Source organism: Hemiscyllium ocellatum, chromosome 4, assembly GCF_020745735.1.
Source record: "Hemiscyllium ocellatum isolate sHemOce1 chromosome 4, sHemOce1.pat.X.cur, whole genome shotgun sequence".
Taxonomy (NCBI): Eukaryota; Metazoa; Chordata; class Chondrichthyes; order Orectolobiformes; family Hemiscylliidae; genus Hemiscyllium; species Hemiscyllium ocellatum.
In genome coordinates, this window is record NC_083404.1 from 40300806 (window position 1) to 40503730 (window position 202925).

At 45.8% G+C, this 202925-nt stretch overlaps 1 protein-coding gene across 1 annotated transcript; it reads left to right on the forward strand.

Annotated features, from left to right (window-relative positions):
• The first annotated feature begins 2038 nt into the window (after positions 1–2038).
• Positions 2039–121420, forward strand: emc2 (ER membrane protein complex subunit 2). Its single transcript, XM_060824232.1, has 11 exons — positions 2039–2129; positions 21747–21860; positions 51904–51968; positions 57416–57501; positions 57832–57889; positions 85195–85280; positions 85418–85477; positions 90126–90207; positions 92093–92203; positions 93158–93262; positions 121046–121420. Exons 1-11 carry the CDS (start codon positions 2090–2092, stop codon positions 121130–121132), a joined length of 894 nt encoding a protein of 297 aa, XP_060680215.1. The 5' UTR covers positions 2039–2089; the 3' UTR covers positions 121133–121420.
• Positions 121421–202925: the final 81505 nt, after the last annotated feature.

Genomic DNA, 202925 nt, shown 5'->3' on the forward strand with positions numbered 1-202925 from the left:
AGAACAAGAGGTGATAGTTTTTGGATAAGGGATGGCAAATTTAAAACAGAGATGAAGAGAACTTACTTTCCTCAAAGTGTCACGATCTGTGGAATTCACTAACCCAGAGCATGGCAGATGCCGGAATAGTGAGTAAATTTAAGGAGGAGGTAAAGAGATTTTTAATTATTAATGGATTGGAGGATCATGGAGAGTGAGGATGAAAGTAGAGTTGAGGTTGAGATAAAATCAGCAATGATTCTGTTTAACGATGGAGCAGGTTCAAGGGGTTAAATTGCTCACTCCTGCTCCTAATTCTTTATGCTTTTTTGACCAAGCTCTTTTTAATACCTACTTCTTTGGCTTGATGTCAATTTTAGACTGTTAATTGTTTTTGGAAAATTTTAGAATATTTAATACAGTCTCCAAAGAAAGGTCATACTTGAAATGTTAATTCTGTTTCTCTCGCCACAGATAATGCTAGACCCACTGAGTTTCTTCAGCACTTTCAATTATTTACTGCATAAGCTTCATGTGTATAGGTCTCTGTGTGAAGTGGCCAACCAGTATGAAGTCGGCCCAAAGTGAAATTTAAAATTTTAATTATTCACTGTGGCAACAAAAACAAAAAAAGCAGAGTATTTTGTAAAGGGTAAGAGATTGTTAAGAGTTGATATCCAAAATGGAACTGTGTATGTTGCTCATAAGTCACTGAAAACTAACATGCTGTATAGCAAAGAGTAATATGTTACTACAGCTGTACAGAGTTTTGGTGAAACCATACCTGGAGTATTGTGTGCAGTTTTGGTCTCCTTACTTTCCATTCAGGAAGCACAACAAAGATTCAACAGACTGATCCCTGGGATGGAATGATTGTCTATAAAGAGACTCATGATTTGTTGTGGTTCTGTTCGCCGAGCTGGGAGTTTTTCCGCATCCATGAACATCCCGCATCCATGAACACCAACTAGCCATGAAACGACACGACCAGCTATCCTTGGTAGCCATACACTCAGATGACAAACAACATGAATTCGATTGGGACAACACCACTATTATAGGGTAAGCCAAACAGAGAACAGCCAGGGAATTCCTAGAGGCATGGCACTCATCCACAAATTCTATCAACAGACGCATCGACCTAGACCCTATATACCGGCCACTGCAGCGGACAGCAACCGACAACCAGAAGCAGCAGATTCAAACCAGTATAAATGCCGGAGGAATCAGCACAGAAGCACTTCACAGGAGGCTCCCAAGCACTGAGGATGTCACCTAAAAAGGGGACGGAACGTTTGCAACAAAAACTCCCAGCTCGGCGAACAGAACCACAACAACGAGCACCCGAGCTACAAATCTTCTCACAAACTTTAGACTCATGATTTAGAGACGCCATTGTTGGACTGGGGTGTACCAAGTTAAAAATGATGAAGCAGCAGTGGTCCAAAAGCTAGTGCTTCCAAATAAACCTGTTGGACTATAACCTGGTGTTGTGTGATTTTTAACTTTATAAAGAGACTGGCTCTGTATTCTATAGAGTTTTGACTGAGGATTATCTGATTAAAACATAAAAAAAAGTTTAAGCATGAAAGAGACGCATACGGTAAGGGAGGTCTCCCCCAGTTGGATAGTCAAAAGTGTAAGTTGGTCATTTAGGCCAGAGATAAGGAGGAATTTCTTGAAGCTTTGTAAATCTTGATATCAGAGGACTTGAGGATCACTCATGGAGTACCTCCAAACAGATTGATAGATATTAAAGATATCAAAGGAATGTGGAGATACTGAAGGGAAGTAAAGTTGAGGCAGATCACCAGCCCTGTAACTGAAACAACAAGCAGATTCATGACCACATTCAGGTGAGATGGGCTGAGCTGCCAGTGACAATGTCACATGGTATGATTGTTGACATCACTATCGGCCAACTGCACCAATCAACTGCAGGTTTTGTGATACCTTGTCTGTCACTCACACGAAGACCCCGCCCCTGGCCCCGCCCCCGCCCAGGCGGATTGCGCAGTCTGGTCCAGCCTGGTCTCCTCTGATTGTACGGGGCCTGGTGGGCGTGTCCATGACGTAACAGACGGGGGGGTCAGCTGACCGTGGAGTCAAGATGGCGTCTGTGGCTGAGATGTACGATGTGACTTGGGAGGGTGAGTGGGCGGCCTGCGGGCAATGGAGCAAGTGGATCGTGGTGATCCGACATCCAGACCTGGGTTTGGGAGGCCTTTCGCTTGAGTGGAGGGAGAACTTCCCGGGTGTTGGTTAGAGGAGTCGGATTGAGTGGGGAAGGGGGCATGGAGTGTGTGTAACGTTAAGCTGGAAGTATGATACCGCTGGGAAACAGGCACACAGGTCCGATGCGAAGAGACTGAGGGGAGAAAAATACTGCAGATATTGGGAGTCTGACTTGAAAGCAGTAAATACCAAAGTCCAGGAATTAGACAATATCTGTGTTCGTCCCATTCTGTTGTTGTGCTTCTTTTTCCATAGATATGTGGGTATTGGCGAAGAGATTAGCTGCTTGTAAATGACAACTCCAAGTAGGAATTGGGCAAGGGCTGTAAAGACCGAAAAATGGTATTCCGATAGCCTGCGGGATTAAGACCTCTGATTGGATGATCAGAGGGTGTAAACTTAATCAATTTGTGCACTTAGGTTTTAAACATCAACTCTAATTAATCGAACGATTTGGTGATGGGTTGTGAGGTAGATTTTTTCTCTTTATATTAGCCTTGTTGACCATTCTGTTGTGGCATTTAAGTTTAAGAAGTTTATTTTGCATAAAAGCTTCTTCCTTCAGTTGACAATATAAATAACAGTAGGGATGCACCAGTAGGCCCTCAATTGCTCAAATTCCATGCAGTTATGGCTAATACTTTGCCTTAATCTTCCTTTCTTGTCTGCTCCCTGTTTCCCTCAATTATGCTACCAAATAACTGCCTAGCTTTAAAAATTATCTATCCATGAAATGCTTATAAGACCATAACAAACAGTAATCCCTTGAGCCTATTCTCCTACTCGATAGGAACATGGCTGATTTGATGTTTCTTAGGTCTACTTTCCTGCCTTTTACCTGTAACTTTGATTTTCCCCTACTGATCAAGAGCCTCTTTATCTCAGCCTTAAATATACACAAAGACTCTGTACCTGCTGCTCTCTCAGCAAGGAGTTCTAAAGCATTCAACCCTCTGAGAAGAAAATGCTCCTTATGTCAGCTTTAAATTGGCACTTCTTTATTTTGAGACCACCTTCTCTAGTCCGAGATACTTTCATCCTCTCACCGTTTGCTTTATGAAGCCTCTTTAATATTCTATGTGTTTCAATAAGATCACCTCATTCTTCTAAATTTGTGAGCGAGTCCAAACCTGTTTGGCTTTTCTTAATAAGACTGTCCTTCCATTGAACCATCTCAAATGAGAGGACTAAAACTGCTCCAAATATGGTCTAACTTTGGACGGTTGTAGTTAGACTTCTCTACTCTTGTATTTTTGAGAGGTACCTTGTTGAATGCCTTCTGGAAATCCAGATGCAACTTATCTACTGGTTCCACTCTATCCATTCTAGTTGAAGCTTCCTCAAAAAGTCTGTTTGATTAATTTATGATCTTCCAAATGTTCTCCTGGTACTTCCCTAATTAACTGATTCCAACATTTTTCAAATAATAGATAGGCTAATTGGCCTTTAGTTACCTATTTCTTGGCTCCATCTCTTTTTGAATAGGGGTCTCTCATTGACAGCTTTTGAATCCTCTGGTACTTCTCCAGAATCTAAGGATTTGTGGAAAATTACAACCAAAGCATCCAACATCTTTGTAGCTAACACGTTTAGAGTCATGAATTTCAAACATTTAATGCCTTGAATGAAGAAAACCCTATATTCACTTATTTTGATCCTAAGTGGCCTCCCAAGTGGCACTGTTCTTGGAATACAAAACAGCAGTCACATTGTTAACTGTTTTAATCCTGGGGTAAAGAGAAAACGTGGTTGAGTCATCTGGTAAGCTTGTCCACTATTTGAACCATAATATTAGGGGTGATGCACAGTTGATAATGAGCAGTTTATTTAAGTTATGATTTTGAGGGATAAGTATTGACTCAGAGCATGATTTACTAGAGTGGGTTATTTTCTAGCCATCCAAATGGGGCCTTCACTTAATGTTTTATCTGAAAGATGTTAATCTGTTAATGCAGCATTCTATCAGTGCTGCATTGGAGTGTCAACCTTGATTTTATGCACAAGTGGCTTGATTGCAACATCTCCCTTGATAAACCGTGTCATAACCATATGATTAATACAGTTGCTGAATGAGCAGAGTTGCTGCTGCTCGGTGTACTCAAAATAAGTATTTCTAACATGGAATATTGCAAAAGGCTGGTTACAAATACAACTACAGATGCTCAGATTTGCGATCCCAATGCGTGAACCAAGCTGACAATGGGAGGTTTGACTGAGTTATTAGTTATGGTGTATATCGTCCTCATTTCTGCAGATTAGTTGTGCTAACAATCCAATACACTGTGCTGTGGAAATAATGCCAGAACAGTATAGTGTTTGGTGTGAAATTTTGGAATAAATTATGATTACACCTGCTTAGTGTGCAGTGGGAGTGATGAGAACATCACATTGTTGTGTTGATTTGAAGATGACTTCATTTTGAATATGTCATTGTGTAACTGACATTAACTGGCAAGTCCCTTGCTGACTGCTCTTTTTGCTTAAAAGAGGATTGTAGTTACTGATATTTGTACCGTGGATGGTATGCCATCATCTTAGTGAAAGCAAAATCAGTCTGTAGAAATAAATATATTCCTGTGCAACCTGAAAAGCCTTAACTTGATAAGTGCTAGTATGTCTGGAATTATTTCTGCTGTCCCTTTCTACACATGTCATAGACTGCTGTGTTTCAAGACCTCACCAGTGATATCAATACTTAAGGAGCTGATTTAATGGAATACAGCATCAAGTAACTGTAATTCGTCAGGATGCCTGCAAAAAAAAATCTCTAATTTGTTCTCAAGGTTGGTTCTTCAAAAGGGCATATTTAAGGATGTCAGACATGGGTACTGCAGTCACATAGGCATTATCTCAAATCCATCAATGGCCAAAGCAGTTGGTGATGAGCTGCTTGGAATAGTTGGATAAAAGTGTCTCACTAGGCCAGTTGGAGTCTGTTAAAATGTAAAATGTCCACCAGACTTGACCAGGATAGCAGGACCTTGCATTCAGTGTGATAGAGAATGTAAGCAAGTGAAAGCTTTTAAGGCTCACACCATCTCCGAGGGACATGAGGAAGGTGCAAGCCTCTGACCCCCACCATTAGACTTTCATTGAGCTTGTGAATGGTGGATTAAGGGCGATGTAAGTGATTGTTGAGAGATTGAGCAGATAATTTTCAGAGGAGGAAGAGTTGAAAATGAAAGGATGGTGATGATTGTTGTTTGAAAGATGAGAGGTTATGGATGTGATGGGAGTGAGTGGTTTGGAGGTGCAATCAGATAAAATGACCGATACTTGATTAAAATAGAAAGCAGAAACTAACGAATGCAGCTATCTTCAGACTCAGATGATGTCAGGAACTTGTGTCTGCCCAGGGGACTGGGTTCATTTTAGTAGGAGGTGTTGTAAAGTGAAAGCGCCATTATCATCATAACATCACCCCACACACTACCTGGGTGGTTGAGGGGATTTCCTGGCTGTTCTCTTGACCAGTGTCCCATCTGCAAGTTAAACTTTTCAAACATGAGCAGGAAGAACAGACAAAGAAGCAGAAAGTATTGGAGAAATGGTAGACACACAGCAATTGCATATATTTATGTTATATTTTTAAACACCACAGAACCAATTATCAAACCAAATTTGACACCAGCTATATGAGATATTCAGACAGATAGCCAAAAGCTTGGTCAATGAAGTTGATTTCAAGGAGAGCCTTAAATGAGTAAAATAGAGAAGTGTAGCAAGAGTATCCCAGAGTAACCTTTGTGACTGAGACACAGACATTGGTGGAACAGATAAAATTTACCAAGCTGCTAGAAATCAAGAGCCCAAGATATACTGTTGGGTTGGAGGCAATTATATAGATAAGGATGAGACCAGGTAATGATTTGAAAACGGACAAAATTTTGAAAAGCAAGGCATTTCTGGATCAAGAGTCAGTGTAGGTCACCAAGTATGGTTGATGTATGAACAAGACTTGGTTCAAATTCAGGTGATTTTTGAAATTTACACAGCAATGGAAAGACAGTAGATATCATATCTTGACTAAGTACAGTATGATAAGAGATCTCCCAGACTACACTTGTAAAACATAAAAAATCCAGTTTTGCAGTGAGAAGTCACAAAAGTTACTAATCCCAGTTTTTGATTAATCCAGCCACAGTTCCATGGAATAACCTCTCCTCTCAGAGGACTGTCATTTGCCTTTGCTTTGCTGCCAGACATTTTGTCCTTGCATAAGTTTTTAGAGGAAAAAGTGAGATCTGCAGATGCTGGAGATCAAAGCTGAAAAATGTGTTGCTGGAAAAGCACAGCAGGTCAGGCAGCATCCAAGGTGCAGGAGAATCAACTTTTTGGGCATATGCCCTTCTGAAGAAATGTCGATTCTCCTGTTCCTTGGATGCTGCCTGACCTGCGCTTTTCCAGCAATAAGTTTTTAGAAACAAGATGACCAATTCTATTAATATGATTTTTCGGGCTCTTTGAGCTATTGAATTAGTCACACTCACCTGGGCTTTCCCGATAGATTTTTAAATGTTTCCCCTTCAAGTATTTATCTAATTCTCTCTTTGAAAGTTACTATTGAATGTGCTTCCACCTCTCTTTCAGTTGGTACATTCCAGGTCTCAATCTGCTGCAAAAGAAGAAATTCCCAACTTGCATTACTTTGTGTCTCCCTGTATGTGCTTGTGTTAATCATTTCCAGGACACATGCTGTCACCACCAAGACCAGCATCCACTGTCCATTTCTAATTTCTCTTGAGAACATTTCCTTGAACCACTGCAGTCTGTGTGATGTAAATCTGCATAGAGTGCTGTTAATGCAAGATTGTTACAAAGATGTAATGAAATTCAGGGAGATTTTAATCTATATATAAACTGGAAAAGATGGACAGAAGTAGCCTAAAAATAATGTTTTCAGGCTAGATTTTTCTTAGATTAGCAACTTCTGATGCCAGCCAGAAAGCAGAGTATACTAGACTTGGTATTATGAACATGACAGGATTAATTAATAACCTCAGTGAAAGTGCCCTTAGATAGCAACAATTAAAGTATGATTGAGGTTTAAATTCAATTTGAGGAACAGAAGAATAGGTCCAACATGATATTTTAATTCTAAATAAGAGCAATTATGAGGACATGAAAGCAGAGATAGCTAAAGTAACCTCGCAAACAAGATTGAGATATTTCAGTGAGAAGCAGTGGAAGGTATTTATGGGAATATTTCAGAATAGATGCATTCTAACAAGAAAGAAAAAGTCCAAGGGGAAGACCCACTATCTGTGATTAAAATCAAGTGTTATATTTAGTTTGTATTATCTTTAATTAAAAGATAAAATATAGCTACGTCAAGATTGACAGCAGGCAACAAGATTGGAGAGAATATACAATAAAACAAAGAATGACTAAAAGATTAATAAGGTGGGGAAAAATTAGACTGAGAGAAAGCCAGTGGTATGTCTGGAAATGAAAGGGAGTGAAGAACTCAAAATTGCAATCACCAGGGAAGTGGTACCTGATCAAACTGTTGGACCAGAGGGCTGTCTAGACCCAAGCCCTGAAGGATCTCCTGATCTGGTTTGAAGAGAAATGACAAGTCAGATAGTTGATGCATTGGTTTTAATTTTCCAGAATTCCTTATTTTTGGAAAGTTCCAGTGGATTGGAATATAATAAATAATGATTTTGTTCGAAAACATCAGAGACAGAAGCAAGAAAACACAGGCCAGTGACTTTAACATCTGTTAGAAGGAAAATGTTAGAAGCTATCGTTACAGATCTTACAGCAGGGCAGAAAAGATCAAGGTAATCAGGGAGAGTCAGCATGGTTTTGTGAAAGGGAAATCATGTTTAATTAATTTTTGGAATCTTGGATGAAGTAATTTGTTCCATGGATAAAAGGGAACTGATGGATGTACTGTACTTGTATTTCCAGAAAACATTTGTTGAGTTGTCACTTCAAATGTTATTGTGGAAAGTGAGCGATCATGGTGTAGAGAGAAGATTGACTATCTAACAAGAAACAGAGTATCTATAAGTGGGTCATGAAGTCATAGAGTCAGAGGTGTACAGCGCGGAAATAGACCCTTTGGTCCAATTCATCCATGCTGACCAGATATCCTAATCTAGTCCCATTTGCCAGCACTTGGCCCATATCCCTCTAAACTCTTCTGATTCATATACCCATCCAGCTGCCTTTTAAATGCTACAATTGTACCTACCTCCACCATATCCTCTGGCACCTCATTCCATATACGCACCACCTTCTGCATGAAAATGTTGCCTTTTGGATCCCTTTTAAATATTTCCCCTCTCACCCTAAACCTATGCCCTCTAATTCTGGACCCTCCTACCCCAATGAAAACACTTTGCCTATTTACCCTATCCATGCCCCTCGTGATTTTATCAACCTCTATAAGGTGACCCCTCAGCCGCCGACCCCTCTCCTAGCCAGCCTCCCTATAATTCAAATCCTGCAACCCTGGCAACATCCTTGTAAATCTTTTCTGAACCCTTTCAAGTTTTACAACATCTTTCCAATACAAAGGAGACCAGAATTGCACACACAATTCTAAAAGTGGCCTAACCAGTCTCCTGTACAGCTGCAACATGACCTCCCAATTCCGATACTCAATGCTCTGACCAATGAAGGAAAGCATACCAAAAGCCGCCTTCACTACCCTATCTACCTGCGAATCCACTTTCAGGGAACTATGAACCTGCACTCCAAGGTCTTTGTTCAGCAACACTTGCCAGGACTTTAAGTGTACAAGTCATACTCTGATTTGCTTTTCCAAAATGCTGTACCTCGCATTTATCTAAATTAAACTCCATCTGCAACTCCTCAACCCATTAGCCCATCTGATCAAGATCCCGTTGTCCTCTGATGTCACCACCTTCGCTGTCCACTATACCTCCAATTTTGGTGTTGTTATCTGCAAACTTACTTACTACACTTCCTATCCAAATCATTTATATAAATGGCCAAAAGCAGTGGACTCAACACTGATCCTTGTGGCATGCCACTGGTCACAGGCCTCCAGTCTGAAAAGCAACCCTTCAGCATCACCTCCTTCTACCTTTGAGTCAGTTTTGTATCCAAATGGCAAGTTCTCCCTGTATTCCATGAGAGCCAACCTTGCTAAACAGTCTACCATGAGGAACCTTGTCGAATGCCTTACTGAAGTCCACATAGGTCACGAGCACTGCTCTGCCCTCATCAATCCTCTTGGTTACTTCTTAAAAAACTCTATCAAGTTTGTGAGACATGATTTCCCATGCACAAAGCCATGTTGACTATCCCTAATCAGTCCTTGCCTTTCCAAATACATTTAAAGTCCTGTTCCTCAGGATTCTCTCCAACATGTTTCCCCCCACCAATGTCAGGCTCACCGGCCTATAGTTCCCTGGCTTTTCCTTACCACCTTTCTTAAATATTGGCACCACATTAGCCAACCTCCAGTCTTCCAGCACCTCACCTGTGACTATCGATGATACAAATATCTCAGCAAGGGGCCCAGGAATCACTTCTTTAGCTTCCCACAGAGTTCTCGGGCATTGATTAGGTGCTGGAGATTTATCCACCTTGATTCATTTTAAAACATCCAGCCCACCACCTCTTTCATATGGACATTTATCAAGATGTCACCATCTATTTTCCCACTTTCTATATCTTCCATGTCCTTCACAGTAAACATTGTTGCAAATTACTCGTTTCGTATCTCCCCCGTCTCCTGCATTCTATGTCGGCTGCCTTTATGTTCTTTGAGCGGCCCTATTCTCTCCCTAGTTACCCTTTTGACCATAATATATTTATAGAATCCCTTTGGATTCTCCTTCAGCCTATTTGCCAAATTAGCTTTCCCTCTTAAGTATCCTCAGATTGCCCTTATAGTCTAAGGATTCATTTGATCTCTGCTGTTTATACCTAATGTGTGCTTCCTTCTTTTAAACCAAAACATCAATTTCTCTAATCATCCAGCATTCACCTACGAGTCTTGCCTTTCACCCTAACAGGAATACACTGTCTCTGGATTTCCGTTATTTCATTATTGAAGGCTTCTCATTTTCCAGCTATGCCTTTACTGGCTAACATCTGCCCCCAATCAATTTTTCAAAGTTCTTGCCTAATACTGTCAAGATTGGCCTTCCAATTTAGAACTTCTGGTCTATCTATTGTCATCCCATTTCCCCCTTCAGTCAAAGCAAAACACTCAGAGATACAGAGTAGTTTTACCTCCTTCATTTTTGTTCCAGGCCCTGGAGGGAGAGAGACTGATCACCTATGTGCACAGGGACATGAGTTCGCAATCTTCTCTGGAATAACAATTTCTCAGTGAATTATATAGTCATTTTACAAGGAGGAGCATCCAGATAAGGCAACATACATATTGATTGGGTGATTGCTACAATCAACAAGCATGAACATTTGAAGATTATATCATCTGCTGTTACACAATAAATGATCTTAATCTTTTTAAATGGTATCACATAATGAATACATTTCACATTGTTAACTGATGTTACATACTGAATGCAACCTCATATTGTTAAACAGCTCTACATAATGAATGCTTTTACACCTTGTTAACCCATTACCCTTGCCTTCAGTACCCTATTGTTAACTGTAAGTTGGTATCTGGTCTGAGTCATGCTCAGCTGAACTTCTTGTTTCACAAAACTCAGAGCTTAACTCTTTCCATGCTAGCTTATACCCTTTACATGTTCTCATATCCTTTTCCATCACTATTTTAAAACTAATAGAATTATGGTCGCTGGCCCCAAAATGTTCCCTCACTGACACCTCAGTCACCTGCCCTGCCTTATGGCCAAGTTTTGCACCTTCTCCAGGTACATCCACATTCCGAATCACACAAGTTTCTGATGCACACTTAACAAATTCCTCTCCATCTAAATCCTTAACACTTTGGCAGTCCCAGTCTATGTTTGGAAATTAAAATCTCTTATCATAACCACCCTATTATTCTTACAGATAACTGAGATCTCCTAGTTTCTGAATTTCCTGCTGACATGGGGGTCTACAATACAATCCAAATACGATGATGGTCACTCTTATTTGTCAGTTCCACCCAAATAACTTTCTTCAATGTATTCCCAGGAATATGCTCCCTAAGTACAGCTGTAATGTAATCCCTCATGAAAAAATGCCACCCCACCCTTCCACACCCCCTTTCTAGCCTTCCTAAAGCGTTTTTATCCTGGAAGTTGCAAGTCCTGTCCTTCCCTGAGCTCTATTACTGTAATTGCTATGATATCCCAGTTCCATGTTCCTAACCATGCCCTGAGTTCATCTGCCTTCCCTGTTTGGTTTCCTGAATTGAAATAAATGCAGTTTAGTTTATCAGTCCAACCTTGTTCTCTGCTTTGTTCTTGCCTGCCCTGACTGTTTGACTCGCTCCTTTTCCCAACACAACCAGTCTCAGATTGATCTCTTTCCTCACTATTTCCTTGGTGTCCCCTCCCCCCGGCCACAATTGCTAGTTTAAATCCTCCTCCACAGCTCAAGCAAACCTCCCTGCCAGCATATTAGCCCCCTTCCAATTCTGGTGCAATCCATCCTTCTTGTGCAGGTTACTTCTACCCCAGAAGAGATTCCAATGATCCAAAAATGTGAACCTTCTCCCCTCACCAGCTCCACAGCCAGACATTCATCTGCTCTATCCTCTTGTTCCTATCCTTACTAGCTTGTAGCACCAGAGTAATCCAGATATTACTACCCTCGAGGGCACATTTTTTAAAATTCCTGCCTAACTACTTGTATTCTCCCTTCAGAATCTCATCCTTTTCCGTTCATATGTCATTAGTTCCAATGTGTACAATGACCTCCTGCTAGTTCCTCCCCCGCTTTGAGAACATTCTGCACCCTCTCTGAGACATCATTGATCCTAGCACCAGGGAGGCAATACACCATTCTGACTTTTTGCTGCTGGCCCCAGAAACATCTATCTGTGCCTCTTGACTTGAGAGTCCCCTATCACAATTGATCACTTGGAACCGACATACCCATCACTACATTAGACTAGAAACTTGTCTGTTGGTGCTACGTTCCCCTGAGAGTCCATCACCCCCTACTTTTTCTAAAGCAGCATACTTGTTTGAGATGAGATAGCCACAGAAGACTCCTGCACGACTTGCCAACCCCATCTACCTGACTGTATCTGCGTCTATTCTCCCTTCCGATAGCACCCATCCATCACATCCCTTAGCACCTGTAAATTCCTTATTCCCTCTAACTGCCAGTCCAACTGCTGCATGCAAGCTAATGGGATTCGCAGTCAAAGACACTTCCTGCAGACATAATCACCAGTAATATGGAAACTCTCTCAAAACTCCTACATCCCACTGAAAAGCACATCTCTATATAAAGGCTATCCTTCACAACCTACAGACCAAGAAAATAGCACCATCTTATTGCTCGAAAACAAAACGCTTGTCCAGTGTTACATCTTTAAAAATTAATCAAGAGACAGCTCTCAATAAAACATAAAATCAAGAAAGAATCCACTGTGCTCACTATTGTAGATTTTCAGTAAGGCTACACTTAAAAGCTATGCACTTATCCGTTCCTATGCTGTGAATGCTCCCACACAAGTTTCTCCAAGGTTAGCTGTGAATTTGGCTGGTTGTTAATTTTTCCCAGACGCACTCTGATGCCCAGAGATGCTTGAACTCAACCAGCAAAGGCAGTAACTATGCAGATTCATTGCTGTGATCAGAAAGTAGCCCAGGTTTCTTTCTCTGACCATGTGCCTTGTCTGTTTTGCTTTTTTCAAGTGCTGTTGTTTTGATCTTTTCTCCCCCAAAGTTCCAAAACAATGCAACAGCACATAAGACAGTAATTGCTGCTCCTACAATTCAAGGAATTCACTTGCAACACCCAAAATACCTCATAAAAGGAGCAGCTCTTTTCCCGTCCTCTATCTTGGATTACCCAGAATCCTCTGATCGACATTATCTAATTCATGGTGTGCCACAGGGACCACTGCTGGGGCTTTGACTGTTTTGCACTTGATATCAGTGACTTGAATGAAGAGACACAGAATGGTTGCTACATTTACTGTTATTGTGAAGATAGGTGGAAAACTAAGTTGTGAAGAGGACATGAAGCATACTATGGAGAGATATAAACGAGTTGCGGACGAAGATCTGGCAAATGGAGTACAGTGTGGGAAAACATGAAGCGACCCATTTTGGCAGGAGGAATTAAAAAAAGGTTTATTTAGATAATGAAAAATTGCAGAAGGTCCAGATGTCCTTATGCATGAATTGCAAAACATTGCTATACAAGAAAAGTAAGTGACTTTTTGTTTGTTTTTGCTATCCAAATTAGCAAAAAAAAATTTTAATTCCATTTTAATCTGTACAGGGCGTGCTGGACTTAATGATTATGCCTACAAATGTGATCTCGTTTAGGGGTGTCATTCCAAAGATCTGATGTACAAATATTTCCTGTACTTATGAATTGCTTTTTTAACAAAAATGGAAATTGCTAGAAAAGCTCGGCAGGTCTGGCAGCACCTGTGGAGAGAAATCTGTTAACGTTTCGTGTTGAGTGACCCTTCCTTAGTTTCACAAGTGCTGCCAGACCTACTGAGTATTTTTCAGCAATTTCCATTTCAGCTTCTGATTTGCAGTGTCTGCGGCTGTTTCACGTTTTCACTAGATCTTTTTTTTTAAATATTGTCCTGTATTGTGCGATCAAATGGACTCCAGAACAGAACCTGTTCACAACCTGCTGACTGCCTAACGTAGTGTTTAAAGTGTATAAATGCTGTGGTCTACGTTATAACATTTAGTGTATGAAATGTCAGTTGAATGCTAAACGAAAATTATTTGATACTTTGAACATAACCAGTTGAAATGTGCAATAATGATTCAATGATGCCCAATTGTAAACTTTTTGTTTTTAATAAGATCATTTAGTCCCACTTGCCTGTCCTTTTTCTGCAAGATGTCTTTTCAGCTCCTTTTTTCAAACATATATTCAGCTCTCTTCTTGAAATGCATCTGCTTCCACCACTTTAAGCTGTGCATTCCAGATCAACATACTTCAAAACAAAGTCAGCTTGGCTCTTTTCCAGCGCTTTTCCCAATGAGCTTCACACTGTGTCATGTGGTGACTGGCCCTTCTGCCAGTGGATCATAGAGTCATAGAGATGTACAGCATAGAAACACACCCTTCGGTCCAACCCGTCCATGCCGACCAGATATCCCAACCCAATCTAGTCCCACCTGCCAGCACCCGGCCCATATCCCTCCAGACCCTTTCTATTCGTATACCCATCCAAGTGCCTCTTAAATGTTGCAATTGTACCAGCCTCCTCCACACCCTCTTGCAGCTCATTCCATACACGTACCACCCTCTGCATGAAAAGGTTGCCCCTGAGGTCTCTCTTATATCTTTCCCCTCTCATCCTAAACCTATGCCCTCTAGTTCTGGACTCCCCCAGCACAGGGAAAAGACTTTGTCTATTTTTCCAATCCATGCCCCTCATAATTTTTTAAACCTCTATAAGGTCACCCCTCAGCTTCCGATGCTCCAGGGAAAACAGCCCCAGCCTGTTCAGCCTCTCCCTATAGCTAAAATCCTCCAACCCTGACAACATCCTTGTAAATCTTTTCTGAACACTTTCAAGTTTCACAACATCTTTCTGATAGACGGAGACCATAATTGCGTGCAATATTCCAATTTTGGGCTAAAACCTGTAGTCCAACAGGTTTATTTGGAATCACTCGCTTTCGGAGCGCTGCTCCTTCATCAGGTGGTGTCCTGTAACATTATACTCCATAACCAGCTGACAAAGAAGCAGTGCTTCCAAGTAAACCTGTTGGACTATAACCTATTATTGTGTGATTTTTTTTAACATTGTTCACTCCAGTCCAACATCGGCTCCTCTAAATCATGACTTATTTTGGGCAATTATGTAATTTTCTCTATTCCCACTGGTGGTAATGAGACCCTATCAAAACATCCATCACATCATGACAGAAGCTCTGGTGGAAGGCTAAAGGACAAATGGAAGGAAGGCATGGTGTGTACAGCTGCTGTGGATGCTGAAAGCTGGCCTGTGGTGTCACAATGTACTCTGCTGCTCATACCTCTGAGGTGTCGAGCATCACCAAGCAATAATGTAGTCACTTAGAAAGTGGTTGATTTAATGGGAAAGGAAGCTAGGCAGTGTGATATAACCCCTCAATATTACGCTGCAAACACCATCAGTGAAGTACATCATCACGGTGGTGGCATGGTGGCTCAGTGGTTAGCACAGCATCAGGGTCTCAGGTTCAATTCCAGCCTTGGGTGACTGTCTGTGTGGAGTTTGCACATTCTCCCCATGTCTACATGGGTATCCTCCGGGTGCTCTGGTTTCCTCTCACAATCCAAAGATGTGCAGGTCAGGTGAATTGGCCATGCTAAATTGCCCATAGTGTTAGGTGCATTAGTCAGAGGAAAATGGGACTGGGTGGGTTACTCTTCGGAGTGTTGGTGTGGACTTGCTGGTCCGAAGGACCTATTTACACACTGTAGGGAATCTAATCTTATCAAAGTACAGTGACTAATTAGGGAAGCTATTAGATTTTTTTTGCAAGGGCATTGAATACAAACATAGGGAGATTATGTTTCAGTTACCAGGTATGCCAAATTTTTAGCATTCTGTACAGTATTGGTGGCTTTATTTAAGGACGGATATAAAAGTGTTGGAAGCAGTTCAGAGACAGGACTAATACCTGGAATGGGTGAGTTGTCTTCAGAGCAAATGTTGGCCAGGCTAGCTTTGTACCTTCGGGCATCAGCCCTTCCTTCTCCTGCTCCTCGGATGCTGACTGACCTGTGCTTTTCCAGTGCCACACGTTTTGACTCTATCTTCAGCATCCGCAGTCCTCACTTTCTCTTAGGCTTGTATCTGCTGGATTTCAAAAGAGTAGGAGACTACTTGATTAAAATATACAACATCCAGATGGATTTTGACAGTGCATGTGAAAGGATGTTTTCACTTTTGGGAAAATCTATAACTAGGGATCATCATGTAAAAATCAGTAGTTGTCCATTTAAGACTGTGATTAAGAAATCATCTGTCTCTGAGTCCTGAATCTTCAACAATCGCTTTCTCAACTGGTGGTGGAAACGGAGTCTTTGACTAGTTAAAAGATATATGTAAATATATTCTTGATTAGCAAAGGGGTGAGCGTTATTAAGGATAGGTGAGAATCGCATCAGGTCAACCATGATCTTATTGAATGATGGAGCAGACTTGAGGGGTGAAATGGCCAACATTTCCGAAATTGTGTGTTCATATGTGAAGGATTGAGTTCTAGAATTTTGACCCATTGACCGTATAGAGGCATCGCCATAGTTCCAAATCAGTTTAGTGTGAGCCTTGAAGGGGAACTTGCAAGTGGTGTTCCCAAGTATTTCCTGACCTTGTTCTTCAAGGTAGTAGAGGTTACACATATGAAAGATACTATCAAAAGAGGCCTTGTGAGTTGTCACAATGCATCATGTAGATTGACATATTGCTGCTAATTTACATTTGTGGATGGAGCGAATGTTTAGATGGTTTGATTGCTTGAACATATAAAGTGGGTTGTTTTGCCATGGATGCTGTTGAGCTTCTTGACTGTTGTTAGAACCGCACTCATCCAAGTACTCCATTATATCCTGAGCCTTGTGGATAGTGGGCATACTTTTTGGACCCAGGATACCACGCAGTGCTACTCCATTTTCTGCACTTCAGTCATGCACATCTATGATTTTAGCTTTTCCATGTGTATTTAATCTCTGCCCGAGAGAGATTGCTTGGAAGATGACTGAGAAAACTGTAAGTTCACTTTCTGGACAATGTAAGGTCAGTTCAGTGTCCAAGTTGAAGCACAGGAGAATAAGTTAATGGAAGGACTATAAGATGCAAAAAGGAAGCAAACAGTTAAGGCAAATAGAGATATAAAACATAATGAGGATGAGGCAGATTTGGCAGGAACATAAAGAGGGAAATAATCTTAACTTCTTAACAAGAGAGGTACAACAGAGTATGAATTGGTCCTGTCCTGATTTACATGAAATATGCAGCCTGAAAATTGGTCATTTGCCCCACAGTCTGTGCTAGGTATTCTGCTCCATTCAAGCTTATTGAGATCGGCAGCCTAAGCATATTTACCTTTAGCTAGTGAAAGCTGGGTGCCGCATAGTTTTATTATTGGAGGCATGGAAGTGACTGGATGTCTTGAAACAGCATCAGTGAGGATTTACAAAGGGTTGACTTGCAAGGTTGGTTGTAATGTATTGTATTTATATAGCACCTGCAATGGAGTAAATTGCTCACTTCACAGAAATTTGGCAGAGGTATTGGGTTAAGTGTCCAAAGACTTGATCAAAGAGAGAGATTTTTTTCTTTAGTTTTTTTTAGTTGATTTATAAGGAACATCTTAAAGCAGGAGAAGTAAAGGTGGAGAGCTTCAGGGAGAGAATTCCAGAGCTTGAGATCCAGGCGGCTGAAGGCATGGCTGCCAATTTTGGAGTAAAGAAAATTGGAGATAGCAAAGAGGCTAGGATTAATTGAGTGAGTTGTGAAAGTGGTGAGTGGGAAGCATTGGAGGACAGTCATAGCGGGTTGTTTTTTGGACTGGAGGCCTGAGACCAGAGTGTTCCTCCGGGATCAGTCCTGGGGTCCACTAGTGTTTGTCAGTTATGTAAATGGTTTGGATGAGAATATAGGAGGCATGGTTAGTAAGTTTGCGAATGACACTAAAATCAGTGGTATAGTAGACAGTGAAGAAGATTATCTAAGATTACAAAGTAATCTTGATCGTTTGGTTCAGTGATCTGAGGAGTGGCAAATAGAATTTAATTTGGAAAAATGCGAGGTATTGCATTTTGATAAAACGAACAAGGGCAGGACTTAGATAATTAATGGAAGAGCCCTGAGTTGTATTGTAGAACAGAAAGATCCAGGGGTTCAGGTACATAATTCTTTGAAATTTGAGTCACAGGTACACGGGGTACTTAAGAAGATGTTTAGCAAGCTTGCTTTCATTGCTTAGACCTTTTGAGTATAGGAGTTAGAACGTCATGTTGAAGTTGTGCAGTATATTGGTGAGGCCTCTTTTGGAGTACTGTGTGCAGTTCTGGTTAGCCTGCTGTAGGACGGATATTATTAAATTGGAGAGGGTTCAGAAAAGATTTACCAAGATGTTGGTGGGAATGGAGGATTTCAGTTAAGCTGGATAGGCTGGGACTTTGCTCACTGAAGTGAAGGAGGTTGCAGGGTTTATAACATCATGAGGGGCATAGATAGGTGAATAGCAAGGGGTTTTTTTCCCTAGTGTGAGGGAATTCAAAACTATGGGGCATATGTTTTAGAGTGAGAGGAGAAAATTTTAAAAAGGACATGAATGGCAACCGTTTTTACACAGAGGGGCTTATGTGTGCAATTCTGGTCTCCCTCCGACAGGAAGGATGTTGTGAAACTTGAAAGGGTTCAGAAAAGACTGACAAGAATGTTGCCAGGGTTGGAGGATTTGAGCTATAGGGAGAGACTGAACAGGTTGGAGGCTGAGAGTTGACCTTATCGAGGTTTATAAAATCATGAGGGGCATGAATAGGATAAATAGACCAAGTCTTTTCCCTGCGGAGGAGGAGTCCAGAACTAGAGGGCATTGGTTTAGGATGCAAGGGGAAAGATATAAAAGGGACCTAAGGAGCAACTTTTTTTACACAGGGTAGTGCTTCTATGGAATGAGGTGCCAGAGGAAGTGGTGAAGACTGGTACAATTGCAATATTTGAAAGGCATCTGGAGGGGTATGTGAATGGGACAGGTTTAGGGGAATATGGGCCAAGTGCTGGCAAATGGGATTAAATTAATTTTGGATATGTGGTTGGCATGGACGAGTTGGACCGAAGGGCCTGTTTCCGTCCTGTATGTCTCTAGACTCTGTGTGTGGAATGAACTGCCAGAGAAAATGGTGTTTGCAGGTACAGTTACAATATTTAAAACACATTTGGATAAGTACATGAATAAGAAAGATTTAGGAATATACATCAACCACAGACGAGTGGGACTTGATTAGTTTGGGAACATGGTCAACGTGGACTAGTTGGACTGAAGGGCCTGTTTCTATGCAGTATGATTCTATGACGGTCAATCTTAGAATGAAACCTGGAACTCTGAATGTTGTGATCGTTTTGCTTGCACTGCCATTTTTATTTTTGTTTCTCTTAAACTGGTATTCAATTGTGACTAATCTCTTCCTTCTGTGCTTTTTTTTAGAAGGTATTTTTAAAGTGTATTTTTTGTATGGTGCTAGTATCATTTTCAAGAGAAGTTTTAAAATCTGTTTCACAAGCCAGATTTTGCAAACCGTATACAATGGTTGATCTTTTAATCATTTTCATGTCAAGCAAGGTGGAAGTTCCTGCAGATTGGTCTTCAATGTCCACATTGTTCATACATTCTTTGTGTTTGAAACTGTAATTGTTTCTGCAAACGTCTCATCAGTGCGCTGAGTTACGGTTCAGCGCTCCAAATTTTTTTTGTCTGAAGATCTCCCATAGTCATTCCATTACTTATTACTCTTTATGTAATTACAAAGCACGATATCATCACAAGCTATTCTCTTTTATGATTTTGAACATCTTGCAAAAGTTAAACAATTTATTGGGAAGCTTGTTGATTCTGCACTAAAATGAATTTGATCAGATGACGTTAGATTAGATTCCCTACAGTGTGGAAACAGGCCCTTTGGCCCAACCAGTCCACACCGACCCTCCGAAGAGTAACTCACCCAGACCCATTTCCCTCTGACTAATGCACCTAACACTTCGGGCAATTTAGCATGGCCAATTCACCTGACCTGCACATCTTTGGGCTGTGGGAGGAAACCGGAGCACCCGGAGGAAACCTATGCAGACACGGGGAAAACATGCAAAGGGATGGAATATTATACGTGTTTGAGCCTAGCCAAACACTTGTTGGATTGAAGCTTAGGCATTGGGTGTGAGGCAAATGGTTTCTTATGCATGTGACACACATGATGCAATTCATCTTTTAGGTCTTGCATGAGAGACAGCACACTAAGGTAATGACTTCCATGTCTACAGTTCCTCTCACAACTTCATGACACTGTGAAGTATTTTTCAGCCAGATAAATATTTTTGAATTTTACTTTGAATTGTAACTTAGAAATCTCACCCATCAATGGGGTAGCACAGTGGTTACTACTGTTGCCTCACAATGCCAGAGACCCAGGTTCGATTCTAACCTCAGGTGACTGTCTGTGTGGACTTTGCACATTCTCCCAGTGTCTGTGTGGGTTTCCTCCGGGTGCTCTGGTTTCCTCCCACAGTCCAAAGATGTGTGGGTTAGGTGAATTGGTCATGCTAAACAGGAACATTAGTAGGGAGTAGGTGAATCGCTCTGGGTGGGTTACTCTTCGGAGGGTCGGTGTGGACTTCGAACATAGAACATAGAAAGGTACAGCACAGAACAGGCCCTTTGGCCCACGATGTTGTGCTGAGGTTTAATCCTAATGTAAAATATAGTAACTTAACCTATGCACCCCTCAACCCACTTCTATCCATGTGCATGTCCAGCAGTCGCTTAAATGTCCCCAGTGACTCTGCTTCCACCATCACAGCTGGCAACGCATTTCATGCATGCACAACTCTGAGTTGTTGGGCCAAAGGGCCTATTTCCGCACTGTAGGGAATCTAATAAAATCTCATCAAATCTCCACAAACAGCAATGAGATAAATAATCAAATAATCATTGTTTTGGGTGCATGTAAGTAGAAGATGAACTTTGAGGAGAAAGTGAGGTCTGCAGATGCTGGAGATCAGAGCTGAAAATGTGTTGCTGAAAAAGCGCAGCAGGTCAGGCAGCATCAAAGGAACTGGAAATTCGACGTTTCGGGCACAAGCCCTTCAAACAGCTGCGGACTTAGCACTGATCCATGCAGAACTTCACTAGTTACAGCCTGCCATCCTGAGAATGATCCATTTTGTCATATTCTCAGCTGTCTGTCTGTTAACCATCCTGAAATTAATTTTTAAAAATGTAATCCCAATTCTGAGCATTATTGCTGTTCAATCAGTCATTAGACACATACAGTGACAAAAGAATTCCTTTTTTGATTGGGAGTCTTCTTGTTTGGAAATTTCTGCTGAAGCATTTGTGGCAGCTTTAAGACTCTTTATTTCAATGCCATGTCCCCAAACATGTCCATTTTTGGAAAGTTGTCTCTGACCATGTCTCTGTTGAGCCTGTGGTGTCTCTGTGGTATCTGTTACTTCGATGTGCAAAATGGCGACTGTAGTTCATGAGAAGGATCAGCTATACCTTGTGGAGATGCTTGTTCAAGTGGGCAATTTGACATTCCTTATGTCTTTAACTGATCTCCACGATGTTTTAATTTATGTTAATAAGAAGCTATCCTCATATTTCACACATCATTAATTCTCCAAATGTTTGATTATATTTGTTTACAAGTTTTTTTCTGTTTCTGTTTATTCAAAAATCCTTTTTCTACTTTTTCAGATATGCGCGACAAGCTGAGGAAATGGCGAGATGAGAACTACCGCAACAGTGAACAGATAGTGGAAGTTGGAGAAGAGCTAATAAGTGACTATGCATCAAAACTTGGAGATGACAGTGAGTATGGAATTACAGGAGAGAGGATAGGAATAGTGCTTCCCTGATTACAGTGATTGAGCACATTCCACACTTGACATTTAAATTACATTAGATTGTAAGGAAAAAGAAAAGACTAATTCTTCTCGAGGCTGGTTGTATGCTTGATGTACATCTGCTTAGTGATCTGTATGTCATATCACGTAAAGTGGCCTGTGTTTGAAAAGCAGATCAGCATTGAAAAATCAACTTGGAGAAGTTTAAATTTACAAATTTATTGACAATTTTCATAACAAATTTTAATTGTGTTTGCAATTCTGAAGGATATTAACAGAGTACGTAAGAAGCTGTCAGATTGGAGTGCAGGCGAGTTTATGACCACAGAGCACCAATAATTGGCTAAAGAACTAAAGGGAAGAAGTGAATTTGTTTTGGAGATCTGGAATGCAGTGCTTAAAGGGGCAAGTGAAAGCAGTTTTAATAATAACTTTCAAAAGGAATTGGATGTCGAGTTGAAAAGGAAAAATGTACAGGACTATGGGCTAACAGAAGGGCCATGGTGCTACTTGGTAGCTTTTTCAAAGAGCAGGCACAGGCCCAATGGGCTGAATGTGCTGCGTGATTCAAGATAAATGCCCAACTTCAAAATTGAATTTTTTTGTCAAGGGTCAAAGTCACATGAATTTGAAGATGGTGACATAATTTTCTCTGTCACTCCTTTTATCTCTCTTGCTCTCGCACACGTTTCTGAGTGACTACTGTGGCATGTTTCTTTATTGAAAAGGAAAAAGGAATGACAAAATGTGACAGAAACGTGACAAGAAGGCAAGGAGTAGCACAGGCAAGTGCGATGTATGGGCATAGGAGTTTTATGTTCTGTGGATGTTCAATGATAAATTCCCTGTAACAGTGAGAACTGATCAATTGTTGGACCACTTTGTAAACTTACTTTCACTTCAGGGAGATCGCCCTTCTCCATTTGCTATCTGTAACAGGTGAATAAGAGCTGCAATTGGCCCTGAGATAACATCTGTATTTAGCCTCTCCCTTAGTAAAATTGTTCTAGTTAGAAATCTCTCAGTTTAAACTAAATTTCTGTAGTACTGCCTGCTTGGAACTTTAAATATATTCATCAATTACAAAGATTTGCATTGAATTACAGCATAGAAACTGGCTATTCAACACAATTGGACCATTCTTTTTATGGTTTATTTATGCTTTGTCTTTTCCACCCCGTTCATCTTACCTGTTTAGTACATTTTCCCCACAAATATTTATTTAACTTCACTTTAACTGAATCTGTATTATTGGCCTCAATTACTCCATACGTGAGCAAGCTCCAATCTCTTGGCATAAAGTGGAGTTTTCTGCATTCCCTGCTGGATTGATTCATAACTGTCTTTTAATTCTAGCCCCTAGTTTTGACTATCCCATTAGTGGAAGCAATTTCACCACATCCTCCTCATTGGAAGGTGAAGTCTTCACTTAGATTACTGTTGTGTCAAAAATTGTGAATGTCAGTTCCTGACTCGGTGACTGGGATTCGGGGATACTTTCATCCAAAAGACAAAGATTTCACCTTTTAAGAGTTAGACGTATTAATTGTGAATTAAAGATAGCCATTCACGGAGAAGCCAGAGTTAGTCACATAATAAAGAGAGAATGGAGAAAGAGTATATTGTTGATATGTACTTATTACTCCAGATAATTTGACTTGTGCAAGGTCATAATGAACTTATTGAGCACTCTCCCCTTTTTTATGGATTAATAGCACATATCTTAAAAGTATTTTTTTAAACTTTTATTTCCTTTTTCACCCAAGAGTATGTCGTTTACCTACTTTAAAAAAAACATTACACTTATAAAGCACCTTCAACCTAGTGAAATATTCCAAGATACTTCACAGAAACATAATTAAACAAATTTAACAGAGCCATGTAAAGAGGTAGTGGGATATGTGACCAAAAGGTTGAGGTTGCTTTGAAAGAGTGCTGTGAGGAGCAGAGAGAGAGAGAGACAATTTATTGTAAAATATTTGGGAGATAAATTAATAGTTTGGATGTTTTCTTGTGTTATTGTGCGGTAGCCAGGCAGGAGTTTCCCCTCAGAATTGTTATTCCCTAAATTGACTTTGTGATAGTGGCTGCTAGTGGGTTTTGGTGTCTCAGGGGATTGTAAGTTGTGGGGCACATTGAGTTGTGTATGATAAGTCTTTTGTCAGGGGAATACAACAGGGCAGATGGAGTGGCTGGTCACCATCCTCTGGCACTTAATTTTTGTTTCTACAAACGTTTGTAATTTTATTCCTTTTCAGAGTCTTTCAAGACTCCAGGATATCCTAAAATGCTTACAATCAATTAACTACTTCTAAACTGCAGCTATTACTGTAGAAAATACAAAAAAAAATTGAGAGTAGCAAACTCCTACAAACAGTGATGGGATCTTGCCAAAACATCTGTTTTGTTTTATGGATGTTGGTTGAGGGGTAAGTATTGGTGAGCACAGTGAAGAGAACTCTGCTCTTGGAAATAGTTACAACAATATACTTTCATGTTCACCTGAGAGGACAAACTGGTCTTGCTTGGCATCTCCTCTGGAATAAACAGCAACTAGAATATTGTAAATGAGAGGGTACAGTGTGATTAAGAACGTGAACCAATTAATTGTGTGGGACAATGGTCTATTTGGCTGTAGTCAAAAATCTCTCAGTACCAGATTACAGTCAAACAGGATTATTTGAAACCACATGCTTTCAGAGCTCCCACGTTTTGCTCAGGCAACAAGAGGAGAGAATACAACGGACACAATTTATGAGTAAAAGATTAAAGGGTCAACCAAATTATGTGAATGTATTGAACAAACCTAGATGGCTATTAGGTCTTTAATCAATTAGAATGGAGATGTGGGTTTTGATTGATTAATATGCAAATCCCAGAATTTCTTTCAAGTCACTGCCCTGAGATAACTTCAGGTTTTATCAGAATAAAGGTGACACCTCTGGTCAGACAATGTATTTTAAGTGCGAGGCCATGTTTCAAGTCTGTTGGTATCTGTCAGACTGATTTTATTTCCAAAGCAGGAATTTGTAAAGTATCACATTGATTAACTGTCTACAGATCACATACTTCTTGAACAAAATAGAATGTATCTGCAAATAAAAATCTGAAAATGCAAATTCACTCCATAGATTTATATACATGGTGGGGGTGGTGTGTGGAGTACATACGTGTAAGAGGATGTGCATGAAGGAGTGTGTGTGTGGGTGTGTGTGTGTGTTTGCTTGAGATGAGAGCATGAGGGAGTACATGCGTATGAGTGTGTGTGCTTGAGAGAGTGTGTGAGGGAGTATATTTCTGTGAGAATGTGTGTGTGTGTGTGTGTGTGTGTGTATGAGAGATGGTCTGCATGAGTGTGTATGTGTCTGTGTGTGTGTGTACACAGTGTGGTGGGGTCACCTATACTGTGACTGAACCCAAAATCCCAGTTGAGGCTGTTCTCCTGAGTACCAAACATGACCATCAGCCTCTATTCGGCAACTCTGCGTTGATTGTTGATCAGTTTATGGGCGGCACAGTGGTTAGCACTGCTGCCTCACAGCGCCAGAGACCCAGGTTCAATTCCAGCGTCAGGCAACTGTCTGTGTGGAGTTTGCACATTCTCCCCGTGTCTGCGTGGGTTTCCTCCCACAGTCCAAAGGTGTGCAGTTTCGGTGAATTGGCCATGCTAAATTGTCCGTAGTGTTAGGTGAAGGGGTGAATGTAGGGGAATGTGTCTGGGTGTGTCAGTGTGGACTTGTAGGGCTGAAGGGCCTGTTTCCACACTGTAAGTATCTAATCTAATCAGTCTGTTGAGATCACAGTTGTGTTCTTTAGTCAGATCAGCCAGTAGTTGCCTGCATTATTTGGGTTGTTCAGTTGTTGGAATACTACTTTGCAGTAGTCCGTTCTATTTTGTATAATAATGGCTCCTCCTTTATCTGCTGGTTTGATACTGGTGGTTGCTCCACCACAGATCTCTCTGTCGACTGTTTCAGTTTATCAGTTGTATCATTGGGCTTGTTGCTGACGTCTTGGAAGAATTCCTAGATACTCAATCGCCTGATGAAGTCCTCTGTGTCTGCCACAAGACCAATGGGGACTATTTTGGTGGTGAGACAAGAATTGAGCCCTCGTCTGAGAATGTGATCTCGTCCTGTTGCAGGGTGTGGTTAGATAAGTTGACGATCGATTTCCCTGTGGTAGTACCGTTTTCCGTTGTCGTGGCTGGGGAGGCTTAGTTACTGCTGGTGGTGAACAGTTTTTTTTGTTCTTGCGGTGCATGTTGGTGGTGTAGTTCCATTGCCATGTCCACTTGGCAGTGTATCATAACTGTACTGCTATATCTTGTGCGCAAGCTGATAAGATGGACTCTATCTCCATTTCAAGGTTATGGTGCCTGCTGAAAAGTTGGTGGATGAGACGATTGAGTTTGCAAGAGGTGTGACGGCAAAGTCTCTCAACGTAATCTGTGGTGTACGTTGACTTTAGTGTTTGTGACCTGTAGTCCTTTTGGCATCTTGTCTGCTTTCTTGCACCTCTGCAGAAACTTGATGTCTGTGCCAATATGCACGATCTTCTTGGAGGTCCTCTCCACTTTGAGCCGGCAGTTGGTAGTGTCAATGCTAGCCGCAATTCAGAGGTGCCGGGGGTGGGCAAAGTCAGAAATGACAATACATCGGGTTATAGTCCAACAGGTTTATTTGAAACCGCAAGCATTTGGAGCCCCTGCTCTGTCGGAAAGCTTGCGGTTTCAATAAACCTGTTGGACTATAATCCGGTGTTATGTTATGTTTGGCTGTAGTTTTTGTTTTTCTTATTTTATGGAGATAAAGTACAGGCAAATGAAAAAACATGAGTTAGCTAAAGCATGAACTGTGAACTCATAAAAGGGTAAACACTGAGTTTCCAAATCCTTTTGTTTCAGTTATGACCCACAGGAAATCCCTGGAAGCGGACATTCCTTTCCATAATTACATTACCTCATCATCTGAATCTTAATTTCAGACTTATAGTCTTTTATAGATGAAATAATTGTTTTCTAATGATTTTTATGTCTACATGAGCAAGCTAAACATCTGGAAGCGAATTTTCTTTTTGGGTTTGTGGGATGACGTTAGGTTAAAACATTATAATTAAATTATACGAGGTAGCTGTACTCTCCCGAGGATAATGGCATAATTTTTGGTGCTGTACTACATTAGAGCACGATCTATGTTATCCTACATATAGGGAAATTAATCTCTGAAAAGATGTGTTCGCATTGCATAAAATAACATATTTTACAGGTGTATACTTTACAAGGAATGGCAGCTGCATTCCGCTTAATACAGTAGTTTCAAATTTATCAAACTTAAAGCTAATGTTTGTGTTGTTTACTGGTTCCAGTAGGAAGCAAATGCACACAACTCATGTTAACTACAACTCTTTCTATTTTATGAATTAAATAGAGTCATAGAGATGTACAGCATGGAAACAGACCCTTCGGTCCAACCCATTCATGCCAACCAGATATCCCAACCCAATCTAGTCCCACCTGCCAGCTCCTGGCCCATATCCCTCCAACCCTTCCTATTCATATACACATCCAAATGCCTCTTAAATGTTGCAATTCTACAAGCCTCCACCACATCCTCTGGCAGCTTATTCCATACACGTACCACCATCTGTGTGAAAAAGTTGCCCCTTAAGTCTCTTTTATACCTTTCCCCCCTCACCCTAAACCTACGCCCTCTACTTATGGACTCCCAACCCCAGGAAAAAGATTTTGCCTATTTATCCTATCCATGCCCCTCATAATTTTGTAAACTTCTATAAGGTCACCCCTCAGCCTCCGACGCTTCAGGGAAAACAGCCCCAGCCTGTTCAGCATCTTCCTGTAACTCAGATCCTCCAACACTGGCAGCATCCTTGTAAATCTTTTCTGAACCCTTTCAAGATTCGCAACATCTTTCCGATAGGAAGGAGACCAGAGTTGCACGCAATATTCCAACAGTGGCCTAACCAATGTCCTGTACAGCTGCAACTCCTGTACTCAGTACTCTGAACAATAAAGGAAAACATAACTTCACTATCCTATCTACCTGTGACTTCACTCTCAAGGAGCTATGAACTTGCACTCCGTCTATTTGTTTAGCATCACTCCCTAGGACCTTACCATTAAGTGTATACGTCCTGCAAAGATTTGCTTTCCCAAAATGCAGCACCTTGCATTTATCTGAATTAAACTCCATCTACTTCTCAGCCCATTGGCCCAGATCCTGTTGTAATCTGAGGTAACCCTCTTCGCTGTCCACTACACCTCCAACTTTGGTGTCATCTGCAAACTTACTAACTGTACCTCTTATGCTCGCATCCAAATCATTTATGTAAGTGACAAAAAATAGAGGGCCCAGCACCGATCCTTGTGGCACTCCACTGGTCACAGGCCTCCAGTCTGAAAAACAACCCTCCACCACCTTCTGTCTTCTACCTTTGAGCCAGTTCTGTATCCAAATGGCTAGTTCTCCCTGTATTCCATGAGATCTAACCTTGCTAATCAGTCTCCCATGGGGAACCTTTTGAACGCCTTACTGAAGTCCATATAAGATCACATCTACCACTCTGCCCTCATCAATCTTCTTTGTTACTTCTTCAAAAAACTCAATCAAGTTTGTGAGACATGATTTCCCAAGCACAAAGCCATGTTGACTATCCCGAATCAGTTCTGGCTTTTCCAAATACATGTACGTCCTGTCCCTCAGGATTCCCTCCAACAACTTGCCCACCACCGAGGTCAGGCTCACCGGTCTATAGTTCCCTGGTTTGTCTTTGCCACCTTTCTCAAACAGTGGCACCACGTTTGCCAACCTCCAGTCTTCCGGCACCTCACCTGTGACTATCGATGATACAAATATCTCAGCAAGAGGTCCAGCAATCACTTCTCTCGCTTCCCACAGAGTTCTCGGGTACACCCGATCAGGTCCTGGGGATTTATCCACTTTTAACTGTTTCACGACATCCAGCACTCCTCTGTAATCTGGACATTTTGCAAGATGTCACCATCTATTTCCGTACAGTCTATATCTTCCATATCCCTTTCCACAGTAAATACTGATGCAAAATATTCATTTAGTATCTTCCCCATTTTCTGAGGCTCCACACAAAGGCCGCCTTGCTGATCTTTGCCAACGCTATCTCATGTCCCCATTTTGCCCTCCTGATTTCCCTCTTACGTATAGTCCTCCTTCCTTTATACTCTTCTAAGGATTCACTCGATCTATCCTGTCTATACCTGACATATGCTTCCTTCTTTTTCTTAACTAAACCCTCAATTTTTTAGTTGAAAAACGTGGTGCTGGAAAAAGACAGCGGGCAGGCAGCATCCAAGGAGCAGGAGAATTGATGTTTCAGGCATCAGCCCTTCTTCAGAAATTCCTGAAGAAGGGCTTATGCCCAAAATGTCGATTCTCCAGCTCCTCGGATGCTGCCTGGCCTGCTGTGTTTTTCCAGCACCACATTTTTCAACTCTGGTCTCCAGCATCTGCAGTCCTCACTTTCTCCTCAATTTCTTTAGTCATCCAGCATTCCCTATACCTACCAGCCTTCCCTTTCACTCTGACAGGATTATACTTTGTCTGGATTCTTGTTATCTCATTTCTGAAGGCTTCCCATTTTCCAGCCGTCCCTTTACCTGCGAACATCTGCCTCCAATCAGCTTTCGAAAGTTCTTGCCTAATATTGTCAAAATTGACCTTTCTCCAGTTTAGAACTTCAACTTTTAGATCCGGTCTATCCTTTTCCAGCACAATTTTAAATTTAATAGAATTATGGTCGCTGGCCCCAAAGTGCTCCCCCACTGACACCTCAGTCACCTGCCCTGCCTTATTTCCCAAGAGTAGGTCAAGTTTTGCACCTTCTTTAGTAGGTCCATCCACACACTGAATCAGAGGATTGTCTTGTACACACTTAACAAATTCCTCTCCATCTAAACCTTTAACACTATGGCAATCCCAGTTGATGTTTGGAAAGTTAAAATCCCCTACCATAACTACCCCATTATTCTTACAGATAGCTGAGATCTCCTTACAAGTTTGTTTCTCAATTTCCCTCTGACTGTTGTGGGGTCTATAATACAAACCCAATAAGGTGATCATCCCTTTCTTATTTCTCAGTTCCACCCAAATAACTTCCCTGGATGTATTTCTGGGAATATCCTCCCTCAGCACAGCTGTAATGCTATCCCTTATCAAAAATGCCACTCCCCCTCTCTCTTGCCTCCCTTCCTGTAGCATTTGTGTCCTGGAACATTAAGCTACCAATTCTGCGCATCCCTGAGCCATGTTTCCATAATTGCTATGATATCCCAGTCCCATGTTCCTAACCATGCCGAGTTCATCTGCCTTCGCTGTTAGGCCCCTTGCATTGAAATAAATGCAGTTTAATTTATTAGTCCTACCTTGTCCCTGCCTGCCCTGACTATATGACTCACTTCTGTTCTCAGTTGTACCCGTCTCAGATTGATCTCTTTCCTCACTATCTCCCTTGGTCCCACACCCCACCTTAATAGTTTAAATCCTCCCAAGCAGTTCTAGCAAATTTCCCTGCCAGTATGTTAGTCCCCTTCCAATTTAGGTGCAATCTGTCCTTCTTGTACAGGTCACTTCTACCCCCAAAGAGATTCCAATGATCCAAAAATGTGAATCCTTTTCCCATACACCAGCTCCTCAGCCATGCATTCATCTGCTCTATTTTCCTATTCCTGCCCTCAGTAGCTTTAGAGCTGAAAATGTGTTGCTGGAAAAGTGCAGCAGGTCAGGCAGCATCCAAGGAACAGGAGATTCGATATTTCGGGCATGAAGAATAGCTTATGCCCGAAACGTCGAATCTCCTGTTCCTTGGATGCTGCCTGACCTGCTGCGCTTTTCAAGCAACACATTTTCAGCTCTGATCTCCAGCATCTGCTCTCCTCACTTTCTCCTCATAGTTTTAGCACTGGGAGTAATCCAGATATTACTACCCTTGAGGACCTCTTTTTAAATTTCTGCCTAACTCTCTGTAATCTCCCTTCAGAGTCTCAACCTTTTCCCTTCCAATGTCATTGGTTCCAATGTGGACAATGACCTCGTGCTGGCCCCTCTCCCCCGTGAGAACATTCTGCACCCTCTCTGAGACATCCTTGATCTTGGCACCAGGGAAACAACACACCATTCTGCTTTTTCTCTGCTAGCCACAGAAACGTCTGTTTGTACCTCTGACTACAGAATCCCCGAACACAATTGATCTCTTAGAAGCCGACGTACCCCTCGGTGGATTAGAGCCAGTCTCAATCCCAGAAACGTGGCTGTTTGTGCTACATTCCCCATAGAATCCATCACGCCATACATTTTCCAAAACAGCAAACCTGTTTGAAATGGGTATATCCACAAAAGACTCCTGCCCTAGGTGCTGACCCCTCTCATCCTTCCTGGAGTTAACCCACCTCTGTGACTGTATCTGAGACTTTCCCCCCTTCCTATAACTGCCGTCCATTACATACTGTTGCTGTTGCAAATTCCTCATCGCCTCTATCTGTTTCTCCAACCGATCCACTCGATCTGATAAGATTCGCATCCAACAGCATTTATGGCAGATATAATCCACAGTAACCCTTAAACTCTCTTTAAACTCCCACATCTGAAAAAGAAGTGCATATCACTGCAAAGGCCATTTTTGCTCCTTCACAATCTACAGACCCAGAAAATAACACCGTCTTATTCCTGTACAAACACTGCCCCAGATTAAATTAATAGCTATGGCTTATATTTTAAGTTTAATCAAGAGACTTATTCCCAAAAACATATAATCAAGAAAGAATCCACTATACCCACTACTGCAGCCTTTCTCTTGGACTGATTTAAAACAACAATTAACTTATTCTGTGCTGTGAACTTCGCCCAACTGTTCCTCCAAGATTAGTTGTGAATTTTACTGTTTGTTAATTTGCCCAGATGCACTCCGATGTCCAGTGATTCATGAATTCAAACAGCAAAGGCGGTAACTGTGCAGGTTTTCTTTCTCTCTCTCCTGCACTGTCTTCACCATGTGCTTCCTTTGTCTGCTCTTCTCCCTTTTAACCTGCTGTTGTTGATGAGTTACTTGCCTGTTTTTTTTCCCTGAAGAATTTAAATGGATGGCATAGTGCTGTCAATGTTTGTTTCATCTGATGTTTATTATTCTTGTTTGTTCTTCAAGGTGAAGATTATGCTCGTCATTGGGACTAAAAGCAGAAAGTGCTTGAAACACTCATTCTCCAGCTACATTGGTGGAAAGAAAAAGCATTTTAGATCTGTGGGGTTAGACATATAAAAAGTGAGTGTGACAAAAGATGTTTTATAGATTTCAGGAGTATTTTGGTAACTGCTGAGGCTGTTGTGCACTTGGAAGGTTCTGCTGCAAATGGAAGTAGGATACCACAGACAGTTGTATTTCGGATGAGTTGCTAGCTTGGAATTTGCCTTATGGTGCTTTCTCTCTGCCTCTAACATGCATTTACTTTCAAAGTGTGCTGCTCCATTTATTATTTTCACATGTCAAGTGCAATGATCCTGGGGAGCTTCTCCCAGGACTCAAAAGTGGATATCAAAATTTTGGAGCCTTCAGAGTGGCCTTGTGGTACTTAAATTTACTGTTCGGGTATCACAGTCAGAGCAGTTTAGTAGGCTGAAGCTCTTCATAAAAGATTCACTTTGATAAGCAAATGCTGGGTACTCTTGAGTACACGACCAGCCTACCTCATAAAATCATAGAATCCTCATAACAGGATAAATCCTGAACTTCCAAATCTTTTTGTTTCAATTATGACCCACAGGAAATCCCTGGAAGTGGAAATTCCTTTGCATATTTACATTTGTCCCAACATGTCCACACCAACCATCTGAAAAGCATCCTACCCAGATCCATCCCCATCCACCTATCCTGTAACCCTGCATTTTCCGTGGCTAATGCCCCTAACCTACACATCCCTGAACACTAGGGCAATTTAGCATGGCCAGTCCACCTTTCTTGTGCATCTTCAGACTATTGGAGAAAACCAGAGCACCCAGAGAAACCCAGGCAGATCTGGGGAAAAGGTGCAAACTCCACGAGCAGTCACCTAAGGTTGGAATTGAACCCGGGTCCCTGGCACTGAGGCAGCAGTGCTAACCACTGAGCTACCATGCTGCATTCAGAGCAGAATTAAGAATCTGCCATCCTGCTCTCGGTCTGGAGTCACATGTAGGTCAGACCAAGTAAGAATGACAGATTCCCTTCCCTAAAGGATAGTTGTGAACTTGATTAGTTTTTAGAATAGGATGAAGGGCTTATGCCCGAAATGTCAAATTTCCTGTTCCTTGGATGCTGCCTGACCTGCTGCGCTTTTCCAGCAACACATTTTCAGGTCTAGTTATTAGAATAGTCAACTGAGGTTACATGGTTGCTATTAGGGAGGCTAGCTTTTGAAAAAGGAAGTTCCTGATTTCTCTTGAAGTCAACCATTTGCCGTGATTGAATTCAAAGCTCCACTCCAGAGCACTAGCCTGGGCTCTGGGTACCAGTGAAATTGCTACTTTTCCTCCACCACCTCTCAGATTTGTGTGGTCGACTTAAACTAATGGATGAAGAGACCGACCCATGAGATGCAGAGTCTGTCACAAATGTAGTATTTAAAGTGGCTTTTATGTTCTGTTGAATTGTTTTGGTTTTGGTATGTGTTGCAATGGCCTTGAAGCCACTGATCAACATGGTGGTACATACTTGCCCAAAGATGATGTACACATTTTCCTTTGTCATGAACTTGTGTCACCCAGATGTGAAAATTGATTATAAGGCCTTCATGTCATGCTTGCAAGCATCTTTGAAGCTGAGCTTTGCATGTTCTATTTGCCTTCCAGCTGTGAATATCTTACTATATGGAAATGTATCCATCTTTCATTTGTGCAAATGTCTGAGTCAGTGAAGTCATTCCTGCTAGATATTTAAATGCTGGTATACTTGGGAGGTTTGTCTTTGAAGACTTGTATCTGAGATTTTGTCCATTCATGTGATGCTGAGAATGTATTTCACACAAGGATGAAAATGTTTGTATTTCCTTAATGGCTGTAAGCCATCCCTATTTCACAATTGTACAAGAAGGTGCTGAGACACAATGTCATAAATCAGCATCCAAATCCTAAGAGTAGGCTTTCTATAATTTTATACAACATCATGTCATGATTGTGACAAAGCTGGTAGCTACTTTCCTTATGACTGTATCAAACCTTGCATCAAGAGAGAGATTGCATGTCATCATTTACCTAAGGAAGCAGAATTTGCTAGGCTGTTGCTGAGTGTAACAAAAGATAGAGACGTGACACATTGTCTGATTATGACAATTTCCTTAATGCTTCTGGCAAAGGAGAACATGGATTGGGAGAGACAAAAAAGCAGGAAAGTGGAGCGGGGGCCATAATTGAATTAACCATAATTTTGTTAAATTGCAAACTAGACTTGAAGGGCTGAATGGCTTACTCTGGCAGCGAATATTTGCGTTCTTAATCCGTGAATCTTTGGAGCTGAATTGATGTGTGACTGACTACATGCTTTGATTCTCATTTATCATGTTTGCTCCTTCACATGGTCTCAACTTGGATGGTCAGCATTGTGACCTGCCCATCAACCTGGTTACGTGTTACATCACTTAGCTGTCAGGTGTCATACCTCAGGGACAATGGCTTCTGACAGTTTCACGACCAAAATTAGATTAGATTGAGATAGTTGGAATGAGCCAGCATTGTGTTTATGATGAGCAGTCAGTCCCAATATTGCATTAGATTTCTACAGAAATAAGAGAACAGTGTTGAAATTCTGCATTCCTGGAACTAACGTTGCCTTTGTTTGCTCTTGCTGACAGTATGAGGCAGAGAAACTGCAAATGGAATATATTAGTTGGATATTCCATTGTAGGGAAGTACATTTCTGACTCTCGCTTAGTCACACTTTGATGTTAGTTGTGTATGCCATGTAGGTTCGTGTGTCACGTTTGAATATGGATGGATAACACTTTGCTAGCAAAGTGATCTCTTATATTTCACATGGAGTACTAAGATCAAACATTTCCTTAAGGTGAACCAGGGGTTAGAAGACAGAGTCTACAATCCAGAGAAGCAGATATAATTGTGCTGTCACCTTTGCTATGATATGCTGGTGAACTCCTCTTTTAATTAAACCAAACACCCAGAAAAGCTCACCTCGTGTCGTAATATGTTAAATTATGAGTGACAAAGTACTCCCAAATTCCAGTATTTAAAGAAAATACATCAATTTATTTTTTAATTCTAAAAGTGAACGTCAAACAACAACTATTCACATCTCTCAGCCTCCACTTTCCCTTAACTGCTGATTGCCTTCCTCCAACTCTATGACAATATGCTGTTCCAATAAGACACTTGTTAAAATTAGATCAACTTAATTTCAAAACCATGTAACAGCTGTCATGTTTGGTGTCTGACGTCTTCCAGTTGAAGATCTCTCTGGGTCATTTTTCTGCAGATGTGTTTCATAAATGATTATTTTGCATCATTATTTACTGTGGAAAAGGATATAGGAGATGTAGACTGTAGGGAAATAGATGGTGACACCTTGCAAAATGTTCAAATTACAAAGAAGGAAGTGCTGGATATCTTGAAACACATAAAGATGGATAAGTCCCCAGGACCTATCAGGTGTACCCTAGAACTCTATGGGAAGCTAGAGAAGTGATTGCTGGGCCTCTTGCTGAGATATTTGTATCACCGATAGTCACCGGTGAGGTGCCAGAAGACTGGAGGTTGGCTAATGTAGTGCCACTGTTTAAGAAAGGTGGTAAGGACAAGCCAGGCAATTATAGACCAGTGAGCCTGACCTCGGTGGTAGGCAAGTTGTCGGAGGGAATCCTGAGGGACAGGATGTACATGTATTTGGAAAGGCAAGGACTGATTCGGGATTGTCAACATGGCTTTGAGCGTGGAAAATCATATCTCTCAAACTTGATTGAGTTTTTTGAAGAAGTAACAAAGAAGATTGATGTGGGCATCCCGGTAGATGTGATCGATATGGACTTCAATAAGGCATTCAACAAGGTTCCCAATGGGAGACTGGTTAGCAAGGTTAGACCTCACGGAATACAGGGAGAATTAGCCATCTGGATACAGATCTGGCTCAAAAGTAGAAGACAGACTGGTGGTATAGGAGGCCTGTGACCAGTGGAGTGCCACAAGGATCGGTGTTGGGTCCTATACTTAACATAAATGATTTGGATGCGAGCATAAGAGGTACAGTTAGTAAGTTTGCAAATGACATCAAAATTGGAGGTGTAGTGGACAGCAAAGAAGGTTACCTCAGATTACAACAGGATCTTGATTAGATGGGCCATTGGGCAGAGAAGTGGCAGATGGAATTTAATTTAGATAAATGCGAGGTGCTGCATTTTGGGAAAGCAAATCTTCGCAGGACTTATACACTTAATGGTAAGGTCCTAGGGAGTGTTGCCGAAGAAGGGAACCTTAGAGTGCAAGTTCATAGCTCCTTGAAAGTGGAATCACAGGTAGATCGGATAGTGAAGAAGGCGTTTGGTATGCTTTCCTTTATTGGTCAGAGTATTGAGTACAGGAGGTGGGAGGTCATGTTGCGGCTGTACAGGACATTGGTTAGGCCACTGTTGGAATATTGCGTGCAATTCTGGTCTCCGATCTATTGGAAAGATGTTGTGAAACTTGAAAGGGTTCAAAAAAAAATTTACAAGCATGTTGCCAGGGTTGAAGGATTTGAGCTATCGGGAGAGGCTGAACAGGCTGGGATGTTTTCCGTGGAGCGTCGGAGGCTGAGGGATGACCTTATAAAAGATGAACAGAATGTGAGCATAAGTTGATATTTTAAGAAAATGAAGGACGTGGATTCATATTACACCATGGACAATTTTAAGCCGTCCAAATCTGTTCACATCCAATGAAGTACTTTTGAAGTGTTGTCATTGTTTTTTTTTGTAGATATTTTTATTGAAATTTAACATTTTTGCAAATTTACAAAAATAAACAAAACTCTCAAATACAAACATTGATGTACAATTAAATCATATATACAATAGTCATAATTTAACAAAGAAAAGAGAAAGAAAGAAAACAAAAAAAGAAAAAAAAGAAACGAAAAAAGAAAGAAAAAAAAACTCAACTTTCTACTAATCTAACCTATAACTAACCAGAGTGTATACCTAAGTCTCTTACATGCTCGGAATGTATAAACATCAAATATAATAAAACCCATATTCGCGCAGGATTCCTCTCCCAAGGGGCCCCGGAGCAGCCCGGTCTGAAATCTTCACTAAATAAAAGCCCTTGTTAGGATAGCCGAAATATCTGCATTTATATAATTCAAAAAGGGCTGCCATATTTTATAAAATAATTCAGTCTTTCGGTGCACCATATTTGTGAGGAAGTCAAGGGGGATATATTCCATAATTAATCTGTGCCAATTTGAAAGTCCAGGGGGGCCCTCAGCCACCCAGTTCACCAAAATATTTTTCCTTGCACAGAAAGAGAGAATAGAAAATAGTCTCTTCCCATGCATATCCAGAGATGAGAGGTTCGAAAAGCCCAAAAGGAGAGATACAGGGTCCACCCTAATTTCCGTTAGGGTATTTGCCACTTTAGTCCAGTATCTGCGGATTTTCTGACAAGTCCACAGACAATGTACAAGAGTACCCACCTCTATTTTGCATTTGGGACACATTGGAGATGCTCCTGCCTTAAATTTTGCCAGTCGAGCCGGAGCTATATGGGCCCTATGAAGTATCTTTAGTTGGATAGCCTGAGTTCTGTTACAGATAGCAATTCTTCTAGCATTTTCCCAAATGTCATTCCACATATCCTCAGAGATTTCTAGCCCCAAGTCCTGCTCCCATGTTTTAAGCAGGTCATCCATGTCTCCTGAGACTCCATCATGTAGCAAATGGTATATAGTACTAACGGAGGATGCCCCCGCTGGTCGTAAGACATTACGTTCTCTGTCTGATTTATAAAGACTATCTATTAATGTAGTCTTCCTCTGTATATAATCTCGAACTTGGAAGTATCGAAAGAGATCCCCATTAGGTATTCCGAATTTCAGACGCAGCTGCTCAAAGGACATCAGGATCCCATCTTTAAATAGGTCCCCTAAGCATGAGATGCCCCTGGATCTCCAGAGTTTAAAGGTGGCATCTGTAATCCCCGGTTGGAATCCCCATGCGCCTACTATTGGTGCATGGGGGGATGTTTTATGTGAGTTACCCTCATTTTGCCGCATTATATTCCAGGCCTTAATTGTGTTTAATATTATGGGATTTTTACAGTGGTCTGTAATGATTTTCCTCTTATCTGAAAATAAAAGGTTAATAAGTGGGTACTTTACTTGGGAGGCTTCGATATCCAGCCAAATTGATTGTGGATCAGATGAAACCCAATCAGCTATGTAACTTAGTAGGGAGCTTAACTGATATTTCCTAAAGTCTGGGAAGTCCAGTCCTCCCCTTGCCTGTGGAAGCTGTAGCTGCTTCAGCTTAATAAGGGGCCGTCTATGGTTCCAAATAAAGGAGCCCAACCAGCCATATAATTTACGTAGGGCTAGCCTTGGCAGCATCAGCGGGAGCATTCTCATAGGATATAAGAGACGGGGCAGAACATTCATTTTAATTAATGCTATTCTCCCTAGCCAGGAAATCGGAAGGTCTCTCCATCGCTGGAGGTCCTGCCTTATCCTTTCCATTAATTGTACAAAATTAGCCCTATACAGCTGATCAAATACTGGCGTGATAAAAATACCTAAATATAAGAAGCCCTCCAGGGACCAACAGAAGGGAAAAGGGGATCCGTCCATTAAGTGGGGTATCATAGCCAGACCACCCATTGGCATGGCTTCCGATTTTGAAAAATTAATTTTATAGCCTGAGAATGCACTAAATGTATTAATAACTTGAATTAGACGAGGCACTGACATTAAAGGATTACTGAGGAATAAGAGAACATCATCTGCATAGAGGGTAATTTTGTGTTTACCTGTACCAATCCTCGGGGCCATTATATTAGGATCAGTCCGGATGGCTTCTGCTAATGGTTCGATTATCAGTGTAAACAACAATGGTGAGAGAGGACATCCTTGACGGCAGCCCCTACCCACACTGAAGCCATCCGATCTTAACCCATTAGTAATAACAGCTGCTTTGGGGTCATTATACAATGTTGAAACCCATTTGGTAAACACCTGTCCAACGCCAAACCTTTCCAATGTGTAAAATAAATATGACCATTCAACCCTATCAAATGCCTTTTCCGCATCCAATGAAATTACTACTCCTGCTATCTATCCCTGATGACAGGCTTGGATCATATTCAAGACCCTTCTGATATTATTGGATGATCTGCGGCTCTTAATAAATCCCGTCTGGTCCTCCTTTATAATATATGGCAGTACCCTTTCTAGTCTTAGTGCTAACATTTTTGAGAGAATTTTAAAGTCTACATTTAGTAAGGATATTGGTCTGTAAGATGCACAATCTTCTGGGTCTTTTCCTTTTTTAAGGATAAGAGAAATATTTGCTTCTTTCAGCGTGGGCGGGAGACAGACCTGACTATGCGCAAAATTATACATATCCATAAGTGGGTCAACCAATATTCCTGTAAATTCTTTATAGAATTCAGCTTGAAAACCATCCGGGCCCGGTGCTTTTCCGCTCTGAAGTTGCCTAATTGCCTCAAGTATTTCTTGGACTGTTAAAGGGGTATTTAGGGCCGACACCTGTTCCGGAGTCAGGCCCGGGAAGGTCAAATTTTTAAAAAATGACTGCATCCTCCTAATCCTATCTTCACAATCCTGCGATCTATATAGTTCAGAATAAAATTCTTTAAAGGTCGCATTGATCTTTTTATGATCATGAGTCAGGGTACCTGTACTTTCCTTGATGGTCGGAATAGTTTGAGGGGCTTTCTTTTTCTTTGCAAGAAATGCTAAGTATCTACCCGGTTTGTCGCCATATTCATATAATCTTTGTTTCGCAAATAATATTTCCCTTTTAGCCGTTTGAGTAAGCGCGGTGTTTAAAGCTGTCCTAAGAGCTGTAATCCTCTGCAATTTTGTGATAGAAGGTCTATCAGCATATGCTGTTTCGGCTGCTTTTAGGCGAGCTTCGAGCAGACGCTGTTGCTCTCCCTTCATTTTCCTCTGGGTCGCTGAATAGGAGATGATCAAACCTCGTGCATAAGCTTTGATGGTCTCCCACATCATTGACGGATTGCTAGCCGTACCAGTATTAATTTCTAAAAAAGTTTTAAGTTCTTGGGAGAAGTACTTTAAAAATTTGCTATCTTTTATCAGGAAGGGGTCCATACGCCAATGCCGAGCAGATGTCCCATTGTTCTTTACCTTAGTTTCCATGTATACAGCGGCATGGTCAGAGATTGCTATAGTACCTATTTTACAGGTTGCTATAGAGTTTAGAAAAATCGATGGGGCAAAAAACATATCAATTCTTGTGTGACATTTATGTGGATTAGAGTAGAAAGAAAAATCTCTACCCTGTGGATGGAGACATCTCCATACATCTACCAATCCTAATTCTTTATTCAGGTCCGCCAGTTGTCTAGATCTGGGAGATACTCCAGCGGCACTCTTGGGAATCCTGTCTATTTCCGGATCCATAATACAATTAAAGTCTCCCCCTATAATTGTATGACGGGCACCAAAGGCCATCAGTTTTGAAAAAGCTTCCGTTATGAATTTAAAGGGGTGTGCCGGGGGGCAGTATACATTTAAGATCCCATATTCCTCTCCATTTATGAGGGCTTTAATCAAAATATATCGTCCAGATTCGTCTTTTATCTGATTTAGAATTTTCAAAGGGAAGTTCTTCCGGACAAGGATAACGACTCCCCTGCTTTTTGAATTAAAAGAGGAAAAAAGGCCTGATCAAATCCGCCCTGTCGTAATTTTAAGTGTTCTTTATCCGACAGGTGTGTCTCCTGTAGGAGAGCTATATCAACTCTCTCCTTCTTAAGATTTGATAATATTTTCTTCCTTTTAACTGGCGAATTACTCCCCCTGACATTCCAGGTGCACCACTTAACCGACTGTTCAGCCATAATCATCTGGACAGATCCAAGACCCCTCGGGAGGGGAAACCCTATCTAGAACATCCCGAGCATGGAGCATACAAGATTTACAAAAGTAAAGATTCTCTGATACACTCAAAACAATATAACAAAAAACTCTTTCTAAGTATAAAAAATATAAAACATTCCGAATTGGAGATTTTCTCCCTTGTTCCCAGGGAGCGTCACTTCCTCTCCCACAGTCCATCTTACCCTCTTCCAACCAGTGCCCCACCCTTGACCCAGGTGTTCCTCAATAAAATGAGGAGAATTCAAATATAATATAAAGCTAGAGTTAACAGTGAACACCCCACCCCCACCCACACCCACATCTAAATATATTTGGGAATATTAATACCATATATAACTATAAGATTACAATCTCAACACGTAATACTTAAATATAATACCACAAAATAACAGGGGAAAGAAAAACAACCCCGCTCCTAAAAACAGAAGTAAAATAGAATAAGGTAACCACCTCCCCCCATCAACATTAACCAAACGCCCCAACATATATATATATATAGACATACACACATAGGGGGAAAGATAAGAAAAGATGAAGGGATGTAAACCAAAATAATGGGAAAGGCAGACCAGCGTCCACAATCTCTTACAGTTTATTTAAGAGAGTCCAAGAATTCCTTAGCCTTCTCCGGTGATCCGAAGTTATATATGGATCCTTCGTGGCTAAGGCGTAGCGTCGCTGGATATCGTAAGGAGTACTGGATATTTAAGTCCCTTAAACGCTTCTTCGCCTCATCGAATGCCTTCCTCTTTCAGACCAAAGCTGGGGAGAAGTCCTGGAACAGCATGATCCTGAATCCTTTGTGGGTCATAGCTTGGGGATCTTTTCCCAGATTTCTTGAGGCTTCCAGGAGCATCTGCCTCTCCCTATAGCTCTGCAGCTGGAACAGGACCGGGCGTGGGCGCTGGGTTGAGCCGGGCCCACGTACTGTGACCCGGTAGGCCCATTCCACCCTTACCTGGCCTGATCCATTATGCAGATTTAAAAGTTATGGCAGCCAATGCTCTAAGAATGCTGTCAGCTGGCCTCCCTCTTCCTGCTCGGGAAGGCCCAACAACCGAATATTTTTTCTACGACATCGATTTTCGAGGTCATCAATGTGGTTTTCTAGGTTCTGGACTCGATTCTCGAGAAAACGGATGTGGTCGGCTGTTGATTTTATCGCAGTCTCTGAGGCTGCGGCCTTCGACTCCACCTCTCTGACTCGGCACTCCAATTCCTGTATGTCTCTGCCCTGCTTCTGCAGCTCGGCTGATAGTGCTTCTCTGCTCTGCCGAGACTCATCGATAAAAGCATCAATCTTCGCCACCCACCTGGCAAACATCTCCTCAAAGCTCATCTTCATTGGTAAATCTCCTGAAGTAGCTGAAGACACCTTTGTTGCAGCTGAAGAGGGAGAGGGTGGGGGAGGGGTCCCTGCTTTCTTAGAGCCGCCTGTTCCCTTCCCTTTACTCATTTTCCAGCTAGTATTAGACTATTTAAATGTACTAATAGGTAACTATTTAAGGTTAACAACTATTATAAATGGTTTAGTGAGTGTGGTGGGGGTGGATAGCCCACTTTTCCCAAGTTTTGGGTAGAGCACTGTGGACTCAGTCTTGCTGGGTCGCCGCCATCTTGGATCCCCCGTTGTCATTGTTATAATAGAAGTGATGTGGCAGCCAATTTTGCGTGTTAAGGTCACCGACAGAAGTACTTTGATTTGATTTAAATGGAAGTATTGGTCAGGATACCTGGAGAACTCAACCTACTGTTCTTCAAATAGTACAGAGGGATTCTTTATATCACCTGGGAGGGCAAACAGTGCTGTGGTTTGATGTCTCAACTTAAAAACCTGCACCTCTGATGTGTACCAATGCTCAGGAGAATCAGAATAGTTAATGTACTCATGTTTTTGGAGTGGGACTTGTAATTTAACCATTGAGTTCGAGTTTGCATCCACACTGAGTCCAGACTGACTGCTAAGTTTGGGCTTTAATCATGGAACAATCTCAAATCCATTCAGTCTGATTGATAAGAGGGGTATTTGAAACGAGAGTTGGTTTCTAAATTGGTTGCGATGGGTTAGCAGGTTTTCTAAACTGTTACATTGTAGGTATTGTTTAAATTATCTAAACATGTGGTCATATTTAATAAATTGCTGATAAGTTACATGTGTTCACAGTCAGTGTTATAAACGGCTTTTTTATATATACATTTATAGTATGTAAAACCACTTAAATGTTGGGTGTGTGACCTGAGGTTAAACTAAATTATTTTCACCGTTACTATAATGAATAACAATTCTGTCCTACTATTGTGATTCTTCTCGCAAAAGGGCAAGATTCTTTCCTCTGATTTTATTGTTTTATGAAGTTACTTTGGCTGATGGCTAAGTAAGATTAATTAACATTGACACAAAATATTATGATGGGAATTTCTTGTAAAGCTCCATCATTGCATAGATAGATGTCATGCAAGTCAAGCCAGTGGTAAGTTGATAGAAGTGTCATTGACATGAAACATAACTCAGTTTTTCTGTTCACTGAAGCTGCACAGACCTGCTGAATATTTCCAGTACTTTTTATTTACTCCTTTTTAGTGCCCAGGATTAAATCAAATTGATAATGAATGTCTGTTGATGACAGTGTAGTGGACATCAAGTTACCCTTTATTAACTGATGAATTGGAGGAAAGGCAGATTTTAGCAACAGAATTGTAGCAATTAGTCTGTTTTAGGGCAAAGTATATTTACTCAACAAATGGAGTCTCAAAACAAATGCACCAATATCGCCTGATTCAATCAAGTTCATTTCTCCAGCAAAATGTAATGAGTGGAGGATAGATGTGTGATGATATACACAGTGTTCTACACAAAATAATCCAAGGCATTTGCAGTGATAAAGCCTCCAGGCGTAACTGGGATATTACCTTGACTCATTTGAATAGATCAGATCAATTAGCTGTAGAATTTAGAATAATCTGGCTCTTGTGACTAACTGAAGCTTGAAACACGCACCATTTACACGGAAATTGATAAACATGTCTACTGTCCATATTTTGTTTCTAACCCACATTCACGCACTTACAGTTGTTCTAAATTAACAACGTTTCAACGTTTAAAATTCTCATTCTCAGGTTTGAATTCTTCCAAGGTCTCATAACTTTCCATCACTGCAATCTGCAGTGCACTCGTCCAGTTCCAGTCTGTTGTGTATTTTTTCACCATTGATCATCATTGAGAGAGCAACAGCACAGCCATTTATTTTTTGCAGTTTTTGGTGTCACCTGCTGAAACCAGTACTGTTTTATTTGTTAAGTGTCGACCAGATTATTAACTTTGCTTTTAGTCTTAAAGCCGGTCTTAATCTTAAATCCAGACTGCTTCAAAATACCCGTCCAAGTGGTCATGTCTCTTGCCTGGTGGCATCTTCAAACTGTAGTTTCATAATTCTATTCTCATTGGATAAAATGCAGTTGCCACCTGAACTTTTAACAGAGCTTTACATTTTAAATTTATCTTGCTGAAGGTCAGTCTTCATTAGATAAAGCCTCGATAATTATGATTTGTGCCCCTCTCAAAATATTGGGCTGGGTGAATCTGTTGGTATGGAACAGCTCCTAAATCTCTCAGGTTAATTTTAATACTCATGATAAACTACAGAATCGTACAAATCCTTTCACAATTTTAGCACATCCCAAAGTGTTTTAAAGCAAATGAAGTACTTTTCAAACATATCACTGTAAGGATCACATAACATCAGGCTATAGTCAACATGTTTATTTGGAAGCACTAGGTTTCAGAGTGCTGCTCCTTCATCAGGTGGTTGTGGAGTATAGGATTATAAGACACAGAATTTATGGCAAACATTTACAGTGTGATGCAACTGAATTGATTTATTTGAAAATACCTGGATTGTTTGTTCAGTCTCTCATATTTTAGAATGACCATGTTGGTTTCAGTTCTTTCATATGTAAATCCCAGAACTTTTTAAAAAAGTTACATTCTCAAGTAAACTTTAACAATAGGTGCAATGTCGTCTCAGATAATGTATTGAAGATGAGAAGTGCACTGTGTGAGGCTGTCCATGCCCCAGTGTTTAAACTGATTCTATTTCTAAAAAAGGCATTTACAGAATCTTGCATGGCTTAATGCAATTTTTGAGCAAAGTAAAATGTAATTCTGCAAGTACAAGTTCACCTACAAACTTATATGTGTGTGTGTATGTGTGTGTGTGCGCGCGCGCGGTCGGGGTATGTGTGTCTGTGACAGTATGTGTATGTGAGTGTAAAGTGGTATAAGTCTGTGAGAAGATGCATGTGGGGGTGCGTGTATGTGTGAGTGTATGAGAAAGAGTCAGTGTGTGTATGTGTCTGCGCGTGTGTATGAGAGGGAGTGTGCATTGGGGTCACCTGAAGTGTACATGAACCCAAGGTTCTGGTTGAGGCCATGCCGATGGGTACTGAACTTGGCTATCAGCCTCTGCTCAGCCGCTTTGTATTGTTGCACATCCCAACGTCAGCATTGGAGGATGGTCACCCAAAGGTCTGAGGTCGAATGTCCCGGACCGCTGAAGTGTTCCCTGACTGGGAGGGAACACTCCTGTCTGTTGATTGTTGTGCAGTGTCCATTCATCCATTGTCATAGCATCTGCTTGGTCTTGCCAATGTACCATGCTAGCGGCTTTTGAGAAGATTTGTAGCTCGGGTTGAGGTTCTGGATGTAGGTTTGCTCACTGAGCGGAAGATTCATTTTCAGACTTTTCTTTACCATACTAGGTAACATGTTCAGAGAGCCTGAGGATGAAGCCCGGATGATGTACCATTCCTCAGAGCATCCTTGCCTACAGCATATGAGAGAGAGAACATTGGCCGAGTCACATGAGTACCTGCCATGTACATGGTGTGTAGTGTCCCCACGTGTAACGTGGTATCCGTGTCGGCACTCTGACACATCTTGCAGTGTCTACCATGACAGGTGTTGTCCCGAAGGCTGGGAAGTTTGTTGCGAACAATGATCTGTTTGAGGTTTGGTAGTTGTTTAAAGATGAGAAGTGGAGGGGTGGCTGCAAATGTGTTGCTGGTCAAAGCACAGCAGGTTAGGCAGCATCTCAGGAATAGAGAATTCGACGTTTCGAGCATAAGCCCTTCATCAGGAATAAGAGAGAGAGCCAAGCAGGCTGAGATAAAAGGTAGGGAGGAGGGACTGGGGGAGGGGCGATGGAGGTGGGATAGGTGGAAGGAGGTCAAGGTGAGGGTGATAGGCCGGAGTGGGGTGGGGGCGGAGAGGTCAGGAAGAGGATTGCAGGTTAGGAGGGCGGTGCTGAGTTGAGGGAACCGACTGAGACAAGGTGGGGGGAGGGGAAATGAGGAAGCTGGAGAAATCTGAATTCATACCTTGTGGTTGGAGGGTTCCCAGGCGGAAGATGAGGCGCTCCTCCTCCAGCCGTCGTGTAGTTGTGTTCTGCCGGTGGAGGAGTCCAAGGACCTGCATGTCCTCGGTGGAGTGGGAGGGGGAGTTAAAGTGTTGAGCCACGGGGTGATTGGGTTGGTTGGTTCGGGCGGCCCAGAGGTGTTCTCTGAAGCGTTCCGCAAGTAAGCGGCCTGTCTCCCCAATATAGAGGAGGCCACATCGGGTGCAGCGGATGCAATAGATGATGTGTGTGGAGGTACAGGTGAACTTGTGGCGGATATGGAAGGATCCCTTGGGGCCTTGGAGGGAAGTGAGTGTGGAGGTGTGGGCGCAAGTTTTACATTTCCTGCGGTTGCAGGGGAAGGTGCTGGGGGTGGAGGTTGGGTTGGTGGGGGGTGTGGATCTGACAAGGGAGTCACGAAGGGAGTGGTCCTTGCGGAACGCTGATAGGGGAGGGGAGGGAAATATATCCTTGGTGGTGGGGTCCGTTTGGAGGTGGCGGAAATGGCGGCGGATAATACGTTGTATGCGCAGGTTGGTGGGGTGGTAGGTGAGAACCAGTGGGGTTCTGTCTTGGTGGCGGTTGGAGGAGCGGGGCTCAAGGGCGGAGGAGCGGGAAGTGGAGGAGCAGTGACCCTCTCGTGGGGTCCAAGTTGACTTCTCCTTTGGTCACCCGTCTACGGATCCCTGTGATGACTGGTCCGGCTCCTCAGTGGGCTCATTGGGATCACTGCTGGCATCTTGAAAGAATTCCTGGAGTCTCATTCGTCTGATGAATTCCTCCGTGTCTGCTGCATTTGGTGGTGGGGCAGAAATTGAGACCCCAGCTAAGAACTTCAATCTCTTCGGGTTGAAGGGTGTGGCCCAATAAGTTAACAATTGACTTCCACGTGGTGGTGATGTTTTCCACTGTGGTGCTTGGGTGGCCTTGGCTACTGCTGGTGATGATGCCAAGCTTCTCCAGTTTCTTGTTCTTGTGCATGTACGTGGTGTAGTTTTGTCACCTTGCCTGTTTGGTAATGTCCCGTAATTGTACTGTTGCATCCTGCGTGTGGACTCCATCTTGGTTTAAAGGTTATGGTGCCTGCTTTAGAGTTGGTGCATGAGATGATTGAGGAGCTTGCGAGAGGTGTGGCACAATCTCTCCGCGTAATCTGTGTTGTAAGTCTGTAATCCTTTTGGGATCTTTCCTGCTTTCCTGCATTTCTGTGGAAACTTGACATCTATGTCGATATGTGAGATCTTCTTGGAGATCCTCTCCACTTTGAGCTGGCAGTTAGTGGTGTCGATGGTAATCATGATTTGGAGGTGCCGGTGTTGGACTGGGGTGTACAAAGTTAAAAATTACACAACACCAGGTTGTAATCCAACAGGTTTATTTGTCTTACAGTCTTATACTCCACAACCACCTGTTGAAGGAGCAGTGCTCCGAAAGCTAGTGCTTCTAAATAAACCTGTTGGACTATAACCCTGATGTGTGATTTTTAACCTTTCAGATGTGTTTCATTGGGCCTAAGACACATTTGGACACTTGAGTTCCTGATAGTTGCTGCATAAGTACAAGGTTTTTTTTCTTTGAATGCTTTGTTCGGTTAATTGCTGGTAAGCCACTTCATTCTTTGATTAATAGGCACTTGGAAGTTTTTCACTTGTTCATGTCATGTTTACAACAATGTTTCCAGGCCTCATCTGTCACAATTGATTGTCACTATCCATTGTTTAACTTAATATTTCATGTAAAGAATTAAAATATATTGAGAACATAAGCAGGGATGATATTGTCAGTGCAAGGTGGTAATTTACTCTCTTGTATTGTGAAGATTTCCATAACCATTTGAAGATACCTTTCAATGGTTTATGATGTCCTCTGAATTCCCAGGGCAAAGCCTTATCACTCACTCACCATCTATAACTCTGTTCCTAGTGTACTTAAGAAATAATGAGCAAGTTGCTGCCCATTTCTGGAGAATTGATGATAAACAGATCAGCCTGAAGGATGAACCTGCCAGCTGAGACTTTCCACTCTCAAAGCCATGACCTTGTCTTTTCAGTATTCTTCAATAATTATTGACTGCTATCAACTGTAGCAGAAATTTTACCTTTCTTCGCATGCATTGAGTCAGTTGACATTCTATCATCTGTTAATCTATCTCAGCAGAATATCTTCAACCAGCCTGAAGCTGCAAGTCTTATGTGGAATCCACAGCAACAGCTGAAATACTTAGTCATATCCTCCCTCACTCTCTACATCCCTCAATTTTCTCAGGCACACTGCAGTCAAGCTAAGAGTCCTGAAAAGTTACTGTTGTGTATGGTGTTGAGAGTATTTTTTTGTGAATTCATTAACAGTTTGAGAGCCTCATTGGCTAGGCCAGATTTATTTCCCATCCCAGAGGGATTGCTGGATGTCTGGAATCAGATATAATCCAGACCAGCGAAGAATAGCAGTTCCTTCCCTCAAGGATATTAATGAACCAGATGAGTTTTTCTGACAATCGACAATGATTTCATGATCATCATTAGAGTCTTAATTCAACTTTTTTATTGAATTCATCATCTGCCGTGGGAGAATTCGAACCCAGTTCCCTGGAACATTTCCTGGGCCTATGGATTAATAGTCTAACAATACTACCCACTAGTCTATTGCTTCCTCATTATGCAGTGGAGTTTATTCAGTGCCACCTAACGTGATAATGTCCTAATTACTTGGATGAGGAAAACAGCTTTATATTTTAAAGAAAGTATCCTCCTAACCTTAGGAGCTATCATCCCAATATAATCTGTACCTGATCTCTATCATGTGATAAACTCCTTCTTGTTTAAGAGTAGAGCTTCTTCTCATTAATATATGTAGTGGTTTTCCTTTACTACAACAGGCAAAGGACAAAGCAGAACCCAAAAGAAGGATGGTGTCAGCAAATCTATTTTATGTTCTATGAACACTTAAGTCATAGTGAGCAATGCGAAGCGTCAATGTGAATTAGGAGCAGGGATCGGTCACTCGTCCCTAGAATCCTGTTCCACCATATAATAAGGTCATGGGAGATCTGCTAGTATTTTGATTTCCACATTCCACATTCCAATCGACGCCAACAGTCTTTGATTCCATAGCCTAACAGGAATTTATCCCTCTTAAAGGTAATCAGTGACCTCACCCACCCATTGTGTTGCTTTGTCTTCACTGGCAGGTCAGTCTCCTATTCTGCCTGCTATTGCTGTCTGCCTCTGTGTCCCTCACTTTTCCTTCTCACCACATCTAATTGCTTCTGTTTTGGCTTCCATTCTGTTTGTTGTGAAATACCCTGCTTTCCCCCCCCCCAGCACCCATGCTGTGTGTGTGTAAGTGAGAGACACAGTGAAAGACACAAGGTGCACAAATCTTTATTCAATTTCCACCACCAGGAAGAAAGGAAACACCCAAGTGGCCAGTGACAAGCAGTGCCTTTCACATTAAAGGGTAATGCTGTGTGATCAAACAGTGAAGGGGAGGGCAGGGATTAAATCAAAATCGAGTTGGAGGGAGAAATGATACACTCCACTCCCTGCAGCGCTCACCTCTCCCTGAACAACTCCAGGGTGTGAGTGGACACTGCGTGCTCCTTCCCCAGAGACACCCGGGCTCTTACGTAACCACGGAAGAGGGGCAGACAATCGGCTTAATGACCCCCACCACGGTCCGCTGCTTGGACCTGTTTATGGCCAATTTGGCTAATATCCTGCCTTTACTGTGATAAATGACTAGCTGTACAAAAAATAATTAATTAATTGTCTGATCATGATTGTCAGTCAGAATTACAAATTGAGGACCCCTGAGTTAAGAACACTTGAGATTAGATTAAAAAGCTAGCTTCCTTTAAATGATACTTATTTCATCACTAGAACCAATTTTGTAATAATCAATTACTTGTGTTTCAGTGAAAATAAAACTTAAGAATTTTTTTTCAAATATTCATGTTTAACCTATGTTTAAAAAAACATTTGCCTGATTTCTTTATCTAATTAATTATGTTGTGTCATCTGGAGTTTCCTAACACTTGTGATTTTGTTACATAGTGTATTTAACTATATTCCACAAGTGGATTGTATGCCTATTCTGTATGTGTGATGATTGTAAAATAAAGTCCAGATTCCAGGAGAAGGCATGCAGCTCTCGGCATGAATGTTCAAACCGCACTTTGATGTTGCATCTGTAAGTGATGTTGGCAATGTTGGTTGAATATGAGAGTAGCAGGTTAATTGACAAACAAAACTAAAGGTCTTGGGGTCCTGGTGCACTCAATTAGATTCCTCATTATTGTTAATTCCAAACATTATGTGTTTTAAAGTAACCCTTTTCATCTGTTTTCTGTCTGCCTCTGAGATTAGGGACTAAAAGTGGGCAGCGAGCACATTTTATTCTTGGCTGTAGAGCATATGGGTTACACAACAGGAAAGGAGGATTGTCAACTTGTGAATTGGTTACAGTGATCCAGTGTGTTTCAGCATACAAGATTGTTTTTCATAATCCACACCCTCCTCTAAGGTCCGGCTTTTTCTAAGAATTTATTGTCTTCAATTTGTTTTAAATATTGAACCAGTAAGTCGACTTGACACGACATAGAGAAACTGTGGTGAATGCTGTTTCCCTTTTCACACTGGCAAATACTGCAGTCTTTACAAGACTAACAATGTAAAGCAGCTCCCATTGCCTCTGGTGTAAACAATGGTTCCACAGTAACCACAGAATTTGAGTGAATTTTATGCACTGTGCTCTCAGCAAAGGTAGTGCTCTGATATCATTACTAATATGGTAATTATTCCAAGGTGAAGGTTGAACAAAGACCCACTGTCGTGATAAAATCTTATTGTGGAGCACCCTTGTTTTCTACTCTGTCACAGTAACTCTTCTCTGCACAGTAGCAGTCTTGTTTGATCTGTGGCCACTGTTAAATTATCTTAAATTTTAGAAATATTGTACGTTTAAGACATTTGCTGAAAATATTTCAAAGGAGAAGTAATAGTTTTAGCTGTACCAACATGGAGCAAAAAATAATTGTTTCTGCACTTATGAATTGTCTGGGAAGTATTTGCGACACACAGTTACTCCCAGATGGATCGTCATAATAGGCCTGCCTGCCTTCCTTTTCTCATCTTTCTGAATTTCCTCTTTCTCTCACTTCATATATTTTTCTTTCTTCTCTCTTGCTTTCTCCTTTCCCATTCTCTCTTCTGATGTTTCTCTTCCTTCCTCCTTCCTCATCCTCCCTCCCTCCTGATCGTCCACTCACCCTCCTCCCCCCCTTTCCGTTTCCTCCCCCCTTTCCGTTTCCTCCCCTCCCCCCCCCCCCCCCCCCCCCCCCCCCCCTTCCATTGTATGGTTTTACACCGATAATAAATGACTTTTTTTGAATTTAAAATGTGATTTCATTGAGAAGATACAACATTTTAATTGCTGTCATAATTTTTTTCTCCTTTCAATTTCTGTTGCATTTAGTTTGGATAATTTACGAACAAGTGATGATTGCTGCCCTTGACTGCAGCCGTGATGACTTGGCAGTGGTAGGTAATTATAACAGATACATTTTTATAGTTTCTTACGTTGTTTTAGCTGTGAATTTAACATGCATACTGTCATTAAATTCATTGAAATGCGTTTTGCTTAAGAATTGAAGAAAATGCTTCGATTCATATAATTAATAATGTTTTCTCACTATTTCATGCCTAGCCAAATTATGACTAAGTATTTTAGAGAGATAATTCAGTACAAAATAGGTCTGAATAGACCACCTGCAAAGCATTTTCAGCATCTCCTGCATGTATTTCAGATTTCTAGCATAGATAATATTTTGTTTTAGAATAAAGCATACTGGAATAAAGAATCTGAGGTTTAAAGTTACTCGTAGTCCGAAATTGACTGAAGTGATAAAAAATTGTGGGCTTTCCCAGAAAGAAGCCACACAGTTCCTTTAAAGATCGTGTTGTATTCACTTTCCTTTGTTGAGTTGCTGCTTTTGCTTTCCCCCAAGTTACTTTATTCACTATTCATGCAGTTTTGTTGGTCATGTCCAAGCTATAGCCAGTCAGGCATACCTAAGAGTGAACCTAGTACTTGTTTAATTCCTCCTACTCACCTTCCTTCCTAATTGGTCTGTACTGTCTATATCTCAGTAATCTGACAACTCAACAGGGTGACAGGTTTCAAGTACTAGCCCACCCGTTGACACACTACTGTGTTTGACAGCTTTAACCATATGAGCATTTTGTCAACTTGTACTCATCTGATGATTCTAATCCACATCTTAATCGCCAAGAGCACCAATTTCAACTTGAATTGATATCATCCATCTTTGTCCTACCTTATTCCATTTCCTGTTCAAATCCTCATCTATACATGCAGACTTGGCTGTTTAGATACAACATCTGACCATCTGCTATAACGAGCAAGTAATTTTTCTTGTGCTGTTGATTGAGGGATACTGGCTAGAGCTCCCCTGCTTCCTTCAAATGTGCTCTGGGCAGTAGATGAGACCTTAGGTTAATTTCTTATCCAAAAAACGAGTCATTCGATACTGCAGCATTCGGTCAGGGCTACAGTGGAGTGTCAGTCTTGATTTCTGTGTTTAAGCCACAGCGTGAGAATTGAACCCACCATTTTGTGATTCAGAGCGTACATGCGACCACTTGATCAGAGCCTGCAAGCAATTAAGTGCACTATTTCTGCTGACCAAAACAGATTCCTCTTAGAGTCATAAAGATGTATAGCATGGAAACAGACCCTTCGGTCCAACCCGTCCATGCCGACCAGATATTCCAATCTAGTCCCACCTGCCAGCACCCAGCCCATATCCCTCCAAACCCTTATATACCGATCCAAATGCCTTTTAAATGTTGCAATTGTACCAGCCTCCACCACTTCCTCTGGCAGCTCATTCCATACTCGTCTTCTATCAGCATCTTTAAGGTGCTCCATGTTTTTCTCCAAATCTTTCTATAGCCTTCTTCCACCTTTGTCACCACCTCCTCCAGGTCTCCATAATCGCTGCACTCTTCCAAATCTGTCCTCTTGAGCATTCTGGTATCTTTTACTCTTTGGTTGTTGTGCCTTCAACTGTCTGGTTTCCAAGTGCTTGAACTACTTCAACCTCTCGCCTTTTTTTAATCCTTCTGTTTGGCCATGCTTAAAATTACCTCTTTGACCAACCTAATATCTCCTGCATTGATTTGATCATAAATTTTGTTCGATATTCCTGTGATGCACTGTGGGACATTGTACTGCATTAAGGGTATCATATAAATGAGAGTTATTGTTGTATAGCTATGCACTTTGCTTTATTTTGCAGGAGATCATTTTTCATGATCTGAGATAGCTTGAATAAATATGGATCAAAGTAAGATTGAAACTCATCTTTTGTGATATATTGTGAATGAGTCATCAGTGAAGTGCACAAATCAGTCTAATGATTTTAGTTATGAATTTCAGCACAGTTGGCTGGACATGTGAAGTCCACTGAATATCAATTGGTTGTTATCCGTCTGAATTGCACTTTGAAAAAAAAACTATGATCAGGAGACCCAGGATCAAGTCCCACTTAGATTCATGGAGTTATAAAGCACGGACTGAGACCCTTTGGTGCAACTTGTCCGTGCTAACCATGCTAGCCTAAACTGATCTAGTCTCATTGGCCAGCATTTGGCCCATATATCTCTAACCCCTTAGTATTCATGTATCCCCACACAGATGCTTTTTAAATGTTGTAATTATACCTGCCTCCAGCATCTCTTCTGGCAGCTCCTTCCATTCAAATACCACTCTGTGTGAAAAAGTTGCCTGTCAAGTCCCTTTTAAATCTTTCCCCACTCACTTTAAACCAATACCCACTCGTTTTGAACTCCCATATCCTAGGAAAAAGACCTTGGCTGTTCACCCTATCCATGCCTGTAATGATTTTATAAATCTCTGCAAGGTCACCCCTCAACCTTTTCTTCTCCAGGGAAAATCGCCTAAGCCTACTCAGCCTTTCGCGAGAACTCAAACCCTCCAAATCCCAGCCATGTCCTTATCAATCTTGTCTGAACTCTTTCAGTTTAATAACATCATTCCTATAGCAGGGAGACGAGATTGAATGCTGTATTGTAAAAGTGGCCTCATCAATGTTGTGTGCAGCTTGTGCCAGAGGTACAAATTTAAACCAGAGCCCATCCAATTTCTTTTCCAAGTCATTCGTCATCTCCACTTATTCCTAGATTGTGAGGTCCAGAACAATACTATTTGCTGCCTTAAAAAAAAATTCATCCTGACGGTTCCCCCCTCAGAACTTAGGCTTGAATTCTTGAATTTGCACGCCTGGTTGTTGTATCATCAGCTAAAGTTTTCTTTTTCCCTCCTATTCAGCAGAACATTTTGGAGCGTACCTAGTTTTTACGTAAAACGGAATGGAAATGCGCAAACTCATCACTAACAGTGTTAACGGACCAGAGCCCCAAATCTAGTCCGAGTGGTCAATTTCTAAGAGTTTTGAATTAATAAAAGTCAATAAAACACCTAACATGGTTCTTGTGTGATTGTGCCAAAACTAGTGGCACAGACCTCAACACAGCTTTGCAGGAGATGGGCATGCTCACGCTCATTCATTCCTTGGATTTAGGTAATAAATAAGAGCAATTTTAAATTGGAAGTGAACAGTGCTTGCCAAGTGGTTCTGATTTGCAACATACTTGCAGTGCATAATGTTCTATCCATTATGTACTCTGAAATGGATCAGTATTAGAATGCTACCTTGTTACACTGCTTCAAGTTTAACAAGAAGCACCTGGACATTTTAATACTAAATGTCAAGTCAAAGAAGCACTGAGAAGAAAATTCCCTTTGCTTGGATCAGATTGTTTTAACAGATGGAGGTTTGCGTTTCCCTATTCAAAACAGCAATCCATTCCAAAGCACCACACTGATTTTAAGTTGGTTTACATTACTGATTGCTCTTCAGCTCAAAATGCTGTTTGGGCATTTTTAAGAAATTTATGATAGAAATCTAAGCTATTTTTCATTGGTACTTATATTAAAGTACAGATATCAAAGGACAAATTAAGAGCGAATGCATGTAATTTGGCTCTGACAGTTGTTCTATCTGGCCCCACTTGACAGCGTTTTTAACATTTCTCTCATCCTTCATCTTCCATCTTACCTGGCAACTTACTCCAAAAACTGAAACTTCTTTTTAGGAACAAGAGACCACTCAGCATCTCAAACCTGTTATGGCTTTGATGGCTGATTCATACCATGACTCTATTCATCTGTCTGTGCTCTTTGGCTTTATATCCTTGTCCAATAAAAGTCCATTGATCACCGATTTGAAAGTTTCAGATGGCCCCCACCATTGATCGCCTTCTCATCTTGAGAATTCTAGCATCTACTCTCCTTTTCATGTAGATGTGGTCTCCAGTCTTGCTTCCAAATGGCCTGTCTTGAATTTTAAGATTTTTGTCTTTGTTCTTGATTCCCTCCCATCAGAGGAACTAATTTTCCTATACCAATTGTACCAAATCCTGCTAACATTTAAAGTACAATTATGAGATAATGACTCAATTTGTATACTCTAGAAAATGCAAATCAAACAAAGTTCCCTCCATTTAACTCACTAAGCCCCATTATCAGTATAATGAATCTGTGCGACATCTCCCATGTTCTTAATGTGGGAACTCATGAAAGGATTTCTGAAAATTTATGGAGTATACCTTTGTAAGATAGTAGTCTCTAGGGCTGTGGGACTAACATCAATAAATGCGACATGGTCTAATGAAATGGCAAAACAGCCTAAAAAGGCTGCAGGCACTTTTCCAAGTCTGACAGGTAACAATCACAAATTGAAGTTAAAAGTTTCAAGGCTCTTGCCCATTTGACATTTTCTCTGTCTGATCCTTGTCAATGTTTTCAGTACTTTACATAGATTGATGTTAATTTTCACAAGCTGATTTTGTGTCCCTTTTAGACTAAAAATCTGTTAATTTCAATGCCCTTGTGCAGCTGAAAGGCCTGAACAAATGGAAAATAACTCATGCAAACGCAAAATACTGCAGATATTGAAAATCTGGAATAAAATCATAAATTGTCAATATTCATCAGGTCTTGATAGCATCTATGTAGAAGGAAATTGTTAACATTTCAGGTTAATCAACTTTTGGTTTGAACTGATTTGGTGTAACTTATTTCAGTGGCAATTTTAACAGCTCTGACATGGTCAGCAGGTCATTTACAACTGTGTGATTCAATATGAATCACATGATGTTTGTTCATTTGTTCAGAAACAAAGCAGCCTGTCTAATGTTCATATGTTAATATAGCATTGACATATTGCTAGAACCATGTTGAGTCTCCCAAGAAGGTTTTCAAAATTAGGAAATACTTGCAGCCTGCACTGGATTAATGGTAGAGGAACTAGGTAAGGAAATATACTGGCTTATCTTTGACCAGAAACTCTCAGTTGGATTTCACACTGTTGGTTTTAAGTGCAGCACTTTACCATCACATTTTTATAAACCAGTGATATATTATATCATTATACTGTAAGTAATGAATGGAAAAGCATAGTGTAATGATGCGACTTTATTCACCTACATGATAAATGTGCATGTATGGGACATTTAAGTGTCAAGACTTCATCCATGCAGCTGCACAAATTAGAAATTTATGCATTTTGCTTATTTGGAAGAAATTGCCAAGCATTATTGGACTTTGTTCACAAAGCAAACTTACTGGCTTTATTTGTGAAATGAAAATCTGTGTTTTTGGAATGTTGTGTTTCCATTTTCAAACCTAGTTACATTGTGCCATGAAATTATTACAGTGATTTGAATTGACGTGGTCATAGGGTGATTTGATCCAAGTTTTCAAAGTATTAATGCAAATATATTCTGCAATACTTGTTAGTTGACTATCAGTATGTTGTAAGTAGAATGAAAGTGTGAATGAGAGGCATATAAAACTTACACTAATGTTACTCCATCCATAGCTGTGTCTGCACGAACTACGTAAACAATTTCCAGGCAGCCACCGAGTGAAGCGATTGACTGGGATGCGATTTGAATCCCTCGAAAGGTATGTGAGAACGTGTTTATTTTGCTCCAGGAAGATAAGAGTAGAAATTATGAAAGGCGTATTGAAGGTGTACAGATCATTTTCAAAATATGTTTGCATGCCTTGTCCTACCATAACATTTACTATTTAATGGTGCTATTATTGGTTTTCAACACTTTAAAGCAGGTAATTGGCAAATGAAAGGAATGGTGTTGCACATTTGTCATCTCATGCATTTTCATGTATTGATACATGACAGGAGCCTGCCATTTGATAATGAAAGAACATTTATTGCCCTTAAGCACTTGATCATATAAAAGTCAACTATTCCATGCTTTGTTCTTCCACAAGGTATGAAGATGCCAACAGGATGTATGATGCAATTTTGCAGGAAGATGCAACAAACACAGTAAGTAAAAATGTTTTCAGTGCATTTTGATTCAAAGGGTCCTGATATGGTCAGCAGCTGATGTCAGCAGCTGAATAAATGGTTAATGGAAATGAGAAACACCTCTGTTAATTGAGACCTATTCTGTTCAACTAATGTTTGTTTCTACAAGACTGGAATAATTAAATAACTTGAGGTTAGATTCAGCCTTCATTAATATTTTTGTGGTTTTGTTTGATCAATTGATGTTGAAAGTGAGAGCTTTTAATGAAGCTCCTGCCCAAAGCCTGACCACTCATAATAGCATTCAGTGACATTAATGAAGGTTCATACAGTTGTAGCTGGAATAAGAACATGGGGCAAGATTAATTTTATGATCAAAAGAACTTGATTCACAATACAATTACTCAAAAAAAAATTGAAATACATTTGATTCCTCATGTGTTTATAACATATGGCGCAAAGTCTGTTCCTAACCAGAACACCTTGGAAGTCAGGATTCCCCCCTTCTAGCCTCTCACGTTCACGTTGTTGGGTTAAAACTGCTGGAAAATAGAAAGAATCTTATTCTATAACAGAAATAAGGGTTTGTTTCTCCCCTCTCACTTCCTGAGATTGCAATAATACATGATTGCTGATTCATATACTGTTTGCGTAATTTGTGTTCATGTTGTTATCTCTTTCAAGTAATTAAAATTCAGCTTACTTGAGTGAATTTGGGTTCGAGAAAGAGGGCAGTCATGTTGTTTGCAAGTGAACAGTTCATTTTTTAGTCATCATTTGTGTCTCATTGGAGAGGGTCAGGAAGTGATTGTGCTTTGCATTCTTGGATCAGCTTGCTTACCTGTCGGATTTGTGGAGTGTAGACTGATTGAATAGATGCGAAAAGATGTAGAGATCAAACCAACTGTCAAGTAAGACATAGTACTTCAAAAGTGGCATGAAATGCATGTTATCAGCCAGGAATTATATGAAGATGGATTGTGTCTTTGTATTCTTTCTGATCTGCAGTTGGGCAACATCTGTTGTAATAGTGTGTCAACTACCTTGTGGATGTACAGCAGACAAAATGATCCCTTATTTATTCGGTCTTGTCATTATAACCTGTAAAATCACAGTCTTGTGTATTGGAAATTGTTGAGATGTTAGGTACCTGCTCGTAATCATTTCCATCAGGGCCGTGAAGCCGTTGCAGGAGTATAACATAGTGCATGATTTTAAACAGAGATCTTTTGCCTTGTTTGCTTTGGCACAGTGAGGAATTTGTAATGGTTTCTTTTGATGAGTCAGTTTGCCAGTTCATGGTGTTGCCTCAGAATATATTAAGTTTCCATGTTGGCAGCTGCTGCAAGGTAAACAGACAGATTTGAGAGGGAATAAAAAAAAGAGCTGTGCTCCAGGAAACGAGCAAAATGTCACTAATAAAAGCCATTTGCAGGCTGCACTCTTAATTATATTTCGGCAAGCCACCTGCCAAAAACAAGGAGTCTGTAGATGTGTTAATGCAGCTACTTTTTGGAGTTCAGCAAATTTTAATCTCACCAGAGGTCAATAAATCTGTTGGAAACTCCGAGTTGATAGGAAGTTTTCCCTTTTAATGTAATTTTGCACACAGTGAAGAGCTGCCTTACACAGGCTGCTTGAGACCGGTATCTTGAGCTGAGGTTGTCATTTCTTTCACTGTGCACTTTGAAGCATTAGCATTATTAGTACTAAGTCCTGAAGTAATTTCAACTTAAAATCCCCCGATCTTGCTGTATCCGAGTAGTGGTATAAATAAAAGGAGAAAGCTTGTTTCTGATCATGGTAATGATTCTGTAACTTATGATTTGAGCAAAAAGTAATGTTTTTGTACAAGGAACAAATGAGAAAATACACGAAGTTAAGGGTGTGCAATAGAGGTTCACCAAATTGATCACTGGGATTGCAAGATTTTCCATGGAGGAAAGGTTGAGGAGACTAGGTCTGTACTCCTTAGAGTTAAGAAAAATAGTGACCTCATAAAAACTTACAGAATTCTTGCAGGGCATGACAGAATGGATGTAGATTAGGTGTTTTCCATGGTTAAAACAAGGACTGCAGATGCTGGAAACCAGAGTCTAGATTAGAGTGGTGCTGGAAAAGCACAGCAGGATGCTGCCTGACCTGCTGTGCTTTTCCAGCACGACTCTAATCTAGACTCTGTTTTCCTTAGTTGATGAGTCTAAAATAAGGAATCATAATATCAGGATAAGGTTAGGTCAGTTCTGAATAAGAGGAGAAGGGATTTCTGCTCAGAGGGTGGTCAGGCTTCAGAATTCTGTGCCCCAGAGAAGCTCAATAATGAATAGGTTCAAGACACAAATTGATAGAGTAGGCAAAAGTGAGGATTGCAGATGCTGGAAACCAGAGTCTAGATTAGAGTAGTGCTGGAAAAGCACAGCAGGTCAGGCAACATCCGAGGAGCAGGAAAAGCGACGTTTCTGGCAAAAGCCCTTCATTGGGACTGAAGGCAGGGAGCCTCCAGGGTGGAGAGATAAATGGGAGGGAGGTGGGGAGAAGGTAGCAAAGAGCACAATAGGTGGATGGTCATAAGGGTCATCTGTCCTACCTGCAAATCTTTCTTCCTAGCTAACCGCTCCACCCTCCTCTCTGACCTACCACCTTCATCCCCACCCCCATCCACCTGTTGTACTCTTTGCTACCTTCTCCCCACCCCCCACCCCTCCCGTTTATCTCTCTACTCTGGAGGCTCCCTGCCTTCAGTCCTGATGAAGAGCTTTTGCCCAAAACGTCAATTTGCCTGCTTCTTGCAGGCTGCCTGACCTGCTGTGCTTTTCCAGCACCACTCTAATCTAGACACAGAAATTGATAGACACTATTGTCATCATGGGATATGAAGGAAGTGTAGAAAAGTGCTATAGAATTAGATGATCTGTGATTTTACTGAAAGGTGGTGCTATCTTGATGGACTGAGTAACTTCTCCTGTTCTTGTATTCTGAATATTCAGCAGGTCGATTATAATTAATGGAGAGAAGCAGAATTTTGTCAGAGCTGGGAAATGTTACAGGCAAGAGGACGGTGGGGAAAATAACAAATTATAAGGTTGTGATGGGGAGTAATGCAGGACAGATGAATTACGATACCAATACAATAACAATGCCAAAGAAAATGTAATAATCAAATAAAAGATACTCAAGAAAATTCCATCAAAATATGCGGTTATAAGCGTAACTTCTTTGAGGGAAATGGCTGACTTAGAACTGATTGCCAAAGTTGTCATCCACAGGTATTTTCCTCACCAAACCTTCATCTCCCAGACCATACAGAACCTCAACACCTCAGGCGATCTCCCACCCACAGCTTCCAACCTCATAGTCCGGGAACCCTGCACTGTCCGGTTCTACCTCCTTCCCAAGATCCACAAGCCTGGCCGACCCATTGTCTCAGCATGCTCATGCCCCACTGAACTCATCTCTACCTACCTTGACACTGTCTTATCCCCCCAGTCCAAGAATTCTCCACGTAGGTTCGAGACACCACCCATGCCCTCCACCTCCTCCAAGACTTCCGTTTCCCTGGCCCCCAACGCCTCATCTTCATCATGGATGCCCAATCCCTCTACACCTCCATCCACCATGACCAGGGCCTCCAAGCCCTCCTTTTTCCTCTCCAGATGTCCCCAACAGTACCCTTCCACCCATACTCTCATTCATTTGGCCGAACTGGTCCTCGCCCTTAACAATTTCTCCTTCGAATCCTCTCACTTCCTCCAAACCAAAGGAGTAGCCATGGGCACAGTGTGGGCCCCAGCTATGCCTGTCTCTTTGTTGGCTATGTAGAACAGTTGATCTTCCGTAATTACACCGGCACCACTCCCCACCTCTTCCTCCACTACATTGATGACTGCATTGGCGCCACCTCGTGCTCCCGTGAGGAGGTTGAGCAATTCATCAACTTCACCAACACTTTCCACCCTGACCTTAAATTTACCTGGACCATCTCTGACACCTCCCTCCCCTTCCTGGACCTCTCCATCTCCATTAATGACGACAGACTTGATACTGACATTTTTTTACAAACCCACCGACTCCCGCAGCTACCTGGATTACACCTCTTCCCACCCTGACTCTTGCAAAAATGCCATCCCGTATTCCCAATTCCTCCACCTCCGCCGTATCTGCCCCCAGGAGGACCAGTTCCACCATAGAGCACACCAGATGGCCTCCTTCTTTAGAGACCACAATTTCCCTTCCCAAGTGGTTAAAGATGCCCTCCAATGCATCTTGTCCACATCCCGCACCTCCGCCCTCAGACCCCACCCCTCCAACCGTAATAAGGACAGAACGCCCCTGGTGCTCACCTTCTACCCTACCAACCTTCGCATAAACCAAATCATCCACCAACATTTCTGCCACCTCCAAAAAGACCCCACCACCAGGGATATATTTCCCTCCCCACCCCTCTCCTGCTTCCACAAAGACCGTTCCCTCCGTGACTACCTGGTCAAGTCCACGCCCCCCTACAACCCATCCTCCCATCCTGGCACTTTCCCCTGCTACCGCAGGAACTGTAAAACCTGCACCCACACCTTCTCCCTCACTTCTATCCAAGGCCTTAAAGGAGCCTTCCACATTCATCAAAGATTTACTTGCACATCCACTAATATCATTTATTGTATCCGTTGCTCCCGATGCGGTCTCCTCTACATTGGGGAGACTGGGTGCCTCCTAGCAGAGCGCTTTAGGGAACATCTCCGGGACACCCGCACCAATCAACCACACCGTCCCATGGCCCAACATTTCAACTCCCCCTCCCACTCTGCCGAGGGCATGGAGGTCCTGGACCTCCTTCATTACTGCTCCCTCACCACCAAACGCCTGGAGGAAGCACGCCTCATCTTCCGCCTCGGAACACTTCAACCCCAGGGAATCAATGTGGTCTTCAACAGTTTCCTCATTTCCCCTTCCCCCACCTCACCCTAGTTCCAAACTTCCAGCTCAGCACTGTCCCCATGACTTGTCCGAACTTGTCCTACCTGCCTATCTCCTTTTTCACCTATCCACTCCACACTCTCCTCCCTGACCTATCACCTTCATCCCCTCCCCCACTCACCTATTGTACTCTATGCTACTTTCTCCACACCTCTACCCTCCTCTACCTTATCTCTCCACGCTTCAGACTCACTGCCTTTAATTCCTGATGAAAGGCTTTTGCCCGAAACGTTGATTTCGCTGCTCCTTGACTGCTGCCTGAACTGCTGTGCTCTTCCCGCACCACTAATCCAGAATCTAATTTATTGAGGTTGATGGTTGTGACTTGTCAACAACTCCAGTGTCTTTGCAACATGAATTGTTACACTGGTTGAAGGTAATCTAGGTAGGACCTTGAACTACTCTTGTCTCAATTCCTGTTTTACTGTGGATGCAGTTTGTCATGGCACAGAGTATTGGAGATCCAAGAGCTGATTTCCATGTCTGTCAGGCTGATGTGCAGTTTGTCTCACTGTTTTTTTTCCCTACCACAGTTCAAAATATTTGTCCATGCAGATCACAGAATCTTCGATTCTCCTTTCTATGTTATAACTTGTCCAAGTGCAGAGTTCTTGTTTTCTGAGGACACCGAATTACGTTCTCTGACAGGAGTAGATTTAGAGCTGCTGGTGATTTAATTGCTTGCACAATTAACTGTGAAAACAGTTAAATCATTACCACTACAGAAAGAAAGAATGTTTGCTCCTTGCATATGTCTCCATTTCTGTGTGTTGAGTGCTCGTGATCTCTCTTGGATATTCCCTGACCCTCTGGCATCCTGCACATACAGCTGTTTGATAAAATTTTGGTGGGTGATGTCTCGTGTTCACTCTTAATTTTCATTTGCTGTATGTAGCAGGCTTGCTGTACAATCTGGTCGCGTTAAAGTTGGTGCACATCTGTGCATGGGTTTATCTTAAGCAGAATGTCGCTATACACCACTTTGTCCTTTACTTGGCAGATGTCTTTTTCTGTGCAACCACATCGTTTGGAAGCAGCATTGGAGATGCCTCCTTTGCATTGACTGATGGCAGTGGATAATAAAGGCCTACTATATACTTCATGTTCACAAATCAAAAGCCTTTTTCCTTATCATTCTTTGTTTCAACTTGAGATGATTTTCAGGGTACAATGGCCTGGAAAGACCACATATTTCTCCTTTGCAGTCTGGGATCTACCAAGTCTCTTTATGCAAGCAACCTTCTCTTTAAAATGCTTGCTTGCATGTTGAGAGTCTGTCTTAAAACACAGCATAAAAATTAAAGGAAATATTTGGCATTGCCATCCCCAAATGCCATTGAAAAGGTGGTTGTGAGATTCCTTGAAATACTTCAGACCCCTATGCTATAGGTACATCTACACTATTCCTTTTAGAATTCGTAGCAGTTTGATGCACTCAGAGGTATGCTATGCCATTTTAGTGGCTACTTAAGCTTAATTGCATTGCTGTACATTGGAAATCACACGTAGGCCAGACCAGTTGAGCATGTCGGATTTCCTACCCGAAAGGACATTGGTAAACCAGATGAGTTATTGTAATGATTGATGATTACTGAGTGTAGCTTTTATTTCATATTTGTTAATTGAATATAAATTCCATTATCTGCTATAGTTGGATTTGAACCCATTTTCTCAGAGCATTAGCTGCATTGAAAATAGGAGCATGAGTAGGCAATTTAGCTCATCAACGCAATTTTCCACACTATTGCCGTATCCCTTGATATCTTGAAATCTATTGATTATCATTCTGAGACTGAGCAATGAATTCTAGAACCACCAGCCATGGAAGTATCTTTCCTGCATCTACCCTTCCGCCATCCTGAGATCCAGTCAAGTAAACCTTTGTTGCACACACTAACACAAGTATATCCTTACTTAAAGACATCAGAACTAAGCATAATATTCCAGTTGTGGTCTCACCAAAAGTCTGCACAATTGCAGCAAATTATCTTCACTCCTGTAAAATTGTTATGGACTTCTCGATTCCTTATCTTGTGAAATTACTGGTCTGCCATCTTCACCTCATACAAGATGAGAGTTTGAAGGATGCTGAATATTTTTATTTGTTCATGGGATATGGACGTTGCTTCCTGTGCCAACATTTATTGCCCAACCCTAGTTGCCTTTGAGAGGTGGTGGTGGTAGTGAGCTGCCTTCCTGACTCAATATCTTTGATTTAGATACACCCTCAATGCTGTGAGGAAGAGAGTTCAAGGATTTTAACCCAGTGACACTTAAAGAATGGTAAAATATTTCCAAGTCAGGATGGTGAGTGGCTTGGAGGGGAACTTGCAGTTAGCGGTGTTCCCATGTATCTGCTGTTCTTGTCCTTCTTTTGTCATGGATTCAAAAGGTGTTGTCCAAGAAGTGATTTTTTTTTTCAGTGCATCTTGTAGATACTGGTGGAGGGAGTAGGTGTTTATGGATGTAGCGCCAACCAAGTCGGATGCTTTATCCTGGATAGTATCAAGCTTCTTGGAACTGCATTCATTTGGGCCAGTGGAGAATAATACATCACTTTGAGGAGTCAAGAGGTGGGTTATTCTCCGCCTCTGACAAGACCTTTATATGGCCAGCCCATTCCAGTTTCTGGTCAGCGTTAACCCCAGGGATGCTAATAGTGGGGATTCAATTATTATAATGTGTTGAATGTCGAGGGGCAATCTTTAGATTCTCCTTTGTTCAATGCGGTCACTGCCTAGCACTTAATTTCTATGAGTGTAGCTTGCCACTTATCCACCCAAGTCTGGATATTGCTCAGGTCTTGCTACATTTGTACATGGTCTTCTTCGATATATGAAGATATCTCTGTGAATGGTGCTGAATATTCTGTAAGCATCATAGAACATCACCATTTTTGACCTTAAAATGGAAGCAAAGTCACTGAAGCAACTGACTATAGTTGGACCGAAGACACTCCTCTGTGGAACTCCTGCAAAGTTGTTTTGGAGCTAAGATGACTGATCTCGACTGTTTTCCTTTGTGCCAAATATAACATCAACCAACATAAAGCTTTTCCCCTGATTCCAGTTCTGCTAGGCCACCTTGATGCCACATGTGCAAATGTAACCTCAATGTCAAGGCCAATCACACCTCACCACAGAATTTGAATATTTTGTCCATGTTTGAACTAAGGCTGTATTGTGGTCTGGGGATGAGAGGCCCTGACTAAAAACCACACTGATCGACAGAGAACAGGTCATTGGTCAGAAAGTGCTGCTTGATAGCACTGTTGATGACACCTTCCATCACTTTACTGATGATTGGTAGGGTTGATGGGCGACTACTGAATAGATTCCATTGTTGTAACTATACTGGAGGCTTGGGTTAAGGCAAAATCTGGACTACATAACCAGGACAACTGCTGGATTGTTTCTGGGCTTGTGGCCTTTGCAGTACTAGGTTCATTGTTGCTTGAAGGTAGACAGGGTAGAGGAGATGGCTTTTGGTACACTTGCCTTCATTTGACAGAGTCTAAGAATTGAGAAGACATGGTGTGGCTGTACAGGACTTTAGTTAGGTCATATTTGGAATACTGTGTTCAATTCTGATCTTCCTGCTATAGTTGTGAAACTGTTGGGCATAGACATGTTTCTCTTGCCATGAGACTTTCTGGAGTTGGGAGTTGATGTTAAGGACTCTTAGGGCAACTCAGTACTGTATATACCACTGTGCTGCCATCTCTGTTTGGTTTGCATATCCCTCTAACAACATGCAGATTAACAATATAATTTTTGTTGTTGTCAGGGACGTTGTGTGTAAGCTTTGATTCCATGGGTATGACTCTGTCAGGTTATTGTCTGACCAGTCTGAGAGACGATGCTCCCAATTTTGGCACGAGCTCCCAGATGTTGGTAGGGAGGACTGTGCAGAGTTGACAGTATTCTATTTACCGCTGTTGTTTTGGTGCTGGAATCATAGAGATGTACAGCACGGAAACAGACCCTTCGGTCCAACCCATCCGTGCCGACCAGATAACCCAATCCAATTTAGTCCTACCTGCCAGCACCCGGCCCATATCCCTCCAAACCCTTCCTATTCATATACCCATCCAAATGCCTTTTAAATGTTGCAATTATACCAGCCTCCACCACTTCCTCTGGCAGCTCATTCCATACACGTACTACCCTCTGTGTGAGAAAGTTGTCTTGTAGGTCTCTTTTATTATCTTTCCCCACTCATCCTAAACCTATACCGTCTAGTTCTGGACTCTCCGACCCCAGGGAAAAGACTTTGTCTATTTATCCTATCCATGATCTTCATGATTTTGTAAATATTTATAAGGTCACCCTTCAGCCTCCAACGCTCCAGGGAAAATAGCCCCAGCCTGCTCAGCCTCTCCTGATAGCTCAAATCCTCCAACCCTGGCAACATCCTTGTAAATCTTTTCTGAACCCTTTCAAGTTTCACAACATCTTTCCAACAGGGAGGAGTTCAGAATTGCATGGAATATTCCAACAGTGGCCTAACAAATGTCCTATACAGCTGCAACATGACCTCCCAACTCCTGTACTCAATACTCTGACCTCAATGCCACGTTGTCTGTCATTCCTTTCTTCAGACTTTGTAGAGGTTGACAACTTAGTGGCTTGCTAAGTCCATTTCAGAGAGCAATTGAAAACCATTTAAATTACTGTGGGTCTGGTGTCACACCTAGGTAGACCACGAAAAGATGGCAGTTTCCTTCCCTGAATAAAATGAATGAATCAGGTTTTGATGACAATTGACAATGAATTTCACAGATGTAAGGAGATTTTTCATACCAGATTTTTAATAAATTCTGCAATGATGCGATTCGAAGCTGTGTCCCCCTAAGACATTACCTGGATGTTTAGCACCAATACCACTAGACCATTGCCTCCCCCAATGTATCTGCGCCACAACAGAGAATCTCAAGTAGTCCATTCACTATGAATGAGGTTGGTTAGTTCTCTTGTCATTTACTAATTTTCCCATCCCGGGGCAGGATGTTAGTTAGTGCACAACTCATTCAGGAAGCACACAAACTATAATCTCTCTACCAACATACACATTGACCACATGGGCATAATGGTTTTCTTTGCTCATGTACATACTTACTACAGTACCACCAGCTTGTAAACAGTTCCATTTTACCAGTACACAGCAGGACTTGAGCTTTCATGAAGTCTGTTAAGTCAGCTACTCAGTTGGTTAAACTTGCTAAAAACTGGCGTAAACTTTGAAGATGATGAAACTGCCTTTAAATGATAAGTATGACAGTCCAGATAATATTCCAAGATAATTATTATTGCATTTCTCTCCACTAGTAATGTATTTTCAGTATCCATTTTGTAAAATATGTTTTGCAGTAATGAAAACATTAATAAAACCACATGTCTTGCCTTGGCAAATATATTAAACTGTTATACCGCAGAATGGAATAAAATGTAAAAACTGATAACATTTGTTTTATTGCATGAATATATTAAATATGTAATAAATTAATATTTGTCTAGACATCTTGGAATACAAGCACAATGGTGCATCTTCACGGAATAGTGAAAGTGTTGTGTTTTCTTCAGTTAGCCAAACCACCGATAAACGTGTGGGGAGAAAAATGTGCTTAAAATGTGGAGTTTGCAGTTTCCAGTGTATGGGAAAATTGTTGGCAAAGTTCAAGAATTTCTGCTTCACTGGAATATGTAAGGGATGCCAGCTTCAAAAGATCTAAATGTTGGTTTTATCAGTGGGAAAGTATTGAAAGTGTGATTGGAATACTGTCTTGTTTTAGGTGGGCAAATTGAGTGCTGCCTTCATTGGACTCTTGTCTCATAAAGGGTATGAGACAAGAGATCCAAAGTCAGAGAGCTTGAGCTTGGGCTCATTTGACTTATTTCTGTGAGCTTGAAATTGAACTTTTTTTTTTGCTAAATAGCTATTTAACAGTGTTTTAACACAAATTATGTACTGCTTCACATGACTGAAATGCACCCTTGTGTGAAGAAATATTCCTTTGAAAGTGCTATGAATTAACTATGTTTCAGTCAAAACAGGATGAGTTGCAGGAGGTAGATAAATGCTCTCAAATGAATGTAGAAACCTAAGAGAGTGTAGGGCATAAGAGGTTACAAAAATATTAAAAAGACAGAACAAAAGGCTCTGTGTCTGAGTTGCACAGTATTTTCAACAAAATTAATTAATTGAAAACTCAAATAGGAATAGGTAGCCGTTGCAGATGTGACACCTGAATTTTCAAATGTACAGTTCGGAAGGGCAAGAAGCTAGCAAAAGGTGAAGGATTACCTCTGTTAATTCAGGATGACATTGATATAATAAAAAGAGATGACCCTGCTTCAGAAACTCAAGATGTAGAATCGGTTTGGGTAAGATGAGCATTCGCCAAGGTGAGAAGTCACTTGTATGAATGGTTACTGCCACACTGAAACATAGGTATACAGGGAGAAATATTGGGAACTTGTACAAAAGGTTTGACAACAGTCATGGATGTTCATCTATGTATAGCCTTCACAAAGATGATTAGCAAAGTATGCTTAGATTGAGAGTTGATGGACTGTTTTTCAGACAGTCTCTTGGTCAGTAGTGTGTTCTAGAATCGACCAGAGAACTATTGTTATAGATCTGTAATGTACACTGGGATAGGTCTCTATTAGTTACCTCATAGTGAAGACAGCCCTCCGTTACAATGAATACGTCCTATCTCAGATTGCGCTCAAAATCAAACTCCATTATTTCATGAGTCATTTCAAGTATTAGCCATGAACAACTTAATCACAAGTAGGTAATATGTGTCTGCAACCACTTCTAATGTAAAAGAAACTCTCTCAAGGTTTCCTCAATTAACAAGAAGTATAATTGATTTATTGATAACCTGTTTTTCTAGCATATGTTGAAAGGATTATTTATTCCTCATGTGCAAACTTCAGCTATACTCCATTTAAATCCAAATGTGTACAGATGAATTCACAAATAATATGGACAGGACAAATGAGACAAAGTCTGTGGATTAACCTTTCACCTTTTAAATTTTTGGCAATGACATCACATTGTAAATTGCAATGATCCTCAATTTGGTAGCCTGTCACTTGGGCTCTTGTTAGCTAGAGTAGAAGTTTTCTTTCTTTGCAGTGTTTTTGAATATTGTTTCTTCCAGGGAGAGTGTAAGACCTGGCTCATTGGTGAGCTTCTGAAGGTCTGAGTCCATTTGCTGTCACTGCTTTCAGTTCTATGTTAAGATGCCACTTGAAACCAGTTCAAAAAATGTTGGTTCTTCCTTTTGCTTCAACCCAACAACACCTAGTACCAGTGTTCTCACAAAAAAGTATCAAATCAGGTTTTAAAAAAAAAGACTGCTCAGGATGGCTTTTCCTTTGAGATGTAATTTTTAAAAAAAGGTTTTATTCTCTGAGCATCTAAACTATCATTTTCCTGTTTACGTTTCAATTTAAAATGATGTAGTGCTTATACAAGTGGATCAAACACACTTGTTTAAAACTTAAATGATGGTATGAAAACACACCTTGGTAAAGTGAACTGTTTGGCTAGCTTATGGGTAGGTCAATCGAGATGCAGTGGCAAAATTATTTTGCAATATTCAGTAAAGATGCATTGAAGTGAGAAAGAAAGACTCCAAAGGTAGAATGTCACCGTGGGTAACTAAAGAAGTTAAAGATATTATTTAATTGAAAATGTATAATTCTGCAAAGATTATTAGCAGGTTTAAAGATTCATCAGGTAGCTACTAGGATTGTAACCTGGTGTGTGATTTTTTTTAAACATTTATATAAGACACGGGTAATACTGTTGGAGTACGATGTGCAGTTTTGATCCACTTTATTAAGAAAAGATATGTGTATTTGAAGCATATTTTAAAAAAGGTTCAGTTGACTAATATGTGTGGTTGACTGGGTGAAGTGGGGGAAGCAGGATGAAGAGCTTACCCTGTGAGGAAAAGTTGGATAGGTAGGTCCTGTATTAATTTGAGTTGAGAGAAACAAGAGGTGATCTTACTGAGTTGTAGAAGATTCTGGGTGGATTTGACAGAGTACATTCTGAGTGTGCGCTTCCCTTTGGTGAGGAATCGAGGATGCACTGTCTAAAATTAAGGGCCTCCCATTTTAGTTTGAAATGAGAAATTTTCTTTCAGAGGGTTGAGAGTCTTTAGAACTTTTCTCTGAGTGCAGTGGAGGCCAGGTCATGAATATTTACAAGGCAGAGGTAGATAGGTTCTTGGTTGACAAGGCAGTGAAAGATTTTGGGAGGAAAGTGGAAATGTGAAGTTGAAATCCCAATCAGACCTGCCATGGTTGTGGAGCAAGTTTGAGGGATTGAAAGGCTGATACTTGCTCCTTATTTTTATTTCATAAATGCAGTAGTTGTTGTTTCCTTTTCTGGAACAGATACACGTGTCCTTCCTTTTATGAAGCTACGTCTCTTTCACTTACATTGTTTTAAGGCAACTAATTTCTGAGTGTTGTCATTAGTGCTCCTCAAATGGTCTGTTTTGGATCCATGGCGTAGAATTGCTTGGTCGAGTTTATAGTTGAAATTTACTTGACAACAGTGGCCTGCTAGACCATTTCAATAATTAGTTAGGAGTTAGCAACATTATTATATCTCTGATGTCGCATGTGGGCCAGATTGGGTAAGGATGGCAGAGTCTGTTCCCTAAAAGATGCTAGTGAACTAGTTGGGTTTTTACCACAATCCAGTAGTTGATTCCTGAGATTATGTTTTTATTTCAGATTTATTTAATTTGTAATAAGGACATTCTCTCATTTTGTGAAGATTTAAACTCCTGTCTCAGGATAATTTATCCAGCCCTGACTGTCTATAATTGGGAACAACTCACTGTATACTAGGCTTTAAACTTGAGTATTTTAAATAGAAGATCAGTGTTTAGCTTAGTATCCATGGAGAAGAGAAGTGCATTGACCAGCATGTTCCTGTGAAGATGAAAGATAAAGCTGGCAAGGTTCAGGAATCCCGGGTAACGAATATTGGAAGTTCAAAAGAAAAAAGAACCATATGTAAGGTCTAAGAAATTGAAATCAGACAAGGCCCTTGAAGAACATAACAGTAGCAGAAAATAATTTACACAGGCTAAAAGGGGCCAGTACAATTAAAAGCATTTTATACATACATCAGGGAAAGGGTAGGTACACTGGAGGACACAAGAGAGAACTTTTGTGTGGAATCCGAGAAAATCGGTGAGATTTTTCATGTGTACTTAGCAACTATACTCAGGAAGGAGAAGGACGTGGATGATGGGAAGATTAGGGAAGGGTATGTTGATATTTTAGGGCATGTTAGTATTAAGAGGATGAGGTGTTGGATGTCTTGAAAAATACAAAATCGAAAAGTCCCCAGAGCCTATTGGGCTCTATACCAGGATACTGAGGGAAGTAAGGGAGGAGGCTGTTCAGATCCTCTGTCACAGGGTGGTCCCAGAAATCTTGAATAGCCAGAGTTGTCTGTTTGTTTTAGATGGGCAACAAGAATAATCCAGGACATTATTCAGCCGGTGGCCCTTAGATCAGTGATAGGTAAATTATTGGAGAAGATTTTTAGGAACAGGACATACTAGCATTTGGAAAAGAATGGACTTATTAGAGATTGTCAGCATGGCTTTGTGTAAATTATATTAGGTTTCCTTAATGTCATTTAGAAAATACCTAGCAAGAACTGTAACATACACTACACTGGACAACCGGGCAGAAAACTAGCCACCAGGATACATGAACATCATCTAGCCACAAAAGAACATGACCCACTCTCGCTCCTATCTTTACATACAGATGAGGAAGGACACCACTTCGACTGGGATGGCACATCCATCCTAGGACCAGCTGAACAGAGACATGCATGAGAATTCTTAGAAGCATGGCACACAAACCCCTGAGAAAAAGAACAGGAAACAACATCACAGGAATTTACATCACCGATCCAAGGAAACCTAAACACACAAATAAAAAGCAAGCCATACCACCAATGCATCACCGGAGGCTCATTGATGATATTACCTAATATGGTGACAAAACGTCTGAAATTGAACCTTCCAGCTCAGTGAGCAAACTTATATCCGCAGTATCTTACTTCTGTTTTGTACTCTTATACCATGGATGTAACATATTGTAACCAAAGGACAATATTATAATAAGGAATCAAAATATCCCAGCATTTGCACCCAGATGAGGTTGGAATTGATATTGTCTCGTCTGGACTGGCAAGATTAAAAGTAGATAAATCTCTAGGGCCAATGAAATGTATTTCCGTTTGAGTGAGGCAAGGGGGGAAACAGCAAGAGTGGCTTGCAAAATTTTCAATCCCTGTCTGGCCTCAGAGATGCTAGAGGACAGTCAATGTGGTTCCGTCATTCATGAAAGGAGCAAAGTATAAACCAGGCGATACAGGCCTGTCCGTCTAACCTCACTGTTGGGGAAACTATTGGAAGCAATTCTGAAGGACTGAATTAATCTGCATTTGGAGAGGCAGGGATTAATCAAAAACAGTCAGCATGGTTTTTTTAAGGGGGAGATCATGTCTGAAACCCGATTGAATTTTTCAGAGAGGTGGCCAGTCTGTGGGTGGTGATAGTGTTTTTGATGTAGTCTACTTGGACTTCACCATGGGATTCAATGATTATATGACGGCTTTTGCTGAGGTCCTGCATGAGGGTTTGCTATGAAAGGGAAGAGCTCATTGGATCCGAGGAAATTTGGCAAATAGGGATCAACAATTGGCTGAGAGGCAGAAAGTGGAGGGTAACAGTTCAGGGGTATTTTTCTGACTGGAAGTCTGTGTCCAGTGGCATCCAACAGCGGTCATAGAAACATAGAAGATCGGAGCGAGAGTAGGCCATTTAAACCCACAAGCTCGCTCCACCATTCATTTTGATCATGGCTGATCAGCGAACTCGATACCCATGCCCGAAACGTCGATTCTCCTGCTCCTTGGCAGCTGCCTGACCTGCGCTTTTCCAGCAACACATTCTCAGCTCTGATCTCCAGCATCTGCAGTCCTCACTTTCTCCTCCAATCTTACTAATCCACCCATTTTCATTTTCATCCAAGTCATTTGTAAATATCACAAACTGCAATAATTCTGCCTTCTGTCTCTCCCTCCTATTTTGAAATCACAGTCCCATTCGCTATCCTCCAACTTGTACAATGTTCCAGAGTCTAAAGAATCTTGGAAGATGACTACTAATACATTCAGTATTTCGAGGACCACAGGATTACCAGGCTCTGATGTTTTATCAACCTTCAGTCTCATCAATTTCTTCATGACTATTTCTCTTTTAATACACATGTGTTTCAGTTCCTCCCTCCCACTAACCCCTTGCTCCCTGTCATTTCTTGTACATTTTTCATGTCCTCCTTTGTGAAGGCAGAAATGAAGCACAAATATAGTTTGCTAGCAGTTTCTTTGTTCCCCATTATAAATTCTTCCATTTCTGATTGTGAGGGACCTACATTAGTTTTCACTAATTATTTTCTCTCCACACAGCGAGAGAAACTTTTGCAGTCACCTTTTCTGTTCTGCAAGCTTACTTTTATACTCCTTATTCAATGCCTTGGTTCTCCTTTATTAATTTCTCAACTGTTCACAATACTCAGGTCTTTTTTTCTTGCCAATTTTTATGCATCTTTTTTGCAAATTGTCTCCAAAGTCCCTCATAAGTAATGGTTTAGCTACTGTTCTCTTTGTGTTCATGCCAGACAGAAATAAGTAATTTTTGTAGTTCACCCATTCGCTCTTTGAATATTTGCCATTGCCTTTCCACTGTTATTTCTTTCAATAACATTTCCTAATCTGCCACAGCCAACTGTCATCTAATGCCATCACAGTTTCCCTTATTAAGTGTCAGTGTCGGGCTCTTGCTGTTTATGGTTTATAGGAATAATTTAGATTTGACTGCAGGAGGGTTGTTCAGTAAGTTCACATATGATACAAAAATTGGGGTTGGAAATAATGAGAAGGATTTCCTTAGATTAAAGGATGATTATAGGCAGCTGGTGTTTTGTGCCGATCAGTGGCAAATGCAGTTTGGTCCACGTATAATTCACTTGGGCAGGACAAGCAAGGCAGGGGAATACAAATTGAAAGGTATGACCCTGGAAACACCGAGGAACACCAGTATGCACTCTGGTTCCTCAAGGTAGCAGGACAAGTAGATAAAGTGGTTAAAAAGACATTGAATATACTTACCATTATTAGCTGAGGCATAGAGTTTAAGAGCAGGAACATTTTGCTGGAACTGAATCCAAAGTTGGTTAGGCCACAGCTAGAGTATTGTGTGCAGTTTTGGAATCCACATTACAGGAAGGATGTGCTAGCACTGGAAAGGTTGGAGAGATTTACTCGTATGTTGCCTGGGCTGGAGAGTTTCAGTTATGAAGAGAGATCGGACAGGCTGAAGTTGTTTTTTCTCAGAGCAAAGGAGATTAGGAGGGGACATGATTGATATGTATAAAATTGAGAGGCATGGATAGATTAGACAGGAAGAGACCTCTCCCCTTTATCAAGTGATCAATAACCAGTGGATACAGATTTGAGGTAAATGGCAGAAGGTTTAGAAGAGATGTTAGGAACATTCTTTTCACCCAGAGGATGGTGGGAATCTGGAACTCGCTGGAGGCAGAAGCCCTCCTAACGTACAAGATGTATTTAGATATGCATGCACGCCAAGGCAGACAAGGCTATGGGCCAAGTGCTGGGAAATGGGATTAAAATAGATGGTTGTTTTAATCAGTGTAGACACAATGGGCCTTTTTCTTTGCTGTAGATCTCTCTCACTCACTGCCTGTGCTGATGCATTTTTTATAATCTGACTGATTGTGATGTGTGAGAAGAAATATTCGAGAAGAGCACTTCAAACATGGTCATTAAGGATTGTCAATTTCTGAAACTGCTCATCACTGATGTTTGTGGACAGACTTGCAGATTTTTCAGGTGCAAAATATGAAATAGGAGCAACTGAATGTGGCCTGAAATATAAATATAGATGTATAGTAGGAAACCGGTTGGAGAGCGTGAATTCAGAAAATTAATTCATATTAAACCACTCAGTGAAGGTAGGTCAAAAGGGCACAAACCTCACAGTATCAAAATTGCAACAATTTATGATCCATGTGGCTAAAGTACTAATACCACGCTGGCTACTCTTAGAAACCTAAAGAAACCTCATTCCTAGTACTATCTCTCTAGCCATTTCTCTCTCATTTCTGCATTTCATGGGTCTGCTTAGGAAAAGTAAAATTGAGGACTGTTGTGAGAAGAAGTTTTCTCACAAACTGGCACACAGGCTGGGATGATCAGTGAGGCAAATACCCTGTAACTGTTTAAGAAATAATTAGACGCATGATCAAGTAAGGAACTATTGGATCTATCTGCATAACAGGAGCTAAAATATCCGAAGAATCTTCCTTATCAGAACTGGTAAAAGAAGAGATTTGGGAAACTTGATAAAATTAACAGAATTGCTGGGAAAAGAGGGAATTGAAAGCTCCCATCACTTGTAGCTATATCTGTTTAATTTAAGAAAAGTAAAGGAGGTGAAAATATTTTGACAATAAAGGATTAATGCTGAAGGTAAATATTTGATGAGCTCCCAAAAGAATTGTTTTGTATAAGTGTACAGTGCTATAGTATTATTTATCGTATAAGTGTACAGTGCTATAGTATTATTTATCGTAAAAGTAATCGGTGGTGAGAGGAAATTGATATTCCGATGCTTAACAGTTCCTTCTTTCCTCATTTCCGTTATTATTTTATTGTGCCACATATCCAGTGTGCTTTTTAAAAAAAAAGGTTAATACTGTTGTTGCAGCCTTGTGCAAGTTTTATTTTGACCTTGCTGTGCTGTATGTCATTACTTAACTGTCCATTAATTTCTGAACCCTTAAACAGATTGTCACCATGTATATTTCCATTAACGTTAGAGACTTTGGAACAATTATCTCTGTTGAGAAGAGCTTTTTAACCTGAACGACTTGAGGTTATTGCCTTGCATGGATTAATATACATCTACATAAATTTGGCTTGTGTTTAATGTGCACTAACGTAAAAGTCTTATCCCACACACTTTGTTCACAGTCCATTGTTGAAAAACAATTTATCATCTGACTCACTGAGCACTGTTATTGGAGGGGTGCCAGAATGAGAATTAAAGTGGTATATAAGTTTACATTTCATGCCAATCACATTTGTATTATTGTCACATTTATTCTAATCCATATTTCTTCCAGATAAATGACATCCATGCAAATTCCTTTCATCTTTTCTAATAAAGGAAAATACAAAATCTTTGGACTGACACCAACTGATGCTCCTTAACTCATGAGTCTACTTGTTTAGTCTTTGACTCGTTAAATGCTTGTAATTCTTCTAAGAAAAGAAAATGAAAGTTGAATGTTTTCTTTTCAGGATTTTTATTTGTGTTATGAAGTGCAGTTAAACCAAAGTGATTTGGAATTGTTGCCATGTCAAACAAATATGTTTGAATGTAAGACGTACATAATAGAACTGCAATTAAACTTCGCACAAAGTGTCTCGGTTTCAACTTTACTGCAGAATACATCCTCTTGAGAGTTTTTTTATATACAGCATGTTGTAGCAGCTAGGCGTTAAGCTATTGTTCCTCCCAATGCTCCAATCTTTTCAAAGGTGAGTTCTTTATTTTCTCTGTTGGTTAGAACTCCGCTTCTGTATTCAGTGGTCGTTTACAGCAAGTTATATGTGATGAAGCGCTAATGCATGACAGGTTTCAAAATTCACAAAGTGCCACGGAACATCATAAATCAGCGAATAGCAAAAATGAAGGAAAACTGCTAGTTACACAGCTCAGGAGAAAAGTGGTTATCAGTAGTTGGCAAACAGCTATCAACTTTATACTCAAAAGGAAACCGATCAAATCCTTCTAGGTGGAATGTCATCTCTAACACAAAAGCACTTTACATTTTGAAAACGTATTTTGAAATGTTTCACATTTTGTCAGAGGTGCATCCACTTTGAGAACAAAACCTAGAAGCAAGATACACTTCTCCAGTGTGTACCTGTGTACTCTGCTTTCTTGTCAATAAGACTGACCATTCAAATAGCATGCCCTGGACAAGCCTCTTGTAAATGCTGGCCCTTTGACTAAATGTTTGAAAATTATATCTTCCAAAGCAATTTTAGATTTTTATTTGCCTGTCTTTCATTCCTTCCTAGAATTAGCTTCAAACAGTTAGAATAGCTTTCCCTCACTGAATTCACCCCAAGTTGTTCACGGGGATGGTGTGCTGAAAAACTGGCTGATCTAATAGTTTGAAATTTTTTCTGTGGGCTTGAGAGAGGCCCATTTAGTGCCAATATTTAAAAAGAACTCAAAGCCAGAAACAGGAAACTTAACCACATTAAGCAACTTGTCCATATTCAAAGTCAAACTAAAGTGGAAATGCTTGAAAGAGAGAGATTAAGAGTTACAGTTCATAAGTTTGCAGATGACAACAAAATTGGAGGTGTAGTGGACAGCAAAGAGGGTTACTTCAGATTACAATAGGATCTGGACCAGATGGGCAAATGGACTGAGAAGTGGCAGATGGAGTTTAATTCGGATAAACGTGAGGTTCTGCATTTTGGGAAAGCAAATCTTAGCAGGACTTATACACTTAATGGTAAGGTCCTAGGGAGTGTTGCTGAACAAAGAGACCTTGGAATGCAGGTTCATAGCTCCTTGAAAGTGGAGTCACAGGTAGTTAGGATAGTGAAGAAGGCGTTTGGTATGCTTTTCTTTATTGTTCAGAGTATTGAGTATAGGAGTTTGGCCACATTGGAATATAGCGTGCAATTCTGGTCTCCTTCCTTTCGGAAAGATGTTGTGAAACTTGAAAGGGTTCAGAAAAGATTTACAAGGATGTTGCCAGGGTTGGAGGATTTGAGCTATAAGAAGAGGCTGAACAGGCTGGGGCTGTTTTCCCTGGAATGTCGGAGGCTGAGGGGTGACCTTATAGACATTTACAAAATCATGAGGGGCATGGATAGGAGAAATAAAGTCTTTTCCCTGGGATCGGGGAGTCCAGAAGTAGAGAGCATAGTTTTAGGGTGAGAGGGGAAAGATATAAAAGAAACCTAAGGGGCAACTTTTTCACGCAGAGGGTGTATGGAATGAGCTGCCAGAGGATGTGGTGGAGGCTGGTACAATTGCAACATTTAAGAGGCGTTTGGATGGATATATGAATAGGAAGGGTTTGGAGGGATATGGGTCGGGTGCTGGCAGGTGGGACTAGATTGGGTTGGGATATCTGGGCGGCATGGACAGGTTGGACTGAAGGGTCTGTTTCCATGCTGTACATCTGAGATTATTTGGGAATCGTGGCAGGTTTTCTGGAGCAGAGGGTCCTGTTTAGCCAGGTCGATTGACATAGTTGTTGTAGTTGCAATTTTGGTTGACATTGCGTATCTAAACATTCAAAGGCAGTTTGACAAGCTCCTATAAGAAAGCTAACAAAGCATTTCATTTCTCACCTCGATGACCTCCCTTAATCAGAGGCTGTGTACCCTAGTTATAAGCGCCCCAGCCTGGAGAAATATCCCTTCTGCGTTTTTCCTCCCTATCCCTGGCAGAACTTTATATGCTTTCATGACAACACTTCTCATTTTTCTAAGTTCTAGAGAATAAAGGCTCAGTATCCTCATTGAACAATCCCACTATCCCTGGAGATCAGCCTGGTGAAGATGTTTTTGCACACCCTCTCCCCATGGCAAATACATCTTTCCTTGGGGAAAATTGCTAAAAATATACACAATGCTTATGGTGCAGTCTCAGCAATGTTCTATGCAATTTCACCAAGACATCTTTATTCCTGCAGTCAAATCCTGTTGCAGTAAAGGCTAAGAACTTATGTGCCTTCACAATTGCTTTCTGTACCTATATGTTGGCTTTCAGTGATTTGTGAATAAAAACACCCAAGTCCCTTTGAAAATTGACACTTCCTCATCTTTCTTCATGCATTTTTCCTACCAAAGTGGATAACTGCACATTTTTTGTATTATATTATTTATCGTAATGTTCTTGCCCGAGCAGTTAGTCTGTTTAATTTCCTCTGAATCCTCCTCCGAGCCCTCACTTCCACGTAGTTTTGTAACATCAGCAAACATGGAAACATTGTTTGGTTCCTGCCTCCCAAATTATTGATGTGGATTGCGAATAACTGGGACACCAAGCTCTGTAGTGGTTCTGTTCGCCGAGCTGGAAGTTTTTGTTGCATGTGTTTGTTGATGGAATTTGTGGATCGACCTGGACCCAATATACCAATCACTACAGCGGACAGCTGAAACTGACACCCAGAAGCGGCAAGGACAGACCACTATAAATACCGGAAGAAACATCAAAGAAGCGCTTCGCAGGAGACTCCAGAGCACTGATGATGTCTCCTAGCCAGGGGACGAAACGTTTGCAACAAAAACTTCCAGCTCGGCGAACAGAACCACTACAACAAGCACCCGAGCTACAAATCTTCGCACAAACTTTGAACATCAAGCTCTGATTCTTGGACACACTACTGGTCACTGGCTATCAACCTGCGAATAACACCTTTATTCCTGTTCTCTTCTGAAACGATTAGATTATAAAACCATGCTAAGATCTTTACCTTCAAACCTATGTGCTGTAATTTTGTTTGCTAACCTCTTATGTGCATCCTTATTAAAACTCCTACTGAAAATCCAATGCACATTCTGCGAGTTACATCTAAAGAAAAATGACAACAGATTTGTCAAACATGATTTCCTTTTCATGAATACAGCTGACTCTGCCCAATCCCACCACTATTCTACAGGTCTCCAGTTATCACAACCTTTATAATAAATTCCAGAATATTTTCTTCTACAGGCTAACAGATCTAGAATTCCCTGTTTCCTCTTTAAAGAGTGAGGTAATGTTTTCAGTCTCCCAATCTGCGTCTGTTACAGCATCTGTAGAATTTTGGAAAATAGTAATCGATGCATCCACTATTTCCAAAGACCTTTCAATTAACTAGGATGTAGATAATCAGAAACAAGGGATTAACCGCACTGTTCCATTAAATTCTCGAGCACTCTTTACTGTGACCAATTTCTTTCAGTTCTCCATACTTACTAATCCCTTGGTTCTCTGGTATTTTTACAAGTTACTTTGTTATTTCCTCAGAGAAATCAGACACAAATCTTTGCACAGTTTTTATTGCTTTTTCTTATTTTCCTTGATAAAGTCTCCTGCCTGTGCCTGTAATTGACCTGTATTTATTTGCTAATCTTTCCTTTTTTTAACATAGCTCTAGAAACTTTCATAGTTTGTGTTTTTGACGAGTTAATTTTCATATATTGTTTTCCTTTTCTTTATTAGATGCTTGTTCCACCTCTTCAGGATTCTAAAATGCTTCCAGTTGTTAGGCTTGCCTTTTTTTTTGGCAAATTTGTCAGCCCTCTCCTTAGATTTAATACAATCTTAAACGTGTGTTGTTAACCATGGTTGGCTCACTATTTCTCTTGGTTTTTTTAATGCCTCAAAGGAATGTTTATTTGTTCTAAACTAACTGTTCTGTAAATACTGCAATGTAGCAGTAATTTAAAGTAGTTACTCAATCTGTTATAGCTAACTTGCTCTTATAGGTTCATAGATTGTTTTGTTTAGGTTTTGACCCAAGCTTCAGATCGATTTACTGCATTTTCAAGCTTAATCTAAAATTTCGTAATATTATGATTACTCTTTCCTAGAGGCTCTTTTGCAACAAGATTAATTTCCCCTTAATGCTCAATGCTAGATCTAAAATCCTACATTGTGGAGTTAGTTCCTCAACGTACTGTTCTAGAAAACCATGTCATTTGTGTATGTGTCAGGAGTTTGTCCTCCAGAGCATTAGTGCCACTTGGATGTGCTCATCCTCAACATAGATTGAAGTGCTGCATGTTACTCTGTTACTCTTACACATGCACTTCCAATTTTCTGATTTGTACTCTGCTCTACATCAACACTACTTTTTGGTGGCTTGTAAAGAAGTCACACCAGAGTCTGTGGTTCCTTGCTGTTTCTTAGTTCTATCTAAACTGATTCCACAGCTCTTATTAAAAACACCACCTCACATTCCCAGATTTGGTCACCTTACTGTCTCCAAGTGGCATTTATTTCATACCTATATATTGTATCTCTATTTGTGCTGTCAGTTCATCGACATTATGAATGCTGTCTGAATTTAAATAGTGCCTTCATTTTTGCCAATTCAATATTTTTCCAGAATTTGACTCTGATGGTGAGCCTTTGTTTCTGCTGCCTTCCAATTATTTGAAATGTTTATTTTGAGCATTGCCAACTTGGATTTCTTCCTAAATGAATTTTCTGCCAAGCTTCCAATCCCTGCCAAAATTTTAGATAAGAAATTGGCTCTTTAAAGGTAGTTATTCATGATGGAGGCTGTGGGGGGACTGGTCACTCATCGGGCCCTGCGAGCATCAATGTTCAGCTGTTTCTCTTCACTTTGATCAATGATCTAGATGTTGCAGGCATTTCTTTTCACAGAGAACTGTAGGCCTTTGGGTCAACTTGCAGGCTTGCATAGTGACTATATCTTCATAGGGGAGCTTCCAGTGAGGCATACGATGTGCAAAAGATAGTTTGGTGACAGTGTTGGTACCCTTTCACTTCCTGAATCTTGATTATCTGTGTGTGTTGGCTGTGGGGATAGCAGGAAATATAAAGAGGACTATCTCAGTACTGGGTAAGATTGAGTGAACCAACACTTTTTTGTTCCCTTGTTCTTTTCAAGGACAATCGCGGTAATGGGCAATTAACGTCAATGTTGTCAGTGATGCTCACATAAGGAAGATGAATGTAAAATGTTGAAATCAAAAAATTCCAATTAATACTTGAGTGCAATTGATTGTGTTTATTGAAAGGTATATTTTTAATCACCTAATTGGCTGAGGATTTTTGTTTTAGATCCTTCAGTTAGATTATAAATAAATTATTTCAGTTTTTTGGGTTAAGTTTAGAAATGTTATGGCCAAGGTTGGAGCTGTCTGTATGGACACAATTAATTTAAATATAGTCAGGTATTTTTCGAATCTCTTGGAACAAGTGCATTGTAAGTAAAGTAGATAATGTTCAAAAGGTTCCAGGCACTAAATAGCTAAGGAAGAGCTTTTGAGCAATTTATAATGGAGTAATTTATTTTAAATAACTTGCATCTGAATCTTTTATTTTTATGTTTTTAATCTTGTCATTCTCTCATCACTGTCCCATTTCTGAGTTGTTGCAACATTTCCTGTCGAAGGCTTCCATTTACCCCGCTGTAATTTTAAAGTTAGCACTTAGTCAGAGACGAAAACATCTGTGTAAGTTTTTCTCAGGCAAACAAAATCAACCAGACTTTTAAAGTGTAGTTAGGAACACTTACGGCCAAGGAAACCGCAGCTTGAATGGCTGTAATACAAACTTGGAGCATAAACTGGGATGGAAGTGTTTGTGTTTGTTTATTGCAAGGATGGAACACAATTGAGATAATTTAAGTTATATCTGTCTGAGTAAGTCTGAACTCCTGTGAGGACAAAGAAAGTGTAAGCCTGCTTTGCTGAGGCCCTGAGCTCATGACCCACTAAGAGAAGATACGTCAGTCGCAACATATTAAGAATGCTTAATGAAACCTACAAATCTTTTTCTCATACAACAGCTTTATTACATAAGTCATTTAAATGTCATGATGGACAATACTTGTTCCTTCTGTTATATATTTTACAATAGAACTAGGAAGAATCCTGAATGATTTTAGACACCGAAAGGTGCCATGATAGCTATTGTTGGAGAGAAGGCAAGTTTGTGGTTGACCTTATAAATATCAGCTGTGTGGGAAAGGATTAGCAATATAATTAAGCTCTGTTAGTCCTTTTTTTTTCAAAAATGCTAAGATACGGCACTACAGATTGAAGTTACACTTAAAAAGGGAACCTTGGTGCACTTTTTGCAGAAAACAGGCATGTAGAAATATAACTTAACAGCCCTGTCCTGGAAAAGAATGTCATTAGCTGTTGGCCTCAAACTTCCTTGTGGTTTAGGAGACTTTCCAGAGGTGTGAGACCTCCAGAAAGTCCACTGCTAGTAATGGAACTTGCAGTTAGTGAGTTGACCCAACGGGGAAATGCTAGATCTTAGAATTTCACACAAAGACGCCATGAATTGGAATCTTGTAAATATATAGCATGGTATATACTTCCTCTTGATTTGAATCTCCTTCAAGTGTTGCTTTGTCTACTTAATCAGGAAGAGATTTCACTGCTCCAGATAATGTTGTCTCATCCTAGCGTTTAGCTCCATGGTTGCTACCTTGCTTTTGGTCTGGTGCCATGAGTGAAGCTTTATCCATGGGCCTTGTTCTGTCTGTTGCCTCACATTGGTTGCTGTTACACCCTTGGGGTCTTGCCATTAAACCTTGTTCCATGGGTTCTGGTAGGTTTCTGATTCTTTGAGCAAGTATCATTCTTGCATGATCCTAGGTGGTGAGTGTGCAAAGGTAAATTGCCGTGGACAGTGTTGCAGTCTCTGTCATATTCACTCTCGTGCACTGTTAATGGGCAACGACTATACATGCCCTCCAACTCCACTCCTCCACAGCCACCATTCCACGCTTGACTCCATCTAAAATTGACTAACATTTGACTGACAAATAGTTAAATCTGAGACCTTATGGTCCAGCTAGCTTTACACTACATTGGTTAAATGCCTTCAAGTATTGACTACCATTGCGCCCTAAAGAATAGCTTTTAAGCATCATTTTAACTTTACATATGCTCATTTGGAGTTGGCACGCTATGTTCCTGACCCTCCTTTAGTGAAGGTGTGTGTTGTTATACCTGTAAAGAGTCTCTTATTTACTGCTGTGTCTTATGCCAAGAAAACCATGGCAAAAGAAAATCCATCTGAACTGCTGTTAGAAAGATTGTTTAGCTAACAAGGAGGTAACGCAGTAGGTGCTTTAATCCTTCATTACGGTTTATCCTTAAAAAGACAAATCCTGTGAATGACAGTAAACATCTGATGGGTACAGATTCAGGGATCCTGCTATTCTTCCCTTATGGAAAGCAGTAAAATCATTTATCAGAATGAAATGATGCATGCATTGTTTGCACCAGAAGCAAAGCGCAGTATGAATGTACTGGCAGGTTTTGAATTCACAGGGGGATGTAGATAAACTCTAGTCATGCAATCACTCTGCAATGGAATTTTCTGGCTTTGAGATAATAATTTGCACAGTCAAATTACCTTCTTTGCAAACACTTGAGGAATTATGAGACCATAATCCTCCATTAATGTCAATCCACAGGCAGCACGGAAGCGCAAGATTGCCATTCTTAAAGCCCTCGGGAAAACCACTGAAGCCATCAGAGAACTGAATGAGTATCTGGAACAGTGAGTGTTTTACAAGGGGATTGAGCTATGCCCTGTGATAAACCATTTTTAATTAAAAGGGAATTTGCATTCTAATTCAAACCACCCCTCTTTCCCTCATACACTCGTTCAAAAACTACCTGTTCTCTTATCTTCAGGTTTGTTGGAGACCAAGAGGCTTGGCACGAACTAGCAGAGCTTTACATCAACGAGCATGAGTAAGTATGTTATCTGTTTGAAATGTGCTGTGTTTCTTTTACAAGTTACTGCGCTTCATTTTATCACAAGAGTAGACAGCATGACCTATTGAGGTTCCAAGAGGATCACAATGGTTCACAAAATGCCAAGGTCTCCTGGGGCAAGATTGAACATTGCTGTTGTTTGTTTCGTGGAATCAGACTTTAATAGGATTTAACTGTAAGCCCCCCTCACTTGTGGGAGAAGAAAGCACTTCCATATCCTCGCCGGTGGCTATGTTGCTAGGAGAATAGGCTGTGGCGCGAGGGTGATGGAAAAATCATTTGGTTTCTGTCACATCCATGCCATATTATTGTTAAGGGATGAGAATTAGGAGTTCAGACTCTGCAGTCTGTTGTCAGGGTGAAAAAGCAGCTGGCCTAGGAATCCCAGTCATAGCACAAAAACTGTTTATTGGATATTTATGGTTTTGTTAGCTGCATTTGTTGTGGCAGTGGAAAAAGGAAATCCCAATGTGAGAGGATTAGGTTCAAGCTTAATAAGTCTTTTAATATCACGGCATTTTCCACCCCTTTCTAAAAAGCTCATGTCACTTTTGTCACAATTTTTTTTCTATACAGACTCCTAGATTCTGTCACCTCGTTCCTTCCCTTTCACACTATAGCCAAGAAACAAACTATGCCAAACTCAAATACCCATTAGATGGTGATGAGTTAGCAAGTCGAATGGGTTTCTTCAGCATCTGTGTGAGGAAAAGAAAAGAGAAAAAGAAAGAAAAGGTTATTTCTAAATTGTAGTAGTGGCAAATGTTGCATGCGGTTGTTTTGTCATATCCCTTTACACTAACTTTTAAACAATATTTTCGAGGTCTGATCAAAATTGCCATCCTTTCCAAAACAATTTCTTTTTGATCATGAAAGTGTTCTTTTGACAAGTTTCTCAGCAAAACAGTTGTATAAACATGAAAGAAATTAGAGGCCAGTATTTCCTTTCCTATGGTGCATCTGCCAAACTCTAACCATGCTATAATTGAATATTTACCAATGATTGTGATGAATGCTCCATATCTTTGATGACATCTAATATAGTGCAGTGGATGTCGACGAATGCTTTCAACCTGGCTTAATTGGAAGTGAATTTTACTACTGAGCTAAGTTGGAACGTTCTGGACCATTTAAATCCACGACCAACTAAATGGATTTTTAGATGTTATATTCCATATGATGTTAGATCACATTTTAAGATAGCACTGGGATTGTTGCAGAATCTCTTTGTGACTTGGATGATGTGGAGCTGAAGAGCAGACACATGGTCCAGCTGTTGCTGTATGGCATGCTCTCCCATGTGACTGCTCCCGGATTTTCCTTTCACCAGCGTCATGGATTCGTCAATGACACAACCATGTTAATTTATCTGACATATTTCCAGACTGGTGTGCAGTCTGGCATTGCCAGGAGTGAATATTTTTGCCTAAAGGCAAAACAGAATTTGACGTCACACCTCTGTGGGTCAGCTGCTGTATGATTGAAGTCACATAGCACCTTCAAGGAATTTGTTACACGGTTGTTAAAGCCTTCTCACCAAAATAAACTGATGAATGGGAACAACATTCTTAGACTTTCATAAGCTTCAATTTAAGAATGTACAAAATCTTATGTTTGTGCAGCTGATGGCAATTTTGATTCGTATTATTTGACACCAGATTTGAATTTCAGTTTAAGTTAACTTTCAAGACCATAGCGCAGTCCAAATATTGCTAGGTTTCTATGAGATTCCAATAATCCTTACATTTTGATCAGCCTTCAAGAGCAAGAGGTGTCAATGTAGCCAAACCACCTCATTATGAAATCTGAAAGGAGCAGTTAGAGTAATTCTTTAGATTTGAGCCCCTATGCTCATGAAAGTGCCACTGTAGGGCATGAGAGAGATCTGCCTCTGAGAAATGTCTGGTAATTATTTAATTTTAGGATGAAACAAGTGAAGAATACGTGGCCATTTATTAACCATGTTTGGATTATTAAGTAAAATAACCTTATTAACGTTTCTGGATATGAGAAATGATACCGGAATCTTTAATTTAGTACGTGGCATTTGAACCCCCCTCCTCCCCCCCCCATTATTCCTGGCAGAAATATTTCAAACGGTAGTTTTATTTGGAAAAACTGTTTGTCTCGACACATGATTCCCTGTTTGCAATTAGTGCGAGTGTTAACCTTATTTTGGCCTCACAGGCAGAACTTGCACAAAGGATTACTTGTAGGTCAGTGCTCTGTTGGATTTGGTCTCCTTGGAGAAACTGTAATATGTAGGGTTTTGGAAGAGAAATTAATACAACAATTTGTCAAGCTGTAATTTGAATAAGAGTTCATAGCATTGGCTTTCCACTGGGGAAAAAAAAATCTCCTCTTACCCTTCCACCCACTGCACCAAAAGTCAAGGTGGAGTAGACATTGCATATTTGAAAAAAAAGGATGCCAACTGCACACGTGATGTAGGAAGTATTTTAGATTTATTTATGTTTATTTCTGAAAAGGGCAAATCAATCTTGAAGGAACTGTTTATCATGTACAGGTGTTATACTCTACTTATATTCAAGTACCTCAAATATCAAACTCAGTGACCTTAATGTAGGGTTGTTTGCCAGCTTTTGATTGAATGACATAATTCCAAGCAATGAACTACTTAATGACCTACAATAAAGCCATTTAATCTGCTTTTTTAAAAAAAACAGGGTATATTTTGTTACTTACACATATTTAAACAGGAAAAAAATAACCAGACATCGTAAAATTTGCAATTGTGAATGAAGTTTTCACATAACAAGGGACTGTGGTTAACTCACCTTTTGTAAAATTTGCTTCTTGAAATAATTCATTCGAGAGTTTGGTTAGAGACTGAATAATTAAAGCTTCAACAAGCTGAATAGACTGGCTCTGATTTTACGATTATCTCCCCATGTTTTAGACACCCTCACCATGGGAAAGGTTTCTACCCTGTCCTGCAGTACAGATCCATTAATTGCTGCTTCACTCGCTATAATCCTGGAATTCACTCCTTAACTGCATTGTGGGTACTCCTACACACTATAGACTGCAGAAGTTCAAGAAACAGCTGTTGTAATGGTCTCTGAGTGATGCTAGCATCCCATGAAAGAACATTTTTAAAATGTCCTGTTGCCCTTGCTCTTGATTGAGGCTGGTGTCTCCTCTCCGATGCTGCAGTTTGTTGCTGGTTCACTTTTACTTCAGGCACCATAGGAACTTGACTTTTTTTTACCTATTTGTTCCGTTATCTAGTTGAAAAATTACTAGGGCAATAATTAATATTTTAATAAACTCAGTATTAATTACAGTATAAAGGAAAAGGTGCATAATTTGCAAACAGGTCACTGACTTCATGGAGTACAAAGTTGAATTTAATTAGAAGTAACTAAACATTACAGAGCAAGAGAAAACATTACAGTGCAACAGAAGGTATCATAAAGGATAATTATATTGAACGCACAAATTAAATGAAGATTGCAAGCCAGTATTCCAAACGTTTTTTTAACATGTCTGGAGATCAAATAAGTAATTAGGGGCTTGATTTTAAAGTTAAGTTGTGAAATTATATTTAGTTTTCTGTCAATGCTCAGCCATGAGTTGATCATTAAAGCATTTCTTCCTTCATCTGTTGTGGTGTGCTTTGTATGTTGTTTCCTACTGCTGTAGCTCAGTGATTTGCAGTGTGCACAGTTTATTTCAGCAGACTGACAGAAATGTTGGAGATGACCTAGTTAGCCAGTGGGCTAATGAAATGATTAGCCAAACAATTGGCTTCCAGCATTTTATGACTGGTCGTTTTCAGTGGTGAGCACTTTCCATGTTGAGATCTGAGGCGGGCAACAGCTGATGAGTCTTAAAAGGTTTGTGATTTTAACCATTGCATTGATATGGTGAAATTAACTTACGTTGTTTAAACAATCTCATGGCTGTCATTACTCGCAGAGGCATGAAAGAACAGAAATGGGCAAGAGTGCCCAGGTGCTCCGATTTACCCTGCCATTGAACTAAATCATGGCTGATTGGTAGCTGAAATTCAGTATTATACTTTTACTCCATTTTCTTGTATGTCCCTAACTGATGAGAAGCTATTAACTTCTTAGTTTTTAATTTTTCTTTTTGTTTTGGAGGAATGGAAAAGGCTTAAAGTTGTTTTAGACCAAAGTCACATTGCAAATTATAAATGACAGGCTTATAGCCCTTTCACTCCTAAATAGAGAGTAGCATACAATTTGATGGATCCATCAAGTTAATGGTCCAGGAGTGTTGTAAACAGTTGAAAGGTGCTGTGTGATTGGTAATGAATATAGCACAAAACTTCCTTTAAGACTACAGCATAACTTAATTTTCCAATATACCAGTAAACACTAGATTTTATTAAATGTTGTATCGTATAAGGCATTATGGTGTTGCAGTCTAGTAAGTCTGTTCAAAACACATTGCTGTTCACAATCTCAGCAGATGGAAACTTCATTATTTTACAAGCCTTTTGAATTACAGTGAATTTCAAAACCACAATGTAAATTTGTGGAAATATCCAGAACATAAACATAACTGGCACAAACTGGTTGTAATGTGAACTAGATTCGAAATGAAATTGACTCTTGTTTTTGTCTTCTTTACACAGTTATGGAAAAGCAGCATTTTGCTTAGAGGAACTTATGATGACTAACCCTCATAATCATTTGTACTGTCAACACTATGCAGAGGTAGGAGAGGAAGAGAAGCATGGAATGTTATGGGATAAATCTGAGCTCTTTCTGTTTCACAACCTTGACAAATTTAAGAGGGATATGTGTTAGCTGCGGCTAAGATTGCACTCTTATTCTGAGTCAGAAACTTGAGAGTCAAATTCCACACAAAATACTTGAGCAGATAATCCAGTCTGCCACTTCAGTGTTGTACTGAGGGAGCACTGTGCTATTAGAGGCGCTGACTTTCAAATGAGACATTCATCCCAGGCTGCATATGTGCTCTGAAGTAATTGTAAAAGATCCTATGGTAACAATACAGTGAATGCTGGAGAAACTCAGCAGGCATGGCAGCATCTGTGATGAGAGAAACAATTAATACTTCCAGTCCAGAATTATCTTCAGAATTGAAAGATGCTGAAAGTTTTTTATATACTTTTGACAGAGGCAGAGGAGGGGTGAAAGAAACAGATGGTGTTGGGGCCTAGTACAAAGGTAAAGGGGTTGTTAATGATGGTGAAAGAGAAAAAAAGGTATAAAATGGCTATAAATTGATCTGTGAAAGGGAGAGTATGGGACTTCATGACAATTTTACAAAAGTGCAGGATTTCTCCACAGTGTTCTGGCAAATATTATTCCCTCAAACAACATCACAAAACAAAGATTATATGGTTAAGATCACATTGATGTTTACTGAAGCTTGCAGTGTATAAATTATCTCATGTGTTTCCTAAACTAAAACATCACAATCGTAATGAGCATTAGGATATCCTGATGTCACGAATGGTGTTATAGCAATACAGTGTTTTTCCCCAATAGAAGGGAAGACTGGCGTGCATTTAGATTAGATTCCTTCCAGTATGGAAACAGACCCTTTGGCTCAACAAGTCCACACCGACCCTCCGAAGAGTAAGCCACCCAGACCCATTCCCTTACCCTATATTTATCCCTAATGCACCTAACACAATGGGCAATTTCGCATGGCCAATTCATCTGACCTGCACGTCTTTGGATTGTGGGAAGAAACTGGAGCACCCGGAGGAAACCCACACAGATACACTTATAAAGTGCTTTTCATGCTTTCAGTGCATCCCGTGACACTTTGCAGCCATTAAGAACTTATGGAATGCAATCATTGTTGTAATGTAGGAAATGCTACAGGAAATTTGCACTTAACAAAATTCCTTCAAACAGCATGTGGTAATAACTAGTTAATGTTTTTGTCGAGTTTTGCCACACACAAGTCGCCTGTCACATTTAAGCATCAGAACTTGCTGGTAACATGAACCTCGGAATTGACGTAAACGACGAGGAGGGTAGTAACTAATTTTAGAAAGATTTTTTAAAAATGGTAATTCTCAAAATACTTGTGGCCCAGATGCATTTGTGGAGAGAGAAGCATTTAATGTTTCATTTTGATGATCTGTATCATAATTAGAAAGCTTTAGAGATATATCAGATTGATTGTGTGTTTTTTCTTTCTATGATTGTATCAAAATATGGGACTTATGCTGTGCTTTGTGAGGCTATAGTTATGTGGATTTTTGGGTTGAGAAAGTAGCCAACTCATAATGTGAAAGACAAAGAAATGCTAAGACTGAGTATGAAAAAAATACAAAAACTTCAGCTGTCAGCAATAACATCCATACTTTAGATTAGATAGTCACTACTAATTCCAATAAGAAATTCATGAGTGATTTATTTAGATGATGGTGTGATTACAATATGGAACTTGTTACCATATGGCCTTGTTAAGAGAACATTAGCTAAACATATGCGAGAGAATGTGATCGAAGGTTATATGCATAAGATGAGATGAAGTAAGGTGGAATGAAATGTAAAACAAGAATACTGCATGAAATCCAGCATTTACTCTATTCTTATAAACCTCTGTGTCTTACAGGTGAAATATACCCAAGGTGGACTGGAAAACCTGGAAATCTCTCGGAAGTATTTTTCTCAGTCCCTGAAACTAAACAACAGAAACATGCGTTCTTTGTTTGGGCTTTACATGGTAAGCTGAGGGAATTTCTGCCAATAATATCATGTAATTAACTCACTGAAGATAGTTAAAAATCATACAACACCAGGTTATAGTCCAGCAGATTTATTTGGAAGCACTAGCTTTCAAAGCGCTGCTTCTTCATGTGGTTGTGACAAAAGCTTTGAAAGCTAGTGCTTCCAAATAAACCTGTTGGATTATAACCTGGTATTGTGTGATTTTTAACTTTGTCCTGTCCAGTCGAGTTCAACACCGGCTCCTCCAAATCATGGCTCACTGTAGAAGTTAGATCACTATTTATTTATCGTCATTGTAACTCTGACTCATGAATGATAGTGATGCAGAATAGTAGGAACTACTTGACCCATTATATCTGTGCTAGCGTTTTGAACAGGCTATCTGATTAGCTCCATTCCCCAGCTCTTTCCCCATAGCTGTGCAATGTTTTTTCCCTTTTTTAAACTAATCATCAAATCTTGGGCATTACTGTTGAATGCTTCCATTATGCTTTCAGGCAGTTAATCCCAAATCACAATGATTTATTGTAAAGGAAAAAAAGACCTCTCCTCTTGTCTCAAATCCGTGTCCTGTAGTTAGCAAACTCCTGCTGATGATAACATTTGCTAAATATTCTCTAATTTTAAACATGTTAAACTCCCTTTAATCTTGTGATTACCTGATCTGAAGAGCAATCTATCATGATGTGCCACCTTCATTTATTTCTCTAGGCTAATGCACATTTTGTTTTCGTTCAGCTGATGCTGTTCAATACAGTAGATTCTTCATGCTGCTGTTTTATGTTGTTTCTGTTTGCCAGTGAAAGTTTGAGGTTCTCAGAGGTAAACTCCATGCAAATCCTTACCTTGTTCTAAGATGTACCCTAATACAGTAAGAATGGAATATACTATTTTGTATGGTTAGCACCCCATTGGAAGTTGATTTTTCTTCCTTTGCATTTTCCTTCAGTCTGCAAGTCATATTGCGTCTAACCCTAAAGCTAATGCTAAAATGAAAAAGGACAACATAAAGTATGCATCTTGGGCAGCTACACAGATCAACAAAGCTTATCAGGTGAGTAAGAAAATAGTGCTGCACATGAATTGTATAAGGTTCGTTCCTAGTTCCATTTTCAGTTAACTGGTTAGGCTACTTCTACACTCTCGAATAGGCTATGAATCTTTGGCTGTCTGGAATGTGCATAATCAAGGGGTCTTCACTGAAGCATCAAAGCTTCAGCGGTTTGCAGTCTTTCACTAGGGCATCGCTTGTTTGCATGAAACAAAGAACTGCAAATGCTGAAGATTTGAAACAAAAACTGAAAATTGCTGGAGAAACACAGTCGGTTAGGCAGCATCTGGAGAGCGAAAATATTTAAAGTTTCAAGACTAGTGATCCTTCTTCAGAATTGAGTTGTCTTCTGAAGAGTTCAGAACCGGTTGTGAAGAATCGTGATCAGTTGTTTACAATTGAGCTCTGTAAACCACAACTAGTCAGCCTGTATTCTTGTTAAATTCTCCAGCTTTATTGGGATGGCTAGGCACTCTGCATCGCACTGCAGTGTGTGATTGCTGGAAATTTCAATTTATTAGCAAACCTTTCCAAAATGTACATTGCCACTTTTTCTCACACAAGTGGGATCATAACCCAAGTTTTAGAGGTTAATCCACATCTGAGTACAAATTATGACATCGCATGAACTCTCAAATGGACAGTCTGGTTTGCTGTGTTTGTGGCATCTCTTCTTGTGATTAAATTTTAATCATAATTATTTCTAAATTTTATCCTCAGATCTCAAATCGATTTGTGAATTTCTGAACATTTGTTTATATCCGTATTATTGACAAGCTTGATAGACTTATCAGCATTTAATTTCTAAACACTCAATTCCACTTTTATTACTAACTGCCACTAGTTTCTGCAAATAATGCAAGAGAACGGCTGTTAAATAGAATTGCAATTGTCATGGCCAGATTTACTAGATATCTTGAATCTGTTTCACAACTTGCGTATTTGGACTTGAGTTTACAACTTCTGAAGTGTTAACAGGTCTAGTACGAGAACCTCGAGATTGCTGTTCATATAAATGCTTGCAAGCAGATTTACTGAAAAGAGAAGGTTCGGTTCATACTAAAGTCTTGACATTAAGTGCTGACATTCAACTCTTATGAAGTTAATCGGATAGTTTTGTGACTTGGATTGCACCTTGAGTAGCGGAGAATGCATTGCAATTTTAATTTCTTTTCAACAGTTCTCCCAGAAATCCGATATGATCTGTCTTACTTTGCCATTGATCTTTTAGGATTACGGCATTTAGTGAGGTTACCAAAAAAAAGACTGCAGGATTATTTTGAAATGTAAACAGAAAATACTGGAAATGCATAGTAAGCCAGGCCCCTCTGTATACGGAGAAACAGTTAATATTTAGATCAATGATTTTTCACCTCCACGGACGCTGTCAAACTTGTTGATTGTTTCCAGCATTTTTTGTTTTCATTTCTGATTTCCAATATCTACATCATTTGGCTGTTGTATTAGATTCTTTGGTCTTTGTCTTTTATGTTTTGTCCAGATATCCTGTCGTTTTCTGAAAGCAAACACATGGAAACTATACATACAAGCTTCTAGTAAAGTACTCCAAGTTTGGGAGTGTGTTTGTGTGTTTTGGCGGAAAATATATTTTGACATGGTATAATAAGATCACTGTCAATTGCTCATTCTCAGTTCTGAATAATTGTACAATTGCCAACCAGAATTGTTCTTAACGTCTGGAGGTCTGATGAACTGAAAAATGTAACTTCTCCTGAAATTTTTAATACACAAAATTTTGGCATGTTGTCCTTGAGCAGCATTCCACTTTGCAAACTCATCACATAGATATGCAACCTGAGATCAAAGTGAAGAGAGCTGATACATCCAACACACGCTTCTTTGAACAAATACTAAGCTTCAGTTCGCCTTAATCCATCACAGCCACACAAGTTTGTGTACCACTATATAATTTGTATGAAAAACTTTTTGTGTAGTCGATAAATTGTTGTTTATGAACAGTTTTGTTCATTTGTGGGATTTGCTTTTGCTGATATTTGTTAGCTATTGTTAATTTCTCCTCAAAAGGTGGTGGTGAGCCATCATCTCGAACTGCTGCAGCTTGTGTGATGACGCGAGCCCCACAATGATAAAGGGGAGGGAGGTGCCAGGATTTTAATCCAGCATAGATGAAACAATGGTATTTTTCAGAATCGTTTATGATTTGGAGCTGGTGGTATTCCTGTATCCCTGCTGCTCTTGGCCCCTAGATAGTAGCAGTCACAAGTCTGACTTGAGTTGAATTATTGCATTATATCCTGTTGATGGTACACACACTAAGCATTGCATCCAAGAGTGAATGCTCAAGTTGGTGGATGGAGTGCCAATCAATAAGGATGCTTTATGCTGGTTGGCATTATGCTACTTCAATATTATTTGGAGCTGCACTCAACAGGCAAATGGTGTATATCCCATCGTATGCCTGAAGGCAGTGAAAAGACTTCTTGTGATTCAGGAGTTAGTTATTCATCACAGATTTCCAGCCTCTGACCTGCACTTGTATCCACAGTAAATGTGATTGATTCAGTTCTGTCTCGGCATTTTTTTCACACACAAAGATTTTAGGAAATTTGTTTTTATCAGTTGCTGGCCTGCTGCTAGCCCATCAGGTTTATCCGTGACTGTCAGATTCACCCACAGTCAGTAACAATGAAAGGATAATCTAGAGTGTACATGATTACAGTACAGGACATGCTATTCACTCCATACAGAGAGGCTGTGAGGACTACAGTTTGATACATTTGGAGCTTGGTGCCTGGTTCAAGGCTGTGGTTATTCCAAACTAGCTTGTCGAGATTGCTAAATGTGCTGTTTAATGTTGAAACCCTATTACCCACTTCCTTTCCTGTGGTGGTATCAAATGAGATTACTTTCCCAAATAGTAAAATTCCTTGACAACATTTTGCTCAGTTCCCTTGATGACAACAGTGGCTGGAGGGTCAGTCACAGGAGGGCATATATTTAAGATCATTGACAAGGCAATCACACTGAAAGGAAATGTTTATCTGTAGTACAATGCCAGAAGGGAAAGTAGAAGCTCATTGAAAAGTAATATTCGAAAAGGAATTGGATAATAATTGAAAACCAAACATTTTCTCATACCAAGCATTTTCTCAAACCAAGTATTTGTAGTATTATCAGAACAGACCAGGAGAGCTCTTCCAAAGAAGTATAAATAGCTTGAAAACAGAAAGAACTGTGGATGCTGTAAATCAGAAACCAAAACACAAATCACTGGGCAAACCCAGCAGCGTCTATGAAGAGAAATCAAGAGTTAATGTTTTGTGTCCAGTCTTTCCTTAGTTAAGTGATTAAATCTGAATTCAAGTCTGGAATTAAGAGTCTCATGGTGACCAGGAATTTATTGTCTATTATTGGGAAAAACCCATCTGCTTCACAGATGTCTTTTAGGGATGGAAAACTGCCATCTTTACCTGGCCTAGCTTACTTGTGACTGCAGACCCACAGAAATGTGGTTGACTCTTAACTGCCGTCTGGCCAATTAGGGGTGGACAACAATTGCTGGCCTAGCTAACACAGCTCTCAACCTATGAATGAATAAGAAAAAGAGAGATTTCAGGACTCAAGGTGGAAGCAGCAGAAGGCATTGGCACCAGAGTGGAGCTGACAAAAGACGTGAATTAGTGAAACCTATTAAAATCATATTTGGATTGTCCTCTGATCATGATTTTTGACACTTGTCAGCTTTATGAAGACTGGCTGTTCAATTCATATTATGTGAAGATATGTTTCATTTATCTTTGATGGTTAATAATTAATTTAATTATGAAGTTGAGCTTGCTTTGGCAGCAGTAAGATAATTACTGTGACAGATGTTTATTGCTTAAATTGACTGCTCCAAAGAAACTTAAATTCTTCAAGAAATAAACACAAAGCTTTTGTCTTTTTGACCATTCATACTAGAGTCCACAAGGTAGCTCAGAATTTCATTGTTTGCAATTATTTCCTCTTTCCAGTTGCAGTGAAAAATTTACAGAAGGAGACACTTCCACTGAGTGTTATAGATCAATTTGAGGGTATTAGTGTCAGTATTGTTCAAGATGATCTTAAAGGTGAGCATTGCAAATGCCCTTAATTTTGTAATATCAGCCACTTTTAAGGAGCTTTTGATTTGTTTGGATTGTGGCACTAAGGATATCATTTCTTGAGGGAATGTTTGCATTCTACCACATTGTGATTTATTGCCAAATTCAATGTCACATTTCTCCATGTGATCACATGAGTATTTGATCCCCTTTTCACTCACTCCAGGGAATGAAGGGACTGTGAAATGGTATCGTGTTGTTTAATGTAAGGTCAACCAGATAAATTATAATGTAGTGGTGTGTGTGCAGCTACCTGGAAAATACAAAATCTTTTTCTACTCTTCACACTAGAATGAGGAAGAAACAAACCACTGGACAGTAGTTTAACCAATTTCTTTTATTCACTCATGGGACATGGGTGTCACTTGCTTATTTTTTCTGTACCTAGTTGCTCTTAAAGTGCTTTTGAGTTACCTTCTTGAACTGCTAAAGCCTATGTGTTGTAGTTTAGCCTACAATGCCCTTTGGAAGGGAATTCCAGGATTTTGACCCGGCAACTGTGAATTTAATTTTGATTTGATTTATTATTGCCGTATGTACTGAGGTACAGTGTAAAGTATTTTTTTGTTTGGCATACAGTACAGACAGATCATACCATGCAGAGTGCATAAGGATAATAGAACAGGCGAGGAATACAATATTGAGGCTGCAGAGAAGGTGCACAAAGAGTGAGGTCAACATTAAGTTTAAAATTTGAGAGGTCAATTAAGAAGTCTCACAACAGCGGGGGAAGTAGGTGGTCTTAAATCTATTGGCACGTGTTTAAGCTTTTGTATCTTCTGCTGGATGGAAGAGGTTGGAAGAGATTATAACTGGAATGGAAGAGGATCTTTTGATTATGTTGGCTGCCTTTCCAAGGCAATTAACGATATAGATGGAGTCAATGGATGGAAGGTTGACTTACTTGATGGACTAGGCTGTGTTTGCAATTCTCTGCACTGTCAGTCCTACTATAACGTGATGGTTGTGTTCTTATGCAACTTCATATTATAGAAGAAATGCACTTTAGAAACAGTGCTTAAAGTGTTGGTGCTATGATCAAATTACAGCCAACACACATTTTAAAAGTTTGCACTGTTGGAACAGTGTCCCCAATTCATCAGTCATGTTACAGCAAACTTGTGTTGACAAAACACACGTTATAACAGCATGACCAGTAGATTCTTGAGGTCCTGGGCAGAGCAATTGCTATACCAAGCAAGGATGCATCCCGATAGAATACTTTGTATGGTGCATCTATAAAAGTTGGTATCTTCACGGCCATGCTGAATTTCCTTAGCCTCCTGAGGAAGTAGAGGCGTTGTTATGTTTTTTAAATCATCATATCAACATAGGTGAATCAGGACACGTTGGTGATTTCACTCCTAGGAATATGACACTGTGAACCATCTCCACTTTAGCTCCATTGATGTAGATACTGGCATATTCTTTACCTTGCTTCCTGAAGTCATTGAGCTGTTTTGTTCTGCTCATGTTGAAGGAGAGGTTATTGTCTTTACAACATGCTAACAAGCACGCTATCTCTCTTCTGTCTCATATTTTTCTGAGATCCGTCCTACTACCATGGTATTGTCAGCAAACCTTTAGGTGGAAGGAGGATGAAATTTGGCCATACAGTCATGTTGCTGTTGCTTGTTCTCACTGATTGTGGTCTGTGGGTCAGGATGGCTTGGAGGGCAACTTGGTGTTCCCAAATATCTGCTATCCCTGTCCTTTTGGATTCACGTCATCATGCTTTGGAAGGTGCTGTCTGAGGATCTTTCAATTTTTGTAGTGCATCTTGTAGCTGGTACATACTGCAGCTACTGATTGTCAGTGGTAGAGGAAGTGGGCTGCTTTGTCCTGGATTGTATCAAGCTTGTTGAAAGTTGTTGGAGCTGCAGCCATCCAAGCAAGTGGGGGAGTAATCTGTCACACACCTGAGTTGTGCCTCGTACATGGTGAACAGGCTTTAAGGAGTCAGGCAGTGAGTTATCCGCTGCAGTATTTCTAGCTTCTGACCAGCTCTTGTAGCTAGTGATTTTATGTGGAGAGTGCAGTTTCTGATCAGTGGTAACCCCTGGATGGTGATATTGGAGACAGTCATTGCCTGGTATTGTGTGGTGCAAATGTTACTTGCCATATGTCATCTGAGTCTGGACATTGTCCAAGTTTTGCTGCATTTAAACATAGACTGTTTTAGTCTCTGAGGAGTCACGAATGGTGCTAAACATTGTGCAATCATCGGCAGACAACCCCATTTCCAACGATATAATGGACGGAAGGTATTGATGAAGCTGTTAGAGATGGTTAGGCCTCAGACACTACACTGAGGAACTCGTACAGAGATTTCCTGGAGCTGAGATAACTGATCTCCAACAACCAAACCATTTTCCAACGTGCCAGGTATAATTCCAGCCATTCAGGGGTTTGCCCCTGCTACGCATTGATTCTAGTTTTTCTAGGGCTCTTTGTTGTCACATTTGGTCAAATGCAGCCTTGATGTCAAGGGTTATCACTTCCATCTCACCTCTGGAGTTCACCTCTATTGTCCATGTCTGAGTCAAGGCTGTGATGAGGTCGGGTGCTGAGAGACGCTGGCAGAACTCAAACTGGGCATCACCAAGCAGGTTCTGTTTGGTAACACTGTTGATAATATCTTCCATTTCATTACTGATGACCGAGTGTAGACTAATGGGGTGGTAATTGGCCAGGTTGGATTTGTTTTGCTTTTTGCGTAATGGTCAAAGCTGGGCAAATATCCACGCTTTCAGGTAGATGCCGGCATTGCATCAACTGGAAGAGTTTGACAAGGGCAGCGGCAAGTTTTGGAGCACAAGTCTTCAGTACTGTTGCTGAATGTAGTCAGGGTCTGTAATCTTTGTAATATCCAGTGCCTTTGACCATTTCTTCATATCAGGTGGCGTGAATTGACTTAGCTGAATACTGGCGGCAGTAATGCTGGAGACCACTTGGAGGAACGAGCTGGATCATTCACGTGCCCTGGCTGAAGATTGCTGCAAATGTTTTACCTTTTGTATGCATGTGTTGGCAACTTCCATCATCAATTTGTTTCATCCACATTCTACTTTAAAGAATGTAAAAATGTTTGTATTTTCCAGGTAATTGCATGAATCAAGATAGATCATTTAAAATACACATGGTGCGTTAAGTGCTGCAAAGTCTATGTCAGTCGTTGTGTAGTTGCATTCAGTTGAACTCACTGTAAACTAGTCTGTTCTATCAACTTCATTATTACTGATGTTATGGTAACTTCCATCCATGCTTATGTCTGTAAATCAAGAGTCCCATGAAGAATGAAGATATGCTACAGGTAACAACTCACAGGATTGTGATAGTTTTCAAAAGGGTCTTAGATGTAGACAGATCAGATCTTGTTTTACTGCTACTGGTGTTTTCAGGATGACCTGGTGAGCAACTATTTAGTTGAAGTAGTCATACATTTCTGTATTGTTAGCATTGTTTTGTTTTGAAGAATGTTAGGAAATATATAGAATCATTGTGTTACACAGCGCGGAAGAAGACCCTTCGGGTCAACTCATCTGCGTTGATTAGATATCCAAAACTGATCTCGATCCATTTGCCAGCAGTTGACCCATATCTCTCTAAACCATATAGTGTGGAAAGCCAAGTGTCCCCATTAAAAATTATTTTTTTCACATGGTCAGTTTTTAAAAAAATATGCAGTAGCATGAAACTATTTGCACAGCTATGGAATAGGGTGTTCAACCATGAGCAAGGTCTGTGTGTGACCTTCCAGGCTGTTGGAAAACCAAGCAAACCATATTCCCCCTAGCAGTTTTGTGGGAACATTGATAAACCTTTGAAATTTATGAACCTGAGTCTCCAGCCCATATCAAGAATTTCTTCACGTCAAAAATAATAGCTGAAAATCTAACATCAAATACTTGTGTTATTGAGAGAATTTGTGAGATTTTACTAGTGGGTTATCCACTTGGCTCCTAAGAAATGTGGCCCAGTTGTTTGTAGTTTCCAGAGCTTAAGTTAATCTTTATGTCACGTGTTCATAGTTAGGAGCAGATTGTTATTTTTATCTGTAAATAAATAGTAAAAAAAAAAATTGATGAATGGCGCTGTGTTGGGAACATGGCAAGGACAGTGTGTTGCTGCTACAATAAGAAGACAATGTGAGCAAATTTATGAGCTTTTTCATTGAATTGTTGAGTAACTCCTCATTGGTGACTGGTGGCCAGCCTGCACTCTCCTTCCCACCCCACGCTCAGATGTAAGAATGTTCTCTCTCTTCCTCTTCTGTGGAGTGTTGGCCTAGCCCCTTCTTGTTCTTGTGCTTTTACCAGCAGATGAGCTGAGGTAGGGTGCGGGTTAAGATGACGGGAGGGTTATACCGGAAAAATGGGATGAGGCAGTCTGGCAATGGCAAAGATATGGAATTCAAATCTCATTTGTGGGTTAAATAAGACATTCAAGTTGAGAATAGTCTAGTTCTTCCAGTGTTAGTGATGGGTGGATTGCTGGGTTGGAATCGGTGGTTATGCGACGGAATTCATCACTTAGATCGAAGGCACTGGCTTTAATCCTCCCAATATTTAATAGGTGGAAATTGCAGCTCATGATGGATTGAATATCTTGACATGCAGTGTATCATCACAAAAGCATTCGAGCAGTCGAGACAAAGGATGAGATTGGAGCCTGATGTGCTTTCAGATCATTGCGATGAAGGCCAACATCAAATGGGTTGGAAGGAGCCAAAGACTGATCACTGAGGATTTATCAATGCCTTTGAGAGGCGTCACTCTGTAGCACGTTAGGTTTTGTAATATAACTGGTATTATTCTTTTCTTCCTTTCCCTGCTTTCAGATCCTTTCCAGTGTTTTCAGATGTTGGCATCAATTCAAATATGAAATTAACTTGGCTGCACAGTATGTCATAATGTCTTCAGTTATGTGGGAGACTGTGATATTATCAAAGAGGATTTGACGATCTAGCTCATCCGAAATAAATAGTTTTCAACAGAATGTCATGACTCAACGGTTGGGAAGTTAAATACATTTTTAATATCTTGTTAACTAATAGCACATAACTTCGCAACTCATGAGAAACTGTCATGCCCAAGAAACTGGAGAGCTGAGATTTAGGGTAGTGACTGAAAGACACAAGATCAGTGGTCCATGGGCTGCACAGTAATCATGCTCCACTGCCAGGAACACTGCTGATAGGTAAGTAGTTAAACTCTGCCATTAGATTGAAGAACTTCCTCCACCTGAATTACGGTGGTGTTTTACAATATATATCATATATGCAATGGTTGGATTGAATGGTGGAGGGGGAATATTAGTATGTGTATATCATTTCACGGGTTTTGCAATTGTTTCCTGTCCAGACATAGTTGCATCTGATTTCTTTGATGAGTTATTAGGAGAGGCATGGTCGGGTTTGATAGGCTAGATGTACAGTTGATGTTTCAATGTGTGATCTGACACCAAAACTACAGGCCATATTTCTAACATAATAACCGATAAACTGAAGAATGATTTCAGGAGAAACTGCTTGACCCTGCAAGTAGTGAGATTGAGAAATCTGTGATAATATGAAATGGTTGATGAAATTATTTTAAATGCATTTAAGGAGAAACTCGATCAATACTTGAAGTAGAATGAAATCAAAGGTTATACTGTCGTAGTGAGATATAGTGTGTCTAGAGTATAAGCTAGTATTGACCAGTTGGACCAAATGCCTGGTTTCTGTGCTGTAGATACTGTGAAATTCTTTTTTCCCCTCCTTGAGATTGTTCTGTCCGTGCCAGGATATACTGCTCCATTATCTTGCCCAAGCAGCACCTCCTAATATGAACTGTAAAGCTGATGGACCATCCAACCATGGAAGTTAGATAATTGTAACTGGCTTTCTCCTCTCTTGAAGAGTTTAAGATAACTGAGTTAACATTTGAGTTTGATAACCATTTGCTTCTGAAATGTTAGCCTGCCCCCTCCATTCTCCACAAGCACTGTCGAAACTTGTGATTGTTTATCCCATCTTTTGGGATTTTTAAAAATCTCAAAATGCTGTATATTTCTTTCTGGTTCTAGCCTATCCTGACCTGCCTGTCAAATTGTAGCAGGAGTTTGCTAGGAACGTCACAGTTTTTGCCACGATGCTTTGACATCCCTGCTCCTGGCATGCCAATTATTGAGCATCCATCACTTGCTTGGCTGTGATCAGTGGACTTGGCTAGGGACTGGAAATCAAATATTTAGCATGACTATAAATTGGCAAGAACCATCTGAGAGTAGTTTTCTTTTGAGAAAAGGCTGACAGGATTTGTTTCTTCAGGTTTCTCTTCAACATAAGACAGCATTCAAAATGTGGGTAAACAATCTGGCAAGTATTTGCTAAAGCATAACAAATAATTATCATGAGCTTAAGGGTAGTAGAGGGGTGTCTTTTGAACAGCGAATGAATTTTTATGTAGACTCTTCAAATGTTCAACAGTGATATGAAGTGCATGTGCTTTGGCTGATCCACTTGTCATTCTGTTCTTTTGAAATAATTGAATCTCACAGCGCAAAAGGAAGTCCATTGTGCCTATGCTGGCTTTTTGGTAGAGCAATTCGCCTCATTCTGTAATCTTTCCTTGTCCAATATTTATCTAACTCACTTTTGAACGTTGTTCTGAAAAAAGTTGAGTGTTTTCCCGATAGCGAACTGCAGTATATTTCAATCATAAGGATGTACCTAAACTATGAGGACATATTAAAACTAATCAATTAAAATGGATCTTATAATAAATGTTGGAAATGAGAAATGGAAATCAAATGCAGGTGGATTTAGTTTAAGACCAGAAGAGAGCATTTCAGGTTCTCTTAAAACCCTCATCTCTTTTAGAAGCTAAAAAGACTTGCTGTGCATCTAGGATTTCATGTGTTTTACACAGATTAAATGCTGGCAGTTGGGTGAACCTTTTTAGGACTTTATGGCAGGCCACAAGCTGAATGGGTGTTCAGAATTCAAGCAATGTCAGAAATATAACTCCTCTTTCAGTTGCTGTCTAGACAGCTATCAAACCTGAGTATGGTTAAAAGAAAAAGATGTGCCATCAAAGCTTTTTGTATTTGTGGCCATTCCTGATGAAACCTTCAAATTTATGTTGTGATCTGAATAGGGATCAGCAGTGTTTTTGTTTAATGTTTGGAGAGAGATGACATCACATTAATGTCCCTGAAATAGTAAACCAGGCACCCAGATTAATGTACTGTGGCCGTGTGTTCAAATCTTATTATTGAAGCTGAAAGAACTTAATTCTGATAATAAATCTGAAGTTGAAAGCTAGCTTCAATAATGGTTGCAAAAGCCAGCCTGGTTTGCTGATGTCCTTTGAGATGGAAATCTGCTGTCGTTACCCAGTCTTGTCTACCTGTGACCTCCAGATTCACATTTTGATTGACTCCTAACTTTCCTCTGAACTAGCCTTTAAGCTAGTCAGTTCAATAGCAGTTAGGGACATGAAACAAATTCTAGCCTCACCAGTGATGCCCAAATCCCATTTAAAAAAACAGTCAAGAGAAATGAAGCATTTCAAATTTCAGGTACTGAGAGAGAATGATGACTCAAGATTCCATGGTTTTGCAAAATGAAATACTCCTTACCGTGTTAAAACAATAGCTTCTGTCTCTCTTCCACTCGCTCACTCTTTCACATTCACTCACTCACACTCACTCTCTCTCTCTCTCTCTCTCTCTCATACACACACATGCACAGAGAGAGCAAGCACTTACTCCCTTAACATATGTTCTTCATGTTCAGAATTCACATGAGGGAAATATGATTTAACAAATCAATGTGGTCTCACACCACAGAGCACATCAAATAGCAGATGCAGTCATGACAGATCCCCTGATTACTCAGTAACCTATCCAGATGTTAGTGACGTTGTGAGCTACCAAATCTTGCTAAACATCACCTATTTTGCAGGGGATATCAAGGTTTCATTTTCAAAAATCTCGACTCTGAGTATACTCAGAAACACCTGCTCACATCCTGATAGCTTAATCTCTCTCCCAAGAAGGCATTTCTCTGGATTTCTGAGGCTGCATGTAAATTACCAGCATCATTTCAGCTTTTTACCAAACAGCTAACTTCAAGCTGGTTCTGATTTTGAATTTCCCTGTTCGCTTGCGCACAGCCTAATAGGTGGACTTGCCTGCTGGACTAGCCAATTGCTGAGGCTGTCTCTCACTGGACTTTTAAAGGCTAAATTCCAGCATCTAATCTCTATCACCGTTCAGCTCTGTATCTGCTCTGACCAGAACCCTACTGCTCACAGGTCAACTTTTTCGCCAGTGCAAGGAGCCAAAAACATTTCAGCAACCTTCTCTGATTGATTCTTCTCACTAACATTTCTGCTCAGTGACCCTTGAGCTAATTTGAATAACTTATTGAAAACCTTGCACCAGACACATGAATAGGAGTGGACCATTGAGCCTGTTCCACCATTCAATGAGATCATGGTTGATCTGGGAGCCAAACTCCACAGAATTGCCTTTGACTCATATCCCTTTGCTTAACAAAATAAAACTGTCTTCGAATTAGAATTAATAACTGATCATCTGCCATTGTTTCAAGAGCAGTTTCCTAACATTGGGGCGGCATGGTGGGTGAGTGGTTAGCACTGCTGCCTCACAGCATCAGGATCTCTGATTCGATTCCAGCCTCGGACAACTGACTTTGGGGAGGTTGCACATTCTCCCTGTGTCCGCGTGGGTTTCTGCCGGGCGCTCCAGTTTCCTGCCACAGTCCAAAGATTTGCAGGTACGGTGGATTGGTCGTGCTGAATTGCCCATAATCTACCCATAATCTGGGTAGATTAGTCATGGGAAAGGGTTAATGTAGGGGGTTGGATCTGTGTGGGCTGCTCTTTGGAGGGTCAGTGTGGAATCAATAGGCTGAATAGCCTGCTTCTGTAGTGTAACGATTCTATGATTCTGTTTCCTGAATGGTCTGGCTCCAATTGTTTAGGCAGTGCCTCCTAGTTCTAGAGTCCTAAATCAGTGGAAATAGGTTATCTACTCTTTTCTCTTAATACCTTGAAGACTTCAATCAGACCATCCCTTAACCTTCTAAACTCTAGAGAAAACATGGCTAATTTGTATAATTTATCCTCAGCTTAACCCCTAAACTTCAGGTAAATCATTGTAAATCTACATTCTACTCCTTCTAAGGCCAAAATGTCCTCCTTAAGGTGTAGTGCCCAGATCCGCATATAGTACTCTAATTGGGGTTAGATTTTACCCTCTCACTCTTGTTCCCAGGTAAGATCAAATGTAATTGGCATTGGAACCCCAAGTGTTTAAATGTTAGTTTTGGCAAGGTGCAAGTCCACACAACTCAGTTAGGTACAGAAGATGTATTTCCTCGCATTTTCTACTTCATGAAGAATAGTCAAGTTTTGTACTATCAAATGACTACTAATCAACTCTAAATTATTCTTAAGTTCCTTGTTTCTATAAACCCTGCAGAAAGATTCAGACTTTGGTAAGCTGAATTGGTTTGGGTGAATGCTGAATTGCAAATCCTAATCTCAAGTAAAAGAGGAAAGTGCAGGGTAAATGCCTCCCTGTCCATGAGCAGACTTGTTATAGATGTTGATAATTCGGTCATTCTGCTGCTGGCCACTCCAAGACCATTTGCAGCAGAATGCATTTACAAGTAAATTGGATGTCCATTCAACAGAGACCAAATTAACTGACCAAATATACCTCGTAATAATACAGCAAATGTTTTCATATGTACGTGGTAGAGCATTGCATGATGTTTCAAAGGAGTATCTTCAAATAAAATCTGATTGTTATAAAGGTCATATCAGAGCACTGAAATTATATTCGCAACTTGTTTGCGGAACAATATTTGATTTCAAGTCTTAAATCCCACTGGAGGGACAAGCCTTTAGTTGATGGCTAAAAAATCTTGCTATGTTTTTGTTTTTAAAAGCTTGGATTTTAATCAATTAAATTATTCCATAACCTTGTATTTTATCCAATGTTGCAACAATGGGTTTCCTTCATAATCGTTGTAATAATCACTCAAATTATTATTTTGCACGCTCTGGGTTATCTTTGAATTCAAGTATTTCACTGTTCAGTGAACATGTTGTATACCTTAGACACTGAATGCAGGCTTCTGATGTAGCTTTCTTCATAATCACTTCCGTCAAGTACAGAAATCTGCATAATTCTTTGTGTATTGTTGAGATATACAGATGTGAAATTGTTTATTGAAAGTTTTCAACAGCAGCTTGTGTCTTTCTCATATCTTTAATGTAATAAAATGCCCCAATATGCAGTTTGGAAATCTTTTCAATAGCTTCCCCATAAGTGTTAAGGAAATATATATACATTGCCAGTGGGAGCACTGCCGTCTACTTAAAACTTGCAGTCGTTTTGCATTGTCTTCGGTTTTTGTGTGGTTTGACTATCAGTTATTCTGATGTGCTTTCAGCTGAGGGTGTTATGAATAGCCTGAAATGTAAGACACCATAGTTAAATATGTTTCATGCCGTTGTGCTAGTGAGAATGCTGCTATTTATTATTTACTTCAGAGGATCTTTCACCAATAATTTATCACAATGCAATCTGCAGTGTGCTGTAATAAAAATATGATCATCAGTGAAAATTGGTTTGATAGTTTGACATCAATACAATCATGTTAAACCTAGTTTATTCAGCACTGAAGTGAACCATATATGATAATTTCTGTTCTTTTTTTACGTTGCAAGTTATTTGTTCACAGTATTTAAACTGCATGCATATATTCAATCTCATATTTATTTGAACTATTATCTAGTATTAATGAAGCTGTTGGATTGATGGTTTGCTCACCTTTCATTGCCAATTGGCAGTTTGATGGGACAGATCACTAACTACAACTGTAGGTTTATATTCTACTTGAACACACAACTACATAGTCAGAAAACATCTTCTAATGTTAGATGGAGTTGTCACAAGTTCAACAAAGTCATCCTGCATTCACCAAGTAAATGGAGTAAAATGGCATCTTATTAGCTGGAACTCAAGAAATATTGATTGTGGTTTTTATGAGCAACAACATAAAAACTAATTGCTGCTATGGTATTAGCAGCCATTATTGATAAGTCCCTTTGAAGAAGCTTAAATGGCAACCACAATTTTCTTGTTAAATAACCACATTGGATGGCCTGGGATTCAGGTAATCGTCCTGAGATTCACACTTCCATGATCCACCTGCTGTTTGTAGCTGTAGTGTCATTCAGTTACATTGAATAACTTTTACTCGGCGTCTTGGTTTGATTGGTCGGAAGATGACCCAGGCAGAAAAAGGGAAATTTCACTGGTGTATTTTCTATATCATTGTAGTAGGGTAACCTTCACCTTCCTGACTGGACACACTTATTCTGGCTGTTGCAGACATGATTAGCTCCATCTGGAAACTTTGTTTCTTTCAATACAAACTTTGTCCATTGCTTTGTTGTGTTCCTTTCCATCATCATCTCCATTTACAAATATTGAAACTGTCTTTCTGATTTGGTGTGTGTTTGTATCAGAAGGTCCCCTCCAAACTTTCAAGTATCCAACTCTGAGTGGCATTGGAGTGTAATCCTGAAGGAATATTTTCAGAGCAAATATTAAAATGATGTTCCCAACTCCCCTCTCAGGTTATCATCTCACGGTGTTACTTCTCAAAAAAGTGGGAGAGCTGTCCTGTAGTTGTTCTTGGGCAGTATTTATTTCTCAACCACCACCATCATAAAAAATATATTTGATCATTATCAGAGTGTTTGTTGTGGGAGTGTGTTGATTGTAAGTTGGTTTGTTTGTTTTTCCTATATTACAATAGTGACTAACCCTTGAAAAGTATTTAAAATGCTTTGGAATGACCTGGTCTTTGTTGAAATTTAAAACATACCTGATTTTAAAAAAGTAAGCAGCTACACAGTAAAGTGACAGAATGGTACCAATTGCAATAAAAAGTCATTCTCAATGATATCACCACTAGTTTCCTGCCCCCTGAGGTCTGTGGCAGGAACCAAATTGCCAAAGACAACTTAAGGAGACAAGACAAAGAGTGTTCGGACTATCTGCTTGCTGAGCTTCATATCAGGTCTGAACCCTGGCAGATGTACAACCCTCTGGCAATCCTGACTAGTCCTTTTTGCTCCTTTGTGGGTTGGTGGAAGGAGTGGGTTCCAACATGGGCAGAATGGCATGTGGTTACTTCTCTGATCCCTTTAAGTTCCAGGCTATACTAAATGTGTTTAATTGTTGCCTCATGGTTGGCATATGTTGCTATCTGCTGCCTGTTGGTTGATGAGTATGTACTTTATTCCCTGTATGGAAGGTGACATTAATGCTTCAAGTTCAGAAGCTGTCCATGTATTTGACTCAGCTGCATTGTTCCAAACATTGGAGTTTACAAATTGCACAATGTGGCTTCTATCCCATGGCAAAACTGCTAACAGTATTCATTATCAGTAACTCGGCAACCTTTAGGTTTAGGAACCTAATTTAATTTGTTTATTTCAGAGAACTTGACAGAATTGAGCTGCATTCTGGATGGATATGCCTGTTGTAAAGGGATAAATTATAATAGCCATCTGTTTAGCATTAAGGGCATCACGCAGTCATCATGCACCATTCTATAGAATTGCTTACACTTTGGATCTGCTGCTTTGCTTGTTTGTCTAACGCTGCTAAATTGTATTTCTCAATATTAAACTTCACCTCTTCAATTAAACTTGATTCAAGGACATCCTTCTCTAAGTCAGAATTTTGTTGTGGTATTTGGATGTTGAATATCATTTAATGTCCCGATCATCCAAAATATTGTTCAAGTTCATTTAGTAGTCAATGAATTAATGATCATTCTGAAAGTTAGCTGCCTTACATAATGTTAAAAACTCTGACGTTGCGTTCCTCGCCATGCAATTTCTGCTTCATTGCAGTTCTTTTCACTTCTAATGCTGGTTTTGTAAGTCAGCAATTCTAGTTATGTTCTAGTTTGCCTGATGGTTATCTCTGGGTTCCCAAGAGCTGACATCTGCAGCCAAGTTAAAATGCACTCTGCATCAAAGCTGTTCCTTGAGGGACTGGGACTCCCCTGGCATCTGATTAGGATTGTTTTGGCTTGCACAGGAATGGGAGGCTAGTGAAGAAAGGGCTTCTGTTCTCCTCGAACACAAATGTAACTTTTTTTTTATCAGCCAGGGAAAGGAAGTAACAAGTAACCTCCTCGACTGCTTCTAACCCCACTTGAAAGCTTTTATCACTCTCACCAGTTGTGGGAACTGTGTGTGAGAAAGGTGCCTACACCTACCGGCAAATGGAAATTAAAGGACATTTTTTTTGCCCTTTAGGCTCACCCTAATGTTCCATTTCTTTGAAACCACCATCATCTTTGGCTGAAATACACTGCTGGACAGGGCGTGCTGATTGATTGACTGTGACAAAGGGTTACCTCCTTTGCAGGATTTGGTCATTAGAACATCAGTGCCATTGCTACCTGGTGATTATCATCAGTATTCTGCGGAGGTGTACACTTAGAAGATATTCAGGCATATGTCATTGGGGGCTGGGGTGGGGAGGGGGGGGAAGGATCCGCGGCCTGGGTGGATCAAGAGTCAGAGCTGAACTGAGAGTTCAGCTGCAGGCCAACAGCTGGTATTTGTGTACCCACATGGGCCATTACTGAAAAATACCTCCAAGGTACTGTCACATTAATCAAGTCAGGAAATGATAGTTTTAAACTGACTGCAGAAGAGCACAGCTACAGAAATTAATTTCAAAGCATGCCAATAATACCACACGGAACTTTAAAAACCTTTCTTATCCAATGTATCCGTATTCAGCTAATAGGAATTGGATTACTCGTTTTAAAAAAAAATGACCAAGTCTTTCTTGTGAAGGGAAGGAAACAATTACAGAAAGCATAATAAGATGGTAGTTAAGGAGCCATGATTTGAATAGTCTTAGAATGTTTACTTAAATGTTTTTGAAAGAGAACTCATTCCGTTTTTGTTAATCTGATTAGGATTGAAGAGAGGCATGACTTTGCTCTCACTCAAAACTGGTATTAAAAATTGGCACTGCTTATTCAGGAAATAGACTCTGCATAGTTAGTCCATAAAAATAAGTAGTTAACTAGCAAAGTGCTGCTTCTGTCATATAGCCTACTTTAATTAAGCTAAATGAGAATGATTCCAATTGGGCTATGGATTTGGAAGAAGTGATCATCTCTTATTTAAACACACACTCATGTCTTGAACTGTATCAGTTCTGGTTTTATTGAGAAGTGCAGAACATTGGGTGATGTTTGAACCTGAGGGCCACCACGTATTAGGCAAAGGGAAAGGTTGGCAAGGTTGATGGTAACCTCAGCTGTTACGGGATATTGACCCATGCTATTGACATCACTCTGCATTGCAAATCAACCGTCCAGCCAGCTGAACTGAATGACTTTTGAACCCAGCAGATACTGGGTACTTGTCTGTATTGCCTTGTATTTGCAAATATCAACTGATGTTGATCCAAAGACAATCCCTAACCAATTATCCACTATTTCATCCTGGAAATGGCGCAAAAAACAAGACATAAACTTTAAAGAGGGGAACTAAGTTTTACTATTACTGCCAAAACCAGTTTTTAAAAACAGCTGTGAAAGTAAGTACACTATTTGGGGCACTATGGTAAATGCACTATCTGTATCATGCAGATCAGATAGATAGCTGATTCCTTTGAAATAACACACAGGGATGCATCACCCATCTCAAAATGGCTGAAGTGTTTTACAAGAAATGTAGCTGTTTTTGAAATGTGCCATCTTTGTAATGTCAAAAACATTGCAGTCAACTCGTACAAAGCAAGCACCCACAAACAGCAATATGACAATCATCAAATAGTTGTCTTTTGGGTGTTCAAATAAACATTTGGTTAGAGAGGACATTTCTATTTTACTCTGATATAATGCTATGGAATGTTTTCCACCAATATATGAAAGCTGACGGCATCAATTTACTGAAAGACCACATTTTTAACTGGGCAGCTGTCCCTTCAACATTGTAGTAGAGTGTCAGCTCAAGACCCAGGAAGTGAAGGCTCAAATGAGACTTCTCCAAGAAAGAGAACTTCAACTCTTAATTGTGATGCTTCCATTGATTGCTTCAGTGAGGTGGCAAACTCCTTCCCTGAAGTTCATTAAGTGGATCAGATGAGTTTTCACAACCGTCAGTGATATTCGTCAGTCACCATTACTGAGATTCAATGCCACATTTTCTTTAAATATTGTTTGGGATGTGGGTGTCAGCATTTATTGCCCATCCCTAGTTGCCCTCGAGAAGGTGGTGGTGGTGAGCTGCCTTCTTTAACTGCTGCAGTCCTTGGAGTGTAGGGAGACCCACAATAATGTTAGGAAGGGAGTTCCAGGATGTGACCCAGTGACATTGAAGAAACAATTGTATATTTCCAAGCCAGGATGGGGTGTAACCAGAAGGGAAACATGCAAGTGGGAACGTTCCCATGCACATGCTGCCCTTGCCCTTTTCGATGATGGAGGCTGTGGGTTTCAAATCACTGTTGAAGGAACCTTTGTGAATTACAACAGTATATCCTTGTATTTGGAGCATGCTCTTGCTGTTGGCAGTAGTGGAGGGAGTGAATGTTGAAGGTAGTCGACATTGTGCCAGTCAAACGGGTTGCTTTGACCTGGATCATGTCACGCTCCTTGAATGTTATAGAGTCATAAAGATGGACAACACAGAAAAAGATCCTTTGGTCCAACTTGTCCATGCTGACCAGATATTCTAACTTACTCTAGTCCCATTTGCCAGCACTTGGCCCATACCCCTGTTAAACCCTTTCCATTCATATACCAATCCAGATACCTATTAAATGTTGTAATTGTACCAACCTCCACCACTTCCTGTGGCAGCTCATTCCATTCATGCACCACCCTCTGCATGAAAAAGTTGCCTCTTAGGTCCCTTTTAAATTTATCCCATCTCACCCTAAACGTATGACCTCTAGTTCTGGATTCCCCACCCCAAGAAAAAGGCCTTGCCTCATCCATGCCCCTCATGACTTCATAAACCTCTATATGGCCACTCCTCAGCCTCTGACGCTCCAGGGAAGACAGCCCCAACCTATTCAACCTCTCCCTATAGCTCAAATCCTCCAACCCTAGCAACATCCTTGTAAATCTTTTCTGAACCCTTTCAAGTTTCACAACATCCTTCTAATAGAAAGGAGACCAGAATTGCACATAATATTCTAAAAGTGGCCTAACCAATGTCCTGTACAGCCACAACATGACCTCCTGACTCCTATACTCAATGCTCTGACCAATAAGGGAAAACATACCAAACGCCGCCTTCACTATCCTACCTGCCTCAACTCCACTTTCAAAGAACTATTAACCTGCACTCCAATGTCTCTTTGTTCAGCAACACTCTCCAGGACCTTACCATTAAGTGTAAAAGCCCTGTTCTGATTGGCCTTTGCAAAATGCAGCACCTCACATTTGTCTAAATTAAATTCCATCTACCATTCTTCAGCCCATTAGCCCATCTGCTCAAGATCCCATTGTACTCTGAGGTAACGTTTTCGTTGTCCACTGCACTACCAGTTTTGGTGTCATGTGCAAACTTGCTAACTATGCCTCCTAGGTTCACACCCAAAACATTTATATAAGAATGCAGTGGACCCAGCACTGATCCACTGGTCACAGGCCTCCAGTCTGAAAGGCCGCCCTCCACCACTACCCTTTGTTTTCTGCCTTCAAGCTAGTTCCGTCACCAAATGGCTAGTTCTTCCTGTATTCCATGAGACTTAGGAGAAGATGAGGACTGCAGGTGCTGGAGATCAGTGTCAAAGAGTGTGGCGCTGGAAAAGTACAGCTGGTCAGGCAGCATCCGAGGAGCAGGAGAGTCGAAGTTTTGGGCATATTCCTGATGAAGGGCTTATGCCCAAAACATCGACTCTCCAGCTCCTTAAATGCTGCCCGACTGGCTGTGCTTTTCCAACACCACACTCTTTGACTTCCATGAGATTTAACCTTGCTAACTAGTCTACCATGAGGAACCTTGTCGAACACCCTACTGAAGTCCATATAGATCATGTCCACCCCTCTGACCTCATCAATCCCCATCAGGATACACCTGATCAGGTCCTGGGGTTTTACCTATTTTTATGTATTTTAAGACATCCAGTACCACTACCTCAGTAATGTGGACATTTTTCAAGATGTCACCATCTATTTCCTCACATTCTATATCGTCTGTCTCCTCCACAGTAAACACTGATGCAAAATACTTGTTTAGATTCTCCCCCATATCCTGCGGCTCCACACACAGGCTGCCTTGCTGATCTTTGAGAGGTCCTATTCCCTCCCGAGCTACCTTTTTGACTTTAATGTATTTATAGAATCCCTTTGGATTCTCCTTAACTCTATTTGCCAAAGCTAACTCATGTCCCCTTTTTGCCCTGCTGATTTCCCTCTTAGGTATACTCCTACTACCTTTATACTCTTCCAAGGATTCACTCGATCTCTGTTCTTCTATACCTGACGTATGTTTCCTTCTTTTTCTTAACCAACACCTCAATTTCTCCAGTCATCCAGCATTCCCTACACGTATCAGTTTTTCCTTTCACCCTGACAGGAATATACTGTCTCTGGACTCTTGCTATCTCATTTCTGAAGGCTTCCCATTTTCCAGCCGTCCCTTTACCTGCAAACATCTGCCCCAATCAACTTTTGAAAGTTCTTGCCTAATACCATCAAAATTGGCTTCCTCCAATTTAGTATTTCAACTTTTAGATCTGGTCTATCCTCTTCCATCACTACTTTAAAACGAATAGAATTATGGTTTCTGGCCCCAAAGTGCTCCCCCGGTGACACCTCAGTCACTTGCCCTGCCTTATTTCCCAACAGTAAGTCAAGTTTACACCTCTAGTAGGTACATCTACATACTGCATCAGAAAATTTTCTTGTACATTCTTAACAAATTCCTCTCCATCTAAACCCTTAACACTATGGCAGTCCCAGCCTATGTTTGGAAGTTAAAATCCCCTACCATAACCACCCTATTATTTTTCCCGATAACTGGGATTGCCTTACAAAGTTGTTTCTCAATTTCCCGCTGACTATTAGGGGGTATATAATACAATTCAAATAAATTAATTATCCCTTTCTTATTTCTCAGTTCCACCCAATCAACTTCCCTGGATGTAATTCTTGGAATACCTTTGTAAGTCCAGCTACAATGCTATCCCTTATCAAAAACGCCATTCCCTGTCCTGCCTTGCATGCCCCCCGCCCCCAATCTTTCTATTCTTCCTGTAGCAGTTGTATCTTGGAATATTGAGCTACCAGTCCTGACTATCTCTGAGCCATGTTTCTGTAATTGCTTTGATATCCTAGCCCCATGTTTCTAACCATACCCTGAGTTCATCTGCCTTCCCTTTAGGCCTCTTGCATTGAAATGCAGTTTAATTTGTCAGTCCTACTTCTTTAGTGATGTTGGGTTTGCACTCATTCGGACAAGTGGTGAGGATTCCATCACAGTCCTAACTTTATTCATTAAACTTAATTGAACCAAAGGCTGCCACGGTACAGGTGCACTCTCATGCAGACACACAAAGACTGTACAGTTGGATCTGCGACCACTGAACTTTCATGCTGAAATTTGTATAGCATCATACGTCAATAATGTTTCCCTTTGCAAATTGTTTTCAGTTAGAGGGGGCAAAAAAGCCCATGTTCCGTAGTGTTTCCACATAATGATACAAACTTTCTTGCTCTGTCCGCACCCCCCTCACCCCAGCTTGCTTTCTTTTTGCTGTTTTAAGCTTCCTTTCAGCCTCTGCATTCACTAATTGGTACTGGCAATTTCAGAGGATTTGCATGTTTTATTTCAAAATTGCTGGTCTTACTCGGTCTTTACAGGTCTAGAGTGTGAGGCACAGGTAGGAATGTTTCTTGAACCACACCTTGGTTAACTGCCTTAGTTGACAGCAATGTGGACATACCTTCTTGCTTGGACCAGATGTTCTGGCTGTTTATCGCTGATCCAGGATGGGACTTTCACTGGCTAGCTTGTGAGTTTAATCTTGCAAGGAATTAAGAGAGACAGGGAGAGTGTGGGTAAACAGTGTTGAAATGCCCATTAGCCATGATTGAATGATGGAGTGGACTCAGTGGGCTGAATGGCCTTACTTCTACTCCTGTGTCTTATGATCTTCATCACCTTTGGATTGCCAGACCCGTGTTACGATTAATTTGGGGCACAGTGCACCAAAAATATTCAGTCTTTCTGTTCCCCAGCCCGGAAAGGTGGCTGGATGTATATTACAGTGAACCTGTTGATTCTGCCTCAACATTTGACATTAAATGCTAGGACAAGGACTTGACCAATATCTGTCCCTCCAGCTACATCAATAAAATAAATTATCTGGTCGTTGTCACATTGCTGTTTGTGAAATCTTGTTTTGTGAAGTTTGGTTGGTGCATTTATATTATAACAGTGACTACACTTCAAAAGTATTCCTTTGGCTATAAAGCTTGCTGGGATGACCTGAAATTGTTAAAGATGCTTTAAAAATGTAAGGTAATTTCTTTTTCTCTAAGGAGCAGCTCTTCCGTGCTTTAATACTTTAATTTTAGTCCTCAGTGAGGAAAAGGTCACCTTGAATGATTGCCAGCCCAGTTTCATGTAGCTTTGTTCTTTTATTTGGTCCTACTTGGCCTATGCTACTGAAGCTATAAATTAATTCACCCTTGTCTGTAAAATCCATGTAAGGAATTGCTCAATCAAAGTTGTTTAGATGGAGAAGATTTGGTCGTCAGATGGAATGATGTCAGGAATACACATAAATGTTGCTTGCCGCCTTGTCCTGTTGAATTCAGCCCTTCACTCCATGGGCTGACCCTGTGGCTGTAGGATTTACCTATCATAAAACAGCCAGTGCTCATTCAACAACTGGTGAATGTCTATTGTGGAAGATTCGTGAACAAAGAGGAATGTGAGTCAGATGATCAAGGTGCATACTACATTCGAAAGATCTGCTTACTTTTTGCATAAAACTCTGAAGTTCGCATGTGTGTTGCAGGGAGTTGAAGATCTAAAGTAATGTTCAGGTGGAGCAGGGTGAGAGGTGGAGAGTAATTGTGCTAAGTCAATTTGGTTTCTTTTTTGTGTCTTCTTTGCTATTTTTTCTAATTTTATTATAAACCTGTATCTACATTAAAAATAGTAACTGCCTGTAATGCCTGTAAGGAGTGTGTATAGTTACAGAATTGCCAGTTTTTAACAGGCAGATCCCATTTTACATAGTCAACGAAGTGCTTTTTGAAGCATAGTCAATATTTATTGCAGGAAATGCAGTTGTCAGTTTACAAAAACACCAATGAATAATACCCAAATAATCTGTTTTTATGTTTTGGTTCAGGGATAGCTTTTGGCCCCAGCATCCCTGACATAACCCTTTGAAATGATTCTGTGGGATCTTTTCCATGTACCTGAGGGTGCAGGCAGGGCTTAGCATCTCTTCTGAGAAAAGGCACCTCTAGCAATGCTGCATTTGAGCATCAGTGTGGATTTTTTTATGCTCAAGTCTGTAGAGTTGGGGTCATACTCTCAGCTTTCTCTCACTCAGTAGCAAGAGTGCTTTCAACTGAGCCACAGTTCCCAAGTAAAACTTGAAGTCAATTGCATACAGACTTGGAACTTGATTGTTAAGATATGGATATTGGGATTCAGGTGACCTTAATAAGTTGCTTCATCTTACCCACGTGCTTATAATATTCTACTGAGCTCATAAATTATGATGCACTCTTCTAAATTAGACAAATTTCAGACTTCTTCAAGAATAGAAGAACTCACTGTTTCTGGTTGCAAATTAAGAGCTTTGCAACCAGGCAACGGTGGTATAAGAGGTCTTGTAAATTGTGAAATGCTTTATACTGTATGATGTAATTTTCCTAACTTTAATAAATGTCTAAAGTCATATATGTCTCTGGTAGTAGGGCTTAGTATTGTAACCTGCAGGTAGAATTGTATTTTATCAGATCTTTATTTCAGTTGCATCAAGGTTTAAGTACACGGAATACTTCTCACAGTTGTAAGGAAGTAAAATAATGCCTAACATACTTAATTATGTAAAATGATTTGATAAAATGTGCTGCAGGATTTAATTCCAGCATTCCATTTTAAGTGCCAGAGAAATTATTGAACATTTGCCCTTTTAGTACAAGAAGTAATGCTCTGTCTCGAAAAAAATAATTATCACCCATTCTTCTCCAACTGATGAATCAGAATCTTAAGCACAAAACGATGCCATACAACCCATTTGTTCTTGTGTTGGCATTTTGCCTTTAGCCCCATTTCATGTGTCTTTCTCTGTTGTCCTGCAAAACATTTCTTTACAGATATTTTTCTCATTCCATTTGAAATATATATGATTGCATCTCCTTCCAGTACCTTCTCATAACTCAGTAAGTGGGAAAAGAAATTCTCCTCACCTCCCTTTTAGATCTTTTGCCAGCTACCATAAATCTATTTCCTCTGATTACCAACACTGGCTGCAGTGGAAACCATTTCTCCTTATTTACAGAAGATAAAGTATTGCTGATTTTGAAACTATCATATAAACATAAAAAGCCAGAGATATTCTGAAGCTTGGCAGAATCTCTAGACAAAGACAGACCTCATGTTTTAGGTCTCTGACATTCTTTCAGAATTTGTCTCCATGTTTCCTCTCCCTTGTTAAATAAGGAGAAGAGTATTGAATCTTTGTGGGTTGTGATTTTTTTTTTGAATAATGGTTTCCATGTGAAGAAAGAGTTCCATTGAATTTAAGGGTAGGGGTGCAAGTCGTGGGCAGATGTCAGCATGAAATGCCTGATGCCCTTTTAATGCAGAAAATTGTGTGGAGTGAAAGCCTTAATTGCTCATCCTACCAGATACTCTTGGAAAGGAGTATTCCTGATTGAGCCACAGTGAAAGCCAGCAACATCACCTTCAGTACTAGTTTGTCATCATTATGCCACAGCATTAAACAGTCCTTCCTTAAATGCCCTGGATGGTTTTCACAGTCGTTTTCAATCACTTTAACAGCTTTGAAGAGTAATTTTCTGTAAAGGTATTTACTGCATTTTCATTCATTGCTGTGATATTGATACCACTGCCTGTTCTGGTATTTGTCACGCACCTTCTCCTTGAACTACTGATGCTCGCAGTTTGATACAACCAAATGGATGGCTTGAAATTTCAGAGGGTAGTTAAGAATCAAACTTGTTAGTCTGGGTCTTTGGTCTCAGGCTCAGACCAGATGAGCATGACAGGTTTCCTGGATGCGAATGAATCTTTGAAAATGAATTGTCAAGAAAAAGAAACAATTGATGGAAAATGTTTTTTTTTGTAAGTGTTACCTAAATAAACATTTAGAATGGGACATATGCAGAAAATACTAGCTTCTGTGAACAGAAAAACATTTTTAATATTCTTCGTTTTTTTCTGCACCTCATGAGTTTGTGGTAAGTCAGTTGTAATTATGCATATTTTAGATAATGAATGTAAATACAAGAAAAAGTAACACATTCTGGAAGTTCTTCCTTAGCTGTGAATTTTGTTTTAATATAATGTGTTTTCTATTAAATCACATTATTGAGAGCTTTTTTAAAACTGCTCAGTCCACCATTCTCTCTGCAAAAAAAAGAAAAGAAATCATACACAAAATGTCAATATCTATGTCAACACAGACATTTAATAGCAATGGATTAAGTTTAGGAATGCAGCCAAGATTATTTTTTTCAAACTGATGGCAGAGCAAGCTTGCTGTCTAAGTCAGCTACAGTCTTCTCTCACTCTGTTACTGCCTCTCCAGTGCTTTCCCAAGCTTGAGAGTATTGAGTCAGCCTGGATATTCGAATGCCTGTGATTTTGGGCACAGCTATCTGAACAGTGTTTAAACCCAGTGACCAATTTAGACAGCAGGAGTGTAATCGAAGTGCTTGATAGTCTCACTTCATCCATCCAAAGAGCAGTGAAACTTTTGAAATTTAATTAAAATCCACTCCTGTGGTCCATGGGTACTTAACATTCGAATACAATTTGGAATTAAATTTGATGACACATTGATGGATGGCAAGTGCTTCAGACAAAGTGATGAGCTTTACTGAGCTCATAGCCTTTTCCTTTACCCTTCGTTTCTGCTTCTGTTCAGTAGGGCAGTGAAACCCAGCTAGAGTGAGTGCAAATTATTGGATGATTGCCATCAGAAGTGTCAAAGAGTTCCTCTTCACCATATTATTAGAATACTCGAACATTTTAGGAATTAACATTAACCTTTTCCATTCCTCCCACCAAATCTCAATTAAATATTTCCTTTCTCACGTGGATAGAAACCAGTTGCTTAAAATTTTGAGTGCAAAGTGAGGACACATTTACATTGAAGTTTGTGGGAAAAGCGTTGTATTGAAAAGATGTCAAGTCTCTTGGATTCAAGTAAAGTCTCTGTAGTTTAATTGTCTTTTGAAAGCTGCATTAGAAGTCATTTCAGCTGTCAAATTTGAGTGATTCTGATGCTTAATGGCTCAACATCATAAACTAAAGCAATGCGCTGGCTAAAGGTATATCTAATTCTTCCTCCCCTCAATTTTCAGCTTGCAGGTCGCAGCAGAAAGGAGACCAAGTACTCGCTAAAGGTTGTGGAAGATATGCTGGAAGCGTTGCAGATCACACAGTCGTGAAGCCATTGTGTTTGTGTGGATCTGTCGCATTCGACCCTGCAACTTCGCGCTCTCTTGGGATCTGGCTTCAGCACACCTCCTCTGTCCTCTTCAATGCTGGCACAGCTGCAAACTTTATTTTGTGAACTTAATACAGAGATTGACTACCAATGTGACTGCTACTTCACATCAGGGGCAATTAACCAATGTTTAATTAGAGACCGGTTGATAGCTTGTAATGTTGGAGTTATTAAATATTTATAATTCTATGGAAAAGCATATTCACCAATAAAGTAAGTGTTTTACCAATCACTAGTGAACTCTGTGATCTCTGACTTGCAAACCTTCCTTATACAGTGTTTAGATACCTTTGTGATAAAAGATACAATGATTATGTTACCCCCTTACCTAAAATATAAACAATACGCCACGCCAATATTGTCCTATCCAGTTAGTGTAGTTGTCTAAACTGAGGCCACATTCATCAAGAGTTGGTGATGTGTACCTCACTGGCGTATATCAGATGTCACCCACACCAGCCCAGTTACTGTAACAAGGTCACTAATGCCGCTTGTTGTGCATATCAAGACCCCAATGTTTAAGTGTCTGATCACTGCTTGATAAAAGACCTTTCTTTAACTTTCGCATTGGCTTGGGCATAAATCCTAATACACTCCAATAATGATGCTGTTGCAAATTTACAGTTTGTAAAGTTTCTGGATTTTGCATTAGTTCTGTAAATAAGCCTTTGCTTATTGTACCTATTTTCACACGTGGGCAATGACTATAAGTCTGATCTGTTGTAATTGTAACTTTGTAACAAAAACTTGCAGTGGTACATATTGATCAGCAAGATTACTTGTGCTTAATCTGAGATCCGTGCCCACATTGGCAATGTCTGCCTTTACATGAAAGCAGTTGTGGAACATGGTCGGATTGTGGCTCAGGTTCAGAGCAGTGTGAGGTGTGATTTCCTGCCTCTCATTTAGTGATATGTACTGTGGTAAACTTTCAAACATCTGGCTGCATTGCAGAAGTAAATGTCCATGGGGCTTCTCTGGACTATTGCCATTCTCTTATCTTGTGATACTTCACACTTTTAAAAACATTGGGATGAAGAAAATGGTGTTGAAATAATGTTAAATTCCCTTGTTCCTCCAGAGAGGTCACCAGGGTTTGAGAAAGTATTTTGGCACAGTCTGTGCTATAAGCAAATAAGATTAAAGGAATACTTAAATGGTCTGGTAGAAATGTGGAGATTATTTCACTAGGTTTCAGTGCATTTTGAAGAATTGAAACTATTTGCCTCCACTAAAATAATCTACTGTGCTAAAACCGGTGCAGAGAATAAGAGTAAAAAGCAATGGAGCTATCTAGCAGCGCCATCTACTGCATGCTGATTTTAAAAGCTGCCAATATTATTTATTCTTGGATACACCAGTCATTAAAAAAGAAAGCTCATTGATCAGCTCAGTTATAAGAAGAAAAATGAGAAAATTATGTTTTGCTGATACTGAAGACAGACACATTGAGAACGTGCAATGAAATGTATCTGTCTCTAACATTTTCCACAATGATGTAACTGTTAACCAATATAAAGTGTACCGAACTTTTCAATGACAAATTTCAAAATCCAGAATATCGGTATGAGGTTGTCCTATTTGAATTAAAATTTGAGCTTTTCAGATATCTGCTATTAATTGACCTGCTTTTTAGACCCTCTGCTCTGATCTCTCTCTTTCGCCATCTGTCGTTATGCACTCCACTGGTTGAAGTTGTACCTAGCACAAAGAGAAGATAGTTGTGATTATTGGAGATCATTCATCTCAACTCCAGCTTATCAATATAAGAGGACTTCCTAAGGGTAGTGTCCTTGGCCCCACCAACTTCAGCTGCTTCATCAATCACTTCCCATCATGATGTCAGAAGTAGGGATGTTCGTTGGTGATAGAACAATGTTCTGTACCATTTGCAACAAAGCAGTCTGCTTGATCTGCACACCATCCACCAACTTAAACTTCCACTCTTTCTCTTTCCTTCACTGTTGGCAAAGAGCAGCAGCAATGTGTACTCTCTCCAAGATTCACGACAGAAACCACACCAAAACTCTCTTGGCAGACACTTCAAAACCTTCAAACTCTACTGCCTAGAAAGAAAAAGGGAGCAAAGCTTTGAAACAATAATTTCTTTTCAAGCCGCACATCACTCTGAATTATAACTACATCACTATTCCTTCACTGGGTCAAAATCTAGAAGCCTGCCACTAGCACAGTGTGTCTCTGTACCAACTGATCTGCAGTGGTTCAGGAAGGTGATTCAACCAGCACCTTTCCAAGGACAATAGGATGGGAAGTCAATGGTGTTCTTACCAAAGACACCCTAATTCTTTGAAATAATTTAACTTTTGTAATGATGCAGTGCTAACCAGGCATGAAATAACTTTTGCAATACACTGCCTATTCATGTAGGCTAGTAGCAATGAGGGTGGGCTATACAGGTCATGTCACCACCCAACGCACCTTGTGCCAGTTAAGTATATGCGTAGAGTCATGAACTGTGCCTGCATGGATTGCTTTTTCCAAGCCTTTATCATCAGCTCTTTGCCACTGAGAATAGATGATGGGGCTGCAGCAGAAGTTGAAATGTGACTTACTCTACAGCCTCTAATACACAAAACCGTTAAGGGTCCAATTCGCAGGAACGTAACTGGGCATAGAAAACTGAAATTACAACAGGTAATAAAAGCTTAAGCAATAAAAACGGTTTCAAGGAGTGTCAATGTTGAGGGAGTTCTAGAACTTCAGGCCCAGCCATCAATAATGGAATCAAGGGATTGGAGATGTTCAAAGAGGTCGTGATTGATGCAGCTGAAGCCAAGGACACTACCCTTAGGAAGAGGTTACAAAGGTAGGGAAAGGGCAAAGCCATGAGTGGGATTTGGGTAGATGGTGGAGAATTTTTAAATTATGGTGTCAATGAATGTGACTGGATGGCAGGACATGGGTAGCAATGTTTTGGTTGAGTTTACATTTATGGATCACAACAAAAATACTTGGTACTAAGGCCAGATTTAAAATGTTTGAGGCATCTTGAACACCTATTTATAAATATGATTGTCCACCTTTGTTGCAATGCATTGCTAACACACAAATATAGCATACAGTCTAAATCTAGCATCCTTCCTCAGTACTTTCAGAATTGAGACACCTTAGCTCCTGATATAGGGAACAGCAGAGTGCTTTATAAATTGTGTTGTGAAAATCTGCATGCAATGTATATTCTCTGTTCACTCGGTGTGTATCACTGAATCAGCTGTGTTGGTGTCCTGTGGATTCCTGATTTTGTCACCTGAACAGTGAAAGTTGTTTCATTCATATGAGGTAGGGTGTGATCCGGGTACGCAGACCCTTTTGAGAAGGCTTAGTTCTGAGATTCTGATGACGAGCCAATGCAATGAGCTAAAAGTGGGAATCCGATTTAGAAGAATGCCTGTGGGTCAGCTTCAGTGAGGACATGATTTACTCAGAATTGGGAAGCAATTATCTGTAAGTTCAAGGTAATTAGGAGCGATAACACTTCTGTATTCTGAGTAAGTTTCAAAACTGATGTATTAAAGTTAGACATCCTTAGACAATAATCTAACCCGTATAACCTAATGTTAAAATGTTTTTCAGGGTATTTTGGATTTGAAATGTTAACTCTGTTGCTGACTCCACAGCTGCTGTCAGACCCCTCAGTTCGTCCAGCGAGTTCTGTTTTTATTTTCGATATCCAGCATCCAACTGATTTTGAATATGCTGTGATGACAGATGATTGCAAAGTGGGAGAGATGATGGAATGGTTACATCTTTCAACTTGTTGCTAATGGAGTGCTGGGATTTGAGCATGTTTTAATGGGTTTTTTTCAGAATTTCAGCACTCGATGTGTGCTTGATTAGCAACATGCTACAGTGCACTGTGCTCACATTCAGAATGAATTGCCCAGGTTTACTAAAAAAAAAATTAACAAGTAAAGAAAGTGGAGGAGAACAAAACTGGAGAGCCATAAATAGTTTACAGCACAGAGGGAAGATCTTTCAGCTCTTAAGTCCATTCTGGTTCTCTGTGGCTCTGAATGTTTATTTCCCTCAAGTGCCCATCCAATTTCCTTTTGAAATAACTGATTTTCTCCCCTTGCACCCCCCTCCCAGGCAAATCCAAAATATTAACACATATTGTGTAAAAGAAGTTCTTCCTCAAATTCCTCTGCATTTCTGGTGCCCATGAACCTGAATCTCTGCCCCCTTGTCTGCTCAGCTAATGGACGGCATGCTCCTTTATCTTCCTTCTCTAAACCTATTGTTATCTTGACAGCCTCTATTAAATTTCCTCCAGAAAGCCTGAAACTTACAGGCCAGTTATCCAGACAATTGTTGGAGGCGAAATGCTTGAATCTGTTATTAAGGATGTTAAAGTAGGGCACTTAGAAAATCTTAATGCAATTGCACCTTTGAAAAGGTGTCACATCAAAGTTTGAAATAAGCAGAAAAGGAGATTTTTTTTTGTGACTATACTGAGGATGAGGAACATCAGTTATGTGGAGAGGCCAGAGAAGTTCTGATTCTTCTCCAAATAGTGTGTTTAAGGTGAAATTTGACAGAACTTAACAGAAATTAGTAATATTAAGTGACTACTGTGTTGCCAGCTTGTTGTGACGCACACATCAGCAGATGGGAAGGGGATTTGAGTTGACTTGAGAATTTAATCCCTCCAGACCTCCCCAAATATTGTAGGCAGTTAAATGAAAGCTTAAATTATTGCAAAACTCAAAAGATTTGTTAATCACAGATAAAAATCATAATTTTTGCTTCAAAAAGCAAGTTTTAAGTGAGCTGTTTAATGTTATACATCCTATAATTTATTGAGACAATTATCAATTACTCCTTTACACACTTCCTCAGATGCACCAGGCATGCAGCATTATTACAGTAACAATATGCTTTAATCTCTAACGTAGAGTACTTGCATGCAATGTGGCAGTTTTATCACTCATTTGAAAGAGAATAGAGATGTGACGTTGATTTTGTTTCTAAAAATGCATTTTATATGGATTTTCAGCAGGACTTTGACTTACACACATGCAGATTAATTGTTACAATCTGTGAGGAAGTTTACATCTGCTTCTGTGGTATTGTGTAGGTGTGTAGATGATGAGGTGAATGGGTATATAGGGGAAATGAATCAACCACAACACCAGTGGAAGTCAAGGTTCTAACACATCTGGAATAAATGACCTGTGCTTGCCAAAGTGATTGAATTAATATTGAAGGGAGAAACATTCATGTTAATAGGCCAGGCCATTTGACTTCATACCTAAAGTATGAAAGCTGTTTAGCTGCTCTATGCTTTAATAAAGTACATATTGTAGGCAACGGATTTTTTTCTAATAAAACATAGGGTTGCCAATTCTGCAGGAGTGACCTGGAGTCTGCCCAGAGTTTAAGATTAATCTTCAAGCAGGTGAAAACCTAAGAGAAAAGTCACAAATGCATTTAAAAATATGATTACTTTTCATTTACTGTGCAGTCTTTTTGATTTGAGTCAAAGATGTGACAAATCTGTTTGACAGGTAAGAGTCAACATGTTTGATTTCTGGATCACTGAGTATGAGGTGGGCATGTTAAGTGACTAACAGCTGAGGGTCTGAAGAAAGAATAGTTCAAGTCTAAGTGGGGGGGGCATTGTGTGTGCATGTTGGTATGGCAGTGAGACAGCAAGCAGAGTGCACAGAAAGTTTTTCATCATTGAGAACACTTTGTTTCTTTACTCACAGACAGTCGGGGGGAGGTGGGAGATACCAGTACGTATCCACAATTGAAGTACTGTGGCTCAGTGGTTAACACTATTGCTTCACAGTGCCAAGGACTCAGGTTTGATTCCAGCCTCAGGCAACTGTCTGCGTGGAGTCTGCACGTTCTCCCTGTGTCTGCATGAGTTTGCCCCGGTTACCTCCCTAGTCCAAAGGTGAGCCAGTTAGGTGGACTGGGCATACTACCTTGCCCCATAATGTCCAGGGATATGCAGGCTTGGTGAATTAACCAAGGGAAATGTAGGGATAAGGTGGGAGTGATGTGGTGGGTTTGTGCGGGTGTTCTTTGGGTGGTCTTGATGGGCCGAATGGCCTCTTTACGCACTGTAGGGATTCTAAGATTTAGATTTACCTGCTCTGTGTGAGTGCATTACAATATAATGTATGCATTTATACTGTTTCTTTCACAAGCTCAGCTCACCCTAATATGCTTTGCAACCAATGAAGTCTTTTTTAAGGGGGTGATTGCTGTTGTGATATAGGATGTATAGCCAGACAGTCACTACTTCAATGTAAGGTGGGTTTGTACAAGGGGACTCTGCAGAATCCCCATTGTAGCATACCCTGAAGCAATTGCCTGGGAAATTGACGATTCTGCTGGTCAATTCTCCTGTGCCTGGAACCCTCCAAAAGTATCTGTTTAAATCAGAGAATTCAGAGGGTTCTGCTACACTTCTGTAAATAATGAGGAGAAAGTGAGGACTGCAGATGCTGGAGATCAGAGCTGAAAATGTGTTGCTGGAAAAGCGCAGCAGGTCAGGCAGCATCCAAGGAGGAGGAGAATTGACATTTCGGGCATAAGCCCTTGCTGCCTGACCTGCTGCGCTTTTCCAGCAACACATTTTCAGCTCTGTAAATAATGACTCAAGATAGTTAGAAAATTAAAAACCACACAGAATTCCTGAGCCCTAACTTACCTATACCTTTCTCAGACCTCTCATGCCCCACAGATCCTAACCTTATCAATCCTCCAAGGACCCAACCTCCCTGCCCTGCCGCTGATGCCCCACAATGCTGTGGTGTAGATCTCCTAATAATCCCGATCCCTTCATTCCAAATCCATCAGTGCCAGACCCTATGACAGCCATACCCCACCCTGCCCTAAACCTAGCAACCCCTTGAATACTCCAGAACTGACTCCCTCCCCCAAGCCCTCCTCCAACCACAAAACAGCACTCCCATTCTCCCTCTCCCTCACCCTGTTGGGCCGAAAGGCCTGTATTTGTGCAAGAAATTCTCTTAATTGAAGAGGCTTAAGTTGTTCCATCCACTGGGATACGAGTTGGGCATCAGTGTAAATGTCCAAAAGTGCCATCTGAGAGGCCTGGTCACACCCACCTGACCTCCACTAAGCATTCCACTTACCTGCCCCATTGCCACCTTACACCCTGGCACCCTATGCTGTACCCTCTTGGTGTCATAACTTCACACCTTAAGTACTTACTGTTTGACAACAGCTGTCAAAGTGACTGCCTGGGATTCAGGATCTTTTAATGTCAGAATTCAGCAGCTGACTGCCATGTTAAGTTTTACACTATGGGACACTTGTTAGAATAGAAGCACAGCTCTGCGTTTCTGAAGGATGCCTGATTGGAATTTCCTCTCAGTGAGAATTGCAGAGCTCTTTTGCTGCACAAAGAAAGAGTGGAGTGGCGATCTGTGTGAGGGTTGGATGAGCTCCATTATATAAAAGGTGCATGGTAGGAGGCTGGTTAAGTGAGCATTGAAATGGTTCGTGACCAGCCAGTGGGTTGAGTCTTGGGGCAGCATTTGAGCTGAGAAAGGACCCAGACAGGCAACATTGCAGAAGGTTATGGAAAGGGTTGAATGCTCAGCTTGAGTCCAAAGGTGAGCTGTGGTCGTCAACCTCCTGGCAGAGCCTGGGGGAATGGCCAAGGAGAGAGTTGGGCATCAGTGTAAATGTCCAATCACTCATGAAAGAATAAGCTCTGTGGTGGGGACAAAATTAGTTACCTATCAGGTATTTCAGAATTGAATGTTGGGCAACTAGTATGGGTAAAAAATGAGGTCTGCAGATGCTGGAGATCACAGCTGCAAATGTGTTGCTGGTCAAAGCACAGCAGGTTAGGCAGCATCTCAGGAATAGAGAATTCGACGTTTCGAGCATAAGCCCTTCATCAGGAATAAGAGAGAGAGAGCCAAGCAGGCTGAGATAAAAGGTAGGGAGGAGGGACTAGGGGGAGGGGCGATGGAGGTGGGATAGGTGGAAGGAGGTCAAGGTGAGGGTGATAGGCCGGTGTGGGGTGGGGGCGGAGAGGTCAGGAAGAGGACTGCAGGTTAGGAGGGCGGTGCTGAGTTGAGGGAACCGACTGAGACAAGGTGGGGGGAGGGGAAATGAGGAAGCTGGAGAAATCTGAATTCATACCTTGTGGTTGGAGGGTTCCCAGGCGGAAGATGAGGCGCTCCTCCTCCAGCCGTCGTGTAGTTGTGTTCTGCCGGTGGAGGAGTCCAAGGACCTGCATGTCCTCGGTGGAGTGGGAGGGGGAGTTAAAGTGTTGAGCCACGGTGATTGGGTTGGTTGGTTCGGGCGGCCCAGAGGTGTTCTCTAAGCGTTCCGCAAGTAAGCGGCCTGTCTCACCAATATAGAGGAGGCCACTCGGGTGCAGCGGATGCAATAGATGATGTGTGTGGAGGTACAGGTGAACTTGTGACGGATATGGAAGGATCCCTTGGGGCCTTGGAGGGAAGTGAGTGTGGAGGTGTTACAGACAATTGAGAGAGGTGATGATAATGATGCAGAACTGGATCTCACTGAGGTGCATGTGAAATCTGACAGTTACCTCATTTAGACCATCAGAATGTTTACAGGTAAGTACAATTGAACTTGTGTATTATTTGTGAATCCACCATCAGACCAGTAGGCAGTAACTATATTTAAATTCAGTATATCACATACCAAAATGGTTAGAATCCCACCACAGCAGATGATAAAATCTGAATCCAATATCTTACACCAAACTGAGCAATACAAATCCTGGCCCCCTTCCTTCCACAGATGTTCTCATCTTATCAATTATCTATTGATAATTATTATCAATAATTACTGGTGGCATAATTGATTTAGATTTCCTCCATGGCCTCTCGAACTCTCAACCTCTGTGACTTCTTCAGATTTCTACAATCAATTCAGAGCATTCACATATTTCTCTCTCCATGGATGCAGTCTGACCTGCTGAGTTTCTTGAGCACTTTGTTTTCAGATTTCTAGCACCCACAATATTTTTGCTTTATTTCACCATCTCTGTAACCATCTTTAGACGTACCACTCTCTGTGCTCCTCCAGCTCTGCGTTCTCACAGGTTGAGGGTGGAGTGGATGGAGAAAATTGTTCCCATCAGTGAAAGGACCAAGAAGCAGTGGTCACTACTTTAAGGTGACGGCTCGAAGAGCAATCGTAACACGAGCAGAAAACATTTTCACATCGTGAGTGATTATGATCTGGATGTGTTGCCTGCAAATGTGAAGGAGGTAGATTTGACACTGGCTTTCAAAGGGAAATTAGATAAGCACCTGAAAAGAAAAAGGAATGCGAGGCTATAGGAAAAATGTGCGAGACTAGGCTTAGCAGAATTTCTCTTGCAAAGAGCACGCCAGAACTGAATGAGCACTTGTGCCATAACCATTCTGTGATTTTATTTACAATCCCTGATTGTCTTTACCCTGCCCTGCCATCAGCGCTCCCTGAGGAAATTCTCCCCCTAAGTCCCCTCACCGCTCCTGCTTTCAGGTGCTCCTTAAAATCTGCCACTTTGATAAAGATTGCTTTCACTTGTTCTCATAATTTTTTTACGTGACTTGGTGTCAAATTTTGTCAGATTGCTGCAGTGATGTGCCTTTCGAGACATTTTACCATGTGACAGGCACCATGAAATGTAAGTTATTTTTTAGAATCACAACTTGTTTGACTTAATAAGAATTCACCATTTGGTCAACATATCTTCTCTTTAAATAAATAAGACAGGAAAACAACATCAAATGGAGAAACAGGGTTGACTTCAAATCCATGAGAGAAACTGATATGTTTTTTTTAACATCATGGTGATTGATAGCAGAATCTTTTCCATATTTTAGACTGATTGTTTTTGAAGAGTTGAAATTCTGTAATTTAATGAAAATCCTTAACTTGTAAAGGCTTATTATAAGCTAATATTTCAAGCTATCATGTCAGAGAAGACAGACCTGGATTAAAAAGTTAATATTGAACTAATTTAAATCTAAATAAGCAGCTGCACTGTACTTCTCTGTGTTAATTGAATGTCTGTCTTATATATTTGAGGTATATTTTTTCATTTTACTTTAATAAGTTTCAGACGCTTTGAATGACAAGAAAGGATCTTTCTGTAATTGTAGAAGTTCTATTCAATAATTGTAATTGCAGAGGGTTTCTTAGATTGGCTGTTATGAAAATGGAAGTTATGAGCTATAATTCCCTAGTCATTGATCTTATTGTCTGGAATTTTGTTAGTTCCAGCAGATTTACTTCTCATATCAAAGCAGGAGAATGTAGTTGCACCTCAGTTTGTGGCTTATTTCGGTCAAGACTATTACAACCCATGACTTGATGTTCTATCTGCTCATAAATGAGGATTTTCTGGTTTCCATATCCCTTGGTTAAACTGCAGTTGGTGAACTGTACAAAGCTCTGGTCTCCATATTCCAAGAAGGATACAGAGGCATTGGAGCGGATGCAAAGAAGAGTTATAAAGACGATACCAGAACTGAGAGGTTACATCTAGGGTCCTCTTTTCCAGGAAAGAGGAGGCTGAGGAGTCACTTTATAAAAGTCCTTAAAATTGGTAGGGGGTCAGCAGGGTAGATTCAGAGAAACCATTGCTAATTCTGGCGAAACCAAAACCAGGGCCCATAAATAAAAGTTGGCCTTTAGGAAATCCAATAGAACCCCAAAAGAAGTTACAATTTGAATCTCACTCCCACAGGAGTAGCTGAGGGTCATAACATTTATTGGAAAGGAATTGGCAGGACAGCAAAATAAGCTTATGCTGACGGGGTGAAGTGATGTGTGGTTTGAAAACGCTCATCTGGCACATGGATGGCAGATAGATGTTGGGCCGAAAGGCCTGTTTCTGTGCAAGAAATTCTCTTAATCGAGGAGGCTTAAGTTGTCCCATCCAGTGGGATGCATCAGTGCAAATGTCCAAAAGTGAAGGCTGGTGGAGGAGACTGGGCTTTAACTCAGTAAAACTAATCCGCATTCAAATCAGCCTGTCATTTACTTCACTGGATATTAAAACATAAGCAAGTAGTCTAAATCCGAGACAATATAATTAATTGCCAAACTTCTTGCAGATCTCCTTTAGGGTGGTTGGCTTTAATGGATCAGCCCCCAGTTTTCCTCTGTAACTGGATTATTGTAAGCTGCTTGTTTATCCCCTCACAGTGGCCACGCATCGAATTGAAAGCAGCTGACACCAAACAATATCTTGGAATTCATCTGTGAGGTGGTGTTCAAATGCATTTAGGTTTTCCAACAGTTTGCCTGCGAGTCATAACCAGTCAACCGATTCCTGCAATTTATGATTGTTGCTTGTCTTTCCTTTAGAAAAAAGGGTCCAACTTTTTATTAGCCTCTTCACCTTGTCAAATCTCAAGTGAAGCAACTTCAAATGACGAGGCAGCAGGAAAAGGAATATCTGTCAGAAAGCAGAAACAGGTGAGCTAGATTATTGTCTCATAGCCTTGGGTGGGAAAGCTTTCGAGTATCCTGTCTGATATCATGACAAAGCCAAGAGCTGATGGATTCATCGTGAGAAACCCTCATTGACAGATGAAAACTCAACATCAGCCTACATGTTTATAACCATGGTGCATTTCAGGATATGAGAAAGTCAACTTTAATGATCCGTTCCCTAGTTGCCCCTTGAGAAAAGGGTTGTAAACCTTCTTCATCAACTGCTTTCAGCCCAAATAGTATCATTTAAAACTAGGCCCAATTGCATGAAGTATCAAATTCTTATTGGCTTTGCAGGGTAGATGCTCTAGATTAGATTAGATTAGATTACTTACAGTGTGGAAACAGGCCCTTCGGCCCAACAAGTCCACACCGACCCGCCGAAGCGCAACCCACCCATACCCATACCCTTATATTTACCCCTTACCTAACACTACGGGCAATTTAGCATGGCCAATTCACCTGACCCGCACATCTTTGGACTGTGGGAGGAAACCGGAGCACCCGGAGGAAACCCACGCAGACACGGGGAGAATGTGCAAACTCCACACAGTCAGTCGCCTGAGTCGGGAATTGAACCCGGGTCTTCAGGCGCTGTGAGGCAGCAGTGCTAACCACTGTGCCACCGTGCCGCCCACTGCTATTTCCTCTGAATAAGGGTCTGATCCTTTACTCTAAGATGAGGAGAAATTTCTTCACGTAATGAGCTGAGATTCTTTGGAATTCTCTCCGTGGATGTTCAGTATTTGGGTACATTCGAGGATGGAGTTTTGAGCACAAAGGTGATTGGAAGATGGGAATAGTGCAGGAAAGTGGTGTTGAGATTGAAGATCAGCCAAGATCTTTGCTTCTTAAATTCATTTGTGTAATGAGCCGTGGAGAAAGTGAATGCCTTTGACATCAAAGCAGCATTTGACATAGTTTGGCATCAATGAGCCTGAGCAAACCTGAAGTCAGTGAGGATTGCGAATAGTTTCAGTAGTTACAGTTAGCAGATAGTGTGGCTGTTGGAGGTAAATTAATTCAATCCAAGAAATTGCTACAGGACTCCCCCAGGGTTGTGTCCTCTGCCCAGCTCCTTCATCGGTCTCCTAACCTTCAGCATAAGGTCAATGCAGGATGTTCAGTCCCATCCATAAAACTCTTCAGGTACTGAAGCAGCCTGTGTCCATTTGGAATAAGACCTGGAAAATATTCTGGTGCGGGCCGATGGGGGGGAAGTAGCACTTGTGCTTCACACGTGCCAGATAATGACAATCCCTAAAAGAGAAAACATAATCCTGTTCCCTTGATATTTAGTGGCAATACCATCACTGAATCGTCCACTGTCAACAGCCTGGGGAATACCATTGTCAGAATCTGCTTGACCAGCCACACACACACACATGTTGACTGTGAGAATGGGTCAAAGTCTGGAAATTCCAGGGAGAATAACTCACCTCCCTACTTGCCAAAGACCATTCACCATCTACAAAATGCATGTCAGAAATATGAATGAATACACTCCATTCACTTGGATGAATGCAGCTCCAACAATATTCATGAAGTTCAATACCATCCCTCATTGCCGTTTAGCAATTGGGGTTGAGCTGCTTTCTTCAAACACTACAGTTCAGTTGGTGCTAGTGCATCTTTAATGCTGTAAAGGAGGGAATTCTGGGCTTTTGATCCATAGAAAAGCAGCTTGTTTGATTGTCACTCAATCCTTCAGTATTTATTCTCTTCACTCCAATATACTCCGGTAGCAGTGTGCACCATTTACAGTATGCAATACAGCAATTTGCCTTGACTCCTTTGACAGCATACTTCAAACCTGTGACCTCTTATCCCTCAAAGGGCAAGGATAGCAAATGCATGGGAACACCCAAGCATTCCCCTCCAAGCCATACACTATTCTGACTAAAACTATATCATTATCCTTCAATATCACGAGGTCAAAAGCATGGAGTTTCTTCCTTAACAGCATCGCAGATGTACAAGAATCAAATGGACTGCAGGGTTTGAAGAAAACTTCTGATTGGCAATGAAGGATTGACAGAAAATAGCCAATGATACTCACATCACAAAAGGAAACCAAAGAGCCTCACTAGCAAGGCCAGCATTTGTTGCCCGTTCATAATTGCCTTTTAGAAGGTGATAGGGAAGCGGTTTCTTGAATATATCTGAGTGGTTTGCTCGGCCACTTATGACAACAGTTGAAAGTCAACGTATTGCTATAGCCTGGAATCACACCGAGACCAGAACAAATGAGCATGGCAGATATTTCCCCCTAAAGGTCATGAGTGAACCAGGTGATTTTTTATGATAATTGGGCACCTTCATGATCACTATTACCAAGATAACTTTTTTATTCTCAACTTTATGCAATGTAAAATTTATAGTTGGTCTGGATTGGTTATTTGCAGCCTCAGTCTCGAATCGATGTTGTGGTATAAGATGCCCATTCTACAAATTGCAGCAAGGATGTACATCACACCAACCTGTTCACAGGAACAGTACATTGTATAATGGGATTCCTCAGCATTCCTGAAACTTACTCACACTAAAAGAGGCTAATAGGACACTAGCAATAGACCTACAATTAGTGAAAGATGAATAGTTGTGCTTGGAATGTCAATTGATGTATTATTAGCACAAAGTAAGGCGAAAGAGTAAATAGTTATTTGTAACTGTTCATACTCTGTAGTCAATACTTTATGGTTGTGCCTCCCGCCCCCATTCCAACACACCTGGGACATGTATAATTAGTGTCCTGGGATCAATGTATCAGACCAGCAGCTATCTCAGTCACAGTTATCTACCCTACAATTAAATATTTCATTGTACTGTTACAATAGATGATCCCTGACATTAGGTGCCTTACCTGACCATTATTCAAAGCACAGCACTACAATCAGAACTTCCATCGTTGGACCAATATTAATTGGCAGTTCCCCTTTACAAGGTGGATACCTGAAACTTCTGGCCAGAGTGTAACAATAGCTGGAATTGTGGTCTGCACCTGGTATGTTATTCATTGCCAATGTCCAAGTGCTATTTGCCCACCCTTTTGTCTTTTACTCACTTTTATCTCTTTTGCTGTAGTCTGGTTGGGTATGTAGGAGCCTGGAAATATTTTTGGGAGTTAAATTAATCTATTTGAGTCAGAATACAATTCTCTCATAAGATCATAACAGACAAAGTAGGCACAAGATGGATACAGACTGACTTGGTTATAGAAGACAAACATTAGTGATAGAAGGTGTTTTTCTGACTGGAGATATGTGAGCAGTGGTGTTCCACAGGGATTCGTGCTAGGGCTCCTGTTGTTTGTAAAATATATATAAATATATTGAAGGAGAATGTAGAGAGTCTGATTAGTAAGTTTGCACGTGAGACAAAAATAAGGGAAACTGCAGCTAGTAGGAAGGATTGTCAGAGAATACCAAAGGGTATAGATAGACTGGAGACTTGGGTGAATAACTAGCAGATGGGCATTTAATCTGGACATTGCGTTTGGGCGGTCTGATGCTAGTGGGGATTATACAGTAAATGGCATAACCCTTAGAAGAATTGACATGCAGAGAGATCTCAGCATACATGTCCACAGTTCCCTAAAAATAGCAACTCTAATGGATAAGGTGGTCAAGAAGGCATACGCCATGCTTCCCTTCATTGATCAGGGCATACAGTATTGACAAGTTTTAGTCAGGCCACATTTGGATTATTGTGTTCAGTTCTGCTCATCATACTGTCAGAAAGATGTGAAGGTTTTGGAGATGGCAGAGAAAAGGTTTACCAAGATGTTGCCTGGTTTTGATTAGCTATGAGGAGAGATTGGACAAACTCAGTTTGCTTTCACTTGGCCATTGGAGGCTCAGGGGCAAGCTGAAAGGTTTACAAAATTATGAGAGACATGATAGAATGGATTGTTGGAGTCAATTTCCCAGGGTAGAAATGTCAATTACTTTGGGGTCATGGGTTTAAGGTAAAAGGGAGAAAGTTTAAAGGAGATCAACTTTTTTACAAAGAGGGTGATAAGTGCCTGGAATGCACTGCCAGAGGAGGTGGTAATATCAGATACAATAGCAAAGTTTAAGAGGCATCTTGACAGATACACGAAAAGGCAGGGGATAGAGGGATATGGACTGTGTCAAGGCAAAAGATTTTAGTTTCAGAAGGCATCATGTGTTGGTGCCTACTTGGTGGGCCAAAGGGCCTGTTCCTGGGCTGTACTTGTCTTTGTTCTTTATTCAAGTAGGTAATTCAACCTCCCAAGTGAGGACTGCAGATGCTGGAGGTCAGAGTCAAGATTAGGGTAGAACCATTCCTGATGAAGGAAACATCGATTTTCCTGCTCCTTGGATGTTGCCTGACCTGCTGTGCTTTTCCAGCATCACTCTAATCCTGAATGCAACCTCCCAGGTTACCATTCAATAAGATCATGGCTGATCTGATTGTTGCCTTAACTCCACTTTTCTGCCATCTACCCATATTACCCATATTTGTAGATCAAAAATATACCTAATAGCTTTCAATATATTCAATGACCCTGCCTTCACTATCTCTGGGTATTGAATTCCAAAGATTAAAGTCCCTCTGAAAGATGAAATGCCTTCTCATCCAAATCTTAAATCAAAGATCCCTTGTAGCTGCGCCCCCTAATTCTCTGACTGTAGGGTATGTATTAAGAAAGGACTTTAAACCCTACGATAATCTTGGTTCGAACAGGTGCCCTTGGGTTTCACTGCTGTTCAGATTTTAAAAATTCAGTTGAAATGCTAGGACTTAGTATCACATTGAGATTGAGTTCCTAACACATTATCTCTAGGAACAAGTGGACATTATCCAGTCCCTTGAGTCTTTTCCAGGATTTCTGTGCCTCTAATCTTTTTTGCAGTGTAAGTAATTCTGTTAGATCACCCCATCCACAGTCCTCTCAATGGAAGAGAATATTCAGGGTGATATGTTGTGGTTTTGTGGGTCAAACTCTGCCTGTGAGTCAGGGGTTTCCCCGAGATCCATCCCAGGACTTGATGACCAAGAAAGGTGCATTCATTACATTGCCAAATAGGGTGATTGTCAACTTTTTTAAGTTCTTGCAGCACATGCCAATGGCTGGCATTAAGACTGGGTGAGATTCCTGGTCAATCATGTGATAGGAAGAGTGTTGAGCCTTCACGGTCACCCTCCAAAGCTCCAGAACACCCCATACATGAAAATAGTGCATATTGCTGCAGCAACTGGGACTCCCTGCTGTTACGTCACCACTTAGGGATCGTAGAAGAGAAGACCTTGCTGTGTGAACAGATGGATCTCAGAAGCATGTAAAGGATAAGGGGTTGGATGCTTAGTTCAAGGCTCAGACCTCTCACTGAAGCTTTTCATTCATTCGTGGGACAATGGTGTCACTGGCTAGGCCAGCATTTATTTCCATCCCTAGTTGCCCTTTGAGAAGGTGGTGGTGAACATGCCTTTTTGAACTACAGCAGTCCATTTGGTGTAGGTAGGCTGACAATGTTGTTGGGGAATTGCAGGATTTTGACTCAATGGCATTGAAGGAATGGCAGTACATTTCTAAATCAGGATGGTGTGCAACTTAGAGGCGAACTTAGACAGTGATATTCCCAATGATTTCCTGCCCTTGTCCTTCTAGATGGAAGTCCCTGAGGGTTTGAAGGTGTTGTCTAAGAAGCCTTGGTGAATTTCTGCAGTGCGTATTGTAAATGAGACAACCTGTGATGATTCCATGCTACTTGACTAGTATTTGAGACTGCTGTCCTAATTTTGGCGTGAGACTCCAAGTATTAGTAAGGAAGGATTTGCAGGGTGGACAGGGCTGAGTTTTACAGTGCCTAGGTCGATGCCAGTTTCATCCATCAATTTTCATTCCTTTGGGACTTTTTGGCAATTTGTTACAACTGAGTATTTTGCCAGGCCATTTCGGAGTGCAGTTAAGAGTCAATCACATTGCTATGGGTGAGAGGTCAAATGCAGCCTATAAGAGGTAAGGATGGCAGATTCCCTTCCTAAAGGCCATTGGTAACCAGTTGTTTCTATAGCAATTGTGGAAAGCAAAACTCAACAAGAGATAGTGGCCATGGATTTTGTGGCAAGAGTAAAGAGTTTACAATGGGGGCGAAAGCTTTGATCATCCCTGTGGTTTCCTGAGTTAAACAAAATGACTTCCACAAATACTGCATCCCAGTCAAGTCAGTTATGTGGAGAGATTGGAGGAATGAGACTGTTCTCAGAAGAGAAAGGCTAAGGAGATATTTAATAAAGGAGGTTTCAGTGGAACAGCTGGGAGAAATTGTTTTCTCGAAGGATTGGTTTGATAACTAGAGTTCCTAGATTTATGACAATTGGCAAAAGAATAGGAAGTGAGAGATTTTCACACAGTAAATTGTTATGATTCGGAACACACGACTTGTCTGAAAAGGTGTTGGAAGCAGATTTAATAATAAGTGGCTTGTTAAAAGGAGTGGTTAAGTGATGTGGCCGTGGAGTGGAGATGAGTTTTCTCAGCCAACTCTGCGCCAGTAGGCCATAGATTGTTGGAGGTGTGAAATTCATGCGAATGTCAGAGACCTTGGTTCACCTCCCCTCCCCAACCCCCCCCCCCACCCCACGCCCCCCCCCCCCCCCCCCCCCCCCCCACTACATGGGGCCATTTGCAAAGCAAGCACTGCCTGGGCTATTAAATCATTACCACGTGGAGATGGGGAAGAGAATCCCAATAACAAATCTAGGCAAGAAGTCAAAGCTAATTCTGCAGAAGCAGAGTAAGAAGCCATTATTGGAACTGCTGTTGCTATGATTGAATGAGCATGAATGTGAGTGGGTGAGGGCAGTCTCACAGGACTAGATGATAGAGAGAAGCATTGAGGGTGGGATCAATTCTGTGGAAGGCTGTAGAGAAGGTGAAGAGGGAACACATTTACAGAGGATGTCATCTGTGACTCCTTGTAAGCACCTAATGCCATGGTTGGAGATACAATTTGAATGTGAAGTCAAACAGACTTGAATGTGCAGTTGGGAGACGAACAACATGTATAATGGACCTAAGAGAGGAAAATATAGGGATGATTGGCTGAGATGATAAGGTCAGTAGGAGAGGGCCCAAGGGTGCATTTTCTTTTGATAGTGACCATGATATAAAGGGCAGGCAGGATGCCTGAGGAAAGGGTATCATTTACAATGTCAGCTAAGAGAGTTTGAGGCGAGGGCAGAAGTATCGTGGAATTGGTTCTGGGAAGGTTGAGGGATGCATGAGTGTGAATCTTGGGTGAACGGTTTGGAGAAGGAGGTGGTTGGGACAGAAACTAACTTGTCTGATTTCTCAGGGCTAAATAGAAGGGATTCCGGGTGGGACATGTTTGATTTGTTGGGAAGTAAAGGAACAATCAAAAGAACTTGGAATCCCTAGAGGTTTGAGCTGGGGCTCTTGTCCTGAACCCAGTTTCAAGGAAGATAAGGCAAAGGGCTTTTCATCCCATTAGAACTCAGCAAAATCTGAACCCATGACCCAGAGGTGTGAGAATGGTAGACTAATCTCCCCTGCCTTTCAAGCAACCACCACTTTTTTTGTGTGTGTTTCACAACTGAAGTTACATTTCACTGTCTTCATGTCTAGATGTCTTCAATTTCTTTTTTTAAAATCAAAAGTGTCTTGGCAAGGCTCTCGCAGCTCTGTAAATGGTTTCCAGTTTGTTTTACTTGTAGCAGCAGGTCATGAAGAATTGAGCTGTCACTTTTCAGAATGCACACATGCTTCCAATCACCTTCCTGGTTTGGCCAATTGATGGCGGGCTGATGCCCCTCTGTTTACTGCACTGGAAATATTTTCTTTGCAATGGTCTGACCGAAAAGAAATGAATGACAAAATTGTCAGAAATCTTGGAGCTGCTGGCAGAACTGTACGGTAAACCCGTATCATTCCTGATGATCAGCACACAGCACCTTCTGAGCTGAACCAGATGTGGAGTGGTTCCCACTGCTCTTGGCATCCAGTGAGATACTGAGGACAAGATTTCAAACATCAGTTGCAGAAAAGAATTTAAAAGCAATAAAGTTTATTTTCCTCCATGGAATCCATACCACCTGTTATATCTGCAAGGAGGAGAGGAAGTGTGCAGGACGGAGCTATGCGATCTAATACATCTTTATTTAAAAAAGGAGACAGCTTGGTATTTACTTCAAATCAAAATATTATTAAATTCTTTATTGGGACAATGGGTACCAGCTGAAAGAAACAGCAAGTACATTTTAGCAAGCTGCTATGCCAAGTAAGAGACTTGTACTGATTTGTGTGAAATAGCAGGGATCATGCCTCAGAGTCGTGTGGGAATGACTGAGGCAGCTGTGAGGGAGCAGTGCGAGGTCACACATTCTCCTGTGAAATCCAAAAGGGCCACAAAATCCAAACTGCCGTTGCAGAGTTCCAATTCTGAACTAGCTCATGATTGAGTGGGAGCCATTTGCTGGGGCACTGAAACTTTTGAAAAAAAGGAGATGCATTTGTTTGCTTAAGGCCTTTCACAAGCTCAGGATTTCTCAAAGCCTTTTACAACCAATGAAGGACCTTATAAAGGAAGGACCTTATAAAGTGTATTCACTGTTGAAATGTAGGGGACTGTGACTATGCATTTATATACAACACACTCCTGCAAATAACAGTATGTGGTGACTAGCCAATCTATTTCAGTGGTGATTGTTAGTGGCTAAATATTGGCCAGGACACAAGAGACTACTCAAATAAGAGCAAAATCCTGCAGATGCTGAAAATCTGTAATGAATTGACTTGATCCCAGAGAAACTCAGCACGTCTGGCAGCCGTGGCTAACAAATTCGACTCCCGCTCTCATGCCCGTAAGGACATGCAAGTCCTGGGCTACCTCCACCACCAAATCCAAGCCATCCGACAACGAGAGGAAGAACACCTCATCTTCTGTCTTGCGATTTTCAACCTCATAGCCTTGACTTCACCTCCCCTTCCCCCACCTCATCCCAGATCCAACCCTCCAACTTGGCACCATCTCTTGACCTGCCTGATCTGTTCATCTTCCTTCCCTCCTATCCACCTCACCCTCCCCACCAACCTATCACCATCACCCTCCACCCGCATCTACCTATAGCCTTCCCAGCTGGCTTCCCCTCAGTCCCACCATTACCCCCCTATTTATCTCTCCCTCCACAATCTTGATGAAGGGCTTATGCCCGAAATGTTGACTCTCCTGCTCCTCGGATGCTGCCTGACTGGCTGCGCTTTACCAGAGCCATCCTTTTCAACTCAGCATCTGTGGAGAGAAAAGCAGAGTTTTGAGTCCTATAATACTCTTCTTCATAGCTAGAGTCAGACAGTCAAACATTATGGAAACAGACCCTTCAGTCCAAACTCAGCATTGCCAACCAGGTTTCTCAAACCGTACTAGTTCCACCTGCATACATTTGGCCAATATCCTTCTAAACCTTTCCTATCCATGTACATGTCTAAATGTCCTTTAAAGGTGATAATGTAAATGCATCTACCATTTCCTTTGGCAGTTCATTCCATTTGCGCACCACCATCTGTGTGAAAAAGTTGCCCCATAGCTCCTATTTAGATCTTTCCCCTCTCACCTTAAAAACATGCCCCCTTGTTTTGAATTCCCCTACCCTAGGGAAAAGGCCTTCACTATTCACCTTATCTATGAGTGATGATTTTTATAAACCTCGATAAGGTCACCCCACAGCCTCCTACACGCCAATGAAAGAAGTCTCAGGCTATCCAGCCTCTCCTTGTAACTCAAACCTTCCAGGTTCAGTAAATCTTTTTTGCAGCCTTTCCAATTTAATCCTTGCTGTAACAGGGCAACTAGAGCTGCATGCAGCATTTCAAAAGAGGCCTCACCAACATCCTGTACTAACGTAACTTGACGTCCCACCTCCTGTACTCATTGCTCTGACCAATGAAGGTAAGCTTTCTTCATCACTCTGTCTACCTGTGACGCCACTTTCAAGGAACTGTCCACCTGAATGTTAAGTCTCTTCATTCGTTAACACTCTCAGGGCCCTACTATTAACTGTGTAAGTCCTGCCCTGGTTTGTCTGACCAAAATGTAACACCTTGCGTGTATCTAAATTAAACTCCATCTGCCACTCCTTGATCCATTGGCCCGACTGTTTAAGATCCTGTTGCACTCTTAGATAAGTTTCCTCACTGTCCACTTTATCACCAATTTCTCCAGATGTTGCCTGATCTGTTCAATTTCTCCAGCATTTTCTCTTTTTATATCAAACATTGACTGCCCTGTTTCTCTTTGAAATCGTGCAATATATTGACCAAAGAGGCAACGGTTTAACATCTTGTCCGTGGATACAGTGCCTCAGACACTGCAGCACTCTCTCAGTATTGCACTGAGATAGTCAGTCCCTGTGTTTAAGTCTCTGGAGCGAGATTTGATTTCACAACCTTCTAACTCAGAAAACAGATTCTGAGTTCACAGAATTCCATTGCACAACCCATGAAGTTAAGATACTGAGTAAAGCAGAAAATGTCTTAAATTTAATAAGACCTGGAGTGTAGGTTCATAATTTCTTGAAAAGGGACTCCCAGGTAGATAGGATAGTGAAGAAGATGTTTGGTATGCTTTCCTTTATTGGTCAGAGTATTGAGTACAGGAGTTGGGAGGTCATATACAGGACATTGGTTCGGCCACTTTTGGAATATTGCGTGCAATTCTGGTCTCCTTCCTATCGGAAAAATATTGTGAAACTTGAAAGGGTTCAGAAAAGATTTACAAGCATGTTGCCAGGGTTGGAGGATTTGAGCTATAGAGAGAAGTTGAATAGAACATAGAAAAGTATAGCACAGAACAGGCCCTTAGGCCCACAATGTTGTGCCAAGGATTAATCCTAATTAAAATAAAATAACTTAACCTACACACCCCTTAATTCACTGCTATCCATGTTCATGTCCAGCAGTCACTTAAATGTCTCTAATGACTCTGCTTCCACCACCACCGCTGGCAACACATTCCTTGCATTCACAATTCTCTGACGTCTCCTCTATACCTTCCTCCTAATATCTTAAAACTATGACCCCTCGTGACAGTCAATCCTGCCCTGGGAAAAAATTTCTGGCTATTGACTCTGTCCATGCCTCTCATTACCTTGTACACCTCGTTTGGTCACCTCTCTTCCTTCTCCTCTCAGAGAGAAAAGTCTGAGCTTAGTCAACCTCTCTTCATTAGACAAGGCCTCCAGTCCAGGCAGCATCCTGGTAAACCTTCTTTGCACCCTCTCCAAAGCCTCTGTATCAGCCCAGCTCTGCACCCTGTCTATGTCGCGCTGCAGCCTGCAATAGCCCTTGATACTATCAACGCCACCTCCAGCCTTTGAAGATGACACAAATTTACTAACCCACCCCTCAACCTCCTCATCCAAGTCATTTATAAAAGCTACAAAGAGCAGAGGCCCAAGAACAGAGCCCTGTGGGATATCACTCAACTCTGACTTCCAAGAAGAATGTTTTCCATTTACAACTACTCTCTACCTTCAGTCAGCCAACCAAATCTGAATCCAGATAGCCAAATCTCTGCGTATCCCATACCTCCCGACTTTATGAATGAGCCTATCATGGGGAACTTTATCAAATGCCTTGCTGAAGTCCATATACACCACATCCACTGCTCGGCCTTCGTTGACCTGTCTTGTCACCTCCTCAAAGAACTCAATAAGATTAGTTCGGCATGACCTGCCCTTCACAAAGCCATTCTGACTGCCTTTAATCACGCTATTTTTCCAAATACTCTTAAATCCTATCCATCAGAATTCTTTCCAAAACCTTGCTGACCACACACATAAGACTTACTGGCCTGTAATTGCCAGGGATTTCCCTATTACCTTTCTTGAAAAGAGGAACAACACTTGCCTCTTTCCAATCCTCCAGTACAACTCCCGTGGAGAGTGAGGAAGCAAAGATCTTCACCAACGGTTTAGCAACCTCCTTTCTCACTTCCCAGAGTAACCTAAGATAAATCTGTTCTGGCCCTGAGGACTTATGAATTTTAATGTTTGCCAAAATTTCCAGCACATCAACTTCATCAATCTTGATCTGGTCATGCCTGTTTCCCGGTCCCTCAAAGTTCTCATTCACAACAAGGTTCCTTTCCTTAGTGAAAACTGAAGCAAAAAACTCATTTAGGGCTTCCCCTATCTGCTCAGACTCCATGCACAAGTTCCCTCAGCTATCCCTGATCGGCCCTACCTTCTTCCTGATCATTCTCTGATTCCTCATGTATGAGTAAAATGCCTTTGGGTTCTCCCTAATCCTTCCTGCCAAGCCTTTCTCGTAACCCCTCCTGGCTCTCCTCAGTCCATTTTGGAGCTCCTTTCTAACAAGCCCATAATCCTCTAAAGCTATACTAAATCTTTGTTTCCTCCACCTTACGTAAGCTGCCTTCTTCCTTCTGATGAGAAGCTGCTCTGTTCTCATCAGCCAAGGCTCCTTACTCTTTCCCCTTCTTACAAATTCTTGCATCACTCGCAACAACTGCTCCTTAAACAATCTCCACATGTCTGCTGTGCCCTTCCTGTGGAACAATTGCTCCCAGTCTGTAATACCCAATGCCTGTCTGATAGCGTCATAGTTTTCTTTTCCCCAATTAAATATCTTCCCATGGTAACTGCTCCTTTCCCTCTCCAAGGCTATGGTAAATGTAAGGCAGTTGTGGTCACTGTCACCAAAGTGTTCTCCCACAGTGAGATATGACACCTGTCTTGGCTCATTGCCGAGCAGCAGATCCAAAATTACCTGTGCCCTTGTCGGCCTGTCTACGTACTGGGTAAGGAAACCCTCCTGAACACACCTGGCACTGCGTTCCCATGAGCATCGAAGGCTGAGTAATGACCTTATAGAGGTTTATAAAATCATGTGGGGCATGGATAGGGTAAATAGACAAAGTCTGTTCCCTGGGGGAGTCCAGAATTAGAGGGCATAGGTTTAGGGTGACAGGGGAAAGATATAAAAGAGACCTTAGGGGCAACGTTTTCATGCAGAGGGTGGTACGTGTATGGAATGAGCTGCCAGAGGATGTGGTGGAGGCTGGTAGAATTGCAACATTTAAAAGGCATTTGGATAGGTATATGAATAGGAAGGGTTTGGAGGGATATGGGCCGGGTGCTGGCAGGTGGGACTAGATTGTGTTGGGATATCTGATTGGCATGGACGGGTTGCACTGAAGGGTCTGTTTCCGTGCTGTATACCTTTATGACTACTGCGCATAATAAAAAGGAAAGTTGCTTTTGTTGATTTTCTTTTCGAGCATCCTGCACCTTTGACATTTGTAAATCTCTAGCCAAGGAATTGAACCTTCATGACTCTGTCTCATACAGGAAGACTACAGAAACTAGCAAATCCAAGAATTCAACTTTTAAGTGAAGATTCCAGCTCCAGAAGAGAGAGAAGGATTATGTGGGGGACCCTTTGTAAATATTTGATGCATCGAAGCCAATTGTATAAGCAATTTGACTTCTTGGAATTATTCATTTCTCCCCAACAATGCAATGTCAAGCTTTACAGACAATGATGATCCAAACATCACCATTGGAATCTGATCGATCATGTGGGAAATTAACCATGCTCAGTTTGGGTTCCACAAGGGCTGCTGACTACATTGCAACCTCGGTCCAAACATGGACAAAATAGCTGCGCATCCGAGATATCGTGATAGTGACTATTGTTGATACTCTGGGCCAAATATGGCATCAAGATGTTGTAGCAAGACCCAAGTTAATGGGAATCAGGGGAATCTGCAAAACTCATTCTATCTTCTTTGACCAAGCCACTTTTGTATCCAACTCACCATGCATCCCACGCTTGATGTTGACATTGCAATTTTCTGACGGTGAAAGTTGTCCAATGGGTTTTAGAATCCAGGGCAGAGGAAATGACCTGGGGGTTGCAGTGAGAGAGAGACTCGCCGAGATTCTTGTAGAGAGGCCTGAAGATACACTTGGCTACCTTCTCCCCAGCCCTAAACCACCCCCCCCCCCCCACCCCCATTTATCTCTCCACCCCGGAGGCTCCCTGCCTTTATTCCTGATGAAGGGCCTTTGCCCGAAACGTCAAGTTTCCTGCTCCTCGGATGCTGCCTGACCTGTTGTGCTTTTCCAGCACCACTCTAATCTAGACTTTGATTTCCAGCATCTGCCTTGTTGAATCCTCTGGCAAGGATGCCTACCTTGAAGAAGTCCTTCTCCTCTCTCTCCAAGAATCTCAGTGAGTCTCTCTCTCTCTCTCACTGCAACCCCCAGGTCATCTCCTCTGCCCTGAAGCTACTCTTGGCTACCTTCTCCCCCTGCAGTCCTCAACTTTAGCCTAGATTTGAGGTCTTGATAAACTGCGGGATGAAATGTTATTAGGAATAGATGGGAATGTGGAGTTAGCATATCTTATTGAAACATGGACCAGCTTGATCGACCAAATGCTCTATTTCAGTTTTTGGTTCCTATACTTGTATTTCCACGAGTTGATTCGAATGTGTTGTTTTACTGATTTTTTTGCATATATACATCAGTATTTCCTTTTGTTATATTTCTTAACACAGAGCATAGATCACAGAATATAGAACAGTTTGGCACAGTCCTTCAGCCCTCAATGTTGTGTTGACCTTTTATTCCACTCTCAGATCAAACTAACCTACATACCCTTCATTTTTTTAAGGATATGTATTTATTGACAAAAAATTATTCTTTTACAAAAAAAAGTCACATAAGTACAAAACTACAGTGTAGGAGTAATAATATCACATGATTGTATTACAGTATTATTAACAATAAATTACCTACTATTCTTTGGGATACAATCATCTCATTTTAACTTAACCCAAGTTAAAATAAACCCGAATTAAATGAAATAGAATTAAATTAAATTACAATTGAATTAAATTAAATTAAATTAAATTAAATTATGTTACATTACACTGCTCCTCTCACTGCACCTCCACTGAAACCCCCGTCCATGGGAGCAACAGTTATTTGTACCCAAGAGCTCTGTGGGAAGCTAGGGAAGTGATTGCTGGGCCTCTTGCTGAGATATTTGTATTATCAATAGTCACAGGTGAGGTGCCGGAAGACTGGAGGTTGGCTAACATGATGCCATTATTTAGGAAGGGGAAAAGGACAAGCCAGGGAACTATAGACCAGTGAATCTGCCGTCGGTGGTGAGCAAGTTGTTGGAGGGAATCCTGAGGGACAGGATATACATGTATTTGGAAAGGTAAGGAATGATTAGGGATAGTCAACATGGCTTTGTGCATGGGAAATCATGTCTCACAAACTTGATTGAGTTTTTTGAAGAAGTAACAAAGAGGATTGATGAGGGCAGAGCGGTAGACGTGATCTATATGGACTTGGGTAAGGCGTTTGACAAGGTTCCCCATGGGATATTGGTTAGCGAGGTTAGATCTCACGGAATACAGGGAGTACTCGCCATTTGGATACAGAACTGGCTCAAAGATAGAAAACAGAGGGTGGTGTTGGAGAGTTGTTTTTCAGACTGGAGGCCTACGACCAGTGGAATGCCACAAGGATCGGTGCTTGGTCCACTACTTTTCGTCATTTAAATATGAGATTTGGATGTGAGCATAAGAGGTACAGTTAGTAATTTTGCAGATGACATCAAAATTGGAGGTGTAGTGGACAGCAAAGATGGTTACCTCAGATTACAACAGGATCTGGACCAGATGGGCCAATGGGCTGAGAAGTGACGGAGTTTAATTCAGATAAATGTGAGGTGCTGCATTTTGGGAAAGCAAATCTTAGCAGAATATATACACTTAATGGTAAGGTCCTAGGGAGTGTTGCTGAGCAAAGAGACCTTGGAGTGCAGGTTCATAGCTCCTTGAAAGTGGAGTCACAGGTAGATGGGATAGTGAAGAAGGCGTTTGGTATGCTTTCCTTTATTGGTCGGAGTATTGAGTACAGGAGTTGGGAGGCCACTGTTGGAATATTGCGTGCATTTCTGATCTCCTTCCTGTCGGAAAGATGTTGTGAAACTCGAAAGGGTTCAGACAAGATTTACAAGGATGTTGCCAGGGTTGGAGGATTTGAGCTATAGGGAGAGGCTGAACAGGCTGGGGCTGTTTTCCCTGGAGTGTCAGAGGCTAAGGGGTAACCTTATAGAGATTTGCAAAATTATGAGGGGCATGGATAGGGTAAATAGGCAAAGTCTTTTCCCTGATGTTGGGGAGTCCAGAACTAGAGGGCATAGGTTTAGGGTGAGAGGGGAAAGATATAAAAGAGACCTAAGGGGCAACTTTTTCACACAGAGGGTGGTACGTGTATGGAATGAGCTGCCAGAGGATGTGGTGGAGGCTGGTATAATTGCAACATTTAAAAGGCATTTGGATGGGTATATGAATAGGAAGGGTTTGGAGGGATATGGGCCGGGTGCTGGCAGGTGGGACTAGATTGGGTTGGGATATCTGGTTGACATGGACAGGTTGGACCGAAGGGTCTGTGTCCATGCTGTCCATCTCTATGATTCTATGACTTGAGCCCTCCCCCCCCGCGGGGTCCCCGGATCACCAAATATGGCTCTCGTGGCTATATAAAGGCCCTAATCAATACCGCCGACAGATCCATGTCTATGTAATTCAGGAAGGGCTGCCATATCTTATAAAATTGCTCCGTTCCATGGTGCACCATACTTGTCAGATAATCTTAGGGGATATGCTCCATCACAAATCTGTGCCACCCTGCAAGGCCTAGAGGTTTTTCTGATATCCAGTTCATTAGAATGTTCTTCCTCGCACAGTGTGTAAGAATGTTAAATAACTGCCTCCCATGCTCACCCAGAGACGGCAGATTCGGCAATCTCAAAAGAAGGGATACCAAACCTTCCTTAACTTCAATTCCCAGGATCTTCTCCAGCTCACTCACTATGACAGCTGAAAATGTGTTGCTGGTTAAAGCACAGCAGGTTAGGCAGCATCCAAGGAATAGGAAATTCGACGTTTCGGGCATAAGCCCACTCACTATGACACCCCAGTATATCCACAAATCTTGTAGCAGCACCAAAAGCAATGTGTGAGGGTGCCTATGCTGATTTTACATTTGAGACACCCTGGAGACGATCCTCAGTTTACCTCTCTAGTGCCATATGGGCCCTGTGAAGGATCTTCAATTGCATAGCTTGTGCTTTATTGCATACTGAGATTTTCTTTACATTCTCCCATCTATCCTCTCATGTTTCCGATGAAATTTGTTCCCCAACTCCTGATTCCAGATCCCATGGAGTGTCTCCATATCCCCCAAGGCGTTCCCTCTCTGCAGATGGTATATGGTACTAACTGAGAAAGCACCCTCACATTGGAGCACTCTTCTGTCTATATCTGACTTGTGGAGCTGACTTGTGCACTTATGCCTGAGACGTCGACTCTCCTGCTCCTTGGATGCTGCCTGACCTGCTGCACTTTTCCAGCGACACATTTTTCTGCTCTGATCTGCAGTCTTCACTTTCTCCTTGTGGAACTGAGCCAAGAGCATGGTCTTCTTCTGTGTATAATCCCTAACCTGAAAGTATCGGAAAAGTTCCCTATTAGGAATTCCGTATTTCTGACTTAAATTGGTTGAAAGACAGCAAGACCTCCCCCTCGAATAAATCTCCCAGACGGGGGTTCCCTTACCCTCCCATGCTCTGAAGCCGGAGCCCATTGACCCCGGCCTAAATCCTGGGACTCCCACTAACGGAGTGAATGGTGAATTCTTAAGCAAGTTGCCCTCACCCTGCCGTATTATCCTCCATGCTTTCACTTTGTTTATGATAATTGGGCTCTCAGAGTGCCCAGCCACGGATCACATCTTGTCCATAAACAGTAAGTTGAAGAGGGGACACCTCGCCTATGAGGCCTCAACATCAAGCCATATCAATCTTGAGTCCTTACGCACCCTATCACCCATGTATGGCAGCAGGGCACCTATTTGGTATCTTTTCAGATCTGGGAGATCCCCCCCCCCTCAATATCCTGCAGAAGTTGCAGTTTGGTAAATTTAATTAGGAGGCACCTATGGCACCAAATAAAGGATCCAAGCCATCCCGCAAACCTCCGCAGCACCTGTCTGAGTAATAACAATGGGAACATCTTCATAGGATATAATAGCCAAGGAAGAACATTCATCTTAGTCAGGCCTATACAGCCTAACCATGACATTGGTGGCCTCTCCAGGTCCTGCTTTATTCTCTCAAACTATTGTACAAAGTTAGCTCTGTGCAGCTGATGGAAGGTAGGGGTAAAAAAAAGTCCCAGGTAGAGAAAACCTTTCTGCGAACACTAAAAAAGAAACTGTGTTCCATCCTCCAGGTTCAGCACTTCCCCCAATCCTCCCACAGTCATGGCTTCTGACTTTGCAAAATTTATCCTGTATCCCAAAAAGCTTCTGAATAATTGAATTTTTTTTGTGTTAGCCAGGGTACAGGCTTTTCCAGATTAGCCAGAAACTGAAGGACATCATTCACATAAAGAGTAATTTTATGTTCCCCCAATTCCCACTTTTGGTGCCACTATTTCAGGGTCTTTTTGGATGGCCTTCGCAAGCGCCTCAATTACCAAGGTCAACAGTAGCAGTGACAGGAGACATCGGCTGCCTTTCCTCACACTAAAACTGGTCCATTTGACACCATTCGTGGTAACTGCTGCCTTAGAGTCTCCATATAACACTGCCACCCACCTGGTGAAGAAGCCACCCCCTAGACCAAAGCAATCTAGAACAGCTAGATGAGGGTAGGACAGTTGATGTGGTACACATGGGCTTCAGTAAAGTGGGGTTGAGAGTGATTTAGCAGTTTGGATTAGAAACTGGCTTTCTGAAAGAAGGCAGCGAGTGGTGGTTGATGGAAAATATTCAGCCCGGATGCCAGTTACTCGTGGTGTGCCACAAGGATCTGTTCATCATTTTTATAAATGACTTAGACATAGACATAGGTGGATGGATTAGTAAATTTGCAGATGATGCTAAAGTCGGTGGAGTAGTGGACAGTTTGGAAGAATGTTACAGGTTGCAGGGGGACTTGGATAAACTGTAGAATTGGGCTGAGAGGTGGCAGATGGAGTTCAATGCAGCTAAATGTGAGGTGATGCACTTTGGGAAGAATAACAGCAAGGCAGAGTACTGGGTCAATGGAAAGATTCTTGGTGGTGTTGTTGTGCAGAGAAATCTGGGAGTCCATGCACATAGTTTCCTGAAAGTTGCCACCCAGGTGGATAGTGCTGTTAAGAAGGCATATGGTGTGTTAGGTTTCATTGGTAGAGGGATTGAGTTCCGGAGCCGCAATATCATGCTGCAACTATACAAAACACTTGTGCAGCCACACTTGGAATATTGTGTATAGTTCTAGTCGCCATATTTCAGGAAGGATGTGGAAGCATTGGAAAAGGGGCAGAGGAGATTTACCAGGATGTTGCCTGGTCTGGAGGGAAGGTCTTATGAGGAAAGGCTGAGAGACTTGGGTCTGTTCTCATTGGAAAGAAGAAGGCTAAGAGGGGATTTGATAGAGACATACAAGATGATCAGAGGATTAGATAGGGTAGACAGTGAAAGTCTTTTTCTCAGAATGATGACGTCAGCGTGTACGTGAGGGCATAAGTACAAATTGAGGGGTGATAGATTTAAGACAGATGTCAGAGGCAGGTTCTTTACTCAGAGAGTGGTAAGGGTGTGGAATGCCCTGCCTGCCAATGTAGTTAATGCAGCCATAATTAGGGAGATTTAAACAATCCTTAGATAAGCACATGGATGATGGGTTAGTGTAGGGGGAATGAGCTGAGAATAGTTCACAGGTCGGAGCAACACTGAGAGCCAAAGGAGCTGTCTGAGCTATATTGTTCTATGTTCTATCAAAGATATACGATCATTCCACCTGATCAAGTGCCTTTTCTGCATCCAGGGAGACCAGCAAGCCTGGAATCACTCTCTGCTGACATACTTGCACTATATTCAATACCCTCCTGATATTATTGGAAGAGTTGCCCCCTGTGATAGCCATTTCCACCCTGGGAAAAAGTTTCTTGACTATTTACTCTATCTATGCCTCTCATAATCTTATACACCTCTATCAAGTCACCTCCTGTCCTTCTTCGATCCAATGAGAAAAGCCTTAGCTCCCTCAACTTTTCTTCAGAAGACATACCCTCCAGTCCAGGCAACGTCCTGGTAAATCTCCTCTGCACCCTCTCTAAAGCTTCCATATCCTTCCTATAATGAGATGACTAGAACTGAACACAATATTCCAAGTGTGGTCTAACAAGGGCTCTATAGACCTGCAGCATAACCGCATGGCTCATAAACTCAATCTGCCTGTTAATGAAAGCCAACACACATCACACCTTATTAACAACTTGGGTGGAAACCTTGAGGGATCTATGAACAAGGACCCCAAGATCCCTCTGTTCCCTCCACACTGGCGAGAATCCCATCTTCAACCCTGTATTCTGTGTTTAAATTCAACCTTCCAAAACGAATCACTTCGCACTTTTTCAGGTTGAACGCCAGCCCAGTTCTGCATCCTGTCAATGTCCTGTTGCAACCTACAACAGCCGTCCACGCTATCACCACTCCACCAACCTTCTTGTCATCAGTAAACTTACAAACCCACCCTTCTCCTTCCTCATCCGAGTCATTTATAAACATCTTCCACCTGAAATAAATCAAAGAATACCTACAGTGTGGAAGCAGGCCATTCAGCCCATTGTGTCCTCACCAACTCTCTGATGAGCAACTCACCTAGACCCACCCCACTACCTTATCCCTGTAACCCTGCATTCCCAATGGCTAACCCACCTCACCTGCATACTTTGTACATTTTAGCATGGCCAATCCACCTAATCTGCACATCTTTGGATTGTGGGAGGAAACCCACGCAGACACGGGGAGAATGCGCAAACTCCACACAGACAGTCGCCAAGACTGGTATTGAACCCAGGTCCCTGGTGCTGTGAGGCACCAATGCCACCATGCTGCCCTGTTTCTCTCTCCACAGAGCCTGCCTGACAAGCCGAGTTCTCCTACATTTTAAAAATCAGGTTTCCAGCAAGACTATGCTTTATGTTACTCTTGTTGGTTTCTCGTTTGCTTTCAGGTAGGAAATCTACCAAAATAAATCAAAACCACTCCAGCCAACACTCAGTGACTAACAAAACTTTAATATATATGTCTTTAGTATATATGTCTTAACTGAAGATTCCCTATTTTTTAAACTGCGCCCCCTAGTTCTAGCACATATCCTCTCAGTATCCATCCCCGTTGAGTCTAATCAGAACCTTTTCTTTCAATAAAGTTTCCTTTCATTCTCCGAGACTCCAGTGAATATTGGGCCTGTCTGCTCAACCTTTCCTCAAAAGACAAGCTCTTTCTCCCTGGGAATCAGCTGAGTGAACCTTCTCTGAACTGTTTCCGCTGCGGGTCTGCTCCTTCTGAAGTAATGTATACTTTGAAAGGTCACCTGTAAATTTGCACCACTCTAAAATAAGTTCTGTCATTTGAAAAATATGTTCTCAAACCAAAATTAATTTACTAGCCATTAACCATTCACTCTGAAATTGTGACTGTCTCTTGTGTTTGGATTTAGAAATGTTTAAAGCAACTGCGACTGTAATAAAATCTATCCATTAGTGCTTCCAGACCAATTAGTTGTTTAAATTGTTTCAGAAACATTGCAAAGAGAATCTCAAGAATGCAGTTGCGTCTTCATGAATCGCTCTAGTGTTTCTCTTGTGTCAATTCTCTGGTGAGGGAACTATCATCACACTAGCTATATAAAGTTTCTATGTAAACTTTATTCTGGTATTTTCTTTACATTAAATTCCTCAAAGGAATCCAAGTAGAAATTGCAAAAGAACTGTCTAATAATTGTTTTCCTCAATGAAGCAAGAGTTGCAAAATCAATTTTGATGAGGAAGGAAACATGTCCTTCATTTATGGCACTCCTAAACACTTTGCAACAATGAAATTCTTTTGAAATGTTGGCACTTCTGTACCATAGGAAATGCAGAAACTAATTAAACCCCAGCAAACTTCCATAAGCAACTGTGTAATAGTGACCAATTAATTTATTTATAGAACCCTGATGTTGGTTCAGGGTTCTATATTGACTTTGAAGACAAATTCCCTGCTCTACCCTGAAATAGTGTTTTGGCTGTCTGAGAGAGCAGATAAGGTCATGGTTTAATGATGTATTGGAAAGGCACCTCTAGTTACACAGCTTCATTACAGGACAGGCCAGGGAAGATGTGTGGTCACTTGCTCTACATGTGGAACAGCTCAAATTGTAACCGTGGTGATCCAAGTCCGACCATTACCCTTATACTGAACGCCAACTCTGACAGACTGATTCCTGGCGGCATCATAACTAATCACATGCATCAGCTGACACCATGGTATGGATTGTTATCTTCAATGTTATACCGTAACTGTTTGCCTAGTCATATGAGATTAGGAGTGTACTGCAACATCAGTCTAGCTTTTGTACTCGATTGTCTGAAGAGGAATCTGAATCCAGAATCTTCTGACTCAGCGACAACAGAACGAGTTATTGAGGTAAAAATAACACATGGTTTATTTGTCTCCTTTTAGTCTTTCATGGGATGCGAATTTCACTCTAAGGCCAGCATTTGTCACTCATCCTTAATGACCTGGTGTAGGTACAAATCAGAACTTTCAGTACTATTTAGAGAAACAAAATATTGAAGATATTTAAACCCTTCGTATGTTTTTTATGGAAGAAAGAATGATATTAGAGCTGTAGGATTATTGCCTATCAAGAAGAGAAAATGGGCTGGGCCTGGGTTGAAAAGAGAAGGTTGATAGCTGAACAAATAGAGGTCTTGAAAAATTGTCAATGTTTATGATAAAGTGGACACAGAATGCATCGTCTTCTGCAGAGGATGAAAAGATGGAAATCCAGCCCTTAATATCCAAGATTGAAAAATGGACAAAGGAAATCAATCATCCTAATGCCGGATAGAATTGTTCCCGGATTCTTTACATCTAAATGTACGAAACTGTTTCCCAGCTCTCTCTTGCTTCCATTTTCACACTAAAGGGGTTAAATTATTCAAGATGGGATTCAATGATTACTTGAATAGAATGAATGTGGAAGGATACAGGAGAGAAGCAGGAGAACAGTACTAAGTCAGGATTCCGGGTTATAATTCCCGTAATCAAAGTCACTGGAATTACCGTAACCTTGAATTCACAGCAATGTGAACAACGTTATGATTCCTGTGAGGTGGAATGTCATGAAAGTCCCCAAATACACAAGTATCAGAATAATACACGATGTGACATGGAAAAAAGGAATAACAAATAGCGACGATCTTTTCCAGCAGTAATTAATTACCAGTTTGAAGTTTTCACTGAGGATATGAAGATGAACACTCCCATCGAAACACTGCAAACTGAGCTCCACTATTGTTACACATTGTCAATTCGCCTAATTCCCATCAGATCCTGGTTGGACAGGAACTGGATCCGGCCTACAAACCTGAAGATCTGATTCTCTTAGTTGTGCTCCCGTTTATGATCACAATTCACCAAGAACTAATGCTCTGTAAAAACCAATTGTTAATCACTTACTCCTGGCTAGGGTTGGGATATGAACTCTTCAACTTGAATGTGGAAGACTAAGATGTGACCCACTTGAGGAGGTCTAGCAAATCCGGAGTCATTAAGAAGTGGACAAAGCTCTTCACTGGTCGCAATCGTACCAACCACAAGGGAAGATGGTTGTTGTTGTTGGAGGTCAACCATCTCAGTCCAAACTATTCAGTGCAGGATTCCTCAGTATAGTGAACTCGGCCCAAACATATTAAGTTGCTTTACCATAAGATCAAACGTGGGCATGTTTGCTAATGATTACACAATGTTCAGTACCATTCGGATCCTGAAGACGGCATCCCTGCATGCTGCAAGACCTTGACAACATTCCAGCTTGGCCACATTGGCAGCAAGTAACATCCACATCATACATCTCCAATAAGAGAGAATCCAATTCTGTTCCCTTGATATTGAACAGCATTACTGTTAGTGGGTTCTCCCATTATCAATATCCTGACTAGAGACTGCACTGGATCAGCTGTATGAGCCAAGAGTGTGGTTCTGGAAAAACACAGCTGGTCAGGCAGTATCCGAGGAGCAGGTAAATCGACGTATCGCACAAAAGCCCAGGATATTGTCAGGGTTGGAGGATTTGAGCTATGGGGAGAGGCTGAACAGGCTGAGGCTGTTTTCCCTGGAGCGTTGGAGACTGAGGGGTGACCTTATAGAGCTTTACAAAATTTTGAGGGGCATGGATAGGATAAATAGACAAAGTCTTTTTTCTGGGGTAGGGGAGTTCAGAACGAGAGGGCATAGGTTTAGGGTGAGAGGGGAAAGATATAAAAGAGACCTAAGGAGCAACTTTTTCACACAGAGGGTGGTACGGGTATGGAATGAGCTGCCAGAGGTTGTGGTGGAGGCTGGTACAATTGTAACATTTAAGAGGCATTTGGATGGATATATGACTAGGAAGGGTTTGGAGGGATAGGGGCTGGGTGCTGGCAGGTGGGACGAGATTGGGTTGGGAAATCTGGTCGGCATGGACGGGTTGGACCGAAGGGTCTGTTTCCATGCTGTAATTCTCGATGGCTCTATGACTCTATGAGGAACCTGGATCAGCTGTATGGATACTGTGACTCTAAGAGAAAGTCAGAGGCTAAGAATTCCACAGTGTTCCGCACCCCCAACCCCTGCCCCCCCAACCACACACACACACACACACACACACACACAGTCCAGCATCCACAAGGTACAAGTCAGGAATGTGTTGGGATACTTTCCTTTGGTTGAGTGCAACTCCAGCAGCACTCAAGAAACCCGACACAAGGTGAAAGTGAGGACTACTAAAGTGAGAGGGTGGTGCTGGAAAAGCACAGCAGGTCTGGCAGCATTCGAGGAGCAGGAAAATCAACATTTTGGGCACAAGCCCTTCATCAGAACCACACTCTTTCCAGCACCACAGTGTAAAACAGCTGGCTTCATTGCCACCCAATCCATCACATTAAACATTCACTCCTTTACCAGAAACGCAATGGCAGCTGCACACAATTTGCACTGCAGCAAATCACTAAACCTCTTTCAACAACACCTTCCAAATTCCCAAGCTCGGCCACCTTGAAGGAGCAGGACTGCAGGTACATGGTGCAGAATCAATAGATGAAGATTGCCACTGGCAAGATGGCCTCTAAATCACACACCATCCTGGGTTGGTACTACAACGCCGTTCACAATGTACATCAATGATTTGATGACGGAATCAAATGTAATATTTCCAAATTTGCTGATGACAAAACCCGGGTAGTATTGTGAATGTTGAGGAAGATGTAGAAAGGCATCAGGGTGATTTTGAATGGAGTGAGCAAATGCATGGCAAATGCATTATGACGAGACTAAGTGTGATGTTGTTCTCTTTGGTAGGAAAACGAAATGGCAGATAGTTGTTTAAATGATGATAGATTGGGACATATTGATGTATAAATGGACTTGGGTGTCTTTGTGCACCAGTCACTGAAAGCAAGTATGCAAGTGCAACAAACATTTAGGAAGACAAATAATATGTTGGCCTTCATTGCATTAATGTTTAAGTCATAGGCAGCACCGTGGCACGATGGTTAGCACTGCTGCCTGACAGCATCAGAGACCCGCGTTCAATTCCCACATCAGGCAACTGTCTGTGTGTGGATTTCGCACCTTCTCCCCATGTCTGCGTGGGTTTACTCGGGTGCTCCAGTTTCCTCCCACAGCCCGCAAATGTGCAGATTAGCTGAATTGGCCATGCTAAATTGCCTGCAGTGTTAGGTGAAGGGGTAAATGTAGGGGAATGGGTCTGGGTGGGTTGCTCTTCAGAGGGTCAGTGTGGACTTATTGGGCCGAAAGGCTTGTTTCCATACTCTACGTAATCTAATCACAGAGATGTACAGCACAGAAACAGACCCTTCAGTTCAACCCGTCCATGCCGACCAGATTTCCCAACCCAATCTAGTCCCACCTGCCAACACCCGGCCCATATCCCTCCAAACTCTGCCTATTCATATACCCATCCAAATGCCTCCTAAATGTTGCAATTGTACTAGCCTCCACCACATCCGTTGGCAGCTCATTCCATACACGTACTACTCTCTGCATGAAACAGTTGCTCCTTAGGTCTCTTTTATATCTTTCCCCTCTCACTCTAAACCTATGCCCTCTAGTTCTGGATTCCCCCACTCTGGGAAGAGACTTTGTCTATTTATCCTATCCATGCCCCTCATGATTTTATAAACCTCTATAAAGTCACCCCTTAGCCTCCGACGTTCCAGGGAAAACAGTCCCAGCCTATTCAGCCTCACCCTATAGCACAAATCCTCCAACCCTGTAAATCTTCTCTGAACGCTTTCAAGTTTCACAACATCTTTCCGATAGGAAGGAGACCAGAACTGCACGCAATATTCCAACAGTGGCCTAACCAATGTCCTGTACAGCCGTACATGACCTCCCAACTCCTGTACTCAATACTCTGACCAATAAAGGAAAGCTTACCAAACGTCTTCTTCACTATCCTATCCACCTATGAACTTGCACTCCAAAGTTTCTTTATTCAGCAACACTCCCTAGGACTTTACCATTAAGTGTATAAGTCCTGTGAAGATTTGCTTTCCCAAAATGCAGCACCTCACATTTACCTAAATTAAACTCTATCTGCCACTTCTCAGCCCATTGGCCCATCTGGTCAAGTTCCTGTTGAAATCTGAGGTAACTTTCTTCACTGTCCACTACACCTCCAATTTTGGTGTCATCTGCAAACTTACTAACTGTACCTCTTATGCTCACATCCAAATCATTTATGTAAATGACAAAAAGTAGAGGACCCAGCACTGATCCTTGTGGCACTCCACTGGTCACAGGCCTCCAGTCTGAAAAACAACCCTCCACCACCACCCTCTGTCTTCTACCTTTGAGCCAGTTCTGTATCCAAATGGCTACTTCTACCTGTATTCCATGAGATCTAACATTGCAATTCGACGTTTCGAGCATAAGCCCTTCATCAGGAATAAGAGAGAGCCAAGCCGGCTGAGATAAAAGGTAGGGAGGAGGGACTAGGGGGAGGGGCGATGGAGGTGGGATAGGTGGAAGGAGGTCAAGGTGAGGGTGATAGGCCGGAGTGGGGTGGGGGCGGAGAGGTCAGGAAGAGGATTGCAGGTTAGGAGGGCGGTGCTGAGTTGAGGGAACCGACTGAGACAAGGTGGGGGGAGGGGAAATGAGGAAGCTGGAGAAATCCCCGCAACTACACTGGCACCACCCCCCACCTTTTCCTCCGCTACATCGATGACTGTATCGGCGCTGCCTCGTGCTCCCACGAGGAGGTTGAACAGTTCATCAACTTTACTAACACCTTCCATCCCGACCTGAAATTCACCTGGACTGTCTCAGACTCCTCCCTCCCCTTCCTAGACCTTTCCATTTCTATCTCGGGCGACCGACTCAACACAGACATCTATTATAAACCGACTGACTCCCACAGCTACCTGGACTACACCTCCTCCCACCCTGCCCCCTGTAAAAACGCCATCCCATATTCCCAATTCCTTCGTCTCCGCCGCATCTGCTCCCAGGAGGACCAATTCCAACACCGCACAACCCAGATGGCCTCCTTCTTCAAGGACCGCAGATTCCCCCCAGACGTGATCGGCGATGCCCTCCACCGCATCTCCTCCACTTCCCGCTCCTCCGCCCTTGAGCCCCGCTCCTCCAACCGCCACCAAGACAGAACCCCACTGGTTCTCACCTACCACCCCACCAACCTGCGCATACAACGTATCATCCGCCGCCATTTCCGCCACCTCCAAACGGACCCCACCACCAAGGATATATTTCCCTCCCCTCCCCTATCAGCGTTCCGCAAGGACCACTCCCTTCGTGACTCCCTCGTCAGATCCACACCCCCCACCAACCCAACCTCCACCCCCGGCACCTTCCCCTGCAACCGCAGGAAATGTAAAACTTGCGCCCACACCTCCACACTCACTTCCCTCCAAGGCCCCAAGGGATCCTTCCATATCCGCCACAAGTTCACCTGTACCTCCACACACATCATCTATTGCATCCGCTTCACCCGATGTGGCCTCCTCTATATTGGTGAGACAGGCCGCTTACTTGCGGAACGCTTCAGAGAACACCTCTGGGCCGCCCGAACCAACCAACCCAATCACCCCGTGGCTCAACACTTTAACTCCCCCTCCCACTCCACCGAGGACATGCAGGTCCTTGGACTCCTCCACCGGCAGAACACAACTACACGACGGCTGGAGGAGGAGCGCCTCATCTTCCGCCTGGGAACCCTCCAACCACAAGGTATGAATTCAGATTTCTCCAGCTTCCTCATTTCCCCTCCCCCCACCTTGTCTCAGTCGGTTCCCTCAACTCAGCACCGCCCTCCTAACCTGCAATCCTCTTCCTGACCTCTCCGCCCCCACCCCACTCCGGCCTATCACCCTCACCTTGACCTCCTTCCACCTATCCCACCTCCATCGCCCCTCCCCCTAGTCCCTCCTCCCTACCTTTTATCTTAGCCTGCTTGGCTCTCTCTCTCTTATTCCTGATGAAGGGCTTATGCTCGAAACGTCGAATTCTCTATTCCTGAGATGCTGCCTAACCTGCTGTGCTTTGACCAGCAACACATTTGCAGCTGTGATCTCCAGCATCTGCAGACCTCATTTTTTAATCTAACATTGCAAACCAGTCTCTCATGGGGAACCTTATCAAACGCCTTACTGAGGTCCATATAGATCACATCTACTGCTCTGCCCTCATCAATCTTCTTTGTTACTTCTTCAACTCATGAGACATGATTTCCCACACACAAAGCCATGTTGACTATCCCGAATCAGTCCTTGCCTTTCCAAATACATGTACATCCTGTCCCACAGGATTCCCTCCAACAACTTACCCAGCACCGAGGTCAGGCTCACCGGTCTATACTTCCTTGGCTTGTCTTTACTGTCCTTCTTAAAAGTGGCACCATGTTTGCCAACCTCCAGTCTTCTGGCACCTCAACTGTGACTATCGATGATACAAATATCTCAGAAAGAGGCCCAGCAATCACTTCTCTAGCTTCCCGCAGACTTCTAGGGTACACCTGATCAGGTCCTGGGGATTTATCCACTTTTATTGTTTTTTAAGACATCCAGCACTTCCTCCTTTGTAATATGGACATTTTTTAAGATGTCATCATCTATTTCCCTACATTCTATACCTTCCATATCCTTTTCCACAGTAAACACTGATGCAAAATATTCATTTAGTATCTCACCCATTTTCTGTGGCTCCACACAAAGGCCACCTTGCTGATCTTTGAGGGGCCCTATTCTCTCCCTAGTTACCCTTTTGTCCTTAATGTATTTGTAAAAACCCTTTGGATTAACCTTAATTCTATTTGCAAATGTGTTGCTGGTCAAAGCACAGCAGGTTAGGCAGCATCTCAGGAATAGAGAATTCGACGTTTCGAGCATAAGCCCTTCAATTCTATTTGCCAAAGCTATCTCATGTCCCCGTTTTGCCCTCCTGATTTCCCTCTTAAGTATACTCCTACTTCATTTATTCTCTTGTAAGGATTCACTCAATCTATCTTGTCTATACCTGACATATGTTTCTTGGTTTTTCTTTAGTCATCCAGCATTCCCTACACCCACCAGCCTTCCCTTTCACCCTAACAGGACTCTCGTTATTTCATTTCTGAAGGCTTCCCATTTTCCCTTTACCTGCGAACATCTGCCTCCAATCAGCTTTTGAAAGTTCATACCGTCAAAATTTACCTTTCTCCAATTTTGAACTTCAACGTTTAGATCTGGTCTATCCTTTTCCATCACTATTTTAAAAATAATAGAATCATGTCGCTGGCCCCAAAGTGCTCCCCCACTGACACCTCAGTCACCTGCCCTGCCTTATTTCCCAAGTGTAGGTCAGGTTTTGTACTTTCTCTAATAGGTGCATCCACATACTGAATCAGAAAAATTGTCTTGTACACACTTAACAAATTTGTCTCCGTCTAAACCTTTAAGATCTTGGAATGTGGAAGCATCTACCACAGGAGACTGCGGAGATTAAGTCACTTCCTAAAAGGTTCACTCGGAAGATCCCCAGGACAGAGGGATTGTCTTATGTGCAAAGGTTAAACAAGTTGAGACTCTATTCGGAAAAGAAAGACAGGTGACCTCATTGATACATTTGCATTCAGGAGGAGCTTGGCCGGGCAAATGCTGAGCGGATACTTCCCCTCACAGCAGGGTCAGAGGGCAGAGTCTCAGAGTAAAGAGACCCATCTTAAGACTGGGATGAGGAGGATTTTCTTCTCTCAGCCGGTGGTAAGTCGTTGGAACTCCTTGTTACAGAGAGCCATGGGGGCAGAGTCTTTGTGTATATTTAAAGCTGAAAATGGATGTGTGCTTGGTCAGTCGGGGAAACAAGGGGGTCAGAGAGCAGGAGGGAGAGCAGATGGGATGGATGTTGAAAGGCAGCAGAGTGAGACATTTCAGTCAGAGCCCCTCTCCTCGCCAGTTCCGTTTCCTTTTTCTTTCTATCTTTCCCACATTGCAGCAGTTTCTCTTCCCCTTCCCCCACAAGCTTCTTGAACTACCCTCCCCTACCTTAACTGGACAATAGAAGCAAGATGAAAGGAGACAAGTCAGGACTGAGGAGCAGAATGAATCGCAAAGAAGTTCCGGAGTGGGGAGCAGAGCAAGTGTGGGCTGAGTCATGGAGCAGGTACCAGACCGTGTGTGGGCCGAGGCCCGGAGTGGGGAGCATAGAGAGTATGGATAGAGCGCCAGAGCGTGGAGCAGAGCGAGTGTGGGCCAAGTACAGAAGCGGGGAGCACAGTGAGTGTGGGTCAAGCACTGGAGCGGGGAGCAGGGTGAGTGTGGGCCGATTCCCGGAGCGGGGAGCAGAACGAGTGTGGGCCAAGCCTGGAAGTGGGGAACAGAGCGAGTGTGGGCCAAGTCCTGGAGCGGGGAGCAGATCGAGTGTGGGCCGAGTCCCGGAGCAGGGAGCAGAGCGAGTGTAGGCCAAGACCAGGAGTGGGGCAGGGTGAGTGTGGGCCGAGTCCCGGAGCAGGCAGCAGAGCGAGTGTGGGCCGAGTCCCGGAGCAGGCAGCAGAGCAAGTGTGGGCCGAGTCCCGGAGTGGGAAGAAGTGTGAGTGGGGACCGAGCCCCAGAGCGGGAAGCAGAGCGAGTGTGGGCCAAGTCCAGGAATGGGGCAGGGTGAGTGGGCCGAGTCCTGGAACAGGCAGCAGAGCGAGTGTGGGCCGAGTCCCGGAGCGGGGAGCAGAGCGAGTGTGGGCCGATTCCCGGAGCAGGCAGCAGAGCGAGCGTGGGCCAAGTCCTGGAGCAGGCAGCAGAGCGAGTGTGGGCGAGTCCCGGAGCGGGGAGTAGAGCGAGTGTGGGCCGAATCCCGGAGCAGGCAGCAGAGCGAGTGTGGGCGAGTCCCGGAGCGGAGAGCAGAGAGAGCGTGGGCCGATTCCCGGAGCGGGGAGCAGAGCAAGTGTGGGCCAAGCCCTGGAGCAGGGAGTAGTGTAAGTGTAGGCCGAGTCCTGGAGCAGGGAGCAGATGAAGTGTGTGCCGAGTCCCGGAGCGGGGAGCAGAGCGAGTGTGGGCCGAGTCCCGGAGTGGGGAGCAGAGGTAGACTGGGCCGAGTCCTGGAGCGGGGAGCAGAGCAGGTGTGGGCCAAGCCTGGAAGCGGGGAGCAGAGCGAGTGTGGGCCGAATCCTGGAGCCGGAAGCAGATGAAGTGTGGGCCAAGCCCGGAAGCGGGGAGCAGAGCGAGTGTGGGCCTAGTCCAGGAGTGGGAAGAAGTGTGAATCGAGCCCTGCAGCAGGGAGCAGAGCGAGTGTGGGCCAAGTCCTAGAGTGGGGAGCAGAGCGGGTGTGGGCCTAGTCTGGGAGTGGGACGCAGAGCGAGTGTGGGTCGAGTTCCCGGAGCAAGGAGCAGAGCGAGTGTGGGCCAAGACCTGGAGCAGGAAGCAGAGCTAGTGTGGGCCGAGTCCCAGAGCGGGGAGCAGAGCGAGTGTGGTCCGAGTCCCAGAGCGGGGAGCAGAGTGGGTGTGGGCCTAGTCCCTGAGCAGGGAGCAGAGCGAGTCAGGGTCGAGACCCCAAGTAGGCAGCAGAGCGGGAGTGGGCCAAGTCCCTGAGCAGGGAGCAGAGCGAGTCTGGGTCGAGACCCCGAGTAGGCAGCAGAGCGGGAGTGGGCCAAGTCCCTGAGCAGGGAGCAGAGCGAGTCTGGGTCGAGACCCCGAGTAGGCAGCAAAGCGGGTGTGGGCCGAGTCCCGGAGCGGGGAACAGAGCGAGTCTGGGTCGAGACCCCGAGTAGGCAGCAGTGCGAGTGTGGGCCAAGTCCCGGAGCAGGCAGCAGAGCGAGTGTGGGCAAAGTCCCGGAGCGGGGAGCAGTGCGAGTGGGGGCCTAGTCCAGGAGTGGGAAGAAGTGTGAGTGTGAACCGAGCCCCGGAGCGGGGAGCAGAGCGAGTGTGGGCCTAGTCCAGGAGTGGGGCAGAGCGAGTGTGGGCTGAGTCCCGGAGTGGGTAGCACAGCCAGTGTGGGCTGAGTCCCGGAGCAGGCAGCAGAGCGTGTGTGGGCAAAGTCCTGGAGCGGGGAGCAGTGCGAGTGTGGGCCTAGTTCAGGAGTGGGAAGAAGTGTGAGCGTGAACTGAGCCCCGGAGTGGGTAGCAGAGCCAGTGTGGGCCGAGTCCCAGAGCAAGGAGCAGAGCGAGTATGGGCCGAGTCCAGGAGTTGGAAAAAGTGTGAGTGTGAACTGAGCCCGGAGCAGGCAGCAGAGCCAGTGTGGGCCAAGACCCAGAGCAGGAAGCAGAGCTAGTGTGTGAAGAGTCCCAGAGCAGGGAGCAGAGCGAGTGTGGGACGAGTTCCAGAGCGGGAAGCAGAGCGAGTGTGGGCCTAGTCCAGGAGTGGGGCATAGCGAGTGTGGGCCGAGTCCCGCAGTTGGAAGTGTGAGTGTGGGCCGGGACCCGGAGGGGGGAACAGCGCGAGTGTGGGCTGAGTCCCAGAGCACGGAGCAGAGCGAGTGTGAGCCGAATCCCAGAGCAGGGAGCAGAGCGAGTGTGGGCCGTGTCCCCGGAGCGGGGAGCAGAGCGAGTGTGGGCCGGGTCCCAGAGCGGGAAGCAGAGCGAGTGTGGGCCTAGATCAGGAGTGGGGCAGAGCGAGTGTGGGCTGAGTCCTGGAGTGGGAAGAAGTGTGAGTGTGAATCGAGCCCTGGAGCGGGGAGCAGAGCGAGTGTGGGTCGAGTTCCCGGAGCAGGGAGCAGAGCGAGTGTGGTCCGAGTCCCAGAGCGGGAAACAGAGCGTGTGTGGGCCAAGATTCTGAGCAGGGAGCAGAGCAAGTGTGGGCCGAGTCCTGGAGCGGGGAGTAGATCGAGTGTGGGTCGAGTCCCCAAGTAGGCAGCAGAGCGAGCGTGGGCCAAGTCCCGGAGCGGGGAGCAGAGTGAGCATGGGCCAAGCCCGGAACAGGGAGTAGAGCGGGTGTGGGCCGAATCCCGGAGCGGGGGGGGGGGGGGGGGGCGGAGCGAGTGTGGGCCAAGTCCCGGAGCGGGGAACAAAGCAAGCGTGGGCCTAGTCCAGGAGTGGGAGACAGAGAGAGTGTGGGCCGAATCCCAGAGCGGGGAGCAGAGCGAGTGTGGGCCTAGTCCAGGAGTGGGAGGCAGAGCAAGTGTGGGCCTAGTCCAGGAGTGGGAGGCAGTGCGAGTGTGAACTGAGACCCGGCGCGGGGAGCAGAGCGAGTGTGGGCCTAGACCCGGAGCAGGAAGCAGAGCGAATGTGGGCCGAGTCCCAGAGCGGGGAGCAGAGCGAGTGTGGGCCTAGTCCAGGAGTGGGGCATAGCGAGTGTGGGCCGAGTCCTGGAGTGGGAAGAAGTATGAGTGGGAACTGAGCCCCGGAGCGGTGAGCAGATCGAGTGTGGGTCAAGTCCTGGAGCAGGCGGCAGAGTGAGTGTGGGGAGAGTCCCAGAGTGGGGAGCAGAGCGAGTATGCGCAGAGTCCCAGAGCGGGGAGCAGAACGAGTGTGGTCCGAGTCCCAGAGCGGGGTGCAGAGCGGGAATGGGCCTAGTCCCTGAGCAGGGAGCAGAGCGAGTCTGAGTCGAGACCCCGAGTAGGCAGCAGAGCGGGTGTGGGCCGAGTCCTGGAGCGGGGAGCGGGGCGAGTGTGGGCCGAGTCCCGGAGCAGGCAGCAGAGCGAGTGTGGGCAAAGTCCCGGAGCGGGGAGCAGTGCGAATGTGGGCCTAGTCCAGGAGTGGGGCAGAGCGAGTGTGGGCTGAGTCCCGGAGTGGGTAGCAGAGCCAGTGTGGGCCGAGTCCCAGAACAAGGAGCAGAGCGAGTGTGGGCCGAGTCACAGAGCAGGGAGTAGAGCGAGTGTGTGAAGAGTCCCAGAGCAGGGAGCAGAGCGAGTGTGGGACGAGTCCCAGAGCGGGAAGTAGAGCGAGTGTGGGCCTAGTCCAGGAGTGGGGCATAGCGAGTGTGGGCCGAGTCCCGCAGTTGGAAGTGTGAGCATGGGCCGAGACCCGGAGCGAGGAACAGCACGAGTGTGGGCTGAGTCCCAAAGCACGGTGCAGAGCGAGTGTGAGCCGAATCCCAGAGCGGGGAGCAGAGCGTGTGTGGGCCGTGTCCCCGGAGCGGGGAGCAGAGCGAGTGTGGGCCGAGTCCCAGAGCAGGAAGCAGAGCGAGTGTGGGCCTAGATCAGGAGTGGGGCAGAGCGAGTGTGGGCTGAGTCCTGGAGTGGGAAGAAGTGTGAGTGTGAATCGAGCCCTGGAGCGGGGAGCAGAGCGAGTGTGGGTCGAGTTCCCGGAGCAGGGAGCAGAGCGAGTGTGGTCCGAGTCCCAGAGCGGGAAACAGAGCGTGTGTGGGCCAAGATTCTGAGCAGGGAGCAGAGCAAGTGTGGGCCGAGTCCTGGAGCGGGGAGTAGATCGAGTGTGGGTCGAGTCCCCAAGTAGGCAGCAGAGCGAGCGTGGGCCAAGTCCCGGAGCGGGGAGCAGAGCGAGCATGGGCCAAGCCCCGGAACAGGGAGTAGAGCAGGTGTGGGCCGAATCCCGGAGCAGGGGGGCGGAGCGAGTGTGGGCCAAGTCCCGGAGAGGGGAGCAGAGTGAGTTTTGGCGGACTCCCAGAGCAGGGAGCAGAGCAAGGGTGGGCCGGAGTGGGAAGATGTGTGAGTGTGAACCGAGCCCCGGAGCGGGGAGCAGAGCGAGTGTGGGCCGAGTCCCAGAGCAGGGAGCAGAGCAAGTGTGAGCCGAGTCCCAGAGCGGGGAGCAGAGCGAGTGTGGGCCTAGTCCAGGAGTGGGAAGCAGAGCGAGTGTGGGCCGAGTCCCGGAGTAGGAAGAAGTGTGAGTGTGAACCGAGCCCCGGAGCGGGGAGCAGAGCGAGTGTGGGCTGATTCCCAGAGCAGGCAGCAGAGCGAGTGTGGGCCAAGTCCCGGAAAGGGGAGCAGTGCGAGTGTGGGCCTAGTCCAGGAGTGGCGCAGAGCGAGCGTGGGCTGAGTCCCGGAGTGGGTAGCAGAGCCAGTGTGGGCCGAGTCCCAGAGCGGTGAGCAGAGCGAATGTGGTCCGAGTCCCAGAACGGGTAGCAGAGCAAGTGTGGGCCAAGTCCCAGAGCAGGGAGCAGAGCGAGTGTGGGCCGAGTCCCAGAGTGGGGAGCAGAGCGAGTGTGGGCCGAGTCCCAGAGCAGGGAGCAGAGCGAGTGTGGGCCAAGTCCCAGAGCAGGCAACAGAGCGAGTGTGGGCCTAGTCCAGAAGTGGGAGGCAGAGCGAGTGTGAGCCTAGTCCCAGAGCGGGGAGCAGAGAGAGTGTGGGGCGAGTCCCAAAGCGGGGAGCAGATCGAGTGTGGGCCGAGTCCCAGAGCAGGGAGCAGAGCGAGTGTGAACCAAGTCCCAGAGCAGGGAGCAGAGCGAGTGTGGGCCGAGTCCCGGAGTAGGAAGAAGTATGAGTGGGAACTGAGCCCCGGAGCGGGGAGCAGAGCGAGTGTGGGTCGAGTTCCCGCAGCGGGGAGCAGAGCGAGCGTGGGCCAAGACCTGTAACAGGAAGCAGAGTGAGTGTGGGCTGAGTCCCGGAGCGGCGAGCAGAGCAAGTGTGGGCCGTGTCCCCGGAGCGGGGAGCAGAGCCAGTGTGGGCCGTGTCCCCGGAGCGGGCAGCAGAGTAAGTGTGGGCCGAGTCCAGGCGTGGGGCAGATCGAGTGTGGGCTGAGTCCCAGAGCGGGTAGCAGAGCGAGTGTGAGCCGAGTCCCAGAGCAGGCAACAGAACGAGTGTGGACCTATTCCAGAAGTGGGAGGCAGTTCGAGTGTGGGCCGAATCCCAGAGCGGGGAGCAGAGCGAGTGTGGGCCTAGTCCAGGAGTGGGAGGCAGTGCCAGTGTGAACCGAGCTTCAGCGCGGGGAGCAGAGCGAGTGTGGGCCTAGACCTGGAGCAGGAAGCAGAGCGAATGTGGGCCGAGTCCCAGAGCGGGGAGCAGAGCGAGTGTGGGCCGAGTCCCGGAGTTGGAAGAAGTGTGAGTGTGAACTGAGCTCCAGAGCAGGGAGCAGAACGAGTGTGGGCCAAGACCCGGAGTGGGAAGAAGTGTGAGTGTGAACTGAGCGGGGAGCAGAGTGGGTGTGGGCCAAGTCCCTGAGCAGGGTGCAGAGCAAGTCTGGGTCGAGTCCCCGAGTAGGCAACAGAGCGGGTGTGGGCTGAGTCCCGGAGCGGGGAGCGGAGCGAGTGTGGGCTGAGTCCTGGAGCAGGCAGCAGAGCGAGTGTGGGCCATGTCCCGGAGCGGGGAGCAGTGCGAGTGTGGGCCTAGTCCAGGAGTGGGGCAGAGCGAGTGTGGGCTGAGTCCCGGAGTGGGTAGCAGAGCCAGTGTGGGCCGAATCCCATAGTGGGGAGCAGAGCGAGTGTGGGCCTAGTCCAGGAGTGGGGCATAGCGAGTGTGGGCCGAGTCCCGGAGTGGGAAGAAGTGTGAGTGTGAACTGAGCCCCGGAGCAGGGAGCAGAGCGAGTGTGGGCTGAGTCCCGGAGTGGGAAGAAGTGTTAGTGTGAACTGAGCCCCGGAGCAGGGAGCAGAGCGAGTGTGGGCCTAGTCCAGGAGTGGGAGGCAGAGCGAGTGTGGGCCAAGTCCCGGAGCGGGAGCAGAGTGAGTGTGGGCCTAGTCCAGGAGTGGGGCAGAGCAAGTGTGGGCCGAGTCCCGGAGTTGGAAGAAGTGTGAGTGTGAACTGAGCTCCAGAGCAGGGAGCAGAGTGAGTGTGGGCTGAGTCCCGGAGCAGGCAGCAGAGCGAGTGTGGGCTGAGTCACAGAGCGGGGAGCAGAACGAGTGTGGGCCTAGTCCAGGAGTGGGGCATAGCGAGGGTGTGCCGAGTCCTGGAGTGGGAAGAAGTGTGAGTGTGAACTGAGCCCCGGAGCAGGGAGTAGAGCAAGTGTGGGCCTAGTCCAGGAGTGGGAGGAAGTGTGATTGTGAACCGAGCCCCGGAGCGGGGAGCAGAGCGAGCGTGGGCCGAGGCCCGGTGCGGGGAGCGGAGCGAGTGTGGGCCGAGTCCCGGAGCAGGCAGCAGAGCAAGTGTGGGCCTAGTCCAGGAGTGGGACAGAGCGAGTGTGGGCTGAGTCCCGGAGTGGGTAGCAGAGCCAGTAGGGGCCGAGTCACAGAGCAGGGAGCATAGTGAGAGTGGGCCGAGTCCCAGAGGAGGGAGCAGAGCGGGCATGGGCCGAGTCCCGGAGTTGTAAGAAGTATGAGTGTGAACTGAGCCCCGGAGCAGGGAGCGGAGTGAGTGTGGGCCAAGACCCGGAGCAGGAAGCAGAGCTAGTGTGGGCCGAATCCTGGAGCGGGGAGCAGATCGAGTGTGGGCCGAATCCCGGAGCAGGCAGCAGAACGAGTGTGGGCAGAGTCCCAGAGCGGGCAGCAGAGCGCATGTAGGACGAATCCCAGAGCGGGGAGCATAGCGAGTGTGGGCCTAGTCCAGGAGTGAGGCAGAGCGAGCGTGGGCTGAGTCCCAGAGCAGGGAGCAGAGCGAGTGTGGTCCGGGTCCCAGAGCGGGGAGCAGAGTGGGTGTGGGCCAAGTCCCTGAGCAGGGAGCAGAGCGAGTCTGGGTCGAGTCCCCGAGTAGGCAACAGAGCGGGTGTGGGCCGAGTCCCGGAGTGGGGAGCAGAGCGAGTGTGGTCTGAGTCCCGGAGCGGGGAGCAGTGCGAGTGTGGGCCGAGTCCCAGAGCAGGGAGCAGGGCGAGTGTGGGCCGAGTCCCAGAGTGGGGAGCAGAGCGAGTGTGGGCCTAGTCCAGGAGTGGGGCATAGCGAGTGTGGGCCGAGTCCCGGAGTGGGAAGAAGTGTGAGTGTGAACCGAGCCCCGGAGCAGGGAGCAGAGCGAGTGTGGGCTGAGTCCCAGAGTGGAAAGAAGTGTGAGTGGGAACCGAGCCCCAGAGTCGGGAGCAGAACTACTGTGGCCTAAGTCCTGGAGCAGGGAGCAAAGCTAGTGTGGGCCTAGTCCAGGTGTGGGAAGAAGTGTGATTGTGAACTGAGCCCCGGAGCAGGGAACAGAGCGAGTGTGGGCCAAGACCCGGAGTGGGAAGAAGTGTGAGTGTGAACTGAGCCCAGGAGCGGGGAGCAGAAAACTGTGGGCCTAGTCCAGGAGTGGGAGGCAGAGCGAGTATGGGCCGAGTCCCAGAGCGGGGAGCAGAGCGAGTGTGGGGCGAGTCACAAAGCGGGGAGCAGAGCGAGTGTGGGGCGAGTCCCAGAGTAGGAAGAAGTATGAGTGGGAACTGAGCCCTGGAGCGGGGAGCAGAGCGAGTGTGGGTCGAGTTCCCGGAGCGGGGAGCAGAGCGAGTGCGGGCCAAGACCTGTAACAGGAAGCAGAGTGAGTGTGGGCTGAGTCCCGGAGCGGCAAACAGAGCAAGTGTGAGCCGTGTCCCCGGAGCGGGCAGCAGAGCAAGTCTGGGCCGAGTCCAGAAGTGGGAGGCAGAACGAGTGTGGGCCTAGTCCAGGAGTGGGACAGATCGAGTGTGGGCTGAGTCCCGGAGTGGGTAGCAGAGCCAGTGTGGGCTGAGTCCCAGAGCAGGGAACAGAGCAAGTGTGGGCCGAGTCCCAGAGCAGGCAACAGAGCGAGTGTGGGCCTAGTCCAGAAGTGGGAGGCAGAGCGAGAGTGGGCATAGTCCAGGAGTGGGGCAGAGCGAGTGTGGGCCGAGTCCCGGAGCAGGCAGCACAGCGAGTGTGGGCAAAGTCCCGGAGCGGGGAGCAGTGCGAGTGTGGGCCTAGTCCAGGAGTGGGAAGAAGTGTGAGTGTGAACCGAGCCCCGGAGCAGGGAGCAGAGCGAGTGTGGGCCAAGTCCAGGAGTGGGTAGCAGAGCGAGTGGGGCCTAGTGCAGGAGTGGGAAGAAGTGTGAGTGTGAACCGAGCCCCGGAGCGGGGTGCGGAGCGAGCGTGGTCCGAGTCCCGGAGCAGGCAGCAGAGCAAGTGTGGGCCTAGTCCAGAAGTGGGAGGCAGAGCGAGTGTGGGCCGAGTCCCGGAGTGGTAAGAAGTGTAAGTGTGAACCGAGCCCCGGAGCAAGGAGCAGAGCGAGTGTGGGCGTAGTCCAGGAGTGGGAGGCAGAGCGAGTACGGGCCAAGTCCCAGAGTGGGGAGCAGAGCCAGTGCGGGCCGAGTCCCAGAGCAGGGAGCAGAGCGAGTGTGGGCCGAGTCCCAGAGCAGGCAACAGAGCGAGTGTGGGCCTAGTCCAGAAGTGGGAGGCAGAGCGAGTGTGGGCCTAGTCCCAGAGCGGGGAGCAGAGCGAGTGTGGGGCGAGTCCCAAAGCGGGGAGGCGATCGAGTGTGGGCCGAGTCCCAGAGCAGGGAGCAGAGCGCGTGTGAGCCAAGTCCCAGAGCAGGGAGCAGATCGAGTGTGGGCCGAGTCCCGGCGTAGGAAGAAGTATGAGTGGGAACTGAGCCCCGGAGCGGGGAGCAGAGCGAGTGTGGGTCGAGTTCCCGCAGCGGGGAGCAGAGCGAGCGTGGGCCAAGACCTGTAACAGGAAGCAGAGTGAGTGTGGGCTGAGTCCCGGAGCGGCGAGCAGAGCAAGTGTGGGCCGTGTCCCCGGAGCGGGGAGCAGAGCCAGTGTGGGCCGTGTCCCCGGAGCGGGCAGCAGAGCAAGTGTGGGCCGAGTCCAGGCGTGGCGCAGATCGAGTGTGGGCTGAGTCCCAGAGCGGGTAGCAGAACGAGTGTGAGCCGAGTCCCAGAGCAGGCAACAGAACGAGTGTGGACCTATTCCAGAAGTGGGAGGCAGAGCGAGTGTGGGCCAAGACCTGTAGCAGGAAGCAGAGTGAGTGTGGGCTGAGTCCTGGACCGGCGAGCAGAGCAAGTGTGGGCCGTGTCCCCGGAGCGGGGAGCAGAGCCAGTGTGGGCCGTGTCCTCGGAGCGGGCAGCAGAGCGAGTGTGGGCCGAGTCCCGAAGTGGGAGCAGAGTGAGTGTGGGCCTAGTCCAGGATTGGGGCAGAGCGAATGTGGTCCGAGTCCCAGAGTGGGCAGCAGAGCGAATGTGGGACGAATCCCAGAGCGGGGAGCATAGCGAGTGTGGGCCGAGTCCAGGAGTGAGGCAGAGCGAGCGTGGGCTGAGTCCCAGAGCAGGGAGCAGAGCGAGTGTGGTCCGAGTCCCAGAGCGGCGAGCAGAGCAAGTGTGGGCCGTGTCCCCGGAGCGGGGAGCAGAGCCAGTGTGGGCCGTGTCCCCGGAGCGGGCAGCAGAGCAAGTGTGGGCCGAGTCCAGGCGTGGGGCAGATCGAGTGTGGGCTGAGTCCCAGAGTGGGTAGCAGAGCGAGTGTGAGCCGAGTCCCAGAGCAGGCAACAGAACGAGTGTGGACCTATTCCAGAAGTGGGAGGCAGAGCGAGAGTGGGCCTAGTCCAGGAGTGGGGCAGAGCGAGTGTGGGCCGAGTCCCGGAGCAGGCAGCAGAGCGAGTGTGGGCCTAGTCCAGGAGTGGGAGGCAGAGCGAGTACCGGCCAAGTCCCAGAGTGGGGAGCAGAGCCAGTGCGGGCCGAGTCCCAGAACGGGGAGCAGAGCGAGTGTGGGCCGAGTCCCAGAACGGGGAGCAGAGCGAGTGTGGGCCGAGTCCCAGAGCAGGGAGCAGAGCGAGTGTGGGCCGAGTCCCAGAGCAGGGAGCAGAGCGAGTGTGGGCCGAGTCCCAGAGCAGGCAACAGAGCGAGTGTGGGCCTAGTCCAGAAGTGGGAGGCAGAGCGAGTGTGGGCCTAGTCCCAGAGCGGGGAGCAGAGCGAGTGTGGGGCGAGTCCCAAAGCGGGGAGGCGATCGAGTGTGGGCCGAGTCCCAGAGCAGGGAGCAGAGCGCGTGTGAGCCAAGTCCCAGAGCAGGGAGCAGATCGAGTGTGGGCCGAGTCCCGGCGTAGGAAGAAGTATGAGTGGGAACTGAGCCCCGGAGCGGGGAGCAGAGCGAGTGTGGGTCGAGTTCCCGCAGCGGGGAGCAGAGCGAGCGTGGGCCAAGACCTGTAACAGGAAGCAGAGTGAGTGTGGGCTGAGTCCCGGAGCGGCGATCAGAGCAAGTGTGGGCCGTGTCCCCGGAGCGGGGAGCAGAGCCAGTGTGGGCCGTGTCCCCGGAGCGGGCAGCAGAGCAAGTGTGGGCCGAGTCCAGGCGTGGCGCAGATCGAGTGTGGGCTGAGTCCCAGAGCGGGTAGCAGAGCGAGTGTGAGCCGAGTCCCAGAGCAGGCAACAGAACGAGTGTGGACCTATTCCAGAAGTGGGAGGCAGAGCGAGTGTGGGCCAAGACCTGTAGCAGGAAGCAGAGTGAGTGTGGGCTGAGTCCTGGACCGGCGAGCAGAGCAAGTGTGGGCCGTGTCCCCGGAGCGGGGAGCAGAGCCAGTGTGGGCCGTGTCCTCGGAGCGGGCAGCAGAGCGAGTGTGGGCCGAGTCCCGAAGTGGGAGCAGAGTGAGTGTGGGCCTAGTCCAGGATTGGGGCAGAGCGAATGTGGTCCGAGTCCCAGAACGGGGAGCAGAGCGAGTGTGGGCCGAGTCCCAGAGCAGGGAGCAGAGCGAGTGTGGGCCGAGTCCCAGAGCGGGGAGCAGAGGGAGTGTGGGCCGAGTCCCAGAGCAGGGAGCAGATCGAGTGTGGGCCGAGTCCCGGAGCGGCGAGCAGAGCAAGTGTGGGCCGTGTCCCCGGAGCGGGCAGCAGAGCAAGTGTGGGCCGAGTCCAGGCGTGGGGCAGATCGAGTGTGGGCTGAGTCCCAGAGTGGGTAGCAGAGCGAGTGTGAGCCGAGTCCCAGAGCAGGCAACAGAACGAGTGTGGACCTATTCCAGAAGTGGGAGGCAGAGCGAGAGTGGGCCTAGTCCAGGAGTGGGGCAGAGCGAGTGTGGGCCGAGTCCCGGAGCAGGCAGCAGAGCGAGTGTGGGCCTAGTCCAGGAGTGGGAGGCAGAGCGAGTACCGGCCAAGTCCCAGAGTGGGGAGCAGAGCCAGTGCGGGCCGAGTCCCAGAGCGGGGAGCAGAGCGAGTGTGGGCCGAGTCCCGGAGTGGGAGCAGAGTGAGTGTGGGCCTAGTCCAGGATTGGGGCAGAGCAAGTGTGGGCCGAGTCCCGGAGTTGCAAGAAGTGTGAGTGTGAACTGAGCCCCGGAGCAGGCAGCAGAGCAAGTGTGGGCCGAGTCCTGGAGTGGAAAGAAGTGTGAATGGGAACCGAGCCCCAGAGTCGGGAGCAGAACGAGTGTGGGTCCAGTTCCCGGAGCAGGGAGCAGAACTAGTGTGGCCTAAGTCCTGGAGCAGGGAGCAGAGCTAGTGTGGGCCTAGTCCAGGAGTGGGAAAAAGTGTGAGTGTGAACCGAGCCCCGGAGCGGGGGGCGGAGCGAGTGTGGGCCGAGTCCCGGAGTGGGAGGAAGGGTGAGTGTGAACCGAGTCCCGGAGCAAGGAGCAGAGCGAGTGTGGGCCTAGTCCAGGAGTGGGAGGCAGAGCGAGTACGGGCCAAGTCCCAGAGTGGGGAGCAGAGCGAGTGTGGGCCGAGTCTCGGAGTGGGAGCAGAGTGAGTGTGGGCCTAGTCCAGGATTTGGGCAGAGCAAGTGTGGGCCAAGTCCCGGAGTTGCAAGAAGTGTGAATGTGATCTGAGCCCCGGAGCAGGCAGCAGAGCGAGTGTGGGCCGAGTCCTGGAGCGGGGAGCAGATCGAGTGTTGGCTGAGTCCCGGAGTGGAAAGAAGTGTGAATGGGAACCGAGCGCCAGAGTCGGGAGCAGAACGAGTGTGGGTCCAGTTCCCGGAGCAGGGAGCAGAACTAGTGTGGCCTAAGTCCTGGAGCAGGGAGCAGAGCTAGTGTGGGCCTAGTCCAGGATTGGGTCAGAGCAAGTGTGGGCCGAGTTCTGGAGTTAGAAGAAGTGTGAGTGTGAACTGAGCCCAGGAGCGGGGAGCAGTGCGAGTGAGGGCCTAGTCCAGGAGTGGGAGGCAGAGCGAGTATGGGCCGAGTCCCAGAGCGGGGAGCAGAGCGAGTGTGGGCCGAGTCCCAAAGCGGGGAGCAGAGCGAGTGTGGGCCGAGTCCCAGAGCAGGGAGCAGAGCGAGTGTGGGCCGAGTCCCAGAACGGGGAGCAGAGCGAGTGTGGGCCTAGTCCAGGAGTGGGAGTCAGAGCGAGTGTGGGCCGAGTCCCGGAGTAGGAAGAAGTGTGAGTGTGAACTGAGCTCCAGAGCAGGGAGCAGAGCGAGTGTTGGCCGAGACCCGGAGTGGGAAGAAGTGTGAGTGTGAACTGAGCCCCGGAGCAGGGAGCAGAAGACTGTGGGCCTAGTCCAGGAGTGGGAGGCAGAGCGAGTATGGGCCGAGTCCCAGAGCGGGGAGCACATCGAGTATGGGCTGAGTCTCGGAGTGGGAAAAAGTGTGAGTGTGAATCGAGCTCCGGAGCGGGGAGCAGAGCGAGCGTGGGCTGAGTCCCAGAGCAGGGAGCAGAGCGAGTGTGGTCTGAGTCCCAGAACGGGGAGCAGAGCGGGTGTGGGCCTAGTCCAGGAGTGGGAGGCAGAGCGAGTATGGGCCGAGTCCCAGAGCGAGGAGCAGAGCGAGTGTGAGCCGAGTCCCAGAACAGGGAGCAGAGCGAGTGTGGGCCGAGTCCCAGAACGGGGAGCAGAGCAAGTGTGGGCCGAGTCCCAGAGCAGGGAGCAGAGCGAGTGTGGGCCGAGTCCCAGAGCGGGGAGCAGAGCGAGTGTGGGCCGAGTCCCAGAGCAGGGAGCAGAGCGAGTGTGGGCCGAGTCCCAGAGCAGGCAACAGAGCGAGTGTGGGCCTAGTCCAGAAGTGGGAGGCAGAGCGAGTGTGGGCCTAGTCCCAGAGCGGGGAGCAGAGCGAGTGTGGGGCGAGTCCCAAAGCGGGGAGGCGATCGAGTGTGGGCCGAGTCCCAGAGCAGGGAGCAGAGCGCGTGTGAGCCAAGTCCCAGAGCAGGGAGCAGATCGAGTGTGGGCCGAGTCCCGGCGTAGGAAGAAGTATGAGTGGGAACTGAGCCCCGGAGCGGGGAGCAGAGCGAGTGTGGGTCGAGTTCCCGCAGCGGGGAGCAGAGCGAGCGTGGGCCAAGACCTGTAACAGGAAGCAGAGTGAGTGTGGGCTGAGTCCCGGAGCGGCGAGCAGAGCAAGTGTGGGCCGTGTCCCCGGAGCGGGGAGCAGAGCGCGTGTGAGCCAAGTCCCAGAGCAGGGAGCAGATCGAGTGTGGGCCGAGTCCCAGAGCAGGGAGCAGAGCGCGTGTGAGCCAAGTCCCAGAGCAGGGAGCAGATCGAGTGTGGGCCGAGTCCCGGCGTAGGAAGAAGTATGAGTGGGAACTGAGTCCCGGAGCGGCGAGCAGAGCGAGTGTGGGCCGTGTCCCCGGAGCGGGGAGCAGAGCCAGTGTGGGCCGTGTCCCCGGAGCGGGCAGCAGAGCAAGTGTGGGCCGAGTCCAGGCGTGGCGCAGATCGAGTGTGGGCTGAGTCCCAGAGCGGGTAGCAGAGCGAGTGTGAGCCGAGTCCCAGAGCAGGCAACAGAACGAGTGTGGACCTATTCCAGAAGTGGGAGGCAGAGCGAGAGTGGGCCTAGTCCAGGAGTGGGGCAGAGCGGGTGTGGGCCGAGTCCCAGAGTGGGGAGCAGAGCGAGTGTGGGCCTAGTCCAGGAGTGGGAGGCAGAGCGAGTACCGGCCAAGTCCCAGAGTGGGGAGCAGAGCCAGTGCGGGCCAAGTCCCAGAGCGGGGAGCAGAGCGAGTGTGGGCCGAGTCCCGGAGTGGGAGCAGAGTGAGTGTGGGCCTAGTCCAGGATTGGGGCAGAGCAAGTGTGGGCCGAATCCCGGAGTTGCAAGAAGTGTGAGTGTGAACTGAGCCCCGGAGCAGGCAGCAGAGCAAGTGTGGGCCGAGTCCTGGAGTGGAAAGAAGTGTGAATGGGAACCGAGCCCCAGAGTCGGGAGCAGAACGAGTGTGGGTCCAGTTCCCGGAGCAGGGAGCAGAACTAGTGTGGCCTAAGTCCTGGAGCAGGGAGCAGAGCTAGTGTGGGCCTAGTCCAGGAGTGGGAAGAAGTGTGAGTGTGAACTGAGCCCCGGAGCGGGGGGGCGGAGCGAGTGTGGGCCTAGTCCAGAAGTGGGAGGCAGAGCGAGTGTGGGCCGAGTCCCGGAGTGGGAGGAAGGGTGAGTGTGAACCGAGCCCCGGAGCAAGGAGCAGAGCGAGTGTGGGCCTAGTCCAGGAGTGGGGCAGAGCGAGTGTGGACTGAGTCCCAGAGTGGGTAGCAGAGCCAGTGTGGGCCGAGTCACTGAGCAGGGAGCATAGCGAGAGTGTGCCGAGTCCCAGAGCGGGGAGCAGAGCGAGTGTGGGCCTAGTCCAGGAGTGGGAGGCAGAGCGACTACGGGCCAAGTCCCAGAGTGGGGAGCAGAGCGAGTGTGGGCCGAGTCCCGGAGTGGGAGCAGAGTGAGTGTGGGCCTAGTCCAGGATTGGGGCAGAGCAAGTGTGGGCCGAGTCCCGGAGTTGCAAGAAGTGTGAATGTGAACTGAGCCCCGGAGCAGGCAGCAGAGCGAGTGTGGGCCGAGTCCTGGAGCGGGGAGCAGATCGAGTGTTGGCTGAGTCCCGGAGTGGAAAGAAGTGTGAATGGGAACCGAGCGCCAGAGTCGGGAGCAGAACGAGTGTGGGTCCAGTTCCCGGAGCAGGGAGCAGAACTAGTGTGGCCTAAGTCCTGGAGCAGGGAGCAGAGCTAGTGTGGGCCTAGTCCAGGATTGGGTCAGAGCAAGTGTGGGCCGAGTTCTGGAGTTAGAAGAAGTGTGAGTGTGAACTGAGCCCAGGAGCGGGGAGCAGTGCGAGTGTGGGCCTAGTCCAGGATTGCGTCAGAGCAAGTGTGGGCCGAGTTCTGGAGTTAGAAGAAGTGTGAGTGTGAACTGAGCCCAGGAGCGGGGAGCAGTGCGAGTGTGGGCCTAGTCCAGGATTGGGTCAGAGCAAGTGTGGGCCGAGTTCTGGAGTTAGAAGAAGTGTGAGTGTGAACTGAGCCCAGGAGCGGGGAGCAGTGCGAGTGAGGGCCTAGTCCAGGAGTGGGAGGCAGAGCGAGTATGGGCCGAGTCCCAGAGCGGGGAGCAGAGCGAGTGTGGGCCTAGTCCAGGAGTGGGAGTCAGAGCGAGTGTGGGCCGAGTCCCGGAGTAGGAAGAAGTGTGAGTGTGAACTGAGCTCCAGAGCAGGGAGCAGAGCGAGTGTTGGCCGAGACCCGGAGTGGGAAGAAGTGTGAGTGTGAACTGAGCCCCGGAGCAGGGAGCAGAAGACTGTGGGCCTAGTCCAGGAGTGGGAGGCAGAGCGAGTATGGGCCGAGTCCCAGAGCGGGGAGCACATTGAGTATGGGCTGAGTCTCGGAGTGGGAAAAAGTGTGAGTGTGAATCGAGCTCCGGAGCGGGGAGCAGAGCGAGCGTGGGCTGAGTCCCAGAGCAGGGAGCAGAGCGAATGTGGTCTGAGTCCCAGAACGGGGAGCAGAGCGGGTGTGGGCCTAGTCCAGGAGTGGGAGGCAGAGCGAGTATGGGCCGAGTCCCAGAGCGAGGAGCAGAGCGAGTGTGAGCCGAGTCCCAGAACAGGGAGCAGAGCGAGTGTGGGCCGAGTCCTGGAGTGGAAAGAAGTGTGAATGGGAACCGAGCCCCAGAGTCGGGAGCAGAACGAGTATGGGTCCAGTTCCCGGAGCAGGGAGCAGAACTAGTGTGGCCTAAGTCCTGGAGCAGGGAGCAGAGCTAGTGTGGGCCTAGTCCAGGAGTGGGAAGAAGTGTGAGTGTGAACTGAGCCCCGGAGCGGGGGGGCGGAGCGAGTGTGGGCCTAGTCCAGAAGTGGGAGGCAGAGCGAGTTTGGGCCGAGTCCCGGAGTGGGAGGAAGGGTGAGTGTGAACCGAGCCCCGGAGCAAGGAGCAGAGCGAGTGTGGGCCTAGTCCAGGAGTGGGGCAGAGCGAGTGTGGACTGAGTCCCAGAGTGGGTAGCAGAGCCAGTGTGGGCCGAGTCACTGAGCAGGGAGCATAGCGAGAGTGTGCCGAGTCCCAGAGCGGGGAGCAGAGCGAGTGTGGGCCTAGTCCAGGAGTGGGAGGCAGAGCGACTACGGGCCAAGTCCCAAAGTGGGGAGCAGAGCGAGTGTGGGCCGAGTCCCGGAGTGGGAGCAGAGTGAGTGTGGGCCTAGTCCAGGATTGGGGCAGAGCAAGTGTGGGCCGAGTCCCGGAGTTGCAAGAAGTGTGAATGTGAACTGAGCCCCGGAGCAGGCAGCAGAGCGAGTGTGGGCCGAGTCCTGGAGCGGGGAGCAGATCGAGTGTTGGCTGAGTCCCGGAGTGGAAAGAAGTGTGAATGGGAACCGAGCGCCAGAGTCGGGAGCAGAACGAGTGTGGGTCCAGTTCCCGGAGCAGGGAGCAGAACTAGTGTGGCCTAAGTCCTGGAGCAGGGAGCAGAGCTAGTGTGGGCCTAGTCCAGGATTGGGTCAGAGCAAGTGTGGGCCGAGTTCTGGAGTTAGAAGAAGTGTGAGTGTGAACTGAGCCCAGGAGCGGGGAGCAGTGCGAGTGTGGGCCTAGTCCAGGATTGGGTCAGAGCAAGTGTGGGCCGAGTTCTGGAGTTAGAAGAAGTGTGAGTGTGAACTGAGCCCAGGAGCGGGGAGCAGTGCGAGTGTGGGCCTAGTCCAGGATTGGGTCAGAGCAAGTGTGGGCCGAGTTCTGGAGTTAGAAGAAGTGTGAGTGTGAACTGAGCCCAGGAGCGGGGAGCAGTGCGAGTGAGGGCCTAGTCCAGGAGTGGGAGGCAGAGCGAGTATGGGCCGAGTCCCAGAGCGGGGAGCAGAGCGAGTGTGGGCCGAGTCCCAGAGCGGGGAGCAGAGCGAGTGTGGGCCGAGTCCCAGAGCAGGGAGCAGAGCGAGTGTGGGCCGAGTCCCAGAACGGGGAGCAGAGCGAGTGTGGGCCTAGTCCAGGAGTGGGAGTCAGAGCGAGTGTGGGCCGAGTCCCGGAGTAGGAAGAAGTGTGAGTGTGAACTGAGCTCCAGAGCAGGGAGCAGAAGACTGTGGGCCTAGTCCAGGAGTGGGAGGCAGAGCGAGTATGGGCCGAGTCCCAGAGCGGGGAGCACATTGAGTATGGGCTGAGTCTCGGAGTGGGAAAAAGTGTGAGTGTGAATCGAGCTCCGGAGCGGGGAGCAGAGCGAGCGTGGGCTGAGTCCCAGAGCAGGGAGCAGAGCGAATGTGGTCTGAGTCCCAGAACGGGGAGCAGAGCGGGTGTGGGCCTAGTCCAGGAGTGGGAGGCAGAGCGAGTATGGGCCGAGTCCCAGAGCGAGGAGCAGAGCGAGTGTGAGCCGAGTCCCAGAACAGGGAGCAGAGCGAGTGTGGGCCGAGTCCCAGAACGGGGAGCAGAGCGAGTGTGGGCCGAGTCCCGGAGTAGGAAGAAGTATGAGTGGGAACTGAGCCCCAGAGCAGTGAGCAGAGCGAGTGTGGGTCGAGTTCCCGGAGCGGGGAGCAGAGCGAGTGTGGGCCAAGACCCGGAGTGGGAAGAAGTGTGAGTGTGAACCGAGCCCAGGAGCGGGGAGCAGAAGACTATGGGCCTAGTCCAGGAGTGGGAGGCAGAGCGAGTATGGACCGAGTCCCAGAGCGTGGAGCTGAGCAAGTGTGGGCCGAGTCCCAAAGCGGGGAGCAGAGCGAGTGTGGGCTGGGTCCCGGAGCGGGGAGCAGAGCGAGTGTGGGCCTAGTCCAAGAATGGGAGTCAGAGCCAGTGTGGGCCGAGTAGCAGGAAGCAGAGTGAGTGTGGGCTGAGTTCCGGAGAACGGAGCAGATCGAGTGTGGGCCGAGTCCTGGAGCAGGGAGCAGATCGAGTGTGGGCCGAATCCCGGAGCGGGGAGCACATCGAGTATGGACTGAGTCTCGGAGTGGGAAAAAGTGTGAGTGTGAATCGAGCCCCGGAGCGGGGAGCAGAGCGAGCGTGGGCTGAGTCCCAGCAGAGCGGGTGTGGGCCAATTCCCGGAGAGGGGAGCAGAGTGAGTTTTGGCGGACTCCCAGAGCAGGGAGCAGAGCAAGGGTCGGCCGAGTCCCGGAGTGGGAAGATGTGTGAGTGTGAACCGAGCCCCGGAGCGGGGAGCAGAGCGAGTGTGGGCCGAGTCCCAGAGCGGGGAGCAGAGCGAGTGTGGGCTGAGTCCTGGAGTGGGAGCAGATCGAGTGTGGGCCGTGTCCCCGGAGCGGCGAGCAGAGCGAGTGTGGGTCGTGTCCCCGTAGTGGGAAGAAGTGGGGGTGTGAATCGAGCCCTGGAGCAGGGACCAGGGCGAGTGTGGGCCGGGTCCCGGAGCGGGGAGCAGAGCGAGTGTGGGCCGAGTCCCAGAGCAGGGAGCAGAGCGAGTGTGAGCCGAGTCCCAGAGCGGGGAGCAGAGCGAGTGCGGGCCTAGTCCAGGAGTGGGAGGCAGAGCGAGCGTGGGTCGAGATCCCGGAGCAGGGAGCAGAACTAGTGTGGGCCGAGTCCTGGAGCAGGGAGCAGAGCGAGTGTGGGCCGAGTCCCGCAGCAGGGAGCAGAGCGAGTGTGGGACGAGTCCGAGAGCAGGGAGCAGAGCGAATGTGGTCTGAGTCCCAGAACGGGGAGCAGAGCGGGTGTGGGCCTAGTCCAGGAGTGGGAGGCAGAGCGAATATGGGCCGAGTCCCAGAGCGAGGAGCAGAGCGAGTGTGAGCCGAGTCCCAGAACAGGGAGCAGAGCGAGTGTGGGCCGAGTCCTGGAGTGGAAAGAAGTGTGAATGGGAACCGAGCCCCAGAGTCGGGAGCAGAACGAGTATGGGTCCAGTTCCCGGAGCAGGGAGCAGAACTAGTGTGGCCTAAGTCCTGGAGCAGGGAGCAGAGCTAGTGTGGGCCTAGTCCAGGAGTGGGAAGAAGTGTGAGTGTGAACTGAGCCCCGGAGCGGGGGGGCGGAGCGAGTGTGGGCCTAGTCCAGAAGTGGGAGGCAGAGCGAGTGTGGGCCGAGTCCCGGAGTGGGAGGAAGGGTGAGTGTGAACCGAGCCCCGGAGCAAGGAGCAGAGCGAGTGTGGGCCTAGTCCAGGAGTGGGGCAGAGCGAGTGTGGACTGAGTCCCAGAGTGGGTAGCAGAGCCAGTGTGGGCCGAGTCACTGAGCAGGGAGCATAGCGAGAGTGTGCCGAGTCCCAGAGCGGGGAGCAGAGCGAGTGTGGGCCTAGTCCAGGAGTGGGAGGCAGAGCGACTACGGGCCAAGTCCCAGAGTGGGGAGCAGAGCGAGTGTGGGCCGAGTCCCGGAGTGGGAGCAGAGTGAGTGTGGGCCTAGTCCAGGATTGGGGCAGAGCAAGTGTGGGCCGAGTCCCGGAGTTGCAAGAAGTGTGAATGTGAACTGAGCCCCGGAGCAGGCAGCAGAGCGAGTGTGGGCCGAGTCCTGGAGCGGGGAGCAGATCGAGTGTTGGCTGAGTCCCGGAGTGGAAAGAAGTGTGAATGGGAACCGAGCGCCAGAGTCGGGAGCAGAACGAGTGTGGGTCCAGTTCCCGGAGCAGGGAGCAGAACTAGTGTGGCCTAAGTCCTGGAGCAGGGAGCAGAGCTAGTGTGGGCCTAGTCCAGGATTGGGTCAGAGCAAGTGTGGGCCGAGTTCTGGAGTTAGAAGAAGTGTGAGTGTGAACTGAGCCCAGGAGCGGGGAGCAGTGCGAGTGAGGGCCTAGTCCAGGAGTGGGAGGCAGAGCGAGTATGGGCCGAGTCCCAGAGCGGGGAGCAGAGCGAGTGTGGGCCGAGTCCCAGAGCAGGGAGCAGAGCGAGTGTGGGCCGAGTCCCAGAACGGGGAGCAGAGCGAGTGTGGGCCTAGTCCAGGAGTGGGAGTCAGAGCGAGTGTGGGCCGAGTCCCGGAGTAGGAAGAAGTGTGAGTGTGAACTGAGCTCCAGAGCAGGGAGCAGAGCGAGTGTTGGCCGAGACCCGGAGTGGGAAGAAGTGTGAGTGTGAACTGAGCCCCGGAGCAGGGAGCAGAAGACTGTGGGCCTAGTCCAGGAGTGGGAGGCAGAGCGAGTATGGGCCGAGTCCCAGAGCGGGGAGCACATTGAGTATGGGCTGAGTCTCGGAGTGGGAAAAAGTGTGAGTGTGAATCGAGCTCCGGAGCGGGGAGCAGAGCGAGCGTGGGCTGAGTCCCAGAGCAGGGAGCAGAGCGAATGTGGTCTGAGTCCCAGAACGGGGAGCAGAGCGGGTGTGGGCCTAGTCCAGGAGTGGGAGGCAGAGCGAGTATGGGCCGAGTCCCAGGGCGAGGAGCAGAGCGAGTGTGAGCCGAGTCCCAGAACAGGGAGCAGAGCGAGTGTGGGCCGAGTCCCAGAACGGGGAGCAGAGCGAGTGTGGGCCGAGTCCCGGAGTAGGAAGAAGTATGAGTGGGAACTGAGCCCCAGAGCAGTGAGCAGAGCGAGTGTGGGTCGAGTTCCCGGAGCGGGGAGCAGAGCGAGTGTGGGCCTAGTCCAGGAGTGGGAGGCAGAGCGACTACGGGCCAAGTCCCAGAGTGGGGAGCAGAGCGAGTGTGGGCCTAGTCCAGGAGTGGGAGGCAGAGCGACTACGGGCCAAGTCCCAGAGTGGGGAGCAGAGCGAGTGTGGGCCGAGTCCCGGAGTGGGAGCAGAGTGAGTGTGGGCCTAGTCCAGGATTGGGGCAGAGCAAGTGTGGGCCGAGTCCCGGAGTTGCAAGAAGTGTGAATGTGAACTGAGCCCCGGAGCAGGCAGCAGAGCGAGTGTGGGCCGAGTCCTGGAGCGGGGAGCAGATCGAGTGTTGGCTGAGTCCCGGAGTGGAAAGAAGTGTGAATGGGAACCGAGCGCCAGAGTCGGGAGCAGAACGAGTGTGGGTCCAGTTCCCGGAGCAGGGAGCAGAACTAGTGTGGCCTAAGTCCTGGAGCAGGGAGCAGAGCTAGTGTGGGCCTAGTCCAGGATTGGGTCAGAGCAAGTGTGGGCCGAGTTCTGGAGTTAGAAGAAGTGTGAGTGTGAACTGAGCCCAGGAGCGGGGAGCAGTGCGAGTGAGGGCCTAGTCCAGGAGTGGGAGGCAGAGCGAGTATGGGCCGAGTCCCAGAGCGGGGAGCAGAGCGAGTGTGGGCCTAGTCCAGGAGTGGGAGTCAGAGCGAGTGTGGGCCGAGTCCCGGAGTAGGAAGAAGTGTGAGTGTGAACTGAGCGCCAGAGCAGGGAGCAGAGCGAGTGTTGGCCGAGACCCGGAGTGGGAAGAAGTGTGAGTGTGAACTGAGCCCCGGAGCAGGGAGCAGAAGACTGTGGGCCTAGTCCAGGAGTGGGAGGCAGAGCGAGTATGGGCCGAGTCCCAGAGCGGGGAGCACATTGAGTATGGGCTGAGTCTCGGAGTGGGAAAAAGTGTGAGTGTGAATCGAGCTCCGGAGCGGGGAGCAGAGCGAGCGTGGGCTGAGTCCCAGAGCAGGGAGCAGAGCGAATGTGGTCTGAGTCCCAGAACGGGGAGCAGAGCGGGTGTGGGCCTAGTCCAGGAGTGGGAGGCAGAGCGAGTATGGGCCGAGTCCCAGAGCGAGGAGCAGAGCGAGTGTGAGCCGAGTCCCAGAACAGGGAGCAGAGCGAGTGTGGGCCGAGTCCTGGAGTGGAAAGAAGTGTGAATGGGAACCGAGCCCCAGAGTCGGGAGCAGAACGAGTGTGGGTCCAGTTCCCGGAGCAGGGAGCAGAACTAGTGTGGCCTAAGTCCTGGAGCAGGGAGCAGAGCTAGTGTGGGCCTAGTCCAGGAGTGGGAAGAAGTGTGAGTGTGAACTGAGCCCCGGAGCGGGGGGGCGGAGCGAGTGTGGGCCTAGTCCAGAAGTGGGAGGCAGAGCGAGTGTGGGCCGAGTCCCGGAGTGGGAGGAAGGGTGAGTGTGAACCGAGCCCCGGAGCAAGGAGCAGAGCGAGTGTGGGCCTAGTCCAGGAGTGGGGCAGAGCGAGTGTGGACTGAGTCCCAGAGTGGGTAGCAGAGCCAGTGTGGGCCGAGTCACTGAGCAGGGAGCATAGCGAGAGTGTGCCGAGTCCCAGAGCGGGGAGCAGAGCGAGTGTGGGCCTAGTCCAGGAGTGGGAGGCAGAGCGACTACGGGCCAAGTCCCAGAGTGGGGAGCAGAGCGAGTGTGGGCCGAGTCCCGGAGTGGGAGCAGAGTGAGTGTGGGCCTAGTCCAGGATTGGGGCAGAGCAAGTGTGGGCCGAGTCCCGGAGTTGCAAGAAGTGTGAATGTGAACTGAGCCCCGGAGCAGGCAGCAGAGCGAGTGTGGGCCGAGTCCTGGAGCGGGGAGCAGATCGAGTGTTGGCTGAGTCCCGGAGTGGAAAGAAGTGTGAATGGGAACCGAGCGCCAGAGTCGGGAGCAGAACGAGTGTGGGTCCAGTTCCCGGAGCAGGGAGCAGAACTAGTGTGGCCTAAGTCCTGGAGCAGGGAGCAGAGCTAGTGTGGGCCTAGTCCAGGATTGGGTCAGAGCAAGTGTGGGCCGAGTTCTGGAGTTAGAAGAAGTGTGAGTGTGAACTGAGCCCAGGAGCGGGGAGCAGTGCGAGTGTGGGCCTAGTCCAGGATTGGGTCAGAGCAAGTGTGGGCCGAGTTCTGGAGTTAGAAGAAGTGTGAGTGTGAACTGAGCCCAGGAGCGGGGAGCAGTGCGAGTGAGGGCCTAGTCCAGGAGTGGGAGGCAGAGCGAGTATGGGCCGAGTCCCAGAGCGGGGAGCAGAGCGAGTGTGGGCCGAGTCCCAGAGCGGGGAGCAGAGCGAGTGTGGGCCGAGTCCCAGAGCAGGGAGCAGAGCGAGTGTGGGCCGAGTCCCAGAACGGGGAGCAGAGCGAGTGTGGGCCTAGTCCAGGAGTGGGAGTCAGAGCGAGTGTGGGCCGAGTCCCGGAGTAGGAAGAAGTGTGAGTGTGAACTGAGCTCCAGAGCAGGGAGCAGAGCGAGTGTTGGCCGAGACCCGGAGTGGGAAGAAGTGTGAGTGTGAACTGAGCCCCGGAGCAGGGAGCAGAAGACTGTGGGCCTAGTCCAGGAGTGGGAGGCAGAGCGAGTATGGGCCGAGTCCCAGAGCGGGGAGCACATTGAGTATGGGCTGAGTCTCGGAGTGGGAAAAAGTGTGAGTGTGAATCGAGCTCCGGAGCGGGGAGCAGAGCGAGCGTGGGCTGAGTCCCAGAGCAGGGAGCAGAGCGAATGTGGTCTGAGTCCCAGAACGGGGAGCAGAGCGGGTGTGGGCCTAGTCCAGGAGTGGGAGGCAGAGCGAGTATGGGCCGAGTCCCAGGGCGAGGAGCAGAGCGAGTGTGAGCCGAGTCCCAGAACAGGGAGCAGAGCGAGTGTGGGCCGAGTCCCAGAACGGGGAGCAGAGCGAGTGTGGGCCGAGTCCCGGAGTAGGAAGAAGTATGAGTGGGAACTGAGCCCCAGAGCAGTGAGCAGAGCGAGTGTGGGTCGAGTTCCCGGAGCGGGGAGCAGAGCGAGTGTGGGCCTAGTCCAGGAGTGGGAGGCAGAGCGACTACGGGCCAAGTCCCAGAGTGGGGAGCAGAGCGAGTGTGGGCCTAGTCCAGGAGTGGGAGGCAGAGCGACTACGGGCCAAGTCCCAGAGTGGGGAGCAGAGCGAGTGTGGGCCGAGTCCCGGAGTGGGAGCAGAGTGAGTGTGGGCCTAGTCCAGGATTGGGGCAGAGCAAGTGTGGGCCGAGTCCCGGAGTTGCAAGAAGTGTGAATGTGAACTGAGCCCCGGAGCAGGCAGCAGAGCGAGTGTGGGCCGAGTCCTGGAGCGGGGAGCAGATCGAGTGTTGGCTGAGTCCCGGAGTGGAAAGAAGTGTGAATGGGAACCGAGCGCCAGAGTCGGGAGCAGAACGAGTGTGGGTCCAGTTCCCGGAGCAGGGAGCAGAACTAGTGTGGGCCTAGTCCAGGATTGGGTCAGAGCAAGTGTGGGCCGAGTTCTGGAGTTAGAAGAAGTGTGAGTGTGAACTGAGCCCAGGAGCGGGGAGCAGTGCGAGTGAGGGCCTAGTCCAGGAGTGGGAGGCAGAGCGAGTATGGGCCGAGTCCCAGAGCGGGGAGCAGAGCGAGTGTGGGCCTAGTCCAGGAGTGGGAGTCAGAGCGAGTGTGGGCCGAGTCCCGGAGTAGGAAGAAGTGTGAGTGTGAACTGAGCTCCAGAGCAGGGAGCAGAGCGAGTGTTGGCCGAGACCCGGAGTGGGAAGAAGTGTGAGTGTGAACTGAGCCCCGGAGCAGGGAGCAGAAGACTGTGGGCCTAGTCCAGGAGTGGGAGGCAGAGCGAGTATGGGCCGAGTCCCAGAGCGGGGAGCACATTGAGTATGGGCTGAGTCTCGGAGTGGGAAAAAGTGTGAGTGTGAATCGAGCTCCGGAGCGGGGAGCAGAGCGAGCGTGGGCTGAGTCCCAGAGCAGGGAGCAGAGCGAATGTGGTCTGAGTCCCAGAACGGGGAGCAGAGCGGGTGTGGGCCTAGTCCAGGAGTGGGAGGCAGAGCGAGTATGGGCCGAGTCCCAGAGCGAGGAGCAGAGCGAGTGTGAGCCGAGTCCCAGAACAGGGAGCAGAGCGAGTGTGGGCCGAGTCCTGGAGTGGAAAGAAGTGTGAATGGGAACCGAGCCCCAGAGTCGGGAGCAGAACGAGTATGGGTCCAGTTCCCGGAGCAGGGAGCAGAACTAGTGTGGCCTAAGTCCTGGAGCAGGGAGCAGAGCTAGTGTGGGCCTAGTCCAGGAGTGGGAAGAAGTGTGAGTGTGAACTGAGCCCCGGAGCGGGGGGGCGGAGCGAGTGTGGGCCTAGTCCAGAAGTGGGAGGCAGAGCGAGTGTGGGCCGAGTCCCGGAGTGGGAGGAAGGGTGAGTGTGAACCGAGCCCCGGAGCAAGGAGCAGAGCGAGTGTGGGCCTAGTCCAGGAGTGGGGCAGAGCGAGTGTGGACTGAGTCCCAGAGTGGGTAGCAGAGCCAGTGTGGGCCGAGTCACTGAGCAGGGAGCATAGCGAGAGTGTGCCGAGTCCCAGAGCGGGGAGCAGAGCGAGTGTGGGCCTAGTCCAGGAGTGGGAGGCAGAGCGACTACGGGCCAAGTCCCAGAGTGGGGAGCAGAGCGAGTGTGGGCCGAGTCCCGGAGTGGGAGCAGAGTGAGTGTGGGCCTAGTCCAGGATTGGGGCAGAGCAAGTGTGGGCCGAGTCCCGGAGTTGCAAGAAGTGTGAATGTGAACTGAGCCCCGGAGCAGGCAGCAGAGCGAGTGTGGGCCGAGTCCTGGAGCGGGGAGCAGATCGAGTGTTGGCTGAGTCCCGGAGTGGAAAGAAGTGTGAATGGGAACCGAGCGCCAGAGTCGGGAGCAGAACGAGTGTGGGTCCAGTTCCCGGAGCAGGGAGCAGAACTAGTGTGGCCTAAGTCCTGGAGCAGGGAGCAGAGCTAGTGTGGGTCTAGTCCAGGATTGGGTCAGAGCAAGTGTGGGCCGAGTTCTGGAGTTAGAAGAAGTGTGAGTGTGAACTGAGCCCAGGAGCGGGGAGCAGTGCGAGTGAGGGCCTAGTCCAGGAGTGGGAGGCAGAGCGAGTATGGGCCGAGTCCCAGAGCGGGGAGCAGAGCGAGTGTGGGCCGAGTCCCAGAGCGGGAGCAGAGCGAGTGTGGGCCGAGTCCCAGAGCAGGGAGCAGAGCGAGTGTGGGCCGAGTCCCAGAACGGGGAGCAGAGCGAGTGTGGGCCTAGTCCAGGAGTGGGAGTCAGAGCGAGTGTGGGCCGAGTCCCGGAGTAGGAAGAAGTGTGAGTGTGAACTGAGCTCCAGAGCAGGGAGCAGAGCGAGTGTTGGCCGAGACCCGGAGTGGGAAGAAGTGTGAGTGTGAACAGAGCCCCGGAGCAGGGAGCAGAAGACTGTGGGCCTAGTCCAGGAGTGGGAGGCAGAGCGAGTATGGGCCGAGTCCCAGAGCGGGGAGCACATTGAGTATGGGCTGAGTCTCGGAGTGGGAAAAAGTGTGAGTGTGAATCGAGCTCCGGAGCGGGGAGCAGAGCGAGCGTGGGCTGAGTCCCAGAGCAGGGAGCAGAGCGAATGTGGTCTGAGTCCCAGAACGGGGAGCAGAGCGGGTGTGGGCCTAGTCCAGGAGTGGGAGGCAGAGCGAGTATGGGCCGAGTCCCAGGGCGAGGAGCAGAGCGAGTGTGAGCCGAGTCCCAGAACAGGGAGCAGAGCGAGTGTGGGCCGAGTCCCAGAACGGGGAGCAGAGCGAGTGTGGGCCGAGTCCCGGAGTAGGAAGATGTATGAGTGGGAACTGAGCCCCAGAGCAGTGAGCAGAGCGAGTGTGGGTCGAGTTCCCGGAGCGGGGAGCAGAGCGAGTGTGGGCCAAGACCCGGAGTGGGAAGAAGTGTGAGTGTGAACCGAGCCCAGGAGCGGGGAGCAGAAGACTATGGGCCTAGTCCAGGAGTGGGAGGCAGAGCGAGTATGGACCGAGTCCCAGAGCGTGGAGCTGAGCAAGTGTGGGCCGAGTCCCAAAGCGGGGAGCAGAGCGAGTGTGGGCTGGGTCCCGGAGCGGGGAGCAGAGCGAGTGTGGGCCTAGTCCAAGAATGGGAGTCAGAGCCAGTGTGGGCCGAGTAGCAGGAAGCAGAGTGAGTGTGGGCTGAGTTCCGGAGAACGGAGCAGATCGAGTGTGGGCCGAGTCCTGGAGCAGGGAGCAGATCGAGTGTGGGCCGAATCCCGGAGCGGGGAGCACATCGAGTATGGACTGAGTCTCGGAGTGGGAAAAAGTGTGAGTGTGAATCGAGCCCCGGAGCGGGGAGCAGAGCAAGCGTGGGCTGAGTCCCAGCAGAGCGGGTGTGGGCCAATTCCCGGAGAGGGGAGCAGAGTGAGTTTTGGCGGACTCCCAGAGCAGGGAGCAGAGCAAGGGTCGGCCGAGTCCCGGAGTGGGAAGATGTGTGAGTGTGAACCGAGCCCCGGAGCGGGGAGCAGAGCGAGTGTGGGCCGAGTCCCAGAGCGGGGAGCAGAGCGAGTGTGGGCTGAGTCCTGGAGTGGGAGCAGATCGAGTGTGGGCCGTGTCCCCGGAGCGGCGAGCAGAGCGAGTGTGGGTCGTGTCCCCGTAGTGGGAAGAAGTGGGGGTGTGAATCGAGCCCTGGAGCAGGGACCAGGGCGAGTGTGGGCCGGGTCCCGGAGCGGGGAGCAGAGCGAGTGTGGGCCGAGTCCCAGAGCAGGGAGCAGAGCGAGTGTGAGCCGAGTCCCAGAGCGGGGAGCAGAGCGAGTGCGGGCCTAGTCCAGGAGTGGGAGGCAGAGCGAGCGTGGGTCGAGATCCCGGAGCAGGGAGCAGAACTAGTGTGGGCCGAGTCCTGGAGCAGGGAGCAGAGCGAGTGTGGGCCGAGTCCCGCAGCAGGGAGCAGAGCGAGTGTGGGACGTGTCCGAGAGCGGTGAGCATAGCGAGTGTGGGCCGAGTCCCGGAGTTGGAAGAAGTGTGAGTGTGAACTAAGCCCAGGAGCAGGGAGCAGAAGACTGTGGGCCTAGTCCAGGAGTGGGAGGCAGAGCGAGTATGGGCCGAGTCCCAGAGCGGGGAGCAGAGCGAGTGTGGGCTGCATCCCAGAGCGGGGAAGCAGAGCGAGCGTGGGCCTAGTCCAGGATTGGGGCAGAGCGAATGTGGGCTGAGTCCCAGAGTGGGTTGCAGAGCCAGCGTGGGCCTAGTCCCAGAGCAGGGAGCAGAGCGAGTGTGGGCCAGGTCCCAGAGCAAGGAACAGAGCGAATGTTGGCCTAGTCCAGGAGTGGGAAGAAGTGTGAGTGTGAACTGAGCCCAGGAGCGGGGAGCAGAGCGAGTGTGGGCCGAGTCCAGGAGTGGGAGGCAGAGTGAGTGTGGGCCAAGTCCCAAAGCAGGGAGCAGAGCGAGTGTGGGCTGAGTCCCAGAGCGGGCAGCAGAGCGGGTGTGGGCCTAGTCCAGTAGTGGGGCAGAGCGAGTATGGGCCAAGTCCCGGAGTGGGAAGAAGTGTGAGTGGGAACCGAGCCCTGAGCTGGGAGCAGAGCGAGTGTGGGCCTAGTCCAGGAGTGGTGCAGAGCGAGTGAGGGCTGAGTCCCAGAGTGGGTTGCAGAGCCAGTGTGGGCCGAGTCCCAGAGCAGGGAGCAGAGCGAGTGTGGGCCGAGTCCCAGAGCGGGGAACAGAGCGAGTGTGGGCCTAGTCCAGGAGTGGGAAGAAGTGTGAGTGTGAACTGAGCCCCGGAGCAGGGAGCAGAGCGAGTGTGGGCCTAGTCCAGGAGTGGGGAGCAGAGCGAGTGTGAGCCGAGTCCCGGAGTGGGAGCAGAGCGAGTGTGGACCTTGTCCAGGAGTGGGACAGAGCAAGTATGGGCCGAGTCCCGGAGTTGGAAGAAGTGTGAGTGTGAACTGAGCCCTGGAGCAGGGAGCAGAGCGAGTGTGGGCCAAGACCCAGAGCAGGAAGCAGAGCTAGTGTGGGCTGAGTCCTGGAGCGGGGAGCAGAGCTATGTGGGCCGAGTCCCGGAGCAGGCAGCAGAGCGAGTGTGGGCAGGGTACCGGAGCGGACAGCAGAGCGAGTGTGGGACGAGTCCCAGAGCAGGGAGCATCGCGAGTGTGGGCCTAGTCCAGGAGTGGGGCAGATCGAGTGTGGGCCAAGTCCCGGAGTGGGAAGAAGTATGAGTGTGAACCGTGCCCTGGAGCGGGGAGCAGAGTGAGTGTGGGTTGAGTCCCAGAGCAGGCAGCAGAGCGAGTGTGGGCTGAGTCCCTGAGCGGGGAAGCAGAGCGAGTGTGGGCTGAGTCCAGAAGTGGGTTGCAGACCAGGTGTAGGTCTTGACCAGGAGTGGGAGGCAGAGCCAGTGTGGGCCGAGTCCCAGAGCGTGGAGCAGAGCAAGCGTGGCCCTAGTCCAGGAGTGGGGCAGAGCGAGTGTGGATCGAGTTCCGGAGTGGTAAGAAGTGTGAGTGTGAACTGAGCTCAGGAGTGGGGAGCAGAGCGAGTGTGGGCCTAGTCCAGGAGTGGGAGGCAGAGTGAGTGTGGTCTGAGTCACGGAGCAGGAAGCAGAGCGAATGTGGGCCGAGTCCTGGAGCGGGGAGCAGAGCGAGTGTGGGCCGAGCCCCGGAGCAGGCAGCAGAGCGAGTGTGGGCCTAGTCCCGGAGCTGGGAGCAGAGCAAGTGTGGGCCGAGTCCCGGAGCAGGCATTAGAGTGAGTGTGGGTTGAGTCCCTGGAGCAGGGAGCAGAGAGAATGTTGGCTGAGTCCCAGAGCGGGGAGCAGAGTGAGTGTGGGCCGAGCCCCGGAGCAGACAGCCGAGCGAGTGCGGGTTGAGTCCCCGAGTAGGCAGCAGAGCGGGTGTGGGCCAAGTCCCGGAGCGGGGAGCAGAGTGAGTGTTGGCAGACTCCCAGAGCGGGGAGCACAGCGAGTGTGGGCCTAGTCCAGGAGTGGGAGGCAGAGCGAGTTTGGCCAAGCCCTGGAGCGGGGAGCAGAGTGAGCATGGGCCGAGATCCAGAGCAGTGATCACTGCGAGTGTGGGCCGAGTCCCAGAGCGGGAAGCAGAGCGAGTGTGGGCCTAGTCCAGGAGTGGGAAGAAGTATGAGTGTGAACCGTGCCCTGGAGCGGGGAGCAGAGCGAGTGTGGGCTGAGTCCTGGAGCGGGGAGCAGAGTGAGTGTGGGTTGAGTCCCAGAGCAGGCAGCAGAGCGAGTGTGGGCCGAGTCCCTTAGCGGGGAGCAGAGAGAGTGTGGACCGAGTCCCGGAGTGGGGCAGAGCGAGTGTGGGCTGAGTCCCGAAATGGGTTGCAGAGCAGGTATGGGCCTTGTCCAGGAGTGGGAGGCAGAGCGAGTGTGGGCCAGGTCCCGGAGCGGGAAGAAGTATGAGTGGGAACCGAGCCCCGGAGAGGGGAGCAGAGCAAGTGTGGCCCGAGTCCCGGAGCAGGCAGCAGAGCGAATGTGGCCCGAGTCCCGGAGCTGGGAGCAGAGCGAGTGTGGCCCGAGTCCCGGAGCAGGCAGCAGAGCGAATGTGGGCCGAGTCCCGGAGCTGGGAGCAGAGCGAGTGTGGGCCTAGTCCAGGAGTAGGGAGCAGAGCCAGGGTGGGCTGTGTCCCTGGAACGGGGAGCAAAGCCAGTGTGGGCCTAGACCAGGAGTGGGAGGCAGAGTGAGTGTGGGCCAAGTCCCAAAGCAGGGAGCAGAGCGAGTGTGGGCTGAGTCCCAGAGCGGGCAGCAGAGCGGGTGTGGGCCTAGTCCAGTAGTGGGGCAGAGCGAGTATGGGCCAAGTCCCGGAGTGGGAAGAAGTGTGAGTGGGAACCGAGCCCTGAGCTGGGAGCAGAGCGAGTGTGGGCCTAGTCCAGGAGTGGTGCAGAGCGAGTGAGGGCTGAGTCCCAGAGTGGGTTGCAGAGCCAGTGTGGGCCGAGTCCCAGAGCAGGGAGCAGAGCGAGTGTGGGCCGAGTCCCAGAGCGGGGAACAGAGCGAGTGTGGGCCTAGTCCAGGAGTGGGAAGAAGTGTGAGTGTGAACTGAGCCCCGGAGCAGGGAGCAGAGCGAGTGTGGGCCTAGTCCAGGAGTGGGGAGCAGAGCGAGTGTGAGCCGAGTCCCGGAGTGGGAGCAGAGCGAGTGTGGACCTTGTCCAGGAGTGGGACAGAGCAAGTGTGGGCCGAGTCCCGGAGTTGGAAGAAGTGTGAGTGTGAACTGAGCCCTGGAGCAGGGAGCAGAGCGAGTGTGGGCCAAGACCCAGAGCAGGAAGCAGAGCTAGTGTGGGCTGAGTCCTGGAGCGGGGAGCAGAGCTATGTGGGCCGAGTCCCGGAGCAGGCAGCAGAGCGAGTGTGGGCAGAGTACCGGAGCGGACAGCAGAGCGAGTGTGGGACGAGTCCCAGAGCGGGGAGCATCGCGAGTGTGGGCCTAGTCCAGGAGTGGGGCAGATCGAGTGTGGGCCAAGTCCCGGAGTGGGAAGAAGTATGAGTGTGAACCGTGCCCTGGAGCGGGGAGCAGAGTGAGTGTGGGTTGAGTCCCAGAGCAGGCAGCAGAGCGAGTGTGGGCTGAGTCCCTGAGCGGGGAAGCAGAGCGAGTGTGGGCTGAGTCCAGAAGTGGGTTGCAGACCAGGTGTAGGTCTTGACCAGGAGTGGGAGGCAGAGCCAGTGTGGGCCGAGTCCCAGAGCGTGGAGCAGAGCAAGCGTGGCCCTAGTCCAGGAGTGGGGCAGAGCGAGTGTGGATCGAGTTCCGGAGTGGTAAGAAGTGTGAGTGTGAACTGAGCTCAGGAGTGGGGAGCAGAGCGAGTGTGGGCCTAGTCCAGGAGTGGGAGGCAGAGTGAGTGTGGTCTGAGTCACGGAGCAGGAAGCAGAGCGAATGTGGGCCGAGTCCTGGAGCGGGGAGCAGAGCGAGTGTGGGCCGAGCCCCGGAGCAGGCAGCAGAGCGAGTGTGGGCCTAGTCCCGGAGCGGGGAGCAGAGCAAGTGTGGGCCGAGTCCCGGAGCAGGCATTAGAGTGAGTGTGGGTTGAGTCCCTGGAGCAGGGAGCAGAGAGAATGTTGGCTGAGTCCCAGAGCGGGGAGCAGAGTGAGTGTGGGCCGAGCCCCGGAGCAGACAGCCGAGCGAGTGCGGGTTGAGTCCCCGAGTAGGCAGCAGAGCGGGTGTGGGCCAAGTCCCGGAGCGGGGAGCAGAGTGAGTGTTGGCAGACTCCCAGAGCGGGGAGCACAGCGAGTGTGGGCCTAGTCCAGGAGTGGGAGGCAGAGCGAGTTTGGCCAAGCCCTGGAGCGGGGAGCAGAGTGAGCATGGGCCGAGATCCAGAGCAGTGATCACTGCGAGTGTGGGCCGAGTCCCAGAGCGGGAAGCAGAGCGAGTGTGGGCCTAGTCCAGGAGTGGGAAGAAGTATGAGTGTGAACCGTGCCCTGGAGCGGGGAGCAGAGCGAGTGTGGGCTGAATCCTGGAGCGGGGAGCAGAGTGAGTGTGGGTTGAGTCCCAGAGCAGGCAGCAGAGCGAGTGTGGGCCGAGTCCCTTAGCGGGGAGCAGAGAGAGTGTGGACCGAGTCCCGGAGTGGGGCAGAGCGAGTGTGGGCTGAGTCCCGAAATGGGTTGCAGAGCAGGTATGGGCCTTGTCCAGGAGTGGGAGGCAGAGCGAGTGTGGGCCAGGTCCCGGAGCGGGAAGAAGTATGAGTGGGAACCGAGCCCCGGAGAGGGGAGCAGAGCAAGTGTGGCCCGAGTCCCGGAGCAGGCAGCAGAGCGAATGTGGCCCGAGTCCCGGAGCTGGGAGCAGAGCGAGTGTGGCCCGAGTCCCGGAGCAGGCAGCAGAGCGAATGTGGGCCGAGTCCCGGAGCTGGGAGCAGAGCGAGTGTGGGCCTAGTCCAGGAGTAGGGAGCAGAGCCAGGGTGGGCTGTGTCCCTGGAACGGGGAGCAAAGCCAGTGTGGGCCTAGACCAGGAGTGGGAGGCAGCGCCAGTGTGGGCCGAGTCCCAGAGAGGGGAGCAGAGTGAGTGTGGGTTGAGTCCCAGAGGAGGCAGCAGAGAGAGTGTGGGCTGAGTCCCGGAGCAGGGATCAGTGCGAGTGTGGGCTGACTCCCAGAGTGGGAAGAAGTGTGAGTGTGAATCAAGCCCTGGAGCGGGGAGCAGAGCGAGCGTGTGCCGAGTCCCGGAGCAGGGCGCTGAGCGAGTGTGGGCCTAGTCCAGGAGTGGGAGGCAGAGCGAGTGTGGGCCGTGCCCGGAGTGGGAAGAAGTGTGAGTGTGAGGCGAGTCCCGGAGCAGGGAGCAGAGCGAGTGTGGGCCGAGTCCCAGAGCAGGGAGCAGAGCGAGTGTGGGCTGAGTCCCGGAGCTGGGAGCAGAGCGAGTGTGGGCTGAGTCCTGGAGTGGGGAGAGGAGCAAGTGTGGGCCTAGTCCCAGAAAGGGGAGCAGAGCAAGTGTGGGCCGAGCCCCATACCAGGGAGCAGAACGGGTTTGGCCAAGCCCTGGAGCGGGGAGCAGAGCGAGTGTGGGCCATGCTCTGGAGTGGGGAGCAGAGAGAGTATGGGCCGAGCACCGGAGCAGGGATCAAAGCGAGTGTGGGCAGAGCCCTGAAGCATGGAGCAGTGCGAGGCTGATCTGAGTCCCGGAGCGGGGAGCAAAGCGAGTGTGCACCAAGCCTCGGAGCAGGGAGCAGAGCGAGCATGTGCCGAGTCCTGGAGTGGGGAACACAGCGAGTATGGGCCAATCCCTGGAGCGGGGAGCAGAGTGAGTGTGGACCGAGTCCCGGAGCGGGGAGCAGAGCGATTGTGGTCCGAGTCCCAGAGCAGGGAGCAGAGCGAGTGTGGGCCAAGCCCTGGAGTGGGAAGCAGAGTGAGTGTGGGCTGAGTCCGCAGCAGCGAGCACAGCAAGTGTGGGCCCAGTCCCAGAGCACAAGCAGAGCGAGTGTGGGCCGAGTCCTGGAGCGGGAAGCAGACTGAATGTGGGCCGAGTCCAAGATTGGGAGGCAGAGCGAGTGTGGGCCAGGTCCCGGATTGGGAAGAAGTGTGAGTGTGAACCTAGGCCCGCAGCGGGGAGCAGAGCAAGTGTGGGTCGAGTCCCCGAGTAGGCAGCAGAGCGGGTGTGGGCCAAGTCCCGGAGCGGGGAGCAGAGTGAGTGTTGGCAGACTCCCAGCGCGGGGAGCACAGCGAGTGTGGGCCTAGTCCAGGAGTAGGAGGCAGAGCGGGTTCGCCAAGCCCTGGAGCGGGGTGCAGAGTGAGCATGGGCCGACATCCGGAGCAGGGATCACTGCGAGCGTGGGCAGACTCCCAGAGCGGGGAGCAGAGCGAGTGTGGACCTAGTCCAGGGGTGGGAGGCAGATCGAGTGTGGGCCGAGCCTCGGAGCAGGTAGCAGAGCGAGTGTGGGCCTAGTCCAGGAGTGGGAGGCAGAGCGAGTGTGGGCAGAGTCCTGGAGTGGGAAGAAGTATGAGTGGGAACCGAGCCCCGGAGCGGGGAGCAGAGCGAGTGTGGGCCAGGTCCCGGAGTGGGAAGAAGTATGAGTGTGAACCTAGCCCCGGAGCGGGGAGCAGAGTGAGTGTGGGCCGAGCCCCGGAGCAGGGAGCAGAGAGGTGGCGAGCCGAGCCCCGGAACGGGGAGCAGCGCGAGTGTTGGCAGACTCCCAGAGCAGGGAGCAGAGCGAGGGCGGGCCAAGTCCCGGAGCAGGGATCACTGCGGGTGCAGGCCGATTCCCGGAGTAGGGAGCACAGCGAGTGTGGGCCTAGTCCAGGAGTGGGAGGCAGAGCGAGTTTGGCCAAGCCCTGGAGCGGGGAGCAGAGCGAGTTTGGCCAAGCCCTGGAGCAGGGATCAGTGCGAGTGTGGGCTGAGTCCCAGAGTGGGAAGAAGTGTGAGTGTGAATCAAGCCCTGGAACGGGGAGCAGAGCGAGCGTGTGCCGAGTCCCAGACCGGTGAGCAGAGCGAATGTGGGCCGATTCCCGGAGCAGGGAACAGAGCGAATGTGGGCCTAGTCCCAGAGCACGAACAGAGAGAGTGTGGGCCGAATCCCTGAGCAGGGAGCAGAGCGAGTGTGGGCCAAGTCCCAGAGCAGGGAGCAAGCGAGTGTGGGCCCAGTCCCACAGCACGAGCACAGCGAGTGTGGGCCGAGTCCCGGAGCGGAGAGCAGATCGAGTGTGGGCCGAACCCCGGACCTGGGAGCAGGACAAGTTTGTCCAAGCCCTGGAGCAGGCGGCAGAGCGAGTGTGGGCCGTGTCCAGGAGCAGGGAGCAGAGCGAGTGTGGGCCGAGCCCCGAAGCAGGGAGCTGTGCGAGGCTGGTCTGAGTCCCGGAGCGGGGAGCAGAGCGAGTGTGCACCAAGCCTCGGAGCAGGGAGCAGAGCGAGCATGTGCCGAGTCCCGGAGTGGGGAACACAGCGAGTATGGGCCAATCCCTGGAGCGGGGAGCAGAGTGAGTGTGGACCGAGTCCCGGAGCGGGGAGCAGAGCGACTGTGGTCCGAGTCCCAGAGCAGGGAGCAGAGCGAGTGTGAGCCGAGTCCCAGAGCGGGGAGCAGAGCGAGTGTGGGCCGAGTCCCAGAGCTGGGAGCAGAGCGAGTGTCGGCCGAGTCCCAGAACGGGGAGCAGATCGAGTGTGGGCCTAGTCCAGGAGTGGAAGGCAGAGCGAGTGTGGGCCGAGTCCCAGAACAGGGAGCAGAGCGAGTGTGGGTCGAGTCCCAGAACGGGGAGCAGAGCTAGTGTGGGCCTAGTCCAGGTGTGGAAGGCAGAGCGAGTGTGGGCCGAGTCCCGGAGTAGGAAGAAGTATGAGTGGGAACTGAGCCCCGGAGCGGGGAGCAGTGCGAGTGTGGGTCGATTTCCCGCAGCGGGGAGCAGAGCGAGTGTGGGCCAAGACCTGGAGCAGGAAGCAGAGTGAGTGTGGGCTGAGTCCCGGAGAACGGAGCAGAGCGAGTGTGGGTCGAGTTCCCGCAGTGGGGAGCAGAGCGAGTGTGGGCCAAGACCTGGAGCAGGGAGCAGAGCGAGTGTGGGCCTAGTCCAGGATTGGGTCAGAGCGAGTGTGGGCCGAGTCCCGTAGTAGGAAGAAGTGTGAGTGTGAACTGAGCCCTGGAGCAGGGAGCAGAGCGAGTGTGGGCCTAGTCCAGGAGTGGGGAGCAGAGCGAGTGTGAGCCGAGTCCCAGAGTGGGAGCAGAGCGAGTGTGGGCTGAGTCCTGGAGCGGGAAGCAGAGTGAATGTGGGTTGAATCCCAAAGCAGGCAGCAGAGCGAGTGTGGGCCAAGTCCCGGAGCGGGGAGTAGAGCCAGTGTGGGCCGAGTCCCAGAGAGTGGAGGAGAGCAAGTGTGGGCCTAGTCCAGGAGTGGGGCAGAGCGAGTGTGGGCCGAGCTCCGGAGTGGGAAGAAGTGTGAGTGTGAACTGAGCTCAGGAGCGGGGAGCAGAGCGAGTGTGGGCCTAGTCCAGGAGTGGGAGGCAGAGCGAGTGTGGGTTGAGTAACAGAGCAGGCAGCAGAGCGAGTGTGGGCCAAGTCCCTGAGCGGGGAAGCAGAGCGAGTGTGGGCCGAGTCCCGAAGTGGGTTGCAGACCAGGTGTAGGCCTTGTCCAGGAGTGGGAGGCAGAGCCAGTGTGGGCCGTGTCCCGGAGCGGGGAGAAGAGCCAGTGTGGGCCGAGTCCCAGAGCGTGGAGCAGAGCAAGCGTGGGCCTAGTCCAGGAGTGGGAAGAAGTGTGAGTGTGAACTGAGCCCCGGAGCAGGGAGCAGAGCGAGTGTGGGCCTAGTCCAGGAGTGGGGAGCAGAGCGAGTGTGAGCCGAGTCCCAGAGTGGGAGCAGAGCGAGTGTGGACTTTTTCCAGGAATGGGGCAGAGCAAGTGTGGGCCGAGTCCCGGAGTTGGAAGAAGTGTGAGTGTGAACTGAGCCCTGGAGCAGGGAGCAGAGCGAGTGTGGGCCAAGACCCAGAGCAGGAAGCAGAGCTAGTGTGGGCTGAGTCCTGGAGCGGGGAGCAGAGCTATGTGGGCCGAGTCCCGGAGCAGGCAGCAGAGCGAGTGTGGGCAGAGTCCCAGAGCGGGCAGCAGAGCGAGTGTGGACCTAGTCCAGGAGTGGGAGGCAGATCGAGTGTGGGCCGAGCCTCGGAGCAGGTAGCAGAGCGAGTGTGGGCCTAGTCCAGGAGTGGGAGGCAGTGCAAATGTGGGTCGAGTCCCAGAGCGGGGAGCAGAGTGAGTGTGGGCCTAGTCCAGGAGTGGGAGGCAGAGCGAGTGTGGGCCGAGTCCTGGAGTGGGAAGAAGTATGAGTGGGAACCGAGCCCCGGAGCGGGGAGCAGTGCGAGTGTGGGCCAGGTCCCGGAGTGGGAAGAAGTGTGAGTGTGAACCTAGCCCCGGAGCGGGGAGCAGAGCGAGTGTGGGCCGAGCCCGGGAGCAGGGAGCAGAACGGCAGTGGGCCGAGCCCCGGAGCAGGGAGCAGAGCGAGTGTGGGCCGATCCCCAAGCAGGCAGCAGAGCGGGTGTGGGCAAAGTCCCGGAACGGGGCACAGCGCGAGTGTTGGCAGATTCCCAGAGCAGGGAGCAGAGCGAGGGCGGGCCAAGTCCCGGAGCAGGGATGACTGCGAGTGCAGGCCGACACCCGGAGTAGGGAGCACAGCGAGTGTAGGCCTTGTCCAGGAGTTGGAGGCAGAGTGAGTTTGGCCAAGCCCTGGAGCGGGGAGCAGAGCAAGCGTGTGCCGAGTCCCAGAGCGGTGGGAAGCGCGAATGTGGGCCGATTCCCGGAGCAGGGAACAGAGCAAATGTGGGCCTAGTCCCAGAGCACGAACAGAGAGAGTGTGGGGCGAGTCCCAGAGCGGGGAGCAGAGCGAGTGTGGGCCGAGTCGTAGTGCGGGGAGCAGAGCGAGTGTGGGCCAAGTCCCAGAGCAGGGAGCAGAGCGAGTGTGGGCCCAGTCCCAGAGCACGAGCAGAGCGAGTGTGGGCCAAGTCGCAGAGCAGGGAGCAGAGCAAGTGTGGGCCGAGTCGTAGAGGGGGGAGCAGAGCGAGTGTGGGACGAGTCCCGGAGCGGAGAGCAGATCGAGTGTGGGCCAGGTCCCGGAGTGGGAAGAAGTGTGAGTGTGAACCTAGCCCCGGAGCGGGGAGCAGAGCGAGTGTGGGCCGAGCCCGGGAGCAGGGAGCAGAACGGCAGTGGGCCGAGCCCCGGAGCAGGGAGCAGAGCGAGTGTGGGCCGATCCCCAAGCAGGCAGCAGAGCGGGTGTGGGCAAAGTCCCGGAACGGGGCACAGCGCGAGTGTTGGCAGATTCCCAGAGCAGGGAGCAGAGCGAGGGCGGGCCAAGTCCCGGAGCAGGGATGACTGCGAGTGCAGGCCGACACCCGGAGTAGGGAGCACAGCGAGTGTAGGCCTTGTCCAGGAGTTGGAGGCAGAGTGAGTTTGGCCAAGCCCTGGAGCGGGGAGCAGAGCAAGCGTGTGCCGAGTCCCAGAGCGGTGAGAAGCGCGAATGTGGGCCGATTCCCGGAGCAGGGAACAGAGCAAATGTGGGCCTAGTCCCAGAGCACGAACAGAGAGAGTGTGGGGCGAGTCCCAGAGCGGGGAGCAGAGCGAGTGTGGGCCGAGTCGTAGTGCGGGGAGCAGAGCGAGTGTGGGCCAAGTCCCAGAGCAGGGAGCAGAGCGAGTGTGGGCCCAGTCCCAGAGCACGAGCAGAGCGAGTGTGGGCCAAGTCGCAGAGCAGGGAGCAGAGCAAGTGTGGGCCGAGTCGTAGAGGGGGGAGCAGAGCGAGTGTGGGACGAGTCCCGGAGCGGAGAGCAGATCGAGTGTGGGCCGAACCCCGGACCTGGGAGCAGGACAAGTTTGTCCAAGCCCTGGCGCGGGGAGCAGAGCGAGTGTGGGCCGAGCCCCAGATCAGGGAGCAGTGCGAGGCTGGTCTGAGTCCCGGAGCGGGGAGCAGAGCGTGTGTGGGCCATGCCCTGGAGCGGGAAGCAGAGCGAGTGTGGGCTGAGTCCGCAGCAGCGAGCACAGCAAGTGTGGGCCCAGTCCCAGAGCACGAGCAGAGCGAGTGTGGGCCAAGTCCCGGAGCGGGAAGCAGACTGAATGTGGGCCGAGTCCAAGATTGGGAGGCAGAGCGAGTGTGGGCCAGGTCCCGGAGTGGGAAGAAGTGTGAGTGTGAACCTAGGCCCGCAGCGTGGAGCAGAGCGAGTGTGGGTCGAGTCCCCGAGTAGGCAGCAGAGCGGGTGTGGGCCAAGTCCCGGAGCGGGGAGCAGAGTGAGTGTTGGCAGACTCCCAGAGCGGGGAGCACAGCGAGTGTGGGCCTAGTCCAGGAGTAGGAGGCAGAGCAATTTCGCCAAGCCCTGGACCTGGGTGCAGAGTGAGCATGGGCCGACATCCGGTGCAGTGATCACTGCGAGCGTGGGCAGAGTCCCAGAGCGGGGAGCAGTGCGAGTGTGGGCCAGGTCCCGGAGTGGGAAGAAGTGTGAGTGTGAATCTAGCCCCGGAGCGGGGAGCAGAGCGAGTGTGGGCCAAGCCCCGGGGCAGGGAGCAGAGCGGCGGTTGGCCGAGCCCCGGAGCAGGGAGCAGAGCGAGTGTGGGCCGATCCCCAAGCAGGCAGCAGAGCGGGTGTGGGCAAAGTCCCGGAACGGGGAGCAGCGCGAGTGTTGGCAGACTCCTAGAGCAGGGAGCAGAGCGAGGGCGGGCCAAGTCCCGGAGCAGGGAT

What these genes read in the sequence shown, in the direction of transcription:
- emc2 (XM_060824232.1), top strand. Translation starts at nt 2,090, where the DNA reads ATGGCGTCTGTGGCTGAGATGTACGATGTGACTTGGGAGG. An exon ending in GTACGATGTGACTTGGGAGG is followed by an intron (nt 2,130 to 21,746) that starts GTGAGTGGGCGG and finishes CTACTTTTTCAG; the next exon opens with ATATGCGCGACAAGCTGAGG. An exon ending in AGATCAACAAAGCTTATCAG is followed by an intron (nt 93,263 to 121,045) that starts GTGAGTAAGAAA and finishes CTCAATTTTCAG; the next exon opens with CTTGCAGGTCGCAGCAGAAA.